The sequence below is a fragment of the Pogona vitticeps genome, chromosome 6 (genome assembly GCF_051106095.1).
Source record: "Pogona vitticeps strain Pit_001003342236 chromosome 6, PviZW2.1, whole genome shotgun sequence".
NCBI classification, from domain to species: domain Eukaryota; kingdom Metazoa; phylum Chordata; class Lepidosauria; order Squamata; family Agamidae; genus Pogona; species Pogona vitticeps.
In genome coordinates, this window is record NC_135788.1 from 77,715,079 (window position 1) to 78,003,436 (window position 288,358).

At 40.3% G+C, this 288,358-nt stretch overlaps 3 protein-coding genes and 2 long non-coding RNA genes across 11 annotated transcripts in view; 2 read left to right on the top strand and 3 right to left on the bottom strand.

Annotated features, from left to right (window-relative positions):
* LOC110075381 (poly(rC)-binding protein 3) overlaps positions 1 to 992 on the bottom strand; it is a 279,989-nt gene extending 278,997 nt beyond the window's left edge. For all 3 annotated transcript variants that reach the window (XM_078377629.1, XM_073003939.2, XM_073003932.2), the window contains exon 1: positions 852 to 992. The gene's annotated coding sequence lies outside the window, so the exon portion shown is untranslated. The remainder of the gene's footprint in view (positions 1 to 851) is intronic.
* A 34,373-nt stretch (positions 993 to 35,365) lies between these two features.
* Positions 35,366 to 156,183, top strand: MOCOS (molybdenum cofactor sulfurase). 2 transcript variants are annotated; one of them, XM_073003945.2, is made up of 16 exons: positions 35,443 to 35,714; positions 62,244 to 62,333; positions 65,718 to 65,784; positions 73,740 to 74,378; positions 96,310 to 96,386; positions 111,901 to 112,100; positions 117,012 to 117,128; positions 118,956 to 119,405; positions 120,066 to 120,228; positions 125,225 to 125,306; positions 125,920 to 126,044; positions 128,067 to 128,160; positions 136,094 to 136,220; positions 139,779 to 139,883; positions 144,507 to 144,577; positions 155,398 to 155,681. In XM_073003945.2, exons 1-15 carry the CDS (start codon positions 35,588 to 35,590, stop codon positions 144,540 to 144,542), a joined length of 2,499 nt encoding a protein of 832 aa, XP_072860046.2. In that variant the 5' UTR covers positions 35,443 to 35,587; the 3' UTR covers positions 144,543 to 144,577; positions 155,398 to 155,681. The 2 variants fall into 2 exon arrangements, with proteins under 2 accessions (XP_072860045.2, XP_072860046.2); XM_073003944.2 differs by lacking the exon at positions 144,507 to 144,577 and having other exon boundaries at positions 35,366 to 35,714; positions 155,398 to 156,183.
* A 19,133-nt stretch (positions 156,184 to 175,316) lies between these two features.
* Positions 175,317 to 288,358, top strand: part of PTPN3 (protein tyrosine phosphatase non-receptor type 3) — a 124,546-nt gene continuing 11,504 nt past the window's right edge. The window contains exons 1-24 of one of the 3 annotated variants that reach the window (XM_020786577.3): positions 175,317 to 175,444; positions 208,912 to 209,066; positions 212,779 to 212,886; positions 212,965 to 213,007; positions 214,861 to 214,939; positions 215,569 to 215,613; positions 217,974 to 218,026; positions 225,969 to 226,089; positions 227,202 to 227,289; positions 229,201 to 229,289; positions 229,908 to 229,971; positions 232,379 to 232,551; positions 238,035 to 238,169; positions 243,503 to 243,679; positions 245,604 to 245,778; positions 249,934 to 250,011; positions 251,162 to 251,218; positions 251,618 to 251,774; positions 260,259 to 260,422; positions 266,178 to 266,268; positions 267,595 to 267,656; positions 269,145 to 269,291; positions 272,247 to 272,375; positions 279,806 to 279,951. In XM_020786577.3, the coding sequence (XP_020642236.2) occupies positions 175,396 to 175,444; positions 208,912 to 209,066; positions 212,779 to 212,886; positions 212,965 to 213,007; positions 214,861 to 214,939; positions 215,569 to 215,613; positions 217,974 to 218,026; positions 225,969 to 226,089; positions 227,202 to 227,289; positions 229,201 to 229,289; positions 229,908 to 229,971; positions 232,379 to 232,551; positions 238,035 to 238,169; positions 243,503 to 243,679; positions 245,604 to 245,778; positions 249,934 to 250,011; positions 251,162 to 251,218; positions 251,618 to 251,774; positions 260,259 to 260,422; positions 266,178 to 266,268; positions 267,595 to 267,656; positions 269,145 to 269,291; positions 272,247 to 272,375; positions 279,806 to 279,951 (2,585 nt within the window). In that variant the 5' untranslated portion in view covers positions 175,317 to 175,395. Of the gene's footprint in view, positions 175,445 to 185,465; positions 185,591 to 208,911; positions 209,067 to 212,778; positions 212,887 to 212,964; positions 213,008 to 214,860; positions 214,940 to 215,568; positions 215,614 to 217,973; positions 218,027 to 225,968; positions 226,090 to 227,201; positions 227,290 to 229,200; positions 229,290 to 229,907; positions 229,972 to 232,378; positions 232,552 to 238,034; positions 238,170 to 243,502; positions 243,680 to 245,603; positions 245,779 to 249,933; positions 250,012 to 251,161; positions 251,219 to 251,617; positions 251,775 to 260,258; positions 260,423 to 266,177; positions 266,269 to 267,594; positions 267,657 to 269,144; positions 269,292 to 272,246; positions 272,376 to 279,805; positions 279,952 to 288,358 lie in introns of those variants that run through there. The other 2 variants (XM_020786578.3, XM_020786580.3) reach the window with 2 other exon arrangements.
* Positions 223,424 to 243,577, bottom strand: LOC140708382 (uncharacterized). Of its 2 annotated transcripts, none has more exons than XR_013537454.1 (3): positions 243,446 to 243,577; positions 242,537 to 242,589; positions 223,424 to 223,563 (listed from the first exon to the last, which is right to left on the bottom strand). It is a non-coding gene; the product is annotated as an uncharacterized LOC140708382 (long non-coding RNA). The 2 variants fall into 2 exon arrangements; XR_012088536.2 differs by lacking the exon at positions 223,424 to 223,563 and adding an exon at positions 236,830 to 236,915.
* LOC140708381 (uncharacterized) overlaps positions 280,922 to 288,358 on the bottom strand; it is a 12,736-nt gene continuing 5,299 nt past the window's right edge. Inside the window, exons 2-3 of the long non-coding RNA XR_012088535.2 lie at positions 286,675 to 286,870; positions 280,922 to 282,025 (exon numbers count right to left, since the gene is read on the bottom strand). This is a non-coding gene — a long non-coding RNA (uncharacterized LOC140708381). The remainder of the gene's footprint in view (positions 282,026 to 286,674; positions 286,871 to 288,358) is intronic.

Genomic DNA, 288,358 nt, shown 5'->3' on the forward strand with positions numbered 1-288,358 from the left:
TTTAAAAAATCCACCTTTTACAGTTTAACATGGCAGCAGAAGAAATTTATAAAATTGCACTCTTGACAAGTCCCCATGTCAAATGAAAGTCTTCCTTCCTTAATTCAACATGGTACTGCGATTTGCAGAACTGGACTTGCTCCAGTTTCGACCTGCGTGGCCTTTCAGAAGCAGAGGCTAACACGACTGGGGATCAGTATGGATTGTTTTTTTCTTTCCAAATAGCCATGGCATAGATCTAAATATAGACGGGACACTGCATTTATTAGCCAATTGAGACGCTTGCATTTTGGGTGTGGGAGGAAACACGGCACTTAATGAGCCAGCTAGAGAGATCAAAGAGAAGAGATTCTCCTGAAGACTATAGGCGGGTCGCTTCCACGGCTCATTTCACCTTTCCTCTGGTCCTCCTGATCAATTAGTTACTCTCCGTCAGCAGCCTGCCACCGCCGCCTCGCCTTCCTCTTAGCAGCCCAGCCAGGGCTTGCGAACTGGCGTCCCGCTAACGTCAAGCCCGGAAACCTCCCAAGGGGCGCTCGCATCCCTGGCTGGCGCTGAGGCGAGTCCCACAAACACGCTCAAATGTGCATCTGGAATAACAGGCGGAGAAGGGGAAGAAGAGATTCTCTAGATGCTGCTCCTGCTGCCCTTGTTTCCAAACATGCAGGACTTGGGGGGACCAAGCCTCGGCTCGCTCGCTCCCATTTCTGATCCGGAATAGTGCTGAGGCGGTGGCAGGGAAAGTCCAGTTGCCGAATGTTTTCTTCCTCCCCCCCCCCATCCACCCACCCCGCGAAGTCCCCCAAAGCAGAGAGGAAGCAAAGTGAGGCAAAGGACTCCACCAAACTCACCTGAAGGAAGCGATGCTGCTGGGCGGGGCGGGTTGGAGGTCTGAAAGGAGGGCGGGCGGGCGGTGGGGACCGTGGTGCACCAGCCCGGGAACCGGCAGCCGGCCGAAGAGTACCCAAACCCTCGAAAGAAAGCAGGGCGAGGAACCGGGCGAGCGGGGAGGACTGAGGTCGAAGAGGCGCGAATCCAGAGTGAGGGAAAACAACCAAGAGAGAGAAGAGGGGGAAACGGTCTCGGGGCGTAGAGCGGGCTACCCAGAGAGTCTTGCCGCTGAGGAGTCGTTCCTAGGGCTTCCCATCTACTGCTGCTTCGCCTCGTCTTCTCCCGCCGGCGCCGCCGCCGCTGTTGCTCTCGCCCGCTCGCTCCCTGACGCCCGGCTGCGCGAGGCTTCGGATGTTTCGCTCACGCGGCTGCTCCCTCGTAACCCCAGCCCCCCGCGCTCCCGCTCAGGCAGGCAAGCAGGCGGGCGGGCGGGCGAGCGGGCGCGCTCCTGTGAGAGCCAGAGCGGCGGAGGCTGCTGCGAGGCGAGACGCCCAAGTCTCCGCGCCCCGACAGCCTTGTCCTCGGGGCAGGAGGGAAAACGGGACAGGCGGGACAGACGCCCCCCCCCGGGAATGGGGGGGCGGGGTGGGGTGGGGGGCGCCAGGAAGGCACGGCTGGGGCCCGCGCGGGGAGCCGTGGGAGCGAGGGACGGAAAGCTGGCGAAGGCGGACATGAGGCGAATGCCTCCTCTTCGTGGGAAACGGAAATACAAGGGGCTTCTCGGGGCAGAAGCCTGGAAGCTACCAGGAAGGGGATGGGTGGGCTCTGGGTTGCTACAGAAAACCAGAAATTCCCCCCCCCCCAAAAAAAATTCTTTCTTTCTTTCTTTCTTTCTTTCTTTCTTTCTTTCTTTCTTTCTTTCTTTCTTTCTTTCTTTCTTTCTTTCTTTCTTTCTTTCTTTCTTTCTTTCTTTCTTTCTTTCTTTCTTTCTTTCTTTCTTTCTTCTTCAAGTCCAGTACATTTAAGCTATTGCGATGGGAACAGAAATACAGTTGAGTGCTGCTATCCAGCCACCAATGTGTGTGTGCCCGTGTCGATAGGACTTTCGTCCATGTTTTTTTTTTTTTTTTTTTTTTTGGTTAATTCTTTGGAAAGCTGTGACACCTAAAGCTAACAGGTCATCATTACTGTATGTGGTCTGCTTGTTCTGCACGCCTGTCCTATCAACTTCATAGGATGAGTATTTATTTATTTTTTTAGTATAAACAGAAAAGGAAAACAATCTTTCTCCATGCTCTGTTCATAATTTGGACATCAACCTCATGTCTCCAAATATACCACTCGGAGGGATCTACTATGAAAGGAAAGAAGTGCAAGCTTCAGGGTCCCTAATCCCAAAGGGGCCCAAGAAGTGACTTCAGTCCACATTTTTAAAAAGATTGTGGTGATTGGTGGTGGAACAACCTCACTGACGATGGTAACAGTGGTTACCCAAAGCTCCTTGATGGTTGCAAAGAGCCCCGCTTAACAGTCCAAGCTTCTGGGCCCTGAATATGTAGGTCTGCCACTGATTCCAATATGAGTGCTTCCCTCTTCCAAAGGCTTCCATCCCATAATAGTAATTGCAACCACTAGCTTAATCACTGCAACATTTGGAGGTCTTCCCCATCAAGGCAGCCTGGGCTATCCTGCCATCAGCAACATGAAAAAGAGAGCTGTTACTACCCCTATTAGTGCTTTCCCCCCTATTTTGGTTGTGTGGAACTCCCTATCATTATGCACAACTTGCATACACCCCAAAATTGAAAAAGAAAATCTTTAATTAGTGGCAATCTCAAAAACTGTGCCTTTCTGAGCCTGCCTGGGTGTTAAGATCATTTTCTCTCAGTTTCACCACCTTCACAGCTGCATTTGGTGGGGGCGTGGGAGAGGGCCTTCTCTGTCACTGCTCCCAGACTATGGAACTGTCCCATCTTTGCTGTCCTTCTTCATGCCCACAGAGACCTGTCTCTTCAGTCAAGGTTTTCTTTAATGATGGAGTGTCTCAGAGACAATAAACAGAATGGTTTGTATTTTCTTGCTTCTAAATTTGTTTCTTGTAATGCTTTTCAATAACATTTTAATATAATGTTATTAATTATTATTTAATATTTAAATAATTTACTATTTTTAATATTGTGTTTTTAATGATGTAAGCCACTGGGTCCTTTTTTTAGGAGAAATGCAGGGTAAAAATATTTTAAATAAATAATAAACCACTGTGGATATGGGACTTCAGTCCACCACCCTGTTGTTGACAGCTACCCTGCTCCAAGACAGCCAAAAAAAGAAAAAAGCTAGAACTGGCTATAATATAGGACACCATACCTATAGTGCCCAAAGAATGTGTTTTCTAAGAATATGAACATTATCAATGGCAGTTTTCCAGCATTTTAGACACTGTGGAGAAAGAAAATCAGTGTATTAAACTACAGTGAATACTGTAACGAGTTTATATTAAATAGGAGAGATTTACATTAAATGTTTATATAATAAAATGTAAAAACAATGGAGAGAATCCTGTTGTGTAGCTCTGCCTCCACAGTTGGAGTAACTTCACTGGCAGTGGCAGATTGCCACTAATTAAAGATTTCCTTTTTTAGTTTTGGGGCGTATGCGTGTTGTGCATAATGATACGAAGTTGCACACAACCAAAATAGAAAAACAAACTGTTTCATTAGAACTCATTTACTTCTGCTAGTAATATTTTGTTACAAAGGTGGAGCTATGGAACAGGATACTGGCCAATATAAAACAATTTAAAAATAAGTGTGTTCATCAAAGCTGACACTTGATAACAAACTAACGGTCAATTGACATTTCAAACCATTCTCAAGGGAATCGCTCGTGTAAATTGCATTTGAGTAAGTGTGGGCGGCATATAAATTGAATAAATAAATAAATAAATAAAGTGTGGATTTTCTAGCCTTCCTTTCACAACAATATTTGAATGGACATTCTCCTCACCCACTAAATTTTAAAACTTGAGTATTTATTCAAATCTTTCTTAAACATATTGAACAAACTGATGTTATACCTCTATTCTAATTGATTCTGTAACATAAAATGGATCCAAAATTATTCAGCAAATCTGATATTCCATTAAATAAAACACACTATATCTGAAAATTGGTTTAAAAGACTAAGGCAAATTGTGGATGAAATGGAGGATGCATTATAAGCAAGCCAAACTTGTGAAACTGCATAGCTTTTCAGATCATGTGGTATATAATACTCTTAGAACTGCAGAACTGGAATGGACCCTATGGATCACTGAATCCAGCTCCTGTCAAGGAGGCACAGTGTGGAATCAAACTCCCAACCTCTGGCTCCACAGCCAATGCCTAAACTGCTGAGTTATCGATCTGTTAAGGCTGATGCTTTAGATTTTATTTTCCTGTCTTTGGAGTATGATGAGACAACTTTAATTCTGGTCTTAAACTAAAAGTTTAAAAAAAAAATAATTTAACCACATTTAAAATAGGGTCATTATTGTGGTTTAAGGAAGATTAAGTTGTTTGTGTTTCAGACTGTGCAGCGAATTTGCAAGGAAACCAAGTTCTGGAAGTAAAGCTGACTTAACACCCGGGGCATCTAAGGTCTCTTTCTGAGAAAAGGATATACCTAGTGAATATTAAAATGTAATTCTCAGAAATCAAGAAGGAAGGTTGGAAAGTTTTACATGGACCCTTACAGAATGTACGTTTTTTTGGAAATATTGACAACTTACAGGGAAAAAATTGATGCAAAATTTAAATACATGTCACACTTCTTTTCATATCAATTTCATTTTACTGTTAGCAACAAAAATGATTCATTCATAATGTAGTTTGAATATAAAAATGTATTATTTGACATATTTGTTAATGTAAATTTTAAATGTTCAAAATTTCTAGTTTTGCATAAGCAAAAGTACTTCAGGCTGCAGTATCCTTTGCTATCTAAGCACACATATCTTAATTTTTATTATCTGAGAAGTAGGGGGAAAGGAATTCAGAAACCACAAGTTTGTAATAAACAAAATCAAGTGCATTATTTAGACAAAAGCAGTCTTACTTCTGCTGTGACTTTCTCCAGATAACTAGAACAAAGGCCATCCAAAGAACGCAAAAAAGTCATCGTCAAGCGATTTTGTCATCTAGTGAGGTAAGCATCTAGCGGAGCACCACTGTACATACAATTCTTCACATGTTGTTCCTGCCATTCTGAGAAAATAAACCCTTGTTTTGGAATGGATTTCATTCATTTTGAAAGTGAAAATATTTCCTCTGAGTGTTTTTAAAAGGTCCCCAATATTTCCACTTTTTCCCCGGGGGGGGGAATATATCCCTGGTGTGGGAGAAAAAAAAAAGACTGGAGTTTCATTCTCCCCCTCCCTGGGCCTTCACATCTCTAGGGCTGCTTTTTCAGCACTGAAGGAGCACTTAACACCTGCCACCTATCCTGATAAGACAGGATTTCTATTATCAGCAGCAGAAACTACTCTTCTGATTGAGGTAAACTCTTCCATCAGATAAACTGAGAGTATATATCATTAGCCTTCCATCTTGATGCGTTTTCATATTGCATGGTTCAGGTCTTGTGAGGTTGCTTCACTGGAGCTGACTCCACCATGATGAGCTTCATTTATTTATTTATTTATTCATTCGTTTGTTTGTTTGTTTGTTTAACTTATATACTGGCCATCTAGAATGTGTCTACTCTAGGCGGTTTACATAAAGCATAAAATTTTTTATTAAAAGTGAAATTCGAGTTAATCACAGGTTCCAAGATGGGTGACCTAGAATGCCTGGAAATGAATATCTGTCCCATACCCCTCCTTCTCTCTCTGTTCCTCTCCTTTCCCTAGGTTTGCTGTTTTTCTCTAGGTGCCTAAAACAGCCTGAATCCATGTCTGTTCCAATTTCTACTTAGAATATCCTTGTTATATTTAAGGTGTGAGGGACAGTTCATCCACTGTAGATAACTGAGATAATCTTATGCGCCTGGAACTGAGATAGGGTACCTTGATTTCAGAAATCATTCTCCATAAAAATTAAATCCCTTTCCTTTCTGCTCTGTGGTGAAAAATACCTGCTGTCAGATTGTCTGGAACCAGATTTCTGGTTCCTCGTTACTTTCTGTAATGCCCACTTCTTCTACCTGCCCTACTCCAATCTCATAACACATATCTTGGCTTTCTTCTGTTTCTATTGTATTTCCAGGTTAAACTGTTAATTCAAGTTGAGAGAAGCCCATATAACCAACATGTTTGTTCTTTACCAAGTAACAGATGAATCAAGCCCTGTATATTTGTAATAAAATAATTATTCTTTGATTTGTATTATGTGACCAATTGGCCTCTGATACAAGTGTTTCGTGTAAAATGTCTGTGGCATTTTGTAACTTGCAGGTCCATTAACCAGAAAAAAAACCCAAGTGGATCAAATATAAATGTGCAGATATCTGTGCTTTTTGTACATTGAGGACAGAGTCTCTGACTCTATTAGCTAAGCTGCTCTGATGACATGGAATGTTCACAAATATCCCAAGTGTTCAGTGAAGGAGCCTGTCAAAATGTTTCCAGTCATATTTTTATGAAGAGTGGAAAAGTTATCAGCTTGGCTGGATATAAAATCCTTAACATGCACAAGGAATAAGAGCTTTCTGGGTCAGGCTGAGCATTGACAACCAATCCCAGTATTGATTTTTATGACCCAGCCAATTCTCTGACTGTAGGCTTCTCATGAGGTATCATGTTGATCTTCCTATCTCTGTACTTTTCTAACCTACTGTCCCCATTAAAACAAAATAAAAATCAGTTATGAAAATAACTCTTTGATAGAAAAGAACTATTTGATATTTCTGCATATGGTGAGAACATGCAAGTGAATTACACAGTAGCTGAGTGACAGCAGGTGACATTTCTTGCTATTGCGCAGACAGTCAAAAGCCATGGGAAGAGATAGTTAGTGACAGTGTGAATGAGTGCTTGGACAGACTTTGTGATCATGTTTCTTCTTTGATTTCTGCTAATAAAAACCATTTGGTTATTGTCAGGTAAAGTGACTTTTCAATATTTCCACAGTGACTTTCATAACAGTACAGTTTGGCTGAGCCTCAGAATGGATCACTGGCTGAATCTGAAATGTAGAAGAATTTATGGTATTGATGTGGGTGCATTCTGTTCAAAGCAAAATAAAGCTTTTCCCAGTCATCTTAGTCTTTGTGGTCCTCGGCAACAAAAGATATTTAAAGCAGGTCCGTGGTAAAACAAAGGATAAAACTGCTGAGCTAGACTGAGACTGAAGGCTGAATCTTGTTCAAATTTTATGAGATGCAGCCACTTGTCTTCCCACACTCTTAAAAGGCCATTTTATTAGAGGAATGGTAGATGCTCCCTAAGGTCAAGTGTCAGTATTTTGGCATATAGCCAAATGATGGTAGAAACTACTGTATATCCTAGAGAGAATTAACGTATAAAAATCATAGGAAATGTACCTCCTTTTTGATTATGGATAACAAAATTACATTCCAAAATTAATACGATAAACAGGAGTGTCCTTAATTTGAGTGCTAGTACATTTGAAGTAATGCATCCTTGTTAAATATAACGTTATTTTCGGTGGTATTTTAAAGCATTTTAAAATCAGTTTTATGGTTGGCTATGATTTAATTGAATATTTTTTTCTAGCAGGTTTGAGCTGGGCCACCTTTTCAATAGGGTTGCCAACAAAAATTTATGGTACGAGCTAACCAAGAGACTGAGAGTTGTCAGATCATTTAGAAACATTATTAATCAGAATAAAACACCATGTCTTGGGATGTATAGATATGCAAGAGGTATTGAATTATTGGATGGTGACATTTTCAACCACCAGTATAAAGTGATTGGTTAAACAATAACAAGGTACTACACAAAGGCTGCAAGCGTGCCCTTGCTATTAAAGGAAAGCTTATTTCTGTCCAGCAAAGCGGATAATGTTTTAAAATAGCTTATCCTTCCGAAAATATGACCCAGCTGTTCCCTTCCTACAAGGTCAGCAAGATTCATGACTTAGCATCTAGATTTTATGAACTTCATGACTGCAACCAATTAGCAGGTACTTTTCTTTTGAAGTCTTTCAGAAACAACACCTCACAACAGATCCCAACAAACTAATTCTTCATGTGCTTTTTATACAGTGACTCATAACTAAAATATCAACTTTATTTAAAAGTAGAGAACAGATGTAGCTTTTTGACCTAGTTTGCCAGCTTTTGACACAGTAAATTATGGATAATCCAGCCATTCAGCACAAGCAGAATATCTGGGGGCTGATATCAATCATGGGCATGCTTAGTTACAATGTATCCATTATTAAACACAGAACTGGAAACTAGGTTGCTAATGGTTAATGGTCATTCATTATAACCCTCATATCACAGAGCCATTTTAGGTTTCAGAACTGATGTGACAAGCAAAACACTATGCATTACATTTCTACAGAATACGTTAGGCTATACACAGTTACCTTGGAGCAACTTCCATTGAAACCAAAGGAGTTTGCTTATGAGTATGCATATGTAAGGCTTTAATGTTTATTAATCCTGTCATAACATAGTGCTTGCATTTTAATGGCTGAGAAGGGATTGACTTGGAAAAGGACTAAATAAGATATTTTCAAATGTGTATAGACTAGACTCCCTGATTTCATTGGGTTCAGAGAATGATTAAGTTGATATAACATATTATATATAAATATTTTAAATAAAATGTATACATAATAAATAAGACAATTTTTTTGTGTTTCTATAATCAAACATTATCCCAAGAAATAATACTTATTTTCTGCCATCGGGCCAGTTCCAACTTATGTTTACCCTTCCCAGGGCTTTCTAGGTATAGAGTCCTCAGAAGTGATAGACCATTCCCTTCTTCTGGGGGGCTCTTAGACTGTGCAGTTTGACTCCACAATATGCCGTGCAAAACCATAGATTTGAAGTCCAGATCTTCCTAATTGTCATTAAATCATAAATTACATGGTTATCCTCAGAGTAACTTAAAACTCCTTAGTAGTTTTGGAGAGGAAGATTTCTGGTGCAGTTTGTGCACTATGAATGCACCAAAAATGCTGAATCTGTGCATTTTATTATGCAGTACAGGATAAAGTGATGGATTAGGACTCAGGAGGCATGAGTCTGAACCCTAGCTCAGCCATGGAAACTAATTGGGGTGTGTGGAACTGTTAAAGCCACTCCTTAAATACAGTATCTCCCTTACTTTGAAAGCCCTATTACGGTTGTTATAAGTTGCTAATTCAACTTGATAGCACATAGCAACTACAGAAAGCAATGTAAGCTCTAAAATGTGTAGCACACATTTTGCCCAGAGTACATGGGTTAGGAGCAAAACTACTAATCCAGATAATTTCACAGTCATTTTCTCTTGGGTACTGAGGTGAAATAACATATGCACGCTACACAATCCATGTCAAAGAGTAGTAATAACTGCCTTCTCATCTTCCATTTTCACTCCTGTTTTTCTCCGTTTATTTTCTAGCCATTTCTGACCCCTTTACAACAATGCATGCCACCCTGCACTTCCACTTCTCTTTCTCCTACTTCCAACACCCAAAAGCTTTATCTTTCTACTCATTTTCAAATTCAGCACCTTTTCCCCCCATTTCTGATCCCTTGCTCTGATTAGCTTCATTTTTGCTCTTATTCTGTCCCTACATTCCATTGTCACTCGCCAATTACTGACTCGTGTTCCCAACTTCACATTATTATTATTGTTGTCCTTCCCTCTTCCCCATCAAAATTGAGTTGGTTCTCAGATTTGTTTATCTCCACTCCTATACTCAGCATAAAAATTAAATCCTATGTTTCTTTTCCTGTCCTCACCGGAATGTTGTTGTAGCCAACAAATGAAAGATCTGCCAATCTGCTCTTGTTCTTGTGGAATAATGAAAGTGAAAAACATAGTTATCCTGAGCAAAGATGCTAGGTCATGCCTTATAGGCTGGTGAGTTCCATCAGAATCCATTGATCAAGCCTGACAATCTTTCCTTCTCTTTGTTATGTGCTGTTGCAGCTGAAGGGTGTGAATGGGAGTGTGTATGTAAGCCTACCCTCCACATCTGCAGACCACTTAGAAGTCATGCCTACCTCTACCTGATTATCATAAAGGTATATATAGGTGTTATAATTGCATGTGCTTTGTATTCTCAAAGGCTTTCATGGCCAGGATCTGATAGTTGTTTTGGGTTTTCTGGGCTCTTTGGCCGTGTTCTGAAAGTTGTTATTCCTAACATTTCACCAGTCTCTGAGGCTGGCATCTTCAGAGGACAGGAGTCAGAACTCTGTTCTCTGGGGCAGTTTGCTTGGATAGTTGAGTAATTATAGCTGTGGGATCAGCTTTTGTCCAGTTTAGGAGATTGGGTGATTATGGTGATCAGTGTGTTTTTTGTTGTGGGTGTATTGTTGTGATAAAGGGGAGAGATTCTCTGTCACTGTGATTGATGTGTGTCGTTAGCTGGTCTTTTGTGTCTAGTGATCACTGGTCCTTGTGGCTGGGTAGAGTTCATTGACTGTATTTTTCAGTGCTGGGAGCCAGTGCATTTGAAACTTCTTTTTTGTTGAAGCTCTGCTGGTGTTTGTGGATTTCAATGGCTTCCCTGTGTAGTCTAACATAATGATCGCTGGTGTTGTCCAGTACTTCAGTATTTTGAAATAGAATTTTGTGTCCAGCTTGTTTTAGGGCATGTTCAGCTACTGCCGATTTTTCCAGTTGCATGTGCTTTCCTGATCAGGGCTGCCCCTCATGGAAACACTGTGAGCACGTTCTCTTGAGGTCTGTATGACCAGCAATTTGCTTGACTTCTGGGCAGGGTGAGGACATAGAGAGAGGGCTTTTCTGTGTTGCCACATCACTGCCACTCTTTGAGCTCTATATGTTTTCAGGAATAATGCCTGAATAGGTCCTTGACTAGTATTCTGCATTTTTTAAAAAAACACACTCACCCTTTCAAGCATTCTGAAACTATGAGGGGAATACGCTAACACTGCTCACTTTGTTATTAGTGTCAAAATGTGAAAGTGACAGTTCATAGAGAGGGAGACAACACTATTCATGTAACTTCTCCACATGAACCAGATCTCATCCTCACCCCCAAATCAAAGTTTGGGTTGCATGGAGAGTTTATGCAGACACAGTTGTATTCCCTTTTTTAAACTATTGTTTTCATGTATTGAAACTGCCAACAGAGGAGGTGGAGTTTAGCTGTCATGGCTTCACCAGCTGAATATTCCAGTGAGGATGAGCCAGAACCCCTCAAACATGATGTGGTTGAGGAGCAGCCTGATCTCACAGATCCTGGACCTTCAGGAGATCTAGGAAGCCAAAGCCCCAGATAACTGCATTTCTGTGCCCAGACCGAGAACCCAAAGTGACCAGGAATCAAAGTGAAACAGCTCTGGGTCCAAGTCAGGAGAGGCTGGTTCGTCTTCCAGCTCATGTAAACACCAGCTCACGTAAACACCCACAAGTCCAGATAGAAGCTTCCAAACATACTGCTCAGGTTCAGGGAAAGACTCCTGAGGGAAACAGGCTTCCTCAAAAAGAGATTTCTGTGATAGAAATCTCTTCCTTCTAGGGAGATCAAATCCATCAGCTGAGCTTCCATAACAGCTGACCAAATGCCCGCAAGCTATGTTCAGCAGCAGGGTACCAGTAGAAGACTAATATAAACATGAGACCGAGGCTATGTTTTTACTGGGGACAGCATCTCCTCTAGCTCCATCTCTTGTCAGCCATGCACCCTGACCGTTGTTCCTGATTTCTTGGCTATGTATGAGTTTTTGGATTGGTTTATAAAACTCTCCCTGTTGTTCTAAGACTCTTACCATTTGTTTCTAAGACTCTCCCTGCTTGTTTGTAGTGAGTACTGGCCTGAAATAATTTTTGAATTGTTCTTGGAGTTTGGCTTCAAATGACCCACATTGGGCTTGACTGACTCTTAGTAGGGTTCAGTTTTTTAGGCCTCTGTCAATTGCTACATGTCTCCCAGCCTGCAAGGACACCGGCACAATCTCCTTGTGTTCCATAAGCTTTATGAATGCCTAAATATGGCTAAAGCTTTAAACTACTTTTTTATTTGTCATATTTTTCTAGTTCCCAAACCTATCCTTGTGAAATGCTGAAGCTTTTTTTATATAGAGACATCAAGAAATATGATATGTGAAAGCCTGTGGAGGAGGGAGAAGAGTGAAGAAAAGAAATCCCCCCTACTCCTTAAGACAACACTTTATCATTTCTAAAATATTCCTCAGCATTTCCATTTTTTACAGTGAAAAACTGTGAATGTTAAGGAATAGTTAAAAAATGATTAAATGCTTTTGTTTAGAAACGAATGGTAAGAGTCAGGAAATAATTCCCCCTCCTGTTTCAGAAATCCCACTGCAACTATCCTGGGATTTTGTAGATCAGTTAAACTGAGCCACCTCAGTGATGTATGTCATGTTCATAACATTTTTCTTTCTCATAAAAAAACATGGGCAGGAAGTGGGAAATGAGAGTGCAGTTCCTTTGGGACTCTCCAAACTGTAAAGGCTCATCTTACTCTAGGGCTGTGAATGTCAAAAAAAATTTTTTTACAAATATTTTTAAAATGAAGAATGGTTTTCTGCCCCTTGAGTCTCCTGGCAATGTTAGGGTTAGGTGACTGGGATTAGCTTAAAAATCAAAAACAGAGTTGGCTTTCCAGGTACTTGCAGATTTGTGCTCCCCCTCCCACAATCATCCATGTTTGGCCATTTTCAGACCTGCTGTGACCTGTGGCAAAGGATGGCAGCTTAAATTTGTCCCCCTCCCAGGCTCACTGAAAATATGCACCCAACCTTCCACAAAACTCTCATATATCAGAAATCTGGCAGGCTTAATCCATATAGAAGGGGGACTATTGCTGCAAAACGTTGTCTGCTTCAGCCAAAAAAAGTTCAATTTTGGAAAAATAGTAGTTTCTGGTAGATTCCTGGAGAATGACCAGAGGGAGGGAGTAAGGATCTTAGAAGCAGACATTTCAACAAAATGTCCCAGATATTTTAGGGATAGCCATGAAAGCTGCTATAGAACTAATTTAAATATATTATCCAGAATTTGTTGTTGTTGTTCAGTTGTTTAGTTGTGTCCGACTCTTCGTGACCCCATGGACCAGAGCACGCCAGGCCCTCCTGTCTTCCACTGCCTCCCAGAGTTGGGTTAAATTCATGTTGGTCACTTCGATGACACTGTCCAACCATCTAATCCTCTGTCGTCCCCTTCTGCCCTCACACTTTCCCAACATCAGGGTTGTTTCCAGGAAGTTTTCTCATGAGATGGCCAAAGTAAGTAGTTATTAAGTACTGGAGCCTCAGCTTCAGGATCTGTCCTTCCAGTGAGCACCCAGGCTTGATTTCCTTTAGAATGGATAGGTTTGTTCTCCTTGCAGTCCAGGGGACTCTCAAGAGCCTCCTCCAATACTACAATTCAAAAGCATCAGCTTTCTTTATGGTCCGGCTCTTACTTCCGTACATCACTACAGGGAAAACCATAGCTTTGACTATTCAGACTTTTGTTGGCAAGGTGAGGTCTCTGCTTTTTAAGATGCTATTGAGGTTTGTCATCACTTTCCTCCCAAGAAGCAGGCATCTTTTAATTTCAGGGCTGCTGTCACCATCTGCAGGGATCATGGAGCCCAAGAAAGTGAAATTATCCAGAATAGCATTGGTTTAATGTACAGCCTTGATACAATGTTATTGTAGTCTAGTATTAAGGACACAATAAATCCCAGAGAACTTCTTTGCTCCTGAATTCCTGAACTCAAGCTGAGCTGACACCTTGTTTGTACTTTTAACAGCTTTCAGTAGGCATAGCTTCTTTGCCAGGGAAATTCAGGCAAACCTGTACCACAGGTTGAATCTATGATGGATAAACAACTGTTAAGCACACAGGCATTACAGACAAGGTGACAAACAAACTTCTTTGTGAAGTAAGACTACCAAGTACCCTACTAGCAACAAAAACAACCTGCTAAACATCTAAGTGGAAGCATGTACAAATATCATAAGCCTTTGAAGCCACCTTTACCAGAAAGGGCTAAGTAAGAAACATTTGAAATCCTTCATGTAATATTAATTTCAATATAGTTTTCTATAATAGTAATAGCAATTATTATTTTGCTTTTGGGTACAGGTCTGCTAAAGAGCTATATTTTCAAATTGTGTTGTGTTGGTTAATTGATTTTTCTTGCCACACCAAAGGAGCAGCAATATTTCTTTTGCCATATTCATGATCCTTACATTGTATTCATTTCTAATCGCTTTGTTCTAGAGGGAGTGAAAGTTATGACTGGTATATAATTTTTGTGAGATGCCATATGATTAAATCTTTGGAGGATCTATGTCAGAGCATTACTGCCCTATTTGCATGATAATAGGTTAGAATGTTAGGTATCTGTCTTGAAGAATGTGTTTTTCTGCTAAGAAGCCTAATAGAAGTTTGCTGTGTCAAAACAGAAAACCAGTACAGGGAGAGGTTCATACTCATTAAGTGGAATGGATCTCTGTAGATCAAACCAGAATTCTTCAACGTTATAATTCTTAGTAATGCTGTATATATTCTTATCTACACTCAACATATTGGCTCAAATCCTGTTAGCACAGCTCCATGTGTGCAATGGTGATGATGTAATCATTGGTGACAAGTCATTGCTGATTAAAGGCTTCCTCTGGAGGTGCATGTAACTCCATCACATTGTGTACAAGTTGCACACACCCTGAAATTGCCTTAATTAGTGGCAATTTGCTCTCTCCATTGCACACATGGAGCTGTGCAACATGATTTCAGCCATTTACTATGAGGAGCTGCTGTTCCAATATTTTCTGGTTTGCGGGACCAGAGTTTAAAATATTAACACATTTGTGCTTGGTCAGACATGCACCTAATTCTTCCATAGGTAGAGGGGAATCAAAAGTTTCTATTAGGCTGGACATAAAGGCAGGATCCAATTTTTTGAACCAACACAGCTTTAACAGGTAACAACTTGACACAACTCTCTTCTAATAGTTGAATAATGGCCCTAAAAATAGGAAGCAGTTACTTTACCCTCTCCTGGATTCACAGTGTTCCCTAAAATCTTGGTTCTGCCCACATCTCTCCCTATGGCCATGAGATAAATACACCATTCTCTGGATGCTAGCATCTCTGTCTCCAAACAGGTGAGATGCTTGAACTACTGCTCTCTTCTTGGTGTGGGAGATGTAGGGGCAGGATTGGGGGGGGAGGTTTGTTGCACCTCCTCTGCACAACAACTTTACAAGGCCAAATAATGCAAGAGGCCTGAAGGACTTCCTTGAGAGGTTCTGGCTGAGGACATTTCAGTGCCAACACACAGATCTTCCATTTTTCATCTTCTCCTGTTCCTTTTCCCTCCACTCTCCACCACTAGTTGCCCTTGACCTCCATCTCCTGTCCACTGCTAGATTCAAGGGTCACCTTCATCCCTGTGCCCCATTGCTTCCTGCCTTTATATCCCCATGGCCTTTTCCTCCTCCCTGACCCCTAAAAGGTCCTGTGCTTCCCTTGGCCTAATGCTACCCTGAGCCACCTCTGTCTCAAGGCTCTCAGAAGATTCTGTGGTTACAGGTCCAAAGACTTATCCAATTTTGGGTTATTAGCTCCCATTGGCAACCCTGGAGTTGGCGTTCTTACTGCTGCCAGTCCCACTGGTGTCTTACAGAGATAAGGAGGCCCAGATTAATCAAGGGGCTTACTGGTGTAGATGCCACAGCCATAGGATTGGCAATGGGCCCCATTTGGACCACTTTACAGTGGTACCTCGACTTACAAACTTAATCTGTTTTGGAACGGCGTTCATATGTTGAAAAGTCTGTAAGTCAAAGTACCATTTTCCATTGAAATGCATGGGAATGGAATTAATCCATTCCAGCATTTCAAAAAATTACCTTCGGAGGTCTCAAAGGGCTTTCCCCCCCCACATTGGAGGAAGCCGTTTGAGACCTCTGAAGGCAAAAAGGCAGGGAGAAAGGGTGGGAAATTCGAATTTCCAGCCTTTTCTCCTTGCCCTTTTGCCTTCGGAGGTCTCAAACAAACTTTCCTCTGATGTTGGGAGGAAAGTCCTTTGAAACCTCCGAAGGCGCCGATCGCTCCGTTCGCAAAAAATGGCATTGACTTGCAAACAGAGCCTTGACCTCGTTTGTAGGTCGAGGCTCCATTTGCAAGTCGATGCCAATTTTTGCGAACGGAGCCGTTCGTAAATCAGAATGTTCGTATGTGGGGACATTCGTAAGTCAAGGGTTGACTGTACATTGAGTTACATGGATTGCCATTAATTACATCTCACTTTGGTTTGAAGAATAAGGACTTGCTGATTACAAGCTGTCCAGAATCCTATTGTTGATTTAGACTTAGACTTATGTAAGGGAAATCTTCTAAGTCTTGAAGGCAAAATGCTGCTCATTAGCAACGTTTTTGCATACCTAGATGTGTGCCTTATCATGTACACACCAATATTGCTTTTGTCTTGCCCTTAGCTCACACCTCTCCAGGAATTTGCCCCTTGAGGCTTTCCCAAAGTGGGCTTTAGCTATCAGGCCAAAAACATTTCCCAACCTGAATATTAAGGCCTATTGAAACAACTCAAGAGGAAACAGACCAAGAAGCATCCTGGAGCTAATCACTGCTTTGCTCCCTCATTGGAAGCCAGATGGTCATTCCAGATAGAATGAATCCAATGCTGCAGAGAGTACAACAGCTGAAATCTGGTTTGAAGGACTAGATATTTGCATTGTGCAGCCCTTACTGTGTAATTCAGTGATCTTTGAGACTAGATAGAAATAAGAAAAGAGTAGGGGCTGAAAATCGCATCTTTTTGACTCCCCCCACTTCCCTTCCACCCCCTCAATAGCTCTCTCTTTCTCTCTCTCTCTGTTTGTCTCTCCCCTTTAAAAATAAACTTTATATGGGATCAAATGGGGAACATTAAAAGAGCCTCCCTGAAGAAAGTGCAGATTGTGAGCATGTTTCAGCACTCCCTGGGCTATTACAACACCCTGTTTGCTAATCCTTCCATGCCAAAATCAACACTGGATTGCTTATATTGCAAACGAAAAAGAAGACAGGGTGACATTCTATATATACATATATTTGTGTTGAAGATAGGCAGGCCTTTGTTTGCTTGTGTGAATCATGAACATAGTGTGTGTATCTGTGAATAGATGGATAGGTTTGGAAGTATTTGTGTAAATTTCCCTGGTGGGTTGTGGAATGCAAGTAGATAACTTGCATATCACAAACTTTGGTAGCCAGATGGGCTGTATAAAATCAATCAATCAATCAATCAATCAATCAATCAATCAATCAATCAATCAATCAAACAAACAAACAAACAAACAAACAAACAAACAAACAAACAACAAACAGTGTGACTGGATATGAATGGTGTGGCTGGGGATGGATATCCTATGGGAGGGAGGAAATGAATAAAGTGATGCATGTATATTTTCTTTGCGACATGTAGAGGGATGGATTTTAGGTCTGACTTGCTTTTCCTTCTAATATCAAATACTTTTTTTCAATATGTTTCTGGGGATATCATTGTTGTCATTGTCTCAGAGCTGCAGAGCCAGAAGGGACCCTATGGATCATGACGTCCAGCCACTTGTCAAGGAACCTCTGACTCCACAGCCAGATAGCTAAACCACTGCGTTATTCAGCAGTTCATGTTGATGAAGGATTATGATTATTGTGTGTGCTACTCTATTTGTGTATTATTTATTTAATTTCTAATTAATGCTTTAACATATTAGCAAGTAACACCACAAATTCAAATATGCCCTTACCAACATTAACAATGATTAATCAGTGTTCTCATTTCCAACTATCAATGTTAATGAATTAATTTTAAAGCTTATGCTATATGCCAGACCCCTCCATGGCAAATAGGAGGGGAATCTATGACAGATTTTACTTTCTTGGGCTCCATGATCACTGCAGATGGGGACAGCAGCCATGAAATTAATAGACACCTGCTTCTTGGGAGGAAAGTGATGAAAAATCTCGACAGCATCTTAAAAAGCAGAGACATCACCTTGCCAACAAAGGTCCGAATAGTCAAAGCTATGGTTTTCCCTGTAGTGAAGTATGGAAGTGAGAGCTGGACTATAAAGAAAGCTGACCGCCGAAGAATTGATGCTTTTGAATTGTGGTGCTGGAGGAGACTCTTGAGAGTCCCCTGGACTGCAAGGAGGTCAAACCTATACATTTTGAAGGAACTCAACCCTGAGTGCTCATTGGAAGGACAGATCCTGAAGCTGAGGCTCCAATACTTTGGCCATCTCATGAGAAGAGAAGACTCCCTGGAAAAGACCCTGATGTTGGGAAAGTGTGAGGGCAAGAGGAGAAGGGGATGACAGAGGATGAGATCGTTGGACGGTGTCATTGAAGCTACCACCATGAATTTGACCCAACTCCAGAAGGCAGTGGAAAACAGGAGGGCCTGGCGTGCTCTGGTTCATGGGGTCATGAAGAGTCGGACACGACTAAATGACTAAACAACAAATGTGCCAGAGCTTGGAGGTAATATGTTAAAACATAGCATAATTTATTTTTTATTTAAAGATTGTTACTCCACCTTTCTCCTAAAAAAGGATCCAAGGAAGCTTACATAATTAAAAACACAATATTAAAAGCCAACAACAGTAAATTATTCAAATATTTAAAAAGAATTAATAACACTACATTAAAATATTAGGTAAAAGTGTTACTAAAACAGATTTAGAAGTAAAAAGTACAAACCATCCCATTTTAACATTATTGTTGTTATTTGTTGCTTTTCTGAGCAGTGAGGGGCAATGAGATTACTTTTTAACAGTAATGGAAAGATATCCTCCAACTATGACTTTTCAAACACCTTTTCCTCTCCTATGTGCCTCCTGTAATGATCCCGTCTCCCTAAAGAGACAATGATCGTGGTCAGGGTGCCCCTCTGGGCACAAAACTACCACCTTTATTTCTTGAGGTAGGTCCTTTAGGCCTCAGAAATACGTAGTAAACCCCATGGACAAGCCTGAACCTTAAAAGTAACCTTGATTGCTTCCAAAGCAATAAAACATAGGCTATGTGTTTCCTTAGAATACACACCAGCCTTGTAAAGTAGGGCAGTAGAACCTCTATTTACAGTAGCCACTATTAACTGTCTTTCATCCACAGCGGATTTAGTTATAGTACTGCTGTATCAAGAGACTAGTTTTCTGTTGAAGTTTTATATTTGTTTTATTAAGAAAATAAAGTTTCATTAGGATACAGTTAAGAAAATAAAGTTTCATTAGGATACAGTTGTTTAAGTTTTAAAGCTTAAGCATTAGACATTTTCAGACAGTTACAATATTTAAACAAACTTACAATTTCTAATTAAAATAGAAACAGCTAAGTCTAGATAATCATCTTGGCTAGAGGCTGGGCTATTCCCCCTCTTTCTTCTTGAAAAGAAAAACAAACCTGTGTCTCACATTCCACAGCATTCACTGGACCATCCTTTTCACATACACAAACCCTCTCATTTTACCTCTCTTTAGGACCACCTTCTTCATTACACTTTCATGCTGTTAACCAATTAAATCCGAATAGGCGTAATTCAGAACACTCCAATCACCACCCCAAATTCTCAGGCTCCAGGCTCCAGAGGTGTTATCTCCCTCAGTTTAGCGGTCTTTAGTTTTGTCTTCTTTTCCTGGACTGTCCGACCTTGTGATTTGGGAAAACAACTCTGCACAACAAGCTCTTGAAAAACATATCTTTTAAATTCATCTTACACAGAACCTAACAGATTCCATTTTTGAATGACTACAATCCCCAGTTTCCTTCCATTTCCTTACACCTCCTTTATCCCTTCATTGTTTGCCCACTCTTTTATTAGGAGCTTAGGCCAGGGTTTCTTCTCTCTCTTTCATTTAAGCTTTCTGTGAAGCACCATGTTCAATGTTGCTATATAAATAAAAATTTCTTGAACAAAAATGCTTTTCATTTTTGCATGTTGTGTAAAGGGTTTCCTTCAATCACTCTGGTTCTGAAATCCTAGGAAGCTGGTGTGTTACTTAGGCAATATAGATATGTTACATTTTAATTGGTTCTAATCTCACCATTAACTTGGACCTACATTGCTGCCATCGGCTGAGCAGATGACTTGATTGCATTTGTCTCCTCACTGGAATAGTCAGATGGAACCAAATTGCAACAGAAACTATCATACAACTAAAGACTCGGTTCCACATTACAAGTATTCAATTGTCAACCAGTATAATCCACAGTGAATGGAAGCTTGAAGGGACAGAACTGGATTTTGAATGTTTAAAAATTTACAGACATATTACATAGCTTCTACCAGGGCAAAGAATGTAGTAGATCTTGCCCTTAGTCTAACACATTTCATCTCCAGAAATATATTACTAATGGAGAAACTGAGTAACTGTCTCTAACCTCATCAAGGTCTATGAAAGAAAACAGAAACAAGCAGACTATACCTGCAAATTGTTCTAGTCAGTCATTAAACTTTATCTCATATAAATAACCCAGGTCTTTTTTTTTCTACCTCAGCCCTACCACCAAGTTTGTAAAATTACTTAGATTAACTCGTAGTACCTGCTTCCCCCAAAAATTTCTAGATGTAATAGTGAAATGATGCATCAATCTTGCCCTTTAAGCATAGGCTGCAACTTTGAACCTAAAATAATGAGAATATTTCTTATACCTTAAGAATTAAGGCATCAGTTCTCACTCATCAGCTGCTTGAAAGGAAGAAAAGGAATCTAGTCCTGGCTTAGTGGATTCAGTATTCAAAGTATGAATCTGACAGACTTCATTTTCAATAGTTTTAAAAGACCGGCATTTGAGGTTAAGTCAGTAAATGATTGAAATTCCCTCTCTAGATGCCACGAGATTGTGAAGAGTTTATTGAAAATGTGATGAGCACGAATGATTGGTGCCAACTGTGATAATCTTTGATGCAACACTCACAGGCCATAATTCCACTAGCTGAAATAAAACTTCAGAAATCTTTGACAACAACATGTCGTCTTTTAAAATAGAAGAGGAAATTGCAGTTTTCTTCTTGTCCATGCACTGCCTCTTCCTTGCTGTTGTTGCTTAGTAATACATAATTTTTGTTCCACCCAGGGATCACAGATAATATTATTTCTCCAAATAATGAAGGATGTCATTTTTCATAACTATGGTTCCAGCACAATGCTTGGCATTTTCAGTTCATTAGGTATTAAATCAATGAATGGAAGCAAAAGGAAGCCCATACTCTTGTGGCCAAAGTTTCGGCCACATAGTGGAATAGCACATATTACACAAATTATCTTTATGAGATTACATTCATTCATATCTTATGAAAGCCATGTTACAAAATGATGCATAAATAAACATGTCTGTTCTGAGTCCTTTGTTAGCTTTCTATCTATCTGGATAATTACTATGAGAAATGCAATGAAGTAAGTTAGTGTTTACCTTGTCCAATGCAATTAAAACATCTGGAATATTGCCATACTCTTTTTGAAAGCAAATATAATAATAATAATAATAATAATAATAATAATAATAATAATAATAATAATTTATTGTCATTGTAAGTATATACACATACAACGAAATTCACAGACACCCAGAGACCAGACACATGCACACACATAAAATTCCCCAAACACTCCCCACCCACTAAAAGTCCCCCACTAAAAATACAAACATCTACACCGCAGGCCAAGTTACACAGTCCAACTAATTATTCACTATTGGTGGTCTTTAAGCTCATTATTAATTGCAATTATAGCTCTGGGATAAAAACTATTGAGAAAACGTGTGGTCCGAGTCTTAATTGTTCTATATCTTCTGCCAGATGGTAACAGTTCAAAAAAGTTATAAGCAGGATGGGAAGAGTCTCTCAGGATGCTATGTGATTTCCTTAGACAGCGGGATGTGAAGATGTCATCCAGGGTTGGTAGCTGGAGCCCGATGATATTCTGGGCAATTTTAATGGTTCTCTGTAGAGCTTTTTTGTCCGCTACAGAGCTACTCCCAAACCATGCCAGAATGCCATAGGTTAGGACACTCTCAATGGTGCTACGATAGTATGACAGAAGCAAATGCTGAGATAAATTTAACTTGCCGAGCATTCTCAGGAAATACAGCCTCTTCTGTGCCTTCTTCATTAGCATGTTGGCATTTATAGTCCATGAGAGGTCCTCTGAGATGTAAGTACCCAGAAATTTAAAACTACCAACTCTCTCCACTTCCTCACCGTTTATGTACAGTGGTAAATGTACATATCTCTTCCTCCTAAAATCAATTATGAGTTCTTTAGTTTTTTTGATGTTAAGTGTGAGATGATTTTCTTTACACCAAAGTATCAACCTTTGTACTTCCTTTCTATAAGCAGACTCATTGTTCTTATTTATGAGCCCCACCACTGTCGTATCATCTGCAAATTTAATAATTGCATTGGTGTTATACAGTGGGGTGCAATCATGTGTGTACAGGGAATAGAGGAAGGGACTTAGCACGCAGCCCTGGGGAGCTCCTGTACTTAGTACCAGGGTAGAAGAATGGTGAGATCCCATCCTTACTGACTGTGGCCTATCTGTCAGAAAATCCTTTATCCACATGCAGATCTCCTGAGGTAATCCCAGGTTGATCATTTTAAAAAACAACCTATTTGGTAGAATGGTATTAAAAGCAGAGCTATAATCCACAAACAAATATCTCCTTGATATGTTAATTTTGACCTGCATTTTCACCATAAAGCCAGCCACAATTTTTATGTAGAGAACTATCTGAAAATTAAGATCTGCTGATAAAAGGCCACAATATACAGTTTCAAGTGCTACTATAATGGTGGAGGTTGAGAAATGACACTGGTGTGAAAGGTGGATTGGCAGAAATGCTCAGGTATGTCAACACCTGACAACACTAGGGATCAGACTGGGGTAGTTACATCTAACAAAACACAGTTGATTGGCTTAAAAAACACACATAAATATCCTAGTCACTTACATCGATTGCACTTGTTGTTGTTGTTGTTGTTGTTGTTGTTGTTGTTGTTGTTGTTTAGTCGTTAAGTCGTGTCCGACTCTTCATGACCCCATGGACCAGAGCACGCCAGGCCCTCCTGTTTTCCACTGCCTTCTGGAGTTGGGTCAAATTCATGTTGGTAGCTTCAATGACACTGTCCAACCATCTCATTCTCTGTCATCCCCTTCTCTTGCCCTCACACTTTCCTAACATCAGGGTCTTTTCCAGGGAGTCTTCTCTTCTCATGAGATGGCTAAAATATTGGAGCCTCAGCTTCAGGATCTGTCCTTCCAATGAGCACTCAGGGTTGATTTCCTTCAAAATGTATAGGTTTGACCTCCTTGCAGTCCAGGGGACTCTCAAGAACCTCCTCCAGCACCACAATTCAAAAGCATCAATTCTTCGGCGGTCAGCCTTCTTTATGGTCCAGCTCTCACTTCCATACATCACTACTGCACTTATAGCTATTGCACTTATAGCCAACACTAAAACCTTTGAATAAAAGCCTTCAAATAAACCCCCTGCTGTATTTTAAAAAACATGTTAAATTACTATTAATCTCAATTTCCATGCTGTGTGAGCCCTTCAAAGATTTTATCCCACATATGTCAAATTGTAGTTAGTGAAGTGGGGAAGCACATTCATTTCTGCTTAAAAGAAGAAGAATATCAAACTGTAAGACTGTCAGAAATAACAAAAAGAACAAAGCATTTACACAAAGAGCAACAGTTGGTGTTTCTTTCAGGATAACCATGGAAAGCTTTTGGCAATAGCTGCAGTGGCCCTTCTCTTATAGACCTACAGGATGGATGTGGAAACAGGATGTGCTTTGAGAAAGGATGTAAGATTTTAAGTATGTTTGCTGGATATCCAGTGTTATTTATTTATTTATTTATTTATTTATTTATTTATTTATTTATTTACTTACTTACTTACTTACTTACTTACTTACTTACTTACTTACTTACTTACTTATTTACTTATTTACTTATTTACTTATTTACTTATTTACTTATTTATTTAACTTATATACTGTCCACTCTACTCAAAGGTCTAGAGAGATTGTTGACAGTTGCACTGTCCCTCTGTTTTGGCTGCTGTCCCATGAGGGACAAATGAAGACTGGGCCTAATTTCTACCCTTGCCATATCCTGTTATCTACCTGGGAGCTACAGCTTGATAATTTGAAAGGTGGAGCCAAACTAGCTCTTCAGTACCACATATGCTCTGTAATGAACCTTTATGTGTGGCTAGAAATTGAGCTGTTGGGTGATCTGGACAATCTACACTTGTGTCTAACACAGTGGCTGCACTCACCCCAGCAAGATATCCCCCTCTGACAATGAGACTTCTCATCTCTTTCTTGTTATGCTTTGTGGACATGGGGTATATTTACCTAGATGAGTGTCCCAATATGTTTTGATGTTACCGATTCATTTCCTTCCACTCGAATCATTATGGCTAGCTACACTATGGTACTGATTTACTTTTTTTCTTGTTTTATGGGACACTAAAGCCCCTCAACTTAAAGTTTTTTTAAGTAGTATGTCAGTGTGTTGGGTAGTGTTTCCTCACAGGTAGAATTCCCTATGTTGCACAGATGCCTCAGGAAGCAATGCATTGTACTCAGTGGACCTGACACCCCTCTCCAGCAGTATGTTGCTTGTCAGACAGTAGGTGGAGTGCTTGTGCTTTAAACCCATTGACAGGCGTTACCAATGCATTGATACTCCGGCTGCAGAAAAATTTAAAAAATATATAGGGAAGGGCATCCATGAGGCAGTAATGGTGGCAGCTTTCCCAATGAATTTGCTTCGAATAAGTATTGGTAGGATTATAAACACATGCCATAGCGCTAAGGAATATATTGAAATGGCACCAGAAAAAAACCCAACTTCAAGCCTCCTGGTGAGGAGGAAATGTTCCGCAGTTACACCACTGGCCAAGAAAATTATTCACTGATGGCCATGTGTGTGTGACCAGAAATGTATGCTTCAGTGTAACTGGGAGATAAATGGGGAATGTTTGGCTGGTGTGGCAGCAGCCACTGAATCTCTTGAGCTGATATTTACTAATTTTTGTTATTACATCTTTGGAAATACTCTAAGATAACTATATAAACAACAACAACAACAAAAACATGTCTGCTTTCTGGAACACACAAGAGGACTGCCTGTCAAAATAGTGTCCTAGGAATTGGTTGCAGAAATGGGCTTCAAAGGGTCAGAGGCAGCAAGACAGATGCAGATAGTTATCATATCTTACTGCCAAATGAATGTTTACATAGGAAATGGCTTCTGCTTGTCCTTCCGCCACCCCTAATATATCAAGAAAAGAGCATAGACAAGTGTTGAAATCTTTATCTAGTGGTTGATGGTGATGAGAAGAACATACATATGCCATCAACAATCTTTCATGTACCAGGGTCTGGGACACCCCAGTTCAAGGGACTGGAAAAAGCTAGGGTGCCCCCAAAACAGGGAATGAGGCAATGTTGTCTCTCTTTCTTTTCTGGTGAAAGTGACATCTTAGGTTTTTCCACCTCAGATCCCCTTATTTTCACCTATCCACAAGCAAGCAACAGCATACAAAAAGAGGGGAAATTAGGATGACCTTTTTTCCTGTAAAGATACATCATAGCACAGTGGGTAAGTTACTGAGCAACAAATGAAGACAATCCTATTTTTTTGAGTTTCACTTCTACCACAAATCCTTTCATTGTACATAGGCCCACTATCCAAATTTATACGACATTTATCCTTTTTCCTCCAGCTATCTTCAGCCAGCAGTGCAATGATGCACTAAATTTTAGGCCATAAAGCATTCTTTTAGAGTCCATTGTGTACCAGCACATGAATGTTCAAAAGGGCATATCCACCAGTGTCCCCACAGTGAAGTACCAACTCAAGTCCATAAGCAAAAGAGCTAAAAAGTGTTCCTTTGAGTAATTTTTACTCAAAAACATGCCTCACAGAGGCATAAAACCTTGACTGATGTAGGGAATTTGTCACTGATGGATCACTTAGAGCCCCAATATTCCCATTGTTAGTGTTAATCAAATTTTAATATTACATACCCAGTTACTTAGTGACATACTACATAAAAGAACAGGAAAAATCTTCATTTAACAAAGAAGGCTATGGCTACCTCACAGAACATGAGAGTTGGAATTATATGTTCCATAAAAATATTACTGGGAAGATAAAAATTCAGCTCTTTAAAAAAAAACCCTCTGGTTTATTAATGTGGGATATTTTGCTTCTGTATCCACAATCCAGGAAATGCTGCAGAATATTGTTCCCATATTGCCAGCAGGAAAAAAAATATGCCATGTTTTACAATAGCAAAGAGCAGCCTGAATGTTGACCACAACAATGTCAGCAGTCAAAATGGTTTATAGGATACCCCTTTTTGCTCACTACTATTCACAAAGTAACACCAAGCAAGGAAAAATTATAGAAGCTGACTCTTTTTTTCATCAGTTAATCACTTCTCACCCAAACTCAAAGCAATTGGCAAGTCTATTTTTCAACAAGTGTGAATGGTTGAAGTGATATACAATGATAAATTGATTGTATTCAGAGACTACTGAAACTGTGTTAATGAATTATGTTATAATGGACTGAGGTACTAGACAGGGATGTCCCCTTTCTCTGTTATTGTTTGCTTTAGTTATAGAATTGTTAGTGAATGTTATCAGAGAAGATAAATTAATAACGAGTATAGTTTTTAAGGATAAAATGAAGATTAGAATATTTGCTGATGATACTTTATAATCAACAGAGAATTCACTCAAAGTCATGGGTTGGGTTAAACTACATCTAAAGGAATGGGGTTACAGATAAATTGGTACAAATCAGAGAATATGCCATTTAATTACCATAAAGGGAAGAAGGAATTAGGAAAAAGGATGTTAATATATGTAAGTTTAATAAGCATTTCGTCTAATAATAAGTCTAATAAGCATAGTGTTGGCTTTGCGGTTAGAAATACTCTGCTGAGATCCATTGTTCCACCTACTATGGGAATTGAAAGAATCCTGTCTCTGCAGCTCCACTCATCAGCAGGACCAGTCACCCTCATTAGTGCGTATGCACCAACACTGTCATCTACAAAAGTCAAAGACAAAATCCTATGATGATCTGGCAGCTGCTATAAAAAAATCCCTGAGAGAGAGCCACTGTTCATCCTTGGAGACTTTAACACTAGAGTTGGTGCTGATCACAATTCTTGGCCCAATTATCTAGGCTGTTTTGGCATTGAGAAGATGAACGAAAATGGCCAACGCTTGCTGGAGGTTTGCTGTTATTATGGTCTTTATGTCATCAACACATTTTTTAATATGAAGCTTCAACACAGAGTTTCCTGGAGATCTGCAACATCGAAGCATTGGCATCAGCTCAATTTGATCCTCACTAGATGTTCTAGCCTTCCTAGTATTACGAACACACACAGTTACCAGAGTGCTGATTGCGATACTGATCACTCCTTGGTGAATAGTAGAGTAAAACTGCAAACAAAGAGATTGTATCAAACGAAAAAGGAAGGAAGACCATGTATTGACATCAGCAAGACTCGCGATCAAAGAAAAGTGGAGGAATTTGCCCAAGCGTTTGAGGAAACCCTTCCAGGCCTGGTTGATGGAAATGCATCTGAACGATAGGAACATTTCAAGAATGCTGTTTATAACACCATCTTGTCCACATTTGGCAAGAAGACCAAAAAGATGGCAGACTGGTTTGAAGCCTATTTGGAGGAGCTGATGCCAGCCATTGAGAAAAAGAGGAAAGCTCTAGCAGCATACAAAGTCTGTCCTAGTGAGTACAACCTGCAGCCTCTTCAAGTAGCTTCTTAGCAAAGTTCAACAGGCTGCCAGGAGATGTTCTAATGATTATTGACTTCAGTTCTGCTCTCAGATACAGATAGCAGCGGACATGGTGACATCAAGGGAATGTATAATCGTATCAAGCAGGCTTTAGGTCTAATACAGAAGAAATCTGCTCCTTTGAAGACTGCTACAGGCATGATCATCCAGGACTAAGCACAGCAGATGGAACGCTGGTTGCAGCACTTCTCTGAGCTATACTCTAGAGAGAATGCAGTAATCAAAGAGGCATTAAGTAATATCGAGTGCCTGCCTGCCTTGGAAGAGTTGGATAGCGAACCAACTTTAGGTAAAGGTAAAGGTAAAGGTTCCCCTTGACACCAACTTTAGCAGAAATAAAAGTGGCCTTGGATTCCCTCACTTGCGGCAAGGCACCTGGGAAGGATTACATCCCTGCTGAAGTGCTGTAGAGCACTGGTTCTTAACCTTGGGTTACTCAGGAGTTTTGGACTGCAACTCCCAGAATCCTTCACCACCAGCTGTCCTGACTGGGGTTTCTGGGAGTTGCAGTTCAAAAGCATCCGAGTAACAAAGGTTAAGAACCACTGCTGTAGAGATCACCACCACTGAGCTGTATGAAATCTTTTGTCTTTGCTGGAGGGAAGGGGGAGTACCACAGGACATGAAAGATGCAAACATTATCATATTGCATAAGAACAAATGCGACAGGGGCAACTGCAATAACTACTGTGGCATCTCTCTTCTCAGTGTCGCATGTTGTGCTGAAGAGTCTCCAGGTGCTTGAAGAAAGAGTCTATCCAGAATCAGTGTGAATTTTGAGCTAATAGATCCACCACTGACATGGTATTTTCCCTCAGACAGTTGCAGAAGAAATGTAGGGAACAATGACAGCCACTCTTTGCAGCCTTCATAGATCTCACAAAGGCCTTTGACTTGGTTAGCAGGGATGGCCTTTTTAAAATAATTCCCAAGATTGGATGTCCACCTCCTTAAGATCATCAGGTCCTTTCATGAGGAAATGAAGGGCACTGTAGTTTTTGATGGATCATCATCAGATCTGTTGGAACTGCAACAGAAGGTGTCTATCTCTGGACTAGATCAGATGGAAAGCTCTTTAATTTCTCTAGATTGAGAGCGAAGACCAAAGTCCAACTGAAATGCATGCTGGACTTCCTCTTCACCAATGATGCAGCTGTTGTTGCCCATTCTGCTGAAGACCTCCAACAACTTATGAACCATTTTAGCAAGGCCTGCCAAGACTTTGGATTAACAATCAGCCTGAAGAAAACACAAGTCATGGTCTGCGGTGTGGACTCACCTCCCTTTATTACCATCTCCACACAAGAATTGGAGGTTGTTCATGATTTCGTGTACCTTGGCTCAACAATCTCTGACACTCTCTCTCTAGATGTCGAGCTGGATAAACACATTGGCAAAGCAGCTACCATGTTCTCTAAACTCACAAAGAGAGTATGGCTTATTAAGAAGCTGATGGCATATACCAAGATCCAGGTCTATAGAGTCTGTGTCCTGAGCACACTCCTGTACTGCAGTGAGTCCTGGACCCTTTGTGCACAGCAGGAGAGGAAGCTGAACACCTTCCATATGCATTGTCTCCGGCACATTTTTGGTATCACCTGGCAGGACAAAGTTCCAAATAGAGTAGTCCTATTGAATGCCATTCTTGAAGCAAGAATTTAAAATAAATTGGATGAAGTTAGAAAGATTGGATTATCATGGTTTATGTGTATAATAACTGTTAAGTTGCAGTCACCTTACAGATTGTATCCCAGGAGATAGAATACAACAGGCAATGAATGCCATTTTGTGAGCACTAGTGGAGACTTGATCTTCCTGCTGACTAAAGTCTCATTTGAACCTTTTGGCAAAGCCTTTATTTAGCTGAACAGATGGGGTTTTAATTGCTTCTGTCACTTAATTTTCTGTTTACTAAAGATGCATTAATCGATATGTCAGGGAATATTAGGATCAGTTGCAAGGGACACAAGAATCCTTTTGTATAATACTACAATCAGTACAAAATAAAATTAGGACAGAAAGCAAATGTTTACAATATGTACAAGATCAACATACAGCACTGAGGAACACATTGTCCCAGTAAATCACTCTTGCCAGGCTGTAATAGTATACAGTCATAACTGGTACAGTAATAGGTGGTGTTTTTTTTACTCAGTGGGATTTACTTCTACGTAAACATGCTTAAGTTTGCACTGTACATCATTGTATTCATACAAAATTATACAGAAACATCATTTAAAATGTCAGGGTTGGAGTGGAGATTATTAAATAAGGTTTAAAGTCTGTTAGATACTCAAGGGATAAATAATCCTACCTCATTGCACGTCAGCAGTGTTCGCTACAGTTTTATAGTTCACAATGGGTGAAATTCTGTTGGTGTAATTTTATGCTACACAAGTACAATGATGTCATCAGCCTGTGATCATAATATTTAATTTAGGGCTTGAATCCACCATCAGAACCTGATTAGGATAATCTGACTCCCCCAGGAGTTCCACAAAGATTTATAAACATCCTAGCCAAAGAGAACAGATTCATAGCTGACATTTTCCCAGTACAAGGTTAATACCAGAATGAAATCAGCATTAAGATCTCACAAACTCATGATCAGTATTAAGATCTCACAAACTCATCTGGGCAACTAATTATAAGTGTCTTCATTATTGCTGTAATCCGAGGCAGCTCCAGAATTTGTTAAATCTGTTAATTTGTTTACATTATTTCTAGGTTCCATATGAAAAACATAAAATCCAGACAACTGTCAAAGACAGTTTTACAATTTTGAGGAAAAAACTGTAGGCACATATGCTTAAATTCAAAAGTCATACAGTTATGCAAAACTGTTGGAGTAAAATATTGTAGGTTTACTTAAAATACATCCTTGCAATTTGTAAAAACAATGCAGGTATTGAAACTTATGTTATAAGCAACATTTGGAGTGAGGTGCCACCAATATGCTGATGACACCTACATCTATTGCTTCTTATCCCCCAGCAATAAGAAATTAGTCAGGACTCTTCAATGTTGCTTAAGATCAATAATGGTCAGGATGAGGGTGAAAAAGCTGAAATTAAACCCTGACAAGATGGAGGTGGTTGATAAGTTGAAAATCTGGGAACTGGGAACCTGATATGTCATAGAAGAGGGTGTGCTGTCCCTGCCAGGTCTTGTTGTCTTGACTTGACACTGTTCTTAAATTCCTTGAGGGCGCTTTGCATAACTCTGCTTAGAGGGCAGCTATGAGTTGGTCTTTCTTGAATTGGACTTAGCAACCATGCCTCATTTATATCAAATCTTGACTACTTGGGGCTATCCTTGAAATAAGTCTGGGATCTTAAATTGGTGCACTATTGTATATAGCAGCAAGGTTGCTAACAGGTGTACTGCATCATAACCATGTGACTCCATACTGAAATGCTTATACTGGCTGCCAACGTCTTACCTGGCCTCATTCAATATACAGTATTAGTTTTAGCCTTTAAATCCCTGCATGACTTGGGGACTGGCTATCTAAGGGACTACCTATATAATTATGCCCCTGTCCAAATTTTAGATCTTCCGAAGAGGCCCTCTTAAGAATGTCAACCATTTCAGAAATCCATCTAGCAGGCATGAGGGAGAGGGCTTTCTTTTGTGCGGCTCCAAGACTTTGGAATGCTCTTTTTTTCAGATTGGCAATCAGTTTCCTCTCAGACAGATTATAGGAAGAGTGTAAAACACATTTCTTTAGACTGGTCTATGATGTTTAACCTGCCCTGCTGCTCCATCTTCTTAATCTTAAACTGTAGAACTGGAATGGACCTGATGGATCATCAAGTCCAGCCCTTCTCAAGGAGGCAGAGTGGGAAATTGAAATCCCAGCCTCTAGCTCAACAGCCAGATACTTAAAGCACAGAGCTATCCAGCAGCTGTGTTGCTTTTAACTGAATACTTCATTGAGTTTAATGCTTTTAATCCATTTGGTTGATTTTAATGGTTCCTATGGTGGAGCTGGCTTAACTTGATTTTACAGTTAAATTTGGCTTTATTCATTTGTATATCAATAAAGACTGTAAGCCATGTTGAGTGCTACTTATAATGGAAGGATGGGTATAAATGTAATGATCTATCAGCAGGAAAATAATTTCCTCACATTCCTTTTTCCTAGTCTGAGCTCTTCTGTGCTATGAATTCCAGAGCATTTCCAGTATTTTGGATATACTCTTGCAAGCAAAATATCTAACTGAGAGCTCTGAACTAGCCATCAGCTTCTGTTGCACAGCAAGTGATGATTCTATGTCCACAGATTTGGCATGGTAGACATGCTCACAGAATCATGTGCAGGAGCAACGGCTGCCACATGTCAACTTCAATTATAAAATGCTGTCTCCAATGGATTTAAAAATGCATTCCATTATAAAAGCACAGAGAAAATGCTTAATTCTAGGAAAGTCTCGTTTTTAAATATTTTATGAAGTGAAATATAAAAGATTTAGCTGAAATCTTTTAAAGGCAATAGCTCTGGAAAATGAAGAATAATCTGGCTATGCTGCCATAACACATACCAAATGTTCAATGCCTCATTTTAACATATTTCTGTGGAGCACGCAATAGTAGAGTAGTTAAAAAACTGTTATGCCAATCAGAACCTATATATGGTGTTTTGTTTTTTTCTCACGAAAAACATTCTGATTTTGTATCCTGAATCCTGATCTCCAGGAGGTTACTTCACTGGAACTTTGGGTATAAGTATTGTATGCTGTTAAGCTTCAGGTTTTTTTTAAAAGGATTCAGGAAATCAAATCCTTTAAAAACCCCACTCTATTCTATGAATGTGAGATACTACTTTAGTGTTCATGATTCAAAACATCAGGAAATGTTTCAACATTGCATTGCAATATCAGGCCTATGTTGCCAGCAGGGGTGGGGGGAACCCCAAGCTTTACATAGAAAAGCCCAGGTTGAACATCAATGTCATTGATAACATCAATGTCAGGAGAAGATAGTCTGCAGGATCCCCTCTTGTGTTTACTAACATTGATAAAGAGACTGAAAGTGAAGGAAAATCCCAAAACTGACTCCTTTTTTTCACCGTTAGCCGCGTCTCACCCACACAAAGCAACTGTCCCAGTTGTGTGCGATTGTGTCTGATTGTCTGTTGATTTGTGAGCCTAATAGCTTTGTCCCTGCTGGTGAGAGTGGGCCTTCCACCTCATTGTAAGCAAGTGGACACCTCCACACTTGCAGCTTGCCTGGAGACTGGTGAAGAGAGGTGGATAACACTCTAGATAGTGCGTTGGTGAGCCTGGGGGCTGGGAGATTTAAGGAGGAGAATGAGTTAGACGAGGGATGCATCTTCTAACTCATTCAATGCCACGGCCATGCCATCCACCCTGGGAGGACATCCCACAGCAGCTGGAGTATGAGTTGTGACTACCCTGCTGCAAGGCAGCCTCCAAGCCTGCATCAGGCACCCTTGTTATGACACCCCTTGCTTAGTGCACCTCAGGGGTATATTGGAGCTGGTGGAGGAGACAGGGCTCTGCCATCCCAGGCTGTAAGTTGTGCCTTATGGAAGGCATAAGGTGAATGTATTAAGCAAAGGAAGCGTATTTCAGATAGTTAAGTAAAAACATCAATGGCTCCATGATCTTTTTAGACATCCTGACTTCTGGCACAACTTACTGAACAGCAAATGCTGTGGGACTCCAGCTTTGTTAGAAATAATTGTCATACTCATGTCTCCTCCAAATGTGTGTCAAAATTCTGCAATGTTTTGTGTTGTTTGGTGCCACAAGCATGCCACTATGGTAGAGTGAGTTAACTACAAGAAAGTGCAGGTGATTTTGGCACTCAGCAGAAATCCCTCCTGTATATGTCATAGACAAACACAAAAGGTTTAAACATGACAGAACATAATGGGCATGAATCACAGGCCTAGTTTGGAAAAGATCTGACTCTCTCTCTCTCTCTCTCTGGGTGTGTGTGTGTGTTTGTGTGTATGTGTTTTTTTTATTATAAATATTTAAAATCAATATTGTATCTCAAACCTGTTGTAAGATATAAATATTTCCATTTCAGTATGTTCCATCAGATACAAATACCTACTAGTACCTACTGAGCAATAATAATAAAAAAAGTATAACCAGTTAGGTTATACTTTTTGTCATAAGACAATTTGTGTTGCCTAGTTAGCTATTAACTAAATGTTATCTATTACGAAGTATGAAACTTTCCCACAGAGGTGAACGTGACATTCCATTGATGTCAGACTGAACTGACAATGTACCTTAATAAGTACTTAAATCTTCTGTGGCTGCACAATACAGGTGATGTTCAAACAGTCTTTCTTTCAGGAAAACTTGCCTTTTGTAACTATTCTTTCCATTTAGTAACTTGCATACAGTAGCTGAACAGGTAAATCTTTTCAAGTAGAACAGTATTGCTCAAGAAAGTATGTCAGATAAAGTCCAGCTATAAGTGATTTAGCGGCAAGAATTACAGGAGTTCATAAGTCCAAAACACAAAAACCTTTTTTATCTTGCCCGACATGCTTCCCTCATTATTAACCTGGTTCTTCAAGTTGGTGGAGTATCCTTTTGTGGGTTCTTGTTATTGCTTGGAAGCAATGGCTGGAATTCGGTTTATTTCCATATGTGTAACTGTTGGCTTTTCCAGTGAGCCTTCTTTTCTCATAATGTGCCTCAAATATTACAGCCCAGGGCTAGTCATGTTTGTTTCTAGAGAGAGAGTTCAGCCTTGATTTATTTCTACACAGAGTTCAGGGGGCAAAATAGTGTGTGGTGGTTACATTCAAGCCAATGAATTACAAGTAATGCAGTCACCTATATTTCTTCTTCTTCCAGAAATGAGGATGAAAAGGAACTCCAGCCGTGAAGCAACCAAACAAATGGAATGACATGATGGGAGGAGGCGGCAAATAATGCTTTCTGGTTACATTTAAAAAACATTTTAAGGAACATTTTTAGAAGGTGAAGAACTATATTCTTGTCTACGAAAGCTCACCTTAAAACATCATAGTTAGTCTTTAAGGTGCCACAAGTTTTAATTTTTTTGCTTTGCTTTGTTTTTTGTTTCTTTAGATTTTGCCATATATTGTATATTTTTTTGTAGTAAAGAAAAAGTAACTATGTCATGAATAACTGAAACATTTCCACAAGATAAAACAGTAACAACATTTCTGGGGTAGGGGTTTTGCAACAAATTTCTGTCAGAAAGACCAGTCAGAGAAGAAGAAGAAAATGAATAAATAGTTTCTGTCTAAAAGAGACTTTCCAAGCTCTGGTTAAGTCTGGATTTAAAAGACGGGGTCAAAACTCCCGCCTCAGCAGGCGTCTGGGTCACCTCGGGCGCTCCGCTTTCGCCCAGTGGGTTTGCTTCACTGAACCAAGCGTTCTTCTCCTCTCTTCCCGCCTTTGCCGCCTCCAGTAGGAAAGGTGAAGCAGGTGCAAGCCTCAAATGAGGCGACTTGGGCCCGACTGCTCTTGGAAGGGGCGCTGCCGCCTCCCGCCTTCTTTTCCCTCGGCGGCGGCGGCGGTTGCCTCACGCTGAAAGGGGAGGGCAGGGCAGGGCAAAGTTTCGACCGAGCGAAGAGCGGCTGCCGGCTGTCCCGGATACATGGCGGGGCGGAGCCGAAGCCACCGCCTCCCGTGCCATATAAGCCAAGTTTCGTTCCTGTTTTGGGCTCCTTGGGCTGTCCTTGCCGCCGGTTTCGGGTTGCCAGGAGGCTGGCCCGCTCCGCCGGAGCCATGGAGCCGTGGGGGGAGAGGCTGTCTTTCCAGGCCTTCCTCCGCCAGCTCCCACCGGGGGCGGCGTATGGCTACCGCGGGGAGAGCCCCGAGGGGCTGCGCCAGAGGGAGTTCGCCAGGCTAGGAGGTAACCCGGCCGTGGGGTGAAGGAAGGTGGCAGCTGGCTGGTTGGTGGGAGAGGAAGAAAGAGAGAAGGAAACAAAGAGAGTGAGTGAGTGAGAGAGAGAGAAAACAAAGCACAGGAACGACTCTGGCCCCTGAATGGGGCTTCTCTTCGGGTGCTCCAGGGCTGCCTGGGCAAAGCAGCGGCCCTTTTTCTTGCCTGCACGAGAAGCCGGTGAACTCCGCCTGAAGTTAAACGGGCATTTGAAAACGGCTGCTTAGAAGGGCCGCTTTTAGCACTGCCGCTTGAGAAGGAAAAGCAGATGACTGGATAGGGATGGCTGGTGACGAAACATTCAATAGCCACCTCTTTTTCTTCCAGCGTAGGCTGGAAAAGAAGAGAGAAGGGGGACTCCCCCGTCCAGAAATGCCAGACCCTCTTCGTCCCTCCTTTGAACTTTCTCATCGCTAGAGGTGGGCAGAAAAGCAACTGCTTACATTTCTTCTCTCCTCCTCATCTTCCTTGGCTATTACAACAGTGGGAACAAGGCACATAATCTGGTTTCATTTTTCTGGGCAGTGCATCATGAATCTTATATCATTTTTTGACGAGGTAACCTCCCTGGTAGTGGGAAGATGTACTATATCTTGACTTCAGCAAAGCTTTTGACAAAGTGTCCCCCCATATTCTGATTAGCAAGCTAACTAGGTGTGAGTGGAACAGAACATTGAGCAGGTGGATACACAGTTGGTTACAGAAACGTACTGGGAGAATGCTTATCAATAGCCTCTTCTCAGAGTGGGTACCACAAAGCTCAGTCCTGGGCCTGGTGTTGTTTAACATTTTTATTAATGACTTGGATGAGGGCATGCAGGGAATGCTTATCAGATAGTCAGATGACACAAAGTTTGGTGGAGTAGCTAATACCCTGGAAGACAAAAAAAAAATCTTGATAAGGTCAAGCACTGAGCTGAACACAGCAGAGTGACATTTAATGAAGATAAGTGCAAAATTCTACAACTTGGAGGAGAAAAAAAATCTAAACGCACAGTTACAAGACAGAAACTACTTGGTTCAGTAATACTATGAGTGAGAAGGATCTTGGAATTGTTGTAGATCACAAGAAGGGCCAATGCTAATTTAAGTTGCATTAACTGAAGTATAGTCTCCAAATCCTGTGAAATATTAATCCCCTTCTATTTGTCTCTGGTTAAACCTAATCTTGAGTACTGTGTCCAGTTCTGAACATTGCACTTTAAGAAGGAAGGCAACAAACTGGAAGAAGGGCAAGAAGGAAGACCAAAGGGCTGGAAACCAAGTCCTATGAAGGAAAACTGAAAGAACTGGGCATGTTTAACTTTGGGAAAAGAAGACTGAGGGGAGATATGATAGCACTTTTCAAATTCTTGAAAGATAATCATACAGAGGAAGGGCAGGTTCGATGCCCAATCATTCCAGAGTTCAGGACATGTAAAAATGGGTTCAAGTCACAGAAAGCCAGATTTCAGTTGAATATCGGGAAATACCTCCTAACTGTTAGAACAGTTTGACAATGGAAACAATTGCCTGAAGAAGTGGCGATCACTCCAGTACTGGAGCATTAAAGAGAAAATTAGACAACCATCTTTCAAATATATTTTGCTTTAGATTTCTGCTTTGAGCAAGGGGTGGGACTTCATGGCCTTATTGATCCCTTCAGACTCCATTATTCTAGGATACTATGGTTCTATAAGGAGCATTAGAAAGGATGTACTGAATCAATTCATTATCTATCTAGCCCTGACAATGGCTTTCTGGGATTTCTTTCCTAGCTCCCTTGGTTTTTGGTACCCCCTGGTGATCTGCCATTGAAGTACTAATCAGAGCCTACTCATGGTAGCTCCCCAAATCAGATGACACTGGGAATGTTCAAAGTAGCATGATGGTTATTCATTGAAGAAGCATCCATATCTTTTTCTTGGATCTGAAAACTCATTGCCTGGCATAATGTTTGGGATTGTAGCCAACTGGCCCAATTTTCTATAATAACTATGAGATAGGGAGAGTGACAGGAAGCAACAGTTAGAACTGGATATAGAACAACTGATTGGTTCAAAATTGGGAAAGGAGTACGACAAGACTGTATATTGTCTCCCTGCTTATTTAACTTATATGCAGAATGCATCATTCGAAAGGCTGGACTGGATGAATCCGAAACTGGAATTAAGATTGCAGGAAGAAATATCAACAACCTCAGATATGCAGATGATACCACTCTGATGGCAGAAAATGAGGAGGATTTAAAAAACCTCTTAATGATAGTGAAAGAGGAGAGCACAAAAATGGTCTGAAGCTCAACATAAAAAAAAAAAAACTAAGATCATGGCCACTGGTCCCATCACCTCCTGGCAAATAGAAGGGGAAGATATGGAGGCAGTGACATGATCACTGCAGATGGTGACAGCAGCCATGAAATTAAAAGACGCCTGCTTCTTGGGAGGAAAGCGATGAGAAACCTCAACAGCATCTTAAAAAGCAGAGACATCATCTTGCTGACAAAGGTCCGCATAGTCAAAGCTATGGTTTTTCCAGTAGTGATGTATGGAAGTGAGAGCTGGACCATAAAGAAAGCTGACCGCTGAAGAATGGATGCTTTTGAATTGTGGTGCTGGAGGAGGCTCTTGAGAGTCCCCTGGACTGCAAGGAGAACAAACCTATCCATTTTGAAGGAAATCAACCCTGAGTGCTCACTGGAAGGACAGATCCTGAAGCTGAGGCTCCAATACTTTGGCCATCTCATGAGAAGAGAAGACTCCCTGGAAAAGACCCTGATGTTGGGAAAGTGTGAAGGCAAGAGGAGAAGGGGATGACAGAGAATGAGATGGTTGGACAGTGTCATCAAAGCTACCAACATGAATTTGACCCAACTTCGGGAGGCAGTGGAAGAGAGGAGGGCCTGACCCCCATGGGGTCACGAAGAGTCAGACATGACTTAATGACCAAATAAGAACAACAATAAAAGGGAAAGTGAGCAGCTCGAAGTGACAATTAGCTTCCTAAGGAGTAACTTACTTTGGAACAGGTAGCCTTTCTGCTTCTCCCATCACACCCTTTGTTAATTCAATCTGAATGGAGAACCCTGTGTCCTTGCTGCATCATTCCAAAAGCAGGATGAATAAGCAGAGCAAGTATTACAAGAGGAAACAATGACAACCATTATTTGTCCAGTCTTGCTGCCCAGACTAAGATGCCTCCTCTCACTTACCCTTCCCTACAGCATATGAGGGAGGATTGTGTTCTTGGGGCAAAATTCCCACCATTCTATTGACCAAAAGGAGACATTGGATAGCCAGTGGGTAACTGTTCCTTACGCGCTGATGCATAATCCCAGAAAAGGGTAAATCTGAAAGTAGATGAAGCTCAAGTTTCATTCTGCCTTGCTGTGAGGTCCAGGAGAGGAAGAGCATAAAAAAGGAAGTAAAAAGGAGCTGCCAGCTGTTCCTTGCATCTTTCTACCTCTAGAGATGAAGGGGTGAAAGCAAGAAGTTAGTGGCATCTCCTTGCTGGAGCAACCATTGACTCCATGTGATTATTCATCCTTTCTTTCTTTGGGTAGCGATGGAGCAGGTGATCACTGTCTTTGACTGCTCACCTGTCATCTCCCTTCGGTGTCCTCTACCTGCTTGGGAATTCCTTCTCTTTGTGCAATGCTGCAGGATGAAGTGGTCTTTGTTGTCCAGAGAGATCAAAAGGAGGGACCATCATCTTTGGCTATTCCCTCAGCTGGTATCATGGATGATGTGGAAGTTTTGGCTGGTAGGATCAAACCCATCCCCATTTCACTGAAAGAAAGATGGAGAGGGCAGATGAATTAGTGAAAGGCTAAGCCATTTAATGCTCCTTCAATGAGAAGCCCTCCTTCTCTTTGTGTTGCATTGCCCAGAGAGAGAAAGGGAAGGCAAACAAGCAAGCAAAGGCATCTGAATACAGTATGCCTCTAGATCAGTGTGGGGGGAGCATTTCACCTAGGTGCTCAATCTGGGCTATTGAACAAGCTGATCAGGTCAAGGGAGCCTCCCCTGGCCACAGTGTTGTGTGCCTTTGCTAATGCTGCCAGTACTTCCATTCCCACCCCACCCCTTGAAGTCCTTTTTCTTTGGGGATCATAGCAATATTTTTCCAGCCCCTGCTCCACCCCTCCCTCAAGTTGGAACATGACCTGAGCTGCTCCTGTGTATTCTGGGTTGTTTCCTGCCTTAGGCTATTAACTCTTGTCAGTGGCAAAAGAAGGAAAGGGGTTCTTTGATCTGGCACTTAGAAATTAAGATTCCACTTGTCATGAATTAATCTCTGTTAAAAATGTTAAACAGGCAGTGGGGGGGGGGGAGGGAATTGCATTTATGATGTCAGCTGCTTTGGTTCTTTGCTGTTAGAGCTGGTTTTTATATTGAAAGACTTCCTCTGGGTTACATAACCTTCATTACTAGTTTGGCTTATATCTGGGTAAAAATACATGCAGAACTATTCTGCCTGAAAAAAAAAACCAAGATTGTTCTATGGTTTGCCTTGTCTTGGATTGCTTTCTGTGTTGGTAAACTGTGGGTAGAAACAGATATTAAAGGAAGGCATGATTAGAAGAGGGAGACCCTTAACTGCCCAAAATATCAGCCAAGAGCTTTTCTCCACTTATGCAATTTGCAAAGTAGCTTGCTTTGTTTTGTGATTGTTATTCAGACTTAAGCGTGGAATTTTTAAAAGTCTAGTTTCTCAAACATGAAATTGTTGCCTGAGGTGCATTTGTTACACATCGAAAAACTCATGGGTTTGTGTTGGGTTTAGCATGCTTTAAATCGCTTTAAAAATATCCGTTTACATGACATATAGCCAAATGTGCTCTCTTTTTTTGGCCAGGAAGTGGGGGGTGTTGTTCAGAAAGTGTTGGGCAGCCTGTTTGTTTTAACATGATTGTGGATGAGATTTATTTTGAATAATTTTGGTATATTTGCTTGCCTGTATTGAAGTAAATTGTGTCTATGGGGTTTTTCAAGTAATGCATGCCAGGATCAGAAGTTTCAAGTTAGAGGAAAATCTTGCAGCCCAATAGTTATGTATATTTTGCATCTGAGGCTTTGTGGGATAGTGCTATATCAGATATAGATATAGATATAGATATAGATATAGATATAGATATAGATATAGATATAGGTTTATTGTCCCAAGAGGACTCACACACTGACCCTCAAACTATGTAACTATAATGTAATTCAAAAACTGTTGGGCAGAATATGTGAAAAATTCTGGCTTAAAAACTCCAGCTACACAGTGGAGAAAAGTCCAGACAGGGACCTACAGAGCAGATTAGTATAATAACATGTCTCCCTCAAATATACATCTCCTTATTGTATAGTTAGTTTTAATCTGATTTACCTCAATTTACCTTAACTGTCGTAACAATATATTCAGTCAGAAACTCTAGTGTTGAGAAAGAATAAAAAAAAAATCTCTTTATGTACAAAGTCTTCATACTGGAATAACAAACAAAAACATACTCACTTGTTACACATTATAATATCTTAACTGGTTAGCTTCATTATTTGCTTCACTGACTGGTTACATATTACAGTATTTATTTATTTTATTTATTTAAAATGTTTTTATCTCACCTTTCTACTTAAAAAGAACCCAAAATGGCAACATAAATACAGAACACTGACACAGACTAGCAGATTCTAACTTTGATGCAGAACTCTGGCTGAGGTTAAAAAAAAAGGCAGGACAAACGATCTGGAAACAGTTGACTACTCTGAGCAGGAAACAGTTGACTACTCTGAGTGATTGACATTCAACCAGAGTCCCTCCCATCCAGCCCCCCAAAAGGCATCATATGCAGGTTGCTATTCCAACAAAAACCCCAATCAATCTCCCAATTTATTTCAATAGTGCAACCGTGCCCTGCATTACTTTTCTCTAACACCACTGTGTTTGTACCACAGGGAATATTAAGGCAAAGATCAATAAATATGCAAACATTTTTAAATGCTATTCTAAGAAGTGGAAAACACAAAAATGAAAAATACAAGTAGCACCAAAAATCCAGTAAAACAGTAATGTATAGCAGTCTATCTAAAAATCACACACAGGTAAGTAGTTACTGAGGGGAGGCTGGCCTGAAGAAAAAAGGTACTGTATTTGCTTGCTTCTGGAAGGACAGCAAAAATGGAGCCAGTCTGGCCTCCTGTGGGAGGGAGTTCCAAAGTCTGGAAGCAGCAACAGAGAGGGGCCTCTCCTGTGTCCCCATCAGATGCACCTGTGAAGGTTGTGGAATTGAAACAAAGGACTAATGATCTTAACACCTGAGCCAGCTCATAATGGGAGATGTGGTCTTTGAGATAGCTTGTGCCCAGACCGTTTAGGACTTTGTAAGTTAAAACCGGCACTTTAAATTGTGCCCAGTAATTGGTTAGCAGCCAGTGCAGCTACTGTAACAGGGGTTTTATGTGATCCCTGTAACCAGCTCCAGTCAGCAATCTGGCTGCTCCATTTTGGACCCGTTGAAGATTCCTGACACTTTCCATTGGTAAAGTTACAGTAATCGATCTGGGAAGTAACTAGGGCGTGAATCACAGTGGCCAGATTAGATCTGTCAAGAAATGGACTTAGTTGGTGCACTAGCTTTAATTATGCAAATGCACTCCTGGCCACTGCTGAGACCTGGGCATCCAGGCTCAGGGATGAATCCAGGAGCACCTCCAAGCTGTGCACCTGTTGTTTCAATGGGAGTGTAATCCCATTCAGTACAGGCTGCATCCCTATTCCTTGTTCTGCCTTTCAGATGACCATGGGCACCTCTGTCTTGTTTGGATTAAATTTCAGTTTATTTATCCAGTCCATTACTGATACCAAACACTGATCTTGAGCCAAAGCAGCTTTCTCAGATTTAGGTGGCAAGGAGAGGTAGAGTTGGGTGTTATCCATTTACTGGTGACACTGGACCCCCACACTCTGGATAATCTCTCCCAGCAGTTTCATGTAGATGTTAAATAACATAGGAGACAAAAAATAAATCACAGGTCCGTGGCTAGGGTTTCAAATAGAAATCCCTCAGCACCACCTTCTGAGTTCTCTCTTCCAAGAAGGACTGGAGCCACCAGAAAATAGTGTCCCCAAGTCCCATTCCAGAGAGACAGGTCAGGAGGATGCTGTGGTCAATAGTATTGAAAGCCACTAAGAAGTCCAGCAAAAGCAACAGGGACACAGATCCCCTATGCAGTTCTCATATACGTTATTTACCAAGGTGACCAAAGTCATCTCTATCTCATAACCAGACTGAAATGGGTCTAGATAATCTGCCTCGTCCAGGAACCTCTGGGGCTGAGAGGCCACAATCCACTATAGTACCTTCCCCAAGAATGAGATATTAGATACTGGTCCTTTAAGCATGATGGGATCCTACCTTGTTGCAAGGAAGTGTTCGCCACTCCTACCCAATCAACCAGTCCCCAGCTGGTGGCTTTTATGAGCCAGGAAGGGCAAGGATTGAGCTGGCACATGGTAGCCCTCACCTCCCCAAGGATCCTGTCCACATAATCAGGCTGCAGAAACTGAAACTCATCTATTAAATGAAATCATCCATTAACACAGGGTAAGGAGGGATTACAGTTTCATTCAGAGGACCTGAAACAGCTATAGCATCTAAGTCAGAGTGGATCTGAGCAATTTTGCCTGGAAAATGTTGTGCAAATTCTTCACCACAAACTACAGTGTGGTCTACATATCTTCCGGGGCTAGTATGTAGCAGGCCCTTGACCATTTTTGAAAGCACTGATGGGTGAACAGCAAAAATGTAAAAACTTTAAACCTATTGCACTACAACCTATGCAGACCATGATCTTCAATCCACAAAGGCTCTAATAAATAAGTACATATTGACTTGGTGCTGAAATCATGCCAATTTTGGCATCAATTGAGCCTCCAAGGGGAAGGCATTCCATGGTTGGAGTGCTATGGCAGAAAAAGCCCTACCCCATGTTTCCACCTAATGAACTGCTATTGAGGGTGGGACCTGGAGGAGGGTCTCCACCAGCAGATCTTAGTGATTGGGCAGGTCTATAGAGTGTGAGAGAGGCAGTCCTTCAGATATCCAGGTCCCATATCTTTTAGGGCTTTCTAAATCATAAATCAAAACCTTGAAATCATATTGGAAGCATATTGGCAGCCAGTGTAAATCCTATAGAACTGATTTCATATGGGTTCCAATGGATGTTACTGTTAGCAGTTTAGCTGCTGCATCCTGCATCTGTCGCAGCTTCTGTGCTAGCTTCAAACATAGCCCCATGTAAAGTGCATTGCAGTAGTCTAACTGAGAAGTTACTAGAGCATGGATTACTTTGGTCAGGTAATCCCTGTCCAGGAATGGTCATAGTTGGCAGACCAGTTGAAGCTGACCACAGGCATTCTGAGTCACTGAGCTCACATGCACCTCAATTACAAAGATGTATTTATGAATAACTCTAAACCACTGGTTCTTAACCTTGGGTTACTCAGGAGTTTTGGACTGCAACTCCCAGAAGCCTTCACCACCAACTGTGCTGGCTGGGGTTTATGGGAGTTGCAGTTCAAAAACATCCGAGTAACAAAGGTTAAGAACCACTGCTCTAAACAATGCAACTGCTTCTTCAGGAGAAGTGCAACTTGATTCATAATAGGTCTCCAACCCATCTCCCAAACCTTGAACCACCAACCCAACTGGAATCACAAACCCACAAAGCCTCCATCTTGTTGGGATCAGGCTTCAGTTGATTGGCCCTCATCCAGCCCATTACATTGGTCCAGCAAATGCAGAACTTCAACCAACTCCAACTGAGTGTCATCACCATATTGATGGCACCCAGCCCCAAAACTCATAATGAGCTCTCCCATCAACTTCATGTAGATATTAAACCGCACAGAAGATAGAATGGAACCCTGCAGTACCCTGTTGCTTAATCGCCATTAGGGCTGAGCTGAACTCTCCCAATATCACTCTTTGGAACCAGTTCTGAAGATAGGAGTTTAAGCACTGCAGTGCAGTGCCTCCACCCCCTGTCCAAGAGAATACCATGATGAACGGTATCATGAGCCACCAAGAGGTCCAGGAAAATTAATAGAGCCGTACTCCTTCTGTCTTTAGTCTGGAGCAAAACATCAGTCAGGCCATTTCAGTCCTGAATCCTGACCTGAAACCAGACTGAAATGTGTCCAGATAATCACTTTCCTCCCAAAATGTCTGAAGCTGTCCAGCCACCATACATTCAAACACCATGACCAAAAATAAGAAATTTACAATGGGGTAATAGTTGTCAGTTACCTCTGGGTCTAGGTAAATGGGGTGCTCTTCAGGAGAGCATGTATCACTGCCTCTTTCAAGGCAGAAGGCCCCATCTCCTGCTGTGACAAAGCATTTACCACCTGGACGCACACGTTTAGGCATGGATGACTGGCCAGGTTGATTTGGAGATGAATGTAGATCTTGCCACCATTGCTACCTGAGAGCCCTAAGACAGTACAGTATCAAGGAGGACTCACGGATGATGAACTTGATGTTTCAAGGGGACCACAACCCCTCCCAGAGCAAGCTCAGTCACAGTCTCTGAAGTAGACTTTAAGCAGTAGCACCTCTGTCTCATGAGAGTTTAATTTAAGTTTCTTTAACCTCATGTACTCCATTAATGACTGAAGACAGATATGTTGGGTAGCTGCTGCTCCATTTCTGTTGTGATTAGTAATCATGGTTACCCTGTGTTCTTATTTGAGAAATATAGAAAAAGGTTTAATGTGTACCTTAAAAATGAAATCATAGTTACCAATAGTCTATTCCATGTATCATATTGAAAAGAAGCAAACTTTATTGCCCATTGTAGTGTAATAATAGATTTCATTTTCAAAACCCAGGGAAATTCAGTAATCAAAGGACTAATGGAATAGAACTGAGATTAGGAAATCTTATTTGGGCTCATGTTCCACAAAACCCAGGAAACTGGCGGCTGTTGCTGCATTCACATACATAACTCCTGTAGTGATGGGTACGTTTTGACCAATAGGAGGCCTGTTTTGGATTCACCATTCTTTAATCAGATGGTAGAAGGTGGTGGTGGTGCAGTTTCTGATTCTTCTGGATGATATTGCTTATCTGAACCCATATTAGGGTTCTGTGCAGAATATATTATCTTGCTGTCCACCTCACAGTCCTCTTAGCACCCACAACAGAGCATGTAGCAGCAGCACAAGGCTCAGCATGAACTTTCAGCTGGACACGAGACTGAGACTTTTTGTTGTTTTGGTGGATGGGTTGGGATGGGCAGTGAAGAGCTGTATTAGTTCCCCTAGACTCTTGCCAGCTTTCACTATCATTGATCATATCACATTCTTCTGAACTGCCTGAATACATTAAAGGGGGGAGGCAGTGTACTGGGGAAACCAATATACCACTGAGGCAAGATGTGAGAAAGAATGTGTTCTGTTGTGAATGTTCTAGTAATTCAGACTGTTGTGCATTGTGAATTTAAGGAGAGTCTTGTTGGAACAGAAAAATGGTTTATTACTTCAGTGTCCTGTTTCTCATACTGACTGTTCAGATGCTGAAGGGAAGCCCACAAGCAGGATGTGAAGGCAGCTACCCTCTCCTTTTGTTGTTCAGCACCTGGTATTTAGATACATGCTTTTTCTCACCTTGACACCCCCTAGCCTGTGGGGGCTCAACGTTGTGCAGCCAGAATAGTTTCATACATGTGCTTGTGCTAAATGGCTGTGACTCTAAGCCTACTGGAAGTAGCAAATATAGCAATAGTATCAGTAACATACAGATATTAAAAAATTTTTAAATGTTATTTCTTTATTTATTGTACTTCTATACCACCTTTCTCTTGGTAATGGGGCTCAAGGCAGCTTACAGATAATTAAAACAGACACTAATTAAAACAACATATAAGAATCATTAGAATTATTAAACATGCAAATATTAAAATCATCATATAAAAACAAATTAAGACATATGAAGGCATTTAAACCCTATTAAAAAGATATATTGGCAGCAAGCTTAGAGCAACTATGCAATGCTCTACACACTAAAACCTGTTGGAACAGACATGTTTTCAAATGCTGCTGAAAAGATTGGGGAGAGGAGGCCAACCTGGCCTCACTGGGCAGGGCATTCCATAACTTGGAGGGCAGCTGAAAACTGTTATTAGTTTTCAAATAATTGGTTATAGTTATTATTCTAAAGTACAAAAAGTAGTTAGTTTTATTGTTGCACTACTTTTAAAGTAATGTTTTACTTTCCTGTTTGACAAAAGTAACAAAATAGCTACATTTTATTTTCAATTCTTTAAATGTCTGAATGTGCTGCAGAAGGAGCTGGCTTTCTGTACGGAACCTATTATCTTGCAGTCCATCTCACTGTCCTCCCAGCATCCACAACAGAGCATGAAGCAGCAGCTCAAGGCTCAGCATGAACTAGAAAGATGTGATTTTTTTTCTCCATCACTTAGTAAGGCCACCCCTGGACTATATAATTAAGCAAAATATTGCAATCACATGGCAAATGGAGTAAAAGTGTTGTATGCAAACATATCATTTACTTTGTCTTTTGGATGATGTAAGCTGCCTTGAGTCCTTTTGAGAAGAAAGGTGGGATTATAAATAAATAAATAAATAAATAAATAAATAAATAAATAAATAAATAAATAAATAAATAAATAAATAAATAAATAAATACCAACCAACCAACCAACCAACCAACCAACCAACCAACCAACCAACCAACCAACCAACCAACCAACCAACCATAACAGGGTTTTCAAGATACATCAGACATTCAAAGAGTGACTTATCATTGCCAGCCTCTCATGAGTTTTCATGGCTGAGCAGGAATTTGAACCCAGATCTAGGGTGCAATCAGACAACAAAGACTCATATCTGATCACACACAGGAAAGGGTTGTTCTGCTGGAAGCAATTGCCTCCAAAGCAGCCCTTTTGTCCATACAAGAACCAATCCCGACTGCCCCCCAAAAAGAGTTGCCCTGCCACTGGACCAAAAAGGTCTAGCTTGAGCACCAATTAGGGTTGGTCTGGGTCAAGATCACACGTGTCATGTGATTGCCGCCTAGAGTAGTCCACCACGACTAGATAGGCGGGATATAAATTAAATAAATAAATAATAATAATAATACTGTACCACACACAGTATAAAATGCAAGCTATTTCTCCTTTTGATTTCACCCCTAGTCTGATGCTCTTTCCACTACACCCCACTGGCTTACCCTTATTTCAGTCCATGGAATGAAATTATCCTTTTAAGTCACAGTCTTAATGCAATGTAATAATACCATGGGTACTGGAAAAAGGAATTAGTTACAAAGAGCTAGTTACTCATTAAGTTACAACCATAATGACATGTAAAAGAAGAGGATTCTACCTTTGTTTTAGGGGAAAGGTATTTATTACAAAGAGCAGAATCTCAAAGGCTGAACGAGTCCCTCCTACCCAACCTGTTCCCTCATGGCATGGAGGCCAATGGCGGCGCCTCAGTGGGGGTTTGAAATCAGAGTTTTCCTTCTCCTAGATGGGCTGCCTTCCAGGGCTGAATGAGTCCCACCTACCCGGCCTGTTTCCTCATGGCATGGAGGACAATGGCAGCGCCTCAGTGGAGGTTTGAAGTTGTTTTCCTTTCCTAAGCACAAGCTGCTGACAAAGTGCTGGATGAAGCTGCCTTTCATCTTCCATTCCTGATGATGGTGTCATGCCTCCAATTTCTTATCTTCTTCAGAGTCGTCGTAACTTGTGGTCACTGGTGATCCTTCCCCGCCGCCTATTTCAGCCCCCAAACTGTTAGAATATTTCACCTGATGATGGTGTCATGATTCCAATTTCATATCTTCTTCAGAGTTGTTGTAACTTGTGGTCACTGGTGATCCTTCCCCGCTGCCTATTTCAGTCCCCAAACTGTGAGAATACTTCACCTGATGTTTTGTAGGAGGAAAGCTCTTCTGCTTTTTGCACTTTGGTTTTCAGAAGTTACCACTTCATTGCAGAGGTTTTTGGTAGTTCTGCAATGAAATCAGGCTGTTAAAGCAGCCCTTTAGGATCCAAAAAACAAAGGTATATTTCAGGATGCCCAATAGGATGTTTCGGGAAACCTACAAGCAGATTTTAAAAAGGAGTACCTGGAAGAAAACTTTCCTCACCCATCTCTATGTCGGAAGCATCCTGCTCAGTCCAGTGAAATAGATTTGACTTCCTCACCCCAGTTGTTTTGTTGGATGAAAGGTCTTCTGTCTTTTCCACTTTTTGGTTTTCAGGAGTTGTTGCCAAGCTGCTTTCCTCTGTTGAGGACATGATGACTCTACCTAAAGTCTCTGCTGGAGACTTTATAAAGTTGATGAAAAGTGACATCACAAAGTGTGGTCAAGGTATTGTTACCTGGTGTGGGGGTGCCATTCCCAAGGTTGCTAAGCCACATGGGTGTTGTAGAGTACCTGCGCAAACATCAGCCCCGTTCATGGGAGGCAATAGGGCTGCAGCTTTAATGAGAAACTGGGGAACAAACTTTTTCAAGGGACCCATCGGCGTAACTGGTCATCTGATCTTCCATATGTTGCCTAGTGCTGGTAATATTGCATAAGGCTCTATGGCACAGATAAGAAACCTGATGCCTCTTTCATGTTTGAGGCTACAGTTAGAACAGGCCTGAGGCAGTTTGGGGGAACTATGGGAGTCTTTATGCAAACCTCTGCAGAGCACTGTGTTGAGAACTAGACCAGCTGGAATTCTGGAAGCTTTAGTCAAAAAATCTAAACGGAGTTTAGTACATCTGCTCCTCAATAAGCTGACATGGTCTGCAGCAATAGACATTAATAGTTAGGTAACCCCATGGTGGGAACTTTTTAAGCTCCATCTGAACCTGTAAAGCATCATGAGATAGTAGCTTGCCTAAGGCTAAACAGCCTAACTCTTCCACAAGACATAGTGGGATTCCTGGCTCCCCAGGGAATTGTCTCTAATTTATTTGGTTCATGCTATTAAAGGGCAGTGTTCTCTTAACAGAGAATTTGTAGCTGAATTACTGTATAACAAAAAATTCTGATAGCTTTCCTGCTATCTTCCTGGTTGGCAGTTGCCATGTGCTTTTTACCTCCATTTCGAACATGAGACTAGTATTTGTCAGGTTTCAGGGATCTCAGGAGTTAACCTCAAGGCAAAATCCGGAGCCGAGTCCCGAAGGCAGTTGGTGTCATTCTGTCAACTCCCGAGACGTTGCTGAAACCAGTTGTATTGGCTCTTACTTTTCCATTGGACTATTTCAGTGATGTGGAGAGAGGGGATTTGCTGCTTGGGTAACAGCCTATCCTCCATATTATTTTACCCAGGCTTCGTGCCCTGGGGAGGACACTCCAGCTTCATGTATAGCGTCAAAACACTAGACGCTGTTCCAAGTCCTCCATACAGAGCACGTTACCATAGTCTCTCGAGACTGAAGGATGCTTATGAGAAACTCAAGACAATTGGCTTGCCCAGATATCTCCACCATATCTCCCTCTGCCTTTGACAAAGGTATGGTAATTTCTGCCCCACAACATTTTTGACAGTGGATTCTGGGCAAATAATACAAAAGTAGTAAAGCAGTTTGAATGTTTTATAGACATAATATAACATTTATTAGAATCAATCAATCAATCAATCAATCTACCTATCTATCTATGCATTGCAAATACACACCACACCTGATTAAAACCAACCTCCTGTCTAATCTCTTGCTCTCAGCTGGAAATTTATTAAATTTACAATATTTCCCCCTCTCTCCAAAGAGCCACGCTTAGTCAAATTCAGCTCACTGAAAGAGAAAATGAGTTCTTTCCTGTCTCTAAAGACTTCTGATGTTCCTTAGGGTCTGAGGTAATGCTGCCAAAATGCCTACAGCAGATTTTTTTGTTAGGAGTCAAATGGAACTGACCACAATGGATCATATCAGGAAGACTGTCTACATTCAAGTATTATTTGAATCTGAAAGTGGAGGTCAATATTTTTCCCAGTGGGCAAGAGGTTGTAAACAGAGTTGTTCAGAGGTACAATTCATTAGAAAATGTATTCAAACCAAGACAGAGAAATATGGAATAAGATCTATTAAATGAAGACACAGTATAAAAGAAATCAGGGGAAAATCAACAAATTTAAGATGAAAGACTAAGTGAAAAAGGAAAAAAATGTATACTGTAGTATGTAAGAATTTGGATTGAAATATCAGATGAAGTTATAACATGCAAAATTAGCTGTGGTTACCAATTTATAAAACACAGTGTTAGTCCCTCATCATCCACCAGCCCTCTGGTTAAAACCTAGTATGTTCCCAGTTGTTTAGCAGTATTTGGCTAAAATCCTGTTGCTTAGCTTAGTAAGTCTCAACTAGAATAGCCCCACTGGGCATTACTCTAGTTGCAGACTATTGTGCTAAGCAATAGGATAATGAACTGAAGACTAGGAATGAAAGAAGCATAGCTGATTATTCCAAGGGACAGTTCTCTGAAGACTCAAGGAGATGTGGAGGAAAATTAATGCAGGAAAATTCAGACAGGAACATCGGAAGATGAATAAAAAATAAAATGGTGAAGTTTAAGCCTCAGTCATGCATTGAAGGAATAAAAAATAAAAGAAGAAAGTAAAGACATTTTAGAAAATCATTGTTCACTTGGAGCAGTCTACAACCTAAAATTCTAGCCAGGAAAGCCTTGATTTTTGTAAAAAAAAAAAAAAATAAATAAAAAAAAACCAAGGGAACCATCTGAGTAGGGAGATGTAAAATGTTTCAAAAGATGTAATGTGACCCATTGCAAAAACTGAAACTTCTTTTGGAATTGTGGCAAAAAGATAAACTAAGACCCCAAGGCCCCAGAATAGTCAAAATCTGCAAAAAATAAAATAAAATAAACAAACACAAATTACTTGAGAAAAGTGTTTGTGTTTGTGTGTGTACACACATGCACATGTTTCTGCCTAGGAGCCTTTTGTTGTTGTATCTCTGACACCCCCACTTTCCATGGGGGTGCTTGGCCTCTTTGTCCTTTTTGCTAAAATTCAGATCTGTATTGTTAAATGGCAAATCAGGAGAGAAAGTGCAATGCACCATCTTTCTTTATTTCCAGAAAGTAAAGCAGCCCTTTATCTTGATGCAAATGATGTGACCACAGCATCTTATTAGAGTATACTGTATTCTGGGCAGGGAGCCACTGAAAGTGTCCAAATGTATACCTTGTTGATACTGTTCCATTGTCTTTCAGTTCAGCCAAAACCTTGTTGCCACAGCAATCATGTATCTAACCATTTGCTCATTCCAAAGTGAAAAAGTTCAGCCTCGAAGAAATCCTCTGTTATCTTTTTCAATTGATACTAGTTGGTTTTTGAGAGGCAATCTTTATGGAGCCTAATGAGCAGAGAGACTACCAGTCCCATGATCTCTTGTGGCATCCATAGAGGTTAGCCACTCCCAGCTATTTCCTTCTTCTTCAGAGGCAAATGTTCACTTCCAAGGCTTACTGGGGTACAAGTATGAGTGCTTAAAAACTCCATTGTGAACTAGATTTCTTTCCTATGGAAGATTTATTTTGAGTTATGGCATCTCACAAGAAAATTTCTCAGATTTCTACAATACTTACCAAAGTCCCCATTTATAGCGGGTAATGGAATTGCATGCTCTAGGATTTTATGGTTGTTCAGACCTGGATATAAAAAGTGGCTTCTTTGATTTAGAGGAATATAGCATAGTGCATAGTGAACTGGCTTAACTTGTTGGCTTGAGTCAATTGTTCAAAGTTTCCGACCACATTTGGTTTAAAAAGGGTTAATTTCTCTTCTTGCAACAGAAATAAGTGTGATATTTTAAAAAAACCTGAGCATGCAGTTATAGTGGCTAATGATCAATAGAACACCGAGAAAATGAAGCCAGTGAATCTAGAATTTCATGATGAGTCACTGCAGGTCACTGCGGATTTTAACCGGGAACTTAACAGACATGTTCTCAGCAAGTCTTTTTACACAAGCAACAAAAATTATCAGTAACTTTATTTGAGATGCAGGATTGTCTCAACAATTGGCTCTTCTGATATATTTTATCAGTGACATGTTGCCAATGTTCTAAAAATGAATAATGTTTTAAAACCAAACTTTTCAGAGTGGAGGTGGACTGTGTTGGAGGGGGTAGTTATATTCTATAGAATGTACTTCAGTGCAGACAGTTAATGGACAAGGTGGTCAAGAATTGAGATTTCTTATTCTAATTTACACCACGCTCAAAGGAAGCAATCCAACCATGAAAACAAAGTAATTATTGTGTGCTCTCTGTCCTTTCCTGAAATATGAGCCAGGTACACCTAATAGGAAACAGGGGTTTAACAACAGAAATCACGTCCCTTTGAATTTTCTCTGCTTTCCTTTTATATAAAGCTGTGTGACATGATATTCTCTACTTTTACTTCCGTAAGAATGATAGCTGATAAGGACTGAAATCCAGTAGTAAGTCACAACTGGAGTAAGCTCATTGAATCAGTGGAACTTACAGAGCAGTTGAATCGCCACATCCCCACTGATTCAATGGGTCTACTGTTGTTGTGATTGACTATTGGATTTTAGCCAACAAGTCTGAATGCAGAACGTTATAACTTTATGTTATTATATCATACACTGGATTAATTTAGTTGATCTTGATAAAATTCATATATTTGTTCACATTGATTCTTGTGCTTCAGAAACAACTTGTGATCCAAGTCTCACCTACATTGTATTATCTAATTGCCTTTAGTAAATATTTCACATCACAGATGTTCTGTTTTGTAAAATAGATAGCTAAATCTAATTTTTGTCCCAGCTGGAGTATACATTGAAAACCACGGGACTTATGTTAATGATGACAAACAAGTTCCATTCATGGTCACATGAATGACTACTTTCAATAGGCCTATTTTAGTTTGAACCAAAACTAAATTGAGAGGTTCCTGAGATTTACATCACAGAGCATGAGACAGTAGCCGAACCCAAGCAGCCCTTGAACCAAATGATGTTCTTCCTCCACCATTTAGTAAATCATATCCCTGTAAGTCATGCCCCTGCAGGAACAATTCTGTAAATATGGGGGATTTGAGTCTCCAAGCCTGAGGATGGGAGAGGCAATCCTGTGAATATTGAACAATCAGGGACACAGGGACTGCAGCATGCAATGAGAAGGCTAGGCCCCCTTCCCAGTCCATGGAAGCAGCATCAGGCAAAAGCATAAGTTTGACTAGAGTCTCCACAGGAAGTCTCCTTGGCAATAAGTCTTCTTTAGGAGTAAAGAGTCTTCTCTAGGGAAAGTTCTTCCCCAAAGAAACTGGCACCATAGCTCTGGATGAAGCATTGACAAGTTGCAATATGAGCCTCTCTCTCTCTCTCTCTCTCTCTCTCTCTCTCTCTCTCTCTCTCTCTCTCTCTCTCTCTCTGTGTGTGTGTGTGTGTGTGTGTGTGTGTGTGTGTGCGTAGGGGGGCAAGGCTATTAGAAATAATGTCCATCCTGAGCTCCTGCACACTTTGACTTTGTTGTTATTGATCTGCCACTGCCTGATGCTGGACTGTATTTTGATTTCACCTCTTGTCACACCCCTGCCTGCTTGCTACTCTGACACAAACTGCTGCTTGATCTGCATCTTGGTCATCTGACTTGTTCAGAGAACTCAGGGTACAGTCGGACAGGCATTTAGCCACTGTGTGTTCTGCTGCAGGGATAAGCTGGTTTGCTCCTTTTCCCAGCTATTACATGACATACTTGCTGGAGTGAAACCAGCCCATCCCTGCAACATTCCTATTCACACCATTCTGGGGTCCTGCCAGGGGCTTCTATTTTTTTTGTGTTTGGGTAGGATCACTTCATTTTTTAATTCATTTCCATCATGTGAAATCACCAAAATGATATTTGTGGAGTAGAAGAAGTGAAATTTTTGTTTTAGACTATACTAGGGCAATGCAGATGCATGGTATCAATTACAGACACACACAAAAAGAAAACTTCCTCCTGGAAGCAGGAGGAGATAAAAAGGAGCAATGAGGAGCATTTTTCTTTCTTTCTCTCTCTCCCACCTCTCTTCCTTCCTTTCTCTCTCTCTCTCTCTTTTCTCTCCTTCCTTCCTTCCTTTCCCTTTCCCTTTCCTTCCCTTCCCTTTCACTTGTCTTAAAGGTCTGGGCAAGAATCTAACCACAGCCAAACTCACCACCAAGTACTAGCTGGACCTTTAAGACGAGTGAAAGAAAATAAAAGAAAAAGATCCTTGTTGCCCTGTCCTGTCTCCTCTTGCTTCCAGGTGGAAGTTTTTAAATGAGTTTTTATAAGTGATGCAGCACATCTATGTTTTTTTTACTACCTCTGTCCCCTATAGAGGAAATGAAAAATTTAATTTGCCAATATCCTGAAGTGGTTCTCTTCTTAAGTTACATCACAATATGGTAAACTGACAGTGGAAAGAGCCAGACCAAATAGAGTTGGTTGAGATTCATAAGCCATTAGGATGTGAGGATTGCACAAATAGGCATACTGAAACTCTCAGTGACCTTTAATGACTCTCTTTAGACTGCTCCAGCCTGCTTCAGTTGAGCCTGTGTAGACAAGTTAGTTTAACATTTGCTTTCTATTCTCATGGTTGTCTGGTTTGCCAGTTCCCTACGCGTGCTGGTGCATGCATGGACTTTACATTATTGAGGAACAAATACTCTACTATTAGAATCAAACTGTCTGGAAATAGAACAGTAACTATAAAAGTAACTAAAAACTATATTTGCACTGGAAAATTCCTTGTTACACTATTATTATGTTGTAATAGTTATACTTAAATATTGGAAAAATGAATTAACTGCAAGTAGGTAGTTATTTGTAGCTAGTTCACATATTTACTTCCAAATATTTCTAAATTAAGTGAGGAGGTACAAAATTAGCTGTCCAATTTAGAAATTGTTAGATTCATTTGGTACATTCCCTTGTGAATTGTTGAATACAAAAGAGCTAGCATATCCTCTGAAGAGGAGACTGTTAAGCTGCCTCATACGTAAACAAGGAAAGTACACACTGAAGTGGCATGCCAACGTGTAGCTAAAAATATAAGAAGCCCTGGTAAGAAGAGCCCCCACCCCATGCCGTTTTGTCAGAAGATTGTGAATCATTTGGGAACTTTTTGCTCAACTAGCCTTCCCTCCAGCCACAGTTAACTGTTGCTGTTTGTGTGCTAGTTGTATATGGAACGTAGACAATTAAGGTCACTCTCTCTGTTGAAATCTGGAAATCCAATGCGATGGTACTAAACTCACACTGAAGGAACTGATTAATGGTGATCATATAGAAAAATGGTTAAAAAATCCACTAAGCTTTCTTCTGCATAAAAATGGTAGCACTTAATCACAATTTTAAAATATTCTAACTAGTGGTGTTTTACAAAGTGGAATGAAATCAAATATGGTCTAGATGCTACGTATACCATATATTGTGCCCAGGATTGGGGAAAATGCACTTTGGGCAAGTTTTAATTTTTAGCCAGGCTTACGTACAAGAACATATTTAATAACTGAGCAACTCATTATTAGGAAAAGGGATGCTTGGCTTGGTTTACTTCAGATATTAATTTTGAACTTAGACAGGAAGCAATAGGAGAATATATGCTCCTTCTAGAAATGTGTCCAGATAATCTGTACTAGTTTGCTCCAATCCCAACAAAGTTTTTTCTTCTTCCACGTCTTGTATGGTTTTCCCAGGGCTTCAGAATACTGTGGTCCCAATCTTTAATAATAGAATAGATTCCTTGTAGAGAGTTACTGCTCAGTTAGCTTTCTCAATGTATTCTCAAAACTTCGCTCACTGCTGAGGAGTGGGTGGATCAGAATAACACGGGAGCAACAAGCGGTTTTCCATAATAGTAGATCTGCTTTAAGTCAAGCTTTTGTGTCAGGTCATTTACAAGAAAAATATACAGGCTACCCTAAGATGTTATCTGTGTGTGCTCTTTGTAGATCTGACACCAGCTTTTGATAGAGATTTTGGCTATCTGGTCCAGTACAATGTATGGAATCTTGGGATGGATAGATGCCTGTTGATCCTGCTCAAGAGTTTGGTTATGAAAACTACGGCTGTATATGAAAGAAGTAAATAAGGCACCTGGCAGGAGAGATGTATTCTCTAAGAAGAAATGGAGCAAGGTTGACTGCTAGTCCCTTTCTTATTTAATATATATGTTAATGATCTTATCATTAACATATATATTATGTTATATATGGGGACGCGGGGACGCTACGGGTTAAACTGCAGAAGCCTCGTGCTGCAAGGTCAGAAAACCTGCAGTCGTAAGATTGAATCCATGCAACGGAGTGATCCCCCATCGCTTCTTCCAGCTCTCGCCAACCTAGCGGTTCGAAAGCATGCAAGATGCAAAAAAAAAGTGAGTAAATAAATAGGTACCACCTCAGTGGGAAGGTAAATGGCATTCCATGTCTAGTCATACAGGCCATGTGACCACGGAAGATTGTCTTCGGACAAACACTAGCTCTATGGGTTGGAAACGGAGATGAGAACTGCTGCCTAGATTCGGACACAACTGGACAAATTTGTCAAAGGGAACCTTTTCCTTTAATGATCTTATTGCCTGATAAATCTATTTTCCCAATGACCATAGCAACACAGAAAATGAATACATTGTTATATGCAAAGGATACAATGTTATATTTCACCCAGATTAGTATGAGAAAACTGTTGAAAATGTTTAGGGAAGGTTATGTAACCCCCCCTCCATTATGATGGAGCAAGTGTTTGCAGGAACAAGCTCTTTTATTAGAGCAACGCAACTCAGGATGAGCCAACCTGGCTCAGCAATAAAAAAATTAAGGACTTCTATGGTGCCAGGGAGTTGACTGCACTCCCTAAGAGTTCAAATGAACGGAACGAGTCCACAATAATCCTTCACTGGGAGGAGCGGAGCACCACTTCCTCTTTCATTTCCAGTATCCCTCACAGGTGGGCAAGGCACAGAGTGCTACAACCAGGATGCTGTATACAGGCACTCATCTGTCCCTGAAGTAGCATTGCCTAAGCACCTTCTTCAGCCACGCCTTGGTATTCCCCACTCATGGCAGCTGCCTCATATGTACAGTACTCTTCCTTGGAGGCACGGCCAAAGTCCATACGCACATGGCTGGGCTCACCAGAGTAATGAGGAGTGAAGTGAGGAGAAATTGGAGAAGGACCAAATGACTGGCTTGGCTGTGCAGACCAGGAGGCCCTGGAGGTCAGGCTGCTTGCCTTGTGGCTTCCTTTGCCAACAGCATGCCCTTTGTTGGTTTTCTGGCCTTCGCATCTTGTCTCAGTGGCTTCCTCCAGTGGCACAAAGAACTTTTCCCAGTGCCCCGAATGTGGATCCCATTGTCACATCGTCTTTTAACTGACTTTGGAGCGATCTGGTAATGGCAACACCACTTGGGTCTGAAATGCCTCCCGTTGACGATGTCCACCCAGCAGCCCTCCTGTAACATATTGCTGACTTTATGAGGGTTGTATGAAAAATGGCTTCCACAACCTTGATGGGCTACACTTGTTCCCATTGCTATGTCCGACCCTTTGCTCCCCCTCTTAGCACTCTCCAAGCAACACAATGAGAAAATGCACACCAGGACCAGGGGCTGGGATGTTAGCCATGTGCTAAAAGGGCATCAGCAAAGGGTAGACCAAGAGGTGTGCTTGCATGGGAGAAAAAACGATGACAGAATACAGTGGGGATGAGAGGTAATGGTAATCTGCAGAGAGTTAGAGAGTGAGCAAGGTAATAGGTTTTGACAGAGCTCCTGGAAAGAAGCACATGAATACAGCTGGGAGGGGAGCAGAAGGAAAGCTACTGCTGGGTTCCTTCACCAAAGAAATCAGGATTCCATATTATCTAATACTTTTCCTGTTCTGAAGAGCATATTCAGCTCTTCAGTCACAAGATTTATAAAACTATGCTTTAAGAAAATTTAGTTCTTGGAAGGAGGCAGCAATGTGAAATTAGTAGGAATGTGTAGTTCAAAAGAATAACTTTTTCTCTGTACAGAAGGAGAGTGGCTATGTGACCAGTTAAGGGAGGCACACATTTCCATGATCAAGGGAGATTGTGACTGCCATGGGTGTGCAATAACAGTGGTTCCCAACCTTTTCCAAACTGTGGACCAATTGGGGGGGTGGGGTCCATGCGTGGGAGTGGGGCACCCCCCATGCTTGTGGGTGGGTGGGGTTGCTTGCAGGTGGGTGGGTGCACACGTTCACGCATGCATGGGTGGGCGGGGTATGCTTGTGGGTGGGCGGGGTGCACTCACACACATGCGCAGAGCACCTATGCGTGCAGATGGGTGGGTTGTGTGGGTGGGTGGGAGTGCATAGGAGAGAGTGTGTGTGGGGAGTGGGAGATCTGTCTCCAAAGCCCAGTCCTGCCAAGGCCACGGCCTGGTACTGGGCCATGGACTGGGGGTTGGGAACCCCCTATGCTAAAAGATAATGGGGAGGATGGAGATGGTACTCCTGCACAACACCTGAGACTTTGGCAACACTTCTCAAGGTTTACTCTATGCACTTGATCTTAGCCAAAAGACTGAGAGAATACTGGGGTTTTTTTTCCCTGACCTCCAGGGTCTAGGGGTCTTTAGAGCCAAAGCGTTATGGGAGGGGGTGATCTTGAGTTGATCTGTGCTGTTTCCCAGGCCATCTTCCATGCAATTTCCCAGGTCACCATTTTCACAATACCTTGATTTTGAGGACCCCTTAAAGCCAGTGATCTGAAGGATCGGTTCTACTGAGCTGTCTGTTTTACAGCACCCAGGGAAGTATGAACCATCTTGGAGCAAGGAGTGAGCAGCATATTTATTGCCCCCAATGCTCTGCCATTTGAGAGGAGTGCTTCAGCAAGCCTCAGAATGGGGCCATGGCCAGAATCACCCTGGAGCTAAAAAAGGAGCACTAGTAGAAAGAGCACATTCATGCTCAAGAGCACAGCCAAACCTACTCCAGCCTTGCAGGGAAATTATGTTGCTGCCAAGCTAAGGGGATGCCTTTGTGGCAGCTTCCAAGAGCAGCACAGCCCATCTGGAGGCAATGGGGAAGCAATGAATTTGTGCTCAAGAAGAGAGCAAATCTGCTTCAACTTTGGCATGAAATTGTATTGTCCTTGTATTAAGGAACTGAAACCTCTCAAACCATGTATTGTATATTTGTCTTGATGTTAAATGGAAGCATAAACATGACATCAGCCATCAACCCAAATTTGTTCGTTACTCATTGGAGATTGTAGAGTCTACTGCGGTGTGATTTCTGTTATAATAAATAGTAGAACTAATATAGAAGAAAAGGTCAGATTTTTGGGTGGCTAGTATGGAACTCTGTCCTTTGAGTAAAAACTAAAGTAGATAAATTCTTCACACAGAACTATACTGTGAACTGAATGACCTAGCATGCCAGTCAAAGTCCAGCTTGTGCTGTGCAGATTCTTGCTCTTCTCTTACGGATCAGAAGGCCAGAGTGGCAGAGAGTAATGTAGGTGACAGGTGCCCTGCAAAAGGCATACTCAGAAATCCTCTAACACGTTTAAATCTAAAGAAACTAGATATTGAAACTAAGACGATGTTCAGTATTCTCATTATAAGGCCCAACAATTCAGCTCTTTCTTCCGCTTAGTTCTCATTTCATTGACATCCACTTTAATACTTCTGAACAAATGTTTTTAAACTACCATAGCTAGTTTCAGTTTCTCTGAAGATGCAGTTAGTACAGTACTTTCAACACAGTGGGACTAGCCAAAGGGCTCAAAGTTTATGGCCCATATGAAAGAGGTGTTCTAATTATAAATCTTGTTTTACAGCACCAGAAGGAAAATGTAGGTACTGATTTGTCCAATTGTTTTGAGAGAAATATGCCCATTCTCCATTTTTTTGTGTATTTAGGATCAATGTGTGAGTTCTGTTAATGTTTATGTAACTGTATTGGTTCAAATACAGTGGGACTCCTTATCTGTGGGATCAGTATCCACTGATTCACTTATCCACGGTCTAGAAATATTGCAAATATTAAAATACAAATCCATAATTTTTAAAAAATGATGAAGTTACCAGAACTGGCCTATGGAGGAGGCAAAGATGATGCTATGCATAGCCGCCTAGAGTGGTCACAATGACCAGATAGGCAGGGTATAAATAAAATCAATCAATAAATTTGCTGGAGAAATAGATTTCTAAAATGTTATTATCAGAACTGGCCACTAGATGGACCCAGACACCATGCTACACACAGTGTTTGCTATTAAAATAGTGTTCTGCATTTTTCAGCATTCATGGGTGGGGGTTGGAACTGTAGATGGAAAAGTAGATGCAAAAGTACCAAAGAATATCCAATGGAGTAAATCCTTTCCTAGAAGTGAGCTTTGAAATGGGTGATTGGAACCAGTGGAGTCAGTACAGTCAATGGAGGCTGGATTGGTTAACTCATTTTTGAGCTACCATATAGAGCCTGTCCACAATGAGCATTTATTCACCTTTCCTTGCACTCACAATACAGGTGCTGTATCCCAGTGCCCATAGACTGCATGGCTGAAAATCATGTCAGAGGGTTGAAGTGGGATGAAAAGCTTGCCTTCTGGGTTGGTTGGTTTGGTTTGGGGTTTTTTTTTGTTTGTTTGTTTGGTTTTTTTGCACCACTGTCAGACTGTGGTATTAATTAGTTTAGATTTGCTCCATTTTGCTCCAATAAAGGCTCTTTCTTGTATGGATCCTAATACTGCATGGCCCTCTGCTGATCCATACCCTTTGTGGGTGGGTGTCATTTCATGGCATTTTCTTATGGCTGCTTTTCTCCAGCTCCATCTGCACCTTTCGACTCCTTGTGGATGGGTAAAACAAGGAGGAAGAGAGCACAGAGTGAGATAGGCAGAAAGAGGGCAGGGAATTCAGACAAAGAGGAGGGCAATCTGTGGTGGGAGTTAGAGCAGTTCTGGATGTGTGTGAGTAAACAATGCCGGAATATCCCAGGACAGCCAGCAACCAACACTCTCCTCATGTTATGGACACCATTATGGGGATGATTATTCAAATCTACAATAAAAATTTCAGAATGACCCTGAAGAAACCCAGAATGCCTGGAGGCAGCATCCCTGTATGGAAGAGCCCATTTTTAGCAAATCATTTGCATAGTAGGCAAAGCAGGACTGCTCAGACTGGGGGACTAGGACATGAGAAAGGATCATATTTTACCAGCTATTCAAACAAACAAACAAACAAAAATATTATGGCAGATTTAAGACTAACAAATGCATTTCATTGTGGGGTTTTGTGTATATGATCTCTGTATGTCTAAAGAAGTAGATTTTACCCACAAATGGCTACAGTGTCATAAATGTATTAGCCTTAAAGATGCCACAATATTTTTGCTTTCTTTTCCTTTTCCTTGTTGCTGAGGGAGACTAGCATGGCTACCTCCCTGAAAATGCCTAACATTTCAATATGTAATATATTTCCATCTTTTCCATTGAAGGAATTACTTACCTTGACCATGCAGGAACGGCACTCTTCCCACAGAGTTTACTGAAAACCTTCACTGAGGACCTCTGTGAAAATGTTTATGGTAAGTGAATCAAGTGTTGTTGACCTTTTTCTGCCTCTTGTTTTGCAATGATAGAAGTTCTAAAAGAAGTTGATTGAGGATGCCTTCCTTTGTCTCCTTTTTAAACAGCAAACATGTTTAGTATTGAATAGAAGCTAAGGGACAATCTTGGCTACTCTCAACAACTCAGCATTGCATTAGATGGAGTTTTCATTTCTTCATTCCCATTGGAAATTGTTGAAGTGTCAAGTGGATACATGGTTGCAGTAACATGCTGAGGGAGTGCTTATCAATGGCTCCTTCTCAAACTGGGAGGAAGTAATAAGTGGAGTACCAAAAGGATCAGTCCTGGGTCTGGTACTCTTCAACATTTTCCTTAGTGGCTTGGATGAGGAAATTCAGGGAATATTTATCGAATTCTCAGATTATTCTAAATTGGGCGGAATGAGTACTACAATTTTCTGTGTATAAGATACCCCCATGTATAAGACCCCCCACTTTTCTAACCCCAAATTAAGAATTCTAAGTGGGGCTTACCAAGTGGAGGGGGAAAGGGATCAAAATGCTGCAGGATCGCTTTGATCCCTGCTTTCTCCTTTCGTGCTAAGCCCTGTGGGGCTTAGCAAAAGGAGGGGGAAAGGGATCGAAACAATCCCACAGCTGCGCAGTTGCTTTGATCCCTTTCCCCCTTGTGCAGCCACAGGGTCGCTTTGATCCCTTTCCCCCTCCCTATGCTAACCCCCTTGGGGCTTAGCAAGTGGAGGGGGAAGCAGAAGGAAAGGGACCAAAGCAATCTTGTATTTCTCCCACCACTTGTTTTGTTATCTCTTTGTTTGTTTGTTTGTTTGTTTGTTTGTTTGTTTGTTTGTTTGTTTGTTTGTTTGTTTGTTTATTTATTTATACCCCGCCTATCTGGCCCACCGGACCACTCTAGGCGGCTTCCAAATATAAAATCAAATAATAAAACATAGACAAATACATAATAATCAAACAAGAACAGCAGTAAAGATAAAAAGGAAAAGTAAGAAAAAAAATCAAGAGTTGGGTGGAGGGAAGGCCTGAATAAACAGCCATGTTTTTAATTGGGTTTTAAAGGTGCCCAGCATGGGGGCCGCATGAATCACCAGAGGGAGATTGTTCCAGAGGCGAGGAGCCACCGCCGAGAAGGCCCGGTTTCGTGTCTTCTCCTTCCGGGCCTCTCTCGGCGTCAGGCTCCTCAGCCTCACCTCCTGACTCGCGCGGGTGATCCGGGTAGACCTTGGTGGGAGGAGGCGTTCCGCCAAATATCGAGGTCCTAAACCGTTTAGGGCCTTATAAGTAAGCATTAAAACTTTGAAGTTGACACGGAAACAGATGGGCAGCCAATGCAATGCGGCCAGCGTTGGAGAGATGTGTTGATATTTTCTCACTCCTGTAAGGAGTCTGGCCGCCGCATTCTGCACCACCTGAAGTTTCCGTGTCAGCCTCAAAGGCAGCCCCACGTAGAGCGCGTTACAGTGATCTAATCTTGAGATTACGAGCACATGCACCAAGGTAGTGAGCGCACCCATGTCAAGATAGGGTCGCAGCCGGGCAATCCGCCAAAGATGGAAAAATGAAGTGCGGACTACCGACGCCACCTGAGTTTCCATGGTGAGCGTTGGGTCCAAATATATGCCGAGGCTGCGGACCCCACTCTTCGCGGCCAAGGTGGTCCCCCCAAATGTGAGAGAGCCACCCAAGCCACCTACCACGGGGGCACCCACCCTCAGAACTTCCGTCTTATCCGGATTCAGCCTCAGTCCGTTCTCCTGCATCCATTGCAGTACGGCCCCCAGGCAACGCTGAAGGGAAAGGACAGCATCACCTGCAGTTGGTGAAAAGGAGATGTAGAGCTGGGTGTCATCGGCATATTGATGACACGAAGCCCCACATCCCCTAATGACCCCACCCAGCGGCCTCATATAGATGTTAAACAGCATTGGGGAGATAATCGACCCCTGTGGAGCCCCACAATTGAGATTCCACGGGGCCGAGACGCTCTCCCCAAGCTGAACTCTCTGGGGACGGTCCCCCAAGAAGGAACGGAGCCAGGCAAGTGCCAAGCCACCAATTCCCAACTCAGAGAGCCTCCCCAGGAGGATACATAGCTTACATCTGTGTATAAGATAACCCTCAATATTTAGTCTAAAAAATTTAGAAAAAGTATTGTCTTATACATAGAAAATATGGTAATACCATACCAGCACTGGTTAGGCCTCACCTTGAGTATTGTGTCCAGTTGTGAACACCACACTTCAAGAAGCATGCTAACAAATTGGAACAAGTTTAGAAGAGGGCAACAAGGATGATCGGGGGGCTGGGAACCAAGCCTTATGAGGAAAGTCTGAAAGAATTGTGCATGTTTAGCCTTGAGAAAAGAAGACTGAAGGGTGATATGATAGCACTTTTCAAATATTTGAATATCATACAAAACCTCTTAACTATTAACATTAATGCCACCACTATCTGTTGCAATTTTAAAAAAAGACTCCAAACAATCCAGACGTACATCATGGCAGTCCATTTGTAAAATATCTCTCTTCATTGTTTGTGGGCAGGAGTATCTTTTTTGTATAATATATACATGTGGGGAGCTTGGTGTGGCAAACACCATGTTGGACAGTTCCTGTACGAAGGATAGTTACAGAGGCCGCAGTGGGCACCGTAATAAACCTAGCTGGACTCTGTTTGACACCATAGAAAATGCAGCTGCAGTAGCAGCAGAAAAAAATGTCTTTTCCATTTTAAGGTCATGGGGGTTATAGAGGGTGTGCATGAGGACTTCCCACTTGTTTTGCTGACAGTGACAATTATATCTTAAGTAGTATTTACCTGGAATTCACTTGAGAAGAACAAACTCCAAATAGTCAGGACATCAAAGCAAGACAGTGCTATAATCTAACAAAAGGGAGCAACTGGCACAGATTGTACTGTTGATGGCTGTTTTGTAATTATGTCTGATGCCATCAAATGCTTTTATAGAAACTTCATCATTGCTTGGTTTTCTTAACTAGTCCCTTTGTAAATCTACTAAATGGTTCAGAGCAGTACAGTAAGTTTTATAATGAATGCTGTCTTTAATCACACAACTGCTGTGGGCACCAGGCTGGATAGCTAATTGAGTTAGGTATCTATCTGGTAGTGGAGTGAGAGCTTGGGAATTGGATTCCCCACTGTGCCTTCTGTTGCCTTGGGCAATCTGTGCAGTCCCAGGGCGCCCAGAGAAGAAGGGAAGAGTACATCACTTCTGAGTATTCTCTACCTTGAAAACCCTGGAAAGGGTTGCCGCCAATCAAAATTCACTTGACCACAAAGAATTATTATGACTGTATGACTGGTGTGATAGTCTTTTTATGAGTTATCATTTTTAATTCTTTTCTTTAGGAAACCCTCACAGCAAGAACATCAGCAGTAAAGTTACATATGACACTATCGAACACGTCCGATACAGGTAGAGTGACCTTCATTTTCCATGGCAGTTGCTGTGGTTTGTATTTGCATTTGTGCATTTGTTTGTATCGAAACGTTCTTGTCTCGATTGTATTCCACTTGATGTGTTTCTTCTTGTTAGAAATGCCATGTTTCAAAGGATTTTTAGATGGAAAAAATGATCAAAATTAAAGGCTGTACCTGTCTGTCAGAGCTGGTTTTATGAAGACTAGTGGGCCATGTACCTTAAGTGGTAAAGTGTGGGAGTGGCAGGAAAAAAAAACCCACAGCCCCCATCTCTTTTCTGCTGCTGTCACCAGCAACCTCCCTGCCAAGGAGAAAGTCTGGCATAGAGCATTTTCCCTTTCTTATTCCGAAGCTTCTGCCAGCTATGATACCTTCCACGGATGTAGAAGAGGAAAGGAGAGGAAAGAAAAAAGGAGCAACTAAACAAGAAAGCTTGGGTTGCACCCCAAACAGTTATCTGGAGAATCAAGCAGCAGTCCTCCTTCTCACATGCCCTCCCTCTCTTTCACACATCACTAGGTAGGTAGTAGTATTATGAACTTCTGTGACATTAAAGAACAACACCAAGGATGAAAAAGACCACAAGCTGTGTACCAGTACCTCTGGTGGAAAGAAAAGAAGTAAAAGAGGCTATGACCTTTATCTCTTAAAGTCATAAAATTAACATGCTCTATTGAACATGCTCCTAGCCCACCATCGATGATGTGTTATGAGGGAAATGTTAACCACCCACCAAACTCATTTCTCACCAGAGCATGGTCTGAAATCAACATCTCCCCACTCCTGAGTACAGTGGTGCCTCGCTTGATGATTACCTCGTTAGACGAGGAAATCGCTTGATGATTAGTTTTTTGCAATCACTATTGCGATCGCTAAACAATGACTGAATGGGCTTTTTTCGCTTAACGTTGATCGGTTCCCTGCTTCGGGAACCGATTTTTCACTTAACGGCGATCAAAAACAGCTGATTGTCGGGTTTCAAAATGGCCACCCACTGTGCAAAATGGCTCCCCGCTGTGCTTTAGGACGGATTCCTCACATTACAGGCACCAGAAAATGGCTGCCCTATGGAGGATCTTCGCTGGACGCTGAGGTATTTCGCCCATTGGAACGCATTGTACCAGTTTTCAATGCATTTCAATGGGCTTTTTCATTTCGCTTGACAAGGATTTCGCTTAACAGCAATTTGAACGGAATGAATTATCCTCGTCACGTGAGGTACCACTGTACTTTCAGCTCTTATCTTGGAGTATCAGCACACTGAAGGCTCATCTAAATTATCTTCATCCTCATAAGAATTAAGGAAACATGGACAGAAAAGGAGAAAATGAAAAATGTTGCTTTATCTTAAAGACCAGCACATTTGTTCCCATGAGAGTTTTTGCAGATCAGAATCTTTCTCAGACACAGGAACTGAATTTTATCCTGTAGAAGCTCAAGCTGGAACAAATCTATTATCCATTAAGGTGCAAGAGTATTTTGTACTGCCTGCTCCCCTTTTTCCCCTTTCATTTTGTCGAATATCCTGGAGACCAGAAGAACCCTAAATTCACTTCTACTGAATTCACTGAAATAGAATAACGTGCTCACATCTTTAGAAACCCCTCAAAGGAATGGGTGGGCACCACCACTTACCTGACCTTCTCAGCCTACAGGAACAAATGCCAGGGGATATGGCCATCTTTTAAAATGAGCAATCTCCTTTGGGGGTTAAACCTTTTTAAAGGCCTCTGATGCTAAGATGCCACAACCTATGTCATGTTGCCTTTAATTCAGCCTACCCTAGAGAAGCAGCTAATGACTAGTCATCAGATCCTTACAGGCAGGACCTCTAGCCAATTCAGCCAATTCTAGGGTCAGTCAGTCAAGTGCTGAGGCAATGAAGGGACAGGGATCTGATGCTAATTAGGCAATTATCTCCCACTTGCTCTACTTGTTGCTGTGTTACATTCTGTTAACATGTGAAAAGTATATTGGAACATTAAACTTAAAACTCTAATACCAATATACTTTTTTTGGTCATATAATGCCACCTGATCCCATTTGGGAGCTATAACTTTCCAGTTCCAAATGGTTTATTTCTTTCTTAGAAGTAAGTTCTCCTGATCTCAGTAGATTCTTCCAAAGAATCGTGCTTATGCCTACTGCAAGCAGATTCAGACATTAGTGGCTATGTGGAAAGAAAAGGTGGCTCACATTAGTGCCCTATTTTCCCAATAGCCATTGTGGGTTTTTGAGATTATTCACACTTCACTGAAAATTCTCTGGTTTTGCCCTCAATTGTTAGCGGTCTCAGTCTCAAGACAACAATGTTGAAACTGCTAACATACATGACTGTCTCCTTCAAGCATTAATACACAGTAAGAAACATCAGATATGGTACCTGCTTAGTATTGATTTGTCCTTTCAAAAGGTCACTAAGTGGAGACTCAACAAACAAATAAAACAAAAACACTCTATTCAGTGCATTTTCTTGAAAGCCCAGTTTTGAAGCTTTTATGATTTAATTGCTTATGTTTGTTTAGGGATATCTAATTAATTCTCTCATCTCGTGCCTTATTTAAATGCAGTTATTTAGTACAAGCAAATTAGATTCCACTGGACATTAGTCAGAAGATTGCCAGTACAGTTTAGTTTTGGATGGTTGCACTGCAGTTCAAAATTAAAACACTGGGAATCTCCTTGCACCTGCATATAGTTACCACAAACAGATTAATGTTCAGACACTTGGTGTCAAACATATACCATTCTTGTATAACAATATAACACATGCAATGTAACACAAACAATCAATAATATCTGTAATGGGATACTTTATCAAACTCTTTTCCATTACAAGGTGTTTTACAAGTCCATCTAAAAGTTGGTTCAGACTCCTCAGAAGAAAATCTCTGTCAAAGTCTACCTTATGAACAAGTTGTTAATGAGCTTAAGTTCTCTGACTTTAGTTGTTTGTTTTTGATAAGTGTAATTTCTCTAGTTTGTAGACTTTATGTAATGAAATATACTTTCTACAAAACATAAATTTACTATGACTTGATAGCATACTATGTAACAATCACAAATTATTCAAAGTCAATGTTAATTTACTCTTCAGTTGTTAAATGTCACACAATGGCCAAAGCTCTTTTGCTTAGAGAAGTACTGTAAATTGTGCTGGAGTAGGCTCATTGAATCAGTTGGGACTTGGTGAGTCAATTCCTCTGTAAATTTCATGGATTCAAATGGGCCTAGTCTAACTGCGATTTACTATGATAAAGTATGTTGTAGTTAAAGTAGGCTCATTAGAATCAGTAGAACTTAGGAGAAGTTAATTTACCAAATCTCCATTGATTTAATAGGCCTACTATAGCATGATTTACTGTGCTAAGCAACAGGATTTTGCACATTATCTACTAATTATGCTGCTATCTCACAAATAAGCTCTCAATACATTTCCCTTCTCATCACAAGCCAAGAACCCATAAGGTGCTTTCATTGACAGAATTGCTTCCATCCGCAATTAATAGAAGCATATAATTCTGGAAATACCCACAAGAACTTGGTGCATAGACTGAAGATGAATTATCATCAAAAGCTAGCTGCTTGGTTTTTTTAGTGGTCCAGTGAAAGTATCATCTGTTCCTGCATCTGTATTCACATGTTACTAATTCACCTTGTAACATGTATGTTAAGATCTGTGGCACAGCTGTGGGCACATTTATGGCAAATATATTCGTGACTGACCTGGAACAACATTTATACAGTTCATGTACTGAAAAGCTTTTGTTTCCCCCGAGATTCACTGGCGATACCTTCATAATCAGGAAATGAATACAGTGGGGTCTTGACTTAAGAACGGCTTGAGTTAAGAACATTTTGACTTAAGAACCACTCTCATAGGAAAATATTGACTTGACTTACATACTTAGATTTGAGTTAATAACTGAAAAAACCCACGTGGGAGACAGGGAAAGTGCAAAATTTGAACTTTCAGTTAACTGTTGGCCAGTGAAAAGGGTGCCTGTCTGCTTCCTCACTCCTCCCAGCGTTTAGAGAGTGGATTGGGAGACAGTCTTCGGACTGCCTGGTACTGCCTGGACTGTATTTTCCCTGCCTTCCCTGAACCTTTCTTGACCTAAGAAAAAAAGAAACAAAATATCCCCCTCTAGTGGTCGAAGGCGGAATAGCAGCTTCCCATTAGTTTCTATGGACGGAAAAGAGCAGATACGGATCAAATGGTTTTCAATGCATTCCTATGGGAAATGCAGATTTGACCTGAGAACTTTTTGACTTGAGAACCGCCTTCCAATACGGATTAAGTTCTCAAGTCAAGACCCCACTGCAATTTAAAATGTTCCATGAGGACTTCAGTAACTTTCACTCTTCCATCAACCTCAGCCTGAACAAGTCATTACAGCAAGCACTTTTTCTGGACACCATTGTACTCTGCACAGTGAACATGTGAACACGATGTTGTATTAAAAATTCACTGATTGTTACATATTCTCACATGCTTCTGGTTTTCACCCAGAGCACACCTCGCCTATAGTCCACAGCCGAGCTCTCAGATTCAAATGCATGAGGGAGACTCAGAACTTCAAGATCAATGTGACATTTCATACCCACTCAATGAGGTGAAGAAGAACTGGCCACTAAAACAACTCAAGACAGTGTCTAGATAGGCACTTCCAGTTTTTGTGTGTGTTTATGTTTTGAAGTGGGAGTCTTTAAAGATTCTCTAAGACCCAAACCTAACTGTTGTGTATCAGACAACAAATTAATGAAATACGTTCATGTAACAGCCACTTTGAAAAATCATTAACTGTGCTAATGATGCAATTGTTATCTTTGTATCACTTCGCTCTCATGTAATGTGTAATCATAATGTAAAGTGTGTATATACAGTACTGTACACTGAGTATACAATTGTGTCTGAAATTTCTCAGAAGCAGATTGTACTCCAGGAAGCTCCCAATAAAATATAGTTCTTACTCTTAAAGGTGTTGCAAGACTTTGTGTTTGTTATGCATTCTGCTTTGGGGTGTGTGTGTGGCAGTGTGCTGAACCTGTTATGAAACTTAGCTATTGTCCCACATGACATGGAGTGATCCCATAAATCCCTTAACACAGTATGTTACAGGGAGGGAAGGTTCTCCACAATTATGGCATCTTTTTTGTTGTTTTTCAGGATATCACAACACCCTTTGGGTGGACAGATTAACTTTATTGTTTTAGAAGCCTCTGGAAGCATTGTTATTGTTATTGCTCTTTACAAATGAGAAGATGGTTCACAAGTGTCATGTATGTTGTCTAGGGGATAAAGGGTGAAGAAATGCTTGTTATATCTCATGGATAAAATTTCTGAGAGCAGGGTCATGTCATTGGTGGTGCATAATATATGTCCTCTTCTCAACTGGCAGAATCGAGGTAACACTATCGGCCGCCCTATGCACAAGTTGCTGTTAAATGCCAGGTTGGTCCAAAATAAATCTGAATGAATAACAGATCCAATAGAAGATGAAAAGGCTGACTTGACTTGCATAAATGAAACCTGTGTGTGAGTAGAAGGTGGAGTAGCCCTTTCCCAGCAGTATGTCCAGGATATTCAATCCAGCATCGTGGCACATCAGAAGGGCAGGGAGAGGGTGTTGCCATAGAAACTCCATTAACATTAGCAGGATCTCTGTCCTTTTGTGCTCAGGTTTGGAATGTCTTCACCTCACACTGGACCAACAGGCCAGAATGGGACTGGTGTTATGTATTGCTCAACCTGTGACCCACACACTCCTTATGAGAACTGTCAGAATATGTCTCTATTGCTGTGTTGAGGTCCCCCAGACGATTGCTTTTAGGGGGCTCCAACAGACATGTAGAGATGCAGCTGACTGGAACAGATCCGCAGTTTATGGTTGCTATGGGCCAGTCCCAATACTCCACTGGGCCCACACATGTTTTAGGTTACACCCACAATATGTTGTCCACATCAGACCAGAGATCTGAAGGTGGTGAACCCTGAGTCCTCCACCTTGTCATGGCCAGATCATCTCCTGCTGAGATTTGGACACCATACAACTGTAACCCTCCATAGGATGAAGGGACCTGTTACTATAGTTTGCCCCTGAGAAATGATGGCTCTGAGTGGTTTCCAAAATGTCCTAGGGGGGTTTCAAGCTGATATGTTAAAGCTCTGGTCACTCACTGGTATTTAGAAATGACCCAAGCTGTAGACATGATTGTCCCTAAACACCTTCTTTGTTGTGGAGCCTGGTCTTCCAGGCGGTTCACAGAGGAGTTAAGGGCAATGAAGCAATTACAAAGAAGGCTAGCGGGCAAATGGAGGAAAGCTCTCATGGAGTGCAATCTGGTGAATGTCAGAGAAGGTTCTTGGGGGAATACCATAATAAAGTTAAGACCACCTAATTGAGGCTGCTTTTAACTAACAGGTGGAACTTTTCTGTGCAGCCTGAGGCCATGTCTCTTGCAGACAAAAACAGTTTTTACATTAATATGCTGATAACTGCAAATGCACAGCAACCCATTTTAGATCTACGGTTGTCCACATCCTCAGGCCATACTAACTGAAATCAATCCAATTTACTGTAATCTAACCAGATAGTGCATTGGACATCTCATTCAGATCGACTGGTATCAACAAAGAGTCAAGGTCCTAACGGATGCCTTCAACCGAAGACCTGTTGCAAAGTTGATTGAGAGGCTGGTGGCCAACCAGATGCAGGTGTTCTTGGAGGATATGGATCATCTAGATCCATTTAAAGTGGGGTTTAGGCTGCACTATGGAACTGAAAATGCATTGGTTGCCCTGCAAGACAAGCTCCAGAGGGATACAATACTGATGGGGAGTGTAACCTTCTGGCTGTTTCTGTGGCCTTTGAGTGTGTTGGCCATGATACCCTTCTAACTTGGGTCTGTGGCTGCATAATGAATGATTTGATTTGATACCCTTCAGAGACACTTATTGAGTTTAGAACTTGGGGGGGGGGCATTTTTTTATTGGTTCCAGGCCTTTCTGAAGAGCTGCTCTCAGATGGTACAGCCTGGGGGGATGAAGTGTCCTCCCTTTTGAACCTCTGTCATAAATGAACAAATAACTCCAGTCATTGTATGCCTTCATTGGCTCTCTGTTAGTTTCTGTGATCACTTCAAGGTGCTGGCTATGACTTATAAAGCCCTTATTAGTTTCTGAGCTTGATGCTTGTTGGAACATCTCTCCTGCAAAATAGCTCCTCATCTCACCCGCTCCTCACAGTCCTTGATGCTAAAATTTGTGACACCTAAGGAAGTGAAAACAGCTGATAGCAGGAACTGTGCTTTCTCAATCATGACCCCTTCCCTCTGGAAGGGAACTTCCTACAGACAGTTGCCAGGCACTATCTCTCTCAGTTTTCAGAAAGTTAATTACCTTTTATTAGTATTTTACTAATAGATGATTGTAAGGTGGCAAACTATTATATAAGTAAGGTGATTGTATTGCATTATAACTTTAAGTTGCTTTATTATGGCTGTCATGAGATACATGGCTGATAAATAAAGTGAGGGGATTGTCAATAAAAAATTAAAATAAAATAAAAAAACTAATTGACCTGGAATGTTCAAATGTGTTTCAATTTGTTTAATTCATTTAAATACATGGTTTTTCCCTCATCTAGAGACAGAGTTTTTATTGTTTATATTGTACTTAGTGTTTTTTTCTGTTTGTTTGTATGACTATAATTATGTTGTGATGGGTTGTGAGCCACCCAGAAAGTATTTGCACTGATGGGAAAGTACAGAAGTCAAATTAATGAATGAACCAATATAGTTTGGGAACACGTAAGGCTCCATGCCAGTAGTCACACTTTTTGTTGTCTCAGATTTTAATATATATGGTAGAATAAGACCTTATGACCGGTGGGAGATGTTTTTATGGTATGCCTCTTCAAAGCTGTTCTTTCTTTTTTCTTTTTGCAGGATATTGCAGCACTTCAATACAACGACAGAAGATTACACTGTCATTTTCACCTCAGGAAGCACAGCAGCGCTGAAGCTCATTGCAGAAGCTTTCCCCTGGGCACCTGAAATTTCAGAGAATCCTGGCAGCCGGTTTTGCTACCTCACTGACAGCCACACATCTGTAATAGGCATGAGAGGGGTTCCTGCTGCAAAGAATGTCTTGTTTGTTCCAGTAAAGCCAAAGGACATGTTTTCAGACGTCAGTGGCATGATAGCTGAAGAGAAGAGCTGCCAAACGCTTCATCTTTTCTGTTATCCTGCTCAGAGTAATTTTTCAGGGACTAAGTATCCCCTTGAGTGGATAGAACAGATAAAATCTGGAAAGCTCTGCCCCATCAAGGTTCAGGGGAAATGGTGTATAGTCTTGGATGCAGCCTCTTACGTCAGCACCTCTCCATTAGACCTAAGTGCTCATCCAGCAGATTTTGTGCCACTGTCATTCTATAAGATATTTGGATTTCCCACTGGTTTAGGTGCCCTGCTGGTAAAGAATGACATTGCTTCTTGCTTAAAGAAAACCTATTTTGGAGGAGGAACAGCAGCTGCATATCTAGCAGAAGAGGATTTTTATTTACCAAAACAATCAGTGGCTGAAAGGTAAAACTATAAAATACAATCTTCTTTAATTCCTTTTAATTATTTTTCCATATGAGTTTCCTTTTGTAATGACCTGCTGCGGGTTTTCACACATCCTCCTCATACTTACCGTGTGCACTGACTGTTTCCTGATTTATGTTATTGCACTTTGCCATCATTATCAGAATCAGATAATTTAGTACTAATCAGGAGCCACTTCCAAGCCATGGTTAATTTTAGCTCATAAACTATTGTTTGGATGCAATCCTGGTTAGCACTGAACATTGTTTGATCTGGACATCATGTCAAATTATAACTGCACACTAGGAATGGAGATAGAATAATGTGCATCTAAACTCAGGCATTGTCTAAACATTATAAACCTGTGTCTTGATATTGCTCTATGTGAAATTTTGAAAGGTTATTGAGGGATTTAAATCCTTCCTTGTCTTGTTCTTCCACATGTGGATGACAAGTGCAAATTTATTCTGCTTCTTCTGCAAGAGAATGACATATTTGGTGGAGCTGTCAATAATACTAGTTTTGTGCCAAAGTTTGACCAGAAAAGAGAGCACCCCATATCACACCCAATGTGAAAAGATCAAAAGTGAAACAGCAGATGCATCCCTCTCCTGAAGAGAAGTAACTGGGCAGCAACAGTAGTGGAAGGCGACCCTGGTTGAAGATCTTTCATAGACTACAGCGGTGGTACCCATGCTAGTTTTGATTTGGTAGTGTGCAAGAGACGACGATAGATCATATTTGAATATTTTATATGTCAGAAACCCTCTGATAAGAACAAAACAAGATGAGGCTCTGGAAGATGAGACTCTCAGGTCAGAAGGCAGATACTGGAGAAGAGCTGCAAATAAATAGCAATAATGCTGTCATTAATTAAGCAGACCGAGACGTGGAATGGCAAGTAGGAAGGAAATAGAAAGGATCCTGAACTGTAAGACCCAGGCCAATACTATAGTATTCTGAATTATGAGGTTCAGATATGAAAACTAGACAACAAAAGATGTTGAGCAAACTAAGAGATTTGTTAAATATGCAGTGCTGGGTAAGAGTTTTATAGATTCCATTGACTGCCACAAAAACAAATACGTAGACTTTACAGCAAATCAAACTTGAGCTCTCACTAGCAGAAAAAAATGACTAAACTGAAGCTATGACACTTCGGATATACAGTATTATGAGAAGAGAGAACTCAGTGGAAACGGCAATAAGGCTAGGAAACGGTGAAGGTTATAGGGAGAAATGAAGACTTAACGTAAGATGGACTGACTCAATAAAGGAAGCCACAGCCTTTAGTTTGCAAGACCTGAGCGGTACCGTTGGGTACTTTTAGTGATAGTACCTTTTGGAATTAATTAATTCATAGGGCTGCCAGAAGTCAGAAACAACTTGACAGCACATAACAACAACATAATTATTGGCTGAGGCCAATAAAATAGAAACTGTACTGAACAAATAATATAAATTTCAAATGCACAGCAGATGATTACACAAGTTTGTGTGACTAAATGTGACCATTTAGATGTCTAAATCCTTACTTTTGTCGTTCTGCTTGTAGCAAAAAATATCAGGTTAAAACCAGTAAAAAGCCACTTTGTTTATATGTGTGTGTATGTACTTAATGAGAACTTACTTATGAAGATACCAGTGATATAACTATATTTAAGATAATAAAAACATAGTAACTCATTAAAATAAATCAGAAAAAATAGCAAATATAAGAAAAGAGATATAAGAAGTGATTTAAAATGTCCAAATGAACAGAAAGTGTGGGCACCAATTCCACATCTGTGAGGAAGATGTGCTATAGCTCTGAGGCACTAAAACTGAGAAGGCCCCTTCTCTTGTTTACACATTGATAGTCTCTCAGTGGACTTGGAGATGATCCTCCTCTAACCTTAAAATATAGGAGGCTGGTATGGTAAGAAGCATTGCTACAGTACTTGGGGTTCAAAGGCACTTAGGGCCTTTGAGGCAAGCATCTGCACCTTGAATTGGGCTTGGAGGGGAATAAGCAGCCCGTGCAACTCTTTTGGAAATGGTGTTATAGGACTTCATCTAGCTGCAGCAGTTACAATTCTAGCCACTATGTTCTGCACTAGCTGAAACTTCCAGGTCAACACCAAGGGTAATCTTATGTACTACACACTACAATAATCCAATTGAAAAAATACTGAATCATGGATCCCTCTGGCCAGACTATTTCCATCTAGGAATGGTTGAAGCTGGCAACCCAGCAAAAAGCCAAACTACATGGGAAACTGCTTGGTCAGTCTTCCATCTCAGAGGAAGAAACAACTTTAAAAATGCCCACAATGTCAAGAGGATGTAAAGATTTATTTTAAAACTACAATGGTGCCTTGCTAGACAGTTACCTCGCATGACAGTTTTTTTGCTAGACATTGACTTTTTGCGATAGCTATAGCGATTCGCAAAACAGTGATTCCTATGGGGGAATTTTGCTGGACAATGTTTGGTCCCTGCTTTGCAAACCGATTTTTGCTAGACGACGATTTTGACAGCTTCCTCCGTGCTCCCAAAACAGGTGTTTTTGGGACCTAAGCTTCGCAAGACAGTGATTTAAACAGCTGATTGGCGGTTGGCAAAGCGGCTTTCCTATGGCCAATCTTCACTAGACAACGACGATTCTTCTCCATTGGAAAGCATTAAACAGGTTTCAGTGCATTCCAATGGGGAAATGCTTTACGCTAGACAATGATTTAGCTAAACAGCGATTTCAGTGGAACGGATTATCATCGTCTAGCGAGGCACCACTGTAATTGGGACTTTTTTTCTTGGACTATTTGATATGTATAACATATATTATTAAAAAGGGTATACTGTTTTAGAAGAGTTAATTTGGAGATTTTTCTGAAGATTTAAAGATGTAATATGGACACCACTGAACTTCATTTTATTTAGCCTATTAGATACATATGATGGGGTTACATATAAATCTGAAGAACTATTTGTTAACAAATAAGCAATATTAATGGGAATTCCAGAGGGAAACCAATATTAAGGTGGGAAAAGGGATGTAAACTGGTAAATTAAAATTCCTCAGAGTAATAGGGTTCTACCCCTAAAAGGAGGCTACGAGCATAAGAAAGGAAGCAAAATGTGTAAAGAATTTTAAAATGCAAGGAAGGAAATAACTCCAGATAAAGCAAGCTAAGGAGGAGAAAGTTAAATGGCCACATAGGGATGGGTGAACTATTAAATAATTTAGAGAGCTAGAGGGTATGTGGATGATAAAATAAGTTAAAATATGAATAGAAGAGTTGCCCTAAAATAAATACTGTATATTTTGAGCTGCTGTAGTAGATACAAGCCTGAAGTTAGAATGGAAGTGTGCGCAATAGATTAGGAAGAAGTATAGGTAAGGAGGGGGGGGAGACATCACTTAAATGGGTATGAGGTTGAAGGTAGAAGGAGACTCTTGCAGAGTGCAGATGGCATACAGGTTGAATTAAATAAATAAATAAATAAATAAATAAATAAATAAATAAATAAATAAATAAATAAATAAATAAATAAATAAATAAATAAATAAATAAATAAATAAAAGGGAAGGAAAAACTAAATAGAGTTAGTTTAAAGAAGTAGGGGTGGTATAAAGAAGTAGGGAATAGGACATAAAAATGGGATAATTGGGGTGGCTGTTGGTTTGAAGATTGTGGGCAGAACCTCCCCCACCCGGAGGGTTACAAAGCAAACAATGGTCAGGATGTTGGATCTTTGGTAGATAAAAAGAGGGGAAAATTTTGTGTGGGGATGGCAAGCTTGGGGTATTGTTTGCTTTTTTAATGTGTGTTCGGGAAGTGTTCTCTACTTGGGACCAGAAGGGAGAAATAATGGTAAATAATTATGGCTAACAGATTAAAATCTCCTGGATAGCTCAGATGTGTAGAGTTTATGAGTTCATTTCCCAACCATAGAGCTAGAAACTGGGAGTTCAAAGCCTAACTGTGCCTCCTGAACAGAGGGTGGACTCGATTATTCAGCTCTGCAATTCTAAGAATATCAGCTTTAAATATGAACAGCCTGGGGAGTGTTATAAAGAGGAAAAGATGTTATTAAACTTGGAGGAAGTGGTTATAATATCTTTACAAGAAATTCATCAAGCAAAAGAAGGTGTTAATGAAGTTAAACTAAATTGGTCTGCTATTTATTAAAAAGGTTATGGAAATTCAAGGTCAAGAAGGGGCTGCAACCGTCATTTCTAAAAATGTGATTTTGAAGTGAATAACATAAATGAAGTTAGTGAGGAGAATGCTAAATGTAATAAATGGAATTTCTAAACAAAAGGTAAAGACAGGTATAATTTTATTAGATATTATTAAGGCATTTGATTGTGTAGACTCATGCCAGAGTGCAGGACACATAAAAATGGGCTCAGTTTACAGAAAGCCAGATTTCGTCTGACTGTCAGGAAGAACGTCCTGATAGAGCAATACAAGAATGAAACTATTTGCCTCAGAAGGTGGTGAGCACTCCAACACTGGGGGCATTCGAGAGATTCATCAGATTAACCTGGGTTGCTGTATTGGGCAGGGATAGGACTTGATGGACCCCTTTCAACTACTTCATTCCATTATTCTATGAAAATTAATAAATTGCTAAATTCAAACATTTGAAAAAAAGAAAAATGCAGCCTCTCCCTTTACAAGTTCTTCTTTCTATAGCCTGCTTCATTGCTAAAAAACTGCCAGACATGTAACGTTCTTGCGTGTTGGTATAAGGAAAGGAGAGATGGGTCCAGCCTAGTCTTTAGTAGGAGGGGGGTTGAACAGGCTGGGATCATTTGCTGGAAAGATTGCCTCTTATGTTCTCCCCAAATGTCCCTGTGAGAGTGGTGGGTTTGAGGGAAGGGCCTCCACTTGATATCTGCAATGCTAGAGAACCTCTTATGAGGCATGCAGTCTTACAGATATCTTGGAGCCAAATCATTTAGGGCTTTATAGGTCATATCCAGCACTTTGAATTGAGTCCAGGAATAAACAGATAAACAGTAGAGTTGCTGTAACAGGAGTTGTGTTTCCTATAGCTATCCTTGGTCTAAAGTCTGGCTGCAGCATTTTGGATTAATTGACGTTTGCAAACATTTTTCAAAACCAGCTCTGATACAGAATGTTACAATAATCCAGGTAGGATGCGACTATGGCAGGTGTCACTAGATACGTCAAGAAATGGACACAGCTGATGGCTCAACAGCTCAAATAGATTTTTGGCTGCCATTGAAACCTGTGTGTCCAAGCTGAAGGCTGAGTCCACACCAAACTGCAAACCTGAGTTTTCAGGGGATGTGGAAACCCATCTTCAGGTTGGATGCATATTCACTGAAATGCTTTTGACTGACCAGAGGTATTTCTGTCTTATCTGAATTAGGCCTCAGGTTATCCATCCTCATCCAACATATTACTGACACTGAAGACTGGTTTAATTGAAATAGCTTCCTTGGAGTTGAATGGAGTGGTTAGTGGCAGATTGTAATCATGGTAAGGAATGGGATGTGTGCCACTGGAAGTGACAAAGGCTTTCATATGTTTTCCACAAAGGTTTCCAGAGGGACTTGTAAACTTATTCAGCTGAACATGCTTACAGTGCTTCAATGCTCAGGAGCCCTGTTGAGGCAGGTCTCTGAGTCCTAATCATCTGAGTTCTCATCTGAATGCTGCCTTGAAGAGCCTTTGGAGAACTTTGTGGTGAACACGCAAAAGTTTCCCTTAGTTTTTGGTGGACAGGGCTGTCAGGACAGGGATTATGTACATCCTCATGTCATCAGCACACATTTTGCACTCTCTGCTTTCAGACGTAATGCCTCAATAGTGCTATTGTGTGCTAGTGTACTGTGACGGAACTGCTAGTGTGTTGAAAGACATGAACTAATGAAAGTGTCCTCTGAAGGCTGAGGAGCCATCTGCCACTGATTGCTAAAAGAATCACTGCTCTTAATATGGTTTTACTAATCATTTTCCTCTGTGGGTCATTCTGATGTGTGTTTGCTTCGGAAGTGATTAGCTCATTAAGTCACAGCATAATTTCTTGTCCTCAGAGTGTGTTACCTACTTACTGATGCTTGTACATGTCTTAGTTTGGGGCTTGATTCCCCCCCCCTAACCATGAAGCAATCCCATAGCAATATCATTCATGGAGAAGTACAGAGGAGTGAGCTTCTCAGAAGGTAGGCAGTTCATATATATATATAGATGCTATAAAAAATAAATGCTTGGGAAGGCATAAAAATAAAACCTGCAGTTTTAATTCAGAGAAAAGGGATGCTACAGCTGTCAGAAATCTGGAAAGCACTGTATTAAGATAGGCATATAATCCGAGGTCTGTAGCTTTTTGTTTAAAGCTTTAAAAATCTGGTTTAAACCCTTGTGTTCCCTACTTTTTTGAATGATTCTTACATCCAATTCGAGCATGTATGCAGTAGCTCCTATCTAGCAGATGAACATTGTTTGGTGTTTGCTACCTTTTTGGTGGCTTGACCTCAGAAAGATCTGGACTGTAGTAGAATGTCATGCAGACCAAAGGTCAAAAGAGAACGCACTGTGATATTACCACATATGCACATTTTCTGTAAAATATGATGAATATGGTATACTGTAGTACTTATGTTTAACTCTTACATGGGTACATAGTCTTCAGCCTCCTTGCTCAATTAATTTTTGAAATAACTATGGATCAGGTGACACACTACAATCATTCATGTGCTGTATTAGAATGTGGAAGACCAGGGTTCAAATCCCATTTCAGTTATGAAATTAACTGAGTGGTCTTAAGCAAGTCTAAACTACTTGGTAAATATGGGGAGGTAAATTAAGAATGCAGTAACTGTCACTGTGAACCACTTGGAAGAAGGGTGGGATACAACTTTGACAAATACATGACAAATGTAATCTTTCAATGGGTCTGAATTTGACTAATTCTGGATCAGACTCATACACTTTTATAGCTAGAAAGTGATTTGCCTTAAAATGGAGTTTGCATAATGCTGGTTTACGATTTTATCATTGTTTGTGTTGGAATTTTGCTTACAACTTGACATGCTGCCTATAGTTTGAGTGGATGGGAGGGGCTTTTCTAGGTGGGAGTGACTATCTAGCACTAACCAGTCATTACTCCCAGTTTTCTTAATTCAAAGAGAGCCCCACCTCTCTGCTGAGTCTTTTATCCCTCTTGTTAGTTGGTTGGTAGCAATTGTTTTGTTGCTGTTGATCTGTTCAGTGGGTTGCTAGCATGTGAGCAGTAAAGGACGCAGTATACACAAGTCTGTAATTTCAAGCAACTGTAAGTAAAGAAGTACTTTTTTTCCTTATTCTTTCTCCTACAAATGATTCAGAGTGAGTTATTGGGAGTTAATTAAGTGCTAGTTAATGAAAAAGGAGTGGACTCTGGGGAACCTGTAGCTATTCTCCTCTGTGGATGTCTGTACTTTTCTTATGTAGCAAAAAGAAAATTTTACCAGAATTTAAAATTCTGCAACAGTTTTTACACCTTCCTTGCCAAAATGTTTTTATTTCATTTTTTAAGCTTTTAAGTAACAAAGTTACTTACCATGTTCCATTAAAGAATTAAATAGGTTTTGTAGCTTTCTATGGGGTTGGGGGAATTTATCCTCATGTTGCTTTTTTAACTGAAGCAGCTTTTTTGTAAAACCGTCTGCATATAGTAAGCTTTAAAAATGTTCAGCAGGACATTTCAAGAAGACTTATTTTCACACAGATGCAGGTCTTAATATTATTGCTCCAAATTATATTTCAGACAGCATGATAAATGGTGTTGTAATAACTTTACTCATATTATTAATTAAAACTGAAATCTAATCTCAGCTGGGTTTTTTCCAAGTAATTATAGCCTATAAAGGCAAACATTAATATGTATGGGGAAAACAGGCTTTCATAAATGTAGGCAACGTATGAAAGATCAGCATGGCCTGACAACTCCTAAGGAGCTGTTATTTTACTTACAGCTGCCTGAGTTTAAGACAGCAAAGTATGTGAGATAGTTTACAAATCTGAATGAATTAGATGCAAATTGTTCTTCTTTACTATAAAAGTTGCACTTTATTGTTTCTCAAAAGTAATTTGATACTTTTAAAAGATTTTTTTTTTAAAAAAACAAGCTATTAGTAGGAAGAGAAATGCTCAATGATTTTATCACTGCCTCAACATCTACAATGTACAGCATGAGCTGGTGTTTGAACTATATGTGATTCCTCCTTTACCTTTTGGTGACACCATAACACATTAAGGAAATTTAACTAAAACATTATAGTTAATAGTGGCAAAAGAGATAAATTATCCTGTGTTAAATTACAATCATAATGGGATTTACAAGAGGCCCTGCTTGTTTGTAGAAAGCTGGAGGCCACAAGTAAACCATATCAGCAAACCCTTGAGCCACATGGTGCTGTTGATGAATGCCAGGTCAGTACAAAGTAAGACTGCCGTCATCTATGATGTAATTCTGGATGAGGGTGCTGACCTGGTATGCATTACTGAGACCTGGATGGGAGAAGAGTGTGGTGTTCCCCTCTCCCAGCTGTGTCCGCCTGGGTACTCGGTCCAGCACCAATGTCGCTGGGAGGGTCGGGGAGGGGGAGTTGCTATAGTCTACAGGAGTTCTATCTCTTTGACCAGACTTCCTATCCCTTTGAGAGGAGGTCTTGAGGGCCTGTATTGTGTGTTGGGCTTGCGAGTCAGACTGGGGATTCTGTTGGTGTACCACCCACCCTGCTGCATACCAACAGTCTCCCTGCCTGAGCTGACAGAGGTAGTCTCAGACCTGGTGTTGAGGACTCCCAGGCTGTTGGTGCTGGTGGAACCTCAACATCGATGCCAAGGCTGCCTTGACTGGGGCGGCTCAGGACTTCATGGCCGCCATGACAACCACGAGGCTGTCTCAATGTGTCATCAGCCCAACAAATGAGAAGGACCATACCCTGGACCTGGTTTTCTCAACAGGACTGGAAGATGGTGGTTTGGATGTGGAGGGGCTGGTTGTGACCCCATTGTCATGGTCAGACCACTTTCTGTTCAAGTTTAGTCTATTAGCTTCTTCTCCCCTCTGCAAGGGTGGGGGAATCTGTTAAGATGATCCATGCTCGGAGGCTAATGGATCCAGATAGTTTCCTGAATGCTCTGGGGGATTATCCGTCTGATGTGGTCGGCGCTCCTGTCAAAGCTCAGGTCACCCTATGGAATAGGGAGATGACCTGGGTGGTTGACACAATTGCACCTAAGAACCCTCTCCCTGCACACAGAGCCCAGATAGCTCCTTGATATACTTCTGAACTGCGGGTGATGAAGCGAGAGGAGAGATGGCTGGAGCGCAGGTGGAGGAAATCCTGTCGGGAGTCTGATAGACCACAATTTAGAGCCCATTATCGGGCCTATTTCGTGGCAATATGGCTGGCAAAACGGCAATATTTCTCCAGCCTTATTGGTTCCTCAGAATGCCATCCAGCAGAGCTGTTTTGGGTGGTCCGGGATCTTCTTCAACCAGGAAATCCGCTGGAGGTCCTGGACTGCTGTGATGAGTTTGCCATTCATTTTGAGGGGGAAATCGCTCAGATTCTCAGTGGGTTGGACTCCACCATTAGTGCAGAATCAGAGGATGTATCCAGTGTGTTGGGCTTAGGTCAAGTATTAATGGATGAGTTTCAATTGTTGAGACCTGAGGATGTGAACAGGGTTCTACCACCACTTCTCTCGACCCTTGCCCATCTTAGCTAATTGGAAGATCTGCCGGAGGGGGGTTTCACACCTGGGTCCAGGAGGCCATGAATGCCTCTTTGAGAGAGGGAGTGGTCCCTACCACCTTGAAAGAGGCAGTCATTTGGCTACTCCTAAAAAAGCCTAACCTGGACCAAGGCTGGTGGTTAACTACCGACCAGTGGCAAACCTCTCTTATTTGGGCAAAGTGTTGGAGTGGGTTGTGGCTGGGCAACTCCAGGCGCTGCTGGATGAAACAGATTTTCTGGATCCATTTCAGTCGGGTTTCAGGCCAGGTTTTGGTACAGAGACTGCCTTGGTCGCCCTGTACGATGACATTTGCCTGGAGAGAGACAGGGGGAGTGTGACCCTGTTGATACTCCTGGACCTCTCAGCGGCATTTGACACCATCAACCATGGTGTCCTTCTGGATAGGCTGGCTGGGTTGGGAGTAGGGGGCACTGCTTTATGGTGGTTCCGCTTCTTCCTGGCTGACCGTGTCCAGAGGGTGCTGCTGGGGGACAGTTGCTCTGTCCCATGGCGTTTATGTCATGGAGTTCCTCAGAGCTCGATACTGTCCCCCATGCTGTTTAACATCTACATGGAACCGCTGGGAGAGGTCATCAGGAGGTTTGGGCTGAGGAGTCAGCAATATGCTTATGACACTCAGCTCTACCTCTTGTTTTCCACCAATCCAGGTGAGGCGGTTTCTGTGCTGAACTCATGTCTGGACCTGATAATGAACTGGATGAAGGTTAATAAATTGAAACTCAAGACAGAAGTGCTGTTAGTGGGTGCTTCGCCAGACAGGCTGGAGGGCCATTTCCCTGCCCTGAATGGGGTTACACTCTCCCTAAGGGACCGGGTCCGCAGCTTGGGGGTGCTCCTGGACCCCAGTCTAACTCTGGAAGCCCAGGTGGACTCGGTGGCCAGGGGCACCTATCTTCAGCCATCCAGAGACCTTTGGCTAGTGTGGGCAGCATATAAGTTAAATAAATAAGTAAGTGCTTAGAATACTTTTAACTTCAGTATTATCACAACCATAGGTCAGCCATGTTAGATATGCAAGACTAAGATACAGTAACAAAGCATATAGTATTTACAATTGATACAAAGAATACCAAAATTCAAATTACAATTCAGTGTGAGTTCCTACTTTGATTATTATAGTGATTTACTAATCTGTTCTGTTATTGTGCTAGTTACTGCACAGAAATTAGCAACCTTAGCTGTAATTTTGCTTGAGGAATCAGGGAAGGAGAAAGAGAAGTAAAATGTATCTAGTCTCCCTGGTAATGTTTTAAATTTGAAGAAGTAAGTTGATTGAATGAATGGTTGTTGTAGGTTTTTCAGGCTGTCTGGCCGTGTTCTTGAGGTTTTTCTTCCTAATGTTTTGCCAGTTTCTGTGGCCGGGATCTTCAGAGGACAGGAGTCAGAACTCTGTGCTCTGGCTTGTGTGAATCTTTAGAAAATGTTTAGTACAACAGGATGTGTTCCACAGTTTCCACCATATCAGATTGGCAGGGGTAAAAATGTTCGTTATAATGGATATGTGAATATCTTCATGCTAAAAAGGCTGAAGGCAGAGCATTTAAATGGGCCAGTGTAAAAACTCTACAGTGTCTCACAGATTCTAGATTATAAAAGTAATCTGCCAGGGTAAATATTGTACTGTAATTTCCAGCCACTGACTAAAGTAGTATCCATGCTCTGTTGGATAGCTGTATCTCAGATTCGCTTCCTAATAGTCTTTTTTGCTTTCACAAATCCCAAATGTAACAGGGCTGGAGAGGATACAATGAGAATACCTGCCTATGGTTCTTCTCTGCTTTGAGCTCAAGCAGAATGATAAATGTGCTTCCTTTTTTCTTACATGTTGATGAGGGAACAGGGGTTGTGTTGTGCTGCTTCTGAGTACCTTCTCCTAGCTCAAGACCCCTTCAGGCAGAGTTTCATGGGGCTTAATCTCAAAGCTACCGACATGAATTTGACCAAACTCTGGGAGGCAGTGGAAGACAGGAGGGCCTGGCGTGCTCTGGTCCATGGGGTCACGAAGAGTCGGACACTACTTAATGACTAAACAACAACAACAAATTTCATAGGTCTTCTGGTTGTGGCATGTTGCTGCTTTTTTCTACTATTTATTCAATTTATTTTAATTAAAATATGTTTACCCCACCTTTCTCCTTAAAAAGGACCCAAGGTGGCTTAAATAATTAAAAAAAACTTCATTTAAAGCTAAAAACAGTAAGTATACTGGATGACATCTTCACATCCCGCTGTCTGAGGAAGTCACACAGCATCCTGAGAGACTCTTCCCATCCTGCTTATAACTTTTTTGAACTGTTACCGTCTGGCAGAAGATATAGAACAATTAAGACTCGGACCACACATTTTCTAAACAGTTTTTATCCCAGAGCTATAATTGCAATTAATAATGAACTTAAAGACCACCAGTAGTGAATAATTAGTTGGACTGTGTTACTTGGCCTGCGGTGTAGATGTTTGTATTTTTAGTGGGGGACTTTTAGTGGGTGGGAAGTGTTTGGGGAATTTTATGTGTGTGCATGTGTCTGGTCTCTCGGCGTCTGTGAATTTCGTTGTACGGGTATACTGTGTATATACTTACAATGACAATAAATTATTATTATTATTATTATTATTATTATTATTATTATTATTATTATTATTATTATTATTATTATTATTATTATTATTATTATTATTATTATTATACAAATACTAAAAGGGATAAAATGACACCACACTAAAAAACAGTAAACAAAAGCAACGCCAAAAACGCATTTGAAGCAGTAAAGCATAACAGTCCATTAAAAAACTCACTCAGGCAGCCAGTCACAGAGGGAAAGCTTGCCTGAAGAGGAAGGTGATAGCCTGCTTGCAGAAGGACAGCAAAGATAGGGCCAATCTGGCCTCCTGTGGGAGGGAGTTCCAAAGTATGAGAACAGCAACAGAGAAGGCACTCTCTCATGTTCCCACCAAATGCACCTATGAAGGCAGTGGGACCGAAAGAAAGGAATCTCCTGATGACCTTAACACCTGAGCAAGTTCTCTGAGATAACTTGGACCCAAGCCACTGAAAGCTTTATAGGTTAGAACCAGCACTTTGATTTATGTTTAGAAATATTAGCAGCCAGTGGAGCCGCTGTAATTGGGGGATTTGTGATCCTTGTGAACAGTCTCAGTTAGCAATCTGGCTGCAGCATTTTGGACTTGCTGAAGTTTCCAAGCACTTTCCAGAAGCAACCCCATGTAGAGCACATTACAGTAATCCAGCCAGGATGTAACTAAGATATGTAACTAAGATATCCGGGAGCCCAGATAGACCTCCCAGGAACAGTTGCAGCTCACATACTAGTTTTAATTGATCCTCTTGCCCTTCTAGCCTCCCAAACGTACATTTCACAGCCAGCTTACATTTGGCCAAAAGAACAAAAATAATTAATTTGATCCCAGCTTTAGAGGAGTGATGCACACTAATGCTTTCATCATTCATCAAGAACAAATTATTATCTAGTTCATGTCACAAACTGTAATATCAAATATTCACAGCCATGATCAAAGATTCCATAATGTCACAATTACATATAGAGATTTCATGTCTATCTGTCTGTCTTCTAAACAAATTACAGTGAATTTTGGTGGCATGGTCAAGGCAGGCAAATGTGCAACCCTCCTCCAGTTAGCATTGCAGTTTGCATTATCATCAGGTTTCATGCTTTGCATGTGATTGCAGAACATAAAAACCCTTACTATTCCAGGTTTTTGAAGGACAGGATCTATGAGAAACACCCAGAACAAGCTACCTACTCGCTACTCTGATTCCTGTGTACTCCAACCATGTTGGACAAAAATCAATGATTTTTTTAAAAATAAAATTGATTTAAACCATGATTTAAATTTTAAAAATAGCTTTAAAAAAATTTAAGTTGTAAAAATCCATTTTGTTTTATTTAAATCATGATTTAAATCAAATACTTTGCCTCCAGTTGTAGGATCCTATAGATCTGTCATATGAGTTGGGGTACAGTGGGCCCTCGACTTACAGACGGCTTGACTTACAGACTTTTCAAGTTATAGACTTCTCTGGCCGCAAAATTTAGGTTTGACTTGCAGCCAGGGAATCGACCTACAGACCAGAAAAAAAACCCAAAATGGAACAAAAACGGCTGGTTATGGGATTAATTGGTTTTCACTGCATTGTAGGTCAATGGAGACGACCTACAGACTTTTCATCCTGCAGCCACCATTCCAATACAGATTAATTCCGTAAGTAGAGGGTCCACTGTATTTTTAAGGGATTATTTATGTGGGGATATTTTATCTTCAAAACAATCCTGCCTGGTAGAGAGAGAACCATGGTCCTCTCAAAATCACCTTTGTGAGATCCATTATGATGGGGAGTTGAAATAGTCCTCCATGGTATAAATACTATAGATTTATTAGACTACACCAGTTCTATTATTCTGTATTAGTCCAAGCTTGCTGGCTTGAAAGGAAGAACAAACCAGACAACCTTCTTCTAGTTTACAAAATTCCGCTCTCCACAGCCCCCCACCAGCACCTATACCTATTTCTTATTCACCACTGATAACAAGGTGAATAATTGTTTTCAGGCCTGCTTTTATCTGTTCATGAGGTCAACATAAAAGCTGATGTGGCCAGAAAGGACGTCTAGGGCTGCACTCTCTGAGGTGTTGTCTATATTGATATATTTTCTGGGGGAAAATGGTGGGAGCTGGATCTCTCACTGTGTTCTTCCATCAATCAATCTTCTTGTCTAGTCTCATTACAGTGTCATGATGCGAAAGAGTCCTTCTAACCGTGTTATGCAGTGGAGGGAAGAAAGTGAAAAAAAACATGAAAAAAGGAACCGTTTGTTAGGTAACTAGGTAAATGAGAATACAGATGAAAAACAGAAAAATCTGAAAGTACATGTAAATAGTCTGATTGTGCTAATCCTTTCCCTGTACAACATGATCCCATGGTGCCTGTGTAACTCTGATTCCAGTCCTGCTGTCCATCTCAGAAATTTGAGGCTGTTGCACAGCGCCCTGAACTGATTGATGTCCACTTTGTATATTGACATATTGTCATGTTCAAGCATTTGATTGCAAGGGCTTTTGCTGTCATCAGGAGAACCAACAACATGGCATTCATTTTTGGATGGACTTACAATCTGTAGATTTATTATGATTTCATTTTCTTGAAATCAGGTTGGGTCATGGTTTTGGTGTACATGTTGTAGATACTGTATACATCTTGTGTTACTGATAGATTTTTAGATTTGCATGTCTTTCTCTTTCTGAATTGAGCACACTGCAGAGGACTGGATTTCTCTCCCTTTTACACACAAGTTCCCCAGTTCTGGCAAGTGTCTAGCACTTGCTCTGTGAGATATCCCGAAATAAAAACAAAAGCCTGCTGTGTGAGGTACTCCAAATCAAAACAAAAGAAGGGAAATTTCACAGAAGATCTTCTGAACAGATGTACTAGTAATTATTGCTGGCTCGATTGTTATAAAGCATTACATCTTGTCCATCTGAGGATGTCATTGACTTTTGATGAACCTGCTTTCATAGATGGCCTACTGCACAGAAGAAGACAGAGAGCAATCAATAGGAATAGAAGATCTGCCCACTGCTTGTGGCAGTAATTCTGTTGTTGCCCTTGTGTCTAGTCTCAGGGAGATGCAAAATCAGATCAGCCATTTGACTTATCTTTGCTGTGCTGCCTTTTAGTGGCATAGAATAATATTTGAAGATAGAAGAACATAAAATTTACCAGTTTTACTGATCAAGACATACTACTTATATGGAGAGGGAGCACAGGAAAAGTGTACAAGCAGCAGTGCTTCCCTCACCATACTGGTCACTCTGTATTTTGTGGGTTGTCTGGAGAGGCTGCTCAGTTTATGAAAACTCTCACTAAGAGTTTACAGACCTGGAAGACATGTCAGGGAGAACCTCCATGGATATAAGAGTCTCTTCTTTCTAGGCATGACTTTCACATGTAGAGGGTAGCAAGGAGTAGGAGGGCAAAGTTAGTGTAATGGTCCCCATTCTGCCTCTTCCAAACAAATGTGTGGATGTAGAACTTAAACATAAGCAGACTGCAGGGTTGAAGAGTCTTGTATTTAATTTCCAGGCTATTTGCCATAATGAGCGTTCAGCCTGGAGGCAGGTGGTGCATCATGGCCTCTCCCAATTTGAAGAGACCCTTGTCCAGCAGGCCGAGGCAAAGAGGCAGATCCGAAACTAGCAAAATCAGGGAGCTGGACAGGGGACAGATTGCATTTGTCTTCAGTGTGGAAGGGACTGTCATTCTCGAATTGGCCTCCTCAGCCACACTAGATGCTGTTCCAAGTCCTCCATACAGAGCACATTACCACAGTATCTCAAGACTGAAGGATGCCTAATCTCTGATTTGCCATAATGGTGAGATGAATTTTCTGGCCAAGAAAACAGCTCCTTTAAAAATAATAGAAACAGTGCTTTCTACCTTGCAATTTAAAAACAAAACTAAAATTTATTGTTGTGGATTTTTTGGGCTGTTTGGCTGTGTTCTGGAGGTTTTTCTTCCTAACGTTTCCCAGTCTCTGCTGCTGGCATCTTCAAAGAACTCTGTGTTCTGGTGTAGTGTGTGTGGATTATTATTTGTAGCTGTGGGATAAGGTTTTTGTTCTTTTCAGGAAATTGGGTGTTTCCTGTGATCAGGGTATTTTTTTTTTGTTATGGGTGTTTTGTTGTGATAAGGGGGAGATGATCTGTCACTGTGGTTAATGGGTGTCATTGGTTACTCTTTTGTGTGCATTGATCACTGGTCCTTGTGATTGGGTAGAGTTCATTGATCTTTTTGCAGGCTGTATTTTTCAGTGTTGGGAGCCAGGCTTCGTTGATTTTAAGACTTTTTTCTTTTTTGTTGAAGCTGTGCTGGTGTTTGTGGATTTCAATGGCTTCCCTGTGCAATCTAACATAATGATTGCTGGTGTTGTCCAAAAAGACTAGCCAACAACACCCATCAATCACAGTGACAGATAATATCTCCCCTTATCACAAAAACCCATTAAAAACACTCTGATCACAAAAAACACCAAATCTCCTGAAAAAACAACACCTGATCCCACAGCTATAAATACTCAACATTCCTACACACTATACCAGAACATAGACAGAGTTCTAGCTCGTCCTCTGACGATGCTGGCCATAGAGACTGGCAAAACATTAAGAAGAAAAACATCCAAAACATGGCAAAACAGACTGAAAAACCCAGAACAACCATCGGATCCCAGTTGTGAAGCCTTCAAGAACACACTTAAGCAAAAACCGTTGTGCACATTTCATGTTATCACTATGTACATCCAGACTAGAATGTGATGAATTGCAAGCAGAGTTTGGAAAGTTACTTTTTGGAGAAATGAGCATAATGATGTGCTGAAACCATCTATAACCAAGCAGTGAAGCCTAGAGCACTATCCTACTGCTGCTCAGTTATGGAGAGCTTCAGCAGATAATTATATTCATTCTTCTTAAAAGTAACATTCTGAGCTTTCTTTACAAGCTGCTTATGAGTATGTTGCTTCAGTGTTTACATGACTGATCATTTATCAGTTTATATCAAGGGCCATAGTCTGTCTGAAAAGTAGACACTGTAAAATGGGGCATAATGTGTATAGCAGAAACCTCTGTTTCCAGCAGCACATGAAATTAAATAGGACTATGCTGATAGAGCACTTCAGAGATTGCTTTGCCTCATAATTGCTGTAGAAGGCTTAATTGAAGTATTATGACATTCTATTCTAATTATCTTTCCTGAAACCTACCAATGCACCTTACATTTCCAATGAATTTTTTAAAATGAGATTTCTCTGTCTAGAGAGACTAGAATGTCAGCTATCCTAGTTTTAATCAACTTATTTCGTTCCTCCTTTCTGAAATATTATAGAAGTGTTTAAAGCAACAGTTTCAAATTCAGACCCTCTAAGGAGTGTGAACACCTGCTGTGGCTTGCCTTTCCTTTTTGAGGGCATGAGGGAGTAGGGAAATTTATCAGATCATTGCCAAAGGAAAATGGAAGTACATAAGATTCCCAGGCTTGCTGATCCAGTGTTTGAACTCATGTATCTCACGTGTGAAATGCTGAAGCAAGCATGTGAAATGATAATTTCCATTCTCACGAGCCTGAGCTCAGTCTTGGATCACTCATATATGGATGGAGCTGTTTTGGAATGGCTGGATTTGTTTTCTCTCCTTTTTTAAAAAAATTCTTTCTCTCTAATCCGCATCTACTATTTAACATATGTTATTTAAAAGCATCTCTGCTGTGCTCAGCATTCTACAGAACATAATGATACTTTACTTGAACAGAGGCCACAATCATACAGAATGTGCCAAAAAGAGGTCAAGAGTAAGCTCATACTTGAAATCTGTCACTGTTGATGTCCCATCTTGTCTTTTATGTTTCACTCTAACCTAATTCTCATCAAGGTGGAAAGCTTCAATCTGTAGACAGAGTAGGCCATACACTGCCTTCAAAGTTAGCCAGTGTGGTGTTGCAGACCCATCCAACATGCTTCACCTGGGAAGAAAGATTTTTGTCAGCCAAGAAATGGCCAACCAAACCCTCCAGAGTTTCTAGCTGGTACTGGTTGCCATTTAAAGGCTGCCCTGTGGACTTATTTTGGGCCTCAAATAGTCTTATTCAAAACAGAGAAACAACTTTGAAAAATGGATGGGTCCAGTCTGCTAAGGTACGGAGGAAAGGGTCTAAGGACCTTGGCAGTTATGCTGCTGAAGGCAGAGGCTCCCATGACTGAGCGCTGTTGTAAACAAACAAAAAAAATTGCCCCATTCTATAGAACAAAGGTTCCGGCTGCAGGAAAGACATTTCAACTTCCTTGAACTGCAGGACTGGGTTGGCCCTCCTCGGATCCGGAGGATGTGAGGCAAGCTCCGGTCACGCGGAGGGGGTGAGCAACTATTTAAAGGAACGTGCGCCCCTGACGTGTCCTCTTTCTGTTCGGGCACCCGCCTACCCACCCTCTTTCTAGTGTGATTTTGGTCTCCTTTATGGGGCCGGACAGGAATTTTTGACCTTTATCCTGATTGGCCATTGGATGGAGGGATTTTTTACCTATCCTACACTGGAGAAGGGTTGTTGGCATTTGTTTGGTGGTTATTCTTGTTCAAACTGATGGGTAGTGTGGGAAAAAACTGATTCTCTCGGTGTGTCCCTTTGATAATTATGGTAAGCCAACAGCGCATCCTACCTCCTGGCTCTGCGGATCATGCGATTACAGGGCCAGCGGCAGGAAGATGCGCTGGGCCACTTTCGGACCAACAGTCATCAAATAAAGATGGCTCAAGGTCTGGGATGTTTATTAGACGCCGTCCGGGTTCCTGCTGTCGTCAAGACCGCTGGAACCTGGGGCCTGGGACTCGCCCATTGACTGATATGGGTATTGTGGATACCCTGCATTTCTTTCTCTGCACTACCACAGGCCCCTTCATTTGATGAGGACAATGATATCTATAATCTGAATTGATTTAATAAAGTGTGGCCTGTATTTAATTCATATCACTGTCTCACGTCTTCATTTTGAGTCCTGGGAAGGGGGATGAAAATGAACTTCTAACATCTTGATGCCTGGCAAAACCTGTTTGCTTCCTTTATCCTTTTGTACTAGGGTGGGCTGTGTTCTTTTATTTCATTCATTCATTCATTCATTCATTCATTCATTCATTCATTCGTTTGTTTGTTTGTTTGTTTGTTTATTTATACCCCGCCCATCTGGCCTAAAAGGCCACTCTAGGCAATGGCCTTTGTCTCCTCATCCTCATATCTTCACAGCAGTTATGCTGCTGTTTGGCTTTATTGTTTTTAAAGGGCTACGGAAGTAAGTGTGTGTGTGTGTGTCTGCGCACCCAGAGGCTTGGAAGTTTGTGGAAGCAACAAGTCAACACCCTGGCTCACATCCATGCTCCTTCTTACCTTACATCTTGTACTCTGGACCCTTGGCTTTGGACTCTGAGTGCTGACTACCGTTTGTGCTTTGGCTTTGGCATTTTGGTATCTGCTTTGCATCTTCTGGACTTCTGGTATTGGACTGATATATTGGACTTTTGCCTGTTGAAACCCCCTGGGAACATGATAAAAAGGGGGAGAGAATGAAAAGCCATCAAGTGTGCAAGACCCATTGCACGTGCACAGAAAACAAATGGAGGAGATTGGAAATGCACAGAGAACAAAGGGACAAGATTGGAAATGCAAAGAAAACAAAGGAAAAAGCAAGGGAAGCATGCAGGACCCATGGGAAATGTGGGGGAAACCCCAAAAGTAACCAAACCCCCAAGACCCATTGGAAATGAGGGGGAAACCCCAAACAAACAAACAAACTCCCTGAGACCCACCACTGCACAGAAACATAAATCCCCCAGCCTAAAACCACACTGCAAAAACACCCAGAACAGTTTTTAAAAAGCAGAAAACAGCACCTTACCTTACCTTACCTAACAGGCAGTCCCAAGCCTCCCGGCAAACACACACATGCTCACTGAGAAGCAGAAGCCAGGCAGTCCCTCCTCGATCGCACTCAGTCTAACCGTTGGGGCGAAAGAGCTACAAAGAAGCAGCCTCTTTCACCACCTACAGTTAGCAATTTGAATTTCCTGCCTTTTCCCCCTGCCTTTTTCTGTTCATAAGTGGAAGCTCCATTCGCAAGTAGAAACAAAATTTTGCGGCCGGAGCTGGTTGTAACTCGAAATGATCGTAAGTTGGGACATTCATAATTCAAGGCACCACTGTATACAGTTTTCAGGAAGAGGTGACAGCATTCCAAAGTTCTTAACATGTACCACACCACGTACCACAGTAAACACCACATACCACAGTAAAATTTTATTTCATCTGAGATCTTTATGGTTTATTTGTAATTTTTATCAGTACTAGTGATAAAGTGATAAGGTGATCTAGCTCTAATCTCATATAAATACATTTTTGAAAAAAAAATAAGAAGGGAACTGGGATGTTCTTGCAGTCTTGAACAGCATCACACACACACAAAAATCCATTAAAATGCTTGTGTGATCAGGAAATAAAACTTTGAGTCAACTCATAACCGCAGCAAACTCCATACTGGTGTTGATCATGTGGTCACAGCCTTAAACTGATTCAGTTCTGAGGGGATATTCAAAAGTGGTGGTGTGGTAATTTGGAGAGTGTAAATACTCATCATGACAGTCTCGATGGCTAACCGCCTCCTAGGCCAAAAATGGATCAGCTGGATCAGCCCATATTTCAAATGTGAAACAAGCATTCTGTAAAGCTAACAGCTGTGAATTGACCAAGCCAGAGCAAGTCAACAGCAGATTCTTTGCCTGATAACAAGGACTACTTCCAACAACATATTGTTCCTTGGAAAATCTAGTTCTTTCCCTGCTGTTGTGAAGATTGCACCTAAACATGAAGTGAACAGAAGGTCATTGTCCTTGTTGTGCATGTGTTTGTTGGTTTACTGCATTTCTATGCTATTTTTCCTATGAGCAATGGGACTCAATGTGACTCACAAATAATTAAATGAGACCAGAATTAAAACAACATACAATAAAGATTAAAAATTTATTAAAGGGGGGAATATTAAATAATGTTATAAAACAAATTAAAACATTTAAAAGCATACAAATACATTTAAAAGAATATTTTCGCAGTCAGTACAGGGCAGTTGTTAAAACTGGATATTAAATATTAGAAGCCTGATGGAACAAAAATCTTTCCACTTGCTGCCAAATGGAGAAGAGAGAGGAAGCCAACGTATCCTCAGAGGGGAGGGCATTCCATAAATCAGGGATAACCACCAAGGAGGCCTGCTCCCAAATCCCTCATACTGAGAAAGTCCCAGGGCTCCAACACTGTGAGGCCTGGCTCCACTACATCACAGGGCAGATAGAAGCTTGTGCTGTTAATCTCACATATGCCTGGGACTAATTACTTGCTTTTTGTTCCCATTGAAATCCCTCCCCTGGAAATTCATGTCTCTGCAGCTACAAAAGTATTGCTGCAGCTAGGTCAGTATCAGTATACGAGAAAATAAGCAAGTGACTTCTGCTGATATTTTATGTTTTTGTTAGCTTTTATATGAACAGTAGCAAAGCATTAATCACAATCTAATTTCTTCCTTTTCATACCTCATGTAGATTTGAGGATGGTACAGTTTCTTTCCTTGATATTGTTGCACTGAAGCATGGATTTGATGCCTTGGAAAGACTTACAGGTGAGCCCCTTGTATAAGATACCTGGGATTAACCATTACTGACCATTATTTGAAGAGCTGTTGCCCCAATAGTAGTGTAGCAATGATGAATTCTGCCATGGGTGGCATCATTTTACTTTCATCAGGACATACCCCAACATAGAACTGGTGAATTAATTTGTCTAGAACAGTCTGTGGTTTTAGTAAGTCTGCAGAAATGCACTCAGTTTCTGCCCTCAAGTGGTCTGGGGTGTGTGTGCAACTTATGACTTGATTTCGTTGGCGGGATCCCTCAATTGTTGTGTGATTCCTTTTATCAAAGGTACTGAAACATTACCAAAAATGACACAAAAGTAGCTCTTATGTTCTTTGTCCAACAAAAATGGTGCAAGAATGAATGGGGAGGTGAAAACACCGAAGTTCAGGGTTGTGGCAAGACTCAGCTAGCTTTTATCACAAAACAGGATTGAAAAGGTTCTGCATTTTTGCTGATCACAGGCATCCTTCCCATCTCAGTTTTGCTCTGAAAAACATTGCGAATACATGGTGGGTGTATTGTAAGCAGCCACAATTGATGGTATTGCCCAGTAGCATTGGTGATTGTGGTGGACATCTGTTAAGGCAATCAGGTTTAGCTTCCTAAACCTGGCTTTTTGGCATGGATAGCCAACATGGAAAATTCTTGACTGTGTTAAAACTAGAAGGGTTTTGATCACAGACACTCCCTCCATTCCCAATATGTTCAAAAAGCAATTTATGATCATGGTATTGTTAATCTCACTTAGGGACTTGTGTTGATTCTGCTGGCACTGCTGGCTCTGAAAACGTTTCGTGGGGAAATTCTAGCATAAACTCTTTATAGTGAAGAGATATGGGAATGAGTAAAATAGATGATCCAGAGCAGGCATTCTCAAATTTGAAGGGGCCACGGACTGGAAACAATTCTTCACACACCACCTTCTAAGGTTTCTTATGTGACTTATACAATGCTCATTTGGCCTATATTTATGTCATTTTGTGTTTATGGCAGAAGGTTGAGAATGGCTGATCTAGAGACCTTATAAAATATATTTTCAAGATTTGTTTTGACCCCTTTTTCCTAGTTCACAAGACACACTTCTTTGTGCTGAGATGGGCTGCCATCAATCTCTGCATGGGTGAAGAAGGCTCTGTTCTTTTATTTGAAAATGTTTATTAACACAGCTGACCATTATGTGGCTAAATTTTGCTGTCTGAAACAGAGGTTGCATGTTTGCACCAACTCCTGTTTCGAAAGGCCACCTCATTTTATTCTCTCATTCACTTCTGTTCATTTAAGTGAACCAAAGGTTAACATTAGAAAGTAATTCTACCCACAAGACACTAATAAAATTGTAGGCATTGTTCTACCAACAAGATTTGGTACATGATATCATCTTTACAAATGCGAGAAGAGACATTTAAGAGAAAATTGGAAAACCATCTGTCAGATCTACTTTGATTTGGATTCCTGGTCTTATAGGCCCCTTCCAACTCAATTATTCTATGATTGTATGATCATTTTAAAAACTCATTGACTGATCTGGAATTAATAATGGCATCTAGAGAACTATACTTGCAGACCATTCCTTCTTAGATGGATGACATGGAAATACTGCCATACCTGAACTATTGTGTAGTGAGGGCACCACAAATAGAATATATGATTAATTATCTGTTTGTGGTGGTGGGCAGATTGAGAGAGAGAGAGAGATTTCTGTGCTCACAGGAAAAAAAGTATTTCATTTTTATCAGAAGAAAATGCTAACAGAGCCTTGCTTGAAGAAATGTGCAGCTTACCTGCTGGTATAGATCGTTATGTAACCCCATCAGGTTAGCTTTATTTGCTGTGGCTGCCAAAAAGATTAGAGCAAAGGTTCTAAAAGCTTGTCATAGTGACTTGTGTTCATGATGAATTGATTTCATTAGTACATTCAGCATCGTTTCTATCTTCTGGGCACACCCTTGAAGTTATTTGCAATAAAGCTGACTGACTAGTTGTTGAACAGTCATTCTCAAAAGTTTACTGCTGATAACTTCGGTGCATGAGGACAAGATACAATATGTCAGCTCTGTAATGTAGATTTGCATTCGCTGCTAAAACTCTTTTCCTGGTTCACAGCTATTCAAACAAAACTATTTTCTTATGGGATCTATTTCTGAAATGTGATGCAGGCAGTGTCAGAGCATGGATTACTTGATTTGCAAAATATTTAGTTGCTCAGCTGGCTTGATCTAGTCCTTTCTGTAGCAGAGAAATAATATGCTAATTCCAGAGAGACCCAATTAAAGAAAAAGAAAATTAGCATATTTTCTGAAACTCCGCTTATTCAAGAGCTCTAGATTAAATGGCACTAGATAAATCCTTTTGAAGTCACTATGGGATTAAATCATTTGTTCCTTTACTCTGCTGCAAATGCATGAAATATGTCATAAAGTCCGTTTAACACCTTTTAATTACTACACATAATGTAGTAAGTTATTTTACCAGAAACTGTGTTCTTCTTGAGATCTTAGACTTGTAATGGAACAAATAATTTGTACTGGATTTATATCGCAATTAGAAATGAACATTTTCTGCTTACTAGGAAGTGGCATACCAAACACAACTAGTCTGGAAAAAATGTACATGTAATTTGGGAAGTTTGCTGATACTAACTTTTGATATAAGTAATGATTATTAAGTTGTCTACTGAACAAATGTGTTACGATGTTATTAACAATAACATTCCAAAATTTCAGCCTATAAACAGAGGATTGAACTGGCATAATAGATCCTTACTATATTGTATGTGTTAATTAGTTTTGCTAAGGCTAGTGGTTTTGCAAATAGCCAGTGCAGTATTTCTTACCATTGACATGTATTTCATTACTTGTGTTCTGCTACATGTCAATTTTTGTGTTGCCCAGAAGGATTTGTGAGAATTTTCCATTGATTAATAATGGAAGAAAAACTTCAATTTCAAAAAGATACTTTGAAAAAGCATAGATCTTACTTTTTGGGTGGTTGCTGAGCACAGAAAGCTGATGTTTAACATCTACTGCTGTCAGTCCAAAGACTTTTAGTGTTTTTAAGAAACAAACTTATAAAATATGACAGATAGGACAGATTTTTAATACAGAAAAAAAAGGGACCAAAAAGAAGTAGTGAAACAATTCAGTTCTTCCTTTGTGTCATGATTCTATGGGACTGCAGAGAAGCAAGAGGTTCCTTGAATGCCCACAGCAATTCAGAGAGGGCTACATTACATCTTGGGGAAGTAATTGGTCTTCTCTCTTAAGATGAGCCATGAGATGTAGCAAGGTCTTGGTGGTGAACCATTCTCATTAGGACTGCCCATGCCATAGCAGAGCAGAAGTACTATTCAGCACTCTGGACAGAGTTTTGCAGGACCTGTTTGGCTGGAGCATATCCTTGAGAAATGAGCTATTGGCAATTGAGGGTTTAGGTAGGCCATTCAGCACAAATCCCTCAAAATCTCTCTCTCTCTCTCTCTCTCACTAGTTATTAGCTACAGCAGTAATATATAAGACAGTGAAACTGACTTCCGCAGTAACAGGAAGCCTATGGATTAATACGTAAACATCTAAACCTCTTGGACAGAAAAAAATCTCAAGTATTATATTGTCATTCATGTTTGACCATCCCACCCCAATAAATGCTGAACACTTTCTTTTCCCGCTGTTAAAGCTCCATGTTAATTCCTAACTGCGAGTATTTAATGAGCTGAGAATAAATGCAGAACTCTATGTTCTTGTTAGCTTGTCAATTTGGTATCAAATGTTTAAGGGAGGCAATGAAAAAAAAAAGGAAATATGGGCTTGGGAAGCAGAGGAAAGCACTTTGGTTTCATTTGTTCACTGTGGTTTCTAATGTGATTACCAAAATGTGAATAACAACCAAATGTTTCCCCAAAGTTCTCCTATTATTATTCCCAAGAACTTTTATATATGAAAATAGAAAATATTTATGTGGGTCACACATCAAGCCTTAGGATGATAAATTGGGTTAAATCCCATATTGAGAAGTTATTTCATTGGACATACAATAAATAAGAAACTGACTGGAAGCTGAAAAAAAATATTAAAGTTTGAAATAAACATTTTGGAAAATATTGCAAGTCTCAAAAAGCAGTAGAATGCAAAATGGAATTATTTCTTCTCATGATAATCATCTGATATAAAAATGTGAAACTAGACATTTAGTGATAGATCAGTTGATCTGTTTTGGTTTTTCACAGTTTCTTATATTACATAGAAGCTTAAACTTGGAGAGCTGGAAAGAACCCATAAAGGTCACCAAGTCTAACCTCCAATTAAGCAGGAAATGATTGGCATCCATCTTACCTCAGTTTAAAACTCTCCAATGGAGAAGAGTCTGCCATTTTTGGAGGCAGTTCATTCCAGTGTCAAAGAGCTCTTACTGTCAAGAATGCATTTCTTATGCTTAGAGGATATTCCCTTTCCCATTACCCAGTATTAGGGGTTCTACCCTTAGGAACTACAAAAACCAAAGTTGTCGCACATTTTCTGTCATTATTATTAAGTGTTGCATTATTTTCTACATAACTTTGTGAATCAAACTCAGCATGGAGATTTCTTTGCTTTTTTAATCACCACCATTATCATCATCTGCCACCAAGTGAATGCTACCGTAAATTGAAATGAATACTTATTTATTTATTTATTTATTTGTTTGTTTGTTTGTTTGTTTGTTTATTTATTTATTTATTTATTGGGCTTATATACCGCCCCATAGCGCTACAAGCACTCTCCGGGCGGTTTACAATTTTTAATTATACAGGCTACACATTGCCCCTCCAGCAAGCTGGGTACTCATTTTACCAACCTCGGAAGGATGGAAGGCTGAGTCAACCTTGAGCTGGCTACCTGGGATTTGAACCCCAGGTCGTGAGCACAGTTTTAGCTGCAGTACAGCGTTTTAACCACTGCGCCACGAGGCTCTTCATTGCTTTGTAGCCAATCAGGCTATATGCAAGAGCATAGATTGAACCAATCTGAAAAAGAGTATTTGACTTCTCATGTAAATACATATAAACAAGCATAAAAACATGAAATAATAAAATAATAGTAATAAAATAAACATTCTCAAAAAGGAATCCAGAGATAAGATTAATGTGAAGAACTTGTGAAGCAGGCAATAATTTCTGCCTTTCAATGGCTTGTTTCATGAATGTAGCTGTCCTATAGAATATATAATAGTCTGTGGCAACTAGCAGGCATAGGACTGTACATAAAGGGGAAGTGTTCTTGATCTCAGTTTTTAAGGGTTTAAGATGTTGAACCCTTAGATTTGCATACAGAGGACATTCTGTTAGAAAGTCTACCATGTGCTCCATTTTAAAGCATCCTGCTAGGCAATGTCTGCCTGTACTATGTCAGTCTATGTAACACCCCTGAATCTGTTGCAACAGTAATGACTTTGCTCTTCATTTAGTTAACAATTGTCCCAGCTTGTATGAGCTGATGAGGGACAAATATAGGGGCAGTTTTGTAAAATGCAAGGAAAGGCCTTTATATATCCTGTTGGAGCAGCCACAAATTACACATGCTATGGTAGTCTGGGTATTAATATCATATAATTTTTAATTTATTAAAACATCTTTCTCAGGGGTTCCAGGCAGAGAATACTTCAGAAGCAGTTTACCATTCCTTTCTTATGGGGGCATCTTAGGACTGTACAGCTTGCCCAAGGCCACACAAGTTGGCTTTATTTGCAGGAGCCACAGTGGGGAAATCACCTCCAACCTCTGGTCCACAGCTGGATACCTAAACCAATGACCTATCAAACCAGCGCCTTTTAAATACAGTGGTGCCTCGCATAACGATGTTAATTGGTTCCATTAAAAACATCGTTATGTGAAAACATCGTTAAGCGAAACACCATTTCCCATAGGAATGCATTGAAAACCGGTTAATCCGTTCCAATAGGAGCCTATTCAATACATTTCAGTGGTGGAAAAAAAATCACCAAAAATTCAAAAAGACTCAGAACAAAGCCAAATTACTTTAACGAAGGTTTTATTAGGTGCACTAAGGATTCCAAGCATTTTAAACATTTTTTAAACATTTTAGAATATTTTTAAAATAGCGAAAACAGGGCTGTCAAAAAAAACGTTAAGCGAAACAGAGCACCTAAAACTGTCATCGTTAAGTGAAGCAAGGTCCCAAACATTGTTATGTGAATATCCCCCATAGGAAACATCGTTAGGTGAGGCGGCAAAATTTCCAGCAAAGGCCATCGTTATGCAAATTCATCGTTGAGCGAGGCACTCGTTAAGCAAGGCACCACTGTACATATCTGTAGTGCACTTTAATTCTATTTTCATTATAATAGACATTTTGGGGCACATTTTCCTTAATGTTATACAGTATGCATTTTGAATAGTTTTTAAATTGGAAAAATGCATTTCAAAATTTTGAGAAGGATGAATAGCAAAGGTTAACTGTGTTTCAGCTCATATATTGGTTTGTGATCCAAATGAATTTCTCCCATTTAATATCCCATTCATTTAATCACCAAATATGCATCTCAGGCTAACAAAGACACTCATTTTGAGGAAAAGCATTTCCAGAGACAACTACTTCTAAATATCTGTGAAGATTGTCAGTCATCCATGTGAGGCTATAAGGAAGTTGAGTCATGGAAATTGGACTTCTTTCTTGTTAGGCTGAAATGTTTCACTACTCATCCAAGTAGCTTCTTCAGACTAAAGATGACAAGCAAAACATTTCAACCTAATAAGAAAGAAATCCAGTTGCCATTGCTCAGCTTCCAGAGAACTGCTTCTAAACTATGTCTTTTTTATTATTATTTCTGAAGATGTGGATAGTAATCTATGAAAATTTACAATGGAATTTTTTTTTAGTCTGAAAGGTGCCACAATGTTTTTCTTTTGTTTTAGTTTCTACTGAAATAAACTAACATGGCTAGCTCCTGAAAAACTACCAAACAGAAATCACCCTATGGATCCCTTTCCTTAAAAAGGGAGGTTTGGTGGGAAACCACCTGCTCTGATGGTGCTGATTACTTATCCGGGTGAGAACTAATTCAGATAGCTTCTTTTCTTATTGCTCCTAGGTTGGATGGAGTCGCTGCCTCATGCCTAGTCAGGATTTATAATATTCAGTGCCAACTAGGAAATTAAAAGGAAAAACCAGGGTGGAGAAATTGGCCTGCTTAATCCCTTCATACTTGATAGTACCAACCAGAGTTTATGGACAAAATTCAGCTGTTAGTCCCAAGTAGGGACTTCAGACAAGTATTGACTTACCAAACTCCTGTTAATGTGATTGGTGTACTCTAGCTGGATTTAGCCCTATGTATTCATTTCTGCATTTCTACATCCGTAAAATATGTTGTGCATATGTATATATCGCATGGAGAGAGAATTCATCTGCATAGATTTCTAAGACATTTCTAAGTGTGGGGGAGTTAATTAAGTTGAAGCATGTGCTCTCGGGGTGGGGGGGAGAGCTCTCCTACCTACCAGGCTATTGTGAAATGCATGTTGCCAATTTATAATTGTTGTGAGGAGAACAATCAAGATGATTTCTCTGTCAAGAGAATGTACTTTTTTGGCAGATCCATTCCTTGATCTGGGCAAGGTTTTTGGGATAGCCTGGGCTAAATATACACAGTCCACTTTAGGATTGACATTAAATTGGCTGGGCAAAGACAGGCTGCATACTACTAGTTTGTTTGAACTCTTGTGAGGAAGGAATTGGATAAGCCGCAAAATAACAGTTTGTGATAGGTATCGTAAAATATTTACTTTCTAGGCTTGGCATGACTCCAAATACCTGCTTCAAAGACTTCTAGGCCTCTAAGCACATCAGTTATTTCCTGTGCTTCCATGATATGTCAAGTGGTTCTAGCTTTCTAAATGTTCTTGTCTGGGGATGCTGAAAGGGGTGATGAATCCGGACAACCAGCAGGAAAATCTCTGCTGCTGAATGTCCTACTGGTGGCATCCAGTAGAGCAGGGATGTGAATTTGTGGCCCTGTAAATGATGTGGCAGAGAAATTCTCATTATCTCTCACCCCTGACGATGCTGGATAGGCCAGATGAGAGTTGTAGGTTTACATTTGGAGGGCTGCTTGTGCCCCATGCTAGTAGCAAAAGAATGAATATCCTTCAAATGGGTCTGATTAAAATAACACATGAATTATTTTGGGGACATCTCAAATCACATTGGTCCACGAAACAACATCAGTCCTAAATGTTTTGGAAGCCTTGGGGTCCACTCAGACAAACAACCACATTGAAATCGATATTAAAGTTGCAGAAAAGAAGACTGTTTTTCCCCCCAAGCTATTGGTAGCTTCTTTAAATGGAAGCATTTCTCCTAAGATTAAATGGTTCCATTCATTTTGTATGCAAAGCTTCTTTCAGGATATTAAAAACATCTTCATTTCAAAGATTAGAAATATTAAAGACGAATGGCAGCTGGAATTTAAAGGCAGAGAAACGGAAAGTGGTTCTTTTTCAGCTTCTTTCGTACACTACCAGTATTTATATGCAAGACCAGCATAAGAGATTCAAAATAGTACCATGTATAAAAGTACTTTTAAACGTCATGCAGTACAATGAGTCACCTAGATACAGTTTTGTCTTGCAGCATGTACACAGCATTGTAGAACTATAATGATGACTATTGTACCACATTTATACCCACACATAAATAATGTCTCCAGATTCCAGCCATTTGCCACGTACAGCTTCTATCCCATAAATAATGACAGCAGTAAAAGATGACTCAGATAAAATGTGGTCCAATATATCTATCAATTTTTCTTTTCTTTTTGCAATACTTTTCTGTCTTAGCCAACATAATATACCAAGGCCAAAAAAAAGGTCCCATGTCATTTTCAATGAACCTGGTAAAGTAAAAGTATTGCATTTAAGTTGGCCTCATTTAGTAGCAATGGAAAATCCTTTTTCCTTTTTTGAATGGCTATTCGAGGCTGGAAATACTACACAATACAAAATGACCTCTTTTGGGCTTAACTGTAGTCGAAATTGTGTCACTTTGTTATGCATCTAGAAGGCAAATAGTGTAACATTCAGTCTCTTCTATATGACAATTAAGAAGTTCCTGCTGGAAATGTGCACATGGTTCCTTGGCTCGTTCTCAGAATATTGGTCCATCTAGCTCTCCGTTTTCGGCTCTGTCAGGTAGTGTTGTCTCTCCAGAATTTCAGACAAGATTCTTTCCTAGCTTTGCCTAAAGATTCATGGCATTCTTTGATGGTCTTCATCCAGGTTCTAGGCAGGCCCAACTTTGCTTAGCTTTCAGAAGTCAACAAGATCTGAGTGTAATCAGGGTGGTATTATTGTTTATGCTGAGCTGGCCTTGGGAATTGGTTTACTGATAGGTCTACTTGAGAAAGTAAAAGAAATGAAAGAATTTCACCCATGGAAGAAAAAGATAAAAACATGAGATATTACTTTCTGTATGGAATAGGTAAGAACATTTTTCCCTCTCAACTTGACTTTCAAGTAGGATTGCTAGCTTCATAGGTTTTTTAAAGAGCTTTTTTTTTTTTTCATTTTTCAAGTTGGTCTAATCAACCATTTTGTGCCAAAATTTCAATGACTCTTTGAAGTCAGCTGCTTAAGAGGCTTAATATAACTGAGCTGAAATCTGGAACCATTTGCTTTTCATATAGCTTTGCTCTGTGAATAAGAATAAGTTAGATTTTGAAGGGGAGAAAGTCTTGCTGTGAATCTCAGGTTATCATCCTTCTTGTCAGGTGTTCTCTGGCACAGTGAGATTTGCTTCAAACAGGTCTAAATTAAATGCTATGCTGTGAAATTGTGTGTGAGAGAGAGTGAGTAAACGAGAGAGAGAGAGAGAGAGAGACATTGCCTTTTTGGTGTGCTTTAAAACTAATGAATTTTGAAGTACTGGCAACAGGTGGTTGTGTTAGAACTTACATTTCTTATATGGGAGTGTTTTGGAAAATTTTGAACTGCTTTAGAAATGTTTCTTAACATTCCTTAATAACAGTTAAATTGCTGTTCACAGTTACTACTATGGTGGATGAAGGCAGGAGTCTAAGGGTGAAATCTATGCTCTCAGCTCCCTTAGTGGTCTGGAAATTGCCTTTTTAGGCTTTGTGAGGGTTTTTTTTAATTTGCAGGGAGTATTAGAGGGCCCAATGTCCCTGATGTAAAATCTGTTATTCCTCGAGGTACTGTTATTTTCCTGAGGGTTTCCAAGGAGTTCTTGGAGCTGCAGAAATCCCCTTTTAAGGGTTACAGGTGCCCTGTGGAACATTTTGCCAACTATTTACTGGAACTGGAAAAAAATAAGACCTCCCTCTTGAATAACTGGCAAAGTGACTTTTCCAAGCTCTGGATAGAAATGGTTGCTTTATATGTGTGGCAAATATTCCAAGCTTCAGAATGGTGAACCATGGTCCAGCATAAGATAACTAAAAAAAATTAGTATTACAAAGGAACAAGGCTTGTAAAGGCCTGGGTAAAAATGTTTTAACTTGCTTCTGAAGGCTCAGAAGGGTGGGTGTCAATCACATCTTCACAGGAAGAGAGTTCCAGAGTAGGGCAAGCCTGTACAGAGAAGGCCCAGTTTCTGGTTGACAACTTCCAAGCGTCTTTTGGAGTGGTCACCAGCTGCATCAAACACTGAGAGGTGTGGGTGGGATGAGAGGATGGCTGGTCCATTTTAACCTAAGAATCAATCATTTGGTCCATCCTATTAGCTAGCATACCAGTAAATATTTTGCAGTCCTTTTTTATTTATTTATTTATTTATTTATTTATTTATTTATTTATTTATTTATTTATTTATTTATTTATTTATTTATTTATTTATTTATTTTTATATATATATATATATATATATATATATATATATATATATATATATATATATATATATATATATATATATATATATATATATATATATATATATATATATATATATATATATATATCTATATATCTATATATCTATATATCCCACCCATCTGGTCTGGTCAACCACTCTGGGCGGCTTCCAATAACATAAGAATTTTACAAACAGTCCATAACACATACAATAATGAAACAAATAATAAATGAAAGAAAAAATAAAGAAAGAATTAAATATTGACAGGAGGGAAGGCCTGAACATACAACCATGTTTTTAGTTGACTCTTAAAAGTGCCCAGCGTCCTGATTTATTAAAGTATTTGGACAATATGAGTCAACTTCTTCTAAATTTTTATCTGGCTTTGGTTTAGGAATTATGTGAGATCTGTTCCATGATAGGGGCAGTGAAGAACTTAAAGATCCTAAAGGATGTTTTATTTTTACAAAAGGCACCATAGAAGGAGAAATAAACATCACTGTTGGATCCATCTACAGCCCAGATACCAACTAATCAACCTTCCTAAAAGAAACATTAATTGTATTGGAACCCTTTAGAAAGGGGGAGGTAATTATAGGGGAAGACTTAAGCAGTCCTGTGGGAAAAAAAATGGAACAGCGGTTACAGAACCCCAGATATTTACAACCAATTATTTTATCCTTTAATTTAAATGCTGTTTGGAGAATTACTCATCCTCAAGAAGAAGATTACACATTTACTCACATAAACATGTTGTTGTTTAGTCCTTAAGTCATGTCCGACTCTTCGTGACCCCATAGACCAGAGCATGCCAGGCCCTCCTGTCTTCCACTGCCTCCCGGAGTTTGGTCAAATTCATGTTGGTAGCTTTGATGACACCGTCCAACCATCTTGTCCTCTGCTGTCCCTTTCTCCTCTTGTCCTTTGCTGTCCCTTTCTCCTCTTCACACTTTCCCAACATCAGGGTCTTTTCCAGGGAGTCTGAAAAACATAATTCCTACTAAAGAATAAACCTGGTTTGAATTTCTGAATACAACAGCAACACCCTCTCTCAGGCCCTTCAATCTGCCCTGATGTTGTATTGAATAACCTGGGAGTGGTGGTAGCTCTGAGAGAGACTACCCCTCATTCAGCAGCCACCCAGGTCTCTGTTATGCACACCAGGTCAGCCCTTTCATCCACAGTCAGATCAGCGATCAGTTGGGACTTATTTTGAACTGACCTGGCATTCAACAATAAGAGGGACAGAGCAGAAGAGAATGATCTGAGGAGGAAACATTGGAACCTGGGATTAGAACCAAATACTAAGCCTGGGATCTCTTGAAACCTTAGTGTTCAGGCAACTATGCCAAAGAAAAAGTCTGAGAAGCTGTGGCTATGTTTGCACTAGAAAGGTGAGTCCAAGAGCTGAACTACTCTGGGTGAGTGGGAAATGGCAGCTGACTGTGTTCAGCAGCAGTCCCCAAACTCTCTATGTTGACAAACCTATCAGGGTTAATCAAGTCCAGAGAACACCCTCCAAGCAACAGTCTGTTGAATCCAGGTGTCCCCACATTCATAGCTCCAATTGTCCTCATATCCAACTTCCAGTCATTCTCAACCAGCTGAAATACTACCATCCAGAGCAACCCCAGCTTCCAACATGATCTCACCAGTTCACCTAAGGAGGATGTGGTTTCAACATAGCTCCTTCTTCATCCACTCTATCTAGAATGTATTGAAGAAAAGTAAAGATCTAGCATTTGTGCAGCTTTGAAGTTTCTGCACTCCACAATTTTTTTAAAATATCCCATCTGTTCTAGAGTTGCCATTGGCAGGGGAACATGGTATTTTCATTAATAAGAAGGCTTTTAAGTGTGTGAAGATATTGCTACTCCTTATTGTTGAACAATGTAGTAACTATATCAATGACTTTTTATAGTGATCATCTTTTTAATCTAACTACAGCTCAAATCAAATAAAAGAACCTCACTTTAATAGATATCATTGTTTCAAAAATCTAGCACTTGAGCTTCAGCAAATACCACTCATAACTGCTTTCCTTTGAAGCTTTTTTTGGGGGGGATGACTTGGAATAAAGGTTGTTAACAAGCTTGACCATAAGGAAAGGAGTGCAAATTGGCTATTTAACAAAATGAGAGGAGGTATTTCTAAAAAGCCTTCTGTTCATTAAGATAAATACTGGAAACATTTCACACGGGGTGTAAGTGTAGCACTCTGAAAGAGAGGATTAAGCCTCTGCTTTGCACGGTACTTGGCTGAGGAGGTAGAGGAGAGTGAGAGAGAGAATGGAAAAAGGAGTCACATGGCTTATTAGAGATGGTAAATATGAAATGATTATTTTTATCATAAACAGGAAATTAGAACAGATCTTGTTTTCATAGCATATTTGACCCACTTTTTATTTATCTGTGATAGAGAGAAGGCTTACAGTCAATTTCTGCAAATAAATTTTTGCTTCTCCTGCCCACACTGTCACGCTTCTTGATAGTATTGTTTTTTACGTGAAGTAGATTGGGCAGGAACACCGGGATTAGGTGGTACCAGGTGAGGGAGATCATCCTATGCTCAGGGGTTTCTTAACTTACCATTTTAAAACCTCAAGAAAGCCAGGTATTGATTTGTTTACTTGGATTTGGTAATGGATTAGTTGAAGGCCAATAAAGTGAAACTGAATCCTGACACAATGGACACTGTTAATAGATGGTTTCTGGTCCCAAAACAGTAGGATTCAACCTGATGTGGATAAGGTCACGCTTCTTCTAAAAGAAGTGTGTGGCCTGGGAAAATTCTTTGATTTATCAGTGGTACCTGGTGGCCTTGGTGACATGGAGTGCTATTTAGCTTCACCAATTTTGCCATGAATCCATAGTCTGGCCATGATTATCTATCCTCTGGTACCACCTGGCCTAGATTACTGTAACAAAGGACTGTTCTTTAAAAGGGCTCGGAGGCTCCAATTAGAACATGTGCATCAAAATCCTAACTGGTACAGCCAGGCTACATTCTTTTCTTCTTGTTACAATTATGGTTTTACAGTATATTCTAATGTTTATGGTGTTAATCATTTCTTACTTGTACTTATTGTTCACCATGATGGAATTCAGTGGATAAATTGTGGTACAATCAATCAATCAATCAATCAATCAATCAATCATCTCCCTGTAAAGGTTGTCACTTACTGAACAATGTTCTAAAAAAGAATAGAGAAAGAATTAAAAGCCTCTATTGACGCTCTCAACCATTGCCTCCCACATCTGTGGATCACCCTCCCTCCCTTCACTATCTGGATTGGCTCCACTTAAGAAAGTACTGCAGCAAATGTATCAATTATCAGATGTGCTTTATTTCTAGCAGCTTGGCACTTGTTCTTTTTTCTCCCATTTTTAGAATTTATACATAGAAGATATAGCAATATGTTTTAGAAAGAGTTTGTTGTTGTACACTAGAGTTACATTAGGTCTTTTCTAAATTATTTGTAAATTATCTACTTTCTTTATTTCAACAAAATAACTGTGAACAAACTACGTTCTAAACATAATTCCTTTTGAGAGTAAGGGCCTGATTACACCTGTCAAAAGAATTCTGGTTCTATCGATTCTTTCCATACCTCTGTTGTAGTGATACATTTATTTTCATAGTAACGTAGTATATATACTTGTGGGAACATTCCCATTGGTTTTGATGTTACCAATTCATTTCTTCCTATTTGAAACGTTATTGCCATCTATACATGGAATCAATTTATCTTCTCTCATGTTTCCTGGGGCAGTGATACCCCTTCCTTTTATTTTATTATCTTTTAAAATCTGTAACTGATACATCAATATGTCAGAAAGGGATTCCTTTTTTGGGAATGTATGATCTGTAGTGCCTGCAACTCTGGAAGTAAGGCGTTGCCCACCATAGTCCCAGCCCTCACCTGCATGGCTATGCTACTTGGCAGACAGTAGGCTGAGGCATCAAGTAGTAAACAAGACAAATGGCATATGAAAGTCAGTCCACACAACGATTGTCCCTGTGAAATATAGGACCTTGGTATATCAACGTATCAATATACCAGCCATGGAATGTATTTAAAAAAAATTAATTGCAGGGCAGCCAAACGGCAACAATGATGGCCACCTTCCCCAGGGACCTAGCATGGGAAAATAATCAATAGGAACATGCATACATGCTATACTGGTAAGGAATGAATTGATATAGCATCAGTACAAAATAAAACAACCCTCTTGGCAAGGGGGAAATTAACTGGAAATAAACCACTGGCTGGGAAAATGAGTCGATCATGGCCATGTGTTGTATGACCAGAAATTTATGAAACAATATAAAGAATGGCCAAAGAGGTATAACCGGAATTCTGTGGGCAGGTATAATCAGGCCCTAAGAAGCTGTGAAAATGCTGTGTCTGATACATTCCTACATCTCATTCCTACATTGAGTGATCTGAAGCGTCTGATTTTGCCCAAAAAACTGTATTGAATAAATTATCTTTTTAACTTGTTATCTGAAAAATGTTATTTAGGTTTTCCTGAATTAATGATGTGATTGCAATAAATCTTTTTTTTTTTTATGAACCAATTGAAAAGATTAAAAATAAAATGAAAAATTGACTGTTGGCTTTTCCCTCCTCTAGGTGGAATGGAGAACATAAAACAACATACATTTGCTTTAGCTCACTACACCTATAGAGTTCTCTCTTCCTTAAAATATGCTAATGGAGTACCTGTTGTGCAAATTTACAGTGATACTGACTTCAGTAGCCCAGATGTCCAGGGTCCAATCATTAATTTTAATGTACTGGATGAAAATGGAGATATAGTTGGTTATTCCCAGGTAAAATCTAGTAATTTATCTTTTTCTCTTGCTATGTAGCTTTATGATCAAACTGTTCCCCTCTAAATATCTGTGCATAGTAACATTGCATCTCCTAATCCTTTTCTTCCACCTGAAGGAGACTTGCATTTTCTGAATATCCTATTTGTATCATCTATAATGTGCTTTTGCCTCTTGCCCACAATATCCTCTCACCCAGTTTCCCAAGATGTGGTAGTAATTCCAGAAAAGGTGATGCTAGTGAAATGCACATAGCTTAGAAACAAGTAATAATGAGTTTTTTCAGAGTCAAAAGGGGCACAATATTGCATATCTACTCATAGTATATATGCTCAGTTATTTTGCTGCCTTGATCCCTGTTGCTGTTACTCCTGGCAGTGTCCCCACTGGTCTTTCTTGGGGAAATGGGGTAAAAGGATAGGCACAGGAGAAGGAGAAAGCAGGAAGGAAGGAACTGCCATGTCATCACTCAAGGCTCATGGGGAAATTAAGAGGAGGTGGGGTATTCTGTCATAGAGCTGAGACGTATCAAGAATGGCAGAGACTGTCAGTATCCTAGATAGAGCACCAATTGCTAGACATCCCTCACACATATAATAGTTTCTCCTGTTCCCAGAGGGCAGTTTATTGTCCTGCAATATCAGGAGCCCATAAAAGAGCAGTGGAGCTACACGCAGGTTTAGATGAGCTGACAAAGAGGGCACATAAGGGGTTTTTGACAGGTGACGTCAAGGTCAAGAGTGTGTGGCATTAATTTAAAAGGCCTTTAAGGACCGTGCAGAGGCATAATCCTGGAACAAAGCCAAAGTTCATAACAGGAAAATCATACTGATACAGTTGTTCACTTACATACTGGATGCCACAGAAGAGTCCATTGCTTGGCCATAATCAGGTAACTGCAGAACCACACCATATATAGAATGTGCAGAGTCATAGCTTTAGGATCTGTTGTTGTTGCTGACAGTCTGGGCAATTGCCAGGAATGCTTTTATACAAACATTGCCAGCTCCATCTATAACATAGCTGCATCCACTCAGAGACTGCTAGGTTTTCATCAGTGAAGTTCCTTACTGTCAAAGAGTTCTTCTGCTCCAATTCTTTCTAGGCAGGTTGACTCTGCTCTGCCTCTTCAAGTGTCTAGGTTGGAGGAGGGGGACAGTTGAGGGTATCTCTGCCAGAATCTTCTGGAGAAATTGTATCCTATAGAGTCCCCTAGACCATGGCTCTGCCTGGACCTTTTTCTCTGGTGAGTCCTGCAAGCTTCTACTTCCTGGGGGCTCATCTGATAAGGACTCCTCTAGCACAGCCATGGCATAGGTGCCATTATTCCAGTAAAGTGTAGAAGCCTCTTGAGAAGTCAGTCCAGTTTGATTCTGCTATTATTCCTGTCCCTTCTGAGGTGCTGGCTGATGCTTTGAACAGCTGTTGCTTTTTCTGCAACCATTGGCACTTACAAGATAGGGAGTAGCTTCTCTGAGTCCATGGAGTCTAGCAAGATAACATCCTGTGGTCTGGAAGGTCCCTGTGCAGGGGACTGTGACTGCTCAGGCAGCAGTTCCAAGTGAGCTTCAAGGTTGCTGGGATGGGAGGATATTGGGGGAAGTGAAGTGAGTGCTGGTAGATGCAGACAAAGAAGCTAATACAGTTGTGAGTTTCTGACAGAAGCCCATCACACCATAATAAGGTGACATCCCATGTTGACTCTGCTATGAACATGATGTAGGATTTGAAAACTGGTAGATGAAGGATACCAACCCCATATATCTCCAGCCACTGTCCTGTGCTGTGAAGACATTTAAATTGTAAACTGCCCGGAGAGTGCTTGTAGCGCTATGGGGCGGTATATAAGTCCAATAAATAAATAAATAAATAAATAATAAGGCTCTGTTACACATCTCCCCTGGAAATAGCAGCTCCATGTAAGACTTATTTGTATATCCCCATCAGCAAATTGTTTGTGAGAGTGGGAGAAGACAACATGAGAAGTATTCTTAAATATTAGTGAAAGAGATTAAGAGATTAACTATTCGTGGGCCTGCCATTTTCAGGGCTTGTGTCATGTCAGTACAATTCTACACCATGTGTTCAATAGAAAAGATTCCCTGGAATGTGAGCATGGCCATTTGGAACACTGGTTGCATACTTTCTTCAGAAGTATGATGAAAAACTATCTCTTTGTCCTTTATGAGTTACGTCACCGGAGTATTTTGAGTGATAGTGTAAGCAGCCAAGGCCACCTCCCTTTTTATTTCTGTTAAAGATTATACTGTTCAGTAACTGTCAAAGAATATGAATTAGCCATTCCGAAGCTTTTAAGAATGTATCCACTCATTACATTAAACATGATGACTCCAGCGAAGAGAAATATTCATAGCTGGCCTAATGGCTTTTTTGGCTGTGCTCCCAAAAGCTGTCTCAAGACTACTATGGTGATTGCTCACTATCGATTTTTTAAAATTGATCCAGCCATTAAGACTTCAGGCAACCAGAAGAAGTTGATGGACTGGAGACACGAGATATAAACCAGGTTATGAGGAAAGAGATTCTGCTGATCCCTTCAGTTCCAAATCTAGTAATTTTGGGGGTCTGAATTGTTTTTTTACTGTTGTGCAGTAGAGATTTTACTGCAAGTGCTGAAGGCACTACCAAAAGAGAGCTGATCTTTGAATGGGGTTTCATTATCTTAGCCTGATAAAGTACATCTTTCTAGAGGATTTTTTTCAAAATGTGCTGCCAAGCATAGAATATGCAATTGCAAGAGCAAAAAGGTGCATTTACAATTGAACACATGGAGTTTAAAAAAAATCAGGTAATAGAGTTGTATTAAAACATATATTGTGCTGTAACATATGTTATGTTACTTAATGTTAAAAGTAGAGTGGCCTAGAGTGGCCTTAAGCGGCTAGATAGGCGGGATATAAATAAAATAAAATAAATAAATAAATAAATAAAACAATGTGAAAAATCAACAGAGAAAGCTGGTTCTTAACCTTGGGTTACACAGGAGTTTTGGACTGCAACTCGCAGAAGCCTTCACCACCAGTTGTCCTGACTGGGGTTTCTGGGAGTTGCAATTCAAAAGCATCCGAGTAACTAAGGTTAAGAACCACTGATCTAGAAGCCCAGATTTTAATGAAACAGATGTACACATTTTTCACCCCTCTGCAAAAGATGTTCTCTGAAGTCACCACTACCATTCTCTACTGTGTCTTCACAAATGGCTGAATTATGGGTGGGAGGGGAATCATACTTTTGCTTAGCCTCATACTTCATCAACTAGCCACAAATGCAGCCACTGTGGGGCTCTGCTATCATTACACCCATTACTGTCTCTGACACTACTGATGCTACAGTATCTGTAGCATCAGCTGGTAACTACAAACTTTTTGGGATGGCCATTTGCAATGCCCTTGGTGTCACTGATCCCAGGTGTTAATTATAAATGTTTCACTGGGTGGCACTGTCAAGTATACGGGCCTTGTACTTGAGCCTTCATTTTCCAACGGAGGTTTTCCGAGTGGAGATAAGCATGTTGCAGTTTGCCCTAAAGAGGAAAGGAGACTTCGTTGTGCCCTTAATGGCACTGTCCGACACCCCTGCAAGATACTTTGGAAGTCAAAGTTTCTCACATCCATCACCATGTAGATTCCATATAGTACACTTCCAGATGTCTACAACACCATCTAATCTTGCTAGGTGGAATGAACCTCTGCTGTTCACTCCTGAGGACATGGACAATTTGCTTGGTCACCTTGGAACCAACTAGATACATGCTTGTTTGTCCTTTGTCCATCTTTGGCTTGGTAGATGCAGTGTGGTAGTGGGATGTCTCAAAATTCTCCATTGAGACAGGGAGCAGCATCTGCCTCTTTAAAAGAGGCAACGGTCTGACCATTGCTGAAGAAGTCCAACCCTCATCTAGAAGAGGAAAGCAAGTATTGGACCGTTACTAACATCCACAGTTCTACTTACAGTGTTATATCCATTCTTTTATTCCATATTGAGCATTAGGAATCCCTGTTGTATTGGCTTCATATTTGGTCCCATGTGTTCTTATGACTTATTAACTTACATGTATCTTATTTTTCTATTACTGTTGCTGATAGCCAAAGTTTGTGTCTATTTTCATTTCTCAATCACACGTCTTCATATATTAGCTCTGTAGTCTCATTCTTTCTATTCCTCCATTTGTTATTTATTCCAATATCAATTCATGATTATATTTATCTCTGTTAATTGATGAGTGCTGTTTTCATATCCATATCTAAACAAGTCCCGATTTATTCAGTGACAAGGAGTTCTTAAATGAGACAATGGGACGAGAACTAGTTGGTCTGTTCTTTATGTGTATTATGAAGATACAGGATGGGGCTCCACAAAGATACTTTCATCATAATCATCATCATCATTGTACAATCTCACTGGGATATAGTTATGCAAATGATTGTTACCCACATTACATAGGAGTTTACAACAACTAAATTGTTAACTGCTTTGTGTGTGGGGGAGTGCATGTGGGTATCCTCTTGTGCTCATCATGTTAATAAAAACTAGATTTATAGCATTAAAACATACATCTTTGCTGTCCTTCTGCAAGAAAATGAAGACCTTTCTCTTCAGGCAAGCTTTCCTTTAAATGACTGATTTACAAATCGGATTTTAAAAAGGGATTATTTTATTTATGGTATTTAATATTGCTCTTATTTGTGAGTTTTTATAATATATATGTTTAATGCTTTTTAAAATATTGTAATAGTTTATTATTTAGCTTTTAATGCTTTTTTAAAATATTGTAAGCCACCTTGGACCTATTACAAGAAAGACGGCATATGAATATTTTAAATAAATAAATGATCAATAAAATAAATACAATCATAATCTTTTCTTCTTTGGCCCTGTGAAAATCACAAGGTAGACAAGCTGGCTGGACTCTACAACATCCACTTGCGCACGGGATGTTTTTGTAATACTGGAGCTTGTCAACAGCATTTGGGGATCACCTCTGATGATATCAGAAAGAACCTCCAGGTCAGTGTGTGTTTAGTCCCCCTGTGTCATGCTCAGAGTACAACTGCATGCTCATATTTCCTCCACTACCTCTTCGTTTGTTTGTTTGTTTGTTTGTTTGTTTGTTTGTTTGTTTGTTTGTTTGTTTGTTTGTAATTCCTACCTCACGCTGCTCCCAGTAAAGTGACTTACAAAAGATTTTTAAACAAAAATATTAGAAACAATTCAAAATATAATATTGTTACACTATTGAAAACCAATGAAACATACAGTCATTAAAAGGTATGAAATAAAATCTGTTAAAATAACTAACAAGACTTTTTAAAAACAGCTCCCCATTTAAAATTCATGGCTGGCCAACAGTTTACTTTTTAGAAGCTTACCTCTAAAAAGGCATTTGACTGCTGGCAGATGGATTGGGGGGCGGCAGATGGATTGGGGTGAGCAGCCACCAGAAACACTCTCTCTCCTGTCATTTGAAGTGTGCCTATGAGGGTGGTGAGACTGAGAAAAAGGACTTAAAACCTGTGGAGCATTATATAGGGAGTTACAGTCTCTCCAATACCATGGATCCACTTTCTTTTCTAGCACATCCCACTAAGATCCACTATGATGGCTTTATTGAATATAAGCTCCCAAGTACTGCTAAAGTCAAATCTCAAATGTGAACCTGATGAAGATTTCTTACTACTAGCTCTCTCTAGTTTTAGTCATTGTATGTTCATGCATTTTGCTGCAGCGTAAAGACAGCTCCCATGCACTAGGTTCCATGTCAAAAGAGGTCAAGATTTAGCAGTGCCATAACCCCATTTGCCATCATTCTAGTGCATGCCTCCCCTATCCCCCTGTCAAGCTAGATGCATATTTAGTAGGTAGGCACAAGGAGGACAAATGGCTTTATGAGAAAGCTCACATTTGCTTATGCAAAGAGTCCGGGTTCAGTTCCCTGGCACTTTTAGTGAGAGCCTTGTTATCAGGTAAACAGGATCGCTCTCAATATACTAATGTTCTGCCTTGGTCTAAATATCTTCAAATGTTCATATTTGAGCACAGTAAATCAACAGAGGTAGAAAGTGGAGCTTGTTCATTATTTATTTGCTTTTAAAATTTATAAACAACATGTTCATTTTTACTGTGATAAACAAAGCATAAAAACCCATGGAAAAAATATTTAATGCCAGCATTTAAAATCACAGTAAAAAACTTTGTTTAAAATAGGCAACCACACCAGTACACTTAATAATTAATGATCTCCAAGTGCTGATGGAAGAAGTAGATTTTCACCACTGTCCTAGTAAAGAAGGATTCAGATGTCTAAGCAGGGCATTAAAAAAAGACTAGAGGTTGTGAATATTCAAGGCTAAGGCTTGGGAAGAAGTGACAGTAAAAATGGGATGGCTCCTGCTCTGAAGGACAGCGTATGGAGCAAGGGTGGGAATCTTGTAGCTGCCAGATTTCATGACTTCCTCTACTGAAAAGGGGGAAATTACAGCCATTAAAAGTATTCAAAAGTAGGATTTTCCTTTAGAACAAGTCACAGCATCTCCCATCTGATGTGGTTTGTCAAGAACTCCCGCCCAAGGGGTTTTACAGAAACAAAAGTACACTCCTAATTAGTTTGGGTTTAATGGGCACTGGAGGTGATCCTTGGGAGGGTCTACAAGAGTGAAATTTGTCCCTGGAGTTTTTTCTGCCCTGATCTGGAGACATTGCTTTGATGCAGTCCATCTGTGTTTTGTTTTTGTTTTTCCCAGAATCTTACTACTGGGAAAATAAAAAAATACATTTCAAGAGTGAATTAAAATGTTCAAAATCTCTTAAATATATATGTTGTTTATATTTAATTAGGCTGGTCACATTTGTGGAGATGACATTGATATAATTGATGGATGTCCCACTGGTTCAGTGAGAATCTCCTTTGGCTATATGTCAACATTTGAAGATGCATGTACTTTTCTGAACTTCATTATAACCACCAGACTCTCTGGCTGCAGTGTAGTTCATGTCCCAAGAGAGAATATTTCAGAGTCTCTAGCATCTGCTCAAGATAATAGCCACACTTCTAATAGCAACGGTGTAAAAAGCGTGCCTCTCAAAAGGATAATCAAGGATTCCCAGCATAGTACTCCTTCAGCTCCAGTGATTATGCCAACCAATCTACAGCCCACAAACAGGCATCCAGAAAGAGGCCTGCCTGATGTTTTTGGAACGTCAGCGGAAGCACAGCTGCATGGTAGAAGGCCAGTCACTGTAACCAACATTTATCTCTACCCAATCAAATCATGTGCTGCTTTTGAGGTAAGTCCTTTTTTCTGTGATATTTTAAGAGATTTATATCATTTTGTTAATTCTGTTGATATTACAGTTACTCGATTTCAAAGCAGCGAAGAGTTTCAGGGGATCTGGTGCTTATTCAGGATTCAGCTTCCTTGGAAGGTGTTCACTGGAGACTTTTGACATTTCTCTGCTATATAACGTAATGAACATGTTATAATTGAAAGGAACCATATTTGCATTACAAAGAAATGTTATAATTAAAAATACATTTGCAACAAAATATGTCATCTGTTGTGGCCCTTTTTGAAAGTTCACTCTTTGAAGATTTTAATTGCTTTTCATTTTCAGAGTTAATAATATACACTGGTGGTGATATTTTTTCTTCTTCTTGAATGAGGTGTGTTGAAATATGTGGGTGGTCTCTAAAGCATGACCTAGAATCTAGCTTTCCTGTGCAGTATGTTTTGTAGTGTATTAATGAATGTCAGTATCATTATAGTCACTTTTATGAAAGCTTCCTCATCTCAGTCACACTCTCACATCTGATTGTTGATTGAGCAGGAAATAATTTCATTACCAGACATTATTTGCAAAAAGGTGTGTTGTTACGCCCTCACTATCCTCCAAGTAACAATTACAGGCATTGTCATTACTCAAAATGAAACTCTTCACCCCTTTCAGGTTATAGAGTGGCCTATTGGCAATCAAGGCTTGTTGTATGACCGCAGTTGGATGGTTGCAAATCCGAATGGAGTATGCATCACTCAAAAGCAGGAACCAAGACTGTGCCTTGTACAACCCTTGATTGACCTGGAGCAGGATGTGATGATCATCCAGGCAGAAGGTTGGTAAAGCAAGGGTTCTTTTTTTCTTGAGATTGTTTGCTGCTGTAAAATGGGCAAGATCACAAACTGCTGATATTTCTGACGTGTTGCTATGGATTCCATATATTGTGGCAGAAATAATGGCTAAAATCACATTGGCAATTGCTGAAGGTAACTGATCTCTCGGCAGTGTGCTCTGTGATTGCTCCAGCAATCCTTTGCTTATAGTTACACATTTGTAGGCCACAGTGTCATCTCATTAAAAACTACAGGAGGTAAGTAAGCATGGAGGATAAAAGATAACCATACACAATAAGCTGTTGTACACATGGAAAAGAAAAAACAAACAGGATTTTGAGCAATGTATCACAGAACACTCACCCTCTCTATGGGCAGGGGCATATCATACCCATGTACCTTCATGTTCTTCTCCTCAAAAGTCTCAATAATAATGTACTTCTGGAGGGTGCTGTCATTCATTTATTTGAGCAACTACATCCAAATAAATGTAGTCCCAGTGAGCTACATCATGGTTCATTGAAAAAAAACAAGGGACAGTTCCCCACCCCCCGTGTGTGTGTTCTGTGTTGTCGACTTGGAAGTGACTTATAGCAACCCTAATAGGGCTTTTAATTAATTTATTTCTTTATCTATTTATTTCAAATATTTTTATCTCGCCTTTCTCTTTGAAAAGGACCCTCAAAGTAAGTGAGAAATTTTAGGAATGGTTTTACCAGTTTCACTCCCTCAGTTTCCATGGCCACGCGGGAACTCAAACCCTAATCTGTCATTCTGTCCAATACACCACACTGGGAATGTGCCCCAGCCCCAAATCCTACATCATCTGGAATAAACAAATATTCCAATGGCAAAAATAAATATATTTGTAGGAATGTTCTTTGTTCTAACCATTTTTTGGTGATAGCAGATAAACCTATACTTAGCAAGTGTGGGCATTTGGAGATATTGTTTACCAGTGTGCAGACAACAGCTTGTTAGAATGCTTACATTTTATATCTACTTCTGGGTGGATTCTGCAGCAAAATGTGGTCCTGGGGAACTAAAATATTTCATTGTGGTACAAGGAGGCTAAAACTGAAGAAACCTACTGTGACGGCTGTGATGATGTCACCTGCTTGTCACTGCTATGGCTGGAGTTTATCTGCCTATGGCAGGACAGGAGGTGGGACTTCAGTGGGTGGAGTTAATGTATATAAGGGGGGAGTGAATGTAGTGAAGGGAGATTTGGGGATTTTGGGGAGATTAGCTAGGATGGGAAGAGAGAGTTTGAGTTAGGGCATGTATGTTAGGAAGTACTGTGTTAGATAAGGTCTGAGTGATAGAGTGACTGAAGGGATTCTTTATTTTATAGATTGACGTATTTAGTCCATACATTGATTTACCATATACAGTTGTACCAATAAACAATAATTTTTATTTTTAAAATCCATACCTTTGTCTGAGGAGTCAGATATATGTGTGTGGTTGGTGGCAGCATGTTAAGAGAAAGAAAGGTGAAGTGGCGTCCCCTCTGTGACGTATGAGGAGGCGGTCACACCTACATGTGCCCTTGAAAGTATTTTATGTTTGGTATTTCCCTTGCCTCTGATCTTGCCCGATGAAAACCTCCTATAGCATCTATTTAAAACAGTAACAAGCATTTGTATTATTTCATTTGAATGTGCATTATTAACCATATTTCCCCTCTGCAGTGTGTTTGAAAGAACCCTATATTTTCATTTTATTACACAACTCACATTGAGGTGTGATAAGGTGGTCTTTTCTATAAGCAGTAGCTGCAGTGGCTGCAATAGATTTGAGCCAATATTAGCATATGAGACATAGGAGGAGTAAAGTTGCAAAACTCCAAAATTATATATTGGTAAGTATCCTTGGAGAATCAAAGCCACACAAAACACAGCTATATCCTTGTTCAAATATCCTTTGGAGCCACCTGCAGGTACCAAAGCGTATTTCTCTACAGAAGCTCTATCATTCTGACCTAGAGTAATGTTAGCTCTCTGCAAATCATAATTTGTAAATCATATATTCCTCATCCTCCCTCTTCTACCTCTGGAATGAATTTATTCCTCCTTTGAAGGGATGGCTGGATACATCAGTGAGATGGGTACCTGGCTGCATAGCCAGAGACAGGGAATTTGGTTCCCCCCTGTGCCTCCCAAGAGAAAAACCAGGTTGTGTAGCCTTGGGCAAGCTGCTTAGTTGCAAGGCATTCCTAGAAGAAGAAAATGGTAAACCACTTCCGAATACTTTAAACCAGGAAGATGCTATAAAGGACTGTTTCAAGTTAGAATCAACTTGATGACATGATTGATTATTATTATTTTTCTGTAATTAGCTATGGTTTTATGTTACATTCTAAAGAAGCTACACCTAATTCTCTTGTAAACCATGATGTGAGGTAGGTTTAGCAAACCACAGTGGATTTTGTTCTAATTACATTTATCTGTGGGCATTATCTACAGTGGATATAAAAAGTTTACACACCTCTGTTAAAATGTCAAGTGTCTGTGATGTAGAAAATATGAAACAAAAGTCAATCATTTCAGAACTTTTTCCACCTTTAATGAGCTACATCCCCAGTTATGAGAGGGTGTGCACACATATGCAACCATATTGTTTAAGTTTTTTTATTTTTACTTCCCTCCACATAAAAGATTTTAGTTTGTTGTTCAACTGAGTTGTACAGTTAAAAGTTCTCATTAAAGGTGGAAAAAGTTCTGAAATGATTTATCTTTATTTCATTTTTTTTACGTCACAGACACTTGACATTTTAACAGAGGTTAAACTTTTTACATCCACTGTACAAGATGTACAGGGGTGTGTAAACTTTTTATATCCACTGTACAGAAAATCAACGACATACATTTTGGATCTTTTTGCACTAAACTCTGGACAATTAGGAAAACCTCATGCACTAAAAGCCAAGGGAGAAAGGTTTTCATATAACAGCATTTTGATTTTTTTTATTCTGTTAAAGCTTGAAAATGAGTGTTAATCACATATAAGGCAATCAGCATCATACACCCATAAAACAAAGAGAGAGAAGGAGTGAAAGTGTGTGTGTCTATATTAGAAGGGGAGAGAGGGAGAGAGAGGAGGAGGCTGTGGATGTAGCACTTTGAAGAGTTATGAATTTTTAACACACCTTTAATTTGACACAGCATTAATTCAAGCGTAGAGCATCTAATATTTAAATGGAAACAAGCCCTTGAAGGGAAAGTCAAGAGCCAGCCAGAATATCACAGAGTAAAACATAGATGTGTGTCTTCTGAGCAAAACAACTACAGAGAAACTGGTGAGGACAGACAGTGTGTGGTAGTTTTAGATTGCTGGCTTTTCATGAAGGAGCAGATCTGGTAGAACGTTGAGAACATTTTGAAGGGGATGAAGACAAAAGGAAATGAAGGAAGGTTGCAAGAGAAAGAAGAACTGGATATTGCAAAAGCAAGAATGGCTTCAGTATTTGAAGAAGTGACAGAGTGTGTAAGATTTGTGGCGGTGACAGGGACATTGTGAGAACACAGCCAACTGGAGAAAGCCAAGAACCAAGGAGCCGAAAGAGGACAATTCTAGTACGAAGGGAAGAATGAGACTCAAGAGAAGAGGCTGTGTTCTGAGTGAAGGTGGCAACCAAAGGAAAGAATATTAAGAAAAATGGAGTGGATATTCACTCAGTGGATATTCTTAAACCAGGAGTGGGCAACAGTGGTGCTCCAAATAATGTTGAACTAGAGTTCCTACCAATCCATCAACAACAACTTTGATGACTAGGAAGCAGGAGTTGCACAACTCCTAGAGAGCTACAGTTGCCCATCCCATTATGCGTGAAGCCCTGTTTAATCAAACATTCTCACTGAAGTGACAAAAAAAACAGTGATGCAGGCTGCTGGGAGGAAAAATACAATCTTGCATGTTTTTTTCATTACACTGTTATTGGGAGCATACCCTATTTATCTGTAGTCCCTAGGTATTACCTGTGACTAACCTAACTGCAGACCTTTCCCCCTCTGAAATAGAGTCCTTGAGGTGGCCCCTTCTGTCCTGTTGCTTCCTTTATCATGTGCCTTCCCCTCTCATGCATTTTCTGTCCACTAAAGATAGATGTATGGAGATGTGGCTTCATCCGATACAAATATTTTTGTTTTCTTTAAGCAAGACATCCAAACTGATCATTTCCCCCTTTTCCATGGGAACCAGTGAGATTGGGTAGATTTCTCCATGCTTTTTTCTACAACAAAAAGGGAATGACCAAACTCCTGATTGTTCTGACAGCTTCAACTATTTGTCACAGCAGAAATTGCAAATTTGCCTTTTTTCCTTTCCAACTTGGTTTATTCCCCATATCAATGGCTGAAGTTTTTCAAAAAAGTATAGAATAATTTCAAGGATAACAAAAACAACAACAGGCTTACACAATAAGGCCAATATTAATTTTCTTGAGCTTTTGTTGTTTCTACTCCAATGCAAGATCTACAATATGCAGATGTTAACATGGAAAATATAACAGATCTAGAGGTAAAAGCTTTACATGCATACTATCTTATTTATTGTTTATTTTATTTATTTGATTCATGTTCCATCTTTTTAGAACTCAAGGCCACTCACAAGGTCAAAAATAGTATTAGATGTGGTTAGAATCATTCATTGCACTTGCATAGGACTTGCTGAAAAGCAAGAATACGGTAGTCCAGGAATTCTTGTTCAGATGTTGCAGCATGTATGGGTGCTTCAGATGGATAGTGCGGTTATCCCAGAGAATTATCATTTTCTGCAATTGATCTGTGGTCTTTCCATTGAAAGTGTTGCATCTTTCTTCAGGGTTCTGTTCCAATCCAGCAAGAAGCAAAATAAATCCATTCCCATTTTTAAGAGTCTGTGAAATATGTCAGCCAGGAACTCATTTTGCTTGCAGAATTCTATGTTTATTCTATGTCAAACACCTGTGATTAGATTAGGCTGTAACACAATACTTCTCTGTGCTTTTCCCGATAGGGATGGAGCCTATCTCTGTGTCCTTAGAAGAAAACAGTGGTGGCCTAACCAAGATCTGTCAAAGCAAAGTCTGCTCGCATAGGTGAGACACACAAGGTGCTTCTGTTGCTTAAAACCACAGGGACTGCTTTACTAGACAAGAGCATGGGCAGCAGTAACACAAACACAATGGCTACATTTGGATGATCTTTGGAAGTCTGCTCATCCCTCTCCTAGTGTGTTGTCTTCAAGGATGTCCCAGAGTGCTCATCAGTGTGACTATTGAGTAGCAGGAGTGCAGCAGGTAGTGAGTAGGAAGAAATTAGCAGGAATTGCCAGTGAGAGTAGCAGCATCAAAGACTGCACAGCAATGGCAGAAACACCTTTGGCGGCAGTGCTGTGGTTTCTTGGTGGTGGCTGGGAGATATGAGGTGGCACACAGCTGTACTTGGGGCCCATGGGCTCTGGGTGGGGTACAGTACACCTGTCCTAGGTACGTGATAGTGAATAACATCCAGAGTTGACTAAATAGTTCTTCCAGATATCATCAGGGGGAACAATTATTGTTAACATTTTGGTATAAAAATGCTATAATGGATCTGTGGGTAGTAGGAATAATAGATAATAAATAATCCAGCTATATACTGTACTGCCAGATGACAGTAATTTTGCAGTTTAGACAGATTGCTTCTATGTTTTTCCCCCCTTCTTTTCAGAGTACAGACATATGACTGTGGAGAAAGAGTGGCTGATTGGTTTTCTACATTTCTTGGCCGGCAGTGTCGCCTCATCAGGCAGAGTTCAGACTCCCAAAGAAATGCTAATAAGAAAGATGAAACAGGTATATGCGTATATTTTGCATGGCTGCTTTGTAGTCTTGTGCTACAAAGCTGAAATGTCAGCATGATTTATACGGTCTGTTACTGGTAAAAATCAGAATTGCTACTGTGATAAGAAATTGAAAATTTTAAAAAATACATGCACAATGGGCTGGATTTAGATACAGTACTTATATAGAACTTGGAAAACCTCTAAGTTTCAGACTAAAACTCTCCCTAACCACTTGGCTCCTCAAATCATCAGTAGCACTGTATTCATATTGAATGTATTATAGACCCAAACTGTGATTTTGAAAATACATCTGAAAATATCTTCATGTTATTGCCTGCTTAGATAGAAACAAGGGACATGGTGGCGCTGCGGGTTAAACTGCAGAAGCCTCTATGCTGCAAGGTCAGAAGACCAGCAGTTGCAAGATCAAATCCGGGCAACGGAGTGAGCTCCCGTCGCTTATCCCAGCTCCTGCCAACCCAGCAGTTTGAAAGCATGCAAATACGAGTAGATAAATAGGGACCACCTCAGTGGGAAGGTAACGGCGTTCCATGTCTAGTCGTGCTGGCCATGTGATCACGGAAACTGTCTACAGACAAACGCTGGCTCTACGGCTTGGAAATGGGGATGAACACTGCCACCTAGAGTCGGGTAGAACTGGACTAAATGTCAAGGGGAACCTTTGCTTTTACCTTTACCTAGATAGAAACATTGAGTTGAATGCTGTGTTAATTTGCTACTTGTTGAAAATACAGTGGTGCCTCGCATAACGTTTTTAATTGGTTCCAAAAAAAAAACCTTATGCGAAAAAAACTTTATGCGAAACACCATTTCCCATAGAGATGCATTGGAAACCGGTTAATCCGTTCCAATAGGCACGGATTGCCGTCCTTAAGCGAAAAAACCCATAGGAAACATCGTTAAACGATACAATGTATCCTCCATTGGAATGTATTGTAGCTGACTCAATATGTTTCAATGGCTTTGCGAAGTCAATTTTTGCAAAATTAAGTGTGTCATAAAAGGGTCAAAAATGGTTTTAAATGCTTGGATTAGCTTCTGCACCCTCTAAAACGGATGCAAAAGTTAATTTGGCTTTGATCTGACTTTTCGTTAATTAATGGTGAATTTTTTCCCCCAACTTTTGACAGCTGTCAAAATCTGACAGCTCCATTATTTCCTATGGGGGAAGAAAAAATTCACAAAAAATTAATGAAGACTCAGCAACTGTTCTAAATTCTTGGGTTCGTTAGAGGACCCCCTAAGTTGTGTGCAAACCTGATTTGGATTTGATCTGAACTTTCGTTAATTTTTTGTAAATTGTTTTCTCCCCCATAGGAAAGCATGGAGCTGTCAGATTTTGACAGGTCCATTGGTTCCTATGGGCCAAAAAACAAAAATTCACAAAAAATTAACGAAAAGTCAGATCAAAGCCAAATCAGGTTTGCACATGTCTTAAGGGGTCCTCTAACGAATCCAAGCATTTAGAACCATTTTTGACCCTTCTAAGACACTTTTTTAATTGAAAAAAAAACATCGTTAAGTGAAGCAGGGGACCTAAAACAAAAAACGTTAAGCGAAGCATGGTCCCAAAAACGCTATGCGAAAATCGCCCATAGGGAAAAACGTTATACGAAGCACAATCTGACTCTGAAAAAATAAACGTTAAGCGAAAAAAACGTTAAACGAAGCAAACGTTATGCGAGGCACCACTGTATAGACATTAGTGCTTGGTCAGTGTTGACACATTCATGGAGGGCATCCTAGGAGATTCTCTTGAGTTTTCCCAAAGGTGATCAGAATACAGTTCTTCAAATATTATTATCAATAATTTGGAAATATGTGCATCATTAGCACATAAGATTCTTTTAAAAAGAAAAGAGGGTGTAGAATGGCCCTGGTGGCACATTCCTACAAGCAGCAGCAGCAGCAGGTTACTTTTCTTGTATCTGTTCTCACTAGAGGAAATCTTTGGGGAAAAGCTGAATTCTTTATGCACTGCTCACTGTTTAATATCTGTCATATATTTCAGCTGCAGCTGAACTACTGTCTCTGGTGAATGAAGCACAGTATCTCCTTGTAAACAGGACAAGTATTTTAAAACTGAAAGATCAAGTTGCTGAAAGGTACGTAATTCTTCTTATGAATTTGTGCATTTCCTTCTTTGGGGTATTTTTTAACCTTTTTCAAGAAGAAGATATTTCATTCATTCATTCATTCATTCATTCATTCATTCATTCATTCATTCATTCATTCATTCATTCATTCATTTATTTATTTATTTATTTATTTATTTATTTATTTATTTATTTATTTATTTGATTTATATCCCGCTCATCTGGTAAATCTATACCTATCTATACCATATTCAGCCTAATATGTTAAATCATCCCTGCCTTCTTACTTATATTAACCACACTGTCAGTTCTAGACCTTGAGGAAATCATTAGCCTATTATTATTTTCCAGTTGCTGTTAAAAAAAATTGTAAGAGAAGCCCTGCTTTTGTTCTTTAGTCATTAAGTCCTGTCCGACTTCATCACCCCATGGACCAGAGCACGCCAGGCCCTCCTGTCTTCCACTGCCTCCTGGAGTTGGGTCAGATTCATGTTGGTAGCTTCCAACCATCTTGTCCTCTGTTGTCCCATCCTCCTCTTGCCTTTACACTTTCCCAACATCAGGGTCTTTTCCAGGGAGTCTTCTCTTCTCATGAGATGGCCAAAGTATTGGAGCCTCAGCTTCAGGATCTGTCCTTCCAGTGAGCACTCAGGGTTGATTTACTTCAAAATGGATAGGTTTGTTTTTCTTACAGTCCAGGGGATTCTCAAGAGCCTCCTCCAGCACCACAATTCAAAAGCATCAGGTCTTTGACGGTCAGCTTTCTTTATGATCCAGCTCTCACTTCCATACATCACAACAGGAAAAACCATAGCTTTGACCATTCGGACTTTTATTGGCAAGGTGATGTCTCTGCTTTTTAAGATTCTGTCAAGGTTTGTCATCACTTTCCCCCCAAGAAGCAGGGGTCTTTTAATTTTGTGACTGCTGTCAGTATCTGTTGTGATCATGGAGCCCAAGAAAGTAAAATCTGTCACTGCCTCCATATCTTCCCCTTCTATTTGTCAGGAGGTGATGGGGCCAGTGGCCATGATCTTAGTTTTTTTGATGTTGATCTTCAAACCGTTTTTTGCGCTCTTCTCTTTCACCCTCATTAAGAGGTTCTTTAATTCCTCCTCACTTTCTGCCATCAGAGTGGTATCATCTGCATATCAGAGATTGTTGATATTTCTTCCGGCAATCTCAGTTCCGGCTTGGGATTCCTCCAGTCTGGCCTTTCGCATGATGCATTCTGCGTATAAGATAAAATAAGCAGGGAAACAATATACAGCCTTGTACTCCTTTCCAGTGGTGGGATTCAAATAAATTAACAACAGGTTCTACTGTATGTCCTAATGACTAATAAATAAATAAATAATTAAATGAATGAATGAATGAATGAATGAATGAATGAATGAATGAATGAATGAATGAATGCCCAGGACAGTGGGATCCAATGAGGGTTTCTTCCACAGTGGTCTCCCTACTGCCTATCATCACAACTACTTCTCACATGATTAAGACATCTAGATAAATGTATCTGTTTGGGCATTCCGCTGCTGTTACCCTCACCATGGGCATGTGCCAAACACACACACAAACAAACACACACCTCACAGTGGGTGCTTATGACCAGGTTTGACAGAGAACTGACACATCTCTCCTTCCCTTTACCTCCTATTTCACCGTATAGCTCACCAGTTAAAATTGCTTCCCTCCCCTTTCCTGCTCCTGAAATGACTGATAGCCTTGCTTGTTGTTACCTGGAGGCCGCCTTTGCACACCTGTTGTGGAGTTCTTCCCCTCCCCCACTTCCTTCTGGCTTGGAAGGTATGGTCTCTTTTCAATCTGTCGCCACTCCACCTCAACCCCACCACCTCAATCGGTCCTTCAGTTACTGACTCCTCTGAGGTCTCCTCATCATCATTTCCCCTCCACCCTGCACCCACCGCTTCTCCTCGCCAGTTGCTTTGAGGGGCGTTAGTGTTGGTGGCCGCGCTGGTTGTGATGATAGCTTCCCTCAGAGCCCTGGCAGGCTCCACCTCCCCCACTCACTCTCAGCAGCCGCTTCCTCCTCTCAGTTCCCTCTTTCCCTTCATGCCACTGTGGCACAGATGGCATGGCTGGTGAGTTGTCCTCACAGCACACCAGACTCACAGTACATCCCATCCAACCTGGTTCCCATACAGTATCCACAGTGGCGGGTAGGTGCTTTTGACTGTGGCATCTACAGTGACCTTCGGTGTCACTGTTCTGACCTGTCCAGAGGGGGCAGGTCAGAACTCCCTCTCCCACACACACACATAAACACACACAATGCTCAGAGTGCAGGCTCTGCACCGGGCACTTGCAGCTGTGCCTGAGCATGGAAGGGGCTGTCAATCCTTCTCTCACACACGCGTCCTGCTCCTCCCCCTGCTGTCCTCCCTGTTGTGGATGCCTGTCCCCCCCCTGCACCCCACTATTCCCTGCTTCCATGCTGATCTCTCTTCCCCCCCCCCAATGGCATGCCATAAAAGGGGTAATTCAAGGATGAAGCTGCCCCCTCCCCCCCTCAGGGAGTGGCAAAGAGGGGAGGAGAGCAGCCTTAGGTGCCCAGCCAGAGGAACTGGACGAATTAGGTGGCACTGTGCCCAGAGGGAGAGAAAGAGGGAGCGGGGAAATGACTTTTCCCATGAGTGAGACAGACGGACACAGAGACACCAGTCCGGTGACAGTGTCTCAGAAACAAAAGGCGGCTGAGGGATGGGAAGCTGGTGGTGGGGCAAGTTCATGGAAACTGGCACACATGATTAAACTATCCTCTGAGAGCAACAGAGAGAAGCAGTGTTGGATGGAGAATGAAAGGTATCGCATAATAATAGGGAAGAGTAGGGCACTTCCACCCTGGAGCCGTCAAGCAGGAGCAGGCAAGGCACAGGGTCAGGATGGAAAAAGGTAATAAAGAGCACAAAAGCTCATCTCCCTTCCCACCACCAAACACACAGATAGTATGGATCCAAATAACTGTTTCCTATTAATTGGAGAGGGCAGCTCTGGTTTACTTCAGCCTCCAGCATACACTTAGGATGCAGGGGTAAATCTGAATGCGCAGATACTCAACATGACAATCTTCCTAAGCTGGGTCCCAAAGAGAGTCTCACAGCTGTATTGAACCATGCCAACAAACAGGTGCTAGCAATTTTGTCAAGTATTTTGTCAAGTTTATGGGGTTTAACTGTCAATTCCAGACCAGCCCATCTCCAAATGCTTCATATTATTATTATGACAGGAGGGATCACTCGCAGCAGTATGTTGTTGTTAGAAATATGGATTTCCCCACCGCCAGCTACTGTGAGAATTGCAGCTAAATTCAGGAAACAAGCAGGGGATGTTGCTTTGGAGAAGATCTGTTGGAGCTGCTTTCCTGGGGAAGTCAAGAATATAACTATTTATCCTGCCCTGTGCCTGCCAGGCGGTTTACAGAACTTCAATAGAACTCAGGGTGTTCCCCCGGAAAGAACTCTGGATTCATCATATGGAAGTTAAACTCGCTTTGACTCACTCCAAAAACTCTCTTCCCCCCCCCCAAAATCTTCCAGTCGATAAATGATATTTAATCTGTGGACAACCTGGATCTCTCCATATTTACACAGAAGTCCCCTTGATATCAAGATGGTTTAAGCAAGGAGAATACACCTGTTTCAATTCACACATGCATACACACAAACAGCCACGCTTGGATAATCCCTTTTCCCCTCCTGCTAAGAATGGAATCAATCCTGATGATGTTTGGGGGATGGCCTTCCTTTCTCCTTTTATACCCGGGATTTTTTCCCCCACAGAAATGGTATGGCCTGTACTCATTTTGGTCAATATAGCACCCTGGAAAGGTTGTGTACCATTCTACATATCTATATTTCATCATATGCTAAATTACATGTCTCATATGTTTAAAAAATCCTATGAACAAAAAGAAGCATACTTACTTGAAAGTAATCTCAGAAATGAAAGCTTGAAAGCTAATCTCAACACTCCAGTCCTCTGAAAATGCCAGCCACAGAGACTGGTGAAACGTCAGGAAGAACAACCTTCAGAACAGAGCCAAAGAGCGCGAAAAACCCACAACAACCAATATCAACAAATGCTTGATTAGTATACTCTCATTCTGGAAAATGCTGCCTTCTCATGATGGTCCCTCCCCCTCGGGGTCCCTCCGGCCCTCACCCCCCCCATGTTGACCTGTGGTCAAGATGCGCCTGAATGTCTGGAGAGAAGAGTTTCGATTCCCCTTATCTATTGATATGTTTATGTGTTTTCCTTTCTTGGCCCTGGATATATGGCCTTCAAGAACAGTAAATCTTAGTAGTGTTAAAATACTGATAGCTGTCTTCCTCCTTCTAACAGAGTGTGCCATCTGTGTGCCATTTGTCTCCCGAAATTGTCAGTTTTGGGGCAGGAGGAAGAGTTCTTTGTTATTCTAAATGAGGCTTGGAGGTTTGGGTGTGATCTCTTTGTGGTGTGAGTGGCTTTTCTATTGCATACCTTGCTTGCATGGATCAGTGAGACCGTCACTGGTTAATGCATTGGATATTCTCTGAGATTTAAAAAAACCTGTTTCTAGGCAGAGCAACAGTCTTATGTGGTACAGTACCTTTAACTTGAAAAAAATCATAGTAAAACAAGAATGGTTGGGTGTTTGATTAAAGCGGTCTCACCCCAAAACTCTTTCCCTCTGTGTCCTGCCCTCATGCCTTGTCAATCACCCCCTCTGCCTCGAGGCCATGGGCTTTCCTCCAGTGACATCAAGGACTCATCCTCCCCCTTTCCCCCAGTGATGCCTCTGCTCTTTCCAGGGCTCTATCTCTCTCATCTCCACCCCACCTCAGATGGCTCAGTGTGGTGTGGGAAGGGAGGCAGCTAATTGTGCCCCCTCCCCCCCACTCATCGCTGGTCACCTGGCCCCTCCTCCTTCGTTCATCTCAGGCCAACAAATGGTTCTAAGAACCAATAGTACATTTAGGAAGCGGTTCTATAGAATAGGTGAGAACCTGCTGAATCCCACCTCTGCTCCTTTCCCAATTTTGGACCAATCAGTTGTTCCATTTCCAGTTCTAACTGTTGCTTCCTGCCCCACATTTCGATTTCTCAGGAGATAGATAAAGTGGTCAGACACTCCCATTTCTTTAAGAACTTGCCATAGTTTGCTGTGGTCCATGCAATCAAAGGCTTTTGCATAGTCAATGAAGCAGAAGTAGATGTTTTTCTGGAACTCTCTGGCTTTCTCCATAATCCAGCGCATGTTAGCAATTTTGTCTCTAGTTCCTCTGTCCCTTCGAAATCCAGTTTGTACTTCTGGGAGTTCTCAGTCCACATACTGCTGAAGCCTACCTTGGGGGATTTGAGCATAACCTTGCTAGTATATGAAATGAGTGCAGTTGTACGGTAGTTGGAGCATTCTTTGGCACTGCCCTTCTTTGGGACTGGGATGTAGACTGATCTTTTCCAATCCTTTGGCCATTGCTGAGTTTTCCAAACTTGTTGGCATATTGAGTGTAGCACCTTAACAGCGTCATCTTTTAAGATGTTAAATAATTCAACTGGAATGCTATCACCTCCACTGGCCTTGTTGTTAGCCATGCTTTCTAGGGCCCACTTGACTTCTAGCCCTGCTAGATCAAACTAAAAGCACTCTAGCATTCTCCTCCTAGAAGAACCAACCCGATGTTTCCATGGGAAGCCAAAGGAAGACACATACTGTATATAGTATAATCCATCTTAGATTAGGTTATAAATAAATAAATAAATAAATAAATAAATAAATAAATAAATAAATAAATAAATAAATAAATAAATAAATAAATAAATAAATAAATAAATAAATAAATAAATAAATAAATAAATAACACATAGCTGTGTGTTCCCCAGCTAAATATTAATTTAAATTAGTCTTAAGTTAAATTTTCACAAGACTTGTATTTTAAAAGACAGTTTTAAAAGTCTTTCTGAGAGGACAGAGAGAAACCCCTTGTGTGAGTCTCCATGTTGGTCCCACCTGACCAGTGGATGAGGGAAACTTCCCGCTGCCAATCACACACTTCCCACCATCTGCCCTCTAACAGGCAATACCATTCTTCCCATTATCCTAATTAGAAATGGGCAGGAGCTGAACAACAAACCAGGAAGTTCATTAGAAATCACAAATTTGTTGATTTGGGTCGCTTGAGGTTCATCCAAACTGGAGAACTCAAACTGACCCGAACCACAAACATTTTGAGTGCTTTTCTGAACTTCCTGGTTTGTTACTGCTCCCCACAGCCTGCCCTCTGCCTCCTTCCTGCTGCCATCCCCTCCCTCTCTTGTCTTGCCACTGCCACCATTGCTGTCTTCTGGGAATTTGGCCTGCCATCTCTGCGCATGCACCTGTCTATCAGCTGAGAGGTTGACACATGTGCAGAACCAGCCAGCCAGGAGCCTCGGCACATGCATCCATCTCTCAGCTGATTTTTTTTAAAAGCATCCCAGCTGGATCCTGGCTGCCTGCCTCTGCACATGCATCCACCTCTCAGCTGATAGGCAGGTGCACATGCAGAGACATCGAGCCCGGATTCCAGAAAGGAATTGTCTTTAAAGACAATGAACCAAGACGAACACCATTTTGCTGGTTTGTGCCCATTTCTAATCCTAATTCTCAGATATTTTCTTTACCTCTCCTTTCTAGCGCTGGATGTCAGTAACCACCACCTCTTGAGTACAATGTACAAGGAGGACTAATTGTCTATGTTTTAAAACAACTTTGGCAGTGTATTCGCGAAGGCTTTCATGGCCGGGATCTAATGGTTGTTGTGGGTTTTTCGGGCTTCTTGGCCGTGTTCTGAAGGTTGTTCTTCCTAACGTTTCGCCAGTCTCTGTGGCTGGCATTTTCAGAGGACAGCATATTTAATCTTTTTGGAATTAGATATGGAAAAATGTACCATTTCCAACTTTATATACAGATGTTAAAGAAATAATATAGGCCAAAATCCTGTTGTGTAATTATACCAGTGGAAGGCAAATGGTGTAACATGCAGGGACAAATTCCTGCCAACTAATGAATCCCTGCTTGGATTCTGCTGACACAGTGTGTTATGGCCAGGATTTGGGCCATAAATAGTACTTCATTAATTCAAGTTGAATAGACTTTATCTGAGGGTGAATGACAAATGTTGGCTGAAAGATTCTCCTCAAACTGTTATTTGATATATTTCTAAACATGTCCCAAAATGGAAAACTTTGGTTACAGTTTTGAATGGAACTGGAGAAAACAAAAGGTCACATTTTGCTTTAGCTCCTTAAGGGGCACTGTTAAATTGTGTCACAAGTGTAGTTTAAGCAAACATATGAAATGTTAATTTATTTACTGTCAGCAGCACTAACAGCTTTCAGTCATAAACAGGAGACGCATCAACCCACCTAGTTCCTCTCTTCAAAGGAAGATTTCTTGGTGTCCTGCAAAAACAGTGAAACAATGTTTTTGGATGTAATTCCACTGAAAATGTTGTACATTTATTTATTGTTTTGCTCACTATGCGCCTATCCAAGAGCAAGATTTCTATCATATTGGCTCTCATAATACTTGATAGAATACCACAGCATGGAGTAATAAAATTAGTAGCAGAAAACTTCTTCTTTATTATTATTATTACTCATATGGTGGCAGTGCTTGCTACAACTACTAGAAAACTATGATTGCATTTTTTTAACCTGGTGATGTTCTTGCTTGATTTTATTTGCTCATGTGGAATTGTTATGTTGGGTTTTTATGCATTAGCAAAATTGTACTTTTGTATTTATGTTCAAAAGCCTGGATTTATTATTACATAGATTTGTGCTCATGCAAAGGCCCCTGGCACTACACATAATTCTGCATATTCTCCAATTACGCAAATGTTCAATCATCCGTGTAATTTTACATGCTATTTTCTTTGCCACCTTTGTTGACCAGATTAGGTGAACCACTTCTCATGGAACAACTCATTGGTCGCTTCCGTGCCAACATTGTCATCAGTACAAATGAGCCATTTGAAGAAGACCTGTGGGAGGAGATTGCTGTTGGTACTCTCACTTTCAAGGTATAAAACAGTCACAAATATTCTTTAGTGCAATTAAGCATGTGGAGAAAGAGAAAAGTGCAATTCTTTGCAAAGCAAAGATCAAAACAAGAAACTGATAGCTTGATCCTGGTAAGACCTCTTGCTCCAAGGGTCTAAGAAGAACCTCTATATGTTTACAGACTTGTCACCTGAGTGGTGGCACAGCAGTTCCATGCTAAGGCATTGTTCTTCATTTAACAGTAACATGTCGGTGTAACTTGGAGGTAATTGCTCTGTCCATCCCACCAAGCGTTCCTTAGTAAAGGGCTGTTTTCAGAAGATCTCCTGTTTATTTCACTGAGAACAGTATCAATGACTTAACAATGCATTTTTCCAACTACTTCATTTTAAATGTTGCCTTTTCATCAATCTTTTCTGCTGCAGCTTTTCAAGGGCTACATTTCTCTTCTTAATTTTTTTTTCTTTTTTATTGCTGAAGTCCTGCTATTTTACAGTCACTTGAAGGATCTCATGGAAATACAATTCTTAAAAAAATCTCAGGTTTATGAATGTGGGAGAGTGTGCTTCTGTACCCACATGGTTCAAAAAGGCAGAAAATGGCCTGATATTGCTACACAATATTGTGCCTACATTGCCAGCAGGGGAAAAAATGCCAAGCTTTACATACCGAAGAGCAGCCTGAATGCTGACAACAGAAATGGCAGCAATCAAAATAGTGTACAGGATACCATCTGTTGCTCAATACAATTCACAGTAGTCAAGATAGTTTATAAGATATCATCTTCTGCTCACTACAATTCACAAAGTGACACTATGCAAGGGAAAATCTCAGAAGCTGGCTCCTTTTTTCATCAGTTAACTACTTCTTACTCAAACACAAAGCAATTGTTAGGGCTGTTTTTCTTTTTTTTTTTTTGTATTTTTATTTTTTATAAGGGATAACAAAAAGGAAAAGGGAATTGGGATTGATGAGGAAGAGGGGAGACAATAACATACTTTCATCCATTCTGTACCTATTGCCATATCAAGATTTTAAATTATTCTATTTACTCTTTTCTGCCTTCTAGATTCAGTTCTCCTTTCAATATGTACTGTTCACAAGCTGCCTGTTGATTCAGTCCACTTGTTAAATAGATCCCATCTTTCTGCTGCCTTTTGCAGGGGATAGTCCTTCATAACTTCTGATAAAATGTCCATTTCGGCTATTTCCCGTATCTTTTCAATAAGATCTTCTTGTTTCGGTACCGTTGATCTTTTCCAATTTTTAGCATATAAAATTCTAGCTGCCGTAACTATGTATATAACTATATAATTCTTTGACTTATCTATATTTTCAGGTATCATACTCAATAAAAACAGTTCTGGGGTTAATGGCACTTTACAGAGCAATATCTGTTCCAACATTACATGTACTCTTTTCCAATATTGTTTCGCTACTCCACATGACCACCACATATGATAATAGCTTCCCACTTGTGATTCACATTTCCAACACTTATTTGATACATCTGTATACATCTTTGACAATTTTTCTGGGGTCATGTGCCATCTATAAAACATCTTATATATATTCTCTTTAAAGTTCACCGATCTTGTAAGCTTTATATTATTTTGCCATATTTTCAGCCATTGATCAATATCAATGTTATGCCCTATATTTTGTGCCCACTTAATCATACATTCCTTAACCATTTCATCTTGCATCTTAATTTCCAACATATAATTATACATTTTCTTAACAGTTTGTTCTTTTGAACCTAATAAAAGTTTGTCAAAAATCGTTTGCTCTAAGTAGAAGCCTTCTATTTTATCTTTTGTATATCTAGATTCTAGCTGTGCTCTAGGCCACCACTCTATATATATGTTAGGGCTGTTTTTCAACAAGTGTGAATGGTAGTGAGCAGAAGAGGGTATCCTGTAGACCATCTTAACTGTTGCCATTGGTTTTGTCAACATTCAGGCTGCTCTTTGCTATGTTTTTACTGTATTCCCTTATATTTTATATTATTCTAGGCTGCCCATATATGACTCATAGAGGTTCATTTAGCCACTTGTACAAATATTTTGAGGCATTATTAGCTGGTCCTCTTTTTTTGCGTTTCTCCTGTGGTTCTTATTTGTAGCACCGTAGTCAAGGTCTAAGGAGAAGCTCTGTCTTAAGGATCCACATTCAAACCCTATCTTTAAAAAAAAACAGTTTAAAAAACAGTTTAAACAACAGCCATCTTCCCAACCACGAGTGCCTTACTCTATGCTTTTTTTAAATGTTTGTTAAGATCCTGCGTACTCTGTTCCGTGGGATCATGAAGATTCGGACATGACTTAACGACTAAATAACAACAACACCCCATTATCACAAATATGGCTGGAACTTGTGGTTTATTTGATTTATTTTGATTCTATAACCAAAAGCTGAAACAAGATCCTGTACCCATATTTTCCCAAAGATTTGTGACAAACCAGGAAATAAAGCTTTTTGGAAGATTACTGTTCTAAGGGGCAGGTGGTAAGCTATAACTATCAGAGAGCTTTATCTACTTCGGTTTTCCCTCTAAATCTATCCACTCCTTCCCCTGCTGTCCACCAGTGTCCTCAGCACCCAGACTTTCTCTGGGCTCACAATATTTGGCTGTGTGTTAATTTTTCCAGTCTCCATCTTTCTCTACCTTTATGTTAAGGTTATTAGGACTAACTAGGGTTACTATGCTATGTCCTACTGGCCTGGTACACCAATCAAGGCTTTCTCCTCTCTGGTAATACATGTACTGAAGAGAAAACATCAGAGGGTATATTTAAGGATTAAAATCTGTAAAATAAAATCTGTAATTCTGTCATGAATTTGGGATTTGAATGTTTGAGCTGTGTTCCATTACTTTAAATATAACTTATTCCCCAGACCATTGTTATCCATTATCTCTTGTTTCCATGCCACATTTTCTCAAATGATTTTTCTGTCTTGCATTCACTGCCACAAACACACTTGCAAATTCATGTAGGTGTGGGAATGAAAATGTCAATAAACTCTGCAGCAAAATGTATCCCCCTGAATGTTGTTACTGCCTGTCCATATGTTTATATGCTCTTAGCCTTATAGCAGCAGCTTGTCCTCTTGCTAGTCATGTTCTTCCCTAAAAAACTATTCCCACTCTAACCCATATAGGAAGAAAGCAGTTTCCCATTTTACTTTAATGTTATAACTGCATTATATCTATACTGCCACTCTGGTATCTCATGGGTAGGCACACCATTCTTACGCACAATATGTCAGAATGAGGGAAGAAAGATGTGCTTTCTGTTCTCATTTTTATTTGAAATTGGCACAATAGTATTAAAATAGGGATAAAGGCAAGACCACATTCTTTCGACCAGAGCAAGAATGGTGGTGGAGGGATGCCCTTTGGCAGAAGAACTGAAATGCCACTGGGAGTTAAGTGATGAAAGGAACCTGCTCACATTTTGCCACAAAGGAGTGACTGATACAAGGCAGGAATCGCTAGATTCCGTTTTTTTTAAAAGTGGGATCTTTTGTGTTCTGAGTAAGTAACAATTTCTGAGTCTTTTCTCTACATATTTCAGGTCATGGGCCCTTGCCACAGGTGTTTAGTTATCTGCATTGATCAACAAACCGGCCAACGGAACAAGGAATTTCTTCAGAGCCTGTCTGCCATTAAAGACAGAAAGGTCTGTATCCAAACACGAGTTTTACAAATTGTGACTTGATGGTGCAGTTGCCCCCTTTTCCCAGTGGTTCCTTCTTCTTAAAGATAATATGCAACTGTGACATGCCCCTTGCCTGTCCCTGGATTATTTCACTAATCTAAGGCTCATGTCACGTTCCTATTTACGCTGCCACCAGTTGATCTCTGTCAACATTATTTACTTGGAAGGACTGAGGTCCATACTGCATGTAACTTTTAACAAAACCAAGTTTATTGAATACAGTTCAAATCTTGAGTTTCACTTTAGTAGATTCCTAAAAGACATTAAAGATTTCAGTAGTTTTGTAATAACTTATTCTACACTTAACTCTCTCTAATACTCTTAACTACTTTTCAACTCCCCACTGACTATCTGCTCCCTCTATCTGCTTCGACCCTCCCTTTATGTTCCCCTGGCTCTGCCTCCCAACAGTTCTTATTGGTGCATGCCGATACACTCATACATATGCATAGGCAGGGTGATCACTACAGTAACCTTGCTGGATTAAACAAAAAATCCAAGATGGATTGGATTCTGTGAGGGGTGTGTGTGTATATTAATTCATACAGTGTTTGGAGTTAGACTAATTCCCACTTTATTTGTGATTAATTAATGTTCCACTGAAATCTGTGGGGACTTAGTATGACTGCAATCTAAATTGGACCCCAATGCAAGTAAATGAATGGACAAATGGAGATGATCATACAAGAGGCAAAATAAAACTTTAAATAAAAGAGAAACAAAAACATTGTGGCGCCTTACAGACTAACTGCTATATTTTAATGTGAGCTCTTGTGGCTCAGGACCAATTTCTCAGCCTTTTTTGTTGAGTTTTGCTTCTTCTCTGATATGCTTGCACAGTGACTGCTTCAAAAGCTACAAATGGAGAATAGAACTGCTCAGTAGGGAAGTGCATGGGACTTGGCAGAATTCAAAGTCACACTGGCCGCTTTGGATTAATTCTGATGCTTTTGAAAGGTTAAACGGAATTTCTCTGTCTGACTGGATCCCGCACAAAGGCAGTGTCATTTTTAGAAAGGCAGGCACTGTTTCCAAAAATAATTTTCTGTGAAAATGCTTGCGTGTGGGAGATGGTGGGGAGGGAATGTGGCTGATTGACTGACAGGTCCACCTTCTCTAATCATGGGGCCCACTCTGCTTTGAGGCTCTTCCATCTCTGAGCTTTGGGGAAGGAAGTATGGGTCAGGCAGAAAAGTTCCTCTTTCTTCTTCCATGATCTTTTGGCCTTCAACAGAGGGGGTGGCAGGGGGAAGAGAGTGAGAGTGTTTTGGTACTGGGAATTTGTTTAGTACAGTGCTTCCCCAACCTTGTGTCCACAGATTTTCTTGGATCGTGGCTCTCAGAAATCCTGGTCAGCACAGCTTGTAGTGAAGGCTTTCAGGAGTTTTCATTCAGGAACATCTGGGGACCCAAGGTTGGAATGGTGGGTTTAGCAGATTTGGTGGTTTACTTTTACTTACTTAAATCCTTTACTCCTTCTTTCCTGGTTTAGTTCCTCCTCTCCCACCTCATTAAATTGCTTCCTGTTTTCTCCTGCAGCATACATAATCTTTCTGTTAATTCCTTGTTCTTCTTTCTCTCATAGCCTTTGTGAATGTCTTCTTTGTATTAAGCACCTGGTTCCTGTTTTGTACAGAGTGCATCAAACTTTTACCTAGTTCCCCCGTCCTCCCCCCAGTGATCTGCAAAACTCTTGCTGTTGTCTCTTGGGCATCTTGTGTGTCTCTTTGTTTGCATATTATTAGGAGAGGTTTCTCTTTACCTTTCCCTAACCATATATTTGATTTGGAATTCCTATTTCATAACCTGAATTTGTTTGAAGGCTGTTTTTAGAAACATTGTTATCATTAATAATAATATTATTATTATCCTATTTTTCCCTAATCCTTCAAATCCTTTTTAATTCAAATTTTTACTCTCCTTCAATATTTTCAATTTTGTTTCATTTCTTGTAATTTTTGTATGCATTCAAAAGTTGCAAGAATTTTATTTTATTTCTCTATTTTATTTGTAGACAGAGCTTTTTATCTCCCTACATTTTTATTCTGTTTCTTTATTCCTACTGACTTATCATGAGAACAGGTCTCTTCTCTGACACATATACATACCCCTTATCTGCTCCTTGTTCTTTCATCATTTTGTTTCTAGCAGTTTCTAATGTGTAGGGAGAGCAGGTCCCATACTTTCCCTTCTTCAAGCACCATTAGACTGTATCTCGACTTTGCCATAAGGCAACTCTCCATTGATCTAAATGCAGGTTCCAGTGCCTGCATTTGAGAATGAGTTTTCGGGGACCTGGCACTTACATTATATATTGTGATTTTGAACATATCATGAGAACAAAACAATGGTAGAAAAAGTGAAAGGCAGCAAGGAAAAAAAGAGGACGTAACATGAGATATGCAAAGTCAGTAAAAGACTTCACAGCCTTTCATTCACAAGACTTGAATAGGACAATTAATGACAGGATCTTTTAGAAATCATGAAATCATAACATTGCAACATTGCAGGTTGATGGCACATAACAACAAATATATAGTAGTGATGGATTTACCAGTCAGCCACTCATTCAGCCAACTCTTTTCTTTGTGGTAAGTCCCAGGATCACCTACTCTACAGCATACCTAAGCAGTGTGAATGAGATCAGGATGTAACTTATTTTGTCTAAAATGGGTTTTTAGTTATAAAACTTGAAATATTCACCTTTCATGTCCTATTATTTTAATCTCTATAATCTCATGAATGGAATTAGTTTTATGTTTTTCTATGTGAGTAGATAAATACTTGAAAGGGCAGATTAATGTGATGTTATTTTTTAGGGGCATCAATTACTAGTAAAGTTTCTCTGTGTCCTTAATAGGCTTTACCTGAATGGATCTAATTATGAGCCTTCATATTACCTGTGTTTTTAGAGCAAGGATACATTTTTACTTCTTTCTTGGTTTTACTTGTTTGATTTATTTTTACCTGTTTCTTCCCTCTAGTATATTAAGAGACTAATATTTTATATCTGCATAGTATCGCTTCTGAAATCAGATGGTGATGGGTAAAATTACATAATTTATAGCACAACATTCTACTTCATTTTTAGCTTCTTTCGAAACATTGTATTCTGATAAGAATGTCCTCGAAGTCAGCAAGCAAATACAGAGAGTCTAAGTGATTCATTTTAATATCTCTGCAAAGTACAGCCTCAAGGTTGAGGGACATCATTATTTTTAAAGCTATGAGTATGCGCTCCAATATTTTGGGAAGGGGCGTGTTAGGTTCAGTCAAACTTGTTTGGGGGACCAAATAAGGAAACAGATTTGCAAAGTGTCCTCTAGAGACATTTATTCCTAAGGTGGTTCTAAACTGCAACCAGTCACAGAATGCTCTTAAAATGTGATGTGAATCAGGCTTCACGACATATTTTGCTCGCAGGCATGTATGGACTAGCTCTTAAACTGCAACTCAAATTCCTCCAACCATGTAGGTAAATATATTTACTCAAATATATGTGTTGGAATAAGTATGCATATACAGATTTCAATGTAGATTAACAATAGTCTTGCCATTCCACTTGTCCTGACAGAGATGTATGTTTCTGAATGAGGAGGTAGAGTTCCAAGATTTTGTACATCTCTGATCAGTCAGCAGTTCAGATTGAGACTGGAGCCAAGAAATAAAAAAAAAACCTAAGACCTAGAAGGGCAGCAATGTGGAAGAGGAAAAAAAACAGACACTTAGTTCCCATTGTAATACAGTGATGTACTGAAGAGATCACTGTCCACGCCACCATAGGAGATGAGTGCAAATGGCGGTTTTGACAAAAATAGGTGTTCACACACTCCTGAATACAGAAAAGGGTGATCCGAGTGTAATCGGTATAAAATAAACCACTTCCTGCTGGCTGAACAAAAAGAAACAAATGCCCATGGAAAAAGACCAGGCTTCCCTGAGCACAGCTTTTTTTATCTTTTACTTGTTGCTAAATACTTTGATTTTAACAGTACCAAGGCTGACACAAACTGCAAAATACATTTCAATGTAATAAAAACCCTCAATAAAGGAAGTCAAGGCCTTGTATTTTCAAGAGCTCAGAAGGACTGTTAACAAGAGAACTTTTCAGAGGTTGCTAATTGATAGGGTCTCCATAAGTCAAATTTGACAGCCATAATAACAACATGTTTCTAGATGCCTAATTAGTTGTCCTTAATCTTACAAAAAATTAAAAATTGCAACTGGTGCAAGTGTCTGATAGTAAGAGAAATTCTGTTCTGTCTTTTCTCCAAGTTGCTACTTTCTCCTCTGTGTATCTGACTAGATTTTTATAGGCATACTTCAAGCCCAGTGTGTCAGTCTGATTCTGCTACATATTTTTAAATCTAAAAAAAAGGACACAAAGTACAGTTTAACATGGATGCAATTCTTCAAAATGTGTGAGTGAATTTATATGCTTATTGCACTTGATTCCAGTTATACTTCTAGTTTTTTTTTTACTGGTAGTTCTCAGTTCAACTAAACTTTTCTTACGTCATTAACCTGACACACTAATCATCTCGAAAGTTTATTCATGTACTAACACGCTGATCATTTCTCAAGTTGCCAAGCCAAAAAACCAGAAGAGGAGGAAACTGAAGGAAATGAAACCTGTCTCTCAGCAGCAATAATCAGTAGGCTGAACATTACAGCAGCACAATTTATATCCAAGTATTGATGGATGTCAGTAGAATTTTTCGAACCAGATGAGCAATATCCATATTTAAGGCTTTGCTGGGCAACCCACTGTGAAATCAAATCTCTAGTCTCCACTGCAGTTAAAGTTAGCATCCCTTCAGCCTTCCTTGCAAGCTCATTAAGTGGCAATTGGGAGATAATCATTAGCTGTGTTAATAAAGCACTTGAAATTTATCTTCAGCAGAACATGCTGAAGTATTCATTTTTTAAAAGTTTAGACAGACCTCCTGTTAGTTTTCTTTGAATAATTCATGATTCAAAGCAAGAGCTCTGACCTATAGATTTGAAAGGTATTCCTGCACTCTTGTCTCTCAGAATTTCTCTTAAATGTACTATATACGTGAAGAAGCTGAAATGGTCATTTACATTCCTTGTTGGCAAATTAGTATAATGTAGGGAAGGTTGTACTCCATACTAAAATAAATTAAAAATTGACCCTGTGGCAATACAGTTCTGTGATCAGCTGAATTCTGCAATTATCTATAAGTAACCTGCAGAACAAGTAAGATTGCATGATATTTGGGGTACAAGCCTATGTTATGTTTGTCACATGGCAGAAATCCAAATCCAGCCATCCTAACTGGTATAATATGCAAATTAGATGACCATATTTGCATAATATGCAATTTTGCATGTCGTGCTAATAATATTTTTTTTTCATATTGTGCAACTTAAGCCCATCTTCCCCTTTTAAACAAAGTATTTTAGCAATGGCCTCATTTATATAGTAACCACTGATCTCAGGAACCAAGCATAGAAGTTAACAGCCAAAGTATTGGATTTGGAACAGGAAGTTTACATCAGTGCTTAGTCTCAAAATTTGCTTGGTATCTTTCTCAGGAAAACCTACCTTACTGGTTTACTTTCAGAATAAATGGGGAAACGGGAACCCTCTAAATCAGTCATGTACATTGCCAGTATATATAAATACATGACTCTCATTAGGCTTCTGGGCAACGTTCTCATGAGACAGTACTTCCTTTTTGTCATTAGTTTTTTACTGATAGCAACTTTCGTCACAGAACCATCAGAATACTATAAGGATTTTCCCACAAGTAGCATACCGTCACCTCATTTTCAGGTCAAACTGGAAGGGAAAGTGAAGGCAAGCTGCAGAAAAACAAGGCATCCTTTCCTTCACAGAAACAGACTATTTTAGCATAATGAGAAAACTTGGCTTTTTATACACACACACCGAAGTGCCAATGCAGTGTGCTTCCTGAAGCTCCACAGTTATATGCAATTTTGTTTCATTGCTATGTGTAATGGCCTTCCTCAAGACTCACAAAGGGAGGTTGTCACGTCACTTTAAAACTCTTTACTCCACTTTACTGCCACCAACCATTCCTTATAAAATAAATCATACATAAGGCCAGTATAACTTTCAAAATAAAAACTTGGTTTATTGATTACAAAATTAAAGGAATGGTAAATCACTGTTGAAGACATAATCAATCACTGTTTCTCAGGCACTAGCTATCACAGACTCTTTCTCACTGACTCTAAAATCACTTTAACTCTCAGCTCATTCTCTCATCTTAAATTCCAGCTAGCAATCTCTCTAATCTCTCTCTCACACACCCCTTTATACACCAGCTCCTCCCCTTAAGTTCCACCCTCCGTCACACCATTGGTTGATGACTCCCTGCTCCAGCGGTGATGGACAGGTGAGGTCAGGGCTGCCTGTTACACTATGTATACTGACAATTTGCTTTTGGAACTGCACACTTCAGAATCCTTTGGTCAAAATAGTCACTGGCCATGTTTGGCTAGGAGATTTTGAGAGCTGTAGTTCAGTAAAGAAACTGCCAACCTCTGCTTTCTAATAAGTACACATATATTAATTTTCTATGTATATTTACTGAAATGCAAGACCCATTTGTTTTAGCGGGAGATATATCTGAGCAAGCAGTTTGAAGAGTCATACCAAGAAAAATGCATGTAGAATTAGTCCTTCAAGAACATCATCATAGTTTCCTTCTTATTGTCTGGAACCTCTTTATAGAAACCTAAAACTCTCAGCAACAATAGCAAAAATAACAAGAACCAAAATACTCTAATAATTTACATAGGAGAAAACTCACCCTTTTTTTTTGCCAAGTGTACCTTTCCACAGGACATCACCTAACTAAACTCTCAGCTAAGCTCCCAGACAATTATGGGAAATAAAATGGAATTTAATGTTTCTGGAAAGCCATAGAATCATAGACTATTTGACCTATAGATGGGGATGGTGGCTAAAAAGAACTGCAAGGATCATCAAGTCCATTCCTTTGCCAAAGCAGGACATAGAGTTAGATGCCTCTCAAAATTTGGAAAACTTCCTTTTAAAATGACAGCTCCCATAAACCCACAGCTGGTGTTCATTACTATGGGCAAATTGCCTTCTGTGCAAGCAGCTCTGAAATAAGTGTAAGCAGCTTTGAAAACAGATTTGAGAAAAATTGAAAGAAATAAGAAACAAACAAATAAATATTGAAATGGCAATTTGTTCTCAGCACTACAGTATTTTCCTTATTTTTCATCTGTATGAAACTCTGTGAAATTGTGGATGGTTTTTCCCTTGCAACAGTCGATCAAAGTAGTGTCAACTCATTTTGCCTTAAATCTCTGTTCTATGAGGGTCAGATTGTTCCTTTGTACAAAAACGAAAGCTTGTAATATGGGCCAGATAAGAGTCCCAGTGAGCACTGCCATGCACTTCTAAAATGAAGGGGAAAGTGTGCTCAGCCCTTTGCTTATACTCAAAATACATTGCTTTATCAACATATGCTGTCTGGTTGGGATGCAGAATATGGCAGAAGCTGTGTTGTATCAACAAATGTAAATTCAGTGATGATCTTGATGCCTGAGCCAGAACAGCAAATCTCTCTCCCAAAAAGTCAAGGTTCAGGATTTTAGATTTTGACAATAACATGTTTAAAACAATGTTATCCATTATGTGTTAAGTTAGTGGAGAGGTAATGATACTGTTGGTTGTATCACCTAACTTTTTTGCCATTTTTGTTTCTTGGGATTTTTTTTATTTTTAAAAAGCCTGCAGAAACCAAGGCCAAATGTCCTCCTCAGTTACATCACCAAATTCACTGCATACACCCTGTGCAAAAACTAGTGTATTTTCTGTCTCAAAAATTCTGTCTTAGATTGCACAGGTGATGTAGTGTTCTAAAAAGTATTAGTATTAGTGCTATAAAAAGCCTCCTGGGGGTGCTAATACGAGGATGAACACACACTTGTATGCCTTGTCATTGCTTCCTTACACCACAAAGACTATAGAGTTACAGTTCTAACATGCATAGCCTGAGACCAGCAACCTTGTTCCAGCCCTGTCCTGCCATGTGAAAAATCTGAGCCTTATTGCACAGTTAGAGACATCTTCCTGTGTGTCAATCCATACTCTCACAGTGTCTTGATTCAGCAGTGCCATAAAGTATTGTGGTCTTAAGCAGTCGAGAAAAATCAGCTCTTCAGTAATCCCTTGACTGCTGGCAAGTTGTTTACAAATTGCCATGCATTACCAGTACCACACATTACATCAACATTATGTTTTCCAATGACTACACATACACAGAGAGAATGAAATAACAGTTAAACTTAATTTATTTTTCCAAAGAGGAGAATGCTCTAAAGAATTGCACAGGGAGGTAACATTAGAGAAGAGTTTGATTAATATCAGTAGCAGAAAATTGCTTTATAGGAATAAATTATTATAGTAAATTCTTAGAAGCTCATGAGGGTGGCCACCTGTAATAACTGAGATACTACTGTCTGTTCTACTGGGGAGTTTTTAGTTTCCTTGTTCAAGATAAGATCTTGTCACCGTGCAAGACAGTTATGCAACCACAAGATGTTGACCCAGATTATGACTGGACAAGCTTCTTTTTAAAATTTTTACTATTAGTCCACATTCCAAAGGCTGCAGTGTCCACACAAGACTATAGAGGTTCCTAAGAGAGGTTTTCAGAACAAAGGCATGATGGGAAGAGTAGGCTCTGAGATCCTCTATATTCTCAAAGAGATGAATTCAGGGACTACCTTCACAACGTGCCTTGGTTCTGAAGAGCCCCACCCCTCAAAATGGCAAGCAAGGAAAACAGACAGAGCTGCAGAGATGCAGCTTGTTTATTAGGAGTGTGCCCCCCTCTTTTCTGGGTGGCAGTGCACACTGCTGGAACAAGTAGTTTGAGCTTTTAAAAAACATTCTGTGGCCAAAATCCTGTTGCTCAGTGTGGTAAATCACATTAGAGTAAGCCTATTGAATCACTAGGGATTTAGTAAGTCAGCTCCTCTGTAAGTTCAATTGAGTCATATGGCCTACTCTAAAAGTGACCAGATGTGCTAAAGTAAGTCCCTTTGTTCTACTGTTAGAGTGGAATTTGAATTAATGGAATTTACAGAGGATTTGAGTTACCAAATCTCCACAGATTCAATGGGCCTGTTCTAGTGTGTTTTCCTATGCTAAGCAACAAGGTTTTTGTGCAATGGATCAGCAGGGGACAGTGCCCTGTATTGGGCTGTTCTCTATTGTCATCAGTGCTTTAGGTTGCCAATTTTAATTATAAGAAACTTTTAAAATGCCAGTGAATTAAATAGTTGCTTCGAATGAATGAATATAACTTGTCTAATGTGTTTCATTTAGTTTTAGATGCTTTATAAAGCTTTTAATTTCAGAGATAAATATTTAATGAATTAAAAATAAAAGATTAACTCCAAATTATAATAAATTCGGAGTGGATAGTGTTGCATATCTGTGCCTTCATTCACAATAAAATTATTTCAATAAAATTATAAGATTAAAGATAAAAATTATTTTGCAGTTATGGTCATAGTAGGAGTTTATTAAACACTACAAGTACCACAGGCCTAAGGTCTAGACACACAGCTTCTGGATCTCCTTGACAAACCAAATATTTGTTCTTCTGATCTAAAAATGCCCACAGTGCTTTTCCACTATACATGCAGGACTCCATTCAGTTTTAGGCCAGAAGTATTTCCCCCCCAATACTAGAAATCAGTTGGCAAACTGCTACTAGGGCTCTGAAATCATTGCTTAATTTGGCTCTGTGAAACTGTGAGTGGGCCCTGTGCCTCCATCCATTGAAGGTCATTAGAATAGGTAAAGTTCTTTGTTCTTATTAACATTAATGAAAACACTGCCAGCTGGGCATAAAACAGTGATCATGGAACCCAGGAAAGTAAAATCTATCACTACCCTTCTATTTGCCAGGAGGTGATAGGACCAGTGGCCATGATCTTAGCTTTTTGATGTTGCGCTTCAGACCGTTTTTTGCACTCTCCTCTTTCACCCTCATTAAGAGGCTCTTTAATTCCTCATCACTTTCCGACATCAGAGTGGTATCATTTGCATGCGGTTGTTGATATTTCTTCTGGCAATCTTTATTTTGGTTTGGATTTCATCCAGTCCAGCCTTTCGCATGATGTATTCTGCATATAAGTTAAATAAGCAGGGACACAATATACAGCCTTGTCATACTCCTTTCCCAATATTGAACCAATCAATTATTTTTTATTATTATATTCATTCATTCATTCATTCATTCATTCATTCATTCATTCATTCATTCATTCATTCATTCATTCATTTATTTTATATGCCGCCCAAACTACCCAAAGGTCTCTGGGCGGCTTGCAACATTTAAAATACAATAAAATTTAGAACAATTAAAATACAATTAAAATATATATAAAAATTGCCATTGGACCCACAGCTAATATTATTTCAATTAAAAGTTCCATATCCATTTCTAATTGTTGCTTCCTGTCCCACATTTCGATTTCTCAGGAGATAGATAAGGTGGTCAGGCATTCCCATTTCTTTAAGAACTTGCCATAGTTTGTTGTGGTCCACACAGTCAAAGGCTTTTGCATAGTCAATGAAGCAGAAGTAGATGTTTTTCTGGAACTCTCTGGCTTTCTCCATAATCCAGTGCATGTTAGCAATTTTGTCTCTAGTTCCTCTGTCCCTTCGAAATCCAGCTTGTACTTCTGGGAGTTCTTGGTCCACATACTGCTGGCCTTGGAGTATTTTGAGCATAACCTTGCTAGCATGTGAAATGAGTGCAATTATACGGTAGTTGGGGCATTCTTTAACACTGCCCTTCTTTGGGATTGGGATGCAGACTGATCATTTCCAATCCTCTGGCCACTGCTGAGTTTTCCAAACTTGCTGGCATATTGAGTGTAGCACCTTTTAAGATTTTAAATAGTTCCACTGGAATGCCATCCCCTCTACTGGCCTTGTTGTTAGCAATGCTTTCTAAGGCCCACTTGACTTCACTCTCCAGGATGTCTGGCTCAAGGTCAGCAACCACACTATCTGGGTTGTCCGGGATATCCAGATCTTTCTGGTATAATTCTTTTGTGTATTCTTGCCACCTCTTCTTGTTGCCTTCTGCTTCTGTGAGGTCCCTACAATTATTGTCCTTTCTCGTGTCCATCTTTGCACAAAATGTTCCTTTAACATCTCCAATTTTCTTGAACAAATCTCTGGTTTTTCCTCTATTTCTTTGCACTGTTCATTGAAGAAGGCCGTCTTGTCTCTCCTTGCTATTCTTTGGAAGTCTGCATTCAATTTTGTGTAACTTTCCCTATCTCCTTTGCATTTTGTTTCCCTTCTCTGCTATTTGTAAGTCCTTGTTGGACAGCCACTTTGCTTTCTTGCATTTCCTTTTCTTTGGGATGATTTTTGTTTCTGCCTCCTGTATAATGTTACGAGCCTCCATCGATAGTTCTTCAGGCGCTCTGTCCACCAAATCTAGTTCCTTAAATCTGTTCTTTACTTCCACTGTGTATTCATAAGGGATTTGGTGTAGATTATACCTGACTAGCCCAGTGGTTTTTCCTACTTTCTTCAGTTATACTTGAATTTTGCTATAAGAAGCTGATGATCAGAGCCACAATCAGCTCCAGGTTTTGTTCTTGCTGACTGTATAAAGCTTCTCCATCTTTTGCTGCAGAGAATATAATCAATCTGATTTTGGTATTGCCCATCTGGTGATGTCCTGTTGGAAAAGAGTGTTTGTGATGACCAGCTTGTTCTCTTGACAAAACTCCTTTTGACAAAAGCCTTTGCCCTGCTTCGTTTTGAACTCCAAGGCCAAATTTACCTGTTGTTCCTTTTGACTCCCTACTTTAGCATTCCAGTCCTCTATAATGACAAGAACATCTTTCTTTGGTGTCAGTTCTAGAACGTGTTGTAAGTCTTCATAGAATTGGTCAATTTCAACCTCTTTAGCATTGGTGGTTGGTGCATAAACTTGGATTATTGTGATGTTGAAAGGTCTGCCTTGGATTCGTATTGAAATCATTCTATCATTTTGGAGACTGTATCCCAGTACAGCTTTTCCCACTCTTTTGTTGACTATGAGGGCTACTCCATTTCTTCTATGGGATTATTCCCCACAACAGTAGATATAATAATCGTCTGAATTGAATTCGCCCATTCCCATCCATATTAGTTCACTGATGCCCAAGATTTCAATGTTTATTCTTGCCATCTCCTGTTTGACCACATCCAGCTTAACAAGGTTCATAGATCTCACATTCCAGGTTCCTATGCAGTACAGTCAACCCTCGACTTACAAATGGCCCTAGTTACAAACATTTTGACTTACAAACCGCTTTGATAGAAAAATATTGACTTGACTTGCAAACTTAGATTCGAGTTATGAACCAAAAAAAAGTGTGGGAGGTGGGGAAAGCACGAAATATGAACTTTCAGTTAACCATTGGCCAGTGAAGAAGGTGCCTGTCTGCTTCCTCGCTTTTCCCAGTGTTTTGAGAGTGGATTTGGAGACAGTCTTCAGATTGCCTGGTATTGCCTGGTACAGCGCTGTACAGACTCTATTTTTATTTGTTAGCTTTTTTTCAATTTTCGATTTTTGGATTTTTAAAAGGTGTTCCCTCCCTCCTTTGCTACCCCCCTTTCCCCCAAAAGGTGCTTGTATTGGCTTGTATTGATTGAAAAGGTGCTTTTCAAGGTGATCTGTTGTCTGAAAGGTGCTTTTTCCCAGAAGGTGCTTGTCATGGCTGGGAAGATGCTTTTGAAGGTGTTCTGTTGAAAATGTTCGGTTCCCTCCTTCCCTCCCTCTTTCCTTTTTTTTAACCTAAGTCATCTTAGGTTAAAAGGAAAAAAAGGAAAAATGCTGCCCCTAGTGGTAGGAACGTATTAACTAGTATTGCATTAGTTCCTATGGGAACTAATGATTTGAGTTACAAACTGCCCCTCGACCTGAGAACCAAAAACAGCCGGAACGGATTAATTGGTTTTCAATGCATTCCTATGGGAAATGCTGATTCGACTTGCGAACTTTTCGACTTACAAACTTCCTTCCGGAATGGATTAAGTTTGTAAGTCCAGGGTTGACTGTAATTTTCTTTGTAGCATTGGATTTTCTTTTCACTTCCAGGCATGTCCACAGCTGAGCGTCCTTTCAGCTTTGGCCCAACCACTTCATTAGCTCTGGGGCTACTTGTACTTATCCTCTACTCTTCCTCAGTAGCATGTTGGACACCTTCTGACCTGAGGGTCCCATCTACCAGCGTCATATCTTTTTGCCTTTTTTTTCTGTCCATGGAGTTTTCTTGGCAAAGATACTGGAGTGGCTTGCCAGTTTCTGCTCCAGGTGGATCGCGTTTAGTCAGAACTCTCCACTATGACCTGTTCATCTTGGGTGTCCCTGCACAGCACAGCCCATAGCTTCTCTGAATTACTCAAACCCCTTCACCACGACAAGGCAGCAATCTGTAACGGGGCCAGGGAATTTTACTTTGTCCTAAATGGGATAGTTCCAGTTCTTACAGCTGGGGAGGGTGGTGCCCTGCCTCCTCTACCCTCAGGTGCACTAAGCCATGGGGTGTCATAACAAGGATGCTTGATTCAGGCTTGGAGGCTGCCTTGCATCAGGGTAACCTCAATTTCTACTCCAGCTGCTGTGGGATGTCTCCCAAGGGTGGAGGACATGGGTGTGACATCATGTGAGGCAGATCCAAAGTTCAACTGGCCCCAGGAGGTATTCTATTGCCAACACAGTGACTGCAGTGGCATAGTTGGAGGTGGGGCGACTAGCCAACTCAGCCTATCCATCTGGATGGAGGCCAGCATTGGTAAAAAGTGCCCCTGTGGCTTCCTTTGGAGGTGGCATGCCCGGCATTGGTCCTTCCAGCACTTCACCCTCCTTCGCCTAGCCTTGTCCTTTCCCACCTGTGCCTCTTCCCCCAGAGGAATGACGAATTATTCCCTGTGGCCAGTGTCAGAGTCCCGGTGGCCAATAGTTCCCAACCCTTGGTGGAGCATTCTGCCACCATGGGCACCTCCTGGGCTTCCAGTGACTCGCAGTCTACCACATCAGCCTAGCCATCTTTTCCTTCTTCTGACTCACTCTCATCCTTAAATCTTCAGGCCCCCATGCTCACCTGCACACTCTGTAGGGTGTCATCCATCTCTCTGCTCCAGTCTACAGGGGAGTTGCAGGTGTGGAGGCACACGCTTGCTCGCGAGGAGGTAGAAGGCTCACACTCCTCAGTGGGGGCAAAGCTATCAGGCTCACAGAAATGAAAAAGAGCAGCCTTCTAATTATTTAGATGGATGCTGTACTCAAGTCAGTCAGTCTAGTAGGATTGGAGGAAAGGAATATGCAATAAATGGACAGGTGTGGGTTGCTAATTGGCCTATGAATTAAAATTGTTGGGGAAAATTAGTTACATGAGTTGCAAGAAAAGTAACCTGAAAGCTTTATAGGCTATGTAGTGCTCATCTTGTCGGAACAGTTCTCTTATTTTCTAATGAGTGGTTATTTCCTGAATTTGAATCTGGGGTTTACTGAACATGGACCTTGGCTGCTTTACTAGCGTTACAACTCATGTAATGCTCTTTCATTAACTGGGTCTTGGAAGCTAATAGCTACAGAAGACAAAAACTGTATGATGCTACTGTCATCAAACTCCTGCCATGACAAAGTGAGTAGGAGCTGCCATTTGGGGTTTCATGATAGATTAGAATCCTGTGCCCTTTTGTTTTTCTTATGCTTCAAAAATTCCTGTCAGTATCCAGTCATGCATGTTGAGTCAGGCCACCTTTTCCAAAGGATGGTACTTGATATTTTAGCCGCTTGTTTCTCATTCCCACACCCTTTCACTGAGGGGCAGATTTTGCTTTCAGTGTCTGTTTGGGACTTCACTTGTTGTCTGTTATGATCCCTCCCTTCTTGGCAGAACACACATCCCCGTGGAGTGGGCGGGGGATTTCCCTATGAACTGGTGAATCCTCGGGGCCATCAGTACCCCTTTTTTGCTTTTCTAAAATATTTGACCACTAGAGAGTGTGAGACAGGGTCTTTCGTTAAGAAGATTTTTAGTAAAAAAAAGAAAAATATTTGGGGGTTTGTCAGGGTAATGGAATGGGAATGGGTGCTGCCTCCCAAGATCACATGTATGTTTAGCCATCAGAACATCAGAAATCTGCCTTGGCCTTTACTCAGCCACCATTTGTCTCTTGAGATTTTAGCAAGTTGATTCTACCCAGAATGGCCACCCCCTCTTTCTCATTATCAGGGGCAGAAATTAAAAATAAAGCTGAGGTAATATATATAGGAGATAATGTACTAGTGGAAATGGTTCTTACCTGTAGATGTTGGAATTTGTGTTGTCCTCCCAGACATGTTGCAAATTATTACTGAGCACAATCTACAGTATATTTGATTGTATAGACATACTAATTCACTATTTACTTTTCCAGACAAACTTTGGAATATACCTCATGAACTACCCTGGGAGACCAATCTCCAGTCCAGCAATCTTGTCAGTGGGATCTCCAGTACTGACAATGGTTAAGAAGAGCACCACATCTTCATCACCCATTGAAAAGCAAAAGTCAGGATGATTCCTCTGTTAAGTCTGCAAATGGAGCCATCTTGCAGAGTGTTCAAATTTGTTCTGAACATGGAAAGCTTTCTCCAATATTGTCAGTAAAATGTCAACTATTTGCGAACAATCAATAATCAAGTGGCATATCAAGTCAAACTGCATTTCCTTTTGTGATTCTTTAGAGTAGTTTTCTTTAAAATAGGACAGCATCCAAAAAAAAAGATATATTGCAGGGTAATACTAGTGCATTCAGAGTTTCCACAAAGACCATATCATATGCAAAATATGGATTTCTTTTGAGGGGTGTTCACCTAGTGGCACAAAGGTAGGAGCAACAACAGGATGGCTAGGGTAAAAAGGTTGCAAGAGAACAATGAAGCTGCATAAAGTTGCAGATTCTCTAAGTGAATGAAGGTACAGGATTACAGAGTGGGATCCCTAGCAAAGAAACAAGATGGACGCAGCTCTTAAACTCTTTCATTCGCAATTATACTTTGAGGTTGTTTTTTCTATACCTTTCATACAGAAATGAACTGCATCTGTTGAGGATAAGCTTCATTCCTAACTGTGTCCTCACTCACAATTCTTGTTCATGCTAGAGTGAGCAGGAAAAGCATGGGTGTCCCTTTCTTATTTTTAGTAAAAACGCTAACATTAACTTCTCAGTTTTCGTACTTTTCCTAACGTCATCCATTTTATTAGTGTATGTATATATTTATTTATTATAATTTTATCCTACCTTTCCCTAAATACATAGGCCATAAGTATAATACATAATACATAGGTTGTATAATCCATAGTATTGTATATATTATTATATAATAATATATGATAATTAGATAATAATATATAACATATTATTGCATGTTATATAATACATAGGCTAACGTATCTGGTGTGTACTGGCAATCATGTAAATATCTGCATGTGCTTACAGGCCTAACTGTTGCACAATCGATCAAACAACCAATCTTGCAAGCAACAGAAAACTGGCATGCAGAGGAGAGCCTGCCAAAGCAGGGGAAACCCTTGCCTGAGTGTCCCTCAGTAGTTGTACAGTACACGCATAACACAATAGCATATGGTCCATATTTCTGAAAGCAGTAAATGCAAGCATTAAAACAATAATTATATACACACACATATATTCAGAAACACATAAAATTGTGTAAAATGTCAGATTGAAAGCAGGGAATTGATCCCAACACTGAAGGGAATAAATGCACTAGGAGAAGGTCACCTTCTGTGTACCCATTACAATCTCAACAAGTTTGTAACAGGTTGCTTCAGTAGCCAAGTCCTGTATGGGGCTTTCACAGTTAAAAGCAGCACCTTTCTTTAACAATGAAAATCCTACACAGAACCTGACTACTGACTTTGAATTGAGCCTTGGAGAGCAGCTGGCAACCAATGCAGCTATTTCAGTACAGTACTTGGATAGTATGATCTCAGATACTGTGCACCAGTAAGCTATTTAGCTGTTGTGTGCTGTGCTGAATGAAGCTTATGAACACTCTTCAAGGTTAGCCCATACAAGGAAGCATTGTGGAAGTCAGAATGTGATGTAAGTAAGATGTGGATGGCGGCGACGATGTCATGTCAGCTCAGGAAAGGTTGCAACCGACACACGATACAGAGTGTTGCAAAGGCACTCTCACCACCTCTGCTACCTAAGGGTTCAGTAACAATCCAGGGTTAAGGCGTGCTCAGTTTTGGGGGTTGGGTTATATTTCTTTTCTTCTTTTTTTTTGAAGGGAACACAATCCACAATAGTTGGATTCCAGTCCTCAGGCCAAGTTTTCTTTTTACTGTCCAGGAGGACCACCATCTTATGAGAGTTTAACGTCTGCTTATTCACTCTCATCTAGCCCGATAGTCCTGTGTTGAACTATATGTTAATGACACAGGTCAATAATTTTTTTTCTGCATATAGTATTGGGATTGGGCCCACCTGGGACAGAGAGCTTTGGGATTAGTCACTAGAAGGTGGGAAGCCAAAGATTTCTCCCCTTATCAGCAACCCCAATGAACCTTACTGTTCCATCGTTATCATTATTAGTGATGTGGAAGCATCACTGCTTCAACTCACTGAAGGGGGGATATTTAATGCCTGATCAGCAGTGCTTGGGGAGAGACATGGAGGGACCGTGGGTCATCCAGGTGTTAAAGATGCTTAATGAATGACAGCAAAAGCAACAGTTTGTATAAGTCTTATTTAAACCCCTTATAAAGTTACAAACCCAAACATCAAATTAAGGCATAAATAGCAGTTATCGGCACTAGGTTGCATTTTTGAAATAAGAGCTAGATCTCACATGCTGTAGATCAAGGCAGGTAACTGGCAGGTATACAAGACTTGGGACAAATGCTGAGGCCAGCTAATTATTGAGATGGGACAAGGTTATTCCGCAAACATGCTATTCTACACAACAGCCTAAGATGAGAATGATGTTTTGATTTTTGAAACATTGTAGAGCCATGGCAGAAAAAGCATTTTAAAAATAAGCTACCACCAAGATTTTTTCCCAGTTTAAGATTTGTTTTTCCTAGAAAGTGATATAAAGATGCAATGGCTGAAATCCTGTGACTGATTCAAATGGGCCTCCTCTAATTGCAAATTACTGCACTCAAGTAAGTTGCACATCGAATAGGACCATATGAATCAGTGCCATCTATGCAGAAGTTGGCTCATGAAGTCCCCTTATTCTATACGCCTACTCTGTTGCAACTTACTACACTAAGCAAGAGGATTCAGCCAGAAGTTGATAAAGTCCTTCTTTTAAAAAAGTTCAAAGTCATATTTTTCATATTTCCACTAGATGGCAGACTTCCCCATTCCTAATAAATGAAGCAATGTTTTTTTTTCTGTGAAACTCCTTCAGTTATACAAAAGGCTAAGGAACATATTTAGTCAGTAGTTTCCTACAAAGGTCATAGCACAATGTGACAGTTTGTAAGTTTTCCAAAACACTGCTTTAGGCTAGATCATGCTTGTCCAACCCACGGCCCGAGGGCCGCATATGGCCCAGGTCAGCTCGTAATGCGGCCCATTGCAATTTTTTATTTTTAAAGAAATTCCAAAATTTCAAGTTACACTGCTGGCGCTTGTGGCTGGAATGTGGCCGAGGCATGTCACAACAGTAGAGGGGGGGAGAGGGAAGGAAGGAGTGGGAGGGGAGGGGAGGGGAGAGGGGGGCTGCGTGACTGCATTGTGCCATGCCCATCAATAGGTGGACCCCCTCCCGGCCCCATAAAGCCGCCGGAGTCGAAGCTGGCAGCCTCTGCTGTCTGAGATTGCAGCTGCCAGTAAGCGCGCTTGGAGCAGGGCTGCGGAGGATGGCTAGGGCTGCCCCCCATGTGGCCCAAACCAAATATATGTGCAGCACAAACCAAATTTTCATCTTCTAATGTGGCCCAGGGAAAGTGAAAGGTTGGACATCCCTGGGCTAGATGGTAAATAAAGTAAAAAAAACATGTCTGAAGAAGTGGGCTGTGGTCCATGAAAACTTCTGTCAGATACAATCTGTTAAGGTGTCCCAAAATTAATTGTTTTTTGCTAAAGCAAAAGAGGATGAGGAGGAAACAAGGTGGCTGGTTCTGGAATCCTGGACCAGTATCCGACTGAGATTGTGTAAAAAAAAAAAGTCCCATTGAAACGGGGCGGTGGAATGAATGTGGTGCAACAGAAGCATTTGCACAAATCGTATAAACTCAAATTGCTAGGCTGGAGAAACCTTCTGTTCAGCAGACACATCATAGGATAGCTGAAGTCTGCATGGGTAAAAGAAAGAAACAACTGTTTGAAGACATGACAGTTTTAGATAGGGTGTGGGTTTTTTCCTTCATTTTCTGTGTGTGAGTATGGGTGTGACTTAAAAATATGGAATTTGGCCATTACGAAAATGAATCTTGTGCTCTATAAAGATTTATGACTTGAAGGTGGGCCTTAAGAAAGAGCAACACTTATATGGAGTACATCATATAAAATTATCTTCATCTTTGCATTTAGAGTTAAAACAATCTCTTTCATCTCTTCTTCTGTTTTCTATCTAAGGAACCTAAGACTTATTAATATTTTATTGCTTCATAGCCAATCAGGCTGTACACATAAACAGAAGTTAAACAACTCTTACAAAAACAGCATTTGTCATCTAATATAAATACATATAAAGAACCAGAAAAGCTTAAAATGATAAAACAAAATAAGGAATCTCAGACAAGTTTCAAGATTAACTTGAAGAGACTGTGAAGCAGGGAATGAATTCCATCTTTCTATGGCTCATTTAGCGAATTTAGTGGTCCTATAGGATATATAGCAGTCTGTGCCAGCTAGCAGGAATAAAACTGTATGTAAAAGGGAGTCACTTGCTCGTGATCTGCTAAGTCTTTTGAATAAGTATGGAGTCAGATTTTAGTAACAGCTGGATTTTACATAGTTTTAAAATGGACTGTCAACCCTAGATTGCTTTTTATTCTAGCAAACAGATGGAGTGTCTGGATACAACCAAAAACCAACACAATGCCTGCTGGAATATAATAGGTACATCTCGCACTTTGCCCATTAGTTTCCATGGCATCAGCAGCAGTCAGATTTCTGTTATCCCTGTCTTCTGTATCTACCATTGACCAACTTTGGGGAATTCCAAACCTTCTACACAATTTTGTTACTTTTCTATAGTTGACATCTATAGGTAGAGCCCCAATGCAGATTTTAGAATCCTTCATTAGTATTTTCAAAATGAAATGTCACTTGGCTTGATCTTAGAGACAGCATTCCCACTGGATAGACTAGACAATGAAATATAAGTCTTATGATGTGGTCTTAAGTGGGTGGGGGGAAGGAGAGGGTTTCAGGATATGAGCTTCAACCCTTCCCCCTATTCTCCCGACTTCCCCATGTTGCCAGGAAGAGTATGCAAAGCAGCTGAAATTTCATTTAGTCAAAACCTGGTTACAAATGCCCTATTCAGGGATCTTGCAATCTACTTTAAATAAAAATCGTAGGAAGAAGAGGAGGAGGGCCTCCACCACCAGCGGTAGTCACTTTTATTAGTAGAGAATGAGATTTCACAAATGAACCCTCCTCTATGCATAAATGTTACTGCATCTTGTTTCATTAAAAAATAAAACACCCATAGGACAATTTTGGGAAGCAAACAGCTTGAGGGGAAGCCCATTTGCAATTATTCTGATACTGAGTGGGCCCTGTAAGACTCCTTTAAAAACCCCAAGACCTCTGCTCAGGGTTGCTACATCTCCTTTTAATCATTCACGCCCACTACTTCCAAATCCTAAATGACCAATCAGCATTAGAACTAGTCCTTCTTCATCATGATGCACAGCTGGAAGGGATCCTATGGATCATCAGCCCTTGTCAAAGAAGGCATGGTGGGGAATCAGACTCCCAACCTCTGGTCCATGGACAGATGCCTAAACCACTCAGCTATCCAGAACTCTTCTTTGTTTTACAAAAAAGAAGGGCAGCCTGGGAGTGCTCGTTAGTCTCCAAATGCAGTAGAGTCATTGAGTCAATGGGACTTAACACAATGGATTGGGTGGATTTTCTCTTGTGAAGCTAACAGTTGAATTCAGTCTAGCTCGATCTGTTTATCTACATGCAGAAAATTGCAGTGGATACCCAGTGTGGTGTAGTAGAGCAACAAACTAGGATTCAGGAAGCATGGGTTCAAATTCTCACTCAGCCATGGAAACTCCCTGGAGGTATAGATCTGGTAAAACCACTCCTGAAATATCTCACTTACCTTGAAAGCCCTATTGAGGTTGTTGTACATTGATTTCCAACTTGATGGTGCATAGCAATCAGACTGCAGCAGACTGTTTTTTGTAAATGATTTTACCAATAGTTCAATTATAAATTTCATGAATTTACTTATTTATCAAAAATAAGTTGATAGCACCGTCCACCCACCAAACCAAATTAATTTAAATCAATTTGCAAGCAAGTTATTTTTAAAACCTCCCACTGGACAGGTGAAAAGAATTCACTTTGGAGCCCAAATAAATCGATTTCGCTAGTGCGTTGTGTGCACAAGAAATTATAATTTGATTTGAATAACACTTAAATTGATGTAACAGTGGTGCTCCTTGCCTGTGGGATTGCACCGTAACAGTGCTTACAAGAAGAGAAGGAAGGCAAGCATGAGTGTTCATGAGGGAGGGAGCAAGAGAGCAAGGCCCAGTAGGCAACTGTGTGTGTCTGTTGAATGAGGAAGTGACTTTCAGACCAGGTGAGCCTAGACAAGAGCTCAACATGGGGAAATTTGCAAGAGCCAAGATCTGTGCAAGTGGAACTGAACATGGCAAGGGTATGCATGTGACGGGTGAGGAAAAGAGTGTGAGCATGTGAAAGCAAGAGAGTAAGAGAGTAGAGATGCACATGGATGGACTGTATGTGTAAAATTAAGCTGAGTTTGAGCCTCTGGTTTTATCCATTTTTAAGCATGACCACACTGCTGCAGTGTGGAGTGTTCTTGTTCAGAGGTCTAGTAAAACAGACATATTCTTTTCCTAGATACTTTATTCTCCCCCTATCCAGTTGTGGCTTGCCCTCCCTCTCTTGCCATTACATGGCCACCACAATCTGCCAGCACTGCTTTTCATGTTCACAGAGCAAGGAATCAGACCTTGTCAAGCTGTTGTGACTGCCTGTCTATATTTTATTTTGCAGTCCTACATGTTTCGCTCAAAAGTTCATCCACTTTGTCCACCGGGAGTCATTTTAATGTAAATGAGCATAAGATTGTAGCTTTGGAGTACAATGATAAAGTTTATTAGATGTAAACTTTCCCCTCTCTCCTTCTTTCCCATTTTCCTTGTTCAAGGATACACTAAGGGCATTGGAAGAGCCAGAGGAAAATGGATGCTGCAACATATCCCACTTGATCCCCCAATTTCAGGAAGTAGCTCAGATTCCAGGTGTTCAGAAGGGCTGCGATCCTGGGAGCCACTGTCCCTCAAACTGGTTGGGAAGGAGGGATGGACAGAGGGAGGGAATCTGTTGAGAATGAACAGGATCCTGGAGCAGAATGAGACCAAAGATTACAGTGCTAATGCAAACAGTAGTCCATGACAATAACTGCTGATATTCGCTTCCATCCTTCCAGCAGGTCTGGTCTGTTTAGTGTTCAGGAAGACTCACAACCTTCTTCCAAGACACCTATTCAAGAAAAGAAAAAAAAGGTGTGTAAAAGAGGTCTACATTCGCTCAGGAAACCACTGTTGGCCCTGCAGCCCCTTCGGTGGGATTTTGAATTTCCATAGAAGACCAGAGATTTGAACCCGAGTCTCTTGAGTCCTGGTTCAACACTCTGTTCACTACATAACACTGGCTCTTGCACATTCATAGCCTTCTAGAAACTGGCAGGACTGCACATTAAATGGCTAAACTCAATTCCTCACCTAGGTTCTTAGTGTAGCTTCTTCACGTCATTCATGTCTTGATTAAATGATCACACAGCATTTCATGTTGCTGATTGTCCTTAGGAAAAGCTGGTCTGGCAGGAGCAACTTGCTCAGCATCAGTGTCCGACGGACAGCTGTCTAGAAGAAAAAGCCCTTGAAATGCAAATTGATCATACGGTGGTTGTTTGAGTCACACAATGAACGCCTTCTCCAACATATATATATATATAAGGCTGGGAATCAAACCCAAATATTTCCATCTTAATGAAATCAGCACCCCCAGCTACATCTGCACCTTGGAAGGAAGAGGTATGCTCACCAAATAAATCCGCTCTTGATGATTTATAGGAGTGGTTTTAGGACAGGATGCTTTACCTTGCTGGGGTTGTTTTTTTTCTGCTGGATAAGGGGATGTCACTTTTCTCCCACCATTTCCTTCTGGCCCTTTCTTCTTTCTCTGTCATCTTTGGTCTACACCTACTAGGTAGATAATATAATAATACTCATCAGTGTTTTTGCATTGAAGGAGTCTTTTGAATCAACTACTTTCCCGCTTGTGTAAAATCAAGTTCTGCGATATGCAGGATAGGCCATGTTCTTTTGACACCTGGGGCAGAAGTTCCTATCCTGACATTTGTTTTTATTTTATTTATTTATTCGATTTTTACCCCGCCCCTCTAGACAACGTCTACTCAGGGCGACATACCTCTCTGGGAGCCAAAGTTCAACATGCAATCATGGAAAGTCCTCAACTGAGGAGACCTGGAGACCTCATTTGGCCTGCCTTCAGCTTAGCCTAAAAGCAAGGCTCTCCCAGACCTGTGAAAGGAAAAGACTGCCTTTGCTATCTCCAGAGGGTTTCTAGGGCCTAGGAGGGATTTGAACTCAGGTCTCCTGAGTCCCTGTCCACAGTGACTCTCCAAGTTCCATATACCCCATCACAAACTCTTCATCTATGGTGAAGCTCCATCCTGACCAGGCAAAGGCTCAGCCTGACTGTTAACTGTTGCTCCGCTTGCAGAGCAACAGAATTTCTCTGGGCTGTGACCTCATTCTGACATCAGAGGATTATGTTTCTCTTTGGTCTAGGTGTCATGTTTCCAGGGGATACAGCAGGCGAAAGTCCAATAAGTCCAAAGTCAGAAGTCCGGGAGATACAAAACATATGCCAAATTGTCAAAGCCAAAACACGAACCGTAGTCAGAAGTCAGAGTCCAAGAGCCAAGGGTCAAGTAAGCAAGGTTCAAGATAGCAGGAACGTGGACACAAGAATGGACTTGTTGCTTCCACAGATTTCTAAGCCTTCTAGGTACAAATTATATAGGAGCAGCAACCATCAAACTCCTAGAAGCCTTCCATCCTGCTAAAACCCAGGACTGCTCGATCTGATGTTCCTGTGAGAAGCATTCATGCAAGCTTTGGATCTTCATGTCATGAGTCTTTGCCAAAGCTTGTCTCTCACTCTTGCTAATGGGGGAGGAGAATCTGGTGGTGATTCAGCTGTCTGTGCTTCTAATTGCCCAGTATTTTCCTCAGCTGAAATTAACCCCTCAGATGCCAGAACTTCTTTGGCTGAACTCATGACACTAGGCTATTTCCTCACCAACTGCAATCACCCACTAATCTGTGTAATTATGTATATGCATATATCTCTATCTAAAGACAATACATACTGTAAAGCTTAGCCTACAAGCAAAACCTAGATCCTTGACCTCCTCAGGGACCAGAAGAGGAGTCTCTTGTGGCCTGTAGCTATGCTGATTAGGGGAATGGTGGGAGCAGCAGTCCAAAAAATGTAACTTTAGCAAGCTTGGCTTGGTACAGTATGTTGTTATTACAAGCCATACAACAAAAAGGATGTGATGACACAAGTTCTTTATGTACATCCTTATAAAATGTGCACTGCAACAGGACATGTTCAATTGTTTCTATCTGCTCCATTCTGCATGGGCAAAGGTGCTCTGCCCAGGGGTCTTTTTATACTGTCCCTCCTGCACTGCTGAAGGTAGTGCATTAAGCCAGGCCAGAGTAAACGCCCTCCTATGCCTGGGCTGCTCCAACTGGGTAAAATAAGATGCTGCTGTGACCTTATATAAATTATCCTCCTGACGGTAGAATTCTGGGGCACTGTTTAAATCATTTTGTCACTCAATTTCCTCAATAGCTGTTTGATTATTTTCTTTGGCTGTTCCATTCCCATGGTTAACAGAGTCAACCTAGAGAGACCCAAAGAGGCTATTTTTTGTTCAGTTAACTGACCCATTTTGACTTTAAGGTGCATTGCAGGATCAATGGTGCAAGATCAATATCAATATTGATATTTTCCATATCAACAGCTTAATTAACTCCCAGGAATTAATAATTTCAGGAGCATCTTTAAAGAAAATGGATAGTTGACTATTAGTACAAGGGGACCTTGAAGCTTTTCAAAATAAAGTGATTTTTAAGCTCCTGCTCACTCCTCTAGGTTCCTCGCTCAAGGCCTCCTGAATTCCTGCTTGACACTCTATCCACTATGACACCATAGCTATCAATAGGTGATGTAGCCCACCTTCAACCTTCATCCTGACCTAACAGGAAGATCCATCCTGACCAGTTGAAGGCCTGGCCTGACTGTTAACTGCCTTTTAGTTTGCAGAGAAACAAAACCTCTGCTGGTTGTGACCTCATTTTGACATCGAAGGATCCTGGCCTATGGCTAGGCTGGTTAGGAGAATTGTTTGAGCTGCAGTCAAGGAAAGCAACTTTATCAAGCCCTGCTTGGCATGTGATGAGCTTGCCCAAGGCGACACAGGCCGGCTCTTCCTCCATGAAGACCCACTGGGAAATTCAACTCCCAACCTCTGGCTCCACAACCAGCCTTCGTAACATTAACCAAAGAAACTTTTATCATGACCCGAAAGCCTGCTTCCAGTAGAAAAGCAAAGACACAGATCCCAAATCAGATGATCTTCTTGCTGCTGCTGCTGAACCTGGCCTTCCAGTTCTTAAAACTGGATTTTCATATATTTAAAACAAAACAAAACAGCGTATTTCTAAAATTACAGGTAAGTGCTGTCAGAGTGCAATTCTGGGTCTTCCCACACTTGCCCCCTCTAGCATCAGCTTAATGTCAACACAACATAGCGAGGACCCTGTATGTTCTCAGCAGACCCCTCCCTTTTTGGTCAGGCTCCCCCAAGTAGCTGGACTTCGGTCTTCCATCTGTTCCATCCAAGTCTGCCCCACGACCAGGATCATGCTTGCCCCTGGGATAATTTAGGCCCCTAAGCCCAGGAGTCTCCCTGTTCGGAATATACTTTGGATACCGTTCTGACTGGTCCCTACCTTCTGAACGGCCCCCTTCCCACCCGTGGAGGCCCCTCCCTCCCACTCCCACCTGCTAAACTGCCTCCAGCTCTGGCTGCGGCAGTGGGGGAGTAGGGAGGTCTCCCCCTTGGCATCCCTGCCCCCCCTCCTCAGGCACATGGAAGACTGTGATGGCTGCTATGTTTCCCAGGGTCCCCAGAGCCTTGCGCTCCATGGTAGGGGAGCTGGGAAATGTAGGGGATCCAATGTTGTTGAGCCTTCCCATTTCCCTATTTGGAGTTGGTGGGTTGCTCCCCATGATGGGAAGGAAGGGAGAATCTCCCAACCAAAAATGGACTCCTTCCCACTTCTAGTGCTGGAGTGAGACTCGGACCCCAGCCAGAAAAGGGAGGCAGGAGGCCCCCTCCCCCGAGGAAGCCCTGTCAGGTGACCCGTTCTCTTTTTGTGCTGTGCTGTGCTGCGAGGGCGTTTCTTCTGAGCAGGGCAAAAGAATAGAAACTGATTTAAAGAAGAGTTGAGGGAGTGCCTCCGACAGACAGGAGGAGCGGAAAGGGTAGCAGAGTTAAGAAGATGCCTTCTTTTGGATGATATGGAATTTCTCAATTAAGACAGAAATGAAAGATAAATGGTGGAGGCACCGTGGATTCCACATATTGAGCATCTGAGTGGAAGAAAAGGGGAAAAGGGATCAAGAGACCCTGGGGCTTCAGACGATCTGCGGAGGTTTGCAGAAGCATTGATTTCAGGCAAGAGAAGAACAGCAGGAGCACTCAGATGCTCAATCCCCTCCAGGCAGTCCCCCCCCCCCCCGGAAATGTGGTGCTGGAGAAGAGCTTTGGGGAGACAACCCTGGACTGCCAGAATACAAACAAGGGGGTCTTAGATGGCATCAAGCCTGAACTATCTCTGGAGGCAGAAATGTTTGAACTAGGGCGGTCCAACCTGTTGGGGTTTGTAGTCCCATTTGTACTATATATTTATGTGCAGAATGGATCAGCAGAGAGTCTTAACTTGAATAAAGTTAAAGTTATTTATTCTACAAGAGCATGATTCACATTTAATTCATGTGAGTGAAATGTTTATTTTTACATAGTCCAAAAGGTATAACAGCTTTTCATTGCTTATTACTTGTTCTATTTGCTTTTAAATTAGTTGCTTGTAGCCTCTGTAATTTCAGGGCTCATTAATCCTTTAACAGTTTCTTTTCTGTTTTCTCTCACCCATGAGGAAATATCCATGCTGACTCCTCTCACTTCATCTGGCAGTATATCTTCATTCTGTTGCTTCGTTCTGCTGCTCCTTCATCTGCTCCTGCCAACCCAGCCCTCCCTCCCCCATTTTCTCTTACTGCTATTGCTTCTTTTATACTGATCTTATTCAGAGGCGCTCATCATTTCTCAAGGCCAATTAAACTCATCAATCTCACCTGCCTGTTTTTCCCTCTTGTAACTTTACTGGGCAGAAATGCTCTTTGTAAAACATTACTCCAACACTACCTTGGGCACACTGTGGGGAGGCAAGCTTCTGCAGAACAGACAATAATGCTGGAAAAGTTTGAAGGGAGCAGAAAAAGAGGAAGACCAAATTGGAGATGGACTGATTCCCTAAAGGAAGCCACAAGGTCAAGTTTGCAAGAGCTCAATGTGGCTCAGTATGGCTGTTGAGGACAGGACATTTTGGATATTGCTCATTTGTGGGGTTGTGATAACATACGTTGGAGGTGACCTGGTGACCTGGTGACCTGGACGACAACATCAAGAAGAATGAAAAGACTAGAAGAAATATAAGGAAACGTAATAAAATGACTGCACATTTTGACATATATGCCACTTTGAGACACACCCTACAATCTGTATATGACATTGGCAGGCCAATTGAGGTCTCCAGCTCTCCTCAGTTGAGGACTTTCCATGATTGCATGTTGAACTTTGGCTCCCAGAGAGGTATGTCTGTTTAGGAACATAGGAAGAAGTGAACTTCCAGATGTTTATTCGTCATGATGATGATGATGATGATGATGATGATTAAAAAACACCAGGTACAGTCAAACAGTTTTCCATTTTTCCATGTTTTCTTTGGGGGGGGAACTTCTGAATGTTTTTACTAATCCCAATTTTTTTTAGGCAGGTGTTAATCCAGCTGTGTGGAAATGAATCAAATGCCTTTTTATAGTCTATCCAGGCCATGTTAAGGTTTGTTTTTTGTCTTTTTGCATTCTTCAGGATCATTTTATCAATAAGCAGCTGATCTTTCATGACTCCTGACTTTTTAAAGTTTCCTTTCTGTTCAGTTGGGATTGGGAGTTTTCAGTTAAATACAGTGGTGCCCCGCATAGCAACGTTAATCCGTTCTGGATTAATCGTCGCTATGCGGAAACATCGCAAAACGGAACTAAAAACCCCATAGGAACGCATTAATCTTCGTTTAATGTGTTCCTATGGGGCCCAAACTCACCGTTATGCGAAGTTCCTCCATAGCGCCACCATTTTTGCGCCCTCGATAAGCGAGGAAACCATGCAAAAATGGTTGCGGCGGCCATTTTGGGCACCCAGCGGCCATTTTGGAACCGCCGATCAGCTGTTTTAGAAACATCGCAATGCGAAGATCGGTAAGCGAAATGCTTATCGATCATCACAATGCAATGTTTTGCCCATTAAAACATCGCAATGCGATCGCATTAGCAATCTAAAAAAATAGATCGCTTTGCGGATTCGTCATTAAACGGTGCGCTCGTTATGCAAGGCACCACTGTAATTATATGTTGCTCTTGCCAGTACTCCTGTAAGGAGCTTGAACCAAATTTTCCATTTTGGAGTACCATGAGTTTTCTGTTTTCCCCCCCTGCTTGTAACCCAGTTCCATGGTTATTATGGTAACTAGGCTATACATGAGCTGGTTTGTTTCCTTTAGTGTGTTGGTTTGGATTATTCTGATGACTACATTTGCATCATTCAGTAGATCTTTTACTGGTTTACTTTGTAACTGGTGCAAATTGGGGAGCCTTTGTCTTTCTGTGTTTTGGCTAAAATGGGTTACTACTTTTCCCCTCAGTGATGTTTGACGTTCTGTCAACTTATAATTTCTGGTTTGTTCCATAAGTTGTTGATCTATTGATATGTTTTCTTCCATTATTGTGTCTATCTCTCCCCTCCATTTGTCTTCCATATTATGGTAATTGTTCTGGGTTGATTTTGCCACCTTTAGTTCTTGTAAATCCAGTTCTGAAAACACTTTAATCTGGATGATAAACCTTGTCTGGTCCATTAGTCATTTTTCAGTTATGTCACTGTTTGGGTGTTTCCTTTTCCAAATTTTGATCATTCTTTTTTGAAACCATGGACTGTTGGGTTTGCCTCGTAATAACTTTTCATAATTTCTCGATTTTCTGTGAGAGTCCAAGGTTTGTGCTTCTGTTGTTCCAGTAGCTTTGCAGCAGCCTGTCCTGGTTCCTCAACAGGGTCTGATGACCCTTGCAGCCCATTTGTCACCAGATGCCCAGGGGCTATAGCATCTGACATGGCCCTGGTTGACCCATTAGCCATACCAATCTCATATGGATTTCTGTTTATTTCCTCTCATCATAATTGATGGTTGGTGGACATAGTTGGTCTGGCTTCTCAGCTGAGACCTGTCTGACTTGGGAGACCTTTCAGCATAGCTCTCAACCTCACTGAAGCATGAAAGCCCCTACGCTTCAACAAGGCCTGTGACCATGGAGGGGATTATGATGATGATTTAGTTAGACAGCCAATGGACTGTCTTAAAAAATTCCTGAACAAACCAATGACTTGATTCATGGTTTATCCAGGAATAATTCCTAAATTCCTAAACCAAAACTAGCCACCATTTTGGCTATTCATGTCCATCTTTAGTCTTATTGCTTGCCTTTAAAATAAACCAGTAACCACACATCCTATTTGGAAGATTTCTATTTACCCCATATGAAAACAGGAAGTCCTTTAATTAAAGATAAAAATCAAAACATCTCAGTTCACAAAAGATATTTTGTACAGTGATAGTTTAATCCAGGGACACTCAGGAATTAGTACTTTCAGGAGTATCTCTGAAGACAATTGAGAGTTGGCTATATGTACAAGAGGGCCTTGAGGGTTTTCAAAATGAGGTTATTTTTTAAGCTACTGCTTGTTCCTTTAGCCTGTCTTTGCATCCTAAAACATTATTAAAGATAAAACCCTTTTAGGATTTTATGCATGCGCCAGAGGAACCTCAGAAGCTGCAGCTACTAATGGATGTCACTAGTTTCACATTGGATGTGTGTCTGATTGCATGCCCAGTGCACACCCAGCACCTTGCTAATGAGAATGCAGCTTCCAGATGCTCCTCTTATGAGGATGTGAGAACCCTGTAGGAGTTGGCTTCATACTTCCTCTGAAGTTTTATCTTAGATTAAACTGTGAAATGGAAAATCACTTGGAAGGACTTGTCCTTACCTAATATAAAATAAGTCAAAACAAAGTCACATTTGGTTTACAAAGGGTTTATTAAGTGCTCTTTAAAGCCATACATATTGTGCTGATGATTTCAAAAATTTCAATCACAAAACTTTAACTTTTTAAACATCATAAAAAACATTTTAAAATCAGCAAAAATGAGGCAGGAACAAAAAATGGAAAGTATTTGTCTTGCGAAGCACGGCCATAGGAACATTCATCTTGCGAGTCATCAACCCCATCACCAAAACCTCGCCATGCATTACCATCTGGCATCAAAGCTCTTTGGTTCAGCATGGAAGTGTGTTGCATGTGCACAACACCAGCATGCTAGAGGGGAAAAGCAAAAAACAGAACTACAAGAAAAGAACCAGGGACTGGGAGAAGAGCAGTTCAGTGCATGCATTTGGGTTCACTATATTGTTGAAGAGCAAGGCAAGAAATGGAACACCAGACTGGGAAGCTTTCATTGTGCATGGGTTATGGCAGCAGCACTGCAGGGTCTATGGGATGGAGCTGCCATTGTGGACTGACCGGCCAACAAAGCAGGGTTGGGAGGAGATCCCCATTTGCTGTGTGAGTATGGCCATGAAGGATACAAAGCTTAGCAAGAATGGCAACAGCAGCTGCAGCTGCTGGGCACAATTAAGTTAGGTAAATCAAATTGAAACCAGTCAAACTAGGCAGTTTTCAAGTGGTACTTAATTATTTCTGGGTGACAGTATCTAGGAAATGACTAGGTATCCAATGCATAGTTCTTTGGGCACATTAAAATTAGTATGTATGTACATGTTTTTGTAACAATAGCCTATGTAGAACTACACACTCTGGCCACTACCATGTTGCACATAATATTCATATTGTCTCTTTCCCTCATTCTCTCTATACAACTCACAACCTGTATGATTCTGCAGTTCTTACCAGGATGTTTTCACACCTCTTAACACGTTAAATGCTAAAAATCTGACTCTATAATTTTGATTCTGTATCTAGGCAGATTTCTAAACGGGTACAATATAGTTTCTTGTAAATACTTTTGCAATTCTAGCAATGTCAAAGCATATTAACTGCATATATTTAAAATTCATTCTGACTTTGCACTACAGAAATTGTATTATTCGTGAGAGATATCACTAAAAGTCTGAAAAAAGAGAAGTAATAAAGGATAGAGAGAATAATCATGGCATGTGCCTCTTTGATGACAATTGATAAGAAAAGCAAAATGTTTAAAAATCTCATTGTGGATGGATCCTACACACAGCACAGAGGTCTGCTTTTTACACACCCCTCCAAAGTTGAATTCAGGTATCGTCTTGTGACCAAACACTTTCCTCTTCCTAATCAGAAGTAGGCAAATGCCGTTTGTTTTGAACTTGATTACATTTCAATGCAATAAATCAACCACTTGTTGATGTATACAACCAACCTCCTTCTTGTTTGCCATTTTTAATAAATTACTGTATGTTTGATTTGTACTATTGTGAAATAATTTAATCTCTCTCTGACTTTAATCTAGCTTTCATGTTTTGGTTGAATAGAGTCTTTACTAAGCAAAAAAAGAGCTCCGCAGGAGGAGGATTGTAGTGAAATGGGAGAGATAATTTATTTAGAGACTGAAAAAAGTCAGTAAGCTAAAACCTTTGTTCAAGATCTCAGAGAGAAGCTCTGAGGAATTCTTGGGGAAGGATAAGATGAACGGAAAAAATTCCCAGAGGGAATTTTAAAGACATGTAAGATTTCCTCTTTCTTTGAGCTGGTTGTTTGAGCTGACCCTGTTCATGACAATCTACCAATATAGGCATTATTCCAGTGTGGGCATTATTCTATGCATCTCATGAACTAGACTGCAATCCAGAAAATCTTATGCCAAGTGAAGTTTGTTACCAGTCGTTTCAAAAGTGCCACACAATGTTCTGCTGCAACAGATTAACATGATTATCTTCTAGAAACTGCTGGTTACATTATTTCTGCTTTTTTTATTTATAAAATGTCAAAGTAGATGACAAACATATAATACTGGGGAAAGTGTGGTTCTGTATGTACTCATACTGTACATGCAAATTCGTGTTCACATGTGTGTGGGCATGCAATGTCATAAACACCTTAAAGGTAGTATATATCTCCAGAAGCTGCTTTCTCCTAAAAGAGGTGGTAAAGTGTGAAGAAGTAACGACCAAACGAAAGCATCATGTCAGTATTCTGGTCCATCTGCAGGACAGCCTGCTTTGACCTGGGAATGAGAACATCTACCTAGATACCATTTACTCATCCATGTTTTTGGATTTGGGGGGAATAACTTTCTGATATTTCTAACAATCCATATATAGAAATATTAAATTTCATCTGACTAGCTTACTTGTGTTGCCTTCAGTATTTCCAGAATGGATTCATTTCCATTTTTCTCCAATGGGGTCAAACAGACTGAAAAACCCACAACAACAATTAGCCTTTGTTTTATTTTCCCCAAATCCTGCAAGGCAACCTTGGGCCTCCAGATATTCTTGGACTACAACTCCCAGAAGCCTTCACCACCATCTCTGCTGGCCAGGATCTCTGGGAGTTAAGGTCCAAGAACATCTGAAAGCCCAAGGTTGGGGACCACTGCTGTAAGGCATGCTAGGTTGAGGGATGTAACAGGTCCAAGGTCACCCAGTGAGCTTTCATGGTTGGGCAGGGATCTAAACCTAAGTCTCCTAATCACAATCTTGCACTCTAAAAGTTCATCCATAATGGCTCCCTATATAATTCAGTTTTTTAAACAATCTCTGGTTTATGAATGTGGGATATTGTGCTTCTGTACACACAATTCAAAAGGCCAGGAAATGGCCCAGTATTGCTGCACAGTATTGTGCCTGTGTTGCCGGCAGGAAAAAGAATGCCAAACTTTACGTAGTAAAGCGTAGCCTGAATGTTGTCAGCATCAATGGCAGCAGTCAAGATGGTCTAGAAGCTACCCTCTTCTTCTCACTACCATTCACGAAGTGATACCAAACAAGAGTAAATCCCAGAAGCTGACTCACTTTTTCATCAGTTAATAACTTTTCACTCAAACACAAAACAATTGTCAGGGTTGTAATTCAATAAATGTGAATGGCAGCAAGCAGAAGCAATTCATGTAGCATACACCAAAGTATCTGCTACATGAACTGCTGGATTAGTGGTTAGGTATCGAGCCCAGTTCCTTCGTGTGCCTTCTTGTCAGGGGTTGGATGAGTTATAGGATCCCTTCAACGTCTGCAGTTCTAAGATGATGATAATAATGACATCTGTGCCAAATTTGGTGCTGATCCAAGGTCCAGTTTCAAAGGTATAATTTTTTGTATTCGCGAAGGCTTTCACGGCCGGGATCTAATGGTTGTTGTGGGTTTTTCAGGCTCTCTGGCCCAAATATAATTTTTTGTTTGGGGCCCCCCCTCCCATTTTTACAGTAGCCTTATGGAGTGCTGATTTGCTCCATTACACAATATCTATTGCTGCACTCTTCTGCAGCATTATTATTATTATTATTATTATTATTATTATTATTATTATTATTATTATTATTATTATTATTATTATTATTATTATTATTATTGTTGTTGTTGTTGTTGTTGTTGTTGTTGTTGTTGTCGTTGTCGTTGTCGTTGTCGTTGTCGTTGTCGTTGTCGTTGTCGTTGTCGTTATCGTTATTATAAATGTGCCATCAAGTCAATTCTGATTTATTACAAACTTTTTCAGGTTTTTCCAGGTAGACAATGCTCTTAGAAGAAGTTTATTATTCTCTTCTTCTGTGGGCACCCTGGTACTGTGCAACTTGCCCATTCAGACCAGCTTTAATCATAAGAAGCACATTGGGAAATCGGACTGTTATCCCCTCATTTTGTGGGAAAGATTGACAAAAGTTCCTGTTTCAGACTTTGCTAATAATCAAGTGTCTTGTGTATGAATTTCTTCTTAACCAGAGAGCACCATATTTTACTAGCCTAGTGATCTATTTGTGCTATACACGCAATACACCAGAAAGCCATATTCTTCTTTCGTAGGAGACTTCATGTAGTCAGGCAGCAGACCAAGCAAAGAAACATCTTTGCAATTTCTGAAACATCTTGTGCCTGCAGTTTTCCTTAGTATTGTTACTATCTTTTTATTCACCCATCCTTAATTATCTCAGAATAGAGGATCTCTTCCTTCTTTTTTAGATTGGCAGCAACTTTGTGAATTAGCTTAAACCAAGAGATCATTGAGTTTCAATCAGGAGGTTTGTGGCTAAATGGGGATACAGATCTGGGTCACCCTATTCTGAATCCAGCATTGTAACCCCTACATTACACTTCCATTCTGACATACATTACCACATGGAAAGCCTCACCTCTTGAATGTTTCCTTGCCATTAAAGATACAGGAAAACTTAAAAAAACAGTTCCAAGTGTATTTCTTTACTCCTTACCATGATTATGCATAGGGCGGATGTATAAGTTGCAATTACTCAATTTCACCTTCTTCTGAAATACTTAACAGAGGAGTTCCTGAGCCAGTTTTACAGGTTTTTCTGGAGGGGAAACACTAAGACTACAACTATTTCAACTAGGACAAGGCGGGTGCATGCTTTATTAGATCAGTTCTGAAATTAGCATCAGTGACTTTGACTCTTCTACACAAAGGCTTGAACATCCCTGAAGTGACCAGAGAAACTACCACTAAGGAATGCAATGGTGGAGCAAGATATTTGGCTAGAATGTGCCTCTCCTCAAGAAAAATGTAAGTTTTGTGTGGTGGGTTTTTTTTTAAGACTTAAAAAAAAGTATTCAAGCTGATGGTCCCAACACTCCCGAATGCATCTCCCTCCCTTTTGACCTTTAGGAAGTGTGTTAAAACTGAGCTTTTTAAAGAGGCCTTCAGGAACATCCTCCCCCTATCATAGACCCATTATGTCTGAATATTACTTTTATTGCTATAACCTCTGGAGGTTCTTTTGTTATTGTCATTTAATTTGTTTGTTTGCTTTTACAGTGGGAGGGTAGGGGGTTTGAATTGTTGTAAACTGCCCAGAGTAGTGGCTTACTACTAGACAGGCAGTAGCTAAGTGAAATAAATAAATAAATGACTACATTCTTGTTCTGAAAGTAATTAAACTTGGGTAAATCTTTAAGCAAGTACAGATTCGGAGGGACTGGCATGATTATTGAAAATGAAGTTGAAATGAAGTTTCCTGTTTCAAACCCAACAAGACTTGATTAGTTGTGATGGTAAAAGTATGGGAAAGTACTAAGTTTGCCTACATATTTAACCTAGTTTGCCTACATATTTAACCTCGTTTGCCTACATATTTATCCTAGTTTGCCTACATATTTAACCTAGGTGAAAGATTCAGAAGCTATGGAAATACTTTCTGGTACATTTGTAGTTTGGTAAAGAAGTTGATTGTCTTTCTAGGCTGAATGTCAGTTGAAATTCAAGGCACACAGTGTAGGTGTATCTTTTTTCTTCTTTTAAAATATGAATATTGTGCCATTCTACTAGTTAAAAAAATGCAAAATTATTCGGAGGCTATGGCTAATCCTGGAAGATCATATTAATGCATGCCTTTGAAACATGGGAGGCTGTAATCTTATGAGCATTTTTTTTCTGAGTGGGAGAAAGGTCAACACAGGACTTAGGAAGGGGGTGTTTTAAACAGCTGAGAATTGGCAAGAACAGTTAGAAGCCGAGAAAGAAAAGGAAGGAAGACTGAAAGGAAACTGAAGGCAGTATTTTTGGAAGTAGAAATCCTTCCTTAAGTGGATTGTAGTATTACTACTAGATTATATTGTGGAACAGAATGATCATTGTTAATTCATACTGTTCTTTACCATGTCTACAACTGACAAGATTATTTATCTGATGCTTTACTGTTCAGTGGTTCAAGTTTTTCCATCTTTCATAGGCAACTAATATATATACAGCTATCCTTGTTTTACTTTTTCTGTAAATGCTGAATTGCATGTAATTATCCATTATATGATTTTGTAAAATGAATAATACTGTTAATTAATTTAGATATGAAATTGAATCCATCCTTATTCAATCAGCTTACATATGTGTGCTTTCAAAACCCCTTCTCTCAATTGCACATTACCAGTTTGTGTGTGCTTAACTACCTTTTTTGTGTGTGAATTGGTACTGAACTTCCAGAATAAAAAACTCGGTACTTTAAAAGTGATTTTTACAGTTTTCCATGGGGGTTCAACTACTTTTTACATAAGGATTTGTGAAAGGAAACTGTGAACTGGGGAAAGCTTCTGGGTTGGTCTGAATTGCCCTTGAGGGATGTAGACGGACTGTTTTGAGCTGCTCCATGGGGCCTAGGCAGAAATAAGACCCAAGGATAAAATTGAACTTGATAGGTTGTCAGAGGCCAAAGGGCCAAGAACAAAAATTCATGTGCCACAGGCATTTGAAGGACACTGTTTTTCAGGTGTCAGTGTATTAATGCTACAAGTTTCTTAAACCACAACTGGAGACTTGAAATGCTTGATTTAAAAATAAAACATAGATCTAGCCAGCATAATGTAAACCTGAAAATGGGGGGAACCAGCAGGATATGATAATCTATGGATACAAACATGATAGGATGGATTGGGAAGGGCACACTGGGAGTTATCACCCATAAATCAAGCAGGCCATAGTATCAAACACACGGAAACTCTCCAGAGGGAAAATCTCCTTGATGCAGTCTCTGTGGGTAAAATGCCAGGCCCGAATAGTAATTTAGTATTGGGAGCATACTTTGTCTTCCTGACATATTACCCTGATTGATCTTGAGATGGAGAATGAAACCAGACACACATTGAAAAGAGAAAGTGTTGTAGTAATCAGTGGACTTCAGTCACCTTTACACTGACAGGAAAAATGCAGGATCTAGTCATGACAAAGAGGTAAAATATTTAGATATCCTAAATATCTGTGCAAAATGATCAGAAGGGAGCCAATATTGGAATTTATTCACAGTGGCACCCACAGTGGATGGTGTTGCGAGTAATTGAGCTGATGGCAAAAACTCACCACATGCTATCTGGTTTAATTTATCTGTAAGTGAAAACTTACAAAGAAAATCCAACTAAGAAGGTGATCAGACAGCCATATAGCTCACTATATGATTCACTTTAGGTGCAGTTTGGGCCTCCCTATTTTCCAGTGACCACATGTGTTTTCAGCAACAGCAACCCACCCTGCCCTTTCTGCAAGCTGTTCCGCTCCTTTCTGGAACAGTGCCAGGGCTGCAGTTTATTTGGTACAAATAAGAGTGCTCTTATTCTGTTCTGCAGTCCATGTGGTTGGGTAATCTGCTCCCAAATAGAGCTGTGGGCAACGTTCTCTGTGGTGACAACCCTGTGATGCATATAGTGGTTTGTGACATTAAAAGTGATGATGGGGAAACCCCTTTCTCTATTTTCAGCTTCTCTATTTTTAAAAAATATTTCCTTGAAAGACACAGCACAATTCTAATACATTGGAGGTGCCTTCGGTACTTGTATTGTATCTGATGCAATGATGACTTGTTGTGGGGAAGGTTAACAAAAAGAGGAATGGAAGTCATCGCAGCCTGTGAGTGACAAAAGACAAGGAAGAGGGTATCAGTACTGACAGGGGGAGAAACTGGAGTGATCTGAAGTAACTGCCTGGATCCTTTTCATGGGAGAAGAAACATCTCCCATGTTAATAGGAGGATTGCTCAAGTGCAAGATAAAATAGAACACACTGAAGATAAGCGCCTTTTAGATGCGAACTGAATTGCTCCAATTTTCCCCATTTAGTTGTGCTCTAAGTCACATTTGACTTCAAAACAGGAAGCCTCTCTAAAATGAGTGGAATGATTAAAAGGAGCTTGACAGGGAGAGTCAAATTGGTAAAACAGGAAGAAGTCTTGGGGTTTATTAAACCACAATTAAAGAAGCTAATCTAGAAGTTTAGATTGCATATCTCAGGTTAGGAAATGTATCCAAAGTTCTGTCGTAGCTAATATGCAGTGCAAAGCACCCATTCTCAACCTTGTCAAACTAGGATACAGCACGAACAGGTATCTTCCAGAAACTGCTCACATTCTTCTATTTGTGGTCTCTTTCAAATGTGCCAGGGGACCCCAAGGGGCCATTTGACCCCCTGTTGAGAATGGCTGGTGTAACATAACCATTAAGAGAAAAGGAGGTCGCCTCAAGAAAACAAAATTTTGCGAAACTATGGAAATCAGAGAAACATGCACAAAAAGAATGCAAGTAGTAAGGAATGCAAGAAAAAACAAGGACATTGTAAATAACATGAAGAGCAGTGATGAACAATTCTCTAAATGTTCAGAAGTAGAAAAAAATCTGGAGGCAGTTGGACATATGGGAATGAATTTAAAGGAGTTCTGCATAATTTCCTTTCTTGAGAGTTTTTCCCCACCTGAACAGGAAAGAAAGATTCCAATTCTCAGCAGGAGAATGTTTCTTTCTCCGTTAATTTTTATGAACTTCCTTTTTTAATCAAAAAAAGCTGTCACAGTCATCACCACTAAGAACTGCTTCATATAACTCTGCATAAATGTTTCACTATTTCATAAGGCAGAATGCTAGTTGACTGCTAGCGTTCTCAAAATATTTAGGAAGTCCAGACTGGAATGACATGGTCACTCTGCTTGCAATGAAACAGCACACATACATGATGGTCATCCAGATGACAATCTCAAATAACACACAGTTCCAAGTTTCATTATAAAGGTCAAAAGAGCCTGGGAAGTATTGTTCCATTTCCCATTCCATACATAAATTTCCCAGATTAGTCATTTTTGCACAGTTTGGAATTAGCTGAATCAAATATTTGGCTTTCATGTTTTTCTCAGCTATGTTAACTATAGGGAATGTTGAAGGAGGGAAGAACAGTTATTGCCAGACTTTGGCCTTTTAGATTGTATTTTTATTACTGCTCTTATGTTGCATATTGTAACACTATGAAGAAAAATGCATATATTTATTTGAAACAAGCATCTAGTTTGATAATATGCAAGTTTGACCTATGCTGCTTTAAATACTTCGTGGAAGAGAATGCAGATTATCTGCACTTTGGGGTTGTATCCTTTCATTTATTGCTTGAATATTTAGTAGGTGATAACATTCCATGAATTAAATAGACCTTCCCTGAAGCTCTTTTGTCAATGCTAGGAAGCCAGCAAGAAGTATTATGGGGAAAATGAATATGCTGCCAATAAGAAAAGGTTCTATTTCCAGTAACTGGATTTACTGTTGATCTTTTTACAGCCCCAGCAGGAGGGCAAGATGCTTTATACTGTACAGTGTAATGCAATGCCAAGTTCAGTACTGTTCTATGCTAGGCAATGATTCATTTATTTGCATGTACTTTTACTGAAACCATTTCCTTCCACAAGGTAATTGTTGCTGGTAATAAACAAGACAGCAGACAGATCACATTGGATTTGTCAATGGAAGCTCCGTGTTTTCCGTATTGGCAATATTTCAGTATCTTATATCTTCAGGCAAGGCTGAAGATATCATTTCAGTCTCAGTGGTTTCAAGGAAAGGATTTGAACATTTTCTTAACTCTTCTATTGAAGTGATTATGAATTAAAATATTCATCTAGTCTGGATTATATTTTATCTGCTGTTATATCATGAGCTCATCCTTGTTTTTCCTTTGAATATATCAATCTGCTCTGTCTCCACCAACATATTTTATTGTGTAGTTAAGAGTTTATTTGATTTTAAAAGTATGGCAATAGTTTGCTAGTGCTCTTATATTCTTCAGAACATCAGTGTCTGCTCTGGTGAAAGTTCTGTAAGAAGAAAAATGGTTCGGCAAGTTGTCGACCTAGTTTAATTTGACCTAGGGGAGAACTACTATTGCTTGGCAGCTGCAATATAACCCACATGCCTGCCTCTAAGAATCTTTGTTTTCAAAATGTTTGATTTAGTGTGCTTAGTAAAGTGAGAAATAATTACCAATAGTAAAATGTAGGAGTGGCTTATACAAAGCTGGCTATTAAGCATGACTGCTAAACTTAGTCTTTATATACAAAACCTCTATACTTCTAAATACCAAAGACTGGTGACGGGCTGGGGGGAGAAGGTAGCCATTGCCATCATGGTAGCCTTTTGTACTCCCAGTGGTTTCTACCTAGTCATTACCAGGGCTGGGCTGGAGACACTAGACTAGCTAGGCTTTACTCTGAGCCATCAGAAGCATTACTATGCTTGCAAATCTTGCAGGTTTTAAGACTCTGAAAAAGTGTATAACCACACGAGCTTTACCGTTACAGCAGAAACAATGTAAGGTGTTCCTGAGCTTAAGTAATAGCTATTTCTTTATTACAAGATTCTCTAGAAAGATTTAGAGCTAAATGTTTAGTGATGAGTTAAAATAATCCAATATTCACCTTATATTTTCACGTAGCTTGTTTCTGTGCCCTTGGAATTATAATACAACACTACCCCGTGGCGCAGTGGTTAAACTGCTGTGCTGCAGCCAGAACTGTGCTCACGACCTGGGGTTCAATCCCAGGTAGCCGGCTCAAGGTTGACTCAGCTTTCTATCCTTCCGAGGTCGGTAAAATGAGTACCCAGCTTGCTGGGGGAGGGGCAATGTGTACCTTGCATAATTAACTTGTAAACCGCCTAGAGAGTGCTTGAAGCACTATGTGGCGGTATATAAGCAGCACACTTTGCTTTTGCTTTTTACTTCCTGAAAGCAGTAATAAATTCATTGAATGTGAGTACACCCAAGTACTTGAGCTCAGTAGTTCTGGCATGAAACATTCTGCCAATATACTTTATTGCACTTAAAAACAGCATAAGATTCAACATTTTCTGTGTTATGTGCAGGCTCTAATACTACCAAAACTCTGTTCACTTTGACTGTGCCAGCCTCTTCCTCATTTGCTTTTCTAAATCTCTCAGTTCATTGTAGTTAATTAATCATTAATCCATATCCATTCCAAGGTTGAGCAATGGTGGAAAAATCAGCAAGGCATGATGCCTTTGCTCAAAAAGAATTTCTCTTTTTTTGTGTACCTTGAAAATTTTCACAATCAATTTTAAACATTAGCTGGCCGTACCACGTCATTTTACTGATACTATGACAAAGAATGAAAGGTAAAATTTATTTGGAACCAGAGTTTGGGTTTCAGTTAAATACTAAGACAAGTAGCAGGAAGATGTTGGGGTTTTGTTTTGTTTTTTCATTTGTAGCACGTTGATTGCAGAATATCTTCCCCAAATAAACTTACCTGCACCAAATCAATTGTTTTTCAAGTGCCAGACTAGGATTATTTTTTAAAAAAATTTCTCAAGCCTTTTAATATGTTTGTATTTTAAGAAGTAACTTCGGTTTTTGCTCTTCTACTCATGATTTTTAAGACAGTTATATATACTTTAGCATTGTTTTGGATTTTAAATTGAACTGTACAACATCTGTTTACAGATTTACACTAGCAGCCTGAGTCACAACAGACCAAAAAGGCCTTGTTTGGTTGTATACATTGTCCTCTCATGTCAGAGGACAGCTTTGTATTGTTATTTGAAAATGTTTAAACTCATTTCTTAGTTAAAAAAAAGAAAAGAAAAGCTCTAATGGAGGCTTAGAATGATCAGTCTCTGTCCTCAGGTTTACAGTCTACAAGGAAAAAGAATTAGGAAGGAAAAAGAAAAACAGACTTTAGCACAGATTTTTTCAGTTAGAATGTTCTTATAATGACCAGTTGGAATACATACAGTTTGAGAGGCGGAAAAGAAAGTACGATCCACTCTCTCAGTACTGCCAACCCAGAGGCCTAGCTTCCCTTCTCTGGCTGTGTTGCAACCTGACAGTAAACTTGTCTGACGACAAGAAAAGGAGGGAGAAGCTGGGTATAAAATAGTCCTCCTTTTCTTAATCCCATAGGAAAGTGAGAAGAACCTCTATCTAAAAACCTTCCTGTCACTTGGTAGGTACTACTAGCCTCTGTTGATACATATGCCAGATCATGGATAGTGCAGTTTAGTCGGTTTCAAAAATATTGTATAAAAGTTAATGTGTTGATCTTTTATATTTTATGAACTTCATCCCAATTATTTTTTCTACACCTGACATATTTAAAAAAGTTACAGAAATAATAAATCCCACAGAACTATAAAAGCTGCATCCTAAAATGCATCATGAGAAGAGCATGAACCTGCACATTATTTGAATATCATGTGCTATAAAACAACATCAAGACTAGCAAAATGTTGGTGATAAAACTGATTGCATTCCTGAAAAGCAGCAAAATGTGCTACAAAGCTGGCTACTTTAAGGCAGTAGTCCCCAAACTTTTTTGTCACCGTGGACCAGTTGGGGGAAGCTGGGGCACCTTCCGCGCTCGTGCGCATGTGCAAAGGGGCAGGGGAATGCTCATGCGGGTTCGTGCACAGTCACACACATGCGTGAAGGGATGGGGGAGCTTGCACAGGTGCACGCACATGTACTGTACAAAGGGGCAGGGGCACACTCACATGCATGCGTGAAGGGGCTGTGCGGGGGGAGTATGTGCAGGGGGGGATCTGTCTCCGTGGCCCAGTCCACGGACCACGTGTTGGGGACCCCTGCTTTAAGGGAAAAGAAAGGGAGAGAGGTGGGCTAAGGCAGAAGAAGGCAGCTGCCACAGATGAGGGAGCTGAGAATAGCTCTTTCTGGGTATAAAGTACTCAGAAGTGGTTTACCAGTACCTTCTTCTGAGGACACTCCAGGATCATGTAGCTTCCCCAAGGCCACACAGGTTGTTAAATCAAACTCCCAACCCCTTGTTCCAACTCATTCAGCCTATCCAGCCAGCTCCCCAACAGATTAGAGCTACTGAATCAATTGCTCAGTGATCGTTTATTTATTTCATTACACCATGCGTTTCTTGCTTTCGGAACCTGTGGCTTACAAATACTGTATCTTTAAAATCAGGTAAAAACAGAAATTCTGCAAGAAATTATATATATACCGTGTTTCCCAGAAAATAAGACAAAAATATTAATTTTTGTTACAAAATGCATTAGGGTTTATTTTCAGGGGATGTTTTATTTTTTTCATGTATAGCAATCCACATTTATTCAAATACAGTCAGGCCATCATCTTCTGGTTGCTGCACAATGGTGAAAGGTGGGGTTTCACTTAACTGGTGCTTATTTTTGGGGTAGGGCTTATATTACAAGCACCCTGAAAAATCATACTAGGGCTTATTTTCAGGTTAGGTCTTATTTTTGGGGAAACAGGGTATATAGAGTAGTAAATAAGTTATAGAATGTAAACAAATACAGAATACATTTTAAAAGTATTTACAACCAGTTTACATCATTAACAAAAACATCAATAACAGAAGTGAAACAACTCCCTGTTAATGTCCTAAATGCTGCCCTGTTTAAATAACATGCCTACTGATAGAAGGACTTAAAGCAGAGGCCAATCCAGCATCCATCAGCAGAGATACCAAAGACTGGGGGCAGTCACAGAGCGGGCCTCTCTTGTCCTCATGAGCAGTGCCTGTATGGGTGGTGGGACAGAGGGAGAGACCTCTCCGGATAATTTTAGTAACTGTGGAGGGTCATAACATTTAGGTAAATCCTTGATTCTCTCGGTCCACTTCTATTGAGTTTGGGACTACCAATAGGCTTTAAGCCACGGTGTGCTTTAGCAGTCTGACAGGCTTGTGGATGAGGGTATGCACGGCCATGCATCTCCCCCGTTGCCCAGATTCGACACCTGGTGCAGGTAACTTCTGACGCTCCAGACGCCCCTGGACTGCAACTCCCATCAGCCGCTGGTGCCGCCAGAATTGCTGCTTCACACCACGGCTCAGTTGGCCGCCTCACAGCTGGGCGGCGGTGCTTTCCTTCGCCACCTGCCTCTCTCTCTCTCTCACCTTGGGCGGTGGCGCTGCTGCCGCCGCCACCTATTTAAAGCAGCGCCACCCCTCGGGGCGGCTGCCGCCTGCTGCGGGCAAACATGGGCGGTGAGCAAAGGGGAAAGCGCCGTGGCCCGGTGCCAGCAGGACTAGGCAGGAGAGAAGGCAGGCGGCCGAGGCAGCTGGGGCGGCACGGCCTCAGGTGTTGCTGCTCCCGGTGTTGCAACACCTGAGGCTGCCGCCTTCCTCTCTCTCTCTGACGGCCACAAGGGCTCGGCCCCGCGGCCTCGCTTCCCTCCCTTTCTTCAGCGGTGTGCTCCTCGTCCTGGTCCCGTCTTGTCTCCCCTCAGGGGTCGCTCCCACCCCACCTCCCCATTAGCCCACGCTTGTGCAGCTGCTTGTCTCCCCTTCGTAAAACACCGCTAAGCGGGACCCGCCGCTGGGCAGGCGTCGCTCTCCGTCGGGAGGCGAGTAGCAAATGGCAGCCGACGTCAGGCGCGCAGTCAAACGAAGGCGCCTCTTTTTGTCCCACCCCAAGGCGGTGGGAGCGCCCCTGACTCACGCGCAGAGGCACACTCCGTCTCCGTCAGGGCAGGGGCAGCGGAGAGAGGACGGCCCGCCGCAGCCCAGCTTTCTACATGGCGTCCCCTCCTCCCTCGTTGCCCCGAGCGGCGCTTCCCATAAAAGCCGAACTTTGGCCGTCACGAAGGGTGGCCAGCCGGGCGCAGGGCGAGCCGCGCCTCGCCTCCGCCAGGGGGCGGCTTTCCACGCGAGGCGGCGCAAAGGCAGGCAGCCCTCCTAGGGAGCGGGCGGGCGGGCGGGCGAGCGAGAGAGACCCAGCCGTGGTGGTGGTGGTGGCGGTGGGAGGCGCCAGGAGTGGGATGGCTTAGCAGCAACTCCGCTTGGCCACTGGCAGAGCGCTTCCTGGTCTGGCGCCGGGCGACCAGAGGTTGGAGCGGGCCCCACCTGCCCGAGGCACCTGTAGGCGTGCTTGAGACCCTTTGGGGGTCGGGTGGCCGCAGAGTGAGCAGGTACCGTCGTGGGGCTGGGAACCTCCGTGCGGGGTTTGCCTGACGGGACGGTCCCTCCCAGGAGCCCCGGGAGGTGGCAGGCTGGGGTGTGTGTGGGGGGGGGGGAGGAAAAGGAACAAAGTTCGTCCAAGCGGACCAAAGGGAATCATTTCCTCTTTTGGCCCCTCCTCCGCGGTCCAGTTCCACGCGGGGGCGGCGGCAGGAGCAGCAGTTTGGGTGGGTGGGGGGTGCGATATCGGGCAGCGTACCTTCGTTGGCTGCGCTGCGCTTTGCTCCGGTTGGGGTTTGGTCCGCCTCGCCCTCTTAGACGAAGGCGAGCGGCCGGAGCCGAAGCGCCTGCTCGCTCTTTCTGCCCTTTATGGGACTGAGCAGGAGAAGCGCCTTCAAGGAAGAGGGCGAAGAAAGGCTCTGTGCGCCCCGGGCGCGGTTATGGGCGCGCACTCGGAGGGGGGGCGGGGGCGGGAAAGACGGCGATCGGGCGACTAGATGCGCCTGGCTAGTGGCGGCTCCTTGCTCGCTCGCCTGTGCAGGTCGTAACGAGAGCCCCGGGACCAGTCCGTCCGACCAGCGTGGGCAGGATTCCTTTGCCACTGTCTTGCTTCCGGGGTGGTGGGCGGAGGGGATATATTGCCGCCGCCAGTGATTCCACCGAAACTGGTGCACCACGTATGGAGGTGGGTGGGTTTTTCTCCCGTGATCCTTTTATTAGCAGCGCAGACCCGTAAGGACGACCAAGAAAGAGTACTGTGTAAATCCTACAAGACTAACATGCTTTATTTGGCATAAGCTGGTGTGGATTGCAGCCCACTTCAGACCGAAGATCTGAAGCTATTGAAAAGCCTGTAAGAGGTCGTGAGCTTTGGGAGTGGTTCTTGACATGATTATGCACCATTAGAATCAATGTGTGTTAGGCACGAACTACCTAACTATATAAATAACAATTAAAGGCTAAGAGTGGCTTATGAAAAGAAATGGAACGAAGCAGAGGAGTGGTAAATGAAACAAGGAGCTTTATATTACTTTTTCTGCTGCATTATATTAAATTTTAATTTTGATGTTTGCTTTAATGATTTCGAGATTTTAAAAGGCTAATTTTAATGTATAATAAATAATACATGTACACCATACTGACAAGGAAAGGAAGATGAAGAATAGTACTGACAATCATAGGCACTCCTGCCCAGGTACTAGTCCTTAGAATTAAGGCCTAAGGAATAGGATGATAGTCCTGGGGCTGTTGAGTCAACCCCTTGGAGCAGTGCATGTTGCCTGTCCTTCAAACTGAAGATTTTTTTTAGCTTTAATTTTTCATAATGTAATAAGTGCATAATAACTTTGGCTGTAGGAAAGCTGCATGTTATCATGTATTTTTATATTCAAAATTGATGTATGCAAATAATTACCATTGGCAAATATGTTAAAACGCAATAAACATTTCACTAGTTCTCCCCATTCTAGCTATAAATACTGTGCAATCATTTTAACGTATTGTGTGACTGAATATTTTAGAAGCAGCTTTTCTTTAGTGACAGCACAAAACAAAAAGAAAGGGGAAAAAATGGAATTGTTTTCCCTCCCAGTTATGTGACCACTTTTTGCAAATGAAATAAATCATATTCTTTACAAAGTGTAATGGCAGGGAAGCAGCATGATACCATATCCTGCAGCTGCAAAATTATGCTCAGCAGTCTTCCCATGAAAAAAATAACAACAAAGTATCCAGTGGTACCTTAAAGGCTAACATATCCATCGTGGCAGATACAGTATCTTGTTTATTCCAAGTCAAGTCATTTTCAGCCCACTTCATCAAGATCAAAATTTCAGGCATATATGCAATGAAAATGGTTGGAGGAGAGTGGAACTGTAGATGGTGAAGTCAACAATTAAATGGATAAAATGATGATAGTGATAATTACACTATTGATACTGACCATTTTCAGACTGATGCTGACAACACAAACAGTTTGCCACCAGATAAGACACTTAATCTTCATTAAAGATGCATCATCCTGATTCAAATCTATGGAGATTGATGCTTTGCAATTCATTTATTCTGCACAGAGACTGGCCTATTTACCTTATGTATTATGTCAGTGACAGAAGAGAGGCCAATAAATGAGTACAATGACACCAGTGTAAAATCAGAAGTGGATTATTAAAAAAAAAAAAAAAAAACAGCAGCAGTAGCAGAACATTTCAGCCTGCTGGGACACACTGCGCAACATCCCGTATGTGGGGTTATAATATAAACTGCAGATATATGCAGGCCCTAATTCTCCCCAACAGGGAACAGCACAGTTTCCTTGTGCTGTCTGTCATGCAATTTCCATTGCCGGGTTTGGTTGATACAGCAGTGGAAGTACTTTGTAAATAGCACTTCCATCTTGCACTTCTATAGCTACCACAGAGGTAACATCAAGTTACACCTGCATAGCTAAAAAAGAGAGTATTTTGCCCTCTTGTCACTTACCTTAAACTAGCTGTTGTGGAGCAGAGAAACTTCAAAATGATATCAGAATGACATTATCACTAGAGGTTTGAATCAGGATAAGAGTTCCTTTGTCATCATTTATTAGCAGGCCTTCCTGGGGTTATGTTACCTGCACCAGTTTGGTGAAGAGCAATATTGGTGTAATTGACACTGTCAATACTCTGTGCATTTATTACTCTGACTTTCCTGGCTGCAATCCCACCCCTAATCAAAAGCTTGTGTTATAAACAAATGTGGTAGTCTTTAAGATATCACAAAACATAGAGTTATGATACCTTCAGTTGTGGCTGAATCTACCAGACACAATTCCTTGCTCGTGAATACTATTTGTTTCATTAGCAAAAAGCACTTTTGGTTTAATATGTTAAAAACTTTCAGTGTTCATTCAAGCTTCAAATATTAATTGATTACAGCTGTTAAAGACAATACCATTAACATCTGTTTACTAAGTACAGTATGTGGTCAATTATAATTTCATCATTGCCTTGGAGTTTGAAAGGTGTCCAGAAGAATGGTGGACCTAAACTCCAGATTTGTCACTGGAATAGACATATAAATGTCGAATCTAAGCTACTATTTCATGTTACATTTAGGAATATGCTTTCCCCTGTTTCTGAGAATTGCAGCCCACAAACCAGGATGGATAAAAATCATTGATTTTTTTAAAAAAAATCAAATTGATATTAAAAAATTGAAAATAAGGTTTTTTAGAATTTAAATCATATTTTTAAATAATTGAATAGTGATTCAAGTCAATTGGACTTAAATTCATCCTGACACAAACCCGAATCAGTACACCTGTGGGTTTCATCTCCCCACCCTCATCCTCAAAAGGGCTTTTGATCTATTTACCCGCAACCTCGGCTTCTCCAGCCTTGCTTCCTGTTGTTGATTTGTAAGGAAGGAGGCTGCCATCGTGCTTTCTGGGAGTTGTAATTTCACTGCCTGTTAGGATTTATAAAAGGTGCCTCCCAAAAATCTATAACTTCCAGGAATTAGCACAGTAGTTCTCTTCTTTGAACAGGACAACATCAAGAAGCAGGAATGGAGAAGCTAATGGTGTGGGTAAATAGTAGAAAGCCTTTTATTTGCTGGCGGGGGGAACAAATGTGTAGATATGGGTTCATGGAATGCAGTTCCTAGAATTCTTCGAGAATTCCAAGATTGTAATCCAAAGATAGAAAAGAGCACTAGCCTAGTTATACAGTGGTACCTCGATTTATGAACTTAACCCGTATTGAAATGGCATTCGTAAGTTGAAACATTCTTAAGTCGAAGCACCATTTCCCATTGAAATGCACGGGAATTGGATTAATCTGTCCCAGCACTTAAAAAAAAAATCAAAAATAAAAATAAACAGTGCAAGTCCCATGCTGGGACTGCAAACAAACAAACAAACAAACAAACAAACAAACAAATAAATAAATAAATAAATAAATAAATAAATAAATAAATAAATAAATAAATAAATAAATAAATAAATAAATAAATAAAATCTAAAAACAAAACAACACAGCACAGAAACATAACCCCCCATCCAAACCCACCCTCCAAAACCCACTCAGAACAGTTTTTTTAAAAAAGAAAAACAGTTCCTTACCAGTTTGAAGCCTCCTCAGCCTCCAGGCACTCCACTGCCTCTGCTGCAGCGAGGGACAAGCGGCCAAGTGCCCAGCCAGCTCAAGCCTCCTGGTGCTCTGCTGCCACCACCGCGGCCAGGGGCAAGTGGCCAAGTGCTCGGCCAGCTCAAGCCTCCTGCCATTGAGTGACCGCTGCCGCCAATCACAGCAGCAGGGACCCCTGGGAGGTCTCCCAGGGCTTCCCTGCTGCCATTGGAGACCTCCTGGGGGTCCCTTTTCCTAACCATTGGGGCAGAAGAGCAGCCTCTTCGCCACCAACAGTTTGAATGGAACCAGAAAAAGGCAGGGGAAATTTCTCACCCTTTTCCCCTGTCTTTTTTTCATTCGCAAATCGAGGCTTTGTTCGCAACTCGAGGCAACATTTTGTGAACGGAGCCATTCGTACCTCGAAACGTTCGCAAGTGGAGACGTTTGTAAATCGAGGTACCACTGTACATACTCAGCTAGCAACCAAAACCCATTCAAATACAGCATAAAGATAGAGTTCAAATCCTATACCACATTGCAGAATACAAAATAGCATGAGTTCAAATGTAGACTTCTGCCCCTAAGGAGCTTACGGTTTATTAGAAGACAAGAATACTGATGAGAAGACAACAAGTCAAAAAGGCAAGAACACCAAGAAATCACTGTAGAAATGTGAATTGTCTTTTCTTTTGTTTTACACAAAGACAGAATAGGATATATGTGTAGCAGTTTTTTTGTTCTTGGTCATTCACAGTGCAGTAGCGATAGCATGTTTTCCTGAAATACTTTTGCCTGTAGTTTTAAAAATTAGATTAATGACTTGTGAAGCTAAATGTTTATCACTGTTCTATTTCTGTCTGCTTTCATTACTGACTATAACATCTTTGTGTACATGTGACGAGAGAAAGTATGAGTGGGCGAGGCAAATGTGTAACTTCCTGTGTGATGTGCTGACTCCATACATATGAATTTTTTCCATCCTGTATCAGACCAGATACTATTTGCTTCCATGCTTATCTTCGCCTCTCCTCCAATGGCTGTGCTGGCTGGAAGATATAGTCAGAAAAGTAAATGGCTCCAGTTTATGTAGGTGTCTGCTTGAAGATGGAATGAGGCATTCAGTCCTGGGCAACGAGTGCTCCTTTTTGATACTGTTTGCATAGTTGGAGACTTCATTGTGGATATGTCATGCTATGATTGATGTATTGTGATTCAGTAGTTTGTGTATGTACATGACAAAGGATTTTCACTGGCTATGACATATAGTACATGCATAGTTCTGACAAAGTAATGGAGTAAGTGTCTAAGAATGTGTCTTCATGTCTAGGTAAGAATCAGGTAGTTACTACTAGTAATACTGAACATGATATGGGATGTTATATAGTACCTCTTTTTCTTTTTAAAATGTGTTTTGGTTGGAATGTTTGAGATGGTAAATCCAGGATCACCAACGTTGTTGGAACTTTATTGGAATCTACAGCATGATGCTTATGAAAATATTACATTAACAATGCATTTCTCCATTAAATATCAAATGACAGTGATTGAAAGATATTTTTTGTTTTGCAGCCCTGTCACCATTGATCAGTATAAAACAAACATAGTTAAAAGTACAATTTTTTGTATTTGGATCAGCTTTAATTTGGATCAGAGCCACTCTGTTATTAGGGCGAACAAAGGAGCTGCCTCCTTTGGCAGATGCTTGAGAAAACGTGAAGCCATGGCTAGGTGCTGAATGTGCCCCACTGTACACTGCCTATTGTAAACAAGACTTCTTCTCTCAGTTGTGTTGAAGGACATTAGGGGTCTGGAAAGATTCATTTACTGAATTTAAATATTTTACCCTCCTTTCTCCTAGAAAAGGACCCAATATTCCATCATTAGAAATGCAATGTGAAAAGCTAAAACAATAAATTATTTAAATATTTAGAAATAATTTATAACATTATATTTAGGTATGTTAGGTAAAAGCATTACTAAAAACACTTTTAGAAGCCACAACATATAAATCATCCCATTTTAAACTCTTCTAGACAGTCGGTCACTAAGGAAAAGCCTGCCTGAAGGCTTGCCTGCTTATGGAAGGACAGCAGAGCAGAAGCCAGCTGTAGGAACTCCCTGACACAGAGAAGGCTCTCTCCCATGTCCCCACCAAATGTACCTGTGAAAGTGGCAGAGCTGAGAGAAAAGCCTCCCCTGATGATCTTAACACCTGGGGATGCTGTTAAGATCATCAGGACACAGAATCAGTCTGATCAGGCATAAGTACTCATGGATACAGGTGCTTTATGGAGTTACTCTGTGCGGTATTCCATCCATTCCATTCCAGTTCTTGCCCAGCTTTTCTCCCCCAGTGAGTTTGCATTTCATGGCTACTGAACACATCTAGCAGTACTTAATGGGCTGAGCTCAGAAGCCCTGGGTTTGAATTACTCACATATGGAAATTCAGTAAGTGCGTGGAACTGGTAAAACCACTCCAAAAATATCTCGCCTTAAAAACCCTGTCAGGGTCACTAAAAGTCAGTTTCAAATTGATGGCACATAGCAACAAGGGATGTTAAGGTTTGTTATGATTCTGCAAACTTTGACTTTTTGACACTTTTGTAAATGAAGAATTACAAAATGGCTTACTAAGATCTAGCAACTCATTGGAGACAAGTTGTGAAAATCACAGACTACTTGATAACAAAACAGAATGAACAGCAGGGAAAAAATCTCAAAAGTGTATTACTGTATATGTTAAAAGTATAAGATTTAAACAATTCAAAACATAAAGTTAAGACTGGAGATTCAGATTCAGCAGACAAAAGCTTAAAAGACTGGTTGAATGGCTTGTTTCTACAGCCTGCCAAAAGGCAAGCCGTAATGACTTCTTTGGGAAGGTATTTCTTTGGGAAGAAATTTAAAAAAGGGCCCTTCTCTTGTGTTTTACTGCTGCACTCCTAATGATATTGGGATAACACTAGAACTGACCTTTAGTGTTGATCTTGCGTTTTAGATTAGCAAGGCGGGCAGTTCTTGAAATACCTTTGTTCGAAGCCATTTAGGGCTTTAAATCACAAAACTTTAAATTGGGCATGGAAGCATCTTTGTTAGTTTGGATGAAATAAATTATGCTGTTATTAGCAGGCTTAAGTTAAGAATGTGGTAACTGGATTTTTTAATACAGCTTTCTTTTTGTGAGTTTTGCACACCATTATTTAATTATTTTGACTTTGCTGGTTGCCTTTTATCCCCTTTTAGTCTTTTAGCTGCAACCTTGTATAGTACAGTGGGGTCTTGACTTGAGAACTTAATCCGTATTGGAAGGCGGTCCTCAAGTCAAAAAGTCTGTAAGTCAAGTCTCCATTGACCTACAGTGCATTGAAAACCGATTAATCCCGTAACAGGCCATTTTTTTCCATTTTGGTTTTTTTCTGGTCTGTAAGTCAAATCTCAGTCTGCAAGTCAAACCTAAATTTTGCGGCCAGAGAAGTCTGTAACTCAAAAAATCTGTAAGTCAAGCCGTCTGTAAGTCAAGGGTCCACTGTAAATTTATCAGTCAACTGATGGATGCACTTTAGGTGGAAAATAAAAGCTATGCTCAGGAGGAATTAAAATATATTAAGCAGTTTTGTTTAGTTGTAACATGTGAGTGTGACATTTTAATTTTGAACATACAGTGGTGCCTCGCTTAGCAATTGCGTCGTTTAATGATGTATTCGCTTAGCAATGAGGTTTTTGGATTGATCTTGCGCTCCGTTTAGCGATGTTTCCAATGGGGAAATTTCACATAGCGATGTTCGGGACCTTGCTTCGCTTAGCGATGACAGTTTAGGTCCCCCCTGTTTCGCTTTGCGATGTCCATTTTTGCTATTTTAAGTGTGTCCTAAAATGTTCAAAACTGTTTAAAATGCTTGGAATCATTAGTGCACTTTGTAAAACCTTTGCAAATTTAATTTGGCTTTGGTCTGAGTCTTCGTTAATGTTTGGTGAATTTCCCCCCCATTGGAATGCATTGAATTATGCATTGGAATGCATAATTTTCTTATATTGAAGCACATTTGCCATTTTGCTGCCCATTCTCCCAGTTTGGAGAGATCCTTCTGGAGCTCTTCACAATCCCTTGTGGCCTTCACCACCCGAAAATGTTTGTGTCACAAGTATGGGAGAGAGTCTCATACTGGCCATGTAAGGGACAGCTCTCCCATACTTGTAAGCACCGAAAATCTGTGGAAAGGAAATTCAGAATGTGTTGTCTTTAACAACATTTATGTAACTTCCTATAGGGCTTAGCTGACTGAATTGCTTACTGGCTTAGGTATCTGACTGTGGAGCTAGAGGTTGGAAGTGTGATTCCCCACTGTGCCTCCTGAGACTACAGCCAGCCTCTATCACCTTGGGCAAGATCCACAGTCCCAGGGCACCCCCAGTAGGAGGGAATGATAAGCCACTTCTGAGTATTCTCTACCTGGGAGAACCCGAAAAGGGTTGCCATAAGTATGAACTGACTTGAGGGCACATGGTTGTTATTATTAGGGTAGGGCTTAAAATATCGCTTACTAACTCAGATGTGTTGCTAGATTGCTAGATCTTATGAATGATACACATGAACACTTTTCAAGTAAACACATAAAACATATACTTGTATGCTAGCATTTTAAAATAATTACAAGGAATGCATGTTGTTAGAACACATTGCTTTAATTCTGCCTTGCTGTATATCATGCAAAATAAAAAACCCCTACCTTTACATGAACGTGGCATGAAATGTGAAGGAGGTGTGAACTTCTAACTATAGGAAAGTGATATCCGGTATTACAGGTTCAATCATATGACTGCTTCAGGGCATTCCAAACCAGTGTGTACTTTGACAGCAGATAACAGTTTGCCAGAGAGTTCCAGAAAAACATCTACATCTGCTTCATTGATTACATAAAAGCCTTTGACTGTGTGGACCACAGCAAACTATGGCAAGCTCTTAAAGAAAAGGGAGTACCTGACCACCTTATCTATCTCCTCAGAAATCTATATGTGGGACAGGAAGCAACAGTTAGAACTGGATATGGGACAACTGGTTGCTTAAAAATTGGGAAAGGAGGACAACAAGGCTGTATATTGTCTCCCTGCTTATTTAACTTACATGCAGAATAGATCATGCGAAAGGCTGGACTGGATGAATCCCAAAGCAGGTATTAAAAGATTGCCAGAAGAAATATCAACAACCTCAGATACACAGATGATACCACTCTGATGGAAGAAAGTGAGGAGGAATTAAAGAGCCTCTTAATGAGGGTGAAAGAAATGCTCTGAAGCTCAACATCCAAAAAAAAAAAAAAAAAAAAAAAGATCATGGCCACTGGTTCCATCACCTCCTGGCAAAAAGAAGGGGACGATATGGAGGTAGTGACAGATTTTACTTTCTTGGGCTCCGTGATCACTGCAGATAGTGACAGCAGCTATGAAATTGAAAGACCCCTGGTTCTTGGGAGGAAAGCGATGACAAACCTAGACAGCATCTTAAAAAGCAGAGACATCACCTTGGCGACAAAGGTCTGCATAGTCAAAGCTATGGTTTTTCCAGTAGCGATGTATGGAAGTGGGAGCTGGACCATAAAGAAGGCTGACTGCCAAAGAATTGATGCTTTTGAATTGTGGTGCTGGAGGAGACTCTTGAGAGTCCCCTGGACTGCAAGGAGAACAAACCTATACATTCTAAAGGAAATCAACCCTGAGTGCTCCCTGGAAGGACAGATCCTGAAGCTGAAGCTCCAATACTTTGGCCATCTCATGAGAAGAGAAGACTCCCTGGAAAAGACCCTGATGTTGGGAAAGTGTGAAGGCAAGAGGAGAAGGGGACGACAGAGGATGAGATGGTTGGACAGTGCCACCGAAGCTACAAACATGAATTTGACCCAACTCCGGGAAGCAGTGGAAGGAGGGCCTGGCGTGCTCTGGTCCATGGGGTCATGAAGAGTTGGACATGACCCAACAACTAAGCAGGAAGAAAGTTTAGCCACAATACATTATTCTCCCTTGTTCCTCAACTTTCTGGGCTTCCCATCATCCCGTTTGAACTGAGGAAAATCCTTTTTCTGATGCTTATAGGTATTTTTATCAAGAAGGTAGCAGGAAAGTGAACTTGAGCTGTAAGGAAGTTGCTCATAAGAGATGCTGCTCACTTTTAAGCAGACTTGTCTGAAATTTCCATTGTATTTTTTAAGTAGCTGTTCTAGTAGTGTTGATGTACTAACATTATGTTCCCCTTTGCATCATTTCAGGAATACACCCAAATCAAACTACCCAGAAATTAGTTTTGCATCTGTCTCCCCCCATTCTTAAGTATTCCCAAGTATTCATATTTTTTCTCTGTACAAGAGTACACTTTGAATTACTACTATATGTTATAAATAGCAGTGTCAACTTTTAATTCCTTCTCATGTCGAAATGTAGGCATAACAATTCTGTTGTTATTGTCTTGACTTACCTTATACTCCTTCATGAAAGCCATGTTGGCTTTATAATGAATATTTTTTTAAAAGCATAACGAGAAACACAATATTTATCAGCTCTGGTCTACCATTTTGAAATTGGGGGCAACATTTTATGAAAGCTAGGTAAGGCCAAACAATTTTAACATTTCTCATCAATTACACTGTCGAGGTTGCCCTTTTCATTTCCGAAATCACTTACAGACATCATCATTTTGCTTGCAGCAGATTTTGAATTCCACTCTGCACAGATGTCTGAAGATTCTCAGTCATCCAGGTGAGGTTATCTGGAAGCTGAGTCATGGCAACTGGACTTCTTGTTAGGTTGAAACATTTCGCTACTCATCCCAGTAGCTTCTTCGGTCTGAGGAGAGTTGGTAAGAGATCCTTGGAAGAGTAGCGAAACATTTCAACCTAACAAGAAAGAAGTTCAGTTGCCATGACTCAACTTGCACAAGATGTTGCTGTTTTTGTGCTTTTTTAAATTCCATGACACATTGCTATTACATGACACAGAAATATATTATGAGCCTGCCAGGGATACCTGCATCAATATGCAAAATAAGATGGCTGCCTTGGTCACCAAATTTGAAATGTAAGGAAAGGGCCAGCAAATTGTTTTATATTTAATTTGTTATGAAGTGGGTTTTATTGTCAGTGAATGTGAGGTTTCTCCTAAATGTGTAGAAATAGTTTGGTTCCTTTTGATGTTGCACACCTCAACTTGATGGAAAGGGGGGGAAATGCTTTTCTGCCTTAGGGAGCAATTGTTCCATTGTTCAATTGTTCCATTGCAAACCTAACTTTGTTTTTTCTTTATGGGGGCAGTTGCAGAAGCCCAGGGTTCATTCTCTTTAAAGGTGAAGTAGCTATGCTTTTTGAATAGAATTGCTGTGTGCTTGAGTGATTAGATATATAGTTTCGGTTTATAAAGGGCACATTTGATGCTCTTCTAACTTTTGAGATACCAAACATGTTGAGTAAATTACAAAGTACAAGAATGTGTATTAATTTACCATGCGTATGCTAGAAAGGGGGAAATAGTGTATTCTTAATTCCCTCACCCTGGCCCTGATGAGTTAATAATAGTTGCAGTAGAAGTGGGCATTGAAACTCTCTAGCACTGAGGCAGAAAATAAATAACTTGTGTGTTTGCTATCTTGTTGTACTCCAGTTCTTTCAGTACAAAACTTGACAGCTATGACATGGTATCCACATTCTTCTGGTGTCAGTTGTTACAGCGTGCAGACATGACATAAAGGAGAAGCAGATAAACAATAAGAAATACAAAATTTGTATAGGGAAACTGTAGGAATTGACTGGTTACAGCAGTCTGTTTAATAGATTTCTTCCTATTAGCCCATATGATAAAATCTAGACAATGAACTCTCTTTTTTGAAGCAAGTCATAATCAATAACGATACTGTAGTGCAGCGGTCCCCAGCCTTGGGCCTCCAGATGTTCTTGGACTTCAACTCCAAGAAGCTTTCACCACCACCTCTGCTGGCTAGGATTTCTGGGAATTGAAGTCCAAGAACATCTGGAGGCCCAAGGTTGAGGACCACTGCTGTAGTGGATAGAAACCATTATCATCTTAGAATTGCAGAGCTGGAAGAGACCCAGTGGATTATCGAGTCCATGCCCTGTCAAGAAGGCACTGTGGGGAATCAAACTCCCAATGTCTGGTTCTGCAGCTAGATACCTAATCCACTGAGCTATACTGCATTTGGTAAAGAAGCTTGTGTAACAAAGGTATCAATAAGTCTTTGTATAAATATGAGATAGCATCATTCATTCAGTACAAATATAGATGGGTATTTAAAAATATTGGGGGCTAAATCCTTCCCTTCCTATCCACCCCAATATGTCCCTGTTGTTACGTGACATGAAGATGCTTCTGACTTAAGACAACCCTATAAATTAGCGACCTGTAATTAACAACCTTGCTCAGGTCTTGCAGACTAAAGGTTGTGGTCTCTTACTGAGTCAGTCTATCACATCTTGAACTTTCCCTTTTCTTCTTGCCTTCAGCTTTTCCCAGCATGATTAGTTTTTCCAGTGAGTGTTGGTTTCTCATGATGTATCCAAACAGCAGTCACCACAGTTTAGCAAATTTCTCTTCTGGGGATTATTCAGTCTTGTTTTGATCTAGCACCCACTTACTTTACTTTCTGGTGATCCATAGTATCTATGAAACTCCCTTATAACACCACATGTCAGATGAATAATCCCCCACCAATCAAGTTTCTTCCCTGTCCAGCTTTCACATAATCTTAGAACTTTAGAACTGCAGAGCTGAATTATTGAGTCCTGCCTCTGTCAAGGAGGCAGAGTGGGGAACTGAACTTTCTTAAACCATCCATTCACAATCTCTCTCTCTCTCTCTCTCTCTCTCTCTTTCTTTTGGCCAAAGCCATAAGCACAATATGAAAGCAGTGTAGGCCAAATCAGGATTGTATAAAATTTCATAATGAATCTTATAAAGTGGTGTGAAGAATTATTTCCAATGCGTGGCCCTTTTCAGATGTGCACTCCGAGGGTCATGTAGCCCCTGTTAAGAATGGCTGATCTAAACCAGCAGTTCATCTGTACATAGTACTCAGAAATACTACAGGATGGAGTATCTTGGTTTTAGTCTCCAGTGAGACACCTTTTAATAATTTGCATTCCTTCATTATTGACATTAATTTTTTTTTGTTTTCCTAATATTCATCTGTAGCCTGGCTTTTGCACTTTCTTCTTTCACCTTTCTCAAGAGTCATTTAAAATAATTGTTGGTTTCTACCAGTATGGGATTATTTGCATATCTTAAATAGTTGAGATTTCTTCTATCACTATTCATTCCTCATCATCTGAGCCTAACATAGATTGAACAGACAGGGAGATTAAATACACTCTTGTCTGACCCCTTTGCCAACAGAAAACAACTTTGTTTTTCCATAGCCTGTCATAACAGTAACTATTTATTCAAATACAGTTTACCCATCAAAACAACCAAATTATATGGCAAACACATTTCTTTTTGAACAGTTTATAACTTCTTGATCTATCTGGTCAAAGTCTTTTGCTGTAATCTGTAAAGAATAAACTGATTTCCTTCTGAATTTCTTTGGTATGATCCAGTAGCCAATGTATAGTTGCAGTAGATCTCTACTTCCTCTTTCTTTTCTGACCACTTGGCATTTTATGCTTTATGAGCAATAAGCATCTTCATTGTAAAATCTTGTGCACTAGAGATTTTCATTTTTTAGTCTATTTGTTTATCCCTCCTCTTTTGTTTTGCATATTGCTATTGGAATCCTGATAGATGCTATCTCTGTTCCTTAAAATGGTTCTATTTGTATCTCATCTATTCCTAGTGATTTATTTATTCCAGTTACGTATTTTGAGATCAGCTTTCACTTTGGTTTCTAAAATGACAGGTTCTTCATCACAAAATTCTTCAATGGAATTTGTTTTCCTTGCAACTCCTCTATAGTGCTCTTCTGTATATTGCTTTCATCTACTCTACTCTTGATCAGTTAATATATTGCCCCCCTCATATTCCTCCCCATCTCTATTGCCATTTTAAATTTCCTTTTCATTTCTTGACCTCTAGAGAGAATATTTTGTTGTTTTATTTCTTTGCACTGGTTATTGTAATTGTTTTCTTTGACCCTCTGTGCCGTTTGTTGTAGACTAGAGTTGAAGATTCTGACCTCCTTTCTGTCATTCTTCACTTTTGCTTCTCATCTGTCCTAACAGGCTTAGATCAGGGGTCTCCAAAGCACGGCGCGTGGGCCACATCCAGCTAGATGGGCTGGCCAACGTGTGTGCACACACATGTGTGGGAGCGCAGGTTGTCTGGGCAGGCATACGCGTGCGTGGGCGTCTCCCTTCAGCCCTCAAAAATGTGGAGCATATAAGATATGGCCATCTCACTGAAAGGTTAGTGGCTAAGATTAATGGCAAATCAAAAGAGAGAGAGAGAGAGCTTACTTATTGCTCCTTTTGATATAATTAAATCTGTATTCTGCCTTCTTTCAAAAATGGCGATAAAGGCAGCTAAACAGTAATAAAATACAGTGGTGTCCCACTTGACCATTACCCCGCTTCATGACAAAATCACTTCATGATGAGTTTTTTTCGATCGCTATTTGCGATTGCAAAACGATGATTGAGTGGGGAAAATCTGCTTTACGACTATCAGTTTCCTGCTTCGGGAACCGATTCTTCACATTATGACGATCAAAAACAGCTGATCGTTGGGTTTTCAAAATGGCCACCTGCCGCTTTCCAGACCTATTTCCGGAAGACAGTGACTGAAAATGGCTTCCCCTATGGAGGATCTTTGCTGGACGATGAGGTATTTCGCCCATTGGAACACATTGAACCAGTTTTCAATGCATTGCAATGGTTTTTTTCTTTCGCTTGACGGCGATATCGCTTAACAGCAATTTTAACAGAACGGATTATCGTCGTCAAGTGGGGCACCACTGTACTGTAGAAGAAAGAAGTCTCAGTAAAAACATAGGCCATATCAGTAGCTGCACTTCTGTGTCTAATGCCAGCATGATTAGAATTTTCTTTTGCCTCACTTTTCCTGTTGCAACTCTAGAGATCCTCCTAGTCCACCTGAGCAGATTAGGCTGCAGCACAGGGGCAGGAAAGGAGCTCAAAAAGAAAGGGGAATTGCCAAAGAAATCGGATCCAAAAGAAGCACATTGAAGTCTGACTTAGAAAATAACTCTACTTAAAACACGGTTAATTATTTTATAATAAATTACGTGTAATGTCAGTAAGGGTATCCAGTATGGTGTAGTGGGATAGAGGAATGGACTGAGGAGAGCTGTGTTCGATTCTGCACTTGGCCATGGAAACTCACTGGGCTGGAACTGGTAAAACCACTCCTTAAATACTCGAGTACCTTGAAAACCCTATTAGAGTAGCTATAAGTCAGTTTGACTTGACAGCAGATAACAACAACAATGTCAGTAAAGGCTGAGGCTTGTAAACCAGCCTTTACTTGTTTGAAAATGTTATGCAAACAATTTATCTGAGTTTACACTTGGATAAATATCCTGTGCTTTTGAGATAGTTGCTTAATTTCATTTAATAGTCCTTCCTTTACTGTTGAACTTCCATTTATTGTTAGTCCTCTTCAGACAGCTTTTGAAATATTCCAGAAGACAGCTGATTGTATTAATTTTATAACATTTTTGTATGTTTTTCTTATGTTGATTTGTAAGCAATGCTGGGTTTCACCTCCAGATTCTGTTTTTTGGATACAGTATTGTAATTCCCCTTCCTAGTTTAAATGCATTACAGCATCAGTGGTATGTTAAAAAGTTTCAGTCTGAGTGTCTTTTATTTGATTTACAATTAGCTTTAGAAACAAAAAATATATCTGTGCATGAAGATACTTTTAGCTCAGTATTTGTTTGTGTATTTGTGTATTTCTATACATACAGTAGCACAGGTATATACATTTTCTATTTGTATGCTGTTTCTTGCATTAATGCATGGTTTTGATTTGGGGCACAATGTATAGCTAGTGTTAGTTTTGTATTGCCCAATTTTCCTTTGAGGAATAAAAACCTTTCTGTTTCATTACATCTTCCAGTTTTATAGGACACGTATTTGCAGTAAAAATAGCCACACTTCTAGATTTAGATGACCCCAAACTCAAAACATTCTCCAATCATTGGAATGAGACAGGACTTTATTAAGTATTTTGCAGTAGCATGTCTTCTGCACCAATATTATGTCAGGTTGGATTGATTTAATGATTTTATAATTTTGTATCCCATTCAATGTCCCCATTGTTTGATAGGGAATGTAGAACACTGAGAAGGAAAGTGAGAAGACAAGTGTGGAAAATAGAATCAGTGGATGATCTGGAAGCACTTAATATGTTAAGACTTAGACATGACTATGAACAATTACAGCAAAGAAAAGTCAGCAGCAGAAATCCATTTGAGTGGAACTAGAATGAGCAGCAACAGGGTTAAATGTAACACATTTCTGGGACCTGGTGGCTGGCAGGCTAAAGGAGGCCAAATCTATCTTGGATATCCGTATTCCAGCTGTTAAGTGGGAATCACACTACAGAAAATTATTTTAGTCAGATAGATAACGTCATGGATGCAAGACACCAATTTAATTTTTCGGTGGCCTCTTATAACAGCGCATGAGAGAAAATATATTATTTAGTCACTGAGGAGTAACAAAGCGCCAGGGGAGGACTTTTTACCCCTAGAATTATTCAAAAGCAATATAGATTGGTGGGCTTCCATACTGTCCTGTCTGTTTACACATAAACAAGACTGGCTGTATACCAAAGGGTTGGAAAGCCAGTATTATTATCCCACTATTTAAGAAAGGCAACCAGCTGGATCCCAACAATTATAGGCCAATTAGCCTAATTGACATACCAGCTACAATCTATGTGAAACATATTTTATATGAACTAGAGCAGTGGTCCCCTACCTACGGCCTCCAGGTGTTCTAGGATTACAACTCCCAGAAGCCTTTGCCACCATCTCTGCTGGCCAGGATTTCTGGGAGTTGAAATCCAAGAACAGCTAGAGGCCCAAAGGTGGGAACTACCCAACTAGAGGGCTAGGAAAAAGGAAAATGCAATTTTTGTTGAAGAGCAGTCGGGCTTTAGGAAGGGAGGCTCTACCCTAGACAAATGCCATATATTACAACATGCTATAAACAAGTGTACCACTAAGTGTGGTCAGCTGTGTGCAGCCTTTATTGATTTAGTGCGGCGTTTGACTCTATAAATAGAGGCCACCTTTGGGAAAAACTGGTGGATAGAAATATAGATCCTAGATTACTGTTATTATTAAAAGTGATGTATACAGAAATTGAATTGAAGCTTAGAACATGCTTCCATTTTGCTCTTACAGATCCTGTCCCAACGTATAAAGATGTCCAACAAGGTTGCATTCTAGCCGCTTTCTTATTTAACTTTTACATTAATGATGTTACATTAATGATTTTACATTAATGATGTCCTATCTTGACTCGGGGGCGCTCACCACCTTAGTACACGCGCTCGTAATCTCAAGATTAGATCACTGCAATGCGCTCTACGTGGGGCTACCTTTGAGGCTGATACGGAAACTCCAGATGGTGCAGAATGCAGCAGCCAGACTCCTTACCGGAGGGAGAAAATTCCATCACATTTCTCCTATCCTGGCTAGACTGCATTGGCTGCCCATTCGTTTCCGTATTGACTTCAAAGTTTTAATGCTCACTTATAAGGCCCTAAATGGTTTGGGACCTCGATACTTGGCGGAACGCCTTCACCCACCAAGTTCTACCCGGACCACCCGCGCGACCCAGGAGGTGAGGCTGAGGAGCCTGACGCCGAGGGAGGCCCGGAGGGAGAAGACACGAAACCGGGCCTTCTCGGCGGTGGCTCCTCGCCTTTGGAACAATCTCCCTCCTGAGATTCGCGCGGCCCCTACGCTGGGTACATTCAAAACTCAACTAAAAACATGGCTCTATGTCAAGGCCTTCCCTCCTGCCAGCACCTAATCTAACTTAATTTATTTTTCTCTTCTTTATCTATTTATTATTTGCAATTATTTATGATTTATGATTTTTGTCATTTTCTGTTAATTGATTTTTAATTTATTTTATTATAATTGTATATATGTTCCTGTTAGCCGCTCAGAGTGGTATAGATTTACCAGATGAGCGGGATATAAATCAAATAAATAAATAAATAAATAAATAAATAAATAAAAATAAATAAGATGTGGGCACTGCAAATATAGAAAAACGAATTGGAAATTCAGGCCAATATATAGTCTTCAAATCCAAAATTTCATCATACTATTCTGGGAGTTCTAAATCTACTCCAGCTAATTTTATTAGAGCAGAATTTGCTGCCAAAAATATTTCAGGTTTGATATATGTAAGAATGGTAGAATATTGGTGCAGAATAAGTAGTCTAAATAAAGTAAGATTGCCCAAAATTTGTTTGGAGGCACACACGTGTCCTCTATGGCAATTCATATTTTCAGAATCTATATAAACTTTTTCCAGAACCTGGTTTTTCAGCCCAAGTACTAAATCCATTGTTGAAAGTTACAATTCATATCTTCATATAAAAGTTTCTTGACATGAGGCACACACTGATATGACAGCTGTTGCATCTATAGCAGCAACAAAATGGCTGACTAATGCTAAATGACTGTACCAATATGAAAACTATTTATCAGTCCCAATGGAAATGCAACAAAGAAAAGCATGCACACATCTAAGATTTGAATAGATGGATTCTGTCATTAAACTGAGTAGGTTTCAGGGCATAGAAGACAGATTGTGTGTATGTGGAAATCCTGTCCTTGAGGATGTTGCTCATTAAATGCTTGAATGCCCTTTTTATACGGATGTAAGAGAAAAATATTTAGTCTTTTTTAGACAAAGTAAAAAATAGGAGTTACTCGGAGAAATTGAGCTATTTGTTACAAACATATAAATTACATGTTATAAATAGAGTTACAAAGAAAGCCACTATAAGCAGAGCTAAGTATTTGGATAATATTAGTGTAAACTGTCATGAAGATTTAGAGGTATGAATATAATCCCATATGTCCTAAGTCAAACGTTATATGTTAAATATTTTAAATTTTTTTTTTTTTACTTATTGGAAGTCTCCAATTAAATTGGTTTCAATAATCAAACAGTTGCCATATTTTATAGTAATTTTATGTATAAATATCGGTATTATTTTACTTCATAGTATATTTATTGATAAATGCTTGTTATATGATATTAGTGACGTATTAAGTTGGTATATTAATCCTACCTTAATATTGCAATGATTTGTTGATTGCGCAATACAGATGTTGTCTGTCTGCATCTCTTGCATATTGTCCCCAGACCATTGACATTTAATGATAATCTTTTTCGAGCTCCCTACAGTTGGGTTGGGTAGAAAAATCTGTGCACTACTGGCTAAATTGTGTAGTTCCATACTAGGGTAACCACAGCAATGAACAGTGTTTTAAATTAAATCTGTTAATTATAACACCGTGTCCCACTTGATTATTATAGAGTTTTTGCTTTGTAGTCATGTTTGGTGCAGTTGATGTCACCTAATTTTAGATGCAGTTTTCTTGGAGCACTTCCTGTGTGCTTGAGTGGCAGATCTTCAAGGAGATGACAGTGCCTTGTCAGGTCTATGGTTGGTGGTTGTCTCCACTTAAATTTAGGTGTCCTACTTTTGCTTGTTATGGTTTCCCATCTACTTCTTCTAGACAGTCTATCTTCATCTCCTTGTCCATTATTATGTTTTTGTGCTTGTACAGTATGAATTACATTTTTTCTTTTTGGTTATGGTTTACCAATACAGTAGTTTGAATGGACAGCCCCAGCAATAATGGATCTGTTTCTTCCTCAGTAATGAAGTCAATGGTTTTAGTTCTTGCCTCTTCCGTTAGGTCTCCAGTGCTAGTCTATATTCTCTATCTTGTCTTGAAAAAATCTGGTGCATTCAGTGAGCTTTCAAATTTGGATGTCGTGTTTTAATCTCTTTTCTAATACTTCTGATCAAGTGCATTCAATATCTGTTTTTGCAGTTAGGATTGTTAGTTTTTAATCTACTATTTATATTGCTGTCTCGTTGCAGTTCACTTCGTAACTGTATAAGGAGCTCCTTTGTTGATTCATTTACTCTTTTTCCTTTCTATTAGCATTTTTGTACTTTTTGATACCCTGGAGCCAGTCTGAACCTCCTTTTCAGGTGACTAGGCATCAGTTTCTTCTTTTCTGTATAGGCCTTCAGTTTCTGCTGTCTCAATTTGCTGTCTAGGCTTTCTTTGCTGTCTGGGCCAGCTGTGCTGCCTGGGCTTGTCAGTTCCTTGAAATCTGCTTCCAGGGATCCTACAGCTGTTCATTTCAACCTTTCTTCATACCTTGGTAATCAGTTTCTTTTATTTTTAATAATGTTTGGTCACAAACTTGTCTAATTTTTAACTTTTATTGTGGGTCGGAGCAGGACTCTTCTCCTAGTCTGTGTATATGGAAAGTGGATACAGTCTTTGCGGAATGTCTTCATATATAAAAATCCAAACAGAAATCACATCTTTGTTTACAATTCTAAATCCAAGTTTGACAAGAAATGTATCATAGCGAAAAATATTCTAGTGGCGAAATACGGATTATATAGGAAACAGAATACGGCAAGGATTCCTGCTGAATGTTTTGTGATGAAAATAAAAATAATTAAGAGGAAAAAGAGGAAAAAGCATTGAATAATCGCATCAAAACTAAATGATTCACCCTCCTTTTGGAAGATAGCCAGTGAAGGCTTGCCTAAGGATATAGCCAATCTTAATTCCTTTATCCCTGCAAAAACATGGAAATCATATTTTGAGAGCATCTTGGCAGTGGATCAGGAAAGCCTTCACGTTTTGCAGAATATTTTATTGTATAGGAGAGTGGTCACCCATATCCACCTCATAAACCACCAAGCTGATCCAATAGTAAAATCAGGTAAAGCCTCAGGTGCAGACAACATCCCCTCTGATCTGTTAAAGGCCAATTTAGACTGGTGGGCCCCAGTGCTGGCATCTCTGTTTAAACGGATTGACTATATAGTACAGTATGTGTCCTGGAGGAGTGGGGTTTAGCCATCATTATCCCACTATACAAGAAAGGAAGTAGATCAAATCCAGCCAATTACTTCCAAGTTAGTTTGTTGAGTATTATTATTAGCAGACTATATAGTCGCCATCTGCTCAAAAAACTCTTGGATTGGTTACATAAAGAAAACATTGTTGAGGAAGAATAAGCTGGATTTAGAATAGGAAGGTTGATTGTGGAGCAGAGATTTATCCGTCAATATTTGGTAAACAAAAATGCCTGATGGTGTCCTTTTCTCAGCTTTTCTCAGCTTCAAGTCAGCATTCAATCATATTCTTAGAGATAAATTATGATGTAAATTTAAGAACACCAATATTTATAGAGGATTACTGTTACTTATTTGATACTCATAGGAAAACACAAGGCTACAGGTGAACTGCAGTCATGCTAGGGTCTTGTCTAGGGTCTTGTCTATATCTGTTTCCACCTTTAATTGAGTTAAACAGGGATATATTTTAGTTGCTAAATTGTTTAACTTCTGCATCAAGTCTAAAAGAGAAGAGTTTGTTAAATCTTGATTTTTATCTTCCTAATGTGAACACCCATCCACTTTCAATTCTATACACTGACCATGCTGTGTTATTGTCTATAACTAGCATTGGTTTCCAACAACTTTTGAGGGCTGTGCATTCATATTGCAGTGAGGAACTTGTAACTATCAGTTATTCTAGAGTCAAAGTGTTAGTTTTCACTAGAAGCAGAATTAAGCACAAACAGTGGCTTTGGGAGGTATATCTATCAATTTCTTCCAGTGTCCATCACTACAAGTCTTAAATAAAGGCCTCCAGGTCTACTAATGGTCTTGGGGAAATTTTCCAAATAAAATATAATTCAAAATGGCCATTTGTAGCTCTCTCAGAAGGCAGTTATCCATTTTTAGGGGAGATCCAGTAAGATCTAGGTGCTACAAAAATTGAAGGGCCAATCTTTAGTCAACTGCATTGGGAAGAGAGATATCGAGTTGGACATTAGCAGTTATTTTCTGATGACTGGTGTGTTATTTAATCAATAACAAGTGCTTAATTTTAGTATATGGAGTAATTAAATCTTAGAATCTATCTGTTACTCCTGTTTTAGATTTGCAGAGATGTTTAAAAATTGAAAGAACTAGATGGTGCCCCTTTACAGGTCTTGTTTGCTGTTTTTATTGTACAGACTTGATTCCATGTTACTGTACTTAAAAAAAAACACCCTGCCTTTGTCTTATTTTTTTGTTTTAAAAGATATCACTACTTTTTCTTATGAGGATTTTAACAGTATCATTTTTAATAGTATGGATTCTCTGAAAAATGTTTTTGTTAGAGATTCCAATATTTTGTCCTATCATTCTTTGGTAATGTTACATGAAGATTCTACATCTTTTCTATAAAACATGTTAAAATGCTGAAAGAATCAAAATTAGAAGGACGGAACCATAACTGGATCTGTGTCATATTTTTCTGTCTGTCTGTTTATCTACTATATGTATGAAGTAGCAAAACTTTATAGAAAGGGGCCAGCTTGATTTCAGATTGCCAGGGACAGGAAGTATGTTTGGCCTTGTTTCCAGTGATAAATTCTAAGTGCCATCCTGTATAGGGATGCTTATCATTCACTTCAGTTGTGGCTGTCGTATGCACCCCGTCCTCATTATATTGACCCTGTTTTGGCAAGGTAATGAACAGTATTTTTAGCATTATTCTATATCTTAAAAGTAATGGATTAATTCCCATGGTTGTCTCAGCTAGGGTTAGCAAAGTCACATTCAATCAGCAAGTCTGTTCCAACTGGAACTTAGAAGTGCATTTAGCCAAGCATTTTTCTGGGATAGCTTTACAGACATAGAGTAACAAAATGCAACCAATACAGACAGAGAATGTTTTTCGCAACAACATTGAAAGCCTCTGAAAATCTGTTTTTGATGTTGTGTTTCTTCAAATGCAAAGTCTGACTCTAAATATAACAACTCTCAATTCTCTATGTCTCATTTTTAAATGTTAGTAATCCATATTTTTTGTATGGTGTATTTTGACCTGATGTGGGGGTATTTTGAAATTTTTAAATAATCAAGAAAGTAATATACCTAATACATGAAATAAAATATAATATATTTCTTTCTTTGCAGGTTGTTCAACAGTAGTTATGAACACTCGGTTACGAGCACTAGGTGGGAGAATAAATAACATTCGTGCGTCAGAACTTCCAAAGGAAAGGAACCGGTCAGAGATTGTTTGCAATGTCTACTTTCTGGATGGTTCAGTGCAAAGCTTTAACATGAGTGTAAGTAAATTTAGGCATCAGGCTATGGAGCCAAATATTGGGAGTTCGATTCCTTATTGTGCCTCCTTCACAGTTCTAGGATGATGATGATGATTATATAAAGTCAGCACTCGTGAGCTTGATTACTGTCTTAAGGGATTCCATCTGAGCCCTAATCTAAAAAAACACTGTCTTCATTGAGGTATGGCACAGTGATAATTTGTGAACTCTCCTGACAAGTACAACTGACTAATAATCAGAATCTAACAATAAACAGTGCAAATAGTGGGGCATTTTGCTATTAATTATATTCCTGCTATAGCCAGGAATGGAGAGTTGGAAGGTGTCATGTCTTCTGTGACCAAAACAGCTCAACTGGTTGTTTTGAAGCTTGGCAGAGTGAAGAGATAGGGTTGACAATTGTTGTCTTTGGTAATGAGGTAGAAAGACTAAGAAATGGCTATGTTTGAGAGGCATTAACAGTTTTGATGAGTATAATAATACCAATGTAAATGGCCATGATGTTGTTTTTCAACATCTTTTCGTCTGTGGTTGTTGATAAGGTTTGTCATGAGGCACATTGATTAGGAACTTCTGTTTAGCAACAGCTTCAGCTTTACCCTGTTTAGTGTGCTGGAATGAGACCCTCATGGTTGTGGGTCTGTGATAGGCCTGTTTTCATAGCTCAGTTTGTCAATAGAGCCTTGATACCTATACAGGCCAACAGAATATTTTTTAAATTATTTTTATTTTTTTTGTTTTGTTCTACTTATTCCTGTTTTCAAAAAATGTAAAAGGAATGCATAGAAATAAAAAATGAATGGAAGATAATTTTGTGGTGGGTGATTTTGTGAATGCGCAATCAATTACCGTATTTTTCGCTCCATAAGACGCACAAAATTTTAGGAGAAGAAAACAGGAAAAATTAATCTGGGAATTTCGGCCTGCTGGGCTAGTGGGGGTGAGGGAGGGGAAGCCTCCAAAGGGTCCAAGAGTGCCTTCCACGCCTTCTGAAGGGTCCTGGAAGGCACTCTCAGACCCTTTGGAGGCTTCCCCCATCCTCACCCCCGCTGGCCTAGCAGGCCGAAATTCCCAGATTATTTTTTTTCTGTTTTCTTCTCCTAAAATTTTGGTGAGTTTTATGGAAAGGTCTGTCTTATAGAACACACCCTAGGACCCTTTGGAGGCTCACTCTGCCCCCCCCCCGTGGGGCTGGGGGGGGCGAAATCGCCACCTTCTGGGACATTTCTGAAGCTTCCCAAGCTTCAAAAGAGTCCCAGAAGGTGGCAGTTTCGCTCCATAAGATGCATACACTTTTCCCCTGACTTTTTTTTGGGGGGGGGGAAAGTGCGTCTTAGGGAGCGAAAAATACAGTATGTAAAATATGAGAACGGGAGATGACCAGAGCATGTTTAAGATGACTTTCTTTCTTATTACTAACCCTTACATTTTTCTCTGCTCCATTCTTTCCCATTTCTCTCCTTTCAATTATAGAAATCATTGTGTGTATTCCGTCTGACTCACTCTCCTGTTAGTAGCAGTATTACTCTGACATGTTTTTTCTGCTCTCATAATTCCCAGATGTTATTAAGATAAAATTAAATAATACAAAAAATGGGTGCAGAATGACTTATTAAACAACCTATATACAGGAAGACGCTCTCAAACAGGAAATTAACTAAAATAACAATTAGGAAACATTAAGGCAATTGTGCTGCAAATATACCAGCTGACACATTTTAGTGCATATTCAGGGGATAAAAGCTAGGAAGTCAGACCATTTATAAATTTTGAGACTCTAATCCTGGCTTCTAGAAATAATGGTAATAGTGTCACAATTTTAACAATATACATTTGGGAAACTGTAGCAATGATGATAATCAGAAGCTATCTGTTCATTTTGGCGTCAGCTAGGATAAATATATATATATAAAGAGATGGGATATGCAGCAGTATATCCTAGATTCTTAATGGGAATGTGTAAAGATAGGAATTTTTGCTCTATGTAGCAAGGTAGATTTAATTTATATCAAATCGATTTAAATCACAATTTAAATATAAATACCCATTCTTGCTGGTAGTTATTATCTTTAATATTTGAAACCAGATGAAGATTTCATATTTAGAATAATAATCTGTCATATTAGTAAAACCGATTATCAGAACTGATTTTAGTTTAATAGGTTAATCACTCATATTTGGGGAACTACATAAATTGTCTTACTTAGCTAAAACAATAACATTATGATTTCATTTTGAGTTACTGATTCAGATGGTGAAAAGTTTATAGTTTATCAGCAAAAGGTTTCTCCAGTAGGCCGTATTCTTGGTTACTCAGTCTCCGTTAAGTGCTCCAGTTGATTATTCACAATTGTCCTTGATACTCAAAGTCATGAAAGCTTAATGAAGTGAGCCATCTTCCATCTTACTGACAGCATTTTATGGGGTTTTTAAAGAAATTGTTGTTTAGTCGTTAAGTCGTGTCCGACTCTTCATGATCCCATGGACCAGAGCACGCTGTGCCCTCCTGTCTTCCACTGCCTCCCGGAGTTGGGTCAATTTCATGTTGGTAGCTTCGATGACACTGTCCAACCATCTCGTCCTCTGTCGTCCCCTTCTCCTCCTGCCCTCATACTTTCCCAACATCAGGGTCTTTTGCAAGGAGTCTTCTCTTCTCATGAGATGGCCAAAGTATTGGAGTCTCAGCTTCAGGATCTGTCCTTCCAGTGAGCACTCAAGGTTGATTTCCTTCAGAATGGATAGGTTTGATTTCCTTGCAGCCCAGGGGATTCTCAAGAGTCTCCTCCAGCACCACAATTCAAAAGCATCAATTCTTCGGTGGTCAGTCTTCTTTATGGACCAGCTCTCACTATTTTTTAGAAATACCCAGTACTAAAGTCTGTAACAGAAAGAGTATTTTCAGGGAAGCTCAGCAGAAAAACACAATCTTTAGCTGATAATGGAGGTTGGAATCTCCATTCCATGAGCTGTAAATTGTAAGCAGCAGCAGCTTTGTCTCTTAGGTTCATGAACTAATAAAACTGCTTTGGTTTATACTAGTTGTTCCTGTGGGAGGCTCTTTTGGTTCCACTTGACCAAGTCTTACAATCCAAGAAGTTTTTCACCATGCTCTTTATTGTAGAGTATCTCCAGACAATAAATAAATTTGGCAAGTCATGTGGCTTAGGGTAAATTTAAATCACTAGCTGTTTCAATGGCTTTCTGTATCATGCCTTGCTTCGCTCCATGGCACTAAATAATCTAAAGTAAGGATTGGGGATGGGCTTTTTGATGGAGCAAGTTTATTTTACAAGAGTTGAGTGAGATGTTGGACAGCAGTGAGGAATTGGTGCCATGACAAGCCCGGCAACACTGTGTAAGAACTGTAAATCTTCCATCCATTCCCAATAAAATTGCTCTTTTATATATGTTTATTGGATAATGTTTCAGAAATACTTAACAAAAGTAAAAACAGGTATGGCACCTGAAAAGACTAAATAGTAAGAAATTCCTCTACGTGTCTAAGAAATGGATTGTAATGTGGAGAAGAAGCTCACATTGACATAAATCTGGCATGTTTAAGGTGACTCTTTTGTTTTTACTTTTGTTATATAAGCTGAAACATTAACACAGCTACCTTATTGAAACTGATACAGAAAAACAGTTCTGCTGTCTGGCAAAGATTGTTTTGCTATTATGCTACAAGCATTTCCTTTGTTTTGTTTTTTTTTAGAAACACGACACTGGTCAGGTGTTGCTGGATTTGGCTTACAATCACTTGGGTGTGACAGAGAAGGAATATTTTGGTTTACAACAACGTGAAGAGTCAGCACTTTCCCCAGTAAGGAAATATTTACACTGCTGATTTTAAACATGTGCAGTCAATAAACCATCTAATCATTTTTTTAAACTTTTGCAGAGATGGCTTGAATCTGATAAGCCTATTCGGAAACAGCTAAAAGGTAATTAGAATCCCTTTGTTTTTGTTTTTCTGCTGTTGACATCTTTGTATAGTTAACTCACCAAAAACTTACCATAATCAATACTAGCTGTAAACTTTAATAATATTCAGTGGGACTCTTGAACAATGTCTTAATATTGAACAGCAACATCTGAATGGCTTTCCGAATGTGGTCCTCTTTTTAAATGTATCCTGTGTTTGAAAGTCTGTCCATTGCAAGTGTAGTTTAAAAGCAAAGAATAAGTGGCCTTCAAGTTGTTCATCAACAGTTAGCCATATAAGCAACTGAATGAAATGGTGTGAATGCCACTGCCACTGCCCCCAGCTGATGGCAAGGAATCTATCTTCGCAAAGTGAAAAAGCCCCACTTAGACCATCGTTTTGCTATCGCAATTGCAATCACAAAAACATCATCGTGAAGCGGATTCGTCGTAATGTGGGGCAATCGTTAAGCGGGGCACGACTGTACTGGACTCAGTTCTCATCATTAAGGCAATCCTTGTAATAAGCAAGCCCACTTCAGGCCTGGGCTTGGGGCGTTTCAACAAGGGCTGGTCGAGGTAGATGGTGGGTGTTGCTTGTCTTCCCAGTCTTTGGCAAGCCTCCTTCTATCATGCTGAGCTTGTGCTGTCCGCTCTTCAGCTGAATGGGAGTGGGTGGCACCAGACACATCGGCCATCTCAGGCACCATGGAGTTGGTGAAGCTAGTGCCTCTCCCGGATACTGGAGCAGTGGATGTCCCCTTCCATTGTCCCTACCTGCTGGGAAGCAGATCAGAGGCTTCTGCCACGAGTTGTCATCCTTCCCTCCAAACACAAAGAAGATGGGCTCCAACTCCTCCACTGCAGGCCTCCAGGTTTTCTCTTTGGCCGACGCTTCACTGGGTGTCACAGACCCAGAAGACCCTGCTGTTTTGCTCCACATTCTTAATGCTGATAGCACACCCTTCTCCCGTCTGACCAGCTGTCCTCTCTCCTGTCTACTCCCCAGCAATACCTGGGCTCTCCTCCTCCCAGCCTTCCCACAAGCCTAGAGCAGCAGCTCTGTCCATGCTCTTGAGGCACTGTAGGGCAAGAGCAGACAACTGGCCAGAAGTGCTGGCAGTGACCCCCTCACAGCTAGCCATACAGTCTTTTGTGAGATGTTTAGCCTTTCTATTTAAATTAATAATTTCTTTTCAGAGTTTGCACATATATGTGTAAACTAGTCAGTGAGAATTTCTTGCAAATCTATGTCTAATTTTATCCTCTTTATTGGCAACTCTCAATCTTAAATAAAGGGTGAGGCATGATACAGCTTATTGAGATTCAGTTTCACGTGGTAGGCGTACAAGTCTTGCAGTAAGTCTAGATTCATTGCAAACAACTACAACAGTGGCAAAGAGTATTTTTGGGTTGTAATTCTTTCTTCAACTTCTTTACCTCTGGCAGACACTATTCACTGATAAACTTGGAAACTATAAGTGGTATTATGTGATTATCCAAGTACAGATTACATTATTTGGGCCTGCAGTGTATATTGAATTAATAATCTGTTGTGAACTGGCTCCAGTTTTGCTGAAGGAGACACTTGCACATAGCTTAATAATCTATAACTCTACCTAAATACATTATTAAAAAATGTAAAATTGTGTTGTAAAATTCTCTGATTGCATTAAGATTCTTACTAAGGCATATTTATTTCCATTTCAGTTATAATTTATATGTGTAACTAAGTAGAGTTTTAGTAAAGGAGGGTTACTAATCTTCTGTTCTAAGAAAATAGCAGCTAAGATATTGCTGTCTTTCAGATAAAATGTAATATGGTATTTTATATGGTAACTAATTCTGGGTTTACCTTTCTATAATACTGTAGGTGGTTCCCCTTGCAGCCTGCATTTTCGAGTAAGGTTTTTTATACCAGATCCCAACACACTGCAACAGGAACAAACCAGGTAGTTTTTGTTTTTTCAGTGTTGGTATTAATTTGTTAAGAATGGCTGATATTGCTTTACCTTGGTTTTTACAGGAAAAAAGCATTTATACAACATGATTTTTTTGTTGATTGCTGATTGTTAAAATACTCCACTATATGTACAGGTAGTTAAAAACTGCAATAACAGATACACAGTGCTCCGTATCTGTATGATCATGGGTATAAATTTTGTTAATATCTGTTGATTATTTCTTCTTTGTTGTTATAAACACTTCAGCAGTTAGGCTTATATTCTGATAACAATTATTCCCTCAAACAGAGTTTGGTAAATGCTTCTGTCCCAGCCATAAAGAAACATCAAGATAAAATGTTCAGGGATGCTGAAATAATGAACTCCTGTAAAATATGATGTTATGGTTTACTGAAGTGTGGGATTAGCTTTTAGTTTTCTTTGTTTATGGTGAAGTTTAACCCTTAAGTGCTGTTATGATTCATCATAATTTTGTCTAAGCAGTGACAGGTAAAGTAAATTGGGAAATACCATGTTTTGTTTAAGAAATGATAGTAACTCAGTGTTCTTTTACAATTATAGTTGTTTGATTATGTAGTTACCTATAATGATAAGTATTTCTAAAATTTGTTTTTCAGACATCTATTCTTCTTGCAATTGAAGGCTGATATTTTGGAAGGAAGGTAACAAATCCTTACTAAAGCAATTTGGTTAACTCTTGAAGATACAGAGGGCCTGCCCACATTGGCATATAGATATGATATAGTGGTGCCTCGCTTGACGAGGATAATCCATTCCAGCAAAATCACTGTAGAACGAAATAGTTGTCAAGCGAAAGTAAAAAGCCCATTGAAATGCATTAAAACCCGGTTAATGCGTTCCAATGGGCAAAATACCTGAAGATCCTCCATAGGGTGGCCATTTTCCAGTGACTGTAATGCGAGGAATCCGTCCTAAAACACAGCGGGGAGCCATTTTGCACAGTGGGCGGCCATTTTTAAAACCCAACGTTCAGCTGTTTTGATCGTCGTTAAGTGAAAAATCGGTTCCCGAAGCAGGGGACCGATCATCGTCAAACGAAAAAATACCATTCAATCATCATTTTGCAATCGCAAAAAACTAGTTGTCAAGCGATTTCCTCATCTAACGAGGTAATCGTCAAGCGGGGCACCACTGTATATGGATTGCTGAGGGAACAGTTTGGATTGGGAAATAAAGCCCTTGTCTGCAAGTGTTTCTACTTAAAACAATCCATCATTTCCCTTTAAGAACTATTGTGCACCTTTCTGGGCCAGCGATATGCCATGTATTGTTTTTGGCATGCTTGTTTAGCCTGGAGATAGCAGCCTGTAGCAGCTGCAGGTTCCAACGGAGAGTTTAAGAGAAAATGGGGGAAGAAGCAGCAAAGAGAAGCAGAGATAGGGGAAGGAAAAAGAGAGGTGATGTAAAAAAATTAACTTCCTTTGAATCTCAGCAGATTATCAAGGGAAGCACTTAATTGACAGCTGATTGGGTTGCAAGGGGTTATTTGCTATTCAGACAGGAGGACCACACCAAATGGCATATCGCTCCCTCACTGACCTCACAGAATCTTTGTCGTTCAGTCCACCCCATACCCAAAATGAACAGTCTGGACAGGCCCAGAGAAGGAAGATACAGCTACTGTGGGGAGAGTTCGGGGCAGTGTGGGCAACCTCTGGAGGTCAAAGGGCTACATTGCCCACTGGGGTGGGGGCTGTATTTATAATGTACTGCTGCCAAGAATGTGATGCCTCTTTGAAATAGAAGCAATAAAAACACCCTGTTTATCTTGAAGGGAGACTTTTTTCCTCTCTTTGCTATTACTCTACCTTCTCTCCTGCCTTCCTTCATCCCAATTACAGTGGTGCCTCGACTTACGAACATCCCTAGTTGCGAAAATTTCGAGATACGAAAAGCTCCAGCTGCAAAATTTTGCTTCTACTTTCTCTTCTGTTACCTCCTATTATCTTCCCAAGCAGTCAGCTGTCAGTGGAAGTGCCAGCCCAGAAGTCTCATGGTAGCTAGGAGCGGCTAACAGCAGCAGTTGTTGCATCAGATCATTCCTGGAGCGTTGATCAGAACTTGAAACAGAAATCATTCACACTAAGCAGCAGTGCTCCAGCTGTACCTGCTGTCTTCATTTCTGGGAGCATTTCTATGGAATGAATGAAGTTAATGTGTAGGAGGTGCCTTGGGATACTGCTTCATACTGTGCCTGGCCTGTATAAAAGCTTTTTAAAAACTAATGGAAAATGTTGCTGCAGACAGTGGTGTTATTGAAGAGCCCTCTGGGCTGCCAGGCCTCAGATCAGTGCAAAGCCCTAATAACAGTCCTAGCTAGAGTGCATGCATAGTTTAAAAAAAAAAGTAATACTGATACTGTAGTATTAATTTATTTTATCTAACTCATTGACTGTAAATCCATTCTGGATTAATTTTAGTGGTACACCTACCTTTGCATTTATTTTCATAGTTCATACAGTGGTGCCTCGCTTAGTGATTGCTTCGTTTAACGATGTATTCGCTTAGCGATGGGTTTTTTGGAACCAATTAACATCGTTAAACGAGGCACCACTGTACCTAGATAGCTTTACTCAGTTTTCAAGAAATGGAAATCTCTTTTTTGAATATTTGCTTTTGAGTTTTGAAAATTGATTTCTAAAAAGAACTTGAAATAAAATATTTATGGCCCCGAGAATTAATGTAAAATGTGTAGCTGTACTGTGCAGGTATTCCAGATATCTACATGATAAAGATTGCACACATTCACACAATATTTTGCTTGTGAGCAGGTTTTTATAAGCCAGAAAGATGAAAAACATACAAAAGTCCTTGTTTATATGAAAGCAACTTCTCTTTCTTTAGGCAGACAGGGAGAACAGGTTTCATTTAAAACAGCAGCTGTTTGCAGCTGTAGTAGACATTTCTGTGATCGGAGGATGTGTAATTACATAGCACATTATTTTTGTGCTGCACTTTGGCATATACTTTCAGTACAACTTTTCCCAATTTTTCCTTCCAGGTTGTTATGCCCTGTTAATTCAGCTGTGGTACTTGCATCATACGCTGTTCAGTGTAAGTTTGATATGTGTTATCAGTCAAATTGTTTCTTCTTTTTAACTGAAATGATAGGATAGGTCAATTTTTGGTTCATACTGGTTTGTTCCTTTATGTTGCTGCTTCATTGTCTCACCCCACCTTGTGGCTGCAATTTTAGTTGTTGAGGTGTGCCTTCCTGGTTCCCACCTCTTCTGTCCCACCACCCTAATTAGATAAAACTTCTGGTTTATGATGTGGGGTTTTGTGCTGCTTTACCCATGATTCAGAAAGCCAAGAAAAGGCCTAGTGGTTGTTGTGGGTTTTTCTGAAGATGCCGGCCACAGAGACTAGCGAAACGTTAGGAAGAACAACCTTCAGAACACGGCCAAAGAGCCCGAAAAACCCACAACAACCATTAGATCCCGGCCGTGGAAGCCTTTGTGAATACAAAAGGCCTCCTCCTTCTCCAGCCTTCGGCAAGCCTTGGAAGGGAAAAGAGGGGGTAGAGCTTTTTTCCCTTCCGAGGCTTGCCGAAGGCTGGAGGAAGAGGCGGGAACTTTAAAAATGGTTTCGGACAAGCCTCTGCAAGCACCAATCACTGCGCAGTGGGACCCCTACGGGTCCTCCCATGGTGCAAGGTAAGCCCCGGGGGACCCCCAAAGCCAGGGCGTGTGGTGTTGGGGCACCCCTACCAGGGTTCTGACGGTGCAGGAAAAGCCTCCAAAGTGCTCTAAAGCGGGCATGGGTGGTTTCGGGGCACCCCCACCAGGGTTCTGTTGGCTTCCCCTGCACCATCAGAGCCCTGGTGGGAGTGCCCCGAAACCACCTGCGCCCGCTTTAGAGCACTTTGGAGGCTTTTCCTGACGGTGCAGGAAAAGCCTCCGAAGTGCTCTAAAGTGGGTGATCGTAGAGCCCCATTGGAACCATCATTTTGTGATTGCTAAAGCGATCACAAAAAACCCATCGTAAAGCAATTTTGTCATCAAGCGGGGTAACCGTCTAGCAAGGCACCACTGTATGATAGCACTTCTCAGATACTTGAAAGGCTGTCATACAGAGGATGAGCAGGATCTGTTTTCCATAAACCTAGAGTGCAAGACATGTGACAAGGGGCTTAAGTTACAGAAAGCCAGATTTCAGTAGAATATCAGGAAAAACTTCCAAACAGTTGGAGCAGTACAATAATGGAACCAGCCACCTAGAGAGGTAATGAGCACACCAGCACCGGAGGCATTCAAGAAAAATTTAGACAGCCACTTGGCAGACATATTTTGATTCATATCCCTGTCTAATTTCATGATTCTGTGATTCTATAATATTGAGACACTTGACAGGCTAATGGACAAGGTGTTGAACAGGAGTCCTCTGGCACCACTGCCGTGCACTGGCTGATGAGTGGGGGAGCTTGTGGGGGGGACCAAAGGCGTGGCACCTGTGGTGCCATGCTGATGAAGTGGCATAAACCTCTGAACTGAGATTCATGACCATCTCTAATACATACTCTTTAACCTCTCAGTTAAACTAATGTTGCCATGCCCACTCCACGAAATGCAGACTGGAAAGTTGTGTTCATATCCCTTGCTTTGAGTTAGACAAGCTCAGGAAGAAAAGCTATATTGGACCAAAACCTCTGTGGATATGTTGTGTGCATGCTTTCCAAAATAAGTCCCTTTGCTTTTTGAAATTAAAAGGAAGAGGTTGAAGTTAGCAAAAAATGTCACTGGAAAACAAGGTCAAAATCATACATGCTACTATGTGAAAGGAAGATAGTGAAGAAAGACAGGGACAAAAGTCAAGTCATGGTGTTGGTAGAGGTACTAAAGACATCCAGAAAAGCAGAAAAGTGGGTGCTCAATCAAGTCAAGCCTGAACTCTCACTCAAGCAAATATGAGTAACTTGGGTTACAAAATACAGTGGACCCTCGACTTATGGAATTAATCTGTATTGGAACGGTGGCTGCAGGTCAAAAAGTCCATAGGTCGAGGGTCCATTTCCCATAGGAATGCATTGAAAACCCATTAATCCATAATTGCCCGAAGAAAAAATACCCCCCACAGAAAAATGAAAATAAATCCACCTTACCAGTCCGAAGCCTTCCAGGGGTCCCCTGCCGACACCATCGCCGCTGCTTGAGGCCTCTTGGAGGTCCCTCGCTGCTGCCATCACCGCTACCCGAGGCCTCCAAGGGCTTCCCCGCTGCTGCCGGAGGCGTCTCGGAGGTCCCGTGCCCCCGCCGACGCAGGCTTTCCCTTGGTAGGCCCAGTCTACCAGGCTTTCCCGGGGAGTAGACCGGGCCTACCGGGGGAAGCCCTCCCCGGGTAGGCCCGGTGTACCCTGGGAAAGCTGTCGGCAGCAGCGGCAGCCGACCTCCAAGAGGCCTCCCATGGCGGTGGAGAAGCCCTGGAAGGCCTCCGGAGGTCCCCCTCACCGCCGATGGAAGTACGATCAGCAGTGAGGGGGGGACCTCTGAGATGCCTCCCATGGCAGTGGAGAAGCCCTGGAAAGCATCCAGAGGCACAATCAGTGGCCTACAGACCGAAAGGGGGAGGCGGGGAAAGTGCCAAATTTGAATTTGGTGCTTTGCCCGCCTCCCCCTTCTGGTCCGTAGGTCGATTCTCCAGGTGCAAGTCAAAGTAAAATTTTGCGGCTGGAGAAGTCCGCAACTCGAAAAGTCCGCAGGTAGAGCCATGCTTAGGTTGAGGGCCCACTGTAGAATAGAATAGAAAATAGAATAAATGTATAATATAATTGTGAACATTCTAAATGACTGAACTATATTGTAGCTTAGCATTCTGACCAATCAGAATGTGTCTGGAGTCATGATTTCTGTGATTTAATCTATGAGCACAAATGGGACCTGTGGCTGGACAGTGGTTTGGGGATCATCCCAGTTAAAAATCATGTGGATCCATGAAGATCTGTGCATCAGATCCATGTTTTGCACTACTGCAATACCATGTGCTGGGGAACCCATGATTTTTGTGGTGTTATCTATGGGCACAGATTGTGCCTATGTCTGGACAGTGGCTTGGGGATGATCCTACATCAAAATCATGTGGATCCAAGAACTTCTGGATAGCTCAGTTGTTTAGGTTTCTGGCTGTGAAGCCAGAGGTTGGGAGTTCAGTTCCTCACATTTCCTTCTTGTCTGGGACTGGACTTGATGATCCATAGGGTCCCTTCTAGCTCTACAGGTTTTTATTTATTTATTTATTTATTTATTTATTTATTTATTTATTTATTTATTTATTTATTTATTTATTATTTGATTTTTACCCCGCCCCTCTAGACCATGTCTACTCTAGACCATGTCTAAGGTTGTTACGATTATTGCTATTATCTGTGCCTTGAATCTGTGTTTTTGCACCACTGAAAAGCCATGATCTTGGGCCCATGATTTCTGTGTTTTAATCTATGGGTACAAATGGGGCCTATGTCTGGACAGTAGTTTGGGGATGATTCTACATCAAAATCATGTGGATCCATGAAGATCCATGCATTAGATCCAAGTTTTTGCACAACTGCAAAGCCATGTGCTGGGAGACCCATGAGTTCTATGGTGTAGTTTGTGAGCACAGATGTGGCCTATGTTTGGAGAATGGTTTGAGGGTGTTCCTGTGTAAAAATCATATAGATCTATGAGGATCCATGCTTCAGATGCATGTTTTTGTGCCACCTCAAAGCCATGCACTTGGGGACCCACGATATCTGTGTTGTAGTCTATGGGCATAAATGGGGCCTATGAGTGGACAGAGATTTGGCGGTAATCCTGCAGAAAAATCATGTGGATCCATGGGAATCTATGCATAATCTCCATGCTTTTGCACCACTGCAAAGCCATGTACTGAAGGATCCAAGATTTCTGTGATGCTGTCAGTGGGTGCAAATAGGATCTATGATCTGACATTGGTAAAGAGAAGACAGTACCTAAAAATCATATGAAATCATGTGGATCCACAAACCTATGAGTAAACTGGATAAACATACTCATGAGTAAATTAGATAAAATGTGTTTTGAGGTCATTTAAAGCCACAAAGGGAAATGAGTCATCTGCTGTATATTATTAGTTGTTTTTTTTAAATCACAACTTAAAAACCATTTGCTAGAGTTCCCCAAATTTCACACAGAGCAAGAGCAGACTTTCTGCTACGTCCATGCCAAATGTAGTGCTGGCCCATAATTTTTTTGTTTCAGGCACCCACATCTTTTGATTTTGCTGGTAGAATCCTGTTTACTGGGTCTATGACCGTATAATAAAACTTAGCTGTTTACTGTGCTTATACACAGTAGGATTTCTCTCTTCTAACTCATATCTCATGACACCAAATGGCAAGTGCTAGAAATTACCTTTCATCCTAAATTTAATTAGTCCTGACTTCTCCCTCCTTACTCTTTGGCTGATTGTACAGGACTCCATTGTCTTCTCCATGCTATGCTGTTGTGATTTCTGATGCCAAGTATTTCTACCAGGCCCTGTTGCCTCCTCAGTCAACTTGCCACTCTGCAGTTCACCATAGCAAAGGTAGAAATAAGTGCATCCTTTTATGACATCAGATTCAAGCACTAAGCCATTGCTAGGGCTCAGTTGGGCTGCTGTTGGACATCTCTAGGCCTCAACCAGGTATCTTCAAAGTTTCCAATAGACCATTCCAGGCCTTGGAGATCTTTCCCAAGCTAGCTTTTGTGGAAGAACAGAAAGTGTAGCAGAAGGCAGCCAGTTCTGTCACAGTATAATGGCCTAGAGGCAGCCACTGCCCTCAGGCAGCAGATTTTGCAGTACCAATGTATTTTGGCCATCTATCATGGCATGGATCCTCATGAATTTTTATGTATGCTCATCTCCAAATCATTGCCCATCTCTATTTCCTCGGTTGTAGCACTTTCATGAGAGGTTGGACTGTAAGCTTCTTTGAAGTGGCACATTTTCTCCCCACTTGTACTCTGCAAGGAGCTGTCCATGGAGTGCTCATGGTGTTGATGATGATGAGACTTGCCAGGTCTCAGAGAAAGAGCTGCTGTGCCAGGAAATGGCTGGGCTCCCCTGAATATCCAGGCCAGGCAAACAAATTTGAGGAGCTGTGATGGAAGGGTAGGAGCAAGTTTTGTTTATTGTTACGGGGTGACCATAGTGTTTGGGTACCCAACTCCAACTGTCTGAAAATGGCACCAGGGCTCACTGGCTTCCTGTGTCTGTCCAACATGACACATAATATACTTGCTTAGGAGCTCAGACAGGGAACCCACAATGCCTAGCTCACTCCCTCACACATGCATGGAGAAATACTATGTTCCCAATTCTTGTGACATCACAGGGCCCCACACCATGACTTCACAAAGACCAACCCCAGGCATTGGGCCCCAGATATAATGAGGGGATGGGGGAGATAATCCCATCACAGCCCCTGACAAACAAGACAACACTTCAAAACCATTCTGGAAAAATTCTTTTATTGGTTTTGGAAAAGAGGCTAAACGGGTATCCTCAGAAGAGACAAAGGCCTGGTTCAGCTCCAGCAGGATGCCTGCCTTCTGTTCCCTTGCATACCCCTGGGGAAGAGGAAACTTCGGGCCCTGCAAGAGAAATAGAGAGAAAAAAACAACTAAGGGGCAGGCTCGTCCACTGCTGTCAACCGGCTTCAACCCAGGCATATCCACCGACCAATGTTCTGGCAATTTCATCCCAAAGTTCCGCCTGCCAACATCCACTGGCTTCCACCAGTAATATCAACCCATTCATCTCTTCCACTCCACTTCTGAAGCCAGCCTCCGCCAGCTCCCAAATGCCTGGGTCACACTCACGCCCCGGCGACATTCCCACAGAATGCCAGCCAGCCCATTCACACATACATTGATATACACACAGGCACAAACCAGCTGCTCCCGCCAACACACACTCACCTTCACTCCACGAGCCATTCACACACATGCCTGGGCTTCCATCCACCGATATCCACCAAGCTTCCCTAAGCTAGCTTGAGGAGGCTAACATCCACCACTGGCTTCATCCACCAACCTCTGCCAGCCTCTGCCTTGCGGCCACAGCCAGCTTCTGTAGGGAGATTCCACCAGTTTGTCTGCCGATGCCCAACAGCTTCCCCCAGGTCCATTCCAACGGATCTCCACCAGCCTCGAGCTGTTAACTTGCAAGCCCAGTTAGAAAGTTCCTCTGCTTTCGGAAGAGAACTTGCCTGGGGCAGAAGGGCTGGGTCCCCTCCAGCCGCTGCCGCTCCCTCTGTTGGACTGCTCTCTGGCCACTAGCCTCCCTTCTGGTCTCCTGCCCTGCCCAGCAAGCCCCTTTTATATGTCAGCAGAGAGGTGGGGCCTCTGTGAGGGGACAAAGACCCAGGAGCAAAGGGGTTGGGTTCCCATGGCGACAGCAGCAGCACCCTTGGGATTGGCTGAGTCCTGAAGATGTCAACAGTCCCTCTGATTATGTGATTCACCCACAAGAGCTTGCATTTTGCATGGTTTTTTTTTTTAAAAAATTATTAGTGGCCTATAAAAATGTATCCCCTGTCACCAATCCCTCTGATTGTTAAATCTCCCCTTGTTGGCCTTCTGACAGGATTCTAGGCTGGTGCTCCAAAAAGTTATTTTCCAGCATTTGCACCAAAAGGAACTTTTGTGGGATTGGAGAACCAGTAATTATTTATTTTTAAATACCACTCATAAGAAAAAACAAACAAGCATTTAACCCTTTCAGTGGAGGAGCAGTTGTTTTTTCTAAACTAAAACCTTGGCATTCGGGTTTTAATTGCAGTATTGGCACTCTGAAAAAAAAGAAGTTGATTTTGTGTTGCAGTTTGGGCACTCAGGCTCAAAAAGGTTCACCATCACTGGCCTAGGTACTACCATTGTCTCTTTGGCATCTGCATCACAATGCCACCTAGGACAGTCATTGTTTTCACATGTTATGTGCTCATCACACTGAGACCAGCTACAGTTACTGGCAGGAAAATGGTGTCTCTTGGTTTTATGACTGACCACACTATTTATTGATGTTGTATACAATTAAATTGGGCTATGCTCCATAAAACCTTTTGCCACAATAATTATGTAAGTGCTCAAGATGTCAAAAGATTTCTATATTTAAAATTCTACTTTGAAAGATGCGTGCAAACCGTACTTTGCTCAGTGAGTCAAACAGCCACTTTATATTTGTTTAGTTCATTCTGGTTTATGTGCAACTAATGATATTTTTTTACTCAATTTATTCCTGTAAATGGGCAGTGACCATGCTGAAACAATAAGTTTAATTTCAATTCAGATGAGAAAATACAAAAACACATTAAAATGGTCATTTGAAAGGCCCCTCTTTATTGAAGCAGGAGGACAGAATTCAGTACCTCCTCCTTAGTTCCACAGTTCCAGTTTTCTTCCAGTCTTCACAGTCTGTTTCCATTGAAGTCTGAAATCAGGGGAAATGTTCTACAAGCTTTGGGTAGTGGAAGATTCCTTATTCCTCTATGCAAGTGGGATAGTTCTTTTAATCTTTGAATGGAGACTTTATAGATTCATTGCTAAGGCTTATGCTAGGCAACTGGATTTTCTGTTGAATCTAGCACCAGGAGCAAATTAAATTGTTTAATTTTTTTATGACAGAGTACTGTTGAGTTTAGTTTTGAATAACAATATTTATGAAATAGAAATCTTTACTATTACTATTTACTATTTTTACTATTTTACTTATCATGGTAAAAGCATAAACTAAGAGTGAATGTCAGTGCAACAATTAGTCCTGATCAAGTTGATCACAGTGGAGACCCTTGGGCTAAACACTACTTTGGAAGGCTTAAAGTAATTGTTAACTTGCTTTCTTTTTAGTGTTAATTTACCCTGTATCCCAGCAATGCTTTGGGGAGCTGATAACTCAGAAAGATACCTATTTATTATTCATTGTGCCATGTGTACAGAATAGTATTTTGCTAAACATCTTTACTCAGTATGTTCTTCCTCCTTTTTTCCTCCCTCAAAAGCTCAGCTTGGAGACTACAGTCCTTCCATCCATCTTCCAGGATATCTTTCAGACTATTGCTTCACACCAGAACAAAATAAAGATTTTTTATCTAAAGTAGAATCATTACATGAACAGCACAGGTAATTCTTCCCTCCTTTTTTTCTTCATTTAAAGATTTATTGTTTGCACGTACTGTACATAAGAAATAGTCTCCATTTCATTCCTCCCTGTCCTTCATCCATTTACCACTCCCCCCATTGTGTTCCCAGTGTACGTGGGCATGATTATAATGTTAAAAGTAAATAATAAAATATAAAAATTAATACATGGAAAATGATATAGCCCCTGAAATTTATACAGAGTTAACTTCACCTCCAAAGAAGAGCATTGGTAGATGACCCTTGGATTAAATGTGCCCCTGAGATGTTTTCTTGAAGATCTTCACCAGTTTCAGTCATGTTTGTGCTCAGAATGTGAAAGTAAACAACAGTCCATATGTCCTAAGGAATGATTGTTTGTGTCTGAGAACACAGATGCATGCTTCAGTCTTAATGGTAGCTAATGCAGTCTTCCACTGAGCTGGTAAATACTTCTAGTTCTATTTTTCACTTGCATCTAATTAGACCTGCATTTGGAAGATGTAATAAATAAATACAGAAGAGGACTACATGTGGGTGTGGATTGGCCTGTGATAATGCAAGTCTATAATTTAGAGAGGGAGTACTCTGTTGCTTGCAGGCTAGTTGCTAAAAGAAGGTACTGATGAAGTTGCTAGTTTTGCTGAATATTTGGACGTGGACCAAGTACAGTAACAATTTGCATAAAGCTGTGGTTCAGTCCTTACTACAGAAAATTATTTTACTTTATGGACATCGTGGTATTTCTTTCCATTATCATAAGAGCTGTGGGGACTGGACAAGAAATGTTTGTCCATAAACAAATTAGAATATGGCCTATTCACTTAAAATGTTCTCAGTTTTTATTCTTCCTGAATTCTTTAAATCTATGTATTTGCATGTGCATTCAGACATGAGACACAATAGTACCTGTGAAAAACAGTTGACCAATTGGCCTATTGTGGTAAATCCATCACCACTTCACTTCTGACCATAAAAGTGAGGAAACTGTTCTGATTTTTCTTTGAAATTATGGTTTGATTGTATTTAAATACAGTAATGGTATTTTTAAAATGTCATAGAGAGATGATGAATTACTGTAATAATGTATTTTCTTTGATGTGTTTTGTTTCCAGTGGCCTTAAGCAATCAGAAGCAGAATCCTGCTACATTAACATAGCAAGAACTCTTGAATTCTATGGAGTGGAATTACACAGTGGTAGAGTATGTTTATAGTGCTGTTTTTATATTTCAACATTTTGTATTCTTAAACTGACTCCATTGATGATAGTATAAATTCATTACTTCTAGACATTAATCTGAAATTGCAATTAGGAATTTGCGGTACTGCCAGTTTTCAAGTATTTCAAATATTCTTGTGTTTTCTTTGTATTTTTTAAATAGTACAGCAACAGGTTCTTAATGTGCAAGTCATCCATCCTGTGCAGATATGTAGTTTTTAGATATAATTTCAGACAGATATGTTGGAATATACTGGCTGCCTTAGATATTACAATTATGAACTTAAGATTTCGACAGGAGAACTTGTATAACTGATTTGTTGGAAAACTGACAGTCCCAGATGAAAAGAACAAATTTTGCTTTGTGCATGGCCCATTTAGCGGGTTTTAAAAACTGTATCTATGTAGATTTTCAGACCATACCTTTCCCACTCTCATCTTGTTACTAACAAAGTACCTCAATGTTAAAAGAGGCTTGCTGCGTGATGTGGGGCTGCTGTTCGGGAAACTCTAGACCAAACATTCCATGGGTGTGCAGAATTTTCTGTACTTTTGTTTTTATTCTTAATAAATAATAGCATAACCAACATAGCATTAATTGCTACCAAACCTATTTATATTTATTTTATTCTCATAGAAATCAGTGGGAGTTATTGGCTTGCCTGAGTGAAATAGAACAGATTGCAGTTTGTGGGACTGAACTAAACATGAGCAAAAGATCTATGATACTGGCAAATCATCACACGGCTGAGTTTCCAGGGGAGAATAATATGTTTACCTCAGACTTTAGAGACACAACCTGTCCCAGATACTCATAGCCACAGTGGCTGGAAGGCCTCATATATTGTCAGTGGTCTCAACTACACCTCATTTGATTTCTTCATATACGTAAATTATAAGTAGTAAGTAAATAGTAAGTAAATAGCACTCTCTACTCATATCTTGTACCCCAGTAAATACCTATACACTACTTAGGAAGGGAAGCTAAGCCAAGGAAGAGCCATGCTTACACATGTTACCATTGGTGCTTTGTCAGTTTTAGTTTTCTTCTGTAGAATGTTGGAGGTAGTGATGTGTGCTGACAACATTCCATCTTGTACCATGTACTGATTCTGGTCAATAGTCTGTTAACAAACAGGAATTTTCCATATATGCAGAAAATATTTTACATGAATAGGTGAAGAAGAAGAAGGAAAAAAAAGGAAAGGGAGCAACCACACATAGAAATTTGTCAATTAGTCTTTTAAGGGCATGAAATGATGTCAGTTTCAGCAGAGAGGAAACAAAGGGAAGAAATTGCCCTACATGACATCTTATAGGATCTGGCAAGTGTGGATTAGAGTCAGAAGACTGCATGCCATGAGATTTAAAAAACAAAACAAACCTACACTCTGGGAAGGAATGTTATGAGGAATGAATGTATACCTTTTTTCACTCTGTTTGAACCTCTCCCTACCTCCCAACTCAAACCATGATAAAATATTCCTGTTCCAGACAGGCTGAAGTCAGGGGATGATTCTACTAGGAATTCTGGGTATCTTCTACCTTTTTTAATGATCCACACTTATTTAAGTAGTCTCATTACAAAGAGGTCGGTGTTGGTTGCAGTATTGATGATTACACTGCAGGATACGATGGTGGTTGCACAAAAACTCTGGACTGGTTAGTACACAATATGCAGTTATGTGGCCACTTCATTTTGTAGATATCTATATTGTCTTCTGTCAAGTATAAAAACTAGTTACCTCCTGATCTATTTGGAGACATTTATTCCTCATTCCTACATAAAACTGAATTTCCTACATAAAAATTTGTTTTTGCCATTACTAGTTTGCAATTCCTAGTACTACAGCTTTCGGTTCATCTGTTTTTTCCCCTGTGGTCTCATTTTTAGGATTTGCATAATCTTGACCTTATGATTGGAATTGCTTCAGGAGGTATTGCTGTATATAGAAAGCTCATCTGCACAAGTTTCTACCCCTGGTAAAATGTTTGCTTTCTAATTCATGTGTGAATAAAAATGAAAGATTAGAATTCAAAATAATGCATCCCTTGTTCTCTTAAGACTTCTCACTAGAGATGGGATATTCATATTCGTCTCCCGGGCCCTTTTGACCCTCTCCCCAGAACTGGCTGGTCCACTCATTGGTGCAGGGTGCCATTGATGGTAACATTGCACCAATTGTGGAAATAGCCCAGCCGGTACTTCCTTTCCTTCCTTGACTTCCATGGCACCTGTGGTGTTGTGCTTCATTATTCATATCCCCCAGGATACAAGCACAAAGCTCCCATGTCTACTTCTGACAGTGATGTGTTTTGTTTTGTTTTTTGAAAATATCAGTAGGGATTTCTTTTTTCCCTGGGCCTAAACAGAATATAGTCTGCTAAACTCGGAGTCTCTCTTCCTCCATTACCTCCGTTCTGTGTCTTTATACTGTTTAGGAGGTCCACACAAGCCTTTGGAGATGTTTTGGGTAGTACAAGTGGCCACAAGTTTGGAAAAGGCGTTAGAATCCATATAACCTTTTTATTTATTGATGGTGCTTTAATTGTGTTAATTTGTTTTAGACTATCACTATGTTATATTTCCTTTTTTCTTAGGGTCAATATAATTAAAATTTCTTTTAAGAGAAAAAAGTTCTTTATCCAGCAGCGGCAGAAACATGTAAGTATGTTTGTATAGGGGTTTCCCTCTTATATAACCTCCTACTTTTTCCTCTCCTCTTATAATTTTTAAAATGTGGTTGTTATCATTCTACTACTACTACTTCATATGTCCTTATCAATTTATTTTAACATACCATTTAATTAAACATACATTTAAAAGCTTGTTTGTCTTGTCGCGCCAATTGCAGAAGTAGCCTGGCCAGCGCTGTACTCTCTGTACTGCTGAGCCCTCAGCAGTTGAGCAGGGAAATTCGTCATCTTGCCTCCTTGCTGAAGTGGTCAGCAGTGCAGGGAGGCAGGGAAGCGCTGGCTAGACTACTTCTGTGATTGGTGCAATGTTACTGTGAACTTGCAATACTCTTCTCTTCACTGACATTACTCACACATGCCTTATGGTCATCTCCAGGAGCAGCTCCCACAGCTGCTTATCCTTTGCTTGTAGCTATGGGCTGAAAACTGCTAGTCAATTCACTGCACTTGTCACCCTTCACTTCTGACACATGTAACATTTAAAGGATCGTAAGCATAGCTACAAAACCATATTGTAGCCTGGACTCAACGTATATCTGCAGAGGGAATGCAGCATGCAGATGAGTGATTGCTGTATGGTAGCAGCAAATACATAAGGGTTTTTTTTTCTATATTCTATATTCTCAATTGCTTTGAAAATGGTGTAACTTTGGTTAAATCTGAGAATTAAATTGTAGGTTTTGGATCAAATTACATGCTATAGCATATCATTAGAAGGAGATAGAATGGAGTCCTTTGTCAGCATCATGACTAAGTGATCAGAATCCAAGCTAAGCTAGTATTCAAGTCCTAATGACCAGTTGCAAAACAAAGCAAACTGATCTGGGGTTAAAACACACATTCAGGTAAATGCATCTTTCCTGCTCTTAAAACGTTTTCTCCCTAGCAAATCTCTTTTGTTATTTATGTACTCTGCAATTAGACGTGCAAAGGAAGCTGTCATTTACAGATTAATTATTATTCCATTGGTAATGACACTTCTCCCTTTAATAGGTGATCAGTTGTTTTAATTTAAAAAGTGGAGAAAGGCTTGACATCATGTGGTACAGTAACCATTGATGCATTAATTAATATGCTCAGTAGCAATCTATGGCTTTTCTCTCTATAGATATTCCTTTCCTCTTTTTCCAGATTAGTGGACACAGTTTTGAGCACTGATTGTGCTAAAAATGAAACATTTCAAAATGTTTAGGATATATGGGAGAATTGATTGAGATATAAACTTTATGACGGAAAGGCAATAAAATAAAAGATGATTGAGCCTTGGACAAATTTACTACAGATATAGTTGCAAATATATGTGTACAAACTTGCCTTTTCCGTTGGAGACAAATAGTATTATGGGGCCATCTTGCAGCAAAACAAAGAATTGCAATATTATATATGTAGTATGTTTACCTTAATAGTCTGTGGACCTTCTATTGACATTGTATCTGTAAATTTTGCTTTATGAAGCCCTAAGCAGATTTGCCTTAAATATGCTGCATATTCCTAGTTCAGTATTAACAAATTTGTCTGATCAGGCACAGGTGGTTCTTCTAACCTTTTTTAAAAGTTAAGCCCCAATAAGATCACAAGGACAAGACTGTGGGGATAATAGTCCTATTTTATTTGCCCTCCAATAGTCAGAAATATTTTGCTTCTCAGGTCTATTTACTGGATAGAGACTTCTGAAAATGTGCTGTACATAACCATTTGTTTGGGTGATGGTGATGGTAAGACTTTCCAGAATGAGGCTACAGCCAGGGAAGAAAGGAAACAGGCAGGAATTGACAAAGAAATTCAAGGAAGAAATATGTAGCTTTCAAAAAAAAAGTGATTCTTTTGTGTTTTTTGTGGTTGTGGTTGTCAAATCTATCCGCGTGGGGTAACCTTATTAATTAGACTTTTAAAGGGGAGTATTCTACTTACTGGTAGCAAATCACTGATCAGAACAGCTGTTTCTGTATGGACCAGAATCCTTTTGGTGTTCACATAAGATTTGTATAACTTCCTGCAGCAAATAGGAGCTAATTGACAAGGTTGCTGAGTGTGTCTCAGTTACACAACTGGGCACATGGCTAGGTATGTGATCAAGAGGCACCCCAGCATCTTGTTAATTAGGTACAATTACCGGTAACTTCCACACATTTTACTTGAAGTCCAAAATGGTTCCGGCCATTGTGTAATGAATTTCTGCTGAAAGTAAGATAGTAGAGATGGCTTTGTACTCAGAGATTTAAACATTAGAAGGAACTGCAATCTTTAGGCTGATTTATGTTTAAAGGAAAGATCTTGATTTATTGCCATTTTAAGAAATAGCAGGTAAAACACTTGTTATATTCTTTGAATTAAAGTATTTGGTAGAATACTACTTGTGCCTTTTATGTTTACAGAATGAATCCAGGGAGCACATAGTTGCCTTCAATATGTTAAACTACCGAGCATGCAAAAACCTGTGGAAATCTTGTGTAGAACATCACACATTTTTCCAGGCAAAAAAGATACTACCTCATGAAAAGAAACTACTTCCCCATTATTGGACTATGGGTTCTAGAACACCAACCAAGTGAGTACTATATATAATTTGAAGTAATATATCTCAGAATGCAATTAAAAAACAAACCCAAACTAATACATGTCTAGTCCGTAACTGTGCCATGAATAATTTAATGTTTAAAATCCAGAACTGGAAAAAGGTTTTGCTGCTATCATAAATGTTCTTGTGTTATAGGTTTCTGGTAGGATTCAACATGTAACCAGAAGCCTAGGTACCGTACCACAGGAAGCTTAGCTATTGTACCACAGACAGGTATCTTTGTACTGGGAAGCAAACAGAACCATATGGGAAAGTAAATTCCAGAGATTCTTGTTTAGACTAGAAAAAAATCTAATGTATTATCAGTTGTGGAACACAGAAACATCCTGCAGATTTGGACTACATTTTGGCATGTGAGCTTTGATTTGCATGTAATATTTAAGATTAGCAAATTAACAAAATTTGGGGTTTTCTGTTATACTTTAACTGGCTGCTGGATGGCCAGTATATAGCTACTATACACTAAGATATCAGTTTGAATGTTCTTATGATAAAAGCATGATTTTATTTTAGGAAATGAAATGCAGATTATCAGTAGTTTGTTACTGTGGTCTTCCAGTGGCCTGAACTGACCATGGAATAAAGAAACAAAATTTGAGTTTAATATATTCACGAAGGCTTTCACGGCCGGGATCTAATGGTTGCTCTGGGTTTTTCGGGCTCTTTGGCCATGTTCTGAAGGTTGTTCTTCCTAACGTTTCACCAGTCTCTGTGGCCGGCATCTTCAGAGGACAGCAACCTGTCCTCTGATTTGAGTTATCCAGTGCCTGCCTTCCCCCACACTGGTGATTTAAATTAGTTTGGGTGACTCCTGTAACATTTATTTACTCTAGATAAATGTGAAATTGGCTGCCTTCTGTTCAAAAAAGATTATTGCCAAACTTGTGTCCTTTACTCAAGGTAATATATACTGTAATTAGCTATAATTAATTCTGGGTATTCTGGGATTCAGGCCAGAACATTTACTGTGTATTTGGCATAATTTTCAATAATATGATGAGACCCCAGTTCTAAAAACAATTGGTGGTTGAGATATATAAAGGAAAAATATTTCTATATTGTTAGGTGCTAGCTTGTATATATTGTTTGGTGTTGTTTGGGACATTCTAGAGAAGACGTGTAGTTATTTTCAGTCTCCTTCTCAAACAGAGGTCATAATGATTCTAAAACATTCCTATTTGTAATTAACTTGCCTATTCCCTGAGGCTGTTCACATAAAGACTGTTAAGGGAAGGGGAACTGTTCTGAGGATAACATCTGAAAATAGCCAAAGCCTGTCCAACAGTCACATATTTAAATGCCTTTTAAGATGGAGAGGAGAGATTGGTCTGGCCAGAAGGTGATGGTGACCATGATCCATTATTAGAGTAATAACTCCTAAAACTGGAAGAGTGTATCAGGAAACATGGAGAAATGCTTCATAGTTAGGTACTTGGAGAACTGAGCCCCAGCAGTCAGCAGGGTGGTTTGTTCTTTATGTTCTCCAAAGGGTGTGCTTGCATAAGTAGCAAGGTGTTTTCACCCTTAGTATTTTTTTCCAAAACCAGTTATGTAACAGTATGGCAAGTTATTGGAGACTACTGTTCAAAGGCAAATATTCTGATAATAAGTTGTGAGCAGCCTGGTTGTGACCAGATTGTATCAGGGTCGTGCCTTGGCCTGGTTCTGCAGTGTCCTCATATGTTAGAGTTTGGCTATTCTCTGTCAGTGGGTGGATAATATCCTGAAGGGGTTTGTCTTTTCTGTTTTCAGGCAGAATGTATGCAAATTAACTTCAGATACCTTTTAAAAATCCCTGACATTTGAAGGAGTAATTGACTCCTTCCAGTTGTTTGTTTTGCCTACTCCACAAAGGTCCCAGTTCTAGAGGGATTTTGATTTTTCTTTGTGGTATCTGTTGATCACACATGGGAGTGTGTGTCTGTGCCTGCACAAAATTTGCACCTGCACGAAACATTTGTTGGAACCTTCTAGATATCAAAGCAAAAAGACTGTTAGGGCAGCCCCCTTCCACTGTGCATGTCCCTGTGCCTAGCAGTTTCCCCTCAGTTCCCTTTAGTGTTGCTGAGGGAACTTTTCAGAATGTGAGTCTACAGCCTTTTTCAGTTTAAACCTCAAATCTTACCTTTGGTCATTTGTCATTTTCCTTTTCCTTTTCAGCTTCTTTTGCCCCCCATGCAAACGTTTGTTAGTTTATATTTATTATTCCCGATCATCGTTAGAGGCTTTCCTGCCTTTTTATGACCCCGATGGGCCCATTTAAAAGGTGTGCCACATATAGAAACAAGATTCTCCTCACTGACAAGTATTATAAGTCTTTGTGTTGCTGCAAGGACGTAGGGTTCCTGTCAGTGCAAGCCTCAGATATCCATGTGGAAGACTCCTTCCAGACAGCTGCGTATAGAGGTGATCTAGTCAGATGCCCACCCCACTGTTACCTGGGCCCTGAATGGTATTTCACCCATCCATCCTTTTTTGAATATTCTGGGGTGCAGTGAGAGAAACATTCTCGCTTTCTTCAGTATATACCATTGCACTCACCCATGCTATCCCTCTGGTATGGGAGTCTGGCACCAAAATTGCCAGAGAACGGGAATGGATGCTCCATGTCAAATCCTATGAAGCATGGGCAATCTAGCTTGGCTGGTTTATCAGAGGACTCAAGGGCTTAGATACAAGACCTTCCCTTTGACAGGGAAAGCCTATTCAATGAAAAGACTGATGATATAATGGAAAAGCTGCACAAGAAGAGAAATGCAGCCAAAAGAATGGGTTTCTATGCATCATATCAACAAAGACAATTCCAACAATACTGGAAATGACCCTGCCCATATTCACCATCAAAATTCGTATCTGATTGCCAGAGGCCTCCACTATTATCAGCCTCCCAATGTTACAGGCAGTAGTCACACTGTCAGAAGTAAGAACAACCAGTCGGCTCCAAATGCCAAGAGAAAAAGACCAAACAGCACCCTTGACTGCTTACATACCAAGATCCACCTGCCATTGACTCCTACCACAAAGGACACCATTACACTACCTGGCATACTGTTACCAATAATGAATGGCTACTAACCATCATCGAATGTGGCTATGCCATAGAATTTATATCTCTCCTTTCAGCCAGTCTCTTCAGGCCCACAGCACCATCTCAGGTTTTATAGGAGGAGGTAGCTATGCTACTAAAGAAGGATTCCATCAAGCCTGATCCTCTAGAAATGCTTTGCTGTGGTTCTACTCATGTTATTTCATGGTTCCAATTAAGAATGACCGTCTGAGACCAATTCCAAATCTCAGAGATATAAATTCTTACATAGACTACCACTCCTCAAAAAGGGGACTGGTTTGCTTTCATTGACCTCAAGGGCACTTACTACCACATGACCATCCATTCTGAACATTGTTGTTTCCTATGTTCTTGTTAAACAACAATATCTATCAATTCAAGGTGCTTTTAGTCTTTCTACAGCATCCAGGCTTTTACAATGTGCATGGCACCAGTAGCTGACTACCTTAGATTCTGCGGTATTGTTATGTTCTGTTATACAGATGTCTGGCTGATAGTAGCCAATTCCAGGGTCAAGGCAGAGAGAGAGATGTCCTCTTCAGACAGATCTCAAATGAATCTTTAAAAATCAAATTTAAAACCATATCAGACAGTTTATTACACTGGTGTATGGCTGGACTCCACAGTACAGTTTGTTTGTTTGTTTGTCCGTCCATCCAGCTTCTATACTGTCCATTTAGCTACAAGGCCACTCTGGGTGGTTTACACTCAAAAAAATAAGACACAAAAATATAACCGTTTAGGGCCTTGTTTAAGTCATCACCTTGAAGCTGGCACAGAAACAGACAGGTAGCCAGTGCAAGGAGACCAGTGTAGGGGATATATGTTGGTATTTCTTCACCCCATTCAGCAAGCTGGCCACCACATTCTGGACTTGCTGAAGTTTATATAGCAGCTTCATGGGCAGCCCCACATAAAAAGCATTGCAGTAGTCTAATCTCAAGACTAACAGTACATGAACCAGTGTAGGACCCCGGTGTCAAGGTAGGGCCACAGCTAATCTGCTTCAGATGAAAAAAGGCTACCCGGACCACCAGCACTACCTGAGACTCCATCAATAGCATGTCCAGGAGTACACCCAGATTGCGAACCTCACCCTTCACAGAAAGAGGAGCGCCACCGAACAAAAAGGAGTCCCCCAACCTGTAGACACTAGTGGCACCCACTCACAGGATCTCCATCTTGTCCTGATTCAGCCTCAGTCAGTTATCCATCATCCATCCCAGCACGGCATCCAGGCAACGCTTAAGGGACGGGACAGCACCCACTGCAGAAGGATGGAAAGAGAGATAGAGCTGGGTTTCCTCTGCATATTGGTGACATGCTCCAAAACTCCTGATGACCTCCCCAGGGGCCCCATATAGATATTAAACAGCAACAAGGAGATGATTGGCCCCTGAGGGACTCCACATTTAAGAATTGAAGGGGTGCATATTCTCTCCCTGAGCTGCACTCTCTGAGGATGGTCCTCTAGGAAGGAACAGAGCCAGGACAAAGCTAGGCCACTGATCCCCAACCCAGAGAGCCTACCCAGGAGGATACTTTGGTTGACGGTATCAAAGGCTGCTGAGAGATCGAGGAGAGCCAATTGACATTTTGCCCCTGTCAGTCTCCCTCAAAAGGTCATCCTGCAGGGTTACCAGTGCCGTTTCCATGCCATGATACAGACTGAACCCAGACTAGAACAGGTTGAGGGCTTTGGTCTCCTCCAGGAGTGCCTGTAACTGATCAGCCACTGCCATCTCCAGTAGTTTGCTTAGGAGTGGAACATTAGTGATGGGTGTATAGTTAATATCGTCCACAGCCTTTGAATGGATTGAATCGGACTCAACCAGCATGGCCGGTAGTCAGGGATTAAAGTTGTCACCACCCTGGAGAGCATCACATTGAAGAAGGCTGTCTTGTAAAAAGTTACATCTCACCCTGGGTCTGCTTTTGGATATTGGTTTGCTGTCTGCTCCTGTTTCCAGTGATTGAGAACAAAGTTTTCTATACAGCATGAGTTTCACAGGTCAAAATGTATGCTATCTGAAGGATCTTATTTCCCCATATAAACCTCCACGCATCTTAAGATCTGTAGTTCCAAGACTGTGCTAATCATTGCCATGTAACAAGTTTGGTGTTTGTAAACATATTGTTGCCAGTAGCCTGGAATATTTGGCATGTGTGGCTCTTTGTTTTAGGTAGCAATCAGTGGGTTCTAACAGTGCAGTTCCTGAAATGCTTGTTGTTGTGGGTCTTGAATAATCTTGTGTTAACTTCTGCTTCACTGTGAAGGCAAACTAAAATAGATCCCTTTCACCTCACAAATAATGAAACATGAAGCTCTCTTTTATTTTCTTGTGCTGAAAATACTTTATCTAAATAGTGTGTTGTTTCATTTCAGATCTTCTAATAACCAGTGCTGTAGAAAAGTAATAGGTGGCATGATTTGGAATCCAGCTATGAGGAGATCATTATCTGTTGAACATCTAGAGACCAAAAGCCTTCCTTCTCGGTCTCCTCCAGTTACCCCAAACTGGTAAGGTATTGTTCAGATCTTTAAAAATCTGAAGTAGGCTGGAGCGTAAAGCACAGATTGTATTTGTATGAAGCTTTCTTCTTTTTATAGGATAAGTAGTCATTAGTGTGAGGGTAAGGTTGTCCTCTAGTTCCAGACAGTGGACAGATGTTTGAAGGCTGTCCACTGTTCTGGCTGTGTGACCACCTGTCAGGCTTGAGGCAACCAGCTCAGTTGCCCCTCCACTCTGAAACTGGTGTTGCTGAATGCCAGATCTGTATCCAATAAGTCCCAGCTGATCTACGATCTTATTCTGGAGAATGATGCAGATCTGGCCTGCATAACCAAAACTTGGATGGGCAATGACGGGTATTCCTCAGTCCCTTGCCTGTCCTTCAGGTTATGCTGTCCAATACTAGAGGAGACCGAGGGGACAGAATGTGTGTGGCCATTGTTTATTGAAGCACTCTGGAGGTTGTTGGCTTCTCTACTGTGATGACACCTGGTCTGGAGGCTCTTCATGTGTTGATTGGGGACAGGGATGGTATTGGGATCTTGCTGGTCTACCGTGCTCCCCTTGATTCAGCCATTTCCTTACCAGAGCTGGCGGACTTCGTCTCTGCAGCTCTGTTGGGATCCCCGAGACTACTCGTCTTGGGTGATTTCAACATACATGCGGAGATGGAGGTTTCCGGTCCAGTTCTTGATTTCCTGGGAACCATGGCTTCCTGGGACATGTCCCAAAATGTTAACGGCCCCATCCACGTAGGTGGTCATATGCTAGACCTGGTGTTCTCTTCTGAGCAGAGGGAGTGTGGTCTGATGGTGACTAACCTTGTGTCCATCCCTTTGTCATGGTTGGATCACCACCTAATAAAATGCAATCTCACAGTGGCTCTCCTCCACCCAGGGGGAGCAGGGACCTATTCTAATGGTCCACCCTCTCAGGCTACTGGATCCCATAGGATTCCAGGACTCCATGCCAGGGATACCATCTGGTGCTCCTGTCAAGGCTCTGGTTGACGGTTGGTTCACCACCACCACCAGGGCTATAGGCACGATAGCTCCTGAACATCCTCTCTGTTGCAGAGCTTGACCAGCTCCCTGATTTAACCTGCAGCTGAGAGCTATGAAGCAGAACAGGAGAAGACTGGAGGGCATTTGGAGGCAGAACCCGATGGAAAATAACCTAAAAGCTGTTAGGATCGCATCCAACCTTTACCTTTCTAAGATAAAGGGTGCAAAAAAAGAAACATCACTATCCGGATAAGCGAAGCTTCCAATGAGCAGGCAGAAATATTGCACAGAGTACGCAATCTATCTGGAATTGGTCATAGTGATTGGCCTCCCCCTAGTATCTCACCTGACCAATTTGCAGAATTTTTAAAAGCTAAAGTGGAGGCCATCCACCTGGACCTAAGCCCTTATTTGAAACCAGTAGATCAAGCCGATACATCTTGAGCTGGGACATCCAGTGCATTGTCTTATGCAATGAGAATTACTCACTTTCAGCTGGTGACGTCACTTGAGGTTGACAAGGTAAAAGCCAAATAAATAAATAAATAAATAAATAAATAAATAAATAAATAAATAAATAAATAAATGTGAATGTCAGAAAAGCACTGTACATGTTTATTCTTTGTGATCTCTGAATCACACGTGGGTGTTTCTGTGCCTGCATGAAACTGGTCAGAACATCCTAGACCAGTCCCAGAGCAGCCCCCGCATCAGTTCGCATACTGTCTGCCTAGCATTTCTCTACAGCTTATCTTGTTTACTGTGTTTAAATATCTTTCCCTGTTTACCTCATCTTCATAATCAGCCCATTCATCTCTTTCTGTAAGTGACCACTAAAATAACAGTAGTAGTATTAGTTATTAGTTGTTGTATTTGATGCTTTCCCTTTTTTTTTATGGCCCCGCTTGGCCCATTTAAGAAGTGTGCCAATAAGATTCCCCTCACCAATGGACATTTCAAGTGTTTGTGCTGCCTTGATGAGGGGCAGCAAACTCAAAATTGTCAGTTTTGTCGCAAACTGACAAAGATCACCATTTTAAAAAGCTGAAAATCCCGCTTCAAATTCTACCTCTGGAATAAGTCATTGCAGGTGATAGGATCCTTATACTAGCAAATAGCCTCAGTTCCAACAGTGTCTGACTATAGGATGTCCTACAGATACCATGAAGTGCTCCAGTCATACTCCACCACTATCAAAACCTAAGATGACCAGGGATCAAGGGAAGTTGAGATGGTGCAGATACCATTTCTCGATACCGATGATGTACTATTGACACTGAGGGCACCATCTGCACTGAAATACACCTCATTGAGTGCAACTTTTGCATCGAAATTGACCTCTCCTTCAGTGTCAAAAAAGATAAAAGAATTTTCAGGACTCAGCTTCTGCTGTGGCAAAGAAACTGTTGCTGAGGCAAAAGCCCAAGAGATCCACAGAACAATCTGCTCCCCCCACCCCGCCCTGGCAATCTAAAGAACAGGCAACAAGTCTCCCCTATTCAGCCTGCAGGAGGATTTGGTGTGTTTCAGGTCAACTTTTGAGGTGGAAACGTCTCAGAACCAAGCTTGTCTCCAGCCTTTAGCCAGTATCCAGAGTGGAGTCTGCTTACCCAGCACACCTTGTGTTAGTTGTCTCTGATACAGGGAAGCCCGCATCCAGAAGACTGCCCTAGGAACCAAAGCCTACATATTTCAAATCAGAATGAGCAAACCCCCTCAGTGATGACTTTCACTAGCATTCAGCTCACAAAATCACCTTTTGAGCAGATGGTCATGGCAGACCAAAGACTTCTTGCATACAAAATGGCATTTTTGGTCGCTATCACCACATCACAGACAGCAAGTGAATTGTGCACTTTCCAACATGACCCACCTTTCTTGCAATTCCATTGGGATAAAATTATCATTTTTCTTGATACATCCTTCCTGCCTAAGATAGTAGCAGACTTTTACTTTAATCAGCCTCTCATCCTCCCAATTTTGTTTCTACTGCCTACTATAGAACTAGAAAAAGCACTTGATACTTTAGATGTATGTAGAGCCCTAGTTTTTTATACAGCAAGAACTACACACTTCTGGAAGTCTAACAAGTGATTTGTTTAGTAATCAGGGGTCAAAGATAGGAGAACATATAATTCCCCATCACTTATCAGAGTGACTTGTGAAAACAATCATACTGTATTGCCAGCTGGCAAAGAAACTTTTCCCTGGGTCTCTGAAGGGACACTCCACTAGGGTTGTTGCAGCCGCTACAGCCTTTCTCAAAGGAATCCAGCTATGAGACATTTACAGTGTGGTCCCACTCCTCAATATTCATCAAACATTGACTGGATGTCAGGGCAAAACTTGATGGTGTGTTTGGAAGTGTGGTCCTTTTATCTCTGTTGGCATGACATCCCACCAGCCAGTAAGTGAGTTTGTCAGTCACCTACATGTGTGATTCATTGAGACCATAAAGAAGAAGAGGTTACTTACCTGTAAGTGTGGTTTTTCAAGTGATCATCTGTGAATTCACACAAGCTGTCCATCCTCCCCTCATTACCACTAGACTTAGGACCATCTTCACTGGGAGGCTGCTCTTAACATTTTTCTTAAAACTATAAAATGTTCTGAGAAGTTTCAAACAGATGCAGAAACACCCACATGTGTGAATTCACAGATGATCTCTTGAAGAACCACGGTTACAGGTAAGTAACCTGTTTGTCATCTTATAAATTGAGGTTGACTTTCTATCTCCCCATATTCCTTACAGGAAGTCTAGTAAGCTTTGGAGGTATGCCTCCTTTTGAAGTCACCCATGATCCTCTTACAGGAGAAGATTCTGCAGAATTTATCTGTTGGTCATCACTCTCATAGTCTAAATCAGTCATTCTCAATCTTTGTTTTAGCCATGGCCATAAACACAATATGAAAGAAATGTAGGCCTAATCAAGTTTGTATAGCTCACATAATGAACCTTATAAGGTTGAAAAATTTTTTGCAGTCTGTGGCCTCCTTCAACAATGCCGCCACCCCAACCCCCCCCCCCAGGGCTCATAGACCCCCATGGAGAATGGCTGGTCTGAATCCTTCCACACAAGGTCTGAGGCATCATGGGCCTCAAGGGAGAATGGAGAACTTGTAGGGGTTAATTGCAAATGAAACAACATCTCACAACAGACTTTTCCTCTGAGAATGTTTTTCAAGGTTTTTGCCATGGTCTTTGATTTTGTCTTATTCATCTATTGTTATGCCTTTTAACATGACCTTGCTTCCAAATCTGTGGGGAATTTCTGAACTTTCTCTATGACAGCTCCTTCGTTTCCCTTTTCAGGCTTTCTTTGAAAAGCTTATCTTTAGAAATGACAAATGCTAACAAAAGCCAAACTTACATGTTTCTGCTTTTGCTTCTTATTGGTCTTGTAGAAGATCTAATTTCCTCATCCTGCAGTGAGACAGAATTCTCATTAAATACTATAGGTTCCACTCAACTCACTTCTCAATCTTAAAGTGGTATTTAACAAAATTTAGAATCTTTGTCATATGGGAAACACACATAGATAAATTTGACACTACTTTTCCAGATACACATGGAATCGCTGGTCAGATACCTGGGAATGATATTTTTATACTTCTCCCTTCTGAGGGCAAGATTCCTTGTAGGGTTTCAGACTCCAAACAACTGAACCCAGAAATCCCAGTCATAGCAACAGTACACCATGCTTTTCATTGATGGGGTTGAGGAGTTCTCTTGTTCATCTTTCAGCCATTTTGTGTGTGTTTGTCGCTCATTAGCATAACTAATTGCTTAATACTGCAGGAATCTCACTTTCTTTGTTGGAAGAGTTGGTGCAGAGGCTGAAATTAGGAGCTGCTTTCCCATGCTGAACTACTAGTTGCCTTATGTAAAAATTTCTGTCCCTGGGCTTTTATCCTATGCATTTGTACCTGGCAGTAAGTCTTATTTGCTGAAATTCTATGGCTTAGTGTAGTAAGTTGCACTAGAATAGGCTCATTGAATCAGTGAGGATTTGGTGCATCAACTTTTTAGATTCCATTGATTCAGTGAGTTTACTGTAGTTACTAATTACTCTGCTAAGCAACAGGATTTCGGCCATTGAGTAGAAGCATTAACATAAATATACTGGATTGCGCTGTTGCTGTGTTTCTTCTGTCTGCTAATGAGTGTGATTGTGAGGGAGGGCTTGTCCAATTCATACTCACTTGAAATAAATGGTTAGGAAGGCAGTATGGTACTAACACCAAAGTAGGTGTATATGATCATATGATAGAATAATTACCTTTTTAAAACTTTGAGAAAGGTCCTATCATAAACTCTGAAGCTTTCTTCTTTTAAGGAGGAGTCCTAGACTTCGTCATGAGATTCGTAAACCACGACACTCATCTGTAGATAACCTTGCAAATGAGATTTCCTATATAACGGAAACAGAAGATGTTTTTTACACCTATAAGAGTTCCACAGCTTCAAAGGATAGTGATTCAGAGTTGTCTCAAACCAACAGCCCACGGAGAAGGTAAATGTAAACAATAAACAATTGTTTAATAATAATCAATACAATTTCTGAAGTGTTGGGTCTGTCATTAGCCAGTGAGGCATCTGCCTTAGGCAGCAGATACTAAGGATTGCAAAGCAAGGATAAAGTTCTGGATTACAGTATTTCATGCACTGAGCAACCTGTCTGGTGTCTCCTAAAATAACGCTCAACTTAGAGTGAAGGATGTTGTCTTGTTACTCAGTGGCTAGTCTAGTCGGCGTCTATATGTTTAATGAAGAGCAAAGGACTCTTGTCTTGTGCCTCAGGTAGTAAAATATATTTGGATGACGCTGGAATTCAAGGCTGCATTGCACTGGAAATTGGCAGTATAATAGCATGATAAAGATGACATTTCTGTTCAGGGGGGATCTAAGTGGAACTGGTATTTCAACAGAACTGGCAAGAGTCACATCAAGAGCAGGAGGGAATCAGTTTCTCGCTGAGTATGTGTATATTCTTTCTGTGTATATTTTCTGTTTAGTTAGTCATTTCAATAAATATACTCAGTAATTTAGAAACCTGTTGCTTTGAGACTGGAGTACAGTGGACCCTTGACTTACAGACGGCTTGACTTACAGACTTTTTGAGTTACAGACTTCTCTGGCCGCAAAATTTAGGTTCGACTTGCAGACTGAGATTTGACTTACAGACCAGAAAAAAACCAAAATGGAACAAAAACGGCCTGTTACGGGATTAATCGGTTTTCAATGCACTGTAGGTCAATGGAGACTTGACTTACAGACTTTTTGACTTGAGAACCGCCTTCCAATACGGATTAAGTTCTGAAGTCAAGACCCCACTGTATTTCATAAAGACAGGTTTGGGAAGCTAAGGATGATGCCTAACCATGCCTGCCCCTGAGGACTTTCTGAAGCAAAATCTTCTGTGATTTTGAGAGGGAGTAGAAAATTTGACAAAACAAGAGGGTAAAGAGATAGATCACAATTGCTTGTCCAGCATTGTGATTCCAGTTTGGGTACTCTGAATTGGTAAAATGGCACTTTGTAACTAATATCACCAGCATTTCATGTAGAATGAAATATTTTCCCTTTGAAAACTGTTGGCAAATTCCATCTTGAGGATTAAAGTAATCACATAGTACTTGCTTCCATCAACTCTAGTAGGGTATGAAGCCCTCAGCATCTTGACTTCTGCACAGGGCTTCACAAACCGGTGAAAGAATTCTTTCTTTAACAAGATTAAAGAGTGTACACCAGTTGTTCTGAACAAAAATTAACAGAAATATACAATTTGCTATTCTGAAGACTGGACGGAAAGGGGCAGGTGTTTCAATTTTCAGCATATTAAACATTCTGCAGCTCTGATATGTTTGTTGGATCAGTTTGAAAGGCCTCAGGTACAAATTGTGGTTGCCACACTTCAGATTTTTAATTGGAGAGGTGTCAGCTAATTACAGATTATAGAATTTTGAGGTTTAGAATGATAAAATCTCTTTTCCTGGGGGAAAATGATCCTTTAATATTTAATAAATGTGGTGATTTTTCTTCTGCCACCAAGAATAAGCTAGAACTACAAATAAAATGTGAACACCTAATGCATTCTTCATATTAATATTACATATGCAGGTTCTCTGTTTGCAGTAACTTCCTTTAATTATTAGAATAAAGTTCAGGTAATATGTGCTATAGATCGTAGCAGCTAAAAAAATCATATTTAGTTGGAATATATTTTTCTATATATATTCAGTTCAAATAGATTTCCTTACATATTGACATATCATAAGCTAACAACTGAATTTTTGAAAAATCATGTGACTGTCTTGTTAAAAGAAGTCCTTTCATAGGAAGAGAAATGTGAAATAAATTTAACTCAAGGTACTGTATTAACTTGTCATTAGTTTCCTGTGTGTGTTGCATTTCTTTATTATTTTCTCTTAATGTAGGAATATTTTGGAAAATAAGTCACTACAGAATTCCTCATCTCAAGTGAGCAATGGAGTTGGCAATCGTTCTGGTTCCTTTACTTCCGATGGAATAGATAAACAGTGCTTAGAAACAAATGAAAATGTTGCAAAAGGGCATTTAATGGAGGATTCTAGTCAATACTACTTTGATAAGGTATGAGAAACAAGGTTATAGACAGAAAGTCCATGTTGTGCAGTGTAGACATCCTTTAGTCTCGAAAAACTATGGTAGCATGCCCTGAATGTTGTGCAGTGCTGGTATAACAGGTGTAGAGAATGGTGGCAACATACAGTATATCAGTTCAGGGCATGATATCTTCATTTAGGATTTGCTTCAGATAGTTAATGTGTTCTTTTCTTACAGTAGGCTGGATCTAAACTCAACTGGTTGAGTTGGGACTCATATTGAAATTAGTGTGAAATTTAGTAATGGCTAAATAAAGACCCGTTTAATTCAGTAGTACCTAATAGTAAATTCCTATACATGTCTAATCAGAAATAAATCTCACTGGGTTACCTGGAATTATACCACAAAAAGTGTGTTTAAGAATTGCATTCTTACTCTGGATCCAACCCACTGTGACCATTGTGTAGACAACATGCCTCTTTCTCTTAATATTTTATTTTATTCTGCGTACTTCCTGAACTCAGCTTATGACTGAATTTAGTCTTTTGACTACCCAAGTTCCATTTTTAGTTACTGTTTTAAACTAGCTTTTACATCCACATTTCTGCTTAGGAGACAAAAAACTTGCAGATTTCACTTTTACTTCATATAGTTCTGATGACCTTGAATTGCCATTAGACATGGGGACGAATATAAAGATATTTGTTGTTTTGTATTCTTGGGGTCCAGAGACCCCAACAAATACGAAGCAATGAATATAACCCTTTTATATTCATCCCTTCATTCCGCATGTGCTTACGCCCTCGTGTATCGGCTGTTCCTCAGGGGCATAAGCAGAGAGGGGCTTTCCGTTCAGGTGGCTTGCTAAAATGTGCCCAAAGGGAATCCCATCCCTGGGACTGGGGGATGGCTTGGTTCCCCTTTTGTCCTCTTCCTATGCCCACGCGGCATAAGAAGAGGAGGAAAGTGATCCAAGGGATTGGCTGTGCCATCACTTTGATCTCTGTTTTCCCTCTTCTTGCTAAGCCCCATGGAGCTTAGCAAAAGGAGTGGGAATGGGATCAAAGTGGTCTGTGATCTTTTGATCCCTGCTTGCTAAACCCTGTGGGGCTTGGCAAGAGGAGGGGAATAGGGATCAAAGTGACCCCACAGTGCTTTGATTCGCTTTCCCTCTTTTTCTTTCCCTTTTTCCCTCAGGGCAGAGCAAGAAGAGGGGTAAAGGGATCAAAGCAATTTACACACCATCAGCTTCAAGATTGCTTTGATCCCTGTAGCAATCACCCTGCTTTGGCTCAGGTAGAAGATTATTGGCATGTACCAATGAGAGCTGTTGGGAGGCGGAGCTGGAGAAACTAGAAGGGAGGGGTGAGTCAGAGTCTAGTCAGTTCAGTCAGAGAAAGAGTTTAGGGCTTTTGAGGCAGGGAGAGTGTTTAAGGAGTGATTAGTCAGAGTGTGACCTGTATTAAGATAGAAGAGGTTAAAGTAAAACACTGAAGCTTTGTGTAACTTTAAGAATGTGCTTAAGAACTATTCCTAAAACAACTTATAATCAATAAACCTGTTTCTGTTTAAAAAATTAAGTACTGAATGGACCTCAGTCTTTCATAGGAGATATAGTTGATAAATCAACTGTTGGCAGTGTGTTAAAGGGCGTGTTGGGATACTCATGTGAGCCTTGTATTTGGTGAAACAAGCAAGGGCCATGGGGTAAACGCCACAATCCCTTTTCCCCTCCTTGTTAAGCCCTGCGGGGCTTAGCAAAAGGAGGGAAAGCAGGGATCAAAGCAATTGCACAGTCCTGGCTGCGAGATTGCTTTGATCCCTTTTCCTCTCCTTGTTAAGCCCCGCAGGGCATAGCAAGAGGAGGGAAAGCAGGGATCAAAGTGCTGTGGGGTCACTTTGATCCCTTTCCCCCTCCTCTTGCTAAGCCCCATGGGGCTTGGCAAGAAGAGGGAAAGCAGGGATAAAAGTGATCATGCAGCACTTATATCCCTTTCCCTCTCCTCTTGCTAAGTCAATTTTGGTGCTTCATCCCCATCTCTAATTACCATATTTACTAATCATATTTCATAACTGTGACTCCAAATTTATCTACTTTGATCCTATGGGGCAGTAGGAAACAGTCTGTCCAGATAACACAGAAGGTCTATTCAGGCACCAGGCCATAATATATTAAGGGTTAAATAGATGGTGGACATGCGGAGATGCATATTCCCATATCCTCCTATCCCTGAAGTTAAGGAGGTTTTTTTGTGCTCAATGTGAAAGTTTGCACAGCACCTACGTATAAGCACGATGGACTGAATGTGCCTATAAGCCCTTCTACAGACTTCCGTACTGAACACACGAAGTTTGGTTTTACTTGAGGGAGTGGTGGGAGATAGAGATGGGGCTTCCTTGTGCACTCCCATGCCCATCATGATTTCAGCCCTCTGGTCTTTCAACTGTAATGCCTGAATAGGGCAAAACTTGACATTTTAAATTAAGTGAATTCAGTGGTTTCTTGAATGAAAATGAAAAATGTGGAAATATGAATGGCTCAAAATTTAGCACAGCAGTCCAAAGCAACCAAAGCAGCAATAGCAACTTAAATTAGTAGTAGTACTTTAGGATATGAATGATTAAGTTAAAAAGGGAAATATAGAAATAATAAGAATATGGAATAATTAATGTGGAAATATTGAATATCAAAGCAAATATGAATGAAGCAATTTACTGTTAATATTATTTATTTATTTCTGTGTCTGCTTAGAATCTTCTGCCCATTATAGGTTCAGAGTGTTTAGATGTTTCCCAGCTGTTTAACTAATTAATATTTTAGTTTATAAGAAAAAGATAGCTGCCATCTATTGGAATTGGATCCAAGGGAATTTTGAACCCTGACATTTAAGAAAAAGGATGGAAAGGAAGTGAAAAGGAATAGGGGTATTCTTAGTCTTGCCAGAGAAGGAAAAGGAGATGAAGAGAAGTTAAAAACTTAATTTAAGAGTAAAAGCAAAGCAACTTCAGTAGCCCAATTGACTCTTCCTGTCAGTAAAATTCTCATCAATTTGGAACTGAGCCAAAATATGTAACATCTCCAGCCTTTGTACATGCCTAGGATGTTTCCAGGAAAATGTTATAAGATCTCTTGGGCTTGCTTCATACAAGCTGTATTGTTAGAGCAAGCTCTTGAATAAATGTTTTTCTTTTTTTAAAAAAAATCTTGTTAAACTACTTCTGGTGATCAGCCTACATATAGTGTGTTAGTAGATAGTGTGTTAGTAGAGGTTGCATATGATTGTGCCTTCTAGAAAACTATGAGTTCTACTGACGCTTATAAGAGGCTCAGGCATGTAAGTTTTTTAAGACTCTTAATTTATTTACCACTATAAAACTCTGAAAATTGAATAAAGCTACAAATGAAACAGATGCTGATTTTAAAAAAAAACCACATAACAAGGCACAGAGAAGAGGGAAGGAAGCATTAGAGAGAGATTTTTAGTTATCTTTGGAACTGCTTCTCAGATGTTCACTAGCAATTATCTTTTTTTGAAAATGTGGTTTTCACCAACATTTGATAGAAATATATGACAGTACTGTGTGAAAAGTGATGTGAAGAAAATAAAGGTCCCAGTGTTCAGCATACTTCTATATCCTGTACCTGTCATCATTTCTAGCACACTGTTTTGAAATTGGGTACAATTGTAGACTTCATCTTGGAGATAATGGGTGCCAGGTTAGCGCTTTGTGTGTTGTATTTGTAAGTAGAATTTTGAGACTTATAGTCATGAAATTATATTTGTGTCTTGCGTTAACTGATGTTCTGCTTCCCAGTATCCTTAGTACACATGCATTAAAAATACATCCCAAGTGTGATGTAGTGAATGGAAGGAGAGGCTAGGACTTAGGCTACCTGGGTTCAAATCCCTGCTTGGCCATGAAAATTCATTGGGGGCATGGAACTGATAAAACCTGCCCTGAAAACTTACCTTGAAAGTCCTGCTAGGGCTAGTATAAGTCAGATTTTACTCAACGGCATGTAACTATTCAAATGCTAGTCTGATATATGGATATGACCAGTGAGCAGGAGAACATGGCTTTATTTCCTTGTTACACAGGCAAAAGATAACTAAAACCATGCCAGATGTGCAGTGCTTAATATGTGACACAAATCAAATGCTTGTTTTCAATATTTTCCAGAATGATGTTATTGATGGAAACTTACTTTTGATACGGATCTTGCCAGATGAAAATGGGAAATTTGGATTTAATCTGAAGGTAAACAGCTCTCATTTAGTAATTTTATGATGCATTATGGCATAGATCGGGGAAACAGATGGAAACATTCAGACATTCTGCTTCTCTTTTAAATGAGCTTTCACTGTTAATGTATCAACAGTTTCTGCCCATCACACTGCATAGTTCAATAAAATGGTTATGGTTCCTTCCTTCCTTACTTCTGCGTTTTCATTTTTCTAGTAGAGAAACCAGAGGCTCATTTTCCCATCACTTAGTTACTAAGATATGTTAATGCCATAATGTAGTCAGTAATTATGAAAAACGTTGGTCTTCATGATTTTAAGTAGGAATATTCACTATTGTGTTGGTTGAGACCTTGCGTCTCCTTTGGTCAAAGGTTTTCCCCTGCTCTGATTCCTTAAATCAGTGGTCCCCAACCTTGAGCCTCCAGATGTTTTTTTGACTTCAACTCCCAGAAATCCTGACCAGAAGAGGTGGTGGTGTAGGCTTCTGGGAGTTGTAGTCCAAGAAGATATGGAGGCCCAAGGTTGGGGACCACTGCCTTAAATGAACATTAACATTGAAAATGAAGTATATTTGCTCCTATTCTTCCTTTACATAGGATGATTTAAACACATATCATGTACCACATGTCTGGTCTGTGTTAGTACTACTCCAAGCTATATAATCTTTCCATAGCTTACAAAAGCTAGGGGACTGCTTTGTAGCTATCATTTTCTGGTGGAAGTACCTCAACATTTTTTGCTATGCATTTTCTATGACTAACCATATAGAACCTCTATACAAATTACATCCAAATCACAACCAATGTTTTTAAAAAATCAACTTTAAACCCATATAAAGCAGCAGTGAGCAAAATGTGGTTTTCCACATGTTGCTAGGCTGCCGTGTCTGGCAAGGGCTGGTAGGAGTTGCAGTCTAATAACATATAGAAAGTCACACTTTGTCTGCCTCTGATGCAGAGTTAAGAACAGCCTGTAACTCTTAGTAGGATAATGATTGGTCAAATAAAATACATGCAAAAGCTCTTAAAATATTATTTCTCTCAACTGAAAGAGATTACCATGTTTAGAATTAAATTATGTTCTACAGTATTTCCAAAAAAAGTGACTTTTCCCCCATGTAAGCACATCTGTTTATATTAACTTTTTTTGATATAATGTTTTAGGGTGGCATTGATCAGAAGATACCATTAGTGGTTTCTAGAATTATACCGGACTCTCCGGTAAGTTTTGTTGTTGGTGGTGGGTTTTTTTGGTTTTTGGTTTCATTCACTTATGTATTTATAGCATAATTTTGGGGTTGGAGAAAAATATCAGGTTGTAGGACTCAATTGGATTGTCCTGTGATTTAGTAGATAATGAGCAGCTCCATTTTTAACCTGATCTGAACAATGTGGACACCGATGGAAGCAAACTTTGGAAGAATTTCTTGTTTCTTAAGTGAGAAACTTAAAATGTAAAAACCTTTCAACCATTTCCTGGTGAAAAAAGTGAATCTCAAGATAAAGAATAACACTTGCTGACCAGTCATTGGTTCTGTTACACTGAAATGAAAGTTCAGTTTTTCTCTCAGATTGAGAGGTCTGAAAATACTGACATAATTTTCTTTGGCTTTATGGCAGTCTGACAAATGCATTCCAAAATTGCTTGAAGGTGATCAGATAGTGTTAATCAATGGCCGGGACATCTCTGAGCACACACATGACCAAGTGGTGATGTTTATAAAAGCCAGCAGAGAGTCTCACACAAGAGAGCTTGTGCTACTGATCAGGCGGAAAGGTAAATAAATATCAGAGTGGGTATTGGAATGTTGTTTAATGATGGGGTCCTGCTAGTTAAGAACATAATATGCTGTAGTAGACATGGCCAGGATTATTATCTGTTCATTATTTGCAAGTCATTTTGTTTCTACAAATAGTCAGTTGAAATATTGAAATCCGATGTTTAGATAATAACACATTTGCAGTTTTGTCAGTATCAAAGTTTGTGAGAAAGGATAGTATTGGATCTCAGTTAAATAGCTAAATAAAGTTCCTGCATTTATTTTATTAAAGTGTGAAAACAACTTCCTAAAATTTCACATTGAGTCAAATGGAACATAATAAATGTATTAGAATTATAGGATTCTGGATTCGTTTTGCATTTTAATATTAAATGTTGGGCCTGATCCAAAGAGCAAACTGTGATCTGGCAATTCTGAATCTCCCTTAGTGTTACAACTGAACAAGATTGCAGCAGTGATATTGTGCACTGGAGCAAAGCACCAGCCTAAAACGCAATTCTGAAAATGGGAACAGCCCAAACAAAAATTTATAACTTTTAAACTGGGCTTTAGGTCAGCAGGAGGCAGTTGCTATATGCAAAATTTGGAAAAGTTTGGACAAATGGTTTTTGAGTTGTTTTCTTTTAATGTAAAACTGTTCCCCCCACTTAGAAATAGGTGACCCCAATTTAGCCCAGATTTAAAATGGTTCATACAAATTGAAAAGACCAATCTTGTTTATATTGAGAAAGAATTGTTGGTTTCATCCATTTTTCTTCATTTGAAAAGAATCCAGGCTATAGGGGCTGAAATACTGGTCTACAAAAAAAGCCTTTCAGATGGGAGAAACAGTAATGACACTGAGCATGCATAGTACAGGCTTGCTGGAGAAAAAAGCTTCAACAAAGGCTATACTGTAGCTGCTCAGCTTTGCATCTGAGGCAATCTGAATTTTTGAACCCTGTCAGTCAGGATCTAATTAACTAACTCTCAGAAGGAGAAATTTGTAACTCCTTCTTGGCCAAATAGTATTTTTGAGTTTCATGCTTACAAAAGGATAATGTGTCCTTTTGTAAAAATGCTGACATAGACAAAAAATAAAGAGCAAATATTCAGAAGCTCACTCATTTAAGCTGTGAAATTGCTGTGTTGTTTTTTTCCTTTTGTTCTGTTTTGGTGCTTTGTGGCTAGGGATAGTCTTACTTGAAGTTAGCAGAGTTTTTGTGCCACCCATCATGTCATGCTACAATTGCTTGGTGCTTAAAAAAAATCCAAAGATGTTATATGCCATCAAGTTACTTCTGATATATGGTGACTATAGGACTTAATGACCTCCAGAATGTTTTATCATTAACAGCTCTGCTTAGATATTGCAAATCAGATATTTCAGTGGTTTTCTTTATTTAGTCTCATGTCGGGTCATTCTCTCTTCCTACTCTCTCCCCTCTTTCCTAGTGGCATCGCCTTTTCCAGTAAATTTAACTTAGTCCTTGCAACTTAGACAGTTCGTTGACAAACAGCCCTGTTGATTTTTGTTGGATGAGAAATGGCTAAGTGATTAAAAAAGTAGCCAGGTTCTCAGATTTTTCCCTGCTTGGTATCTTTTTGTGAATTATAGTCAGCACAAGAGGGTGTCGTGTAGACCATTTTGACTGTTGACATTGGTTTGGTCAACATTCATGCTGTCTTTTGCTTGTAAAGTTTGGCATCCGTTTCCTGCTGGCAATGCAGGTCTGATATTGTGCAGCAATATCGGGCCATTTCCTTATCTTTTTAATTGTGCATAGAGAAGCAGAGTATCCAAAATTCAATATCGTAGAATTTTTTTAAACGAATTAAATTCCTTATCTCCTACCAAAATGCCAGCCTTGGAAATTTGGGAGATGCATCATTGCAGCCTGCAGTATAGTACAAGGAGTTCCTGTTAAAAAGAGAAACGGGGGAAACCCTGGTGTATTCAGCAGCTGTTTGAGCATGTAGGTTTGTTGTTTTTGCCTCAGCTTCTGAGAATAGTGAGTTTGTATTGTCAGATGTTTAAAGCTAGAGAAAACATGAGAGAGGTTGTTTCTGTTGCTGCTATTACTACACATACCAAATACTTCATGATTTCTGTGCAGTTCCAAATAAAGGTTCTGTATCTGTATAGAGATCTTATTTCAGAAAGTTTCTATATTTAGTCTAGAAAGCTTCTAAAGCTAGTATTTAGCATCTACCCGTATGTTTGAAAGAATATGGCTTTTTCTTGCTATATCCAAGAAAGTTGTGGGTCTCTGTCCCACTTTGGACTCTTTATTTATTTATTTTATTTATATATTTATTAGATTTTTACCCCACCCCTCTAGACAATGTCTACTCGGGGTGGCTTACATAGATAAAAACACATCAATATAAACACGTATAAAATCATTAAAAATACAATTACAATTATAACGATTAATTCCAAATTCTAAATCTCTTTAGATTTTAACACTTTTATCGGGCTCATGAAATCCAAGGAGGTTATCTTCAATAATATTCTCCCCTTGTTGGCCGCAACTTCTCACCAACAACCTCCTCAAGTACCTCAGCACCACTATGCATTCCCCAAGTGAACCTGGTTTCTCTATCCGTCCAAAAACCTCTGCCTACAATCTCTAGTTGATTTTAGCAATACTATACCTAATTCTACCGAAGGACAGAGCAGCAGTTCTTGCTCAGCTGGCTTTCAGTGCCCCTTGTACTCAAACCATTGTTGTGCATTATTTCTGAAGCTCCTTTTACCTTGTTTCTCCATCTGCGCGTGATATTGTTACCACACCAGATTATCCAGAATTTCTTCAGTCCTCTGGATGCATAGCCAATTCTAATGGTTTTCCTTTTTTACTAAGTATGTTGTTGAAATGGTGGCTGGAGGATTCTTGCAATTTTCTCTAAGGGATCTCTTTCACCTCAGTAGTCCTATGCTTGCTGCTAATGTTAAATGTTTTGAGATTGAGGCGTATGCCATGGTGTCCTTTCTGTTATAACCTCTCCTGTGGCGAAAATGTTCATTTTCACAGCAGTTGAACTGTTAGCATGTGGCAGAAGCATTTCACATCTTCTGTGGCAATGTTTAGTACAGAATAGTCCACAGTGTAACATGCAGTTTGGCCTCTGTATACTAGATAAATGAATGGGAAAATTAGATCTGACATCCTGAAACATCTGGCATTCCACATTTTAAAGTAGTGTGCCATACATAGCATGATTCTAATTCTGATTTATCTCATAACAACAGTAGGGTTTTTTTTTTGTCTTGCTTTGTTTTTTTCAGTGAAACTTGTGAGGAGAAGCACTTGGTGCATACTGGGAAGTTTGCTTGCTTGTCTGTTTACATTTCTATCCCAGAAACTCTGGGTGGCTAATAGAAGGACACACAGTCATAAACAATGATGATAAAAACAATGAAACAATAATGGAAAAAGGGTTCTAGGCATAGCTACAGGAACCACACACACATAAAAAAGGAAGATTAATGACAGGCTGGCAGCAGAAGGGATACATAAAATTACTAGATTTGGGGCAAACTATTGAAAGGCTTGGGGAAACAACCAGGTCTTCAGTTGCCTCCGAAACCCAAGAGGAATGGGGCGAGTCTCACCTCTGCTGGCAGGGAGTTCCAAAGTGAAGCAGCCACCACAGAAAAGGCATGGTTTCAAGTGACAAATTTCTAGAGCCTCCAAATATGAGAGGTGCAGATGGGACAGGTATATGTTTTGAGGGAGAGGTGCTCAACCAGGTAATAAGGTCCTAAACCTGGTGTCCCCAAACTACAGCCTGTGGGCCATATCCAGCCCACCTTGCCTTTTTATCCAGCCTGATGAATGCCATAGGCTGAGGTCCATTCCCTTCAGCCCATGTGTGCATTTCTGTGCACGTGTATTCCTTTGGCCTCAAAATGTGTAAAATATATGATGTGGCCCTCATGGTGAAAAATTTGGGGACCCCTATCTTAAACCATTAAGGGCTTTAAAAGTTAACATAAACACCCTAAACCTGGCCCGGAAGCAAACAGGAAAGTATAACAGGTGAATATATGTACATTTTCATTCATGACAGTGAATATATCCACCACCTGAAACAATAGATGGTGCAAGTTGCTTTGGGAAAGAATTTCTTGTGAAATGTTTTCATTTCCTCATGGCTGAAGCACTTTCTTTACATTTTTCTTGAATCTCACTTAAGCGCAGTGATATGACTTGGGTACTGCATACAGCTTACTGCTTGACAACCCCGAATTTTTGCTTGCAGTGTTCATGGACCTCTCAAGCTAAATACAACATGTCTCCTCCCCAAGTTGTTGCAGGCTGAGTGAGGACTCCCCCACCACCACAAAACTAGTACAGTGGTGCCTGAACTTGTGAACTGAATCCCTAAGTCAAAACGGCTGTAAGTTGAAGTAGCATTTCCCATTGAAATGCATTGAAACCCGATTAATCCATTCCAGCTGTTTTTGGTTATATCTAGAGGCGCCGGTTGCAAGTCGAAGCATTCGTTCCCATAGGAACCAATACAAAAGCAGTTAATCCATCCTCTACCACTAGGGGGAGGTTTTTCTTCTTTTAACGTAAGAGGACTTAACCTAAGATGACTTAGGTTTTTAAAAAAAGGGCAGGAAAGGAGGGAAGGAAACAATGGGGAAAAGAGGAAAGAAAGAAGGTCATCACTGGGGCACACACACCCCCTCAGACAAAGGTTTGTGCTTTTAAGCACAAAAAGAGAGAGGAGAGAGAGAGAAGACAATGGGGGGGAGACTTTGGAGTCTAAAACACATTTTAAACCCACATTGTTAAACCCACACATTTTGAACCTACACATTTTACACCAAGACATTTTAAACCAAACACCTTTTAAAACAAAAGAGAGGTCACAGTACACAAACCTTAGAAGCCACAGAATTAAAAAAAATTCTACCAGGTACTAAAAATGCTACAACTACACACTGCAAAACACATCAGAGCACAGAAACATAACCCCCCAGCCCAAACCCACACTGCAAAACCCCTATACATACAGTATTCACCCAGAACAGGCTGTCTCTCTGTTTTAAAAAAGAATGTCAAAAAGCAAAAATCCAAAAAGAAAAAAAAATTAAAAAACAAAAATGCCCCCCCAAAAAAACACCATACAGTACAGTACCAGAAGCCTCTCTCCGAACCCACACTCTCTAACTGCTGGGGTGAAAGAGCTACAGAGAAGCAGCTTCTTCACTGACCAACAGTTCACTGAAAGCAGTTCAAATTCCCTACCTCCCCCACCTTTTTTTTCCCATTCATAACTCAAAGCTCTAGCCACAAGTTGAAGCAAATTTTTGTGGCTGAAGCTGGTTGTAACTCAAATTGGTTGTAAGTTGGGACATTTGTAAGTCGAGGCACCTCTATAGTCACCTTCAGTTTTTGGAGGGGAAAAGCATCTTTTAGGCCTGTAAGAGCAGCTGAAAACATGGTGAAATTTCAGTCTATGACCACGAGAGGGTGTAAAAGGCTTTTTCAGTTTTTTTAAAAAATGAAAAATACCTGCACAGAAGCCAGCATAACCTTCCAGGTTCTAGGTGGGAATGTGCAGCCTCTATACCCTAGAGGTTTTCCATCCCTATATATCTCCTCCACTAAAACACAGAGAACCTTGAGAATAGTTGCGAGAAAGACAATTAGTAAAAAGTGACTCAAAAGCAACACATTGGGGCATTTTATAATAGATCCTGTGAACACATAGATTTTCTCCTTGAGCACTGTCATTGGGTCCAGAATACAGAATTCATACAGAAGGTGGAAGCCTCCTGCAGGACAACAGGAGCTCTCAGTTCGCACTGTAGGATACACAAATCCAGGTACCAGAGTCAAAAAGAAGTACTAAGTGAGAATCATAAAGTACAGTTTTGAAGACTAATCCAACCAAAGATTAATCTTAGAGCTGAACTAAGATCTTTACACATACTGATTGTCTAAGTAAAAAGAACAGAAACATCTGGCATCTCAAAGGCTTTAGAACAAAAAATTAAAATGATTCAGTGGCATAGATCAAGAAGAACAAAGAGATCAGTGGGAAGCTTCTTGTCAGAAAGCTTCTTGGGTACTTGGCTGAACAATGCAAAAGCCACGCTACGGAAAACAACTAGGTACAAGCATGTAAAGGAAAGGTGTTGCAAGAGTTGCCAAGGTGGCACTTTAACAAGCAGATCTATTTTGGTGGTGGATATAATTCAGGATTCCATCGTTTTCCCCCACTTACCCTCTGGATTGATCAGTTAATGGGTATCCTCATGGTTCAGCTGACTGCGTGGTGACATAAAAGTCAGGCAATTATTTGAATGTACTGGCAGTTCCACGGAAGCAGGCCCTTTTTAAAAATCGCAAATATTGTGAGACTCTGGCCCCTTTACAGTGATTTGGCTCTCTTTAAAAGTTCCTGCCAGCCTGCCAGCTCTGATGCCTCTTCTGGTACAAAATGCATGCTTGAGTTGAAGCATCAGAGTGATGGCAAGCAGCGTGAGAGAAATCACATCTCTGAACTCTTCTGTAATAACCTCCCCCCATCAGCTGGAATCCTGTAGGTCTTTGTGTAAAGTTTATATAGCTTGCAACAGCTGGTGCCAGGACACAGCTCAGGTGGGAAGTTGGGCACGCGACCGGGCATGCAGTTGAGACATGTCTCCATGCCTCATTGTTAAGCTGCAATTAGCTGTTCCAAGTTTTGCAAACACCCGTAGGGTTTGGTCATGAAGTTTTTTTGTTTTGATTTATGTATTTCTTTAAACTGTTTGGTTTTAGCAGTATGCCCCTCAAAATCCCTTTTTGTATCTCTTTTTATTTTTCTTTCCTTTCATTTTGTTGTTGTCCTTATTTGGATACGGCTTTCATTTTCTCAAGGAAATCTGTTTTTCTCTTTAATAGCTTCCTTGAGGTTGCCTGTTTACTGGAGGCCTCTTATATTTGGTTTTACCTTCTGGCCTTGTGATGTATCTTCTAACTAAATTTCTGTTGTTTTGGTGTTCTGGAGAGGATTGGCTCCTTTGACTTTCTCTTTCAGCTTTCTTTTTATCAGCCTCCTCACTTTCTAGAACATCTTCTTTTGAAGTGAAATGTGTCTGTGTTTATCTTCCTTGGCAGTTTTCCAATTACCCCATTACACATACAGTAGATTTAGTTTGACAGCACCATGGCCACTGTGTTATCAATACAGTGTAGTGTCAATAATATAATGTCTTGCAGGAAGCACCAGGCACCATTTATACTGTATTTTTCACTCCATAAGACGCACCTCTCCATAAGACGCACCAAATTTTTAGGAGAAGAAAAGAGGAAAAAATAATCTGTTTTCTTTGCTCCATAAGACTTTCCACCTCCCTGTTTTGTGGGGAAAAAAGTGCGTCTTATAGTGCGAAAAATACGGTAATTAATTCCAGAGTCACATCTTCTCTTGTTAGTTCTCTGAGATTGTCTTACCAACTGTCGTTTATGTTATCTGGTAGTATTATCTTTGTCTTGACTAATGAATGATTGCAGTACTCACTAGACAATACACATCATGAAACCAGCATGGGGGGGGGAATAAAGTGATATGATTTTTTTCTTTTTTCGTGATAGTAAAAAGTTCAATGCTTTTTTGTTAGCAGAAGCATTAGCAAAAAAGTGTGATGTTGCACAAAAACCTCCTATACTTCATAAAATTCAAGGGCAACTTTTTCTGCACACAATACAATATTTTTAACCAAAAACAAAATAAACACTTTCAAAGTTTCCCCACAAAAATGCACAAAAACTCTTGTAATATTCACCCAGAAGAAGAACATTTTTTTGAAAATCTTCATTCTTCCATGTGAAAACAAAATAAGTGAAGATTTGCATCCTTAGTCATGTCTGGAACATGTGTTTATCCAGTCTTTGTGAGAGTAGTTTAATCTACTCATTGCTATAACAATTTAGTCTGTGGATGTCTCTGATTTCCTTCTTCATTCAGGATCTTCTCTTCTTCATCTCAAATTCATCAGAATTTTGCTGCTGAGAATGCTAGCATGTAACTAATACTAAACTTACTTGGTGGTTTGATGTTGACACCAAAAGTGATTCTGTAGATGGCCCAGGTCTTGTTAGGTTAGCTTCTTTGGTGTTATGCCCTCTTTGGCATACAAAGCACCACTGCCCTGCTTCATCTTCTCTTGTATATCCTACAGAGCTGGGTATTTAGCATGGTGTTGTCAAAATGAATTAGAGATCCCATTATCCTTGATTATTTGCCATGGTGGCTGGGCCAGTGGGAGTTTAGTCAGAAACATTTGGCAGAGATTGCCATTCTCTGCCATAGAGTTTATGTTGGAGTTGACTGTATTTCACAGATTCTGCCTTTCTGTACTTTCATTATGAACCTATTACATCTATTTTAACTTATACCAGACAACTCCCCACTGCATGGCTTTAGTATAGAAAGTGCTAAATGTTACTATTAAAATTACTGATGTTTGAATTTGATTCTTTGTCTTCCAGTTGTCAAACCATTTGTAGAGAGCAAGTCAGAAGATGAAGTTGATAGCTCTCTTTTCCCAGAAGCAAATCTTCCTACCTATTCAGAACATGGTGGAACTCTAGAAGAGTCAATGGAACAACTGAAGCAGGGACTAGAAAGTGGAACGGTCCTAATTCAGTTTGAGGTAATGGGCCATTCACAGTGTTGAGCCCTTTGGTCTGAATCCATCCTTTTCTGATCAAACCTGAAGAAATCTGCGACATGTCTAGGTGCACTGCTTCTTGAAACTGCCGTTTATTACAGGGCATCTGCTATGTTGGTTAACCAGATTGATCCCCAAATGAGCCAAACATTTATTCAAGTGCCAGTAAAGGTAAAGGTTCCCCTTGACAATTTGTCCAGTCGTGTCCTACTCTAGGTGGCAGTGCTCATCTCCGTTTCCAACCCATACAGCTAGTGTTTGTCCACAGACAATCCTCCGTGGTCATGTGGCCAGTGTGACTAGGCATGGAACACCGTTTACCTTCCCACAGAGGTGGTACCTATTTATCTACTTGCAGTTTTGCATTTTGCATGCTTTCGAATCACTAGGTTGGCGGGAGCTGGGACAAACGACAGGGGCTCATGCCATCCCGTGGATTCAATCTCACGACTGCAGGTCTTCTGACCTTGCAGCACAGAGGCTTCAGTGGTTTATGTCAAGGTAGCCAAAGAAGTATTTTTTAGAATTCATACAGCCTTCTACCAGGTTGCCTAGATTTTATACAGTACAGTAGGGTCTCTACTTAAGAACTTAATCTGTATTGGAAGGTGGTTCTCAAGTTGAAAAGTTCTTATGTTGAATCTGCATTTCCCATAGGAATGCATTGAAAACCATTTAATCCGTATCTGCTCTTTTCCATCCATAGAAACTACAGTGGAACCTCTACTTAAGAACGTAAATCATTTTGGAATGGTGTTCTTAAGTTGAAACGTTCTTAAGTTGAAGCAAAATTTCCCATAGGAATGGACTGAAAACCAATTAATCCGTTCTGGCTGGTTTTTTGTTATGTAGAGGTGCGTTCATACATTGAAGCATTAGTTCCCATAGGAACTAATGCAAAGCTGGTTAATACGTACTCTACCACTAGGGGGAGAATTTTTTTTAACCTAAGATGACCTAAGGTTAAAAAAAGAGCAGGAAAGGTTTTTTTTCCTGTTCTTATCTTGGATTTCTGTTCTCAGGTAGAAGCAAAATTTAGCAAATGGAGCTGTTCTTAAGTTGAATTGTTCTTAAGTAGAGACGTTCTTAAGTAGAGACCCCACTGTACAGTGGTGCCTCGCTTAATGAGCGCTTCGTTTAATGACGAATCCGCATAGTGACGATTTTTTTGCGATCGCAAAAGCGATCGCATTGTGATGTTTTGAATGGTAAAAAATCGCTTTGCAATGATCGGTAAGCTGTTTTGCTTACCGATTTTCGTATAGCGATGTTTTTAGAACAGCTGATCACCGGTTCCAAAATGGCTGCCAGGTAAAAAAATGGCCGCCCGTGGTGTTTTCGCACCCATTCCTCGCTTACCGGGCAGCGAAAATGGCAGTTGTATGGAGGATTTTCGCATAACTTTGAGTTTTTTGCCCATAGGAACGCATTAAATGGGTTTTAATGCATTCCTATGGGCTTTTTTTCCCACATAGCGACGAATCCGTATAGCGACGATTTTTGCTGCACAGATTATAGTCGCTATGCGGGGCACCACTGTATATCTGAGGAACCTCATGGCACAGTGGTTAAACTGCTTTACTGCAGTCAAAATTCTGTTTGTGACCCGGGTTCAGTCACAGGTAGTGGCTCAAGATTCACTCAGCCTTCCATTCTTCCGATGTAAGTAAATTATTTATTTATTTATTTATTTATTTATTTATTTATTTATTTATTTATTTATTTATTTATTTATTTATTGTTGCTTTTTTACCCCACCTTTCTAGACAGGAGTCTACTCAGGGCGGCTCACAATATATTAAACACAAAAACAGATTTAAAACAACAATTAAAATCTACAATAATAATATAATCAAGATGGGAAAGTGAATGGCAGAAACCAAGAAAAATAAAAGTATTGACAGGAGGTAACGCCTGTCTAAAGAGCCAAGTTTTTAATTGGCTCTTAAAAACACCCAGCGAGGGTGCCAGGCAGATCTCTGGCGGCAAGCTGTTCCAAAGTCGAGGGGCCACTGCTGAGAATGCCCGATTTCTTGATTTTTCTTTCCGGGCCTCTCTCACCGTCAGGCCCCTCAGCCATCTTTCCTGACTATGACAAGTGACTCGAGTAGATCTAGGTGGGAGAAGGCATTCTTCCAGGTATGGAGGCCCTAAACTGTTTAGGTCTTTATATGTCATCATTAACACTTTGAAGTCAATGCAGAAGCGAATGGGCAGCTAGTGCAATTAAGGACCCAACTTGCTGGGGAGGGGACAATGTGTGGCCTGCATGATTACATTGTAAACCACCCAGAGAGTGCTTTAAGCACTATGAGGCGGTATACAATATAATTATATATTAATGGTCCAATAAAGATATTACTCAATCCTGCTTTTTAAATTTCATTGCTGCTCCTGGACTAGCTGGCTGTGTTTCTTCTTTCATGACATGATAATTCTGAGGACTAGAACAAGTTACCATTTAGCCTTCAATACTGAGCCATCTTTCTTCTCCTTCTGAGCATGAATATAAAATTTAGCTACCATTACAAAATCACCTTAAACCAACAGGGGTTATGGTTGCTTGAGTGCCGATGGCTTCAGGCACAGCACCGACAATTCTTTGTAGTTGTGGGTAGAAAAACACGGGAAGCTGCCTTACATGGGTCAGACCTTTAATCTGCCTGACTCAATATTGTTAACACTGTCTGGCAGCTCTCCAGGGTTTCAGACAAGAGTTTTTGCTAACCCTACCTGGGATTAAGGGTTGTGGTGGCGCTGTGGGTTAATCTGCAAAGCCTCTGGGCTGCAAGGTTGAAAGATCAGCAGTTCGAATCTATGTGGTGGAGTGAGCTCCTGTCGCTTATCCCAGCTCCTGCCAACCGAACAGTTTGGAAGCATGTAAAAATGCAAGTAGATAAATAAGTACTCCCTCAGTGGGAAGGTAACAATGTTCAGTGTCTAGTCGTGCTGGCCACGTGACCATGGAAACTGTCTATGGACAAATGCTGGTTCTACGGCTTGGAAACAGGGATGAGCACTGCCCCCGAGAGTCAGACACGACTAGACATTTGTCAAGGGGAACCTTTACCTTACCTGGGATTATCTTCATACAAAGCAGATACTGTATCAATGAGTTGTTCCCCTTCCCAGTTGTGTTTTTTGTTTGTGCTTTATTGTACTACTACTTTGTGGCCTCTGAATGCACACAATTGAATTGTTCTGTGCCTGTGCTGAACCTCTCGGAAGCTTCTAGCGCATAAAGACACATGATTAGTGGAGCATTCCCCCATGGAGCACATGCTCCACCCATCAATGATCCCCTCAGTTCCTTTTTTTTGGCTATGTTGGCTAGATCTGTTTCAGAGACTATTGAATTTATACTTCCTATCGAATCATCGTTTATTTACTTCAAATTACTTCAAAGGTTCATGGCAGAGGCTGCCTCTATAAAGAGTGTATTGAAATCCCATATCTAATGATAACAATGCCAACAATGATTGCAATAGCTTCTGTAGAGTGTGGATGTTTACTTTTAAAATAATTCCAAAATTGATTTTTTGGAGGTAATATTTTTTCTGAATGCCTAAAGCCAAAGACTATGGTTAAATCCAATGTTTGTCTCAATGAGAGAAGACCCATTGAAATGAATGGAACTTTTTATTCACAAGTGATGTAAAATCTCTATGGATTTAAGTGGATCTGGCTTTCTGAGATTAACACAGAGTTTAGCCCTAAGACTTCAGTTATTAATTTTAGTCAAGAAAAAAAGGTGGGAGGCAGCAAAAAAAGCCAGGGTGGCTTCACATAAAGCTTAGGGAGGATCTGACCACAAAAAAAGACACGTACAGGCCAGGTCACCAAGGAAGAAGAGTACAGACCACTATCAAGGAAATGCAGGGATGGCATTAGGAGAGCAAAAGCTGAGAATGAGCTGAGATTAACTAGAGACATTAAAAGCAATAAAAAAGCATTTTTCAGGTATTTGTGAAGCAAAAGACAAAGAAAAGAAATTGTGACACAGCTACTCAGCGGAGATGGAAAAATGATAACAGATGGCAAAGAAAAGGCAGAGGTGCTCAATACCTATTTTAGCTCAGTCTTTTCCCATAGGATAGACTGTGAACCTCCAGACAAATGTGACGTGCAAGTGGAAGACAGGATTGTGACTGGAGATTGATAAACAAAGAGTCAAGGAATCCCACCTTGAATTGAGTTCAGATCTCCAAGGCCAGTGAACTGCATCTGAGAGTGCTAAAGGAATTGGCGGAAGAACTCTCAGAACTGTTGTCAATTATTTTCATGAAATCATGGAAAATGGGTGAGGTGCCAGATGATTGGAGGAGGGCCTATCTTCAAAAAAGGGCAAAAAAGAGGAACTTGGGAACTACAGGCCAGTCAGCCTGATGTCAGTCAATCCCAGGGGAAATTATGGAACAATTTATAAAACAGTCACTGTGCAAGCACCTAGAAAGCAATGCAGTAATAACTAAAAGCGAACACAGATTTGTTGAACAAATCTTGCCAGACTGATCTGATTGCAGTTTTTTATTGTATAACTTCCTTGATAGACAAAGGGGATGCTGTAGACATGGAATATATTGACTTCAGCAAAGCTTTTGAGAAAGTGCCCCATGATACCCTGATTAGCAAGCTAACTAGGTGTGGGCTGGATAGAGCAAATGTCAGGTGGATACACAATTGTCTACCGAATCATACTCAAAGGGTGATGATTAATGGTTCCTTCTCTAACTGGGAGGAGGTAATAAGTGGGGTACCTCAAGACTCAGTCTGTGGTGTGGTGCTCTTCAATATTTTTATTAATGACTGGATGAGGGAGTGCAGGGAACACTTGTCATATTTGCAGATGACACAAAATTGGGCGGAATAGCTAATACCCTGGAAGACAGAAACAAAATTCAAGATAAGCTGAAGCACTGGGCTGAAAACAACAGAATGAAATTCAACAGGGATAAGTGCAAAGTGCTGCACCTCAAAAAAAGAAACCAAATGCACACAAGATGGGAGGATACCTGACTGGGCAATACTACAAGCGAGAAGGATCTTGGAATTGTTGTGGATCACAATCTGAATATGAGCCAACAGTGTGGCATGGCTACAAAAGAGGCAAATGTCATTTTAGGCTGCATTAACAGAAGTATAGTTTCAAAATCCTGCTAGGTGCTTGTTCTGCTCTCTTTGGCACTGGTTAGGCTTCACCTTGAGTATTGTGTCCAGTTCTGTACACAACACTTCAAGAAGGATACTAACAAATTGGAACACATCCAGAGGAGGCCGATAAGGATGATCAGGGGGCTGGAAACCAAGCCCTATGAAGAAAGACTGTAAGAACTGGGCATGTTTAGTCTTGAGAAAAGAAGACGGGGTGATAATGATGACACTTTTTAAATACTTGAAAGGTTGTCATATAGAGCAGGGGCAGGACCTGTTCTCGATCATCCCAGAGTGCAGGACATGCAACAATGGGCTCAAGTTTCAGGTAGCCAGATTTCAGTTGAATACAAATGTCCTAACTGTTAGAGCAGTATGACAGTGGAACCAGTTACCTCGAGAGGTGTTGAGTGTTTCAGCACTGGAGACATTCAAGAGAAATTTAGACAACCACCTGGCAGATATCCTTTAATTTGTATTCCTGTATGAGAAAGGGGTTGAACTTGATGGTCTCATAGGCCCCTTCCAACTTCACTATTCTATGAATCTGTGATTTAAAAAAATTATCTTCTTCTTCTTCTTCTAGCAACTTTATAGAAAAAAGCCAGGATTAGCTATTACTTATGCAAAACTACCTCAAAACATGGACAAAAATCGATACAAAGATGTTCTACCATGTAAGTAGCAATATATAAATATTAGGTATCATTCTCTTTAATAGAAATTGTTAGTGATATGATTCCCATATCTATCATTTCTAAGCTAAATGAGACTAATGCAAAATAAAGTGTTTTTATTCATGTTACTCCGTATGCATATGAAGCACAGGTGGACAAGCACATATAGAAGCAGATGAGCCATATAATGGTATATGTGAAAGTGGGGAAACAAAAAATTAAGGAGTGAGGAAATTGACTGACTTCACACTCCTCACACACCCACCGTGGACAATACCTTCTCCAAAAATGGAATGTTTTCCCACCTGTTTTTACAGATGTTATGACTGACAGTGGGTATGGCCCAGTTCACTTATTTGGAGAAAAGGAAAAGAAGAAGAAAATGAAGACGTTTCAAAGCAGTGTACAAGGCCTTGCTTTGACATATGTGCCTAAGCAGCTCCCATGTATAAATATCAAAGCAAGGCTGTGTACATTGCTTTGAATAACAGTTGTCATTTACAGGAGCAAAAAATAAAAAAGATCTACTGTCACCTCCAAGTTTTCCCATGTATATAACTGTAAAATAACCACAAAGAAAAAAAAGGCAGGTTGCTTGTCTGTAAATTTCATTCAAGGTTGGGCAGTTGGGATCCTCCTGATGTGCTTCAACCCCAACTCCCATAATCACTCACCTCTACCTATTTTATCCAGGGCTAATGGGAGTTGTAGACCAAAAATACCTTTAAGGGAAGAGTTGCCTCCCTTGCTCCATTTCTTCAGTGGACATGTGGACATTCACACAATACTTCCATTTTCCAGAAGTAGGTTTAGTTTTTGCTTCGCACTTGTAGCAGTCCCAGAATCACTGGGAAAAGGTCTCATCCCTCAGTCAAACAGGGACAAAGAATTTCCCCTTCTATTTCTGAGCTTTCTTTGCCAAAATGATGCTACGCATAGCCATAGATTCCCTTACATGACAGTTACAGGTTAGCAACTCACCCTCTACCTCCAACCCACTATGAAGATCCAAATTGTGTTATACGTCTCCTTTTCCAGAGAGCTTTAAAAGTTTTTGCTGCAATTTTTCTCCTTGTTGTACCTCTGTGATTTAATAAAGTCATTTTATTGATGCATTCATTCTTGTCCATCTTGTCAGTCAATAAGGAGTTCATTAACGTGTTTTCCAAACAGAGATTTTGAGATGATGAGTCTGTGGTGAAAGGCATTTTTTTTGCAAAGAAGAAATTGCCACTCTCCCCATGATCTATAGACCTACACTGTGATTTAAAGATAGTACTGTATTAATTCTTTGAACATTTATTGATCTTTTTTTCCCCCCACCAGATGATACCACCAGAGTAATATTACAAGGAAAGGATGATTATATAAATGCAAATTATGTGAATGTAAGTGATACTGGTGGGTTTTTGTTTTTTTGCAAACACAAGAAACGTCATGCTTAAAGCAGTTTAATTTCCACAAAGTCTGGCAGTAGAAGATATACCTCATGTACACAAAGGCATTCCGAATGTACAAGGAGGAAAGCAGGCATAAAAATCTTATGCTAATTACATTTATAAACTAACATTTTTAGCCAGCAATGCATTGTATTTAGTCATTAGCATTTCCACACAGGTACATGTGTGTGCACGCACACACACATACATACACATACACACAGACCCAGCAGATAACATCTCAAGAAAAAAGCCAGCAAATTATTTGGGAAAATTTAATAGACTTTTTCATTTTCATATTCTTTTAATTTCTGTATAAACAACTTTAAACATGGGATATGTGAGGTATAAGTCAGTTTATTCTTTTATCTAAAGATGTAGAGTTTAAAAATCTTATTTTCTTTTTATTTTAAAAATGTTATTAAATATATTGAACATTGTTAGTACTAGAAAATTCTGAGAAATAATTGAGAGAATGATTAAATACTACTATGTGCAGATTAATGTGAATAATCTTTGATCATTTTTCCAAAATAAAAGACCATAATGTTATGATTATTTAAAGTGCATGTTTATGGTGTGACTACTCAATTTATATGTTATATACTATACCTGAAATCCAGCATAACACTAGCAGAGTGAAAATCCCCACTAGCACAGTTGTACTTTGGTTCTAATTTTGTGCAGAGAGTTGGGCAAGTAATTTCAAAAGAGATTTGGTACTACAACAAAAATTGTATTAGATGTCACTCTTGCATTAACCCTTAAAAATATTGCTTGCACTAGACTAGAGACAGGCCTGTGTCTTATCTAAAATTTTATTTATGTGGTATAAAGTTGATTCAATTAATAAATACATATGTTAATTCAGCCTATATAATTCATTTACTAACCTTTAAATTTTGGTCCTTAATTTATATCCATCCAGTTTTAAATTTGCACATCTCTAGTGGCATTTTTTTAAATTGTAATTTTAATTTCTTATGTTAGGTCACAGCACTCTAAGGGACTTTCCATGTGGTATTGGCACTCTAGGGCAAAATACTATACTAAGCAACAGTGAAGTCTCTTCAAAACTAGTATAAGCCACCCCTCTACCCCATGTAGGATCTGCCTGCAACATTCTTGAGGTCTCCTCAAGATTCACTGATTCACTGAAAAGGGTGACTTGCCATAGGTGGCCAAATTACTGTTTACTTTTTGTGGGGAGAAGCTTTTAGCCTATCTTCATTTAGATCAATACTAATCTTAAATTTCCATGTGCATATATATTTAATATTGGTTAAGTTTTGACATAATTATCTGATTTTGAGTGAATTGATGCTGTATTTGAAAACATCTTTAAATTCTTTCATTTTTTTAAAAAGTCAACTTGCATTTTTCAAAGTACCTTCAAGTAAGAGCAAACTTTATATACAGCTTACTATCTCCTAATAGGTGGAAATTCCCTCTGCTGGCCTTCTGAACAAGTACATTGCCACACAAGGCCCTCTCCCACACACCTGTATACATTTCTGGCAAGCAGTTTGGGATCGCAGACTATCACTAATTATCATGTTGACAACCCTCACAGAAAGAGGGCGGGTAGGTGGCATTTGTTTTCAATCTATTCCAGGGGTGTGGAGATCTTTGTTTACAAAGGAAAAGAAGGAATGGGGCGGGAGGAGGAGTTTTGTATACAGTGAAATGTGATTTTGCTTGTCCCTTTGGCAATTTCTGATATTAGCTTCCTTCCTTCGATGAAACACTCCTTTGAAAAAATAAGCTGCAATTTGTGAAATGTCAGAACCATCAAACTGAAAGTTGTAACCTCACAATCACTATTTTGGTTGTTAAAAACATTCCTATTGCACCTTTCCATAAAATGTTAAAGGTAACTAAGAGCATTAACAATACAGTGGTGCCTTGCAAGACAAATGTAATTCGTTCTGCGAGAAGCGCTGTCTTGCAAAAAAAATCATCTTGCAAAAAGTGGCTTCCCATAGGAATGCATACAATTTTTTCGTCTTGCGAGGCATTGTCTTGGGGGAAAAAATCATCTTGCGAAGCACGGCCATAGAAAAAGCCATCTTGCAAGGCACCACAGCGATCGAAAAAAACATTCATCTTCCGGTTTTTTCGTCTCGTGAGGCGTTCGTCTTGCGAGGCACCACTGTAATAATATAAAACTGTAAAAACGTACTCTAGATGAGTCTAGGGCATGCATTACACTATTCTCTCTCTCTTATGTTATACTACGGTATATAGGCAAATTGCCAGCAGCACTTCAGTATCTTCTAATCACAACTAAATGTAAAACAGGTATTATTTCCAGAAAACTGTTCAAAATTATTTCAAGTCATTTATGTCTCTTGTGCCTCCCTTTTTATAGGGAACTACCTCTTGCACTTAGTGGCCTAAATCTATTTACTAATCAACTAGAGCAGACCCAGTGAATTGGAGGGTATTTTTTAAAGTGTTAACTTACCAATCAACAATTGATTCAATTATTTTACTGTCACTGGACTAGGAATTTAATTGACATCATGTTCTCTTATTAAACCTTCCACATTGCACTGTGAAGCAACTGTAGCTGCATGGATAACTACTTCCTTGCAGAATCCATTGGTCCTCAAGTAGTGGACCTGGACCTGATAAGGTCCTCAATTAAAGTTGGCTGCACAAGCTATAAAACCATACTTTGGGGAGTAAGAAAATGGAGGTATTCCTCATATGTCAAAAGTCCTTAAAACCTGAGCTAGTCAGAATTGGATTGTATTTGTAAAAAAACGGTTATTTGTAAAGAGCTATAAAAAGAATTTTTTAAGGCAGAAAAGACAGTTATTTGTCCCTTGCTTTTCAGTTGGAGGTGCAATAAATTGACAAATCATATTTTTATTACACAACAAAAATAACTGCATAGGAAAATTCAGACTGCCATCCTAAACAGAATAGCTAGGGAATCATTCCCATTGAACACAGTGGCAAAAATCTCTTAAATAAGCCACTTATCCTGGAGTTCTATTTACAACTTCACATGCTGTTTGTAGTTTGAGGTACGAGAGTAATTTTTTGAACTAGAGTGATCATCTATGGAGCACTAATCAATCATTCCTTCCAGCTTTTGAATGCAAAGAGAACCCCATCTGTCTGCTGAGTGTTCTGTTCCTCTCTTTCATTGTTTGGTCATAGTTGTTTTGTTGCTATTGATCTGTTAATGTGGTTGTTAGTATATGAGCATTAAGGAAAGCAGTATACATAAGTGTATAATTTCAAGCTAGTATAAGTTAAGACATTGTTTTATTCTTTCTCCTACACATGTTTCAGAGTGAGTTATTAAGACTTTAAGTACCAGTTGATGAGAAAGGGGTGGACTCTAGGGAATTTGTAGCTATTCTCCTCTGAATTATCTTTGTACTTATACTGTGTAGCAAAAAGATAATTTTGTCATAAAATCAAAACACTGCAACAGGTTATGACTTTAGAGAGGAATGACAGGATTTTTCATCATTAAAGATTCGATGTGGAGTCTATTTTATTTCTATTTCCTGCTTTGGATTAGTGATGTATCACTATATTAAGATGCATCATTTTCACAACATAGAAAGTAGGTTTGGTTTTAAAGAGAGATATTTACACATCTGTAAACTGTAGGTCTGAACGTAAGTTCCTAAAACCTACTTTTAGTCTCCCTTTTAGTCATATCTCTGCTCTTCCTTTTTGGGGATGGGGGTGGAGGAGGAGATGGACTCCAGAGGAATTCAAATGCAGCAGTCCTTCTTGTGTTAGAATTAACAGATTTGAAATAACTGAGCCTGAGGGAAATTCCTTCTGATTTTATTTATTTAGTATCATATTTTTCCATGTATAAGATAATACTTTTTCCTAAAATAGAATAAAAATTGAGGGTCAATCTTATACAAGGAAGTAAGGGGGAAAGGGATCAAAGGGCTGCACGATTACAGCTTTACTTCGGGTAAAGAAGTGATGAAAGGGCTGCACGATCAAAGGGCTGTGGTGGTGCAGCCCTTTCATGGCTGCTTTACCTGAAATAGGAATGAAGTAAATGACCCCCCCACTTTTCTTTTTCTTGGGGTTGGAAAAGTGGGGCTCATCTTATACACGGAAAAATACGATAATAATTGCTCAATAATTTTGTTACAAAATATCAGAAAGGAAGGGATTGAGTCAAGAGCAATGTGCTGTCCCCCCCCCTTTTTTTTAATATAGCGTGCTCATAGTTTAGATATTTTTATTGCTAAAGAAATTTGGTTAATCTCTAAAGTCCAAAGTTCTGTTCTCTAGAATCTGAAGTTTGGCTCTTTTCCTATTAAGATCTCATAATGTAACACAATTTTTGTTGGCATTTATGTTTAGTTCTAAGTATTTTATTTTTTTTAATTCAAGCTAGATTTTTAAATGAAATTAAACATTTTTAATGATAGATGACAAGAGAGTTTGGTGCATGTAAGTTTTGAAGATCTGATGCCATGTAGGAAAAGTAAATGCCCCTGGATGAAAATTAAGAATATCATGTCATTTTTTTGTCCTTTGTGCTAGACCAAATGTCATCAGTATTGGCCCGATCCTCCAGACATTGCAGAACATGGTAATTTTCGTATCAAGTGCCATTCTGAAGATTGCACCATTGCTTATGTATTTAGAGAAATGGTTATTACAAATACTGATGTAAGTAATCTTTATTTTTGTTCAGCTACAAGAAAAAAAAATACACATTAGCATTTGTCATATGTAATTGTCTGTGTGCGCCGCTCTTAGACAATATTCAGCAGCCTCTTACTGGCAGACTCAATACACAGGATAGAAACCAAGCGAACTTTGTGGTTTCATGAGAAAAAAAATCCAAAATGCTTTTCAGTTATTGAACGTAAAAAGCAGTTCAGCATAACCATGATTTCTTCCCCTTTGTGTATATTGCTTTTGGATACCAGGTAAAGGGGGGAGGGGGAGGGGGAGGGGACTTTTTCTGGAGCCAAACAATTGGGATGGCAATCCAGGTTGCAACTCCACCAGGAGAAGGAAAATGAAGCCGAATTGCAGATCATAGTTGAGGAATTTATGCAAATATATTTACCTGTAACCATATGAGATTTGCCAGAGCCAGTTAAAAGCACTTTTTTAAAAAACTAATGCATTTCATGTGATAATTCAGCTAATAAAAATGTATTTTGGCTGTTTGTCATATTCATATTCTATGGATAAAGGTTTTAAGAGGTTGATGAGAACTATAAATGTAAATGTAATTTTGCCTTGCTTTTGACAAACCATAGAACATTGGCTAAAATCTAAGTTGCAGCTAGAGCTGGCCCATTGAATAGCAGGGATTTTGTGAGTCAACTTCCATGTAAGTTCCACTGATTCAATAGGCTAAATTGAGCTGCACTAAGCAACGTGATTTTATCCAAATAATGGAGATGGTGGCAGAAATCTGGAAAGCATGAAGATATAGAGCCACTTGTTATGAAACTATTGTAAGAACTTTTTATTTGAGCTGTTTGGGATTGCAGACTATGCCTCTTTTTTTAAGAAATTCAGTCTGAAATATTTTATCCTTTATATTAGATTTGCACTTCCAAAGCAAACCGAAATGAAAATCAGCGGCCAGTATCTTATTGCCTAGCTTCATATGAGTAATGAAATCCATGTTATCATCAGTACAGATTGTTGCTCACAGAATGCTTCCTTTTTACAATTTTGGGGTGTGCAAAAAGATACTGGCCAGTGTATGTAATCTACATGCATGCATGTATATAGTTACATTTAAACAAATTTTCAAACTGCAGATGTATAATGAAAATGGTGTGTCACCTTACCAAAATGTTTTATATTCAAAATATATCATTCAACCTTCTTACCACCCCACCCTTCCCCTGGCAAAGGCTTTCGCAATATGCAGATGATGTTATCTTCCTGCTGATGTGTTCTTTTGACTGTTTAAGTGAAGTGGGACTTCACTGTAACACAACTACCGGCAAAACCAGCTGTGTGGATCTGATTCATAAGATGAGTTCCACACCATGCATGTTCAGCCAATTAGTATCTTTCTTCCAATACAATTCTGTATGTGCCCACCCAGAAGTAAATCACATAACTTCAGTGTGGCTTATTCCTGGATGAGTGGATATAGGATTGCATGAATACAATACCATCCTGCTCACATTTATTCACAAACACACGCCACTGTATTCAGTAAGACATACTCCCAGGAAAAGGAATGGATGAAAAATTGGTTCATTTTACATTTCAGTGCAACTTTACTAAAATTCATTCTTACTGAAACTCAGTAATACAGTGGTGCCTTGCATAGCGACGATAATCGGTGCAGCAAAAATCGCTGCAAAGCGATTTCGTCACTATGTGATATTAAAAAGCCCATAGGAATGCATTGAAACCCCTTCTATGTGTTCCTGTGGGCTTCAGACTCACCTTTAAGTGAAAATCCTCCATACGGCGGCCATTTTCACTGCCCAGTAAGCGAGGAATCCGTCCCAGAAAACAGCGGGCGGCCATTTTTTTTACCTGGTGGCCATTTTGGAACCGCCGATCAGCTGTTAAAAAATCATTACTTTGCGATGATCGGTAAGCAAAACAGGGTACCAATCATCGCAAAGCGATTTTCCCCATTTAAAACATCGCAATGCGATCGCAAAAGCGATCTCAAAAAGTTTGTCGGCATGCGATTTCATCGTTAAACAGGGTGCCCGTTAAGCGAGGCAACACTGTATTCTGGAATGCATTTAAACCTTGAAATCCAGTGTCTTCCAAAGTTTAAACAATGTGGTTTACCAAAATACTATAATGTGTACTAAAAATGTATATGCTTGGAAGAATCTGCCCAAAAATGTATTTTGAAAGATACACATTATTAAACAGAAAAATAACAAAGCAAAGCATGCTGCTTATATACCACCCCATAGAGCTTCAAGCACTCTCTAGGCGGTTTACATGTTAATTATGCAGGCTACACATTGCCCCCCCCCAGCAAGCTGGGTACTCATTTTACTGACCTCAGAAGGAGAGAAGGCTGAGTCAACCTTGAGCCACTACCTGGGATTGAACCCCAGGTTGTGAGCACCGTTTTGGCTGCAGTACAGCAGTTTAACCACTGCACCACAAGGCTCTTTAACTTGCTGTTATAGCTTGAAATAGCTTGAAAACAGATGAAAAATAGCTTGAAAACAGGTGAAAAAGTCTGCACAAAAATATATTAATTTAGGAAATGGTTGAGAATATATATTCAGATAATTCAAAAATGTATGTGATAATCAATACAAATTTTCATGCAGATTGAAAAGTGCTTTTGGCATGCTGAGGCAGCTGAGTGGGCTTTCCCCATCCCAAAGTTGCTGTTCAAGTCTTTCAGAGAGGCTGATAACAGCTGGCAGACAGCTGGTAGTTTTAAGAGGACATAACGTTCCTCAACTGCTATAATTATTCTTGGGATGTATTTTGATTATCTAAATCACTGCCCTTTCTGCTGTTTCACCTTTAGTAACCCCTGCTCAGCATTTTTGGCAAAGGCAGGGAAAGCAGGCATAAGATGAAGAGAATAGAAAGCAGGAGTTCAGAGGATGAATGTGACTGAATGTCTTATTGAATAGAAATCTGTTAAGAGAGAGAAAAAGGTAGTAAGAGAGGGAGAGAGTTTGGAATACATGCCATCTTGTTTGAGCGTTATTTTATGACCGAGACACAGGCTTTTCAAGGAAAGGGGAAGAAGAAGCCGAGGAAATCTGTGTCAGTGGCAGAAAGAGAGGATGTGATCCTCACTCTTTACTATCCTTTATTCTGAATATCTGCTACTACTTCACAGTGTTTTGATCGTATTCTCCATTGAAGGGAGAACAAAAAAGGCTTAAAGATTCATGTCTTTAACCTGATAGTAGATAGCAGGCAAAGCCACATTCCTGTGGATAGGAACCATTCTTAGACATCCTGCTGTTGAGTATGAAAATTAATAAAATATAACATATTAAATTAATGACTTTTGGGACGTGGTGGTCTCATTCTATATTGTATACATATTTGTCAGTTATTAAATTGAGATGAACTAGGTAGATTATAATTATGAATGAATTTTATGCAGATTTAAGGTATAAACAATGAAGTTTAGTGTTATCCTGAGATGGATAACATTATGAGAACTACTGTCATACTTTACTTTACTTTTACTTTTATTAGATTTTTACCCCGCCCCCCCTAGACAAAGTCTAGGGGCAGCTTACATACATAATACATAATAAATAATACATACATAATAAATGAGGCTTTGCAAATTTGCTTCTCTGCTTTTGCATACACATGATTAATTTTCATATTCAATAAAGAAAAAAGAATTAGATAAAGACTGGTTATAATGTTTAAAAGCTGGTTAAAATGTAAAACAATAATAATGAGGAACAAAATGGGGAAAAAAGTTATTTGGAGCACATTATTAGTAGAGATTGTTTAAACGTTACTCATGATCTGTTAATGACAAGAAGTGAGGAACAATGCACGTCAGACCTGGTAAATATAATAGACCTAGCTGCTCAGGGAGCATTAGATTATCCCCAGAAGTCAAGATTATCAAAAGAGATGTGAAGAAAGCCTAGTGGATAGAATAACAGAAGTAGCAGGCACTTCCACTGCCACAGAAGGAGGGGGGAAAGGCAAGAGAATGGAAATTTCAACCTACTTGCTTCTATAAAGTAAATGCTGAAGGAAGACAAATAAGATCTGATGCTAAAATGTAACATATTCAAGAGCAAGAAAAAAAAGATTTAGAGATGCTATATAAAAAAGATCAGGATTCCAGGATAATTGTTAAAGAAGCTGGGAGGAACAACTTGCTAAAATGAAAGGGCCACTGAATATATTGGAGGAAAGCTTAAAAACACAGGATCAAGTTAGAAATGCCTTGCAGGGAAAACAAGAACAATTTCATGCAATAGTGAACCTGACAACCAAGGAAGTGAAGGACTGAAGCAAAAACAAAACCTTTTATAAAGATTTTTTTGGGGGGGGGCACACCAGATTTAATCACAGAAACATGAAAGCATAATCTCAAATGTAGACAAATGGCAAAAAATAGCAAAAAAAAAAAAGAGGAAACTATTAGAGTAATTGTCTGGAGTTGTGGTCACATTTCTTAATTTGTACAGTTTAGCTGCTTCAGGAGTTGAAACAACAGTGCAAGAAATTAGAGCAAGAATGACCAGAATATTGAAGAAACTACAAGATATACTAATAATTTTTGTAACAACTTAACTGAACAAAGAAGAAATTAATGATTGGTGATCTTGATATAAGTGTTCAGTGCTAGATGACCGTTGGGTTTTTCATTCTCAAACACAACATTTAAAAAATTAAATTGATAATAAATATATAAAGAGCTCCTTACTTATCCTCTTTCACATTTCTAGTATTTTAAAAATATATCAGAAAAAGAATGTTATGAAAATAATTTCTCTCAATGTGGAAGGGCTCAGTTTACCACAGGGAAAAAAAAATGGAAATTCAGATGCATTCTTCTTCCAAGGAACTAATATTAAATAGAGTGTAAAAAAAGTCTCTAGAGCAATTGAAACTGGGCAAGACTTTTTCATCATGTAGGAAGAATTTAAAAAGATGTGTGTCCATAATGGTAAATCCAAATAGAGAAGTACAGAATATATGGGAGGAGTAACCCATTTCTGATACTTTCTTGAATTAGACTTGCATCTACCTGCTCAGAGATATTCAGATTCACAATTAGTAGGTAATTGGTGATAATTGGTATTTTGTGAATTGACTCATGATTGAATTGATCATACAGTGTACTTCATTGCCATTTGATCCACTGTTTAAAGCTCTAAACCAGAGGTCTGCAAACATTTCACACGGTGCGTTGGTATGCCTCCATGAAATAGGGCTTGAGGGTTGTAAAGGGAAAGGGAGAAGGGGGCCGATGGGGAAGTTGAAAGAGGAAGTTGAAGGCTACCTGGGAAGTAGAGGGCACAGGTATAATAGTAGGACACCCCCCCCAAATCCTCCAGGAATAGCCAAAAGGAAGCATGTGGAGCATCAGTCCCCCTACTGCAGGACTTCCCAAACGTTTTCCACTGCTCTCCTAAGCAGTGGCGGTAGCAGTGGCAGAGCAGGAGGATTGGTAAGGGATGTGTAGCAGAACTGGAAGCAAAGAAGGACGAAGGAGCACAAAGCATAAAGAAAAGCTTCAGTGTTCCTCCTGGTTGGTTTGGCGACATTCCAGGGAGCCTTGAGTGGCCAGCAAAGGCATTTTGTTGACACAGCAGTGCACCTACACATTTTTAAGAGGGTGAAGGGGGCAGAGAAAAGCAAAAAAGAGGAAGAAGATATGTCCCGCTTGAGGGGTGTAGACGAATGTACAGCATCTAATTTACCCTTTAAAACACAGAGTATAAACCACTATCACAGGATATAAGCTGCATGACCACAGTGCACAACTACACAGGAACCAGAAGATGTGAGAAAGTAGGGGGGCATTTCTCTAGTCTGACCACGGCTTGGATATGATTCCAAAGAGAAAGAAAGGCACAGCCTGCTTATAAGTATTTTTACTAGCTGTTCATTCTTGAGGTGAAGTGACAGATTGTCTTGAGAGAGTTATTTTAGAAGAGAGTCTCTAGAAAACTCAAGAGTGTGTTTCTTTAGGTCACCTTAGGTTAGGATTTGCAAATGAGACTTTTTCTGTCTTTGCTGCAACTGAATTACAGTTTCCAGTGTTATTATTAGAGGAATGGTTTCACTCACTTGAGGCAAACAGGACAGAAAATTTTGCAATAAGACTGAAAGCAAAGAGTGGTTTTCTGTGGCATTATACTGACAATTTAGAGAATATTCAGAAAGAACATGCTATCCTGATGATCTGAAAACAGAGTGTGAGCAGAAGGACAGGGAAGCCACTTCCCCTGTCAGCATGCCATCCCCTCTTCCCATAGAGACAGAGGGTTATGAAACCACCAGTTCCCTCAAGAAACAGGGATGGCTATAGAGGGATGGAAGTCACCTGACAGACCTGAAAGCTCAGGCACAATGGAAAGCTGGAGAAAGGACCAACTGGAAAAAGGGAAGGAGCCAGAGGAGAAGGCAAAGTAAAAGAAAAGGAAAGCAAAGAGGAGGAAAACAGAGTGATGAAAGAAGAGACAGGTGGAATACCACTGTAAGACAGAGAACAGAGAAATACAAAATGCCTTGAGGAAGAATGTGAGGAGATAGAACAAGGTAACTCTAACCAGGAGTCTGGGACAGACGTTCAGACAGGAGACGGAGGACGGGAGAATAAGGAACAAGACTCCCAAGTTACCAAGGATAGGAATGAGTCACTATGGAATACCTGTGGACTGGGTATGCTTGCAAGTGCCTAAGGAAGAGGGGAGAGGTAAAGATGCCATCAGCCCCTGCCTAAATCATACTTTCAGGAGAGGAGGGAGTGAAGGAAACTGGAAAGAGAGAGAGGGGAAATGGTACAGAGAGAGTCCCTCAGGGAGAATCGCTACCCCCTCTTGGAGATGGAAATGCAGGAGCAGATGAGACATGAGAATGTGGAAGGACGCAGGGAAAAAGAAGGATGACAAGGCTGGGCGGAGCTGAGCCCATCATCCATGTTGTGGCAGCCTGTGTTCAGTGCCTTACCAAACAATCTATCCAGTATGGACAGGAGTGTAGGAAAGACCGCCACCAGTAGATGTGGAAGCCTGAACAGTACGAGGAGATAGACAGTTGAATCCCCAAATTATGGGATTGATGATATGTCATTTGAGGTGGTTGTTGATAAGTTACCGGTTGTGTTGAATAAAACTGTTAACATTTGAAGCAGAAGAATCTCCAGTCGTGAGTTCAGAATAGGGGGAACCTATGGCAGGGAAACCTGAACCCAGTCACCCAGAGGTTCCAGCATTTATCACATATACACTCTGGGTTTTTTTTTTTTTACCATATACCTCAATGTTTCTTGTTGCACTGAAATGTGTAATCTCCAGACTTTGAACAGAGAGAAGCGATTCTGATTTGATAAGTATTTAAGTTAATTTAAACTGATGGTGCTTTTTACAGCTGTCTCATTGATAACTGATGGAGAAAATGTTTGTTCATTTCAGACTGAGGAAGAACACACTGTAACCCATCTGCAGTATGTGGCATGGCCTGACCATGGTGTCCCTGATGATTCCACTGCCTTTTTGGAATTTGTGACCTACATGAGACCAAAGAGAGTAGAAAATGAGCCAGTTCTTGTTCACTGCAGGTACTGAAATTAATTGTGCATAATTATCTGGCGCAATAGTCTGTTCTAGCATCTTCTTCATGTCTATAGAATGTGTTACAGTTAGGAGTGAAACAGAATTGCTCTTCGTTTTCAGGGTTGCTCAGAGATTGTCCAAATTCATTTGGATTGCTGAAGAATTTCAATGAATACTACTGAAGGACAGAGGGCCTAATATACTGTCTGTCTGTCTGTCTGCTTGTTGCTGTAAAAAAGAAACATAAGCAGAGCCCTGTTGTGTCAGACCAAGAGCTCAGCTACCTTAACATCCTGTTTCCCACAGTACATGCCTTGAGAAGTGGGCATATATGTAATAACAACACCGATAGTTATTGCCCAACAACTATGAATCAGTGACATTTTATCTCTTTCAGTGGCTATTAAGAGGTGATACCAGTAAAGTTTGTTATAGGGATCACAAAAGACTCGTCTAGGAATTTGTATAATCCCTTTATACCACCTTATGGCAGCAAAACCAAGAATTAATTACACACTGTGTAAAAAAGCATTTCCCACCTATTAGTTTTGTTGTATTGTGTGTAGCCATCCTTCAGTCTAGAGAGACTATAGTAATGTGCTCTGAATTGAAGTCTTGGAACAGCGTCTAGCGTGGCTGAGAAGGCCAATTCAAGAGTGACAATCCCTTCCACAATGAAGACAAATACAATCTGTCCCCTGTCCAACTCCCTGATTTTGCTTGTTTTGGGACTACCTCTTTGCCTCAGCCTGCTGAACAAGTGTCTCTTCAAATTGGGAGAGGCCATGCTGTACTGTCTGCCTCCGGACTGAATGCTCAGATGTCAATGTTTCCCATCTGTTGAGGTCCATTCCTAAGGCCTTCAGATCTCGCTTGCAGATATCCTTGTATCGCAGCTGTGGTCTCCCTCTGGGGTATTTTCCCTGCACTAATTCTCTATACAGGAGAACTTTTGGAATCTGACCGTCAGCCATTCTCATGACATGCCCAAGCCAACGTAGACATCGGTATTTCAGTAATGTATACATGCTAAAAATTCCAGCTCGTTCTAGGATTACTCTATTTGGAACTTTGTCCTGCCAGGTGATACCAAAAATGTGTTGGAGACAACACATATGGAATCTGTTCAGCTTCCTCCTGTGCTGTGCATAAGGGGTCCAGGACTCACTGCAGTACAGGAATGTACTCAGGACACAAGCTCTATAGACCTGTATCTTGGTATATGCTGTCAGCTTCTTATTAAGCCATACTCTCTTTGTGAGTCTAGAGAACATGGTAGCTGCTTTGCCAATGCGTTTATCCAGCTCGATATCTAGAGAGTGTGTGTCAGAGATCGTTGAGCCAAGGTACACAAAATCATGAACAACCTCCAGTTCTTGTGTAGAGATAGTAATAGAGGGAGGTGAGTCTACGCCCTGGCCCATGACTTCTGTTTTCTTCAGGCTGATTATTAATCCAAAATCTTTACTAAAATGGTTCATAAGTTGTTGGAGCTCTTCAACAGAATGGGCAACAACAGCTGCATCATCGGTGAAGAGGAAGTCCGGCATGCATTTCAGCTTGAATTTGGTCTTTGCTCTCAATCTGGAGAGATTAAAGAGCTTTCCATCTGATCTAGTCCGGAGATCACCTTCTGTTACATTGCCATATAGTGTAATATTATGTGGAGGGGAAAGATCTCTTTCTGTGCTAGCTATATCCTACTTAATTTTATGCATCTTTTTCATTTGCCTTCCACCATTCTGTTATTTTTTTCATGAACGAAAAGAGACTCAAACACTTCAGTATTTTTCAGACAGAGAAGGGTTATCAATTATCTGCTTATGTTGGTGTTTGCAGTTCCTCATCTTGACTTGTGAGGACAAGAGATATAAGGATTTGGTGCTGAGAACTATACATAAATTTCCAAATGTGGCTTTAATGTGGATTTGTATATTTATGTAATGGCAGCACTGGCACATTTTTTAATAACTAGAAGTATTTGCATCGGTTTATCCATGAAAACCATTTTTGCATAAGTCATCACCAGTTCAAACCCCCATTCATGTTTTTTCTTCTTCTTCATACAACATGTTGGATCTGGAAAGAGAGTAGAAACAAACAAAAATGTGGGCATTGTTTATGAAAATGTCTTTCCATAACTAATCCAACCTTAGAATTGTCTCCAGAAAAATAAATGTAAAGACATGCTGTGCTACTGGAGATTGATTTGTCTCCTTCACCATCCAACAGGTGTCTCATCTATAGTAGACAGAAATAGAGCTTGGAACTAATATGTTGTTTTAACATCATTAAGGCTAATGCATTTAATTTCTGGCTAAAATGGATAAAAAACATCTACACTATGCAGTTAACAAGAGCTATTTTGGTTGTGTTTTGTGTTCTAATGTTGAGGAGTTTCAAGGGGAAATGAACAGATGGTTGATTGACCAGCTAGTTGCAGTGCACAGATCCGGCTCTTAAAGTCTCACTGTTAGCAAGTGTTGTGGGAGGAACAGAATAGAATTTTTGCAGTTGCTAGAATCCTGTTGGTTAGTTTCACCAGCATGGCTGCAGTGCTGTAGATTGCAGTGGTGAGTTGCCACTAGTTAACAAGTTATCACTTGTTGTATCCCTCAACATGCACCAACTCACATGACTGGTATGTGATAAGAGATATAAGAAGAAACTTCAGGCAAAAACAAAATAAAAGTAAAGAAGAGAAAAATGTTGTGGCAGCATAAAGACTTACTACTATATTTTAATGTGAGCTTTTGTGGAGAAGTCTGCTTCTTCAGACATAAGAGTGGGACTACATGGCAAATATTTATACTGTATCTTTATACATGACTCCAAATCAGAGACTGTATTGGTACACAAGTTGATGACCTGGCAATGGCCTTTAAAAGTGCACTTGCACTGATGCAGTGTCTGATTCTGTCCACAAAAGGTCATGTTAAAATATAGCAGTTAGTCTTTAAGATGCCACAATGTTTTTGTCTTATTTTTATTTCGTTTTTGCCTGATATGCTAGCACAGACTAACATGCCTACAAGTACCTTTTCTAAAGTGGCAAATTGTTAACTAAGGGCAATGCACTGCTGCAGTTTGCACTTACACCAGTTAGTTAACAATATTAGTTAACAATATTTATCCTATAAAGCTCTAAATGGCTTGGGTCCAAGCTATCTCAAAAATGCATCTCTCTATTAGCCTGCCTGAGTGTTGTTCATTAGGAGGCCTTTCTTTCGGCCCTACCACCATTGCACTTGATGGGGATATGGGAGAAGGGCTTTTCTGTCATGGCTCCCAGACTCTGGAACTCCTTCTCAGAGGAGGCTAAGCTGGCCCCATCTTTGCTAGCTTTCCACAAGCAGGCAAAGAACTTTTCTCTTCAGGCACATTTTTAGTGAGTGACTGTCTAGGAGGCAATAAACAGAATGGTTTATACAATTTTTTTTTGGCATCCAAATCCATATTTCACGGTGCTTTTACCTAACATTTAACTCTTACTATTTTTTCTTTAATATTTGTTTTTAGCTTTAAATAATGTGTTTTTAATTATGTATGTCGCCTTGGGTCCTTTTTTAGGAGAAAGGTGGGCTGAAAATATTTTAAATTAATTAACTAACGAATTAATTAATTAGCCAATAGGGTTCTGGCCAGTGTGGAAGAGAAGTTAGGAGAAACTCTTCCTCAGGGTTCAGTTCAGTAGTTAAGTCAGATTCTGCTTTGTAGCTGAGGATTTTTTTAAAAAAACAGTTGAAGACCTATATGTATAGTACTGTTCCTTGTATTCATAAAGAATCATACCATATAGTCTTCTGTATGGATTTGGGGTGTGGGCACTTTTTGTTGTTGTTTATCTGCTTAATAATTCTATGTTGTGAGCAGCTTTTTGGTTCAGTAGCTGAATGAACAAAGATGAACTCAGAGTATACTAAACAATAACAATAAACTATGCCAGCCTGATTCCCTTTCAGGAAACAAAGGTTAGAAATCTAGTACAAATGAAATTGCGCTTCTAAAATGTGAACGAACAGGAAGAAATAAAGTGTTTTCTTCAGCTCTTTCTGTAGCCTTTCCCTCTACCTCTTCTGAAGAACCCCAGATTCCCTACATGAGCTGTCTCACACTCAACCAAACATCAGATCCACTGCTGCTGCTGTCAAGTCAGATCCTTTGGAGAGAAATAAAGAATCTCCTGGACTGCAGAATGCTGTTAAGCATTAGGCGCAGCAGGCCTGGGAAAGAAAGGCAGGGCATGGCTGTGCAGCCTTCAGGAAAATATGTTTTGTAATTCCTAATATTGCTTCAGCTATACATCTTTTATGTGTATCTTTTCACTCATCCTCTATGTGTAATTGCATGCATAAAAAGGCTTTTATAAAGTGTTCAAACTTTCACAGAGGTGGGGTTAGGGAATTCTGGCTCTTATGTCTGCAGTAGCAATTGAATGTAAGAATGTGTATTAGAACCAAAATACAACCCTTCAGAGCCAGAATCTGAATTTTTAAAATTTGGAATTTCTGGATTTCTGGAACTCTTGTCACAGTCAATATGAATACTGTAGAGTCAGTGTCTTCTGACACCGTCCCAGTGATTGTGGCAAACGAAAGAGTGCACACAACAGCCAGCAGTGGGTAGGTATTAGGGAATGGCTGTAGTGGGCATACTGATTGAACAGTGGGAATTTCAGCAGGAAATGCCAGAAGCATTGGAGAAGCTAGGGACAGGTAGCACCGGGGAGTGGGCAGCAGATTGGAGCAGCAGATAGCCTGTGGTGGGTGGAACTGTGCCAACAGCATGTGGCACAGCACATTTGAGAGAGTAGCAGTTGGAAGAATGAGAGGCAGAAGGAGGGGTCAGCAGACTGAAGCATAGCAATACCTAGTACTGTGAGCAAAGTGTGCCGTTGTCTTTTACTTAAAGGGGACTTCAGGAAAGCCCAGCAATAGTAGGTTGACCTTAAGTTAAATAAGACTTTACACAAATCCAGGTTCCAGACCTGCAGGGCTCCTGCATGTAAACTACTACCTATGGAAATCAGTGTTACCTACCAGAGTGAATGGCGCGTCATTAAGGGCTGTCATTTCCCCTAGGTGACAAGTAATCCTTGCATTTCTAAGTCTGCAGAAGGACTTTTCCTGCACCCCTCCAAGCTCCTCTGCAGTCCCTAGTCTGGAACGTATTCTTGTGATGCAGGTCTGGCATTTGCTGCCTCCCATCTCTTACTACTTGTCCGTCTACCTCCCTGCTTCCTTGGTGGCGCAACCTCTGCCCTCTGATGACTCTTACTCTTCACAATAGTGAAGCCACTTTCACCCACTGTACCCAGGAGCAATGCCCCCTGCTCAGTCTTCACGTAGCTGACCATGCTACTATTGGAGAAGTGGCCCAAGTCCTGCCCATGCTTCAGCATTTTCTTTCACTGCATGTTCTCAGCCATGCAAGCTTCTTTTGCACACTATTGAAAATACTTCCAGATTATTGACTTCCTGGAAGCACCAGTTTTTTTACTTTGTATTCCTAACAGAGATTGCTAACTTTTCATCACTACTAGTTCTGGTGACTGGTGAGGCAACTGCTACTAGAGGACAATTTCAGGGTCATTGTTTCTGCCATAGTGGCTACTTGATTCCCTTCAATTTTCTGCTGTCCCATGTCAGATGTACATGTACCTGAAAGGGAGTTCTCTCATTCTTACAAGGCTGCTTTTCATAGGAGAGATTTGCTGCAAATGGATCCTTCCTTGAATATGGTGGAGCTGCATGGCATGGATATGGAAGGCAGTATCTGGTGCTCTTCATAAATCTCTTTCCCAACCAGAAAAGCAAAAGCACTGCTGCTTAACTGCTTGATAGCACAGTTGTTTAGGTCCCTCGCTGCAGAGCCAGAGGTTGGGAGTTTGATTCCCCTTTGTGCCCCTTTGACAGGGGCTGGATTTGATTATCAACAGGGGCCCTTCTAGCTCTGTAGTTCTAAGATTCACAAGCTGGCAGTATTGGTCTGAGTGGCGATGCCATCCTTGTTCTTCTTTGGTACATTGGTTCTTTGGGAGAAAAGTCCCTTCTTTAGCAACGTTTTTGGCCCTCCTCCTGTCTGTCTCAGCTGCATTGCATGAAGACCTCACTGGATGCATTTTATTTGGGGATGCATAATAACAGTTATACACTGATTCTTCGTGGCCTCTGTGAATGCACACAATTGGGTTGTTTTGTGCCTGTGCAGGACTCTCGGTGGTTTCTAGAGCTTAAATGTGATTAGTAGGACGTTCCCCTGTGGAGCGCATGCTCCGCCTTCCAAAGGTCCCCTCTGTTCCTTTTTGCCGCCATTTCGGTTGGACCTCTTTCAGAATGCTAGAGCAATTATTCAGATCAGTCCTTTAAATCATTCATTGGCTATTTTCAATCATCTCTTTCATTTCCTATTTTCAATCATCTTTTTTGTTGGATGTTCCCTGTAAATTATCTGTTTCCCTTTTGAATTTATTCAATTCATTTTTTTCTCTTCTACCTGCAGTTTTTTCTCTCCCCCCCACCTTTCCCTTACTTTTCCCCGTACCTTTTATGGGGCCCCCAGGGCCTTTCAAGCGGTGTGTGCTTTGCACAAATAAGATCCCGCTTACCGATGGTCATGACCGTTGCCTTTTTTGCTTAGGAGAACAACACCAAACACACTCCTGCCCCAAGTGCAAAAAGTTTACAAAGCCAACTCTAAAACTATGCCTACAAAGGCTTCACTCGTACCTTTGGGAAAAATATCTCAGCCTGGCCCCCATGGATCCAGCAACCTCTCCAACTCTGAGTCCAGAGCGTCGGGAAACTCCTCACCCGATATTGAGCCCGATGACTCCATCACCTCAACAAAAAGACCTTTTGAAGTCCACTTCGAAATCGACCTCAACATCCAACTCAAAGGCTCCAACCCTTCCCGATGACTCTTCTAAGAAAAAGAAAGATAAGGCTAAACCTAAAAAGTCTAAGAAATCTACGAAATTGACTCAAATAGATCCACCTCAGCCGGTGTTCTCATCACCGATCCTCGAGGAGTCATCTTGGATAGAGATGACCCAACTTTAATACTGGCGCAGTCTGCAGCTTCCATTACTAGCCTTTTGCCAAGTACTGGCCTATCTCTGGCTGATGTTCATTCCAGCCCAGCCTCAGCCCATTCAAGCCCTAGATCATCAGGGCGGGCAATACCTAGTCAGGTCTCTGGTGCAGAGCTGTCTCATCAATCTCCCTGCAAACACCCGGTGAAGAAACAACACCTTTCTCCAATCCAATATGCCCCTCCACACAGGGAATTTTACTATTATCCTGGACCATCTGGATACTCAGCTAGAGATGACCTTGGGGACCAGTATCACCGCTATGACCCCTACTATCCTGAAGACCTGACTGAGCATGTCTATTGTGACGAACCAAGAAGGGTGAGATATGCTTATCCACCCTGATATTCACCTTCCATATCACCTTCACCACCACAACATCAACACTGTTCATCCACAGCATATCCAACATCGACTCACCATACATCAATCCCTACAAAATCAGCTCTCAAACACTCCCAGTACCAGATTTTCAGCCGTAACCCAAACAAGCTAAGCACTCTTCCAGGCACTCTTGACATCATATGCCTCTCCAAGTCACCACTACCTACAAAGGACCTCCCCCTCCTCCTCCTGACATTGAACAATGTCCAGTATCAAATATACCTCCCATAGACCAACTACCTCCACCATCATAACCATTGGCATCCGCCACCAAACCACCACACCGATCACCATCCTTACAATCCTCCCTTTCTACTCAAGATTCAGCATCCAGTATTTCCCAGAATCACCCTCTAATTTACCTACCCCATCTTCTGATGTGGGCAAAAACCATCCACCATCCCGATCAGAAGATTTCACATCTTACTCCCAGCTTGTTATGCGAATGGCAAAATCTTTGCAACTCAATATTGAAGAACCAGCACCTCAAAAGAAAGACTTGGTCTTCAATGATCTTAATCAGGATAAAACACCACCCCTTAGCTTGAGTTTCATCCCTGCCATGCTCGATTTAGTAAAAGAAACATGGGACAAACCCCCTTCCTCACTTCAGATTTCAAGACATGTAGAAAATCATTACAAAACTCACAGTCCAGACACAGCTTTCCTCTCTAAACATCCCACACCAAACTCAATTATTGTGGAATCTAATCAATCAAGAGCACATAATAAATCATCCGTACCTCCCACCAACCGAGAAGGAAGAAAACTTGACATTCTGGGAAGATGACTCTATTCCCTCAGATCATTTATCATGAGGGTTGCTAATTACCAAGCTACTATGGGCGCATACCATCGCCAGCTATGGAAAAGAATTCTACCTATCATTCAAGCCCCAGACACCACCAAGACAGAAGTCCTAAATATCCACACTG

Excerpts from the sequence above, each read along its gene's own strand:
- MOCOS (XM_073003944.2), top strand. The coding sequence starts at position 35,588 with ATGGAGCCGTGGGGGGAGAGGCTGTCTTTCCAGGCCTTCCTCCGCCAG. Across the intron at positions 120,229-125,224 it reads GATGATCATCCAGGCAGAAG|GGATGGAGCCTATCTCTGTG; the intron begins GTTGGTAAAGCA and ends TTTTCCCGATAG. Across the intron at positions 125,307-125,919 it reads AGCAAAGTCTGCTCGCATAG|AGTACAGACATATGACTGTG; the intron begins GTGAGACACACA and ends CCTTCTTTTCAG.